This window comes from Diplotaxodon limnothrissa, linkage group LG13 (assembly GCF_057381915.1).
Source record: "Diplotaxodon limnothrissa isolate DT_005_m linkage group LG13, D_limnothrissa_male_GT1.1, whole genome shotgun sequence".
Taxonomy (NCBI): Eukaryota; Metazoa; Chordata; class Actinopteri; order Cichliformes; family Cichlidae; genus Diplotaxodon; species Diplotaxodon limnothrissa.
Window position 1 is genome coordinate 23,889,199 of NC_140608.1, and position 247,548 is coordinate 24,136,746.

Here is a 247,548-nt window from a genome sequence, read left to right on the forward strand (position 1 = left end):
CTTTAAAAAAAAAAAGATCACCCAGCTAATTTCCTTCAGATCAATAAAATTATCATCAGAAATGTTTTTCTTCCCCACTGGGTTTATTGGAACGCTGTGACTCACCAAAAGGACACAGACATCATTTCTTGGAAATCACAGACAAATGAACTTTGAGAATACTCTAAACCATGTTTTTTTCTTTCAAGGCATTAACATTTTAGCAAAAGGTTAAGGTTTGATGATCAACAGATATTTCGTTCCAGTTCTCAACAATAAAAAAGAGAAAGAAAGAAAAAAGAAAAACTACATCAAAACACCCTGAATCCAGACACCTTTGGGGGGGGGGGGGGGGGGGGGGGCTCGCTGTTCTGTCTAAATCGTGCTGCCTCGTAGCTCTATTTACATTTAAGTGGGTTAGTTTTAATCACAGTTGCTTAACCAAACAGGAAATTAGAAGTCAATGTTTTTCCCTCCTGCTGCCGCTCCCGCTATACAGTCTTTTCATTGTTCAGGTCATTCCTGAATCACCATCCTGTTCAGTATAGAAATGCTCAGCATGAGCAGATGAGAATAAACCCAGAGCCACAAGTCTAATCGTTATGTATATTAATGTTTATACTGCAATAAAAACTGAATTCAATCAATTTAAACATCTTTGTACCATAACTAGACATCCAAAGAAACCTGATATATGCATAGGGATTATACATATATACATATATCTTTATATGAGCATTTAGCTAAAGGTAGTGATGGAGAATCTAATGTAACCAAAAGAAGGGTGAATATTTATATATATTGTTATTAGGGGGCCAGAATCACAGCTCCAAATAAATGCTAAGCCTTCACTAGATGTATGGTTATTGCAACACTATAATAGCTTTGGAAGATGATTATATCCCAGTTAGTCTGACATTAGCATCAGTGACTGTTACTGAGTCCATGTATTAAATGTACTCCATCTAGCATAGCAAGCTGGGACTGTAGCCCAGCACCTCCTTGGCTGTTTCCTACCTGTGACTAAAACACTCTCTGCAGCAACTAATTTGAACACTGAACAAAGTTACATTACAGTTTAGCATACTGTCCTTATGCATTTGTAAAATCCTACATAGAGACTTAAAACCTTGTACTTGTAATAGCCGATGTAGCTCCCCATTGCTTACCACAGACATAATTAGATATGATCTATATCTTGATATCTCGATATTGACCTCCATAATCCCTTTTGACTGTACGCCTATAACTCGCATTGCGGGGACAGAAATTTGCAGTAAATTTTCACTCATAGTCAGAGTTAATCTGCTTTTTTCTGTCTCAGCTACCGTGATACGTCTCTATAAAAGTCTGTGTATTTGTTGTTGGTGGTGGTCTTTCTTGCTAACTAGCTATTTAGTTAGGTTAAAGTGTGGTTAGGAAGTTAGGCAGCATAAGTGAAACACCTGTGTGGTTGAAAAAATGGGGTGAAAGGACTTTAAGATTAGACTTTAGATTGAGTCAGCTCTTCCCCTTGACTTTTTACACTTTGATGCATATAAATGAAAAACTAAAGTGCCCTCTTTCACCAAAAAGAGCTCATAAGTTGATGATGGCAAGACCCAAAAACTGAACAATAGAGAAATGCCTGCAAGTTATTCTCAAAGAAAAAGAATTCAGTAATTAGCCATAGTGTGAACACGTGGCAACGGCCATGTTTCCTCAATACAGTCTCAAAAATGACTTCAAAAGCAACTCAGTTTCCACCCTCATTTTAAAAATGCCATACATTATATCAAAACATATGAACAGCAGTACCAGCTGGTTAGAACAACAATATTTTATCTTCCTCGTAGCGTTGCTTGTGTTAAGTCTGTTTTTTGCTAGCTAAAATTAGCCTCCCATTACTATGAATGGTGACACGGCTTTCTAGTTAAATAGCTTGCCATTGCTGGTGTTTTTTGTTGTTGTTGTTTTCAAACACAACTCTAAAACAAAAGTCCACAAAAACAAACAAATACATGACATCACAGTGAGTGAGCCCATCTTTTATATACAGTCTGTAGCTCCTACAGGAACAGGAATATTTTCAATAGATCTTTAATTTTGCAGAAAGTTCAAACAATTGGAGGCTTTGTCAGTGCTCCGAACCACAAGACTGCACACATCCTTCAGCACAGAGACATAATAATGGCCTGCAAGTATATGAACACTATGAACAAGTGTACAAATAATTTCCCCTCAAGTACATGGGCACTCTTAGATCCTTAAGATTGTTTTTAAGGTCCTTGCGTGTACAGTTATATAAAAGAACATGAGACACATTCACTTTCCACACGACCAAAATCGAAGGCATGTTGTGTCTAGATGATCGTCCTTGGTGCAAACACAGAGCAGTAAACTTACTGTGTAGTGGGTTTGTTTTTTCAACCAGCATTCACTGAGGCATTTATGTGAAACTTAAATGGATGAGCTTAGAAAATCCTTAAGTATCTGTTATTCCAGGGTATTTCACTACTCTCCAGCTCCTCCTAGGATAAGCAAATAGGATGCCAGAGAATTTAGCCAAGAACAATGTTGCTACAGTTAGTCAAAGCCAGCCTGCACCACTGAGCGCTTTTCATTTCCCTCAAGTCCCCCCAAGTTATTGCTCCCTGATCTATGCTGTAGTGCAGCATCCATCCACTCTCTGCTTTTACAAAAGGACACATAACATGGAAACAAACTTGCCACATATGACCGCGCTGTACTTCAGATACTGTGGGGAAAAAAACCTTGACGCATGCAACGTTTAGAATTAAATAAATGCATAGGACTGTTGTGTTCATGAGAACTGGCTGGACATACGGTAAGCCCATGCATCTAAGGACTTTCCAAATAAGTGCGCTTCAGTTAAACTTTGATAGAAGTGTGCTCTGAGGAGACTTCCTACCACAGAAAATAACAAAAGACGTTTGTGAGCTTGGAGTGCTGTGGGGATTAAGAATCAGATTTTTGCTGTGAAAGGTGTTATTTTATATTTAGAAATCCTTTGCGTGATATGTGCAAACTTAAATCCTCTACATGTGAATTAAGTTACTCTAACGTGCTATTAAATAATGGTAAATAGTCTATAAATGTTTGTTTCTTGTCATACTACTCATTAGTCTGATTTCAGTCTGGTAAATCTGAAATATTATTTGCTGTAACCTTGTATAGGCTTCCTGTGTTACATCATATACACGTCAGACTCGTAACACATAATGCAATGACTGTTTCTCATGCTCTCCTTCATAAACACTTTATCGCAGTAAGTCTCATCATTGAGTTTATCTGATAGATCAAAACCATCATTGTTGAAATTCTTCAGCCAGATTTGTGTTTCCTGCACAAAAACATTCATTCACAATTTTTTCTCTATGATTGTCTGACCTCAGCCTGATAACCATCTTCTGAAGATGTAGAAGGATTTTCTTGACCTTCTTCTGGATACAGGTCGCCATCTAGTGGCATTACTGGGTTCATAGGCTTCATCTAGTGCGTCACTCGAGAGAGGAGGTGTTACTAATAAGTTTTACGCTGAGCACACATCTTTTTTCTTTACATTTTTAAATATTGATGAAATTGTAATGGCCAGTGTAAATCTCTCTTGCATAGGATATTTCGACCAGCCAAACACAGGCTTCACTGTTCACCTTTATACTGGGAAAAGCATGAAAAACACCAGCAGTACAGAAGCAGATGTGCAGTGATGAATACTCAGATTCAGGTTATAAGGAGGCGGTAGTCTTCCTTGGGGTGATTGTGACTCAACAGTTGGGAGTTCGCTTTGTAATCGGAAAGTTGCCGGTTTGAGGCCCCGGCTCGGTCAGTCTCGGTCGTTGTGTCCTTGGGCAAGACACTTCATCCGCTGCCTACTGGTGGTGGTCAGAGGTCCCGGCCTAGATCTCGGCTTAAGACCAGAGGTGACCGTGCGTTTGCCCTGGTTGCACCTAACCTGTGGCACAACCTTCCCATTAGCGCGTCTGACTCCATCCAATTGTTTAAATAACGATTAAAAACTCACTTATTTAATCTTTCTTTCCCGCTTAGTTAACGCCTGTATTTTATACTTAATTCCAATTTTCAATCCATCCATTCGCTTCCGCTTGTCCTTTTCACGGTACGGTGGTTAGCACTGTTGCCGCACAGCAAGAAGGTCCTGAGTTCAATTCTACCATCAGGCCGGGGACTTTCTGGGTGGAGTTTTCATGTTCCCCCCGTGTTTGCGTGGGTTCCCTCCGGGTACTCCGGCTTCCTCCCACAGTCCAAAGACATAGTTTATGGGGATAGGCTAAATGATTAATCCAAACTGCCCATAGGTGTGAATGTGAGCGCGAATGGTTGTCTGTGTGTTAGCCCTGCGACAGACTGGCGACCTGTCCAGGGTGTACCCCGCCTCTCGCCCTATAACAGCTGGGATAGGCTCCAGCGCCCCCCGCCATCCTGAAAAGCGGAAGCGAATGGATGGATAATTCCAATTTTATCTTTCTATATATATTCTACTTAAAACCTGTGTGTTTTTAGCAAGTTTGATTTGATATTCACTTTTATTCTTGTGTAATTAGTGCCATAATGGTCTTATATTATTCATGTTTTAACCTGCTGTTTTATTGTGAAGCACTTTGGTATACCGTTGGTTTTTAAATGTGCTATATAAATAAAGTTGTATTGTATTGTACTACTTCATCCTCACCTACAATAGGCAGGAGATGTGTTCACTCAGTTTAATACAGGCTCTTGAAAAAGGCGAGCATGCAGATTAGGGTGGGTGACAAACCGTGATCACTGTTAAATTACAGTTACTGCAATTCAGTGATTACTGGAATACTCAGAGTTTAAGTTAGAGTTGAGTTCAATGAATATTGATGTAGTATTGCTGATTTACACCTCAGGAGCAACCTTAGAGCCACTTCACCTGCAGGTCGCCTGTCTTCCAACAAAACTGCTCCAAACTGTCGGGTTAGGAGCACAGGACCACTCTGGGTTTCCTGGGGATTGGGGCCTCAGATTAGGGTATGGGAAGGTGGAAGTCTGGGTCACTCCTGAGCAGCTGTTTTGCAGTGTGTGTGTGTGTGTGTGATGAGATGATCAGTGTCAGTGGTTTGAATTTTGTGACTGCAGGATCCGTCAGCTACACTGCCTCCTGTGGTGAACACTCATGCACTCATGCTGCCATAGTCCAGACTTAAAGAATTACAGAGTATAAAAACTGGTTTTGTAATTGATGTCAGTAAAGGACAAATGGTTTTACAGAGTCGTTTAAAGTGTGATCTATTGAAGGTTTCATTAAAAGGGAGCACTGCTCTCATTCAATAAAAATCACCTTCAAAATTCTTTGGAAAGCATAACAATGAATGAAAGTGGAGCTCTCCAAAGCATGTAGGTGAACAAACTGCAGCATAAATATGTTGAAATATGTGTTTCTTTAACCATAGATGCCATTGTTCTATACATACACACGGTGTATGTATAGAACAATGGCGGTGACAGAACAGACTTTGTTTAATCCCACACTGGGGAAATTCACTTGTTACAGCAGCACAATGGCCAGAAATGAAGAAAAGGGGAATTAGAGGATAAGTGTGGATGTTTAAAATACTCAGCTCTGTGACTGCTGTGAAATGACAAAAGTTAATGAACAATAAAGTAAAATCAGGGTGAAGTTTCAATTCAAATACATTCTTCGTTTTAATTTCTATAATTGCCTTCCTAACTGATTATTGCTTTGTGCTCTTTTCTTCTTCTTCTTCTTCTTCTCTTATTAGTGTACCTTTTTCCTTTACTACTCTGTTGGCCTTTCTTTGGAATAAATATGTTGCATAACCCCTTTTGATAAGCTCTCATCCCCTTTTCTGTCATGACCCTGCCCGCAGTAAAGGTATTGCATTTAGCCACCACGACATACCTCTGCAGGGCATGTGGAGAAAAGACAGGCCTCGCCCTGCAGAGATCTCAAGAAACTGATTATTATTATTTATTATTATTATTATTATTATTATTAATAATAATAATAATAATAATAATAATAATAATAATAATAATAATACAGATGATAATAATAATAATAATAATAATAATAATAATAATAATAATAATAATAATAATAATATCATCAATGTTCACAGAAGTAGTTAGCTGGCTAATAGAAACACATTCACCTGGACCGATATAAAACCAAAAGGTCATGTATGCATTTTCTCCATGGACAACAGTGTATGTTTGTATGTTTGTGCATTTAATTGTATTTGTTTGTTAGTTTAGCCACAAACACTGAAGGAGACACTGAGCACCACACCGAAACGTGTGTGCACACTGAACTAGTTTTCCCGTACGAGCCACTAGAGGGCGCTGCTGGCCAGATTATGCAGGCGCTCACGCTGCTCTCATGTGGCTGACTTTAAACGTAATCAGGTTTGAAAGGGCTGTCCCGGCTCTTTATTGTCCACTTGTCCTTTCCACAGACTGTTTAGACACGGTGCTTTTAAAGGCAACAGAACAGAAGATACGAGCGTGCTCATTAGCTTTCTAACATTAGGGTTTTTTTCTTAAGTAATATTTTTTTTAAATAAAATATTTATTTATTTAGACTTTTGAATATTATGTACTTGGGAAGGCATGCACGTGTTTGGATGTTTAAAGCACAGAGAGACAGAGAAGGCACCGGTAACTGCGCGGATCCACATCCTCCAACAAGCGTCTTTGTGTCCCAGCATCTGCTCCCTGTCACTGCTCTGTCACTTCCCATTTGTGTCGAGGCTACACTCAGATAAGATTATCTTTACGCTGTTTATTAGCCCGTTTCCCTTCCACGGTGGGACAAAAGCCTGAGGCAAACTACGCGCCATCAGCGGGCCAACGACCCGTTACTGAAAAACACAGGAATGTAGTCAGGCTTATGTTCATGTGCAGCGAGCAACAGGTCCACGTTTGACTGCAAAACTACAGCATTTATAATAATAATAATAATAATAATAATAATAATAATAATAATAATAATAATAATAATGTGCAGGTGTAGCTGGCTCACAGTCCAGTTTTTTTCTTCTTCATCGGTTTAGTGAGGACAGTAACAAATCTGAGTTTAAGAGTTTCAACTCTAAATTACCTGTAAATTTAGGAGATAAAAATTCAAATAATTCATTATCTTAAATTGCCGTTATGGTTTTACGGTGACTGGCTGTTTGGCAGCTGCCGCCTTTGGCTGCAGATGAACTGGACAAAGTGCCAATCTTTCCGTCATTGATCTCCCCCCGGGTCAGCCGCTAACTGCTTCATTTTAACTTACTGGCGTTTTAGTAAAACTAAGAAGGCCCCAGCGTCTCCCTGTCGGCTTCTTAGAACTTATATACAGGATCTGATCAGGGTTTTTTTTAACCCCTAATATTTCACAGTCATCCTTTTTTAAAGATATCTATATCTATATCTATATAGATATAGATATATATATATTTAATCTAGAAATAGAGACGTTGTTTATAGAATTAGACGTTCATGCACTGCATCCAGCTTGAAGAAATACAGCCAAAATCATGAATCACCTCGAGCTTCAGCAAAAAAAAAATACAGAGAAGACGAAAAAAAGAAAAAGCTTTTAAAATCCTCAGTCCTTCCCCCGGTGAGCAAATGAGCAGCAGTGTGCATTTGCTGAGGCCTTTCAAATGCTAACGTGGCCATATTTCACTCTTACAACCTTCTCACATCTCCATAAAATATTACAGCACTCAGAGTGATGACTGGAGCCCGGCGCGTTTTTCTCGCACACTTTCACCGTAATAACGCAGTTTGTGTTGAAAAACACCAAATTATCTCACTCTTATAAAATAAATAAAAACAGGCTGTGCTTTAATGAGCTTCTGCTGTTTGATGGTTCATATAAAAGGCCAGCGACAGCTACTTTGCTTCGAGTTACCCCAAACACGTCATATTTAATAAAATAAATAAATAGATAAATATTTTAGTCGAATTACAAGTTGTATTTTTTAATAAAAAAATAATACTAATAATTTATTCGATGTCATTTACTAAAGTAGCCTTTGTCGGAATCGGTATCAAAATTGATACTTTTGTGCAAAAGTGAAAGAAGAAAAAACCATTTATAAATAACGGAAAAATATCAAGAAAAATAAATTTAATCTTCATAAAAACTAATTTTGCGAGCGAAGGGTGGAACTTATTATTATTATTATTATTACTTTTATTATTATATTTATTATTACAATCGTTTCACTGAAATTACCCAAAGAAGTCTTCGTCCGGTTTCCGTTTCTACTTTAACCTCCTCCCGTACTCTGCGCTAACAGGTTTTAATGTAAGTGAGTGAGTGTTGCAGTACGTGGAAACAATGATTTCCACAGCGCAGGACGCATCATTAACAGCACCACCAAATATCTTAATGGAGTGGGGCTGTTGGTGCATTCAAGGTTCCTCTGACACGATGGTTTCCACAATAATAAATCCTTAATTCAGCTTTACACTATGTTAAGCAACGTTTAGCTTCTGCACACACAAAAACAAACAAAAAAACCCTCAGGCCTCGGCTCTCTAATGTAAAACCAGAAAATACTGTTTTTTTAAAAAGCGCCTTTTTAAAAAAAACAAAACAACAAAAAACCAAAAAACGATCATTTCTATGCCAGCAGTATTAAAGTGTTATTATTATTAATGAAACAATATGCTACGCTGCCAGACTTTTCTGTTGCCGACTTGCTCTGAAATGTATCACCAACATGCATCTCCATCTATCAAAAACAAATCCACTCAGTCCTAATAGGCACCGTTGATATGCATCTTTACTGGAGTGGGGGGAACAGTCTTATTTCCGACAGCACGTCAAGGCAGCATCCGTCCAGCAGCGGGGTTTATGTCTCCTCCAATCAGGGCGCCGTCTCACTCAGCCTTGTCCAATGGGAATAACGCTCGTGCAGGTGGCTGCGCTGTTATCAGCGACTCCCGCTTCACTCCCAGCATAGAGCGAGTGAATTTATGAAAAGGCGAGCCGAGCCTTTTAATGGTTCCCATCAAAACCATCATCAGATCGTCCGATTTCCGCGAGGATTCCTGAGGCGGACGCATGCAGCCTCCTCCCAGCTGACAGACTCCGAGCAAAATAAACACGCGGAGAGGCGTTTTGGAGTTTTTGCCGAGCTCTTCACTCCCGAGAGAGAACTTCGCTTTCGTTCAAGTTTTTTCTAACATTTCAAGAGTCTTCCTCCGGGCCCAGGATACTTTGGAAAAGGCGGCAGAAGTGGCCAGGCTCCTGAATCCCAGCAGTCCGCTGTGCGCCTGCATTTACTCGCCTTTACTACTCCCGCTAGTTTCCTTCCAGTTTCTGTCCCAGCGAGTTTGGCGGTTCATGTTCACAGATGTTAGCGGTCGGGCAGATGGAGGCTAACCGGCAGAGTGCTTTCGTACTGGGCAGCACCCCGCTGGCGGCGTTGCACAACATGACCGAGATGAAGACGTCCCTGTTCCCGTACGCGCTGCAGCAGAGCCCGGCGGGCTTCAAGGCGCCCCCGCTGTCCAACCTCAACTCTCAGTTCTCCGGGGGGACCCCGCACGGAATAAGCGACATCCTGGGGAGACCAATTACCACCGCCGGGCAGCTGTTGTCCGGATTTCCGCGGATAAACGGCCTGGCAACTACCGCGGCCGCCGCAGCAGCGGCGGGGATGTACTTCAGCCCGGCGGTGTCGCGGTATCCGAAGCCACTGGCCGAGCTACCGGGGCGGGCACCCATCTTCTGGCCCGGGGTGATGCAAGGCTCTCCGTGGAGGGACCCTCGGGTTCCTTGTCCTAGTAAGTCCCGTCTGAGCGTGCCTCTGGGCTGCCTTTTTTATACATATAATGAATAGTTTACATTTGGGAGAAGCCGACATTCCCCTGTGATGTTTTCTTTGGAATTCAGAGGTTATTTTGGTTAATAAGAGGCCCGTTTGGGAGAAAACAACCCCAACTTACAAGAAGTACACCTGCCCTGCGTTTCACACAATCACGACAACAAATGTAACACAGGTTTGCACGTTATGAATGCTGTGCCACAGGGTCAGTGTTGTTATACAGCCACGTCAGAGTACCAGAAAAGACACTGAGACTTCCACACAGGGCGCTGAATGAACATCACAGTGGCATTAAAACTGTAATCACGAAGAGTTGGGTCTGACACATCCAGGAGCATCACACTTACTGATCCAATGTTTGTTTGTTTTACTATCCAACTATAAATTTAATATATCTTAATATAACCACACATTTTGCATCTCTCCTCAGCTCAGGCTAACATGATGGTGGACAAGGACGGGAAGAAGAAACACTCCAGGCCGACGTTTTCAGGACAGCAAATCTTTGCACTGGAAAAAACTTTCGAGCAGACAAAATACCTGGCCGGCCCGGAGAGAGCCCGGCTGGCCTACTCTTTAGGAATGACCGAGAGTCAAGTCAAGGTAAAGACCGCTAAACCGTGCCTGCTCAGGGCTGAGAAGCATGTGGGGAATAAAATAAATAAATAAATTGAGGCTGATCTGCGCTTTGATTTCTTTAATTGGGGAAGATTCGGCTACAAGGCCGGAAAGTGTAGGGTTATTTCCACATGCTACAGCTTCATTTAAAAAAAAATAAATAAATAAATTGATGATGATGATTATAATAATAATAATAATAATAATAATAATAATGGGAAATGTTTTATCCCCAGACTTTTGAAACTGACTGTGCTACAGTAACATTATTTTTATTATTATGAAAAGCAGAAGAAGCTTATTTTTATCTACATTTTAATCGGTTACTGTTTTTGTTTTATTATTTTTGATTGGACACAAATAAATTAATGGATTAAAAAGTAATTAAAAATAATTGTAGAAGCAGCTTCTTCTTCGTCTTCTTTTATTATTGTTATTATTATTATTTATTATTAATGGGGTTTTTATTGCTTGTTTGTTTCTCTTGTGGATAAATAACTGTTTGGACCTCCTGATTTCCTGCTTCTGTTACTGGTGCTGGACCTGTTGAGCATCTGTGTGTCTTTATTTTTTTATTTTATTTTATTTTTTTTTTCTTCCCTCTCTTCTCATCAGGTTTGGTTTCAGAACAGAAGAACCAAATGGCGGAAGAGGCACGCAGCGGAAATGGCCTCTGCTAAGAAGAAGCACGACTCCGAGACGGAGAAAATGAAGGAGAGCTCTGACAACGAGGAGGACGACGAGTACAACAAACCCCTGGACCCAAATTCAGACGACGAAAAAATCACGAGACTCTTGAAAAAGCACAAGGCTACCAACCTGGCGCTGATCAGCCCCTGCAGTAACAGCTCGGACACCTTGTGATCCCCACAGCCTGGGAGGGACCCAGAAAAGGGGTCCCCACGAAGACTTGTCGCACTCTTTCCGAGCCCATCTCCACCTGACATTTCCAACATGCCTCTTAAGGGATCACCTTTATTCCCCCACCCCCCCACACACCCTCAAGCAGAGATAGAAAAATGCGTAAAACTCCCAAGCCTGCGTCCAGACGCACGGGAAAAACCGAAAAGGTGGCCAAGCGGAGACGCACATGGTTGCATCCAAACTCACCCAGACGCTGCTGTATGCGGAGCTATAACTGTGTTTCCTCCTGGACTTGAGAAAGACTGATGAGGACATGTTTATGCAGCTGAAAGGACACTGATGCTGGGAACGGAAACTGTCCTGGAGACGCAAATGAGTTTTTACGCATACAGGCAGAGTTTTAACAGGTGTAAATGTAAAGAAAATATTCTTTAAAAAAACAACCCTACTTTGGATCAGTGCTGAGCTCAAAACGTTTACACTTTAAGTCATTGCACTTGTTGCATTATTTTTACAGCTTGTCACGTTACGTCACGGTTTCAGCTCCTAATGTGACCTCTAAATGTTTTAATACATTTCGGTATTCATACGTTCATCTGAAGAGATTGCACACTTTTTAAAAAATTTGTTTTTTATTTTACACGTATTAACAGATTTTTTTTTGTTTGTTTTGTTTTTGTTTATTTTAGTAGCCCACACTGATCCAGATCCCGGGCGCATGTTTTAAATGGCAGGTGCAAACGGGGCCTGTGACGCTTCTAAAGCTCAGTTTAACCAGGGTATCCACTGTCCTAAAAGGCAACAGACTAAACTGTTTGAAGGGGGCAGGTTTGAGACGAGTGACTGATTTTTGTGCTGTAGCCTGCAGATGAACATGTATGTGAGATTGTGTATATATATTTTTTACTGAGTAAGTTATGATTTGAGCAGCGGAAACGTGGCAGCATTGGGCTCATCACTCCCTCCGATACCGCTTTTTATTTTTTTTCTTCCTGCTGAGTAAAGTCACGTTTTATTGAACTCTACATTTCATTACAGAAACACTATTGTATAAAATGCTAAATGCTGTAAATAATGACTGTAAACAAACAAACCAAGAAAAACCACACAGCTTGTTTTTTAACATCACTTTTATTTGGTTTGACAGAGTTTCTGTTTTACCTCATCACGCAGCCGAGCAGAGAACCGGAGCATCGTTTTAAGTTGGATCTAAAGAGTATTATCGCTTCCGGAAGGTTATAGGAAGAAAAAGAAAAAAGTAAACCCCCTTTGTATTATGAATAAATTATTTAACAAGCTTTTTTTTCTTTTTGTTTTCTTTTGGGTTTTGATTTAATGTATGGGCTTAATATAAATTAAAGAGAAATTCATGACTATCGATAAGTGAATTTCCTTATTGGCAGCAATGACACCGAAAGCGGGTTAACTGATGTTGTTATTATTAAGTTTATATATTTTATACAAGAGTGGCGCGTAAGGGAAAACGAGTCTTTTAAAATATTTAATTTTTTTTTCTTCAAAAAGTGCAATTTATGTGGGATCATCATTTATTTACTTAAAAACAATTCCCTCCATAAATTATGAAGCGTTATTATAATTATTATGATTATTACAAAAAGGTAAAACATCGATTTCTAACACATATAAATGACCAACAATAAATCATCTCTTTCAATGCTGGAGGTTTTATTTTCCATCTTATAAATGGAGATTAATTAACTCTTTGTTCAATCTTTACGTTGCTCTTGGAGAGAAAGTGATCCTTAGCCTTTATTATTATTACTTTATCTCAGAAAAAGCTTAATTGCGGTTTTATACTGTTTGGTGTTCAGAGTTCTTGTATTTAATACTTGAGACTTGAAGTGCTCCCCCTCTGTCTGAAATGCGGAACTACACCCGAGGTAGTTCTATGTAGGCAAATCAATGGGAGAGTTCAGCCAATCACAAATGAGCGCTCATTAAACTCAAATCCCACCTTGGACTTTTTGATAATCCGTGCATGAAGTGAACAGCTGCCATCATAAAAGACGGATTTAAGGAAAAGTTATCCTTCTTTAAACTGAGGCCGCGGGAACAGGCTGATATTAAAAAGACCCCAAACGTTTCAAGCTTAATTATGTATTTCAATATATTTCTATATATTTGTTAAATAATAATAAAATGTAACATTTTTCTCATTTTTATACTCGGAATTGTTTAACGTGGACATTTAAATGTGTTTTAGGCCTCAGTTAAAGGCAGCGAGGACTCATACACGTGGGTCAAATTGCATTGCGTATTTCACTTGACGCAATTTTTTTTTCTTTATCTGAAAAGTTGCGTACAAAATGTATTGTTGGGCACTAGTGCGCAAAAAGTGAGACCAAATCAATAACACTGCACACGAGGTGGAAGCCGGTATTCGAATAGTTAATGTGGAGCTCTCTGTGTGTTATTAAAAAATAAGTTGTCTACCAGGAAGTAAAAACGAGAAAGAATGAGGACAGAATAGGCATTGAGCTCTAATGGGTTTTATTGCTTTTGAGAACTGCATCACCTACAGTAGAGGCCAGGCCATCCTGAAAGGGGGCTGGAATAAAATCTCTATCTGCTTTTATAGGATGGAGTGAAGGGAAAAAATAATAACTGCAGCTTATAATCCTACAGTATACTCACAACGAGCAGCTGGAACAAAAACAAGCAGGGTTTCATTTACTTTTTTTGTTTAGTTTTTTTTTTTAAACTTTTATAAACATTCTGTCTTATGGACCAAATCACAAAAGATGACATAAATTCTGCAGCAGGCACAAAAACAGTTCCACTTGGTGTTTGATTTAGATGGAGAAAAAATAATAATAATAAGGGAGGATCAATCTGATGGCTTCACTGAGTCTGAAACCTGTAGTGTAGTACATGAAATCGATGATGATAAAAAAAAAAAAGAAGTCTCCCATCACCTCTAATGCTCCAATTATTTGCAAAGGAGGCTGCTGAAGGCTACATACTGAACAATTACAAATAGCAAGACTCCCTGCTCTGCCCCACGCCCCTCCCCTGCTTTTAGAGTTTCTCTCATTTATCTTAAGTATTTCTGACACACTTCATTCCTGTTTAGGATACTTGGCACCATAATGCAGTAACAAAAATAGACAAAAAACAAAAAAAGACAGTTTACATTTTAAGGACACCCAAACCTACCTAAAATATCACATTCAGAACCATAATATTATAGAAATAAGTTAGAGTAAGAATAAGAATGACATAATGTGAGAGTGCTATATATGAAACATTATCTTTTTAAATATATATGTATGTGTATATGTATATATACATATATATATATACACACACCTGCATGGTCTATGGCACTGCTTAAAACATTCTTGGATAGGCAATAAATCACTCCTCTCTTGTTGTACGGACTTATTCAAAGGTCAGCGTGGCTGTGGGAACACCGACACGGCCGCGCTGTGTCTGCGCACGCACTCCAGCATAAACATTTTGGTAAGAATTATAAATTATCTCTTTAAAAAGTACAGTATATAAAACAAGACTCAACTGATGTGTCAGGCATGGCTGTGTGTTGTGCACACAACGACAAGAACAACTCAAAAAACCAAAATGAAACAAAAGAGAAAAAAAAACAATATATATATGTATTTATATAGAAACTGTTGAAATAAACTTAGAAGTTCTATCTATTCCAACAAAGGGACCGCAAAGTTTGGTCAGAGAAGAGAACGGCACTAAAACCATCAACGAGTCTATGTTATACTGTCCGATGTACAAATAAACCTAACAATATAGATACACAACTTTTTTTTGCATTGCACTTTTCTTTTTTGTTTTTTAAAACACCTTACATACTGTATGGAAAGTAGCTTCTATACATAGAGGCATACCTAAAAATGCCAAGTACGGTGTCTAAAAGGATGTAGTAGGACTGTGTTCAATTAGAGTTTTGGCAATGAGGCTGTGGCATGGAAGAGAGTTGTCCGTCCGTCCGTCTGGTTGTCCTTTTCTCTGGGGAATGGGGGAGGGTTGCATGGCAACGATGAGGTCAGCGATGTGTATCTCGTCTGGAAGCCGGGCCCTCGGGTGGCTCGTCCAGATCTCGGCGAGTGTTTCGTGGGAAGAAACCGGGTCGGGGTTTTCGTATGGATGAGGCGTCTGGATTACTGCAACTGGTCAGCACTGCTGAAACAAAGTCTGTCTAGGTTCTTCAGTGTATGCTTGTGCAAAGTGTGTGTGTGGGTGTGTTTTTGTGCGTGTGTGTGCGTGTGTGTGCGCTGTGTGTGCGGTGTCCTGTTTGTTTCTCGGGTGTTCTCACAGAGGCGCTTCACGGAATATGTTCTCCCCCCTTTGGCAACACTTCCCTGCGGAGGAATAAAAGAAGGGGAGAGGGACGGGGTGGGAAAAAGTTTTACTCCTCCAACACCCAAAGTGATTTTTTAATCAAACAAATCTGATGATTCTTAAAAAGGTCAAACATGAGCTGCAGCACGAGATTTTCTTAAAAAAGAGAAGCATTTTAAGCAATCTCGCGTGACTGTGATTTCTGCACCGATGCTGTTTTATTTCACAATAAAACTCCTCAAGCAGGCACGCCTGCCACTTGTGCAAAGTCATGAAAAAAACAGTCAAGCAAATCAAAGTGAACAATAGCAACAATGGGAAGAATTGTGATAAAGAAAAAGAATGATATTTACCACGACATCACTGCACCACACAACACTTGTGCTTATTTGCATTAGGTTTACCTGCCCCCGCTGTTATTCGGAAGGACAGGAAGACAGGCTGGTGAGGGGGGGACAGAGACAAACCACGGTAAGAAAACTCCATACTTCTCTGGAAGAAGCACACCACACACACACACCCCACCCTCCTCCTCCACCCCACGAAACGACCAACCCACCCCTGTGAGCACCTCTGACATGCAGGTTAAACTCACATACCAGTCCGGGAGCATTTTGGGGCCTGTGTGCTAACTACACTGGACATTTTTTAAACATAGGCAGCTGTGACTTTAGCGGCGTTGTGTGGTTTGGAGGTAAGGGACGGTGGAGTGTCTGCCGCTGTGCTCAGGTCACCTCGCACACACACAACAGCGTCCGTGTCACACCGCGTAGTGATGAAAGACCTGGTTTAAGCCGCCTCTCTTTCAGTGGAAGACCTGCTGTCTGACACTACACAGACTTCAGCCCTACAGCTGACCTTATGGGAAAAATCTTTTCCACTTTCCTACTTTCTGCAGAATTTTCCTGACAAATACAGTAATAGCTTAATAAAGTTAACAGTAGGAGAAAATTCAGGATCATTATTAGAGTTTGTTTTATTGTTCTAGTGAAATTCATGCCAGTTTTATACTTAAACTCTGCAGACTTCAGTAATAATAAGATAAGCTGTTAACTGTACAGGTTATATAAATGAACTAGGGATTGGTGATTGGGTTTCTAACACATGTAATCAAATAAAGACAAATGCAGAGATTCTATTAGACGTGACGTCAGAAAAAAGCCTCTGCAGACTGATCAGCTTCACACTTGGAGCATATTTCACTGTGACAACCCGAAGAACTCAACAAACTTCAACCGAATGCTTTTATTTATTTAAGGTGATGAACCCTAAAGTTAAAGGTTTTCAGAATGATAATAATAACAGTATGTGATGCATGCTTTGCTCACTTAGGCTTCATTTACCTCTCGCACTGGATTAATTTAACTGAACTTAAATAAGTACACAATTATGACTTAACTTTCTTTCTTTCTTCCTTTTTAAAAATTAAACAAAAGCATTGTAACTCTATCATTCTCTTCTTTAAAGCATGAATTGAAAAGAAAGCTATTACTTATATATAAACAGGATTTTATCAACTAAATAGTTCAAGTTAATCAGTCACATTAACCCCAAAAAGGAAGAAAACTTCAAAATGAAAGTATTGAAGTAAAATATTTGTACAAACTGAAGTAGAATATTTTTAACACACTGGTTTTACACTGCAGACACACAGGTCACAGCTTCTCCAGAGCAGCATATTCAACACATCACAGAACAATCGCACACAGTGAGTGAGGTTGTGTTACCTTGTGGTCCCCCATGCAGACATTGGGCCCAATGTTATCATAGACTATAGACTTCTCTTCATTTTCAGGCTGCAGAGACACAAAATCAAACGTGGTGCGATCTAAATGTTGGGGTCGCACTTACACAGGACAATCACTACATGTTAGTGTCGTGGTATTGAATGAACTGGAGCAGCTTCATTAAACACAATTAGGAGGATCATGTAGCTGGTTTCAAAATAAAAGTCAGCTGGAAAAGTGAAATAGGCAACGTCTGGACAAAACAGTTTCAACAGTAAATTTCAACTGAGGAGCTTCTCTCCTACACATTAGGAAACCAGAACTAAGCTTACACCCGTCATCTAAGTTCCACGTGTGCTGGAAAAAAGGACAAAGAAAAACCTCCCTTAGAAGATGCGTGACTACAGTCCTCGGTTTCTGAAGTGCAGACAGATAAAGGAAGATTCCTCCTTCATCAGTTATTAGAAATTTGTAAAAGTTTATCAGGTCCTACAGGGGCTGTTTTACACAATCGACACGTGATTAAAAATGTTGTGTTTGTTTAGGTGCCAGAAAAATCTTAATAATATCAGCACTGCTGTTGTTCACTAACAGAGAGACACTTAGTCATTCAGCTTGAGAAATGCTGATATTAGGGAGTGATGTGATGTTAAAAAGCCCACATTAGAATATGAATAATGCAGAGTCTGTTGGAAAAGGGACGCAATTCTGCTGTGATCCGATCAGTCGCTTTGGAGCTGGTTTTGGTTGCATGGAGGTAAATGGATCTGTTTTTGTTTTTTTAATTTACCAGCATTGGGTGGACAGAATAGAAAGCCTTGGCTAATTAAGATATGCTGCCTCCTCCAGAACCCCCAAAATATTAGAGGTGGCCCCCAGAAGGCGAGTAGGCAGGCTACCCAATGAGTTCTCCAATTGAATGGGACGTAATGAAGATAAATTTTAAATAAATGCTCGATATAACTACTAAGTAAATTAGGGGATGTTAAATAGTTTATGCTTAGTTCAGGCACAGCTATTAGTAAAATTAAGCTAATTTACAGGCACAAAAATGAATCACAGCAGGCAAAGAAAACGAAGAAAAAAACCTAATTGTAGCCCGACGTCCTTTTTCGACGTCGGACTTCTTCCTTCTGATTATAGTTACCCCGATTCTCAGAGAGCAGCGGCACTGAGCTGTGGCTGAACGCACCTCGAGCTTTGAGTTTTAACTTTAAGCTCGCGTGAAGAAAAATGAAAAGCAGGAGCAATTTACAAAGTGGACATTTGCCTCACGGCCTAATACACTCTCAGTGTAATCTAAGTGCTTATCTGAGAGAACCGTGTTTCAATATCACTGCCTGCACACAAAGAAGCCACTCGCACATAAATCCGCAGACTGGAGTATAAATCACACTTGTCTGGTTGAACTAAAGACTTTTTAAACAGCCACCAGCCCCCACTTACACACACACAGAGGTTGGTGTGTGCCACCGGTTGTGATGTGGAGAGCGGCACTGACACTTTAGAAGAAAGAGACAGAGAGCCGGAGAATGAACCATAAAGCCAAATCCAAATTAACTTCAGACCAATCCTGCAGCGGAGCCGGGTCAGCACGCCGTGTGCCTACACCTCACTACCTTTCCTAGCGGGCCACGCGCTGCCTCCTCTCTATTTGTCTGGCAGCCGGCTCCTGTGCCGCTGCCTCCTGCAGCCTGAGACACATTCATCAAACACACACTTGATAATTTACAAAGGCAGCATAAAATTGTGGATTTTCGGGCTGCATAATCTTTAGACAGATAAACAAATTACCCGGGGCCCTCCGGCAGAGAGGGAGCGCTCGCTCGGCTAAACATTCATTACCGCCGCTCCCGGAGCCGGTGCTGTGCCGCACAGCCAGCGGGCAACCTTTGGCGTGTTAGGGCTCGGCAAGCAGAAAATAACATGATGGCAAGTTAACCGACCGTGCCATGATAGATGACGCCGCACGCCGGGCTGTTTACGGGCCCATGTCTCAACAATCTGTAATGCTCGGAGCCAGAGAGTGTGCGCTCAGTGAATCATCAGCCAATCTGTGAACACACTAACTGTTCCACTCTGTCCCTGCATTACAAACAATTAACCGGTGCTTGAGGGGAAGAAAAGCAAACAGCGAACCAGCTGTTTGTGCGCGTGGATCCCCTCTTATATAATTCTGACACTTTAAGTGGGTAAAAACAAACCGCATGCTACCATATTTTAAGCCTCTGCAGTCTCTGTAATTTACAATCTATGGTAACACAGCGATGGGAGCGGGGTCCTTGTGATGCTTCAGTCAGTAAAGAATAAAGCTCAGGAAGGAATTTTCTCATTTGTTGTGGACAAAAGAAGAAAAGAAGCCAAACTTCCTGAGTAACCCCCCCACTGTGGACTGGTACTGTACAATACACTGCTGCATCTCTTTCACACACATTAACAGATGAAAGCCCGTGTGTTCCAGCGCTCAAAAGGGTCAGGCCTCTAAAGACAAAGCTGGGTTTTATTGGCTGAGATTCCAGAGGTGGCAGATTGGCTGGCGTTAATAATGGGATGGATCTGAAGCCGAACAGGGACTGGCAGGCTTCAGCTCTGCGAGTAAAAAGACAGATCTGCCGCTCAATGAGGAAGACGGGACCCACTGGAACTCCAGTGTTTGGATATATATACTGTCTGGGTGGACCCATGGCTTATCATTGCTAATTAATATTTACAGACACCTCATCCTTCCATCTGTGAAGTGCCAAAGGAGAGGAGGGGCATGCAGATCAAGGATGATGGAGTTGTAGGAGCAGAGTGAGGCATTAATAAAGACACTTGCTCTTTAGCTGAGGGGAGAGTGGTGAGGTTTGAGTAGAAATAGAGGCTCACCTTTAGCAACATGTCTCTGGCAGAGGGAGACATCAGGATTCGGTCACACCAGGCGGGGCATCTGGTATTCATGTACTGCTTCCCCTGACTGCTGTCTTCACTGTACGGATAACTGAAGAAACACACAAGCAGAATGATCTGTAAAAACGGCAAACATTCATTTATGCATATTTATAAGGTGTTTTTGATAACTGTGCCACTTTGGCATTCAAGCAACACATGCATATATTGTTTAGCATTAATGGTGCCTTGTTATGTGCACTTATGCTTGCTTCCCCTCATCACAGATGCTTCTAAACCTCACAGGTTGGATGGTCCCTCTCATCTGTAACCCGAGGTTAAATCATGCATTAGAAATGCAGTATTTTGATTGGTCTGACCACACTTTGGATGTCGTTTATATATTTTTTTACATCTTAAAGATAAAATGTCTCTAGACTGCTTTTTAAAAAAAATAGCATAACATGTATAAATTCATTGTTTTTTAAGCTTTTCTCATCTCCTGTTTCTCCCGTGCTCTATTAAAATGCATTAGTGGCATCAAATTAATAACAATAACACTTCTCCATCAAGACATGATGCGTTGCAACATTAGTTAAAACCAGGGAACATGAATGATTTGCCATCGTATTTTGCATTTGACTATATTTTATACAGGGTAACTGTGTCGTATTTTATTTTATAGAAAAGTGTTGCACAAAAAAAGCCAATAAGGAAAGCAATAAATATGATTCGTGTGAATCAACAGGGCTTGGAGGAGTAATAAATATGAGATGTTATCTCACAGAGAGAGATCAAAATGTTTTCCCAAGAAAACAGGAGGTCCATTAGTATGACCAATCATCTGAGTAATCTCTTGAATCAACACACATGGATGGCTCAATCAAAGCAATCTTTCTCTGCCAACTGTAGGGCTCGTGTTTGTGTGTGTGTTTGAGCGAGAGAGAGGGGGAAATGAAAAGAAAGAATGAGCGTGGGGGAGATTCAGTTGCCCATATGTATAGCTACATCCCTACACGGTCATCAAAAACAGATTAGGTGCTGCAGCAAATGGCTAAGAGAGATTGTATCTTGGAACAGCAGGGAACAATCGCATGATTTAAGTGGCGGCAGGGCTCCGAATGGGTGGGGAGCCATTGAGCTGATACAGATTTACATTGTTGAGAATTCAATTTGCCCCTTCGGCTCATCAAACTGCTTCAGATTTACACACCACCAATCCAATTTGTTTGTCGGCGCTCATCAGGATGTAGCGCCGGGCGTACATACTGTAATACCAATCCAATTTGCTCCTTCAGTGCTATACGTGCTAACTGCATAATAGAAAATAGCCCTTCTCTGAGGATGGTGATACCCTAATGATAAAATAAACACACAGACACACACACACCAGGCTTTCCATTCATCACACTTGCCAAGCTCTGATAGCTTAATTGGACTTTGTGCTGAGGCAGAAAACGTACCTGGTTGTGGTTTCTTTCAATGTTTGGTCATTCAAATCATCACGTGGGTTCATGCTGCTGCAGTTACAGCTGTTACCACCACTGACAGAGCTGCTAGCGTTACACCAGTTCCAATATAAATAATTTCGTTTCGACTTCACCTGATCCAAGCAGTGCATTTTGGATGGGACTACAAGTAGTGTTTTTGTTTCACTGTTATGAAAAAAGTAAATAAATAAAATATAATAATGCTGCCTGATTTTAAAGTTGCATTTGTCAAGCTGTGGTAAAACTGTCAAGAGCGCAACACAAACCAGAAATGGAGACCATCTGCCTTCAAAGTAAAAGCTGCACCTTTTTAATTAGTTACATTTTCACTTTTAATATATAAGCTTCAAGTTTGTGTTGGACTTTTTAAAGTTTCATTAGTACTTAGTGGTTACTCAGCAACTATTTGCAGACATGTGGGCATCTTGCATGCAAACCACTGAAATCTGCTAGCGATCAAAGCAATCACAAGAAGGCTTTTGGTGCAGCGCTCTCTTTGCAGCCGTTCTCACTCATCAACACCCAGTAACCTCCTGCAACCCCTTGCCAACCGGCTGGGGGATACACTCTAGTGACCGGAGGTTGGCAGTAGGTCGCCAACAAGTCTCTGTATGTGACCGAGGCCTAATGAAAAAGAAACTCGAAGGGGCAAAGTAAATGAGAGCGAGTGAACACGAATCAGATAGCTCATTAATTTAAGCTACACAGGTATTGCAATGTATTGTAAAAACATTGCAATGTAGTGCAAAGTACTGGATAACTGCTGCATTGAGATACCTCTATTATCATGGACATCATGTTGCAACACTGTTGTATTATTGGTTATTCATTAACACCCTTCCACCCATTGGGAAAAAATAGAATTCATCCAGGAAACTCCAGTAATATCATAACAAAATGCGCAGTTTTAGAAAGGAGAAATAAAAACAGTGACTATGGTGTTACACAGAAGTGTGCAAAAGGGACTGATCAGGACCTTAATGTCTGTACGAAACTTAGTAAACATGCATTTTCACAATTTATGTCTGCATCAAAAGTGTGGCCCAACCGACCACTACTACCATCCTGAATGAGGTGCTGTTGCAGACCATTACATTTTAAATAACAATGACACGTGACAGAAATTCTTCAAACATAAAAAACTGGATCATAATATTAGTCATGATATGAGGATGAAGAAAGCTTGAAAACATATTGTGCTGATATAAACAGTGAAATTATCCAAATATAGAGTTTTTAGATCAAGCTGGAGGATGCTAATGATCGAGTATGTGAAAGTTGCTCCCTCCTCTTGTTGACTGTCTGGTTCAGCTATCTGTATTATTTTCCCTGTATAGTTTTTAATGGATTGTGTTTGACTGTTTGCCATATGCTATAGAATTCTTTATATAGTATTTCCAACACCCGGTTCACTGACTTGATTGATTTATTGATAGCTACATTGTTCTGTTCATATTTAGTTTTGTTTCTTAACATCAGGCCAGTGAAAATACATGAAAAATGAGCGCTGTTAAGAAAGTTATTCATTAATTGGACTGCATTAGTTTTATTGGAGATTAGTCAGTGAAACATGTTTGGGGGGTTTGTTTCTCTATCATGACGGTTATATTGCAGTTATTAATTTGCCATGTGTTTCCATCATAAAATGAGGAAGGTGCACATTAACATTACACTATCCACTATAGACATGATGAAAAATGATGAAATAACATTGGTTATATTTTTTACTGTGATACATTTATTACTTTAATCAGCAGTTGTATACATTATCAGAAACAGAATACCAGCAATAGACTGACTGTTTATATGATAAAAGTGTGTTTGGGTGTCTTTGTGTAGGAGGTTAATCTTGGGGCGTGAAGTGGGCTCATCTGACACGCACGCACGCACACACACACGCACGCACGCACACACACACACACACACACACACACACACACACACACACACACACACACACACACACACACACACACACGGAGCTCCCCACCAGGTGTACAAACAGACCTGCAGAGAGCTACTTAAAGAAGTTCCCAGCCTCCAATTAGCATTAATAGCCCTTAAACCATAGGGGAAATGCATAGGGGTTTTGGTATGCTAATCAAAGGGCTAAAGAAGTGATCCAGGGATAAAAGAGAGCATGAAGAATAGGATGAGTGAAACAGAGATAGACAGGGAGGCAGAAGAGAGGGGATAAAGACGGATCAGTCAGAAAGAGGCAAAGTGAGGGTGGAAAAGAGCAAAGTCTTCAAAGAGATTGGAGAGCTGCTCGACTTCAGGGTGGCCTGAATGCTGCAGCTTCATGAGGGACGGCTGCCGGCCTTAAACAGCCTGTGAACAATCAGCCTATCAGGGACTCTGTTATAGCTTTATTGACTAACAAGCTTGGGGTCACTTTAGTGTTAAAGAGATTGAGAGAAAATCAAGTTTTCCCCCTTACCTCCTTCAAACAATGAACTCCCTCTTGATAGCAAACTTCCTGAGCGCTTCAACAACAAAAACTATCATTCAGTTATTTCTGACGACAGCCAGACGTTGGAAAAACTAATTAAAAATACTCCACAGTGGCCATCAAAGGGCCATTCTCTGGCCTGGTGTGAGCAGGTATTGGGCTGTTCCCCTTTCCGTTTTACCACACCCTCCACTGGCTCCAATAGAGATAACAAGTCTTAATGCAACGGCAAACAGTCGAACGGCGCGCTGGGGCCGATGTGATTAATGTGTCCGATTAGTGAGCTCACAAAGTTATCGGGGAAGGTAAACGGTCCGAGAGGGTGTGTGGGCTGGAGGACGCCAACTCATATCCCACCTTTACTGGCCCCAGCAAGACTAATTGCTCTAATTAATGAACTAAACTGATAACAACAACTGGGAAGGGGGGGGGGGGTACACTTTAAGGATTCCACACATTCGCACACTAAAGATTCAAAATGAACACTGGCACTGCTTTACCAACTGTTCTTTGTGCTAATACTGTTAGACTACATATAAAATGGAAAACTGGAAAATTCATGAAGGACCTCGAGTCAGGTCAAAACTTTATTGAATGCACAATCAGCTGTTGACAGTCAGATAGAGTGGCTGACACAAACAGGATTTACTTGGCTTGGCTGCCCATCTAAACATCGGCCACTTGTGAATATTTCGAAACTCTTTTCAGAATTTTTCATCACTTCAAAGAGAACGACTTCATCTTTGATCAGTTAACTAATAAACATTCTCTAAATTCAAAGCTTCATAGTCTATGGAGCTCACATTCAGTATGCAATGACCACAGTTTGCTTGATACTGAAACAATAATAAATCGAATCAAAATAATAAATTGTGACAAAACTGAGTAATTCATTATCTTTAAACCTCTAAAAGTCCAAAAGCTATAAGGCTCACTAACTCTCCATGTTTTGGGTATATAGTGGGTTTACATGAAATGTAACAACAGTAAAATAAAAAAGATAACTTACATGACCTGATGTTGCAAGTACACTTTTTTCTAATACTGTTTTTAACAACTACTCTCTAACCATAAGTATAGTCAAAGCTCAAATGGCCTGTCTAAGATATGCACATACTATACTATGCACACTATCAAATGTAAACACTGTCACTGAAAAAGTGAGGAAGAAAAGGTCTTTGATAGCTTCACTGATAAAGGACTCTAAAGACCAATACTGATATCTGGTGATTTAAAAATCTGAAATATCTTTTTCAGTCACACCAAACTCAAACAGATTTCATTACCATTTCTTATGCATGAATGTGTATGAGTCATTATTAAGATAATATGACAATGCGGTTTAAAAATAATCTGCCTGACTCTGCTGCAGCTGGTTGTTGTTGTGTGTTGCTCCAAACACATCTTTAGGAATGCCACAAAAGTCACACAGCTCCCAACGGGTTTACTTTTTAATTCTCATTTACCTGCTATTATAAATGCCGACACCCATCGGCAAATGGCTAATATCAGCTGATTCATCGGTCAGGCCCTATTCTAAGACATCTTCTCTCACTTGTGTAAAGTTGAGGTAAGAACACAGTTTCCCTGCTCGTTAACACGCTCTCCTGTGTTGCTGACCACTTTACAGATGATGCATGTGCAAACGGTCGCATATCGAGACCCGCTAGCAGTCATCGAGAGCTCATTCATTCACGCTTGGGTTGGGGTTTAATGTTTGACTTTGCTGCTGGCACATTACTCACATGTGTTGTGGCTGGTGTCAGCTTGTTTGTCTTGCAACAGTAAATGCTGGAGAGGTGAACACCGGCCCTACCTACAGTGTCAATCAGCCTCTCCCAGCAGAGGGAGAGGCAGCAATGACACACATTACTGTATTATACAAGCAACTACACACACTTTATTTATACAACGCTGAACTGTTACATCTTTTTCAAACATTACGACAATAAACCAAACTCCAATTATCATTTTAAAAGAAAAATATTGTCTGTAAAATTGAGGTTGTAGGCAACTTTAACAACCGGTTTTGCCTGGAGCAGACACTCTGTAATTGTTCCCAGGCAAGACTTCCTTGTCTCATTTTCTTCTCTTCACATAAAAAGCTATTGCTCTTCATAATGACAAATAAGTGACAGGACAAACAGTGCACTATTCACTTACCCAGTATTTGATGAGGGCAATATAAATTTGAGAATACAGGTAGGGCAGGAAGTCAGAGATAAGAGTCATCGTATCAGCGACCTGAGGTCACGAACACTAAAGAGCTTTGCAGAATGCTGGTGTGGCCGCTGTCGAGCTGGGATTGGCTAAAAAAAGTCTGAAACTGCGGGCTTCGAACGACTCGCTGCCTCTACAGCTATGTTTGTTTGCCGTTGTCAGGGGAGGCCTGGCAAAACACAACACACACATACACACGCAGAAATTCAAAAAGATCAGCCAAACGCTATCAATAAAGCTGAATGTTTGCTTCGGTTTGTAGAGCTGGGAGGCTCGCAGGCACAACATTGGCATAGTGCAGTACAAACAGAGCGAAATGCCATCAGTAGCTCATGGCTCACAGCCTGCCGGGGCTCGGCTATGACACGTTGTGCCTTTAGCTGTTCTAAATGAAGACAAGAAGACACAGATGGCATCCATTTAATCCTCGCTGTGTAAGATTGTTTTTAACAAAGGCCTCTTCTCAGTGGCATCGTCTCAGACAAGAGGCAGCGATACATGACGGCGGACAATCTTCGGCTATTATCGCCACAGCGGCCCCTCATCGTTTGCGATGGCTCTCTAGTAGTTAGAATGATGGATGCGCTGCTGGTTGTAAAACAATGTTCGTGTTCAGCAGATCAGCGTGTAACGCCGGATCCTGTGGCAGGGCTCGGGCAACATGAGCAGCACACTTACGGCGGCTCGGGGGCAACGCTTTAACCAAACACTGGCGCTAAACTGCATGTGTGGTGCTCTTCACATGCGGTCACGTGGGACTGCTCCTCTATAGCATGGCTGTTCACAGAGCAGGGAACAACAAGACTCCTTCATATATGAAGCAAACAGAAGGGCTATAGGACTAATGCACAATTAAAATTCACATGCAGAGGGTGAGATCATTCGTGCAGGCTTTCAGGGAGCAGGGGTTTAGAGTGAAGAGAGCTGTCCACAGAACAAGGACGGTTACTGTATGCAGAAGAGCCATCTGTGTGTGAGCGCTTCCTATGAGCTCAAAACAAGTCTCCAGAAATTCTCCACTGCTCTGACAATTCACTCATGCTCTTATTAGCAGTTATTGAAGAGCTGGCAGGTAGCCATTTGTGTCACTTGACTAAAATCTTCTCTCATCCGAAGGGCAAAGCCATTCTGCCTGGCATCAGCTTTCCAACCACCTCCCAACCTTCCTCTTTCAGGACCATGTGAATGTTGTCGAGTTTCCCAGCAGGCAAGTCACTTTTTTGGCTTGTCCTCTCAGCCCTGCAGCTTTAGAAAATAAATGGTGACGTGCCAGAAGGGCTCCCAGAGTGCTTCCCAAACAGCACAAACGCAACCGTTTACAGGTTTCTGCCTCCTAACAGACATCACTTCCTGACCTCAAGGCCACGCTCTGCTCCTCTGCTGCTGTCAGTGTCTAGACTTGACAAACATAAGCACACAAGAGTGGAGCCATCATGTTCCCTGAAAGACCTTCACCCTGCTGTCTTTATACACACACTTAAACACAGGTCCAGTTGGACAGTGAGAAAGGATCAGTCTGCTCTTATATATATTTCTTGGGTTATTAGTCTTTTATTGATTCAGTTTATTAATGTGGCTATTTCTTCATAGCAATGGTAGCAGGATTATTCTAGCAATAGCAATGTCAGTTCACTACTGTGACCCAGTTTCACACAGCTTTTCTTTGGTTCCGTATAAAGTCAAAAAGAGCAAATATCGTTAATGTGTTCATTTCAGGCACTGACGTGCAGTTCAAACCATATGTCCACAAGGGACAGCCAGGATGATAGCTTAAAAGGAGAGAAGGTAAAATGTTTTCTCAGAGACAGAACTTTACCGAGGAGGATGGACTAAAACCAAGTTTAAGAAAAGCAAGGATTATCGTGACATGTGAATCACGGAAAGCCTCTCTGGGAGAGTCCAAGAATAAAAATATGGTACAAAGTGCTGCATCAGGTTAAAATGTACCTGTTAAATATCAGAATTTAGTAAAACTGGTAATTTTGACTTCAAAATTACAGAAATAATTCTCATCTTTCAGGAACCAGTTGAATTTTCTCTCTAGCGCAAATCTCGTTTAAAGAGTGCTTGTAAAATGAACCTGCTGCCAGGTCATAAAAAAATTCAGTTAAAGGTTTTAATAATTTCATTGCAGCGCTAAACAGTTTCATTGTAGCAAGATAAGTATTGTCCTCCAAGATGAGAGACATTAACTAAATTTTAATGCTGTGTTTCCCTTCTAAGCATGAAGAGAATCCTGTAGGGTTTTAGCAGCTTTAACTACACATCACTGGCATCCAAGTGTCATCTACAGGAAAATATCTCCTCTTTGGCACCTTTCTCTTTCTTTACAAACACGTGGAGCAGCGGCTAGTTTTGTTTCTACTCCTGGCTTTTCCACATCTTTCCACCCATCAGCATCCACCCCATCTTCTTGCTCTGAAATCACTCATGATTTGTCCACTGATAGAGTTGTGGCGCTGGTCTGATGTCACTCAAAATCTCCCTCAAAGCCCATTCTAGGTAACCACGTTACAGGCAGAATACATCCTCCCTCTGCTCCCTCACCGTCCACTGCATTTCTTCCAGAAGCTGGGCTCCCGATTCAATTTTTGCATCGATCTCGTGCAAAAAGAACAGCAAAGAAATCAGATCAGAGGAGTACTAAAAGCTTTCCCTCCAAATCAATCAAAATACATGAATAAGTTACTGGTGCCTTAGTATGTTTTAGGGCATATTACCTTAGTTATGCCATTTCAAATATGAAATCAAAACTACCGTAATCTATAGCAAAACTTCACATTATTTTCATTACTGGCCATGCTGCAGCCAGTGCAAAGATAATGGCTTAATGGCTGGTTGCAAGTCTCATATATTATGCCTGATGGAAAAACTGTGTCTAAATAAATGAATGGTTTCTGATTAATAGACTCATCTTTTCTCTCTCAAATCACTGGATAGGAAAACTGCTAAGCATACATGCGTTCCTGTGTGTGACTGCGCGAGTTGTCCTGCAGTCTGTCGGTGCACAGCGGCCGACTGGCTCCAGGTCCAACTGTGGCAAGGCCCGGGCAAATTCCTCACCCGGGTGCCCGAGTACTTAGACGTGTCACGGCCAACTTTGATGGATGACTTCTTGAAGGTAAAGAGATATGCATTTTACTGCTCGAAGCCTCCGCAGCGTCGCAGAGGGGGAGTATTCACGTGTGCACACAGTCATCAACATTGTGCCACTTACAGTGTGCATCACGGCCTTTTGTTAGCCAATGCTTAGTTCACTCTTGACAGCATCTCTCATTTTGTGACAACTTCTTATCCGGCGCTGGACAGCGGACAGAATTAACTTGCAGATTAAATGTTTGTGACTAGTATTGATTTATAGATCTGAACCAAAGTGAGACGTGTGCGTGCATGCGTGTGTGTCGGTGAGGCTGTGTTCTGATGGCCTGCATTAAAAAGAGTAATAACCTCACAGATGGTGAGGGGCCGGTCCGGAGCAGGCTATGTGATGGAGAACAAGCGTTGGGGCTTGATTGCTCAAGGAACACAAGGCAGACCTGACAGGGGGAGGGGTACCAGTATCTATCTATATAGATAGATAGATGTGAGTGTGTGGATGTGAAGGAGAAAACTGCTGGAGGGGGTTGTTTAAGTTTAACTAGGCCACTGCTACCCATTACATGACTGACAATGATGTGGTTTGTCGCACACACAGAGTAGATCAAATCAAATTTCATATGCTGCTCCTGGCTTTCATATATTTGATTCATCATCACCTCAAGTATGTGGAAATCATTTGTATTCGTTCACAGCAGCACATTCATTCCTCCCTGTGGAGAGATGATTCAGTATTATATGGATAGGTGCAAAAGTCAGCCAGTGTAAAAGGACAATAAATCCTACTGTCACTTATGCAAAGTGATGTAAATGGGGTCCCTGATTAAGACACAGAGTCATTTAAAAAACAGGGACTGGCAGAACCTTGACACACACACTCAGTCTCCAGCTCTCACTTTTATACATGTATGTGCGCGCATACACACACACACACACGGTTCCATGTATCTCGAGACCTCTCTCTCTCTCTCACACACACACACACACACACACACACACACACACACACACTCACACACACACACACACACACACACACACTCACACACATGCTAAAATCCCCAGCCGCCCTGCGCCTGCCACCAGAGCAGTTTATCAAGTAATTATTGTTTGATTACAGCGTTTCATTATCTGCGCTGATTGAGTCACAACCGACGGCAAAGGTCAAGCGCCATTAACGCGCTGCTCCCGAAACATATTTCCGCGCCGTCCGCGTGTTTGCCCTCCCTCTCCTCTGAAAGGGCTAATTGCAAATGCATTTGTTTGAGGAAGAGGAGAGGAGAACACCCGCTCCAATCTCCCCCAAGTCCCAGTGAGACGGAATTATCAATGCTGTCCATAGTGTTCGTACAGCGACACACACACACACACACACACACACACACACACACACACACACACACACACACACACACACACACACGGACGTACCAGCAGAGACACATGGGAGCTTTTTGGAAACGTACACAATCAGACTTAACACCTGATACCAATCAAACACACATCCAACAGCTTTCATTAAACCGTTTTGGACAATAAGCGCGTGATTGGCTACTTATAATTTTACATATTAATAACGAGTCTTTAAGGCGCATATCTGAGCAGCATAATCGTTGCATTTATCGAAATGTAAGAACTTAAACCTCAGGATTCGCTCTTTTAGCACTTTTCTTTTTTGCTTGTGAAGTTTGGAATTTTTTCAGATACACTGAAGGATAAATCGATACCTCTTTATTTTGATAATTTTTCTTTTAAATTACAAACAAACCAGGTAAAACCTCTAAGAGATTTTGTAGCACATTAGAAAAAGATATTTTGGGGGGTTCCACAGTCTAGTAAGCTTTTACTTCGTCTGTTTATTTATAACCAGTTCTTTGAGTCCTGATTTTTTTCAAGAAGCTTTGAATAATAATGAGATAAGAATTTTCTCACAAAGTGAAAGTTAGATCGAAATAACTTCCTCTGTGCTGCTGACGAACCAAGGGCTGTTTTCTTGTCAATTCTCAACAGGTCATTTTGACCCAGTTACAATTATAGTGGCATTTAATTTCAGTTTTTGGTTAGCGTCCAGGGTTTACCATACATTCACAAACTGTCAATGAGCTGGATAAAGAGCCACATAACCTGTGTGGCTCTACACGGGTAGATCTCTGTACTGTAAACATAAATGCATCAAACAAACCATTGTGTAATACATGTAATGGCTCCATACCTTGGCGGGAAACCGATCTCTTGTTCATGCAGACGTTCTTTGAACACTGACAGCTCTTTATCAAACTCTAAAAGCTGTGGAAAGCAAAACAAAAAGACAGAGGCGTCAATAAAACAACTACATATACCATTTCAGTTATTTTCTCACTGATGGGGTATTAATCAAAAAGCTGCTCTCAAAAATATATTCTTATCTCAAAAACTGACCAGATCAAAGTTTATATTAAAATATGGATCCAACAAACAGACACATGATAAGACATCATGCATGTCTTTGGACTGACTTTAATTTGATTTCTGATAATGACTGAACCCTACTACTGTTGAAGGAAAGTATGGGGGTATCTTCCTGTTAAAAGGGAGTTTTTTCTCCCCACTTTTTCCAAGTGCTTGCTCATACAGGGTCATCTAATTGTGGGAGTTTTGACTTTACCTCTTTTCCTTATAAGAAAAAAGCACCTTGAGGTGGCTGTTGTGATTCTGTGCTATATAAATAAAACTGAACTGAACTGAACTGAATAAGCCAGAGGGGAGAAGTGGACAAGGTAGCAGATCATATTCAAATCATATTAAAAATGCAACAAAGTCTTTGTCAAATGCAAGATTTACATGATATACAATGTACAAAAAAGCAAGTCTCTCAAGAAAACCAACACAAGGTGATAAAGACGGAGAATGAGGCTCACATCTTTGGCCTTATTCAATGAAGTCCACATACCCCATGCTGGCAGGTATCGACAGCAGCTGACCAGTGTGTGTGTGTGTGTGTGTCACTAGCTCTTTCCTACAGGGGTGGGGGGGTATAACTTTCCACACTGACAGTGCATCCACACACTCTTCATCAATCATGTCTCCTCACCCAGCTGTACTCACTCACTAGAGTGTACACACACACTTCCCCCAATTTCCCCCCTTTCACAAAACCCATAAATCATTAGTGAAAAGTGCAATTAGCGGCTCCTTGTACACATTAATTATCTGCGAGATGAACAGGTAGCTAGGGCACCTGCATGACTGCCTTCCTGAGAGACTGACAGCGACGTTTCCCAGCAACACCCTCCCGGAGGACCGCTCGCAGGTCCCGCCCTTTCCTTTCAAACAGGAAGACGTGCAGACGGAGGCGAGTCGTGTTTGTTTAGTAGTAAATTAGTCTATTGTACACGTTTCAAACACCATGCTACAATGATGGCCCGATGAAGACATCACCCGCAATAGTATGAGTGTGACAGCTTAACATTAATGACATTACGTCGGTGTATTACATGCAGCAATATGTTGATGGCTACACGATGAAATATCCAAATATTACCCATGAGCACCACGTCATCGCTGTTATTTGGAAGGACGTCCTCGCAAAGTGGAGATGGTGTCATGTCGGCGTTATGATATTAGAAGAAGGTAACTGCTGTTCTCCGTGTGCGCTGACATATTTATACATACGTGTATAACCGTCTAAGCGTTGTCTTCACATCAACGCTGAGTACGCACTTACACAAAAAATAAATAAATAAGCCCGTCGGTGTGTTCCTTCACGATGATGCTCTGCAGTGTTTGTGTGATTACGTGTCAGTGGTGTAGAACAGTGGCCATTACTTGAGGCAGAGGGGGCCTCGCAGACAGAGTCTCAGCGGTTCAGGAGGGCAGATGTGCTGCATTCATCAAACTCACACTGCCGGGGTCACAGGAGAGACTCACACACTGTGGATGAGGGATGGCAGAGCAGGGGATGCAACCCCACGCTCCACTGTACACAACCATCTCACCATCCAGCCACTGATGGCTTCTTTCAGTGCTGTTTTTTTCACATCTGACCAATACGGGGCTCTTCAGGCTGATCGAAAGCATTACTACTAATTGAGAGATTAAAAAAGATGTTGTAAAGATAAGTGAACCAATGTATATTAGCATTACATTCTCATACTGGTGTAACAGAGAGCGTTGGAATACTCAATCACTGTTTTGAAGCCTCTGTATGAGTGTTATATAAGGTGGGTATAAGCCTCCAATGAATTTAGTGTCACAGGCTGGGTCTCCGACCCAGCACTCTGAGTTTTCTTTGTATTTTTTGATATGTTATTAGTTTGTGTTATCTCCTATTTTGCCTTTAGTTTAGGCAGTTATTGGTTATTGTTCCTGGGTTTTCTATGTTTTGGGGTTTGGTATTTATTCATCACGTGTTGGGTCTGTTGAGTTGTGTTGTCATGTTTAGTTGTTAGTATTTCCTGTTTTATTTTGACAATGTCATGTGTTCTTTGTTCATTGTATTTAGCTTTCTCTCCTGGTCCTGTCATTAGGTTTATGTCTGTCAGCTGTTCCCCCATGTGTCCCCACTTCCCCTGATCACCTCATGTCTGTATTTAAGTCATGGTCTTAGCCTGTTTACCTCACCTCAGTCATAGTTCTAGTTTTCATCTGTTATGTATTATTAGTCTTAGTCATGGTCTTTGTTTATTATTTTTCCACCACAGTCATAGTTTAGGTTTTGGTCTCAGTACCATTTAGTATTTTGTTTCTTAGTGTTTTGCCTGTTTGTTTTTGGTCTCTTGGTTCATTTCCCTGCCGTCATCGCATTAAAGGTTCACCTTTCTGTTAATCATTACAATTCCTCGTCATCATCTGCTTTTGGGTCCTGTTTCCACACACATCGGCGCACCCCGCCGTGACATTTAGCACATCTTGTATCAGTCAACAGTTTTCCTCAGTCCCTCTGGTATTTGTTTCAGTGTCTTCCCTCAAAGTTTAGAGTAGAATAACTCTGTAGCGTTAAACTAGCGTTTAGACGCTAATATTTATTAGAATTGATCTCTATTGACAACATAGTTATATATATAGTGCCAAATAACAACAACAGTCACCTCAAGGTGCTTTATATTATAAGACAAACATCCAACAGAAAGAAAACCCAAATAATCAGACGACTGCGGGAAGGAAAAACTCCCTTTTAGCAGGAAGAAACCTTCTGCAGAACCAGGCTCAGGGAGGGGCAACCATCTGCTGCGACCGGTTAGGGGTGAGGGTGTCTGTTTCCTGAATCCAAACTGGAAGCTGGTTCCAGGGAAGAGAAACTTGGAAGTTAAAGGCTCTCTCTGCCCTTTTACTGTCCTAAGCCCAACAAGTAAGTCAGCAGTCTGAGAGTGAAGTGCTCTATTGGGATGATACGTTATTATAAGGTTTTTAAGACAAGGCGGGGCCTGATTATTCAAGACCTTGTATGTGAACTGTGAATGTGTGACTGAAGAGGCACATTATTCAAAAGAAAAAAAAAGAAAATATGCACACAACATATATCCCATATTTTTTCCCTTTAAGGCTATTTTGCTTCCTCTGTTAAACATCTTGATGTATTTCAGAAAGTTTTGTGTATCGCTGTTATTGCAGGAAACATATAGTGACAGTATTGTGAGTTATAGTGCGAAGTATCTGTGCATTCACAGGTGTGATAATGTTTGAGGTAAAGCAGCTCAGACTGATAGAGTGTGACAGTTTAAATAACGGGATAAGCAACATATGGCTGTGTGTATTCAAGTAGTGTGTGTGTGTTCGTGTGCCTTAAGTGAATGTTGAGTAATTCACCCAGGTGAATGGAAAACCCTGCAGTCACAAATTTCACACTACATTTCATCCCAGGTCAATTAAGCAGAATGCTCTGGTGCTGTGTTAGGTCAGTGCTTTAAAAAAAGAAGCAGAAGAAGAAGAAGAAGAAAGCATCTGATATCAGTTCAAGGCCTCGTGACATTATAAAGCCAGCAGGAGTTTGTAAACCAGAAATGACCTTGTGGGAGTTGTGGAGGAGGTGGCGTGAGATGATGCCACTCTGGCAATGCTAAGGAGGGGGAAAAGATGAAGAAGTGTCCGGATAAAAACTACCTTGTCATGGGCTCAAATTTCTGACTGTGCTTGGATAATCGCCGCGCTCTTAAATCAGACTGGCGTTGATAGCTAAGAGGCAGGAAGCCGAGAGGGGTACAAAGAGGGCGAAAGGGCATCTTGGGCCTCCGAGTGTTCCTCTCAGCATGCTGCCCGCTCATCCACCAACTGTAATTGTGCTTTGATTTACGCATCGTCAAATATCCCCCGTGACAACACCTGCTGCTGTTAAAACTCATCAATAAATGTTGGGGTGAAAGGTCATTTAATTTGATTTTTACACCTCACACTTGGCTTTCATTGCAGGGGCTGTATTTTCCCCGCTTTTTTTATGGGATCTTCATTATTTTGTGCAGAAAACCGATAAACCGTCAGCGACGCCGGCCGGGGATGGCTGATTGGGAGCTGAGATGGGCCGACCAAGGCTGGATTTAACTTCACAATTATTCTGATAAAATAAAATAAAAAAATAAAAAACGTAAAAAAATTCAACGGCAGCTTGGGCCCACTGTCTCTTAGAGCCATATATTCTGATAAGCCTAAGTAAGCCGTCAATACTTTCCTAAAGCGTTCAGAAGAAAGGCGAGTTAAATTAAAAGAAATACTCATTGTAGCATCAATTTATATAAAGGTCAGATTTCATTTAGCATGGCTTCTGTATTGCCACTTAAGTGCTCTGACAGGTGAAATATGAAAGAACTTCGGGCTGAGGCAGCATTTGTTCTTTAGGGGTTTTTTTTTATGTCCCTCTCATGTTTAAAATGTCTCCGGGCTTTTGAGTAATGCTGAAGACTACGCTGCCAGCATGACAAGGAGAGGCACGCCAGACAGAAAGGTTCATCACTTGCTAAAGCTAGTACACAAACGCACCCTCCTCCCCTCTCCTGGTCCCCCCCCAATCTGCCGACACACGCTGATAAAGTTACAATAAAGAGATACTGAAACAAAATCAATGGGAGTGGAGGAGGGAGACTTGCCCTGTGTGTGTTTGTGCGTGTCTTCCAGGAAAGGCAGAAACTGCACGAGTGTGCACCATGGATGCTTGCACAGCCTCACAAACACACACACCACGCTCCTCCCATCTTTCCACCGGAGCAAGGCCCCATGGTGCCCCTTGACGCCATGAGCGCCCAGAAAATTTAATCTTCCCAAATACTCATCAGGGCTCTCCATCGTCCTGCCGTGACAGCGCCGGGGATAATTAATTATACAATTTCGATGGGAATATCGACTAAACAAACCTATTAATCATAGCAAAAGTCAATAGGCATGGACACATTCAATCATGTCCCGGCCAATGATTACTCCTCTCAAAATACAATAATTATTTTCAAGAGCTGCCTCGAATTAAATTTCTGTCAAGCTGGTACAAGTCTTGCAGTTGATGAAGGATGCAATGGATTTTTTTTCTTCCCCCCCCTTCCCCAGTGGAGGAGTGTAAGGAGGGACATTTATCCTTTTGGAAAGGTAGTTTGTTTTATAAGGATCATAACACGGTGTGTTTAACTAGACCATGACCATCAGATTATCTCTGATGCCCCCATTATGTCATCCATCTTGTCTGGCTTGGTGAGGAGGCAGAGAGAGAGGGAGGAAGGGAGAAGGAAATGAAGGTGAAGGGAGGGTGGGGTACCTCAGCCTCCCCACAGCTACTGTTTCGCAGTTAGGGGACATTTCTGCTGGTCAGATTCAATCATGCTTTACTGGACAGCATGCAATCAGACATCCACATCGACTTTCCTTACTGAAGACTCGCAGTCTTCTACATTTTACCTTATAAGCAAGAATGTTTATTTTCTAGTTTCTGGATTATTTGGCTACCTTAATATGCATTTACAGTAAAAACGCTTAAAATAAGTCCATAATAGGATATACTGTATCTCAGCAGTTGAAGAAGAAAGAAGAAAAACAGAAGGACACGTGTTTTGGAGGCACTGAGCTTGCTTGAAGCCAAACAAATGTCACATAAAAGATAATGCTGAACTCAGTAAATTTTGGAAGTTAAGGAAAGTAACTGAAAATACTTTTTTTCCCCACAATTCCAATTCCAAAATATGCCAGCTTACTTTGAACCATCTGTTTGGCTGCGTTAGGCCACTCTAAACAATTGAAAATATTCAGTGGCTTCATTTAATTTATTGACACGCAAACACGGCTAATGGAAAATCAAGTGGGCGCTTTTTTTCAGCTCAGTGAGATGCACGTCACGTGACTTATAAACGCACAGAGCAGGAAAATCAACATTATCATGCGGCATATGAATAAACCCCGGACGGCCCAAGAAAATCAATATAATTACATGGATTTAAAAATATATATATTTCTCAATGTGACAAGAGACATGTGCAAAATCATACAACTTCACTTAAAAAGGCATGAATTGAATTAGCAGTAATAACGAGCTCACATTAAACCACACTGTCCTTGTGATACAAACCCAGTGCAAGTTCATAAATGATAACGCTGATTTATTACCCAAAACTTTAACTTAACAAGGTTAATAAACTCTGCCGCTTCACTGCCAATTCTGCTGTGTGTGTGTGTGTGTTTGTCATTCATGTTTTTTAACAAGGTCCAACTTTGAACTACTTAATGTAATATACAACCATATAAAAGTGGAAGTGCGTTCCTCTGCTGTTTTTCTTCTGCAGACGCTGAACACGTCTCGTCTGCACTGAGTGCTGCTTAAAAGTTATTCCCTACATTTGGCCTCTTGACTGGGGAAAAAGAGTGTTTGTTTGTTAGGTATGTGAGGGCATCTGCACCACTCAGGTCAGCAGCTGCAACCTAATTATTTTAACCTTTCTGTGCTACTGTGCAGACATGAGGAGTCATTTTGAACTTGTTCTTTTGCTTTGTTGATTTCACAGTCAGTCAGTGGCGGTCATTACACAGTGAAAAAAGAATGTATATGACAGTTGATCAAGGAAATTAAACTCGTAATAGATAAGATGAGAGGTGAGAAAGTAGATGATTATATAAAAGTTAAAGGAGTGACTTACTGAGGTCCCATTGTCTTCCCGGAATACTTCCTGGTTGACATAATTAAAAAGCTTCTTTTCAATTTGAAGAATAACCTGAATCAGTGGAAAGAGAGAAATTGCACTCTGATTAATAGCAATACTAATGTGAACTTCACTCAGTAATTAGAGAACTAATGAACAGCATAATGAACAGCATTGAGCTGCAGCAGCAGACAGCACTGTTATCTCTACACGTGTCTCATCGAGGCTTTACACTGACCTTGGCACCTCGGGGTCAGGTGTATCAAAGCAGAAAATAAGCAGTATTTGAAGTTTCATTACACAGGTCAAAACCTACAATTTTTTACATTAAATATGGTATTCGAATATTGTCATTTACTTACTAACAAAAGGGTTAGACCTATATTAATACCTTAATATCAGTAGGATAAAAGCAATGAAGTTTGACACACTGACCAACAGTGAGCAGTCTCACAGTCTTGACCTTTAAAACAGCAAACACTGTAATGTGTTGGCTATGATTACATTTAATCCTTAACTTATACCTGCTTCCAACGGTAGACTGTATATAAATGATGGACACGGTGACGTTGACATCTCCTGAACTGAATATTTAGGCCCTTAACAACTTGGTGTTTTAGAACTGGATCACGAGGTAGGCTCGCCCTAAACCATAACCTGCTATGAAATAATGAACATCATGTCATACCAGTAAGACTTTAAACTAAAGAATGAGACCATAAACTCATCAGGACAGTGTCTACGTAGTTCATCGACAGAGTTTCATACAATCTGACTTTGTGCAAACAGAGGTGTCGCCCCATGTGGGTGGAAGGATTGGACCAGCCTACATTGGGTTAGTCCAGGGGTGGGCAATCTCAGTCCACGAGGGCCGATGTCCCTGCAGGTTTTAGATCTCACCTTGGGTCAACACTCCTGAATCACATGATTAGTTCGTTACCAGGCCTCTGGAGAACTTCAGGACATGTTGAGGAGCTAATTTAGCCATTTAAATCAGCTGTGTTGGTTCGAGGACACATCTAAAACCTGCAGGGACACCGGCCCTCGTGGACTGAGATTGCCCACCCCTGGGTTAGTCAGTGAATACACAGTCCCACAAAAGGACTGTATTTGTTTTTTTGTTTGGGGTTTTTTTTTTTGTAAGCGTTGATGAAATGATGCTTCAAAGCAGAAGAACTCACCTTTCGGTCATTATCAGTTTCTTGAAATACTAGCTTGTGAATTTCATTGTTGTCGGTTCTGATTGTCTGCATGGTGGCATCAGAGCAGAGTTTCTGGACATAAGAAAGCAACAGGATAGAGGATTATTGGAATGTTTATTCATTTGACGTCACTAACATGCAAACCATCTATGATATAATTTCTAGTTTACAGTTACTGGGACGTTAATATACAGCATACACTAGTTTCTCAGTATACCTCAACACCATTCGTTAAACACTGTGGTGTATTTGAATGACTTATAAAGAGCCAACCCACAAACAGCCACCTCACTGTCCCCTCTCTTTATCTGGGTCTATGTACTGACCCCATGGACTGTGTGCATGGTTAAATTCTTCTTTGTGGACTCTCTTAACAATTAGTTAAACATTCGGCCATCTGTGTTTGAAGACAGTTGAATGAGGAAATCCCTTAGCCAGTGGTTCCCATACCACACAGCAGAGAGCCAGTGACCTGATTCAAATTCAAAGCACAGATCTGATAATCGGGTCAAGCCAATATAGCGAGCAGAAAAAGGCCCTTTAGACCGAAATGTCACAAATCAGTCCTGCTTCGGCCATGAAGAAATGGCACACCAGATTAGAACAAACACCATGCCCTGAGAGAAAGTGGAACAACTCCTCGAACCCCCCTTCCACCGCCTCAGCCCCATTCCTTCATGCTTACCCCCACTCCCCCAAAAGCAACTTTCTAAAGCCCTAACAAATCGCTCCATCTTTCACTCATTTAGGCCTTCCAAATGCAGGGTCAATATGGTCCCCTGGCAGCCAAATGCTAATGCGCTTAAGTGTGCTTAAGCAGCTTTGTGCAATGAATAGGCCAAAGAAGGAGCTAGTGAGAAGGGCAAGAGATACTTTCCCTGTCAAAAAGTCATTGTAGCCACAGCTAGCAAAGACAATTGAAGAAGGTCATTTGGGGGTGTTTGATTACTGCTAAATGTAACAGTACTGTAATATAATACATAACTGATTTAAAAAAATAATAATTTTAAGATATCATCAGCAAAAACTCTTAGAAATCTTCAAGAAGATTGTGAGATGTGGTGAATTTTGCATTTTTTTTTAAATTAGGGCTATTAAAAGCACCCTAACGTTTTTTGGGTTTCTACAAACATCGGACTCCAGTAATTCTTCCAAGTGGGTGCCCTTCTGTCGCCTTGCTTTGCAAATCCAAAAATCAGTCAAGCAGAAATCCCTGGCCACTTCACAGTTACAACTGAAGTCAGAAGCTTACACTGCTCGCTGGCACAATAAGCATCAATATTTAAAGGACAGAAATAGCCACTCCATTCATGTTCAAATGATTTCAATAATCCGTTAAGCGATACTTGAATCGCCGGCACAGTTAAATGTATGTAGATATGGACAGACAGAAGATGATACATATAGGTTTCAGCTAGGAGAAGAACAGAATGATGTAATTCTCAGTGAGATAACTGAGGTTTTGTATTCTTGTAGGTCTATATTGTGTGCCAAGAGTGTCACTGCTGGGAGGGTTCAATTAGAAAAAAAAGACAATTAGCTAATGCTTTTTCTGGTGTGAAAAAATGTCTTTTCCCAGAATGATTACACTTTAGCTACCTGAAAAAAGGAAACCACTTTAACTTAAAGCAAACAAATGATTCCAGATGCAGACTCTGTGTTTAGCCCGTTGGAAAAATAACAGGTATTTTACACAAATAGCAACCGGTGCAGACGGACCTTAAGGTATCCCAGCTCTGGACATCTGCGCATGTTAACAATCGATCCATTCCTATGTTTAACGACTGAGTAATCATTGCCGTTGGTGGTGGTTGATTGCACTGGATTGATCACAGCTCCCCTACTGTCATCTTCTGCGTCAAACATCCCACTCATTTAAGACGCGCCCGCTCATCCCAGTGGCTCTGTCATAAGATCCGCACACTGAGGATGTCTGGGGGAAAATGAGAAGCCCATGCTGTCACTTAAGGCTATATCAGTGTGGTGCTGTGTCTTTCCCGCTGCCAACAGAGCCCAGGTGCTTGGGCAGAATCTTTGAACAGATATCTCCCTTCAAAGCCGCAGCTTCCTAAGCACATTAAATGTAGAAACTGCCTCACTGACCATCCTAAATGACATTACCATAATTCTGCAATTGGCTTCTCATTTGATATATGCCAATTAGTCTGTGGGAAGAAGAAGAAGTCTGGCAAAGGGAAAATATTAACAGACAGCTGTCAGCGTACAACGCTGTAGTCCAAAGGACAGTGTGGATGTCTTCACTGCTGTGGCCTCTTTAACAGATCCTGCAAAGTGACTTGGCATTGCGTCTCTGCATTATGGGTCACAGGTCAGCACTGTGTGTTTGTCCAGGGCCAGAGGGGCCGGGTGGGGTTGGGGGGCTGGGATGAGAGGCGGAGGAAGGTGCTGGCTTTGTGCATCAATGGAGGATAATCTCATGACTGTCGAAGGAGGAAGCGGCTGCTTAAAGGAGCTCTCTATTCCAGCTGCTCTCCTTAGAAGAGAGGTTAAAGCAATCTGTCCCACTTCAAAGACCGAGGACGCACACACACACACACACACACACACACACACACACACACACACACACAAACTAGCATTCAAGCCTTCTGTGTTTGGTGCTGCCAACAGATGGACATGATCCACCGTTCCCAGCTTAAACACTAAGAAACCCTCTCAGGGCAGCATAGCAGTCTTGACAATGTGCAAAGGTTTGTTTCACAAGTCAACATTTAGAAGAGGAAAAAGGCTAATGGGACGCACAAACAGAAGGGAGCATTCAATGAAAATCACACCGCTCAGGTTTAAAAGACGAACAAGATTTCAGATATTAAATACAATAAAAGTATCTCTTGATTTTTTTTAACATTAACTAACCTTTATGTTTTACCTTTTTATTGCTCAAAACAAAATAAATGAAAGGCAACGCTGGAAAATTAATTTCATATTCAAGGCATGTAGTTTATTATATGCTTTTATTTCATGTAAACTGCATGTCCCAACCTATGTGATGAACCCCCCCCCCCTCCCACAGAAGCCCAGTGATTATTAAGGAAAGTATGAGAGCGTGTGCAGAAAGAGACAAGAGGATGAGTGGACAATGAGCTAAGTATTCATTCTTCATTACTAGAGGCAGGGGACGGGGGCTCCCCTCTGTGTCAGCGGGAGCACTGGCATTGTCAGAATGCACCATTATTTTCTAGCTGCCACGCAAAGCCAAGCTGCCAGCTGAGTTAAGGTGTGCCAGCCGGGGTGGCAGGTTCAGCGCGAATTGCTCGGCACTCCGATCGCTTTTATTCCACTCGCCGTCGTTCATCACGCTCATCCTGCGCACGCGATTGCGACATCTGCACGAACGAGGGGAGAAGGTGGCATCCAAAGTAGCAGACAACAAATTCGGCCATGCTTTCCTGCCAGCTATTACACAGGAGAGCCAGTAAATCAGCTGTGACCCCTCCCCACCTCATCTGACTGGACACAAGCCAGAGTTATCCACTCCGCTCTCCCTGTGACTGGCTAATTTAATGTCTCCAAACACAGTGGATTCATCACTGACACACACACACACACATATATACAGTGGTAAGGGGATTCAGCGTGAACGCAAAGTTAGTCTGTGTGACCCACTTGGTCGGCGGCTGACCCCAGTAAACCTGGCCTGTGTCCTCCCCTGACACCAAGTGAGACACACAGAACTCTCACTCCTTTCCATGAACTCAGTGAGCAGCGGTGAGAGTTGATGTTGATGGCCAATGGCAGTGTGCGCGTTGTAGGAGGTCCTCTAACCTGCCACGCCCTTGCTAAAAAAGAAAAAGAAAAAAAAGAGCTTGGTAAGAGGTAAGAGGGCGTGCGAGGTAGTGATAATGTGCCCTATTTATCTTGTGCATTATAACATCTGGGAAACTTCTCTAAAAACAATGGCACAATGAGGGCTGCCATTCTGGCTTTACCTTCAGAAACCCACCAAAAGCATTTGTCCCCCTGGAATTGATAATGGACAGGCCACAAATCATTCGGGACAACAGGACGGAGGGTTGTGTGAGAGAGAAACTCAATGTATGTGTATGTTTTGTGTGTGTGTGTGTGTGTGTGTGTGTGTGTGTGTGTGTGTGTGTGTGTGTGTGTGTGTGTGTGTGTGTTCACCCCTGGTATTTAACTTCTCTGCTGGCCCATTCTGCAGGGCCCCGCAGGACAAATTGCCCTGCATGGTTGTCTTTGAGAGGCAGTGCAGCGCGCAGAGAAAGGGACAGGGCTGAAACACAAGGAACAGGCCTATAAAAATTCATCACTTTGACCCCTGTGACCTCCAACTACTGGGTTGTTTTTTTTTTTCCTCTTTTTACTCACGCATACACACACAGATGCACGAGCACGCACTTGGCCACCCACCCAAGCTTGGAGCTGAGGGGAGTTATTCAGAAATCATCTATTCGAGTTAAGTTTTTAAAGAGAAACGGACAGTTGCTGCGACAAGTCGGCTCGAGCTGCAGAAACGCACTAAGCCTCGTGATCTCTCTGTCTCTTTCTCTCGCACATGCACACTTGCTGCTGACACAATAGCCGCAGAAAAGCTTTCTACACAGGAAAAGGCCACCAGATGCTTCATTGTGACTGTGTCTCTGTGTAAAGTAGTGGCAGTAAAAGGAGGCTGGGCTCTCCAGAGCCATATTAGTCCCAGTAAGAGGAGGGCATTGTCTCAGGCCCGGACTCTTGACACATTACTGCCACCTGTACAAAGAAAACCTAATGAGAGATTTAATCTGAGAAACCTCCCCTGCCACTTTTAGTCAGCACTTTGAAACCAACCGCGGCAGATGTCTGCAAGACTGTTTAACGTACCGGCTTCTCTTAACCTCTCAATAAAGCCGTGCATGCTTAAATTGCTCAATAGCCATTCATTTGAATGTTAGCTGCACTTATTACAATTCCTCCCAAAAAAAGGGAGCTTTGTGATGTGAAGGAGTAGCCGGCAGCGCCACGGCCATTCACGACTTCTTCTTAACACCTCGGACCTAAAGACGGCATTTATCCTGTTAATGAGAAAACAAATTCACATCCAACAGTGAAGCAATCATTGTAGCGCATTAAAATATAGGCGGCAGCAGCGCTATTGATAGAGTATAAGCACTTACTAAGCACCTGAAAACATTGCTCTCTCATTTAATTTACCTGCTCCTGCAGCAGCTCTAAACCGCAGGAATCAATTAAAGGAAACAGACAGCGAGGTGATTTGTCGTTGCCGAGTCAATTAGGGAATATCGAAGGCCCAATCACTGATTGGTGATTAGTGACGGTCCAATAAGCATACAGAGTATGTTGAGTTCATTACTCTGGTATTCGATAAAATCAGGTCCTAACAATTAATGAGAGAGTAATTCTGTACTCTTCGAAAGAGGCCGGAGCGTGGTTAGCACTGTAAACGAGACGCGCTGCAATCATGGAGACTCTTCCACAACTTTTGAAGAAGCAAATTAAACACAGACTTCATCAAATGTTAAAAACATATCTTCATACGTGTAACAAATGAGTTGTTCTTGTTCTGAGAGAGCATTTGATGGCTTTTTCAGTCAGGCGGGCCGGCAGGTGACCAGCTTCCTTCCTACTGGTAGGACCCCAGTAAACCCTCATCACACACAAAGAACGCAGACTTATTTGAAGCACCACCCGTTAATTTGTTTGCACCATTTCATCTAAATGATGTGCTTGTCCACCAGGGTGAGAGAGAGGGAGAGGTGTAATTCAGCAAAGGAAAGGGGAAAAGGGAAGGTAACAGAGGAGGAGGCGGAGGGGTCTTGACATCCCCCACCACAGGGCGCTAGGCAACCATCTAGTGGGTGGGCTTTGTGATACATTTTACCAATTTTTCATGCCCATCCCTCTTGATGTGACCCCACTCAGGGCCTTTTATATCAGTGACAGCTCTGCGCAGGAAAACATGCTGCCGCTCTGATAGCATGAAATCGGGAACAAAGACCCCCAAGGAGAGGAGAAGGGGGCCACCGAGGCACGCTGTGCTCCGGGCCCGCCTGGCTCTGGACACAAACAGATGTTAGGACAGCCCCGGCCCCCGGCCCTGTCGGAGAAATGTGCCTGAGATGCATTGTTTTGGGCCTCCTCTAAGACAAAAACTTGAGCCACTCCTTCTGAAAGGGCCTGGCAATATGTTCGCCACCGATAAATCACAAGGGAGAGTGAGAGAAAGGGCCATGAATTCTCAATGTGGCCCTTAATGGGCCCTCTTAAATATGATGGGATATTTGTGTGTGGATGTGAATGGAGCCCGGTGACTTTTAATGTCAGTGGGCAGAGTTGTTTAAAAGCCCGTGGTGCCAACACCGGGTTTACAGCTGTGTTACAATGAGCCATTGTCGAGTAACATCACTCTGGTGCTGACAGTAAAGATTCACACTGGGAATCCTGTCGGCCAACTTGTTTAAATAATCCTTGCAGGTTTGCCGGCTTCCTTAACAACAGGGGAATGTTTATTCTTTGTCATCGCTTTTCAAAGTTTGCAGTGGAATGAGCCCAAGCTCGCAAACGCCACGAGTTAAATAGTTCCCTGATTTGAAAAAGGAATCATGTCTGACTTGCGACGTGCCGCTATTCTCATAAAGACTGCTTCTTGTGCTTATATGCGTTATGATTCAAATGCTGCATGTGTGCATGTTTGTGCACAGCCCGCAGCGACGACATGTGCCACTCAATCCTTCAGAGGGACAGAGAAAAAACTATTATTGTGCTCTGTTTTACAAACGCTGAGGACTGCATTAGTCAAAAATAGACTGACATCATACAAGTCGGACACTATGTACCAGGCACAAAGAGATCCCTATCCTTCACAGTTTATGCCACATTTCATCTGGACTAAATAACAGCATCACTGTTAGCTGTTGTCGTTCCTCCCTGGGTTATTTTTCAAAGCTGGGTGTCCATACTGACTAACAGAAGATGAGACAAACCATCAATAAAGCAAAACATAAAGAAAGACTGTGGTGGAAGCCAAAGTTGATTATTCATGATTTATAGAGCTCTTATGTTGCTTAGACAAAACAATGGATTAAATGTTTTTAAGTCATGCATTGAGTCCACTGGTATTCACAGACAGACCTGATTGATCACTAAATCAATTTATAGTATCTATATTGTTTGTATAAAACTTATCAGGTGCACTGTGGGTATTACACTGTGGCATGATATGAACCAATAGTAAAGAGCCATCTCTCTAGAACCTTTAAAGGAATCTTCAAAGGTGCATCACCTTACGGCGCGCTTTTCATTTGTTGATTAGCTGAGTATTAACTAGAGATGGCACGATAACACTTTTTTATGTCCGATACCGATATCATAAATTTGGATCTCTGCTGATACCGATATGAATCCGATATATATATAATCAATAAAACAGTTTTTTATTAAATATCTTGCTGAATTTTGTATAAGTTCATACTCAAGTTTTAAAAACCAAAACACTAAAGCTATTCTGTTATACCTGTATGCAAAAAATACACCCAAAATATTTCACAGATCAGCAACACTGATCAATCTAATAGACATAAACCTGCACCATCCTCCCTATTCTGCTATTTTAAAGAGAACTTAGAGGAAATATTAAACAACCTAGCTAATAGCGCTGCCAACTCCCAGCAAAAAAAATAGGAAACCACCCCCCACCCTTTGCCTTGTGATGCTTAATCGACATAATCGACTGTAATTTAATGCACGTGTAAAACAAATGCACAGGAATCAATTATTTTTCAACAATAATGAAATAGATTCAACATCTTTCTTCAACAGAATTGCAGACTGCACAGATGGTACCTTCCCAAAGGAAAAAGTAGTATAGCTTACTAGGGTATATTAGACTTAACAGTTTCTATATACAGTAATGGACTTCTATATATTTTACATCAGATGAAAACTTTGGTTGTAAGATTCAGATAATTATTTATTAAAAGCTGGAGAATAAGAAAGAAAAGTATTTCTTTGTATCCCCCCTTTCCCTGTTAATGCCCTACGTGCCCCCTGGCAAAACTTTGCTAGATCCGCCCCTGCACAGTTACCAGCTAAATAAATTCTAACAACAGCTTATCAAGCTTAAACGTGCTGCTGTTGTTCAGCCTGGTTTCCTCTTTTCTGGCGCAAAGTGGGTGATAAACAAACAAGAGAGACGGGACTCGCGACAGAAAAGCCGATCAGCTGATCATTGATCAGTTTCAATTTGAAGTAGCAACAGGAGAGGGAGGGAGAGAGAAGAGGCAGTCGCTCATTATATTGGTTGTTAAGCTTAACGTGGGAATGCTTTACAAACATTCAGAGATGAACTTACATATATGCTTTACTTCTCTGGGATAGCTCTCTCGGAGATGAAATGCCGGTTTGGTAGCGAGGCTCCAAATGCTCAACCAGACCGCCGAGAGGTCGCCACAGCCGCTCTATGACGTGACGCATACTGCTCCGAAGTGCTAAGGTCATGAGCTGGGTTACGCCATGTCGCAAGTTTTGTGAGGTACTTTTGTAATATTTAATGGATCGGATTACATTTTTTATTTCTCTCTGATATCCGATCCAGTAATTTAGGTCAGTATCGGACCGATACCGATATGTAGAATCCCTAGTATTAACCAATTAAAAGATGTAAGTTCCTCCTTTTTTTACATCTTAAAAAATAGACATTAAGTCAGTTAAAGAGAATGTAATCAACAGATTAACTGAGTAATGGTCAACTCAAGGGGGGGAAAACTCATAACTCAAATATACTGCCGATGAATCTGTCACTCAGCTGCTTAATAGAATAGGTTTGAAGTACAAAAAAAAAGACATCTAAACAGTGGCTCCAGCTGGAGAAGACAGCAGTAGTGCGGGGCTGTGGGGTAACTCAGGTTACAGCCCTGACCGAGACCAACCCCAGGGGCCAGCAAGACGGCGTCCCATCCCGGGCCCCGTTGGTGCCAGGCTCTGCGCTCATCCTTGGCTCGGTTTGTCACGCCATCCCACCGTTGTTGGCATGGCGTTCCCAGCTGCCAGTGACAGCGCCCCTCCCCACCTTCCCCCAAGTACACAATGGCTGGCGCCAGGCTCAAACGGCCTGTTGTTAATGAGCAGGACCAACAGAAGCCACTGCTTGTTCTTCATTTGCCAGGGTTTTAATTATATGGACAGCGTTGCCATCAAAGCTGCATCTCTCAAGTTTGCGCCCTCGTAGCTGAACTCGTTTTTTCTCCTCCGTGTCTTCGCCGCTGTATTCATTAGCATCAAAAGCAAACAGAGAGAAGAGGGAGAGAGAACAGGCTCTGTTGTCTAGAGGGAATAGTCTCCCTCTATATCCAGATGGGTTATCAGTGATATAATGGGCACTCATTGTGATAGATTGGACTCTTCTAAGCCAGATAATATGCCGTTATTGTATTGTAAGGAAATATCTCCACATGTCTAATAGGGGTGGGAATCACCATACATCCCACGATACATTATTATCACAATACTTAACGCACGATACGATATTATTGCAATTTTTAAAAATATTTTGCGATATTCAGATTCTGTACATAAAGGTAAACTTTATCAATATTCATATCTAATATCAAAGTCTCACACTCAGACTTTCTCTCATTTCAGTCAGTTTTATTGTTGACAAACTGAACAGTTTGTATTACAGTCTAGTCCAACTTAACTGAATGCAACCATCTGGTACAATTATAGCTATTCTGAACTAAGCAGTTTCTGAAAACTATGAAGCCCATTCAGCAACTGAAGAATTTGAAAGTAAATTAAAACAAAATATAATTTTACATTAAATAAAAAAGTTTTAAACTTAATTAAAATAAAACATGTCTTAAATTAAAATAAGTAAACTGTCATGTTTATTGCTGCCAAAAAAAAAGTTAAACACATTTGGACAGTGAAGGAATGTCAGGATTCTTGCTCAGAAAAAGGAGCTGATCAACATGCTCTGAAGTCAGAGTCCACAAAAACTTTTTTTTGTAACAAAATATCGATTTCTGCTGTCCCTGTATCGATACATTATTAGCAAACAAAATATCACGATACTACACAGTATCGATTTTTTCCCCCACCCCTAATGTCTAACCACTGGGGCCATAAACAGGCGTAGGTCAAACAGTAGGTGCTAATAACTCTATTTTGACTTGCACGGTGCAGTAAATGAATGAGGTTTACTGCATCAGGACAATTAAGACAATGTCAGGTGGGTAGTCTTTCATGGAAAAAGTGTATTGATTTAGTAGATTACCACGACCATTGGAAGGGATTTGTCAATACAATCTGGCCTAGCAATAAAATAGTCAAACACAGCACTCCAATGCCTCCTCTTGCTAGCAACGCCGTCCTCGAGAATTCTGAAAGCGGTCATTCCTCCACACGAGCAAAGGCAAAGGTATGTGATCTGTGTCGTGCTCATTTTGGCATCCAACTGTTTATCAGCTAGAGTTGCGAAAACATCCAGTCTGAATTTGATTAAACACTATAGAGAGGTGGAAAAAAAGAGCCATTAAATTTCAGCGCTGGGCTGCTCTTTAAAATTGCAAGACGGGGTAATGGCCTTGGCTCAAAATGTGCTCTCTAAGTGCCCTTCTAGGTGCAGGAAGATTTTTAGGCAAATTCCAAAAGACTTGGTACATATATGACTGTGTATACATCTGTGTCTCTGGGTATCAATGCATGAGTGTATCTGGAAAGATGAGGGCAGCCAAGGAAGGTCGCAGTCCCCAGTGTCGGGGGTTCCACAGAACAGAGGCCCAATCAGTGCTGGCCCGCTGGTTAATGGATGGATGGCCCCCAAAATTAATTAGCCTGACTAATGTAGTGTACACTTAATTACACTGGCTGCCTTTTGATTTATAGCTGGCCTGATACACACATGCTAGTCAAAGTCAGGCTAAAAAGGGAAAAATTGTTTAGCCTTTACTAGCGCAAATTATTTACCAGGGTTAGGTTCAGCAGCCCGGACAATGGACCTGATGAACTGCTGCTGGTTTTAGTTAGACACTCCAGATAATATACGCGTTGTTTCTTTCCACTGTCTGAACAACAACCACTGTAATATTCATATTGCATTATCAAAAAGGAATAAATAAGGTGGCTGTAGATTGGAAATGACTGAGGTCCTTGCACCCACATGCTCAATAAGAAAACATGACATTCATGAGAAAAGTGATGTCCAAAAAAAACATGTTTGGTTGTAATTCTGCTCCCATAGTCACGAGCATGTGCACTGAGTGATTGCACTGTGTGAAAAATGAATGATCTATCACGCTGCTCTGTCATTACTAGGCATTTTACAGCATTCATTAGGAGTGGGGCTAGTCTAGGGCCCCACCTTTAATTTCATGCTGCTCAAGCGAGAGAAAGGACACAGGACAAAGGAAGGAAGATTGATGCCCAATCCAGCCCTCTCCACTTCCTGCAGGTGCAGACAGGGGGTGCTATTCTTAGTGTATCTCTCCAGTCAATGAGAGGCCAGCTAGTCTAATGAAATCTGTCCATGTAGCAGCAGATCAGGCCCAATTAAAACAGCCCCGCACCATGTCACGGGGACAGTAGATCAAGTCAGCAATTAACCTCCACGCTGGCCTCTATCAATCCTTAAATTGGAGCGGGCTGGCCAGCAGCACACAATCTCTGCAGATATTAAATTTACATTCTATTAAGTTTAATTAGGAGGGATTTTAAATATACTAGGAGTCCAGGCACAGAGCCCTGAGCCTGTCATCGACACTGTTGATTCACAGCCACGGGCCACCTCGAGGGACACGCATATACTCTTTAATACACGCCATCTTTTACCACCTTCTGACTGAAGCGTGGAACCATAGAAAAAAAGATGTTCAGTGTAGGTGTGCACGGTTCGACAAAGGTTATATGATCTGGCTTCTTAACTGAGAGCCCAGCCTGGGAGCAGCTGTAGGGTGAAAGGATGGCAGCAGATTTCAATAATAAGATTAAGTGTACAGGTACAGGTTGACTGTTGTCACCTGAGCGTTACTTAAAACACAGTGACTAATGGTTTGTGTGGGACTTTATATTAGCTGTCTTTCAATGACTGCTATTTTACAATAACAATGTGCATACAGGGAAGCCTTACGCCATTTCAGTCCTTAACTGGAAATTTCAGTCCAGATCCTCACCTATTAAATATTAATCGTTTCTGTATTTAACAAATTAACATTTAATTATAAACATTAACTGCTGGTTGAACAACCACTGGAGATCAGGGTGTTTCCTGGCATGTCCCCTTGGGCTCTGAGCAATTACGGCATCGTTTCAATTAAACATTTTAGCAACAAAGCTGTTAACTGAATAACGACTGAAAATTTTTTGGCTTAATTTATCATTAAATGAGTTGTTCTGTCTAACTTACAAAAAATTCTTTTTGCCAGTCAAGATTATCGCTGGATACTAAGGTGCACTGAAATTTACAAAGGTGGTCAGTTAGACCCGACTGTCAGTATTGAAACATCTTTGAAAAAAATAAATAAATTAAATGGACTGTTAACAGCCTGTTTCACTCACAGAATTTTACTTTTTTGGTTTATTTTAAGCCTAACAGTCACCTGCAGTGAGCGGTAGTATCTGGCCTCGATTGTGAATGAAGAAGACCAAACACAGCCTTTGGGGGTAACGTTGGTCTAACAGGTTTCAGGGCATTCCTTCAAAAACATGAGACTCAGACTCCCTAAAGGAAGTTAGAGATTGATATGCAGCCGTGTTTTAATAGCATGCTCTATCTTTACACCGCTTATCATGAATGTCCTGAATGTGCCTTGAACATGAGCGCTTGATAAGGGATATAAATGGACTGATTCAAAACGTCTCCTTTGTACTTCTTTGTTTTATCAGCACTGATGCAAAGCATGATCAAGCCAAATCATGATCACACCCATGGGAGAGGAGAGAGAAGGTTGGCGGGGCATGGACCACCTCCATGCTGCTCAGCCTGAGCATTAGTCTCCACGTGGCTGTGTCTTTTGTCTGCGAGTCAAAGGGCCGCTGAATGGGGGTCAATTGAAACCAATTCCCTCTGTCGGACACAATTAATGGGGTTGCCCAGGGTGGGCAGGAGGGGGGCAGCCGCAGGCCTTTGGTTACTGATCCTGCCGCGCAAGCATGCCAGGAATTTGCCACCTGGAATTTGCCCTGTGACAATGACAAACCCACTGCCTTCCGAACCCACCTCCTTCTCTGTGCACACACGGATACATCCTAAAATACTCCCTGTCCCATCTGCCCTCCCACAAGGCAGGATGGGTGACATGGGAGTGGCTAGATGTTGTCCACAGTCTAGTCCCCCACAATGGACAAGAGACAGAGAAGAAGAGGAGTGGTGTAGCGTGCAGCTGTAGAGAAATGTACTAGAGTATTTTCTGATCCAGTGATTCTCAAAGTGAGGCCTAGGGAGCCCTCTGGGTGTTTTGAGAGCTGTCCCCAATGCACAGCAAATCAAAAAGCCAAGTAGTTCAATTTTGCAAATATTTCATCCACTTAACACAGCAAAAGTACACACAAGTATCTATTCATCAGTTTGGCTATTTTGTTTTCCCCCAGCCTGTTTCTATCGATTGAAAAAAAGAGAACGAAGAGCGAGAAAAGCAAAAAAATGAGATTCTTAGACAGGGAGAAAGAGCGCCAGCCTCCCTGTGCCTGAATCAATCTTCGGATAAGTATGGACGATCGATCCGCTAGCAGCCCATCTACAGTTAAGCACTTCAGTAGATGTGCACTAATTGTCCTGTTGACATTAATTGTCATTAAAGGGCTTAAAACGGCCTCCCGGCTGTGAGTTACACCCTGCGCAGAGGTTGCAACCCATTTGTTTATATTGGTGACATCACAGCCCTCTCTACGGCTAACACGCAGGTCGCCGTTAAATCAGACAGGTTGATCACCGGATCACATTTCGGTCAGATGACATCATCAGCTTTTTTTGGTCCCCATTAAATGTTCGGCTTGTTTGAGGAACCCTCATTAAGCTGGAGGAAAGGTGAGTTTGGGTGCAGTTTATACGCCGGCCTAGTGCTCCAACTTCCCATTGGGAACAGGGCGAATCAATCAGTCATTAGGTCTAACAAATTGGTGTGTGTGTGTGTGTGTGTGCGCAAAGGTGGTTTATGAGGACATTTTGCAAGAATACACGCCACACTGTCCGGACATTTGGAATTATGAGGACAGGGCCGATGTCCTCACAATTCATGGAATGAAAACTCGATGTGAGAGTGCTTATATAGGTGTCAAAGGCCTAAATTCTAAGTTTCAGCAAAAACAAAAAAAAGTCCTTAATATTCACAATTACCCAACTTTTGTGTATAATCTGTGTATCAACACAGCGCCCCTGTAGACCGGTTTGGGTACTACACCTGGTCATGAATATTCACACAACGTGTATTTTTTAAGGCTTCTGATTGGCTAACAGCCGGAAGGTCCCTATAATTACGGTTTTTGTCAGATAGTGTGTGTTACATAAAACAATTCTGTGTTCTGATTGGCTGACAGTTGGAAGGTACCCATTGTTGTAGTTTTTATTAAAAATTGTGTGTTTCAAAACATGACCATAGATAAATCCTTAAAACTCCTCTGTTAAATTTAAAACACCACTTTCAGTGATACTGAGATGACTAAACTACTTAATCTAGCACTTAATATATACTGTAGTTATGCTTTATTAACTCTTGACTGTGTGATGGTCAATTTTTTAAGCATTTCTTTTTTCATATTTTGATCTAGGAATCCTGTATATTATAAATGTTGTCGTGATTGTGTGTTTTTGTGTCCTATTTTATTATCTCCACTCTTTGGAGAGCATTCTTTTGTTAAAGAGGCTGTCTAAATTCTTATCACCCATGGAACAATGCACCTGTGATTAATCTGCTCATCAGTGAGGACTTCTAAAGAGTTGGCTTCCTCCTCTCTGGTGCCAGAATGTCTTATTAGACGGCAGTATTTCACAACCACATGTCTTACAAGTTTAGAATAATGAGTATCTAGTATTACTTAGATGCTCTTTGCTTTTGCAAATAGCTTGCAGCCTCCCTCTTCATGGAAACATACAGTGGCTTGCTAAAGTATTTGGCCCCCTTGAACTCTTCCACATTTTGTCACATTACAGCCACAAACATGAATCAATTTTATTGGAATTCCATGTGAAAGGCCAATACAAAGTGGTGTACATGTGAGAAGTGGAACGAAAATCATACATGATTCCAAACATTTTATACAAATAAATAACTGCAAAGTGGGGTGTGAGTAATTATTCAGCCCCCTTTGGTCTGAGTGCAGTCAGTTGCCCATAGACATTGCCTGATGATTGCTAATGACTAAATAGAGTGTACCTGTGTGTAATCTAATGTCAGTACAAATACAGCTGCTCTGTGACGGCCTCAGAGGTTGTCTAAGAGAATATTGGGAGCAACAACACCATGAAGTCCAAAGAACACACCAGACAGGTCAGGGATAAAGTTATTGAGAAATTTAAAGCAGGCTTAGGCTACAAAAAGATTTCCCAAGCCTTGAACATTCCACGGAGCACTGTTCAAGCGATCATTCAGAAATGGAAGGAGTATGGCACAAGTAAACCTGTGTTTAGGTTCCCGTTTTGCCTAAGTGAGTTTGCGTTTGGGTCCTACCCTGCCTGCACTAAGCTGCTTTATGACACCATCAGTGCATCAGGAAGATAAACCCAAGTGGTTAGGTGCTTAGTAAATAGTTCAAGCAGCTGAAACCTCAGGAGGAGGAGGTGAAGCAGGAACCATCATGGAAGGACAAACCCTTGTAGGATGAAGCACTAATCATGGCTCCAAGAACAAGACCAGTAGAGGCTGGTTTTTACCACACCAGGCGGGACCCTAGGTGCAGTCTGTGCAAAGATGCCCGCCATATAGTCAAAGATATTAAATTGGCCCTCCAGGGAGATGACAGTGCCCGATGTGGCAAACAACTTATTTAAGTTTGAGACCCCTGCTGTAACTTCTTACAAACAACCTCCACTGCTTCAGCAACTGAAGCACAAGTGAAAGATCAAACATTAATGAGACCAATGTTTCACCTGTTCAATAATGACATATCTCACCTTCTCAACAAAATCCAAAGTGTTCTGGATGTGGTGTTTGGAGCTGCTTACAAACGGGTTGTGGACAGAAGACAGAAATGTCGAGGTGTTATCGGTGACCAAGCTGACCATCCACACAATTGGTCTTAAACGTACACCCTGTTTATGTATCATTGGTAACCCATAACACACCTCTTTCACCATCTTATAATGCTGTGATTGCAGTCATTCCCCAAACTCTCTGTGAATGGTATTCATAAGATAAGATAAGATAAGATAAGATAACCTTTATTAGTCCCACGTGTGGGAAATTTCTTTTGTTACAGCAGTGGACAGTGCAAACTTGCATAGAAAAATTAGAGGAAAAAAACACTGGAATAATATATCCATAAGATACTGTACACAATAGAATAGAATAAAATAAAATACTACATACAATCAAATAAAATAGAATACAAATGCTATATACAACTGAGTATAATACAACGATACCAGAAAAAAGTATTGCACTTATTGTTATTGCTATTGCACATGTGTGGATGTGTGTGTTTGATCAGTTGAAGTCTTTGTTGTAGAGTCTGACAGCAGTGGGGAGACCTGTGAAATCTCTCCGACCCACATCGTGGGTGCCGCAGGCACTGAAGGAGCTGCTCAGTGCTGTCAGAGTCTCCTGCATGAGGTGGGAGATGTTGTCCAACAGGGATGACAGCTTAGCCACCATTCTCCTGTCACTCACCACCTATACTGTGTCCAGAGGGCATCCTAGAACAGAGCTGGCCCTTCTGATCAGCCTGTTCAGTCTCTTCCTGTCCCCGGCAGAGATGTTGCCGCCCCAGCAGACCACACCATAAAAGATAGCTCAGGCCACCACAGAGTCATAGAAGGTCTTCAGGAGTGGGCCCTTCACTCCAAAAGACCTGAGTCTCCGCAGCAGGTACAGCCTGCTCTGCCCTGAATTATGAGACCAGTCCAGTTTCTTGTTCAGATGAACACCAAGGCACCTGTAGGTGTCCGCAGTCTCAATGTCCATACCTTAGATGTTCAGTGGTTGCAGTGGGGGATGTTTGTGCCTGCGGAAGTCTACCACCAGCTCCTTGGTTTTACTAGTGTTGATCTGGAGGTAGTTCTGCTGGCACCAGTCCACAAAGCCTTGTGTCAGTTCTCTGTACTCCTTGTCGTCCCCATCAGTGATGAGGCCAAGTATTGCAGAGTCGTCAGAGCACTTCTGCAGGAAGCACTGGGTGGAGTTGTGGGAGAAGTCTGCAGTGTAGATGGTGAAGAGGAACGGTCCCAGAACCGTTCCCTGTGGGGCCCCCGTACTGCAGACAACCCTGTCTGACACACAGCCCTGAGTTCTCACATACTGTGGTCGGTCAGAGAGGTAGTCCAGAAACCATGTTGTGAGGTGATGGTCCACTCCTGAGTTCTCCAGCTTGTCCTATAGGACCGTGGGCAGAATGGTGTTAAAGGCACTGGAGAAATCAAAGAACATGATTCTCACAGTGCCCCCAGCGGTCTTCAGGTGAGAGAGGGAACGATGCATGAGGTGAATGACAGCATCATCCGCTTCAATGCCAGGCTGGTAGGCAAACTGAAGTGGGTCCAGTGATGAGCTCACCAGGCGCCGAAGCTGAGCCAGGATCAGCCGCTCCAGGATCTTCATCAGGATTTCAGAGCCACCGAACTATAGCTGTTGAGGTCCTTGGGGCGTAAAGTCTTTGGCACTGGTACGACACAGGAGGTTTTCCAGAGCTGTGGGACTCTCCCCAGCCTCAGGCTCAGGTTGATGAGGTGCTCCATCACCCCATACAGTTGGTCTGCACAGGACCTGACCACCCGTGAGCCAATGCCATTGGACCTGCAGCTTTCCTGGCTTTAATCCTCCTCAGTTCCCTCCTAACCTGGGTGTTTGAGAGAGACAGGCTGGAGCCTTGTGTTGAGAGTGTATTGGATGCTGTTGTTGGAGGTGGGGAGGAGTGAGCAGGGTGAGTAGAGGAGGTGTTAAGTATCTGAGGTGTCAGAGGTGGAACAGCAGCAGTGGGGGTGGGTGAGTCTGCAGCCGATGTTGAAAACTGCCTCATGGATTAATCAAATCTGTTGAAGAAATCATTCAGTTCATTTGCCTACCTCACATCCCCCCCAGGCAGAAAGTTCTGACCTTTGTGGCCCGAGATGGTTCTGAGGCCTCTCCAGACCTTGCCAATGTTGTTTTGTTGAAGCTGGTTCTCCATCTTCTGCCTGTAGCTGTCCTTCTCTTTCCTTATCAGTCCCCTCAGCTGTCTCTGCACCCTTTTCAGCTCCTCCTTGTCTCTAGATTTGAAGGCCCTCATGGCCAATGATCAATGGTCACGACAATTTGGATACTAATGATCATGGAACTGACCTCACAGCCCATTGTTGGTGCTAGATTCTGTCATTATGCAAATGTACTGGTTATAAGATTGCAGAAACCTGCAGTCTGCTGAGACTGAAGAAGTCACCAGTTGGTGATGAAACATTTCTCCCACTAAAAATGGTATGTCCAGATGAACAGATTCAGCATTCTGGTGCTCTTTAAATAATTTTTGAGATAAAAGTAAGGTTGGAGATTGGCTTATAATTAGATAAGACAGCAGGAGAGGAACACTCTCTCACTGGCTGATGTATCACACACAGCGAGGTCCAACTGGCGCGTAAACCAGCGAGCCGCAGGCAATACGCCCATCTGGTTGGGGGGAGCTGGCATCCTAGCCCACCAAAAGGCCACATGGGGACTAAACCCGAAGGTTTACCCCAAGGCAGAGTGGCCGCTAAGCACTGTCCGGAGAGAGGGGAGCAGCAAGAGTGAACTCCATAAGAGACACTTGTGCACAGGCGGCGCTGCAGGCTGGAGAACACTCACTCACCGGCTGAAGAATCAGACTAGGTGAGGTCCAGCTGGCCCGTAAACTGACAAATGCGGGCAATAAGCCAGGGGAGCACAGCCTATTAAGCCACTTAAGCATGGCAGGTAGCTAATGCCGTGGATGGCCGAGCAGGATGTGACGCAAGGCCTGTGCTAGGAGCCGAGCATCCAACCTGCACCGTCCCACAAGGGGAGGGGCTGGTGGCTTAGTCCATGGAGAGTGGAGAGCCCAAGTGGGGAGGCGGCCCAAGTGGGGAGGCGACCCAAGGTCCGTCACCAGGGCATAGCAGCCACTCTGCGCTGTCCGCAGACAGGGGACTAGCAAGAGTGGACCCAACGAGACACGTGTGGACACTCAGGTAGTTTCCATGTAAGTTGTAACACATTGGCTAGACAGAGAGCCAGCGCTGTGGGCTGAAGAACACTGACTCGCTGGCGGACGTATCAGACCCAGCGAGGTCCAAATGGTGCGTAAACCTGTGCACTGCCTGCAGCAGCAGCACAGCTGCTAATGTGATGGGCTGAGGTAGGGATGCAACCCGAAAGGGGGCTGGCGGTCTAGCCCGCTAAAAGGCGAAGTGGAGACTTAGCCCGAAGGTCTGCCCCAGGGCCGAGTGGCCGCTAGCACCGTCCGCAGAAAGGGGAGCAGCAAGAGTGAACTAGAGAATGAGACACTTGTGCACAGCCGGTGCTGCAGGCTGGAGAACACATACTCGCCGGCTGAGGAATCAGACACAGCGAGGTCCAGCTGGCGTGTAAACCGGTGAATGCAGGTAATACACCGGGGGAACACAGCCTGCAGCTGCAGCAGCTATATGCCAGAGAGAAACCTGGCTAAAATAGGCTGAAGAACGCTCACTCGCCACAGCGAGGTCCAACTGGCGCATAAGCCTGAGAAATGCGGCCAACACGCCAGGGGAACACAGCCTGCAGCTGAAGTGGAGGGCAGAGTCAGGGACATGACTCATCGGCGGGTGTCAGCTCACTGAGCGGGCCCCTGCTGGCCATGTAAACCCGCAACATGTGGGCAATCTCCTAGACAGAGTGCCATCACCGCAGGCTGGAGAACTGTGAACTACTGCCTGAGGTGTAAACGCAGCGTGGCCCGACTGTCATATAAACCTGTGAACCGCGGGCAATATGCCAGGGGAACATAGCCTGCAGCAGGAGCTGGCCACTAGGCCCAACTCAAAGGGTGTCAGGGGGGAGGAGGGCGGCTGGAGGACAGCTGAGTCTTAGCTCCAAGTCCTCCACGTCTCACCTGTATATGGCCGTCTGCGAAGGACTCAAACTGGGGCCGGAGATCTCCAGGGCCCCAAGTTGGAGTCTTGGGGGCCAGAAGCTCTGGGCCCCCCTACCCTGACCATATGCCCGCATAGGCACCTCAACAGTGAGGTGGCTGCAGGGTCGACCGGCAGCCTCATCAGGCAGCCCTCTGACCAGAGCCGGGGCTGACAGCCAGAGGTGGCGACAAAAAAATGAAGTGAAAGAGGAGCCGGTAGTATGGCGTGCTCCCATATAAGCGAGGGCAGCTGCGAGGAAGGAGCCAACAGCCATCCTGCACCGTCTGTGTCCCCAGCCCGCCTGCAGCTGTCACTCCAAGTGCCGCTGATGGAGAGTCAAATGGTATTATTTAACAGTGCTTACCGCTGTTCTTCATTTTTCTTGTTTTGCCGTATGTTAAGTGGGTGACTGGACATTTCATTTTGGCTAGCTTGTTTATTAGCAATGACTTATGCCACATTCATGTGCTCCTTACTTTTTCATGTTAGTCAAATAAAGAATGGTTAAAATTCTTTGAGCCTTTAAAAAATGCACCTGATTTGTCTGCTAGATGTGGATGAAAGCGGCAAATCTTGCACCACATTTCAGTGCGCTCATTGTTAGCTTCAAGCCATGGCACATCTTGGAGCCACTTTTCTGAAAAAAAGTATTTTCTTCGGCTCTGGCTCCGGTTGGCGTTTCTTAGCTGGTGGCGGCACACCAAAGAAGCTGCTTAATGTCTGTTTTTTTTTTTTGACATTTAGCTGGTGACAAGAAACACATGGAAGGTTAACTGACACGGTCAAGTATGCAAAGGCACTTGGTAACGCAAGTGTCACTAGGCATTCCTAATTTTTGTCATGCATGCGTACCTGCGTACCAGTTATGTGCACCCCTGTCTATAACACACAGACAAACAACCACTCACTCAATAACTGCTATCAAATTATCATGTCTGTTCAACCTAACATACATGTTTTAGGTCTGTGGGAGGAAGCTGGAGTACCTGAAGAAAACACACACATGCACAGTTAAAAATGCAAACTCAGCCAAGGCTTTATACTAGGAACCTTCTGGCTGTAAGACAACAGTGCTAACCACCATACCACTGTGCCACCCATAGTAACTCATATAATAATTGATAATATATGGACAGAAGTATATCCTAGAATACAAATAACATATTCATCCATTACTAAAAATGCATTTAGCTGTCAAGTTCTGCAATCTGTATTTACTTACCTAATTCTCTCCCTAACAATCAACAATACAAATTCTCCCAGCCCCCAGAAAGACTGGGTTATCATTTCCACACTGGTTAGCATTTAGTCTATCACGTTTGTTGTTATAGCTAGCAACTACTGCAGGAAAATGGCAAGTTTCTTTAAGGTATTGTTCTGTGTGTTCGTAATGCTTGTAACCCTGGACTATGCTTCTGAAGATGAGATTAAGATGGGAGTCTCTGGGAAATACTAGGTGAGGAGCTATTAATGCCTTCATATACCAGCTGCCATAATTTTGTACAGTTCTATATTGTAAACAAAGCCAGTTTTACACTGTAGAGTTTCCATAGAATTTAGAAGTTTCAGATTTCTTTAGTCATATCATATGATCTTATTTGATCATATATTTATTTGAACATCTTATTTGATGTTCCTACTGCTAAACAAAACAAGGTTTGGTTTTTCAAACTATCCATAATTGCTAGTAATAAATGCATCGGTTTGTAGATACACCTGTATCTTCATACAAAAAATCAGAACAAAAATATATGAATAAATACATTTTTCAGAAGAAAGCCACATCTTGATACATGCTGTTTTAACATAAGAAGCTAAAATATAATGTCCTATTAAACAAAAACAACAAAATAACAAATGCAATAAAAACCCAGTCCTTCCTCTCTGTAAATATTTCACTGAAATTCCATTTAAAAGAAAGGGTAAGCACTCTCGTCACCTGACCACTTTTTAGCCAATGAGCTTCAGTTTTCACCCCTCCCCCCTCACTTCGTGACTTGAGTTGAGGAGTATTGACTGCATGGCTGTGAACTGGTGTGGAGACGCTAACAGGTAACTTTAAACTTTTGAATTTTTCCAGCTTTGTAGTCCAGCAACCAGTTAGATTTAGTTTTGTCAAGGTTTTTCTTTGATGTATATTCCTTGATTAAGCTTTGTATTTCAAGCTAATTCAAAGGCTAAATCTAGCTTTTTTTGATGACACGTTGTGTATTTATTAGTCAAGGTTAAATACCTAGTCTAACACATATCTTTTTAGTTAAACTGTGGCATTTGAAATTACTGAGATGTTATTATTTACTCATCCCACTGTCTCCAGATTTTAAGCAATGCTGCAATATACGTGACATGCTAGTAATGAGACATTTCAGATAACCGTGTTAGCTAACATTTAACTCTCTGGAGTGCAGATTACATGGCCAATTTATGGTCTAGCAACAACATGTCTATCAGTTTTTTAAAATGTCTGTTTATTAAAATGCCAAGAAAAACCAGAGTGAAGATGTCAGCACGTTTAGTGCAGGAACAAATAAAAACGTGATTTCCTTTAAAAGAGAGAGAGACAGACAGATAGATTTTTACCTCTCCTTCCCTATTGTGGTGAATAAATGAACAAGAGCCGATCAAACAATTATATGGGTGTTTTGGTTGTTTATTAATAGGGAAACTTGTGGGAGTGATGGCAGGAGAGAGCGGTGTCTATAACAAGTTTTGAGATGTGAGAGATTTGTGACATTAAGTGTGTCTGGAGTGTATTATTAGTTTGTAGTTAAATCTGGGTTTGATTGTTTTGTGTGTCAAAATGGTGAGGTGAATGTCACCCTGACCCTGGCTAAAAAGCTACCAAACGCAGACTGAAATCTAAATGCTGTCTCCAGGTGTGCAACAGGAGGAGTGATACACTAATTGCCTGCATTTTTATGTAAACATTCGTATAGAATGTGGTTTGTAAAATTTGTACATATGTTTTAGAAATTTGAAATTAAGTAATGAGAAAAAAACCACTAAACATGTTTGTGGTTTTCATAGTAAAAAGTATAACATTTTCCCACTCTGATTTTATGTTTTTGTGTAATTTTTTTTAGGTCAATTGTGTTAATACAATATGTCAAAATTACAAAATAAATGTAGTCAGATATGTGAGGTTGTTCTGTAAAGAATGATGCCAAACAAGGCAAGGAAAACATTTTTTTAACAGCGAAATATAGAGGTATAATCAAAAGTAGTCGAAAACAGCCAATTATAGCCTTGACTCAAGAGGGTTAAAGCACCTCCTGTAAAAGATCAGTTTTCACTGTAAACTACATTGAGAAGTATCATACAAATTGTACATTTTTTTCCCTTTTCTGAGACAGTGCATTGCAATGAGGAAGCCAAGAGAAAAGATTAAACCCATAGATGAAGCTGATGTGCCCATGGCATCATCCTCCCTCAAAGATGATGAGCAGGTGACTAATTTTCTGCTGTTGTAATTATTGCAACCTAGTCTAACACATATCTTTTTAGTTCAACTATGACATTTGGAAATACTGAGATGTTATTATTTATTCATCCCACTGTCTCCAGATTTTAAGCAATGCTAAAATATACGGTATGTGACATGCTAGTAATGAGACATTTCAGATAACTGAGGTAGCTAACATTTAACTTTCTGGAGTGCAGATCACATGGCAAATTTACAGTTTATCAGCAATATTTGTATATATCAGTTTTTTAAAATGTGTTGATAGGCAACGTAAAAGCAGAGTTATGATACATAATTTCAAATATTTTCCTAAAAATTGTCATCATGTTTAGTGCAGGAACAAATAAAAATGTGATTTTCTTTAAAAAATATAGATAGATAGATGTAGTATTACCTCTCCTTCTCTATTGTGGTGGATAAATGAACAAGAGCCGATCAAAGAATTATATGGCTGTTTTGGTTGTTTATGAAGAGGGTAAACTTTTGGGAGTGATGGCAGGAGAGAGCGGTGTCTATATCAAGTTTTGAGATGTGAGAGATTTAGGTTTTTGTAGTTAAATCTGGATTTGTTTGATTGTTTTATGTGTCAAAATGGTGAGGTGAATGTTACCCTGACCCTGGCTAAAAAGCTACCAAAGGCAGACTGAAATCTAAACGCTGTCTCCAGGTGTGCAAGACCGTGCAAGAGAGAATTTCAGTAGTCAGTACGAGAGGTAACGAGACTATGGACAAGAATGGACGGAGACTGGGTGGAAGAGAAGGATGTAATCTGTTTATATTGCGTAGATGGAAATAGGCAGAACGGGTGAGATTATTGATGTGAGATTTATAGGAAAGTGAACTATGTTGGATGACACCAAGGCTCTTAACCTGAGGAGAAGGGAAAACCAGTAAATTTGTAAATAACCTTACAAAAACCACCTGAGGAATTTCCTGCATTTTTTTCATGTAAATAGTTGTATATAATGTGGTTTGTAAAATGTGTAAATATGTTTTAGAAATGTGAAATTAAGTAATGAGAATGAATCGCTAAACGTCTTTGTGATTTTCATAGTGAAAAGTATAACCTTAACCTACTCTGATTTTATGTTTTTGGGTCAGTTATGTTAATACAGTATGTCAGAATTAGAGGTTGTTGTGTAAACAATAATGATAAAAAAGGCAAGGAAAACTTTTTTTTAAAAGGGGAAATATAAAGGTAAAATTTAAAAAAAAAAATAGTCGAAAAGAGCCAATTATACCCTTAACTTCAGAGGGTTAGTACCTCCTGTAAAAGATCAGTTTTCACTGTAAACTACAGTGATGAAGTATTACACAAATTTACTATGTTTTCTTTTTCTGAAAAAGTGCATTACAATGAGGCAGCCAAGAGACAAGTTTAAACCCAAAGATGAAGCTTATGCGCCCATGGCATCGTCCTCCCTCAAAGATGATGAGCAGGTAACTAATTTTCTGCTGTTGTTATTATGGCAAAAATAACACAACATAGTTGTTTGGATGTTGATAGTGAGGTTGGTAGACACAGTTCTTACAGTGCTGCTTAATGTAAGATACATACATTGTGAGGACTGTGTGTGTTTTGCATGTGTACATCTATCGAAAGATGAGCTCCCAAGTCCACATGTAACACAGACCCTACAGTGTATGAAGCTGTCGGGTACATTATTAAGAGGACTGTGTGTGGATACTGTCGTGTGTTATGTTGGTTTACACTGAGGAATTAATTTTCTATCAATATTACTGCATTACATTTGGCTCATTTATGTCACTAACCAGTGTAGCTACATAACTGTATTGTAAAGTCTCAACGTATCTGTGTTGAATGGATGTTAATGCCCTTTTGTGTTTGTTTGCACTACGTTTCAGGGGACACTGATCTTCCTCATGTTGATACACCCATGGCATCGTCCTCCCTCAAAGATGATGAGCAGGTGACCAATTTTCTTCTGTCGTTATTATTGCAACAAGACCACAGCAGTGGTGTTTGGATGTTGATAGTGAGGTTGGTAGACACAGATCTTACAGTGCTGGTTAATGTAAGATATATACATTGTGAGGACTGTGTGTGGAATCTGTCGTGTGTTATCTTGGTTTACACTGAGGAATTAATTTTCTATCAATATTACTGCATTACATTTGGCTCATTTATGTCACTAACCAGTGTAGCTACATAACTGTATTGTAAAGTCTCAACGTATCTGTGTTGAATGGATGTTAATGCCCTTTTGTGTTTGTTTGCACTACGTTTCAGGGCACACCGATCGTCCTCATGTTGATACGCCCATGGCATCGTTCTCCCTCAAAGATGATGAGCAGGTAACTAATTTTCTTCTGTTGTTATTATGGCAAAAATAACACAACATAGTTGTTTGGATGTTGATAGTGAGGTTGGTAGACACAGTTCTTACAGTGCTGCTTAATGTAAGATACATACATTGTGAGGACTGTGTGTGTTTTGCATGTGTACATCTATCGAAAGATGAGCTCCCAAGTCCACATGTAACACAGACCCTACAGTGTATGAAGCTGTCAGGTACATTATTAAGAGGACTGTGTGTGGATACTGTCGTGTGTTATGTTGGTTTACACTGAGGAATTAATTTTCTATCAATATTACTGCATTACATTTGGCTCATTTATGTCACTAACTAGTGTAGCTACATAACTGCATTGTAAAGTCTCAATGTATCTGTGTTGAATGGATGTTAATGCCCTTTTGTGTTTGTTTGCACTACGTTTCAGGGCACACCGATCATCCTCATGTTGATACGCCCATGGCATCGTTCTCCCTCAAAGATGATGAGCAGGTGACAAATTTTTTGCTGTTCTTATTATGGCAAAATTAAAACAACATAGTTGTTTGGATGTTGTTAGTGAGGTTGGTAGACACAGTTCTTACAATGCTGGTTAATGTAAGATACATGCATTGTGAGGACTGTGTGTGTTTTGCATGTGTACATCTATCGAAAGATGAGCTCCCAAGTCCACATGTAACACAGACCCTACAGTGTATGAAGCTGTCAGGTACAGTATTAAGAGGACTGTGTGTGGATACTGTCGTGTGTTATCTTGGTTTACACTGAGGAATTAATTTTCTATCAATATTACTGCATTACATTTGGCTCATTTATGTCACTAACCAGTGTAGCTACATAACTGTATTGTAAAGTCTCAACTTATCTGTGTTGAATGGATGTTAATGCCCTTTTGTGTTTGTTTGCACTACGTTTCAGGGGACACTGATCGTCCTCATGTTGATACACCCATGGCATCGTCCTCCCTCAAAGATGATGAGCAGGTGACCAATTTTCTGCTGTCGTTATTATTGCAACAAGACCACAGCAGTGGTGTTTGGATGTTGATAGTGAGGTTGGTAGACACAGATCTTACAGTGCTGGTTAATGTAAGATATATACATTGTGAGGACTGTGTGTGGAATCTGTCGTGTGTTATGTTGGTTTACACTGAGGAATTAATTTTCTATCAATATTACTGCATTACATTTGGCTCATTTATGTCACTAACCAGTGTAGCTACATAACTGTATTGTAAAGTCTCAACGTATCTGTGTTGAATGGATGTTAATGCCCTTTTGTGTTTGTTTGCACTACGTTTTAGGGCACACTGATCGTCCTCATGTTGATACACCCATGGCATTGTCCTCCCTCAAAGATGATGAGCAGGTGACAAATTTTCTTCTGTCGTTATTATTGCAACAATAACACAACATAGTTGTTTGGATGTTGATAGTGAGGTTGGTAGACACAGATCTTACAGTGCTGGTTAATGTAAGATATATACATTGTGAGGACTGTGTGTGGAATCTGTCGTGTGTTATCTTGGTTTACACTGAGGAATTAATTTTCTATCAATATTACTGCATTACATTTGGCTCATTTATGTCACTAACCAGTGTAGCTACATAACTGCATTGTAAAGTCTCAATGTATCTGTGTTGAATGGATGTTAATGCCCTTTTGTGTTTGTTTGCACTACGTTTCAGGGCACACCGATCATCCTCATGTTGATACGCCCATGGCATCGTTCTCCCTCAAAGATGATGAGCAGGTGACAAATTTTCTGCTGTTCTTATTATGGCAAAATTAAAACAACATAGTTGTTTGGATGTTGTTAGTGAGGTTGGTAGACACAGTTCTTACAATGCTGGTTAATGTAAGATACATGCATTGTGAGGACTGTGTGTGTTTTGCATGTGTACATCTATCGAAAGATGAGCTCCCAAGTCCACATGTAACACAGACCCTACAGTGTATGAAGCTGTCAGGTACAGTATTAAGAGGACTGTGTGTGGATACTGTCGTGTGTTATCTTGGTTTACACTGAGGAATTAATTTTCTATCAATATTACTGCATTACATTTGGCTCATTTATGTCACTAACTAGTGTAGCTACATAACTGTATTGTAAAGTCTCAATGTATCTGTGTTGAATGGATGTTAATGCCCTTTTGTGTTTGTTTGCACTACGTTTCAGGGCACACCGATCGTCCTCATGTTGATACGCCCATGGCATCGTTCTCCCTCAAAGATGATGAGCAGGTGACCAATTTTCTGCTGTCGTTATTATTGCAACAAGACCACAGCAGTGGTGTTTGGATGTTGATAGTGAGGTTGGTAGACATAGTACTTACAGTACTGGTTAATGTAAGATTCATACATTGTGAGGACTGTGTGTGTTTTGAATGTGTAAATCCATTGAAAGATGGGCTCTTCTTAAAATGAACAATTACAAAATGCTTTCCAGTGGTTTGCTAAGGTTTTAAATCAACAGGTAGGTGACTTCCCCAAAAGTTGATTCTGTTCATCTGGACGTATCTTTCTCAGTGGGAGAAACCTTTCGTCAGTCATCCAAGAGACTCTTCAGTCACTATCAACATCCAAACAACACTTGTGTGTTCGTGTTGGATGAGACTGAAGAACTCATTTGGATAAATGACGAAATGTTTCTTCCACTGAAAATGGTATGTCCGTATGAACCGAATCAACTTTTGGGGATTTACTGACCTCGATGATTGAGTATGCATCAAGACGATGCTAGGTGATTTTATTTGGATTTAACTCATACTTCAACTCAAAGTAAATGAGGAGCGGTTATTCAGATGCTCTTTTGCTCAAAAAATAATGTCACTTTATCAGAAAGCATGCTTAAACAATGAATGGGAAACCCTGAAATGTTGGCTCCTACTGGATGTATTCATGCCACAAGGGCTGCAGTGTCTCAAATGAGTGAAGTTTCTGCATTACATGAAATCACTCAAAATTCATGGTACAAACTTAATGAACTTTATTTTTTCAAGAGAACTGTATGCATGATGTAGTGTATTCATCAGAGACGAAACTGAAAAAATTTGCCTTTTGTAATGTTCACTTTTCTGCTTTGAAATTGATTTGCATAAATTGTAAAGGTGAGGATTTTTGTTCATTCATTTTAGATGATTATCTGTCAAGATATAACAAGTGGAAATTTTTACCCGCAATACTTAATATTTGATGTTTTCATCAAAAGAGAGAGAGGTTCCTCGTGAGTCTTGTTTTGTTGAGTATGCCATTAGAGTAGACTGTCCTACATCGTCTTCGGTACAGATTGATTTGACTTTCAGAGGAATGCAGACAAATGTTTGCCTTCCATCACTGGATCTTGAATGCATCCTCAAAGCATCTTGGTTATCTTTAGAGCTTTAGTTAATGCTGGTTGCATGATGTCTGATCACCCAGAACTTGTGATAATGCAGTTCTGAACTGGCTTACTGTCACAGTAAAAAATCGCATGAGAATAAGAGTGGGGGAAACGACGAATAATTTTCTTGACAAGCTAAGTAAAGGAATCAGGGGACAAAGCGGAAATGGATTCTTTATGATTGAAAGTGGAAAAAAGAAAAACATTAAGTATGACATGTTGAAACTGGATGGAAATAAATGTCAGTTACTGTTTTTCTATAGTTGTGTGGTTTAGAACCTAAATGACATAGTCGTTTTGTATTTCGGTGTCCTGTGGCTTTCACATAGAAGTTTTATCTTTAATAGTTTCCTTTGAGTTTTTTTTAAATGAGCTTGATGTGCTGATCAGAATGTAGCTTTTAAGAGATTGTCTTCATCTAACATGGCAAAAAGACGAAGCCCAGTGTAAACCTAAAGCCCCACAGCTATTTAAAACCAGTTAAAAAATGCTGTGTTTATGTACCTGGAGTTCTTGATATGTGTACCATGAAAGGGCTTTGATGTTTACCCCCCTATTGTTCTTAAAGAGTACCTTTTATAATAGCTTTATAGTTAACATATCATAAGTAAGTTGATCTTATTTTCTCTCCTCCTTTTAGCATTTTCTGAAAATGGTGCTGAAGGGGAAAAAAATCCTCAAAGGAAACAAAAATCTCCATGGTGTCCCACAGAGATTGCAGCAGTGATGAGACATTTCAGTGGGCACATTGCTAATGGGAGACTATCCATTGTGATTGAAATCAAACAGTGTAAAAATGCTCAATGTCCTGTATGAGACAGTCGCTCTGTTCAAAATGTAAGAGACTTTGTCATGAATCGTGGTTTAATGCTAAAAAAGAGGAACAGTTGCTAAATAATCAGGTTAAAAAAAATCTATAGACACATCTGAGACATATACATGTTTGCAAAAGTCATTCAGTTTGCAGTAGGGCTGGGCTATATCATACCGTTCACAGTAATACCGGTATAATTTTGGGCAACGATAAGAAAATGAAATATCGCAATAGAATATGGGTAAAACGTGCATGCACAGTGCCTTTGTTTTCATACGCACATGACGGATAAAGCATGGCGGAGAATGAGAAGGGCAAAAGCGGATCGTTGAATGAAACGGATGAACCAGAATTGGTTTGCAAAAATGCTGCAACTTCAGTGGTGTGGAACTGGTTTAGCTTTCGTCCATCAGATACTCAACAAAGCACTATTTGGTAGAGCATGCTAGCGGGCCATCGTTATTACCATGTTTTTTGGAAAATACGGCACTTAAAATCAATCCTTTGATTTTCCTGAAAATAAACAGTGCCCCTTATAATCCCGTGTGCCTTATGTATGAATTCTGGTTGTGTTTACTGACCTCGAAACGATTTTATGTGGTACACGGCGCTCAAAAATCTGTCAAATGTTTTAGTATGACTTTGCTAAGCTACGAACCCGCACCGCTTGATGGATTGTCGGAGCATTGCGGCTATCGTAGGCAGGAGCCTCGCGGAGTGTTGCGAACTGTGCGTCAACATAGTATTACGGTGTTATATATTGTACATATATTTATTAGTTTCAGATGTAGCCATTCTTGTATTTTGCTTGTTTACATTATTGTATTTGCACAACTCTGTTGCTTGTGAAGCTCGCACACAAGAATTTCACAATTTCACTCACATGTGCTGTACCAATGTACCTGCACATGTGATGTGACAATAAAAGTGATTTGATTTGATTTGTGTGTGTGTATAACCTCTTTTTACGTTTTGTGGACATTATACATGGTTATGCTGAGGATATGTCGGCCAATTTCCACTGGAAATGCCTTTTGGTTAAACTGTCAACAAGGAATTTGCACTGTTAAATTTTTATGTAACTTTAATGCACATAAAAAAACCAGCTGCTTGATTAAGTGGAAATACATTGATGGGTTGTTGTGGTTTTTTGTTGTTTTTTTTGCACTAATAAAGTTGTGGAGTTGTAAAGTATTTTGTCTAGTGTCAATTATATTGTCAGTTATATCGTTATCGCAAATTTTCAAACGTATATCGTGCTAAATATTTTTAGTCATATCGCCCTGCTCTAGTTTGCAGTACGTGTTCAAAATAAACTTGACCTTTCACGAGCAGGCTGGCTGTGATATTTTTTTTGCTTCTAAAGATCGTACTTAAAGGGAACATGATATGTGAAAAGCACTTTATCTGTGCTTGACAGCATATATTTGGGTATCTTAACTTATTACCAATTACAAAACTAAAGATGCACAACCCTGGAGCTTTTTTGGGCCCCCTAGATCTGAACATTTGTCTTTCAGTGAGGCTTTCTGATATGGAGGGTCCATATGAAGTTACTAAGAGCAAATTCTCATCAGCACTTGTATAACTCAATTCTGTTACGGAAGATATGAGCTTAAAGGCCTATTTCCAAACAAGGAGATCTAACCTCTAATTGCTAACTTTTAACATTTTTCTAGACAAGACTTGTAAATTCATGGTTGAAAAGTTACCTGTGAAACTCTTATCCCTGTACTACTTTGACTTAAGCATTGGGCAATTTGTAAAGACTATAGGGAATTGTGTCAACTTGTGAAGAAAGAAGAGTATATGTCTCCTTTTAATATGGATCTATCAGATCCTTGAATTTACAATATAAATATGTGATGGCTCCAATACAAATCTAAGAATAAGGTTTGTCTTTGCAAATTGCATTGAGCTGGTTCTCAAATTCAGGTCTTTGTGTTTTGTGATGTTTGATTTCTGTCATAAGACCACATGTTTGTTAACTATTAATTTTAATACACATTAGTAGTGTATGAGTTTAGCCATGTCCCACTTATTCGTTTTTGGCCCTATAATATACTTTGGTGACAGGTATGTGTGTTGTATAGCCAGTGTCCTCACAAATCCTGTTGGGTGTTAAAATGTCTAATATTTTCATAGGCGGGGCTTCTCACCTAATTATCTATGTCCTGATAAGGTTGCAAAAAAACAGGTTCTTATATCTCTAGTTGTGTTGCGTGTATAGGAACTTTGAAGTGAGATCTGTGCTCTGTGGCTCAAAACAGATTTTTTGACGTATTCAGCATCTCTCAGGGACAAGCGGAAAGTGGTGTCCCCATAGACCACCACCTGGGCTGGTTTGGAAAAAGTGTCCTTACAATACATAGAAACCCGTATGTGTGTGTGTGTGTGTGTGTGTGTGTATTCGCATTGGATGTGACTGTGTAAGTGCATAAGAAAGGAGTTCTATGGAGGGGAAAGGGGGGCAGAAATGGGGCACACACCGATGCAAGCCTGACACATCCCTGGAAAAGGGGTCACGACCCCTTACTGCACTCAAACAGCATTTCACAGCAATGCAGACACAGAGAGGTGGAGAGTTTACCGACCACAGAGCAGCTTGGACAAGACAGGAAACATGAGGAGAGAGTTATCTATAATTAGCTGCAGAGGATAAACACAGATAGACTCTGATTCATCTCATCTGACTTTATTGGATGCTTTCCTTTCAGCTTAATGCAGCCATATTCCCTGCCAGTACTGGCATTGAAAATACAGTTTTCCTTCATATCTGAATGCCTGGAACACTGTCTTTTTTTCCGCAGAGATGATAAGATTTAAAACAGCCCATCGTTGACAGAAAATCAATGTGGCATCCTAAATGTGTGCCAGGTGACATGTAATTGCAGAAGCTGACTTCTGAATAGCCTCAGTGTGTTTGTACATCTGCTGCTGTGGATTCTGTTCGTTTATTTATTATCTCCAAAGCAACGCATGCTCACATGACCAGCGGCTTAATGTGATCCAATTACAGCACCAAAATCAAATGTACTGCATAAACTTTGAGGCCATTAATCAATGCCCGCGATAGATCGCTGAGTAAAAACATGTGATGTCCATCCCACTTAGCTGGCTGCCACAGAAGAGGCGGTGATTTACTGCCCCACCTAGTGCCTGGATGGCTAAACTACAAAAAAAAGTTTTTTTCTGTGCCACACAAAGTTAAGTCCTTCCTAACTCATTTAAGCATTCAAGCCCTCCATTCAGAAAGCCTCCCCTCCTCTTCCCTCTCCTCTGAATAGGGTTGAAATGAACAATGCTCACACCTTGAGCAGGCCCACTGATTCGTGGACCATTGTGCTGGAGAGGAGGGAGAAGACCCGCTAACAAGTGTCTCCCCTACTCTGTTACCACAACGCTGTCTGCAATGTCTTCTATAATTTCCTCATCTCCCCAAGGAGAATACTAAACGACGACCTTAGCCATGGCTACGTTTGCACCAAAAGAAGGAAGGAGGAGGAGGAGGAGGACGAAGAAAGAGGGGAGGGAAGGAGCCAGGGAGGAAGGGAGAGGAGAAAGAGCTGTGAATGGCACCATAACATAACAATGCACTCCGAGGCTCGGTCGGCAAACACAGCTGGGCCGGCCACAGTGAAGCATTTAATGAGTCATAACTCTAAAGAGACAGTGAGGCTCTAAAACCACTTTTACTATACTGCGGTCACCCTCACAAACACAGTCACACACACAAAGGCTTTATGGCACGATGCTGTATCACTATGGATTTGATAGCACGTAACCGCACGTGTGTACAGTGTGTCATTAGCTCTCTGTTGTGCCATTACATCCCCATAACGCCCAGATAATGTATACAGATAGCCATCCATTACTAATATGTCAAGAAAACAAACCCTACTCACCTCAATAACTTTCTTAGAGTCCAACCTGAAGTTAAAGTCACCGAAGACAAAAAATGGCAGCTTCTCATACCGCTGGTCCGTGATCCTGCAAAACATTAACACCACACACACACAAAAACATAAATAATAGAAAAAATCTGACATTCATCACCATCAGGTGTCAAAGGTTATCAGTTCCTTTGACTCAGGCTGTTAAGTTCATGAGGGCCTCAGCACCCCCTGGTGGTCTGATCACTTCAATTAAAATTTTTTGTGATCTGATCCAAGCTTTCAGCACTTTTGCAGCACTCAGCAGGCAGAAAACAGTAGAAACATTTTATCTGAAGCCTCATTTTTAGTATGAAGGAGAATGAAGAAGAAAATTCTATGAAATTGCTGCATTTGTCTTTTAAAAAATATCTAGTGATCCATTTGCAGGATTTTCAACTCCTGACTGATACGCTGCTATTAAATGACCTAAGTCCAGTTCACCTTTGGATACATGCGAGGGCTTCGAGTAAACGCTGCTTTCAGCTTGAAAACAGTCATTCTCAGGTGACGCCACAATTAAATGAATCAAGTGTGACCGTTTCCTTTGACAATCTGCTTTGATTGCAAAGAAAATTCACTTTGCTGAACTAATCAACGTGTGAGTAAACCAGACTCAACCCTGTTAACTTATTAAGCGCTGAGAGGTTTAGAGCCAAAGCGCATTTTCTGATTTGGTGCTAAGGCACAAAAAGCACAGCGGAGCAGCATTTTCTTATGATGCACACATCTGGGACAGACTCGTATAAAACCAGAGGTCTTCGTTTTTTCACACGAGGCTGATTTGATAACAGAGTTAAAAGAATGTGCATGTAGCTGAAGCGGAAAACCAGGCATGAATTTATTAAACGTTAAGATGGCAGAAAGGAGAAACTGCAGACAGTGAGACAGAGAGAGAAATGTGCTACGTCATCAACATAACTTATTCTTGTGTGATTTATGGCACTGATTTTTGCTTGCCAGAATTTTCTTATACGTCTCTGTCACTGATATATGTAGTACTGTGAGTGCAAGTGGGCACCTGTAAGCCTGGACCTCGGCTTGGATTTGTTTGCCACGGTGGAAAGGGTTTTATCTCATTTCTATGTGCTTTTTAAACAATCCCTATCATGTAGACTTTGGTGTTTTATGTTTCAAAACGCAACGTAGCTTGCCATCACCAGTGTGTGAATGTGTGTGTGAATGGGTGGATAACTGGATATGTAAAGCGCTTTGGGGTCCTTAGGGACTAGTAAAGCGCTATATAAATACAGGCCATTTACCATTTACCATAATTGAATTCTCAACAAATGAAAATCTGAATGAATTAAGAGATTCTACTTAACTTCCTTTTAATCTTTCTTCTCATTTTGCTCAGTGTTTTTTTGTACCTGTTAATATAAATTTGATAAAAAATGGTTTTCCTACACTGAAGGTTTCAAGACAAATAAACCTGCTGGTCCCGTACCCAGCGGGCTAATGCACCTACATATTCTGCCATGTTCTGTTTTAGTTAGACCAAGTGAAATTGCTCTGCCGATGCCTTTTAAAGGTCTTCAAAATCCACCAGAGTTTATTGCTGGCTGATGTTTTAATGCACTAAATACCCTGCTTCTTTAAACCTTAAGCATATACAGTCTATGGATTTGCAGATCCTCTCTGATGTGGACCGCTTCCAAATCTCCAGAACTTCACCACACCGCCAGCATCCCAGTGCTTAAAAAAAAAATAATGCACCTAAGCGACATATAATTAAGTCCTACGCCTCATCACCTACTTAAAAGTGTCTCTTCTACAGAGCAGAGATAGGAAATTAAAGCTCTTGTGTAATTAATGATTCAGGATGCTTGGCTCGCTATCCCCACTAATCGCACGGATAAATCTCACCGTGGACTTCCCAGGCACAGATAACAATATATTTATGAGGCCGTAAAGAGAGAAGAAGGCTTTTCTTAGCGCCGGGTCTCGGTCTGCCCGGCTGTCGTAAAGCACAGCCACTTCTTTTCTGTGTGGTGGCGAGGCGAAGGTGACTGAAGTAAGGAGGCGGGGGAACACAGCTATTATATTAAATAGAGAGTATGCAGTTTGACATTCCCTTATATTAAGCAGAAACTGCACACAGCAGTGTGGAGCAGTGGAAATGGCACTTGGTCTCCATATATTTTCTTTTAAGCTGATGCCCGAATAACCAGCATCTCTTTAAACAAGGCTGGCTGGTGAATTGCCGGCTATACAGAGCCCACATTTTCTCAATGGTTTGTCTGCACATTTCTCCAAACATTTTTAGGTTCTCTGCACTGAAAGTAATAAACATAGCTTACATAAACCAAAAAAAACACTAGAGGTAACCTTCGAAAGGCTGTAAGTCACCCGAAACCCTTTAATTTATGTGTCAAAATAAGGTTATGGTGCCCATAAATAAGCCAAAATGATCAGTCCTTTTAACGTGTAATGTGTAAAAGCACACTGCTCAAAATGTCTACCCTCCATGTTTTCACTAAGTCACTGATGTTTACTATACCTAACTATTATTTTTCTGAGTATAACTGACTGCTGCTCTCTATCCTAATGTCTAAAGTTTACTTTCTAAAGCAAGCACGGGCAGGTTAAACCAATAAAAGGTTTATGTAACATCTTATGTCGAGCTCAACTGATAAGACCAATATCAATACCGATATTTGGTGATCTAAAATATCTGCCGACCTCTCTAACGCAGTTTAACAATAATCTTATTTTATTATCGCGACAGGTTGTGGATTACTCATTTATCCTCTGCCGGCCTGTGCAGAGGATATCAAAATCAAAAAAAAAAAAAAAATTATATCCACATTTAAATACAGGTTGAACCAAAGTGCTGTATATAGTAGAGATAAAATAGCAAACATACATAGTAATTACTATAAAAGACTAGTCATTCATTCTAGTCAGTGTTTTCAACTGGGTTTTAAAAATGTCAAGTGCTGGCAAAGGCCTAATGTGAAGGGGTAGACTGTTCCAGAGTTTGGGTGCAGCGATTGCAAAAGCTCGGTCACCTCTGTTTTTCCGTCTAGTTCTGGGGATAGTCAGAAGCAACTTATCTGCAGACCTAAGGGCTCTACTTGGATTATTTTTTGTTAAAAGGTCCGAGAGATAAGATGGAGCTAATCCATTCAGAGATTTACAATTAACAAAATCTTGAAGTCGATTCTACGATGTACTGGTAACCAGTGTAAACATGCCAGGATTAGGGAGATATGATCACATTTGCGAGTGCGTGTCAGGAGTCGGCCGCCAGCTGTCACTCAGGATAAGTGAGTGACAGCTGGTTGTTGCGTTTGTGGCATTTCTCTGGTGGACAAACTCTGTAACATTAGAACTCATAACATGACTGAAAGGTGTTCTCTGTGTCTCATTATGTGGAGACCCTCTGGCGTAACCAATCACGGAAGCTCCACTACCACCATCTGTCCAATACATCCAATCAGTGCAAGGACACGGGATCCCCCGACCACTTTTATAGCAGCCCCTGATCAAACACCAGGTATTCTCCCTTTCTGCCCTGGAAGATCACAAGATTTTCAATTCAATTCAGTTTTATTTATACAGCGCCAAATCACAACAACAGTCGCTTCAAGATGCTTTGTATTGTAAGGTAGACCCTACAATAATACAAAGAAAGAAAAACCCAACGATCATATGACCCCCTATGAGCAAGCGCTTTGGCGACAGTGGGAAGGAAAAACTCCCTTTTAACAGGAAGAAACCTCCGGCAGAAGCAGGCTCAGGGAGGGGCGGGGCCATCTGCTGCGACCGGTTGGGGTGAGAGAAGATCTTCTTTACTTTTCAGTTTTTATTTATCAACCGTTGTAAATGCCCAAATGACTATTGGTCAATATATTGACCTTCAACAACATATCAGTCGGGCTCTTCTCTATCTTTTTGTAACTGTGCTACAATTGGGCACGAACAATAAGTTTAAAGGCACTAATTTCAGAGACTTAAACCAATGGCCTCTGCACATTTTGACAGTTAGATAGACTCCTCATGACACGCACAAATGTTAATACTTTTACTGATTGCTGATAGTGCTGCTCAGTCTTTTGCCAGAAGCTAGCTATTTGGCATTTCATTGACCCCAAAGGCAGTTGATATTTAACATTTAAAGCTGACTAATCCTAGAATTTCCTGTTCTGAAGTTACCCGAAACCACTATGAAAGTCTCACTGGCTGCATTACTTTTTAATTTGCCTGGATTTCATTCTTCTTCTTTTCTTCTTCTTTGATTGTTAAGCACAGTTTTTTAAGTTGCACATCCTTTGTGTGGAGTAGCTCTTTAATAAACCCAAACTGGGATTGATGCCATTAATGACCTCACACACTGGTGCTAAGAGACTGAGCTCTATCCAAACAGGCTTAGTGGTCAGTTTATACTGTTGACCAAAACGGAGGGCAGTAAAGTGGCTGAACACAGACGTCATGCGGCGCTTATAGGCGTGGGAACTTCTACATTCTTTGCCCTAATGGAGAATTTACCGCATGTGCTTTTGTGAGTAGCGAACACTATCCAAACAGATATATACCAATCAGGCAATGACATGTTAAAAAAGATAAAGAAATAAAGAAGAGATTAAGTGATGAACAGGAAAGATGAGGTTAAAAGTGAGGCAGTCACCCTTAAGAAAGAGTGGCTAAACTGAGAGAGGAGGAAATGTGTGTTTCTCCAGAGCTTGAGGTCTTTCTCCCACTAACAGCCATGTCTAATACCCGCGGCCGGGCTGTTTTGTCTGCTGCTCCAAGGTATCAGCCACAGGTCAATGACTATCGCCCTGTAGCCCTCACCTCAGTAGTGATGAAGTGCTTTGAACGCCTGGTCAGAGACTTCATAATTTCTTCACTACCAGACACACTGGACCCACTACAGTTCGCTTACCGTCCAAATCGTTCCACAGACGATGCCATCTCTCATCTCCTCCACACATCACTCACTCACTTGGACACTAGAAGGGGGAATTATGTTAAAATGCTCTTCATAGACTACAGCTCTGCATTTAATACCATAATTCCCTCCACACTCACCACCAAGCTGGAGCATCTGGGACTCAGCTCATCTATGTGTCAGTGGATCTCCAACTTCCTAACTGGCAGACCACAGGCAGTAAGGATGGGCGGACATGTCTCAGCCTCCACCACTCTCAGCACTGGAGCCCCCCAGGGGTGTGTTCTGAGCCCCCTGCTGTACTCTTTGTACACATATGACTGTGTGGCCACTACCAGCTCCACCACCATCATCAAGTTTGCTGACGACACCGTCGTGGTGGGCCTGATCTCTGATAACAACGAGACGGCCTACCTGAAGGAGATTAGGAATCTGGAGAACTGGTGCCAGAGGAACAACCTCCTTCTAAACGTCAGTAAGACAAAGGAGCTGATAGTGGACTTCAGCACTAAGCAGGAGAGGAACTACCAGACCCCCGTCATCAACGAGTGCCCAGTGGAGAGAGTGGACAGCTTCAAATACCTCGGAGTTCACATCACGCAGGACCTGTCATGGTCCTGTCACATCAACACCGTGGTGAAAAAGGCCCGACAGCGTCTCTACCACCTCAGACGCTTGAGAGACTTCCAACTGCCCTCCAAGGTGCTCAGGAACTTTTACTCGTGCACCATAGAGAGCATCCTGACGGGAAACATCTTAACCTGGTTCGGGAACAGCACCATGCAGGACAGACGAGCTCTACAGAGGGTTGTGCGGTCAGCTGAGCGCACCATCCGCTCCGAGCTCCCTGACCTGCACTCAATCTACAGCAGGCGGTGCTGGACCAAGGCCAGGAAGATCGTGAAGGACCTCAGCCATCCCAACAACAGACTGTTCTCTCTGTTGAGGTCAGGAAAGCGATTCCGCTCCCTGAAGACCAACACAGAGAGACTGAGGAGGAGCTTCTTCCCGCAGGCGATACGGTCTCTCAATCACACCACCACACAGTACTGACCCACACATATGGTTCTTACACACACACTGGACTTTCTGGACATTGTTTTTTTGCACAACACTGGTCACTATATTCTTCATTTCCAGTTAATACTTGTACAGCTGCTGTTATTGTGTATATATTTATTTATATTTAGATTTCTTCATACATTCTTATATAGTTCTATATTGTGTATTGTGTATTTTGTTGTACGGTTATTTTATTTTCAACTTTAATTTATATATTTTATCTTATTCTTCCCAGTTAAATTTACCCTTCATTCTAATTTGTGTTGTACAGTTATTTCATTTTTAACCTTAATTTATATTTTATTCCTTCCTAGTTAAATTTACCCTTTTTAATTTTTCATATTTATTTCCTATCTTATTCATAGCCTTTTCCTTTTTTGTTTTCTTTAGGTCACGAGCAGTTGTCCAAGCATTTCACTACATATCGTACTGTGTATGACTGTGTACGTGACAAATAAAATTTGAATTTGAATTTGAATGAATTTGAGGTCAGAAGGTAACACTCTGTTTACACGATCATTTCCTAAAGCACTCATGGTGACTCAGTGGTGTGAAAGTTGACTTTTTTCTTGGCCTTTGTGGGGACGGACCAAGAATTGCAACATTAGCTACAGCTACTGGGCGTGAAAGGGTCCTGAGGGTGGGGGGTCCTGGACTTTTGGGGGTGGGGTGGAGGCTGGATGGGGATCTGACTGACCCTCACCCTGGGTGGGGGGCCCCATTAGTCTCGTCATCACAGTTCATTCAGACAAACTGTAACAGTGTCGGTGACATTCTCCCACAAAGACACACTCCTTTACACAGTCTATAAACATGCTTTCTCCTGGCCAATTCATCGCGCAGTGACACCCCTGAAAGAGCCTCTTCACACGGCCCGTTCTCGCTGAGGTTTGGGCTGGGGCCTTCATCAGGCCTTCCTTGGGGCTACACAAAGGCCGGGGTCAAACGCTAATTTACAACATGGCCCCAGACTCTGCTCCCAGGCTCCTTAAACCGCCAGCACAAAGCCACCGCTAGACTTTTTCTCTACGTCTAACTCTCACAAAAACCATGGTATCAGGAAAAAAATACAAAAAAACATGTGCTCAAGACTGAAAGCATTCCTGCATGAAAGACTCTATCAGAAGCTCAATCTCACAAACAGCACACACACACCATGATACCCGATGAAAAGCTTACCTACATTGGATTGTTTCTCCTTTACACCAGCCTCAGTTTCACTGACTCCAGATTACACACGGTGATTGACAGCTAAACTCAGCCATAACGGACACCCAATATGAGATTATGAGGGTGCAAGTGGGGGCCATGTCATGATTATATTGACAAGGTGACTTACCATAAGTTGGCCAGTCAGATTCAACTTTGCACACAATAGCCAGGCCGAGCACCGTCATCCATTGTAAGTAAATGTTGAGAAATTGAGAGAATGTTAACATTGTGAAGAATCTGCTGGTGACGTCTTTCTGAATAAGCCAAGAGTGACCCGTGACAGGACCTTTGACACCTCAGGACAGCCTTACCCTCGTTCCCTTGTTAGCAGCCCATCTCCTTAGTAACTACCACCCCAACAAGAACACCATGCAGGAAAGATAAGGTGCTGAGGGGGTGAAAGGGGGTGAAAGGGTGTTTCAGCGGTCACACAGAAGTTAGGGAATAGGTCTGTTCAAGTCAACAGCGTCAAGACATCCTGAAGTACAGAAGACAGCGAACTTCTGAGATATAGCCAGGAGTGGGCAAGAAAAGTTTATGTAAAGTTTATGCGGACTGGAAAACTACCTGGACCCCAAAAGCTTACTTTAAAATTTGTTTGAACATCCCGTTGTGATGCTGTGTGATGTGCACAAGCAAGTTCATGGATGCACTCTGCAAACCCAATGAGCTGATAACTTTCCGCGCCATCCCAAATATGGTCAAATACGAGCAAAATGGCGATGTTAAACCTTGCATATTCAGTCTATAGTTGTGCATTACTACATAGTTATTTGGGTCTATTTTTAGACAGGCCACATCTTTTTGATTTATATTGCATTGGTGAATATTTCACCCAAATCATAAATCTAATCAAACTTTACTTTGTGACTATACTGTTCTACAGAAAACCCAAGACTACTACAGAATATAATGCAAAACATAATGCCGAGGAGGGAGGGAGGGCTGAAGACAGGTTAAAATGACCATGTGTCTACAAATAACAGAGAAGCAGCAAATCAGCAAATTCCGATGTGTTAGGGAATTCCACATTATGGATACTGTTAGCCTGAAAAGGACAAATAACACATTGAGTAAAGGTACAGGTAAAGTTAGGTATAGGTTAAGGTAGTTATTGTTATGGTAAACTAGAAGTGCATAGTGAGTGAGTGAGTGAGTGAGTGAGTGAGTGAGTGAGTATATGGGAGAGAGAGAAACAGGTCCACTGTGAGCAGAGAGACAGTGGAGAAGATTAACCTCTGCTCCTGCAGGCCTCCCAGGGTGAGAAGGCAGCACAGAGTCACACAGTGGCACTACACACTCAGGTCTATAAACAAACACAATCAGTGGAAAAAGTCATTATAGATCACATGTAGACTCAGTAGAAAAAAAATTAATTGTACTACACATGTTTATGACACAGGAGTTGTACTGGAAACCATGATCAGCATGACAACACACACACGCACGCACACACACCAACCACTCTCTTTAATAAATTCATTCTGGCTTTAAGGAGGATCCCCCCTGCAATTATCCAGTCCTCCCTCTTGCAGCTCAACATGTCTATTGGCTGGAAACTAGCCGGCCTTTCTCTGCTCTTTCAGACCGTTGTTCTGGGAAAAGCCTAAAGGGAAACATTTAGATTGGAGGGCTTTTTGAGTCGCGCTGACAGTTGACTGATGACCCTCCATAAAATGACAAAGCATCGCTGTGTGGTGGCCAGTGCGGCCCACTGCCTCCCCATGGGAAACTAATTGCTTTGAATTGTTAACGGCAACATTATTTTTCTGCCAATCATTGCTTTTGAATGGCCCGAAAATGAGCATGAAACAAGTCTTTTCAGCGAACAAAACAGTTAAATGTCCCCAATGTTGATCAAATTAACTTCAGCACTCTGACAATGGACTATATTTGTGTGGAAATAATAGGGCACCACAAAGCAAGCCTTTATGCCTGGATTTCACAGTTGTAATGTAAAACTGTTCTCCCCTGAACCGGACCAGCCACTCTGAATGGGGCTTGGAAACAGAAACAAACTCCAATACACAAAGGAGGGTTTTTTTTTAACTGCAATGAAAAAAAAACCTGTTGGTTTTATCTCATGCTATCATTTCACATTGGTCATTTAGCAGAAAAGATTTCCACCCTCTAGAGAAGTTCCTGTCATTACATCAGCCTGTCTTTGGAAGGAAAATGCTAATAAGCTGATATCTGTACAATCTAGCAGCTAATGGGAGTTCATTTAACATTATGAAAATGCCCAGTTAAACTACTCTTTAAAAAACTGCTTGTGCGCACACAAACAACTCAACCATAACATAAATGGGAAACAATGAACTTTCCACATCAAGCGTACCCGAGTGTCACTTCATGCAGCTTGGAACACACATGGGCACTTTCAAAGGGCAGGAAAGGGAGCGAGGGTACGTTTCAAGCAGAGCCTTTGCTGTTCTCCCATGGAAGCGGCCCTCACATCAGCCCAGGCTATGGAACTGTGCTTTTTTTCCCCTTTTTTTCTTTCTGATGTGACTCAATAGTGAGGTCTGGCTGGCTAAACGTTGTTCCTTCTCAGCATTGTTCCCCCGAGGCCTTGAAGCACTTTGGAGATAAACACTATTTAGCAGTTAAAAGGGCCACAGAGGAAAAGGCTTATCAGATGTGTTCTCAATGGGCTGTAAGCTGCATTATTAGGCATGAGCTCCAGATAAGGTGCAGGCTGAAGTTTGATGCTCGGCAGCAGAGCTCTGTCCCCGCAGTGCTGCCGTGTGTGCAGGCTCCAGTGTAGACTGCTGTGAGGATCTCAGCTGGTGGTGTGTTCAGCAGCTCCAACCCTCCCCAATCTTATCCCATCCCGCAATGAGAGATTAGAGCCCAGAGAGGAGAGAGAAGAGAGAGGGAGGGGGAACTCTGGCTTTAGATATTCCCCGTTCCTTTTCCTGCTCCGCTTCTGGGGGTAGGAGTCAGAGTTAGGACAATAGCCAAAAAGATGGTTCCCAACCAGCCACTGAATGGGAACACTGTTGGTGGTAGCGCTTCATTCAAAGCCCGGCCCGGGCACATTGTCCTCCCAGATCGACGGAGGAGAATGGAGTTTGCTGGTGGCTGCCAAAAGGTTAGCAGCCTCTGTGAAAGGACCGACCCATTATTCACTGCCCTTTACAGAGCCCAGGCACCCTTTGTGCTCCTCCTCCCTTCCCTCTGCACTGCTAGCTTTTTCTCACTCCGGTGCTCCGGATCTGCGCCCGAAGGCTTCACCCTAAAGTGAGTGAGTGAGGCGCGATGGCCCCCCCACATCAATATCCCACCCCTGTATCGCTAGCAAGGAATACCAGGGGAGCTGGAACATATAGCGACCTCCTCATCACCACCACCACCACCTTGCCTCACACCACTCACCCCTCATCCCCACCCCTGCCGAAAGAATAACCTTTAAATGATATGGCCCAGAAGTAACAACAAGGTTACCATCCTCCAACACAAGGGGAAGTAGAAGGAGGGAGCGTGGAAACTGCCACTCACGCCAGCACAGTTTCTATTCAATCCCTTCAGCCACCCAGCTAAGACTCTCGCTGCTGTTTAGGTGTGTTTACAGGAGGCCCTTTCAAAATAAATCAACTGGGGGGAAATAGCACAATGAAAGTAGAGGAAACACTATCAAACACAACAGAGCAGAAACAGAGGTGCTTTGGAAACGTGATTATGTCGGTAAATCCAGGTGCGTTAAGATGTAATAAAAAACTGCAAAAGCTGCTGAAACACTGCCACTTCCCTGTCCATTAAAGGCAGCACATTCTTTCATCAAATCAAAAATGAAGTAAAGGTAAAATATGACCTTGCAGAGAAGAATTTATTAAGTGCCTCGTAATTCAGGCCCATCAGAAAGCCTGTTTGTAATGTATGCCACCGATATATTTATGCATGTAGTTATCCAAAGTGGAGGAGGTGGGGAGGCGTGTCGTGCATTCTTATGCAAGCTGAATGAGAGGTCACCTGCTGCCTGGTGGGTATTAGCCTTTTATTCTGTGTTAGCATGGCCAGGTACGGAGCAGGGCTACCACTGTGCACTCCATCATCCCACAGTGCTGCAAATGCATGTCCCATAAATTACATTAGCGTAGCCTATGAATGGAAATCATGGTCTGTTTGTACAGACGCGGACTTCACTTAGATCAGAGGGTAGAAACCCGTACCATGACCATGAAAACTCCAGCTAGAATAATTAAAACCGTTAAACTAACGTAGCCTCGCTCGTGTTAGAGCCACCACTGTATAAATGACATGGCAATGTGCCTGCTATATAATACGATGTCCAGTATAGAAATAGAAATGAACATCCAGCAAAAGGCCAGGCGGTCACAGACAACTGCAGTAGGAAAAATGACATTAAATTTAACTGAAACCCAGTTAAATGGAAAGTTTGCAGATGTGCCTCTGTCTTATTGCCCAGCAGGTCCTGAGCAATAAGACAGCAGCTAAAAGTACTACATCCTGTTTGGCCAACATAGTCTGTAGTTAAAAGATGGACAGAGTAACCCACTGCTTTGCTAACTTTCATTTTGACACGGTGAGTTAGCATTATCCTGCGATATGGACGGCTGCCATCTTACTTTTTGCAGTGACTACATTTTGACAACAGGGCAGATTGCTAAATTATAACCTAATGCTAACAGCATAGGTTAGCAAAGGGGTAGTTTATATTAGAGCATCACACAGACATAAATACATGCTAATCAGTTCCAAATGAGTAAAATAATCATATAAATTCAGTCACCAAAAAGGACAGTTAAACAAAAAATGTTCCAAAAGTCACCAAGACTGCAAACACAGCTAAAATATTCAGTTCAATGACTCAGATTAGCAGAGGTGATACCACCTGTCACTCAAAGCAGCCGTGCCCCTAATAATACATAACTTTAAGCCTTAATACAGCGTACAGTGTGTACATTGTATTAGTTCTAATCAAGTGAAAAATTAGGCATGTTTATCCACTTTAAAGTTAACACAGCAGTCTATGGAGAATGACTCCTTCTAGATTAGTCTCGTGTGGTCTTTTGAGGAAATGCAGGAAAGGGTATTTTCTCTTGATGTGTGTGTCGGGGGGATATTCAGTTCTGTTCAGTTAGCCAGGACTTTTGTTGTAATGCCAGTGATGATATTACATGTCACAGTATATTTTATATATTTATTTCTCAGGACCAAAGCAGTGTTCACAAATGGTGTACTGACAAATGCTTGCTTCATTTTCTCTGCTGGTAGAAAAACGACAGAGGTAAGTGTAAGATTACACTACCAAAAACTAAAGTAAAATAACAGAAAATGCTGGAAAGTAAGAAAGATTTAGAGTGAGGGACAAAAAAAGAACAGATAAAGGAGACTTGGGAGTTCACAGACCGTATAGTGAGAAGCCCTATTTCCACAGACAGATGTAATCCCACTGGTCTAAGACTGAATCCCACCAAAAACCTTCTCCACACCTCTCTTGCTCAGTCTAAGCCTTGATTACAATATCAATACAGGTTTTTGCCATGCAACAGAGAAATGGGATTTGTGACTATCAGCTGCTACCTCAATGCAGATATGCAATTTCTGTTGTTCAGGAAAAAAAGATTTTATTAGTTAAAAAAAAACATTTCTTAAATCTTTGTAGTCCATCTCAGTTTTACAGATAAAGAGTGTAAACATCGTGTATAATGAAGGAACTTGTTTTGCAGATTATCTAAAAAATGTGTGGATATCATACGTCTTCCTGCTTTACAGAAACAGAAATGTTGGGTTATAAATAGAGTAAATCTACCTTGATATCTGCAGAATTTGATCTAAGACTAAAGTAAAAAAGCTGGTGACCAACATCTACTGTACCTGTCTAAAACGTAGGCCAGTGCCTTCTGCCTGGTCCCAGAGTACTCTGATGGGCTTTTCTCCCAGGCCACAAGGTTGGAAGCATCATGGAAAAGGTGGATGTTGACCAGATCAAAGGCACTGATGGAGAAAGGTCACATTGTGAGCGATCACTGATGTTTCTAGCACACATATGCATAAGAATACAGCCACAAACTCTAATCTGCCATCTTTCATTTTGTTCTCTCAGAGAAAAACAAGACAGCGATGAACACCTCCCTGCAGATCCTATCTGGGTGGTTTTTTTGTTAGCATGGGGCTTGGCAGGGCAACTCAGAGGAATTGATCTTATCCCACGGGCTTTATTCTGCAGTGACATCCTGAACAAATGAATACATCTGTAGCTTTGACTGTGTCCGATCTGATCTCCCATTCTTCACCAGCCTCTCTCTCTTTGCCACTCTTGTCAAACGTCACGCTCCTATTAAATGCTTACCGTTTCAGCTCTTTAGTTCTCATGTCATCCCTCTATTAGATTACAATCCCCATCTTCCACCCCTCAGCCACCTACTCCTCCCCCCATTCCCTAGCTCTGCACGCTGGAAGCAGCGATGGTATTCATCCCGTACAGGTTCAATTGCATGTAATGTTTTTTGTCATCTGTCATACGCAACTGCTCGAGTAACGTGATTACGTCTAATCGAATCCCTGCTTACTTCTGCAGCGCGCTGTCCGGAGAGGATTCGGCTATGTGAGTCGCTCTCTCCGTCTGGGTGCGCTGTCTATGATAACCTCACAGAGCAAGACTCCCTGCAGCTCCAGGGTGAAGTCAGACGTGACTGACGTGGCTAGATATTCATCTCTAATCACAGCGATACACTTGTAATGATTCAAGGTTGAACAGTGATGAGGTGGGATGTGTCATTGTGGGGACCTATTAATAAAACTCACCAGTCAGCCATGGCCCATCGAGTTCTGATGAATCCCTTTCTGGACCACTTGCACTGCAGAACAGAGAGACTCAATTTAGCATGACAATTGACAGTGGCGAGGATTTACCACGAGACAAATGAAAGCTATAGAGTCAAATGTTTCACAGTCAAGTGGCAATGTCCATCATCTGGGAGCAGAATTTCTGGTTTGCATTTTTCAGCACTGCTCGAAACTCTGCAGTTCAATTTGGACAGACAGACACATTTCATTAAAAAATTCCTGAATTGTGAGCTTTTAAGGCAATTAAACTGCCTAAGTTACTGTATGGAAACGGGCTGTTAATGACTCTATAAATACACATTTAAACATCAGAGTTAATGGATGAACAGTGGCGGAACGTAAGTGTATTGTAGCAAACACTCCACTACATTTCACTAGGAACATCCATCCATCCATCCATCCATCCATCCTCTTCCAATAATCTGGGGCTGGGTCACTGGGGGCAACAGCCTGAGCACCTCCCTTTCCCGAGCCACCCCCTCGAGCTCACCCGAGAACAGCAAGGCGTTCCCAGGCCAGCCGAGAGATATGATCTTTCCTTCTCCTTGTAGACATGCCCAGAACATCTCACCCGAGAGGCATCTTAGTCAGATCTCCGAATCATTTTAACTGGGACCATATACTATACTGTTACCATAGTTATACCTTTTTTTATGTGTTTAAGTTTTCCATCATCAGTTTTCAAATAAAAACAAATTGATGCTTTGTTATAAGTAAAATTCAGAAAACAGGAAAAAAGAGCTTGACAAGCCAAAACATTAAATTAAGCCAATAATAAATGGCCATTGTCTTTCACCTGTGTATACCAGTCAATCCATTTCATACCTGCTTGGCAACCTTTTCCAGATTTGAACAATCATTTTCAGAAAAACATTAGGACTAAAGGTGGAGTCAGTCTGAGATCAGTCTGTGATTGAATGGGGTCAAGTTGGCAATTACAGTGGAGGAAATTATGATTTGATTCAATCCTGAATTTTTGAGTTTGCTCACTTAGAAAGAAATGAACAGTCTCAAAAACACATTGCATAAAAGTTAGAAACTGATTTATAACTTTTATGTTATATTAATGTTATATCACAATTCTGGCTCCCAGAATTCAGCATTTGATGGTTTTTGTTTGAGTCATTTTAATGTAAGTTTGCTCGGCTAACATTATTTCAGAATGTTCAGTATTTTACAAAGTATTTTAATTTATGTAATAAAATATCGATATTTGGTGTTCCCTTATCGACACAATATTGCAACAGAAAATATTGCAACACTATTCTGTCTATATTTCCCCCCCCAACCCTAATAAATATGAATAAATGGCTTCAGTCAGAATCCACTGCCTACAAAATTAAAATCAAAGCACTGCATGTTCAATGCAAACAAGATTCAACATGCTTTATTAAAACTAACCAAAAAAACAACCACATGAAGATTCATACTTATATTGTACATCAACATTCTTATGAATATGGAGGACTTGGTCAGTCAACCTGAAACATTCAACGCCATAAAAGAAAGAAAGTGGAATGCTATCAGTCTGTTTTTACACTCAGTTAATGTTGAAACGTCTACATTTAGGAAAGCTCTTTAAGAAGCTGGCAGCGCGAGGTGGGTTTTAACCTAGCTCACCTCAGCCTGAACACTCAGTGATCCTGACAGGCTTTTATTGAGTGAGCTGGTCAAGGAAGTTTTTACAAGAAGCAGAAAAATGGATTTTGACCATCCTAACCAGCTGAAGTTTTTGGTCGAACGGTGAAGAAGACATCGCGGCAGAAAGTAACACGAAGCATACGTTTCTATCTAGATTCATCATTTTAAGTGAGAACGACCAGAGAACGGTGGCGCGAGTAGCTCTATGGAAAAAGATGCTGGGAGACACCAGGTGACAGCTGCAGTGCAGACATCCACCGTGCAGCTGTTTGATCAGATCAGGCTTGTGGGATCTGATCAAACAGCTGCATCTTTCTCAAACAGCACATGATCAAACAGCACATGATCTTTTTCAAACAGCACATGATTCACCATGAAGCTGGTTATTAAATGAGAGACAAATTGATGTTGCGAGTGTTCTCATTCTGAATAAATAAGCCTCTTTCTCATAACCTCTCTCTTTTTTCCTGCCTCTCTCTCTCTGTGTGTGATACCCCTAATGGGGAGTTAACTGCAGTGATAAATAAACTAATTACGGGCCAGGTCACATAATTACAAATTGACTAATTTTATTTAAAAAGCTCAGATGCAAATTAAAAGCCTAAGAGGTATTTGATTGCGCCTCACATCCTTCAATCTGCATTAGTATAAGATTAACTGTATCAAATTGAATTACATTAGCATACTTGAATTAATCCATAGTGCCTTGGCAGGATGTATGGACCCAATTATAACTTGCTGTCCCCCGAAATTGTGACTTTGAGAGGAGCATATGTAAACAGATATGATATGATCATGCTGTAGCAAAACCGATTGGCCTCGCACTTCAAAATATACCTATATTTTTTAACTTAATGACTATATTAAAAAGATAAACAGAAGCAAACAGAAGCAATAAGGCTTATGTAGTCACACACAAAAATGCACTCTGAATAACACATTAGTTTGTTGCACGTTAAATCCATTAACATGCTGCAAATGTTTATCAATGTAAAGTTGAGGAAAGAAAGTATTAAGAGTATGAGAGGATGAGTAGGGACAAGATGAAGAGCGAGAGGTGGCGGTGGCGGTGGGGGTGGAGGGTGGACTTGCTCAGGACCCGTACGAGCACTGACTGCCGCCAGAGACGTTTAATCTCGATTTAATTTAAAGAGCCATTAACTACAATCGCAGCATTAAAATCCATCACTTTCTTGACACCCGGCCCCAGATTGCCCCATTTCCTCCACATATGACTGATTGACCCCCTGCTCCATCGCTCGCTTATAAACACACTCACGACGCGCACGAGGGCGCGAACATAGACAACTATCAGAGTGCATGCTTTAAAAGCATCACTGCAAAGTTTAAAATAATAATAATAATAAAATCATCATCTCTTTATTTCACACAATACGAGTGATTTTTTTGTAGCAGGAGTCCGAGTGAAGTGATTATCTCACAAAATCAATCAGAGCGCGGAAGAAGAAAACGGTGCTCGGCCTATGGGCTGACATGATGACATCACGCTTTGGCTGCGACAGCTGATATTGGAGCGGAGATGATGACACAGATGCTGTCCGGCCCCCATTTAATCATGTGCTGAGACATCATCATCATCATCACGCCTCCCTGTCTCCTCCACACACACACAAAAACACAAAAATGCTTTTCCTAAAAGTTTAAGAGTTTTACTAAGAGTTCTTTTTTCCCCTTTTTTAAAGACATGCTTGCAGAACAGGTCGCATGTGAAAATATTAAATATCAGATATGGCTGCTGTAGCCACTGAAGGGGAGGTTGATAGTGGGAGTCGAAGGGCGACCGCAAAAGGTCGCGAGGCTCGCGGTGACATTGGCCGACCTTCCACAGGTCAACGATGGCGTCTCCGCCCGTGACAGTGATGAACGGTGGCTACGACGGTGGGGTGGGGAGAGGTGGGGTGGGGGTCACATCTGTGGATGCTCGGCAGAGTACAGACAAACTGTTTGTGCGAACGCACGAACAGAAAAAAAAATAAACAGTGGGGGTGGAAGAGAAAGTGTGGGATTCACTCAAAACTACGACCATGGAAAAATATGCTGATATAAAATGTCACATGTGACACAGTCAGCACACACACACACACACACACACACACACACACACACACACAGTACTACCTAAAACACCCTCCTGCCACTGCTTCCCGGTCAGTCCCCTTTGATTTTTTTGACCTTTCTTATACTTCAGCCCCCCCAGTAAATAATACTATGTCGGGTTATGTTCAGAAAGAAGGCGGGGCAAAGAAGAGTGCAGGACAGAGAGCGGAGGGGGTGACACAAAAGCCTCATGACAGAAATGCACTGTGAGTAATAAGTAATACACACAAACGCTGATTGATTTGAGCCCCTGTAGACAGTCACATTTATCTTTATTCCATCATACGGCGCGGGGTGGGGGGTATCCAATGGCAGAGGGCCGGTTTACATGACAGGACAGTACATGAAGACATTGTGTACGAGTGTGTATGCTTTGATAAAGCTGCACCAGAACTACAGAGGGAGTTGCTCTCTTTCGCCACATGCAGCAGTAAAAACACTGAAATTTAAAAAATGCAGGAAGATGCATTTTGTTCTTTTAACTAATTATTGCAAAAAATACAAATCGCAGTGATTTACTGGTCATTAGTATGTCTTCAGAATTTCGCAAACTGGTGATGATTCTTCTCATGAATCATGACACGCTGCTCTTCCCTACATAAGCTGCCTTTATAGGTTAAAAGTATCGGTGTCTGGAACACTTGCACTGTATTTACTTGGTATTGGATTGATACCAAATATTTGTAGGATCGCAAAGCACTGCTATCTATGTCCCAAAAACATGTAAAAAGTGAAAAAAGCTTCAATTTGGCTCTCATTTCGGCATTAGCCCCTCGTTTATGAGCTCCTTGCAGTCTCATGGATCACGCCTGTCACAGAGAACAGCATCTGTGTCACAGGTGTCTTGTCTGGTGATAAATGCCACAGAGCGTTTTACAGGCAATGCCAGTTTAAATGACTTCATCTCCTTAACGTACACATCACATCTATGAATCACGCGTGGCGTTTAAATCATAAGGAGAGAAGCAAGTTAACTTTCAGCGAGGGCAGAACTTGAAAGTAATCGCAGCCCCGTATCGCAGCGTGCTACAGGGGGCACTAAAAGGGTATGAAAAGTCAGCGCTTTAATGGACACGCTCACGGTGCCAAACAACAAATACAAACTCATACGGATATTGATCTACAGCCTGCCGCCTATTTTCATCCTTTCTCTTTTTTCACCCCCTTCTCTTTACTGTTGTGTAAAACAATCAATAGCAAGGGCACATTAAGGTCTGGGTCATATACTTTATTTATATAAGGCAATGACAAATCCTTATGATGCAATGGTTTTTGGAGGCGTGTATTACCGCACCACACAAATAAATACATGAATCCCACCGGGGGGAGGGGGGCAAGGAGATTGACGGAATAACGGGGGAGGGGGGGACAAGCCGCCAAATCCATCACCGCGACCTTTTGGAAGAAATAGCATCTGCAATTTTGTCCACTTCCTTCTTATTCAGCATTTCAATTAACGTCCCCGCTTCACTCCCCCCAACGCACAAACACAGCTATAATTCAGGGCGGGATTTCCGGAAAGAAACGACGCTTTGCATATGGAGAGGCCGCCACTTAAATGGGAATCGAACAGAAAGTGTGAAAGTGAGTAACTTCAGAACTTTATGATGCCTTTCAGAGCTGAAAGCAGGGCGTGATTTAGGTTAAGTGAGTAATAAGTAAGATTATCGAGGAAAAAAAAGACAATGTTGGGCTGGATATCAACTCCGTGAGGTCTGAGCCACTTTTCTGGCTATTGGCTCTGCTTGGTCTGCTTGTGTAAAAATGCTTGTGCAATTTCAGCTCTATAAAAAGCAATCGAAATTGCATGCCTTAGGTTTTTGAAGACAAGCTAAACTATACGTGGGCTGCAGGCATATCACATCAAGGTGTTAAAATGATATGGCTGCAAAAGCAGCTTAAAACAAACACCCTCTAAAAGGGTATAATCAAAGCCTCTAGCACTGAGCATCAGAGACAGATCAACTATTATATAATTGTATAATTTATTCACACACTTACTACTTATTATTTTTTTTATAATGGCGTAGATCAGATTGAAGAAGTAAGTTGATTAATTAGTGACAAAAAATTATACAAAATGAAAAATGATATTAAATTTTATATATGTTGTTTTCTGCTTTATGTTTTTGTCATTTTAACTTTTTTCTTTAATGACTGGAAGAAAGGAAGAAAACTAGCCGCAGTGCCTCTCACACAGAACCCTGAATGTAGAGATGGATTCATGGGTGGGATGCCATGAATGGCATTTTGCTTTAAACTAACACAAACACTCCACACTCCCGCCATGATGTCACCAGCTGTGACACATTATTAATGGGGGACGGTAAAGGTAAGCCACAAGCTGAGGAAAGCGCACATCTGTCTCTGCGGCCAACCTGAGCGGCGTGCTGTCACTCGAACACCTTCCCCAGAGGATTCGAGACACCTGCCCCCTGTGTCCTTTTTGATGACTTTTAATGATGCACTCCCACATCTCTCACAAGACCTACTCCACACACACCTATCGTTATCCCCCCCCCCCCCCAAAAAAAAGGACCGAAGCAACTGGTTTTGGACTCCCTGTGTGTGGCGTCCTGTCCGGTCCAAGATCCCCGTGTAATAGGATTCCTCAAAGCTGCAGATGGATGGCAAATCTAGGCGGTTTCATCTACTAAAAGAGGGCATAAATCACGAGCGGAGGAAGCGGGGACGAGGCAGGGGTTATCACCAGTCTGCCTCCCTCGTGAGAGCTTTGCATTAAAGCATTAGTGAAATTAATTCATCTTTCATAAGAGGTTTGAGCAGTATCTGTGATCTATGATAACAACCAATTTCTCACTACGGAGGGGCCGGAGGAGGGAGGCAGGCACGGAGGGGGGGACAGGGGGGAGAAAAAAAAATACTCTGCGACCCTGATAGACTACACAAATCTGCTCTTTTTAAATGGGCTAACATTATCTGGAGTGCTGCTCTCTGGAGCATCATCCCAGATTCATATCCCAGCCGGGAAAGAGGCATAAATCACCAGGCAAAACTTTTCTCATCTGTACACCCCCCCCGCCACAGACACACGCACACACCTACCTACACGGCACATACGCATGCATACACACACACTTCTTTTCTCTCTACATCACTCCCATCATCCTTCTCAGCATACGCCGTGCCAGCTCTGTTGTGCCGGTTTTCTTTGCTTGTCCTGTTAAATGCAGAACAATGCTTCGCTGCAATCATTTTAAATGGCTTTGCACCTCAATCAGTGTAATTGGTTTTAGATCATCTCTGGAACGGGAGAGAGAAAAAAACTGAAGTTGTTTAGGTATGTAAGTATGTGTGTGTGTCTAGGGTGGCTAAGGGTAGGCAGATAGGTGGGTGGGTTGAAGGGGGTTGGAGGGAGTGGGGGGGGGGGGGGGGGAGGGGGGTCCTGCAGTGTGTGAAAGACACGGAAATTGGGGGGAAGTGTGTGAAGGGGGCCGTATCCATCTGTTTTGCATATATTTGCGGAGGCGGCCGTCGGAGCATGGTTGACAGATGAGTGGGGAGTGCGGGGATGACACACGGGCGGTCGTGCTCTTTATTACTATATCAGCACAGATATGCTCGGCGCCCAGCTCCCGTCTGACGGCGCACCGCACATCGAAACCAGAAAACTGAACACAGGCGGCGTGAGCAGGGAACTGCTCCACGGGACACGGGAAACACAACAAGGACTTTTTCTCTTTGAATTCTTTGTGCTGCTTTGTCTTTAGATCAGTCAACTGGGTTTCCCTGAAGTAGGGGAGAAATCTGACTGGAAAAACAAAAAGCTATAAAAACTGCAAAGGAAATAAGCAAACTAAATATATGAATATTCAGGTCTGTATTGGATATGCATTAAAAATGCAACAAATTGATGTATATACAGTACATAACAATGAGTGGGATTTCATACATCAAGAAATACACATTTTGAGCACACATAACCTTCCACTGTAAATAAAACATCTGTCAGCCGGCATCTCGGGAGAAGGCTGTCAGCCAATCGTGTGTGTTTATTACAAAACCCACCTCGGGAAAGTAGTCCTGTGGAAACTTCGCCTTCTCCAGTGTGGGTGTGCTTTCTAGTGTCTCTGAGCAGGTTTCCTTCCCGACCACCTTTCTAAATTTCTTGGCTGAAGAGGAAGCGAGGTTGACAGTGATGAAGGGAGAAGAACGGGGAGAAAAACACACACTGTTACAACCACAGAAGGTTCTTTTTTTAACACTGTGTGAGTGAAGTGTGAGTCTTAATCTTCTAATTAGACTGATTCTTAAAGCTATTTCAGCTTCATCAGACAACTGCCCCACCTGCTGGTCAGAATGAGGAACGCCTGCACTCGGACGAGGAGGACAGACTGAGATGTAAAGTGAGTAAATGCCTGTCTTTGATATTATTGGATCACTGTAGTGGATTAAATGCTGTAGATTTAAAACACTGCAGTCCCTGAATTTTCATTATATTCTGTCATAGGCCGTGTGTACACTTATACTAAAAGATGTTGATGTTAAAAATAGTCAAAGTTTACAATAACAATGTCAGTTTATGTAGAAATTCAATCTTTACACTGCTCTGAATACTCTGTTTCACAGGGTTTTTTAAAACTCTTGGCTCTGTATGGGGTCATAGAAGGTTTCGTGGTCACCACAGGCACACAACAGCTGTTTAAAATCTTTAGTTTGCGACTTAAAGTCAGCTAAAGTGACTTCTTTCAGGCAGATGATGATGACCCCTCTCCTAAGCCCAGTTAAGGCCTTACTATGACGCAAGGCAACTTTAGGAGAGTGAAAGTATAAAAACGTAGCACTGGATATGGGAATAACAGGCTCCTCTTCACCCTCCTCCACTTCTACACCACCCAGGGTTAGGGGGATTTTAATCTGTTTGGAATTCCTTAATGGAAAATATTTTAATAGAAAAAATATAATGCCTAAATGTATGACACTTCACTTGAAATCTTCTGCTAAGTTTCAGAAAATTTGTCTGAAAGTTTGCATGTGGCTAAAACAGTCCCAGCCCAACTGGACAGGCCACCAGCTCAGAGATCAGAAGATTTTATTATTTGCATTTCGTGCTCAAACTAAAATTGCAAACTGACTCTTAAAAACATGGAGACTGCTAAAACAAATTATGCCCGATTAGCTGCTAATGTACTAACATCTGCAGATGCCCGGTGCTGTGATTTTAAATCAAATCTTAATGTGTGTGCACATGGGTACATGAATGCGCCTCTGCTCTCTCTTGTGACCCCTCCCCTTCCTTCGCCCTGTCCTTCACTGGGGTAACTGGTGCTAATGCTGACTTGGGTCTAATAGGAAGCGAGACGGCTCCACATCTATATCCCCTCTTTAATTAGCGTGGTCACCGGCCCCCTGGGCCCTCTGACACCGCAGGCTGATGAGACGGCCATAGCTGTCCAATAACCTGCTGCACACCATTACTGTAGGCCCGAAATCGTATGAATTAAATCCTAATATTTATAAGCATTACCATTCTGTCCCGCTCCCTTTACATTATCCTCAAAGCCCATCACAGCCTACTGCTTTTGATGGAAGCAGGAATAGCCTGCAAACGGTCGCATGTGATATGCAGGAATGTGATAAAGGGGAATGAAGAGAGGATAGTGGTCATGATGTATGTGTGTCATGTGATGGAGAGAGGTGGGGTGAGGCTCACCTTTGAAATCAAACTGTTGGATGTTTTTCAAAGAGTCGTGGATAAAGTATAAACTTCCAAGAGCCTGCAAGAGAAGAAGACTTTTTTAAAGACATTTATTTATCAACTTTTTGTTTTGTCAGGAGCTAAAAGTCCTTCAAAAGCTTTTCACACCGTCAGTGTTTAAAGGACTGACCTGATGTGAAAATGCCTAATAAACTGCGCTGAAAGCAAAGCCAGCACAGATCTTCCACACTCCACAGCACACTGCACAAACACTACACACACCCCATCCGGCTACACAACAACAGGTGCACCGTGCTCTCGGTACAGTACGCTCGCAGCGCGGCCTCTGTGCACCCTATTCTGGAGTCTTCTAACGTGACGAGTCAACAATTTGAGCTTTCAAAGGACACATTCAGATGGACTTTTCAATGAGCAAAGATCAACTTCAATAGGCTTAAAATCTTAATTTTCCCTGTGAACAATCAGGAAACTTTCCCAGTCGGTGGACGAGCCAATCAAAGTCTGTGGGAAGAAGTGAGAGTGGTGCAGAGGGGGATTTGATGCGGTTCACAGTCCGCTACACTGCTTTTCTGTTGGCCTCTTTACATTTAGGGCAAATCGAGGCAAAGCTCGAGCTCAATCCCCTGTGTCTTTGAGATAGCAGACCTTTGATTTAGGATAATTCCGAGTCTCCTTTTCCTTCAAAACAGAGCCAGAGAGCGGAGCGGAGCTTCAGCTATGAAGACCAGAGCAACCAGATTAAAACGTAAGTGAGTAGAGGGAGAAAACTATTGCAAAAGAGTGAGAAAGATAAGAGCGAATGTACAGGAAATGATAGATGAGTAATGGTGGATGTGACGGAAGGAAGAAGGAGAAGAAATCAGAAGCGAGGGGGGGGGGGGCTCAATGCATGATCTTTTCCCGTTTTTTCCGCACTCCTTCCAACACGCTGGGAGAGAGTTCGGGCCCGGCCTGGCCTCTGCATTATTTATGAGCGCCCTGCACATCTTGAGATTAAACATTTGCTGATTTGTCAAAAGCACAAACACGAGGTCCTGCCCATCTCCTTGACATATAAGTTCAGCCGACAGAAAACACTGTCGCACATTTAATTGATGAGAACCGCGCTTGGTGACCCGAACCACTGCCGTCAATCCCTCTCCTGCTCAGACGGAGGCAAAAAGGAGGAGGGGGTGGGGGGTGGGGGGGGGGGGGGTGCATATGAGAGGGGACAGCGTTGGGCGAAGGCAGGACTCAAGGTCGCAGCTTCCCATTGCGAGAGGACAGCTTCCAGGAAGGCCCCCCTACACTTATTTGTGCTCACTTGTCTTTATGTTCTCTTTCACCTTAAAGTGCCAACAACGGGCCTGGACACAGAGATGGATAGGAAAGCAGGGCCAGGGAGGCATAAAGGTGCCATTTGTCAAAATGGTGCCACTATGCTAACTGCTGCTGTTTGTGTGAATATTTCACAGAGTAGAGGAGTGAAAAGACCATTATGCCGTATTATTGTGATATATTTCCTTTTACAAAAGAAGAGGAATTTTCCTTTTTTATTTTTATTACAAATTAATTTGCAGCTGCATTTTTTGTTCTATTTACCACCAGGTCAAAGTGCCTCTTACTGCTAGATTAACTGAAAATTAATAGACAAAAATGTTAGCAAGTCATTCAGGGTGTAACTTTGTTACCAGGCAAAACTGAATAAAATAGACTCGTGTTCGTCATCTGTTCAAGCAGAGCATTTTCTACTATAATATTTTATTAAAAAACCCAAAACTTAATTATTTCAGGGGAACGGTGATGGGCAGCGTCTCTGATTTTGAAGCCTGAACCAAAAATAATTATTAGAAAATTAGATTTTTTTAAACTTCTGACAAGTTAAAAAAGAAAATTATAAATGTGCATATATGTGTTTCCATTTGTATCATTTTTGCTACATTTGGCATTTTTGTTTTTCAGGAAAAACACACACACATTGATGTGGTAGAGGTCCCAAAACCTCACAAAAACTCAAATACGACACACTTGGTGTTAAAGGGTTAAATAAATAATTAGTAATTAATCATTTTGTGGAGCTCATCCAAACATAAAAGTAAAAAATAAACTTTATAATAAAGATTTTATAATAATAATAATCTAAACTTTATTTTCTTTAAAAAAAAAAAAAGCTGAGGCTGATACCTCCACTTGCCCCCAGCACCTGTGACTACCAGATATAAAATTAATATGACATCAAACAAACCCGCATGAATCAATTATCAAATAAATTATAAACAACTATGCTTAAGTGGCTATCCGTGTAATCGCAAAAATCTACTTAACCCTCAACCCTAATAAATATTCATCTGACACTGGGGTTCAGATCCCAGCAGCAGCTGCTGGGTTCCTCTCCTCTCCTCTGCCTGCCTGCCTCTCTCCCGCACTCTCCATGAAGAAGCTATTATATTAGCAGGGCGCAATTAATCCATTTGTCTCTTTACATGACAGGCTCAAAATATTCATTAGGGCTGGACTGCGCTGACAGGCCATGCTTATCTTTTACCAGTAGCTTTACAATGGCCTGTGTCAAACGTATGTTTGTCACGTCCCTCTTTATTGATTAGCTGCCAGATTCACTTGAAATAATTAAAAGTATATTTTACATATTTATAAACCCCACTGCCACAGCGGCTACTTAATTTTCCATTAGTAAAATGCAGTCTATTAAGTGCACCATGAGGTCCGCAGGGGGAGGTAAGGGGGAAATGAGTAATCACTATAATTGTAGACAGAAAGACAATAACCGCGCCATAAAAGCTGGGGTTTTATGACTCGATCTGGCAATGCTATCTCTTATCACAAGTCCTATTGGCTGCACCACTCACAGATAAGGGCGCACTGACACCACGGCGGCTGGGCTCGCGCTCTCTCCGTGCACGTGTGCGGTTGACATTTCCAGAACCCCCCCCTACCGACCCGCCACCCAGCAGATACGGCCTGAACAAGTCCCAATAGACTGGCTGGTGGAAAATAGAGACTTGAGAGCGGCAGTACATAGCCTGCATACTTTGCTCCGCTGAATGCTTTATCGATACCGAGGGCTGCAAAAATTAGTTTTGGCTCGTGAAGAGAAGCAGGAATTCTGTGACCTCTGAATAGATTTTCTGCGTTTAATGTGAAAAATGAGCCATAAAGCAAACATAAAAGTAATAATTTTTCTTCAAGGTCTCACCTCCAATCTGTGCTAAGGGAGAGTGGGCCAGTCCCCAGGAGAGCTGACACATACACACTCCGGTGTCATCGCTGTATAGCTTCAGAGGGTAATGCTCTGCTGCCTCTCGGACACTGTAGTGCAGCTCGTGGGTTTGTAGAGGACGACGATGAGAACACGCGAGCAGTACGGGTGTTAATTAGAAAGCAGGTGATGCAATTAAGTGTTTATTGTGCATTACTGCTTCTTGTGGCAATAGAAGTCAGTGATTCACATCTGTGGATGAGGACTGTTTGTAAAAGGCTGGATTTACTGCTCTTTGGGCCCTTGTGTTTTTTGTTTTTTTAATGCCAAAGGTCTCTAGGGCTGAACAACCAAGGCGCAGTGCCAAAAACTTCATTTCCTGATGGATCATTTGAAACTGGCCCATAGACTCCCAATAGCTTGCACTAATAAGTATAATTACATCCCAATACAAAAAATGGTTTAAAAATGGGGGATTATTTTAAAATAATTGACACATTTGGATTTTGTTAAAGCTTTCATGCATGCAGCTTCCTGACCAGGCCTGGTATCATTAGCTGCCTGTGGTGGTCCCCGGTCTGTATCCAGGGTTTTTCTCCACAACACATGACAGCTGACAACTCCACTCGTTCACATGTGGTCAGTTCTGACTTGTAAAAACACACACACACACACGCACACACACACACACACACACACACGCACACACACACAAGAACAACAACAACATAGTGGTGGCCAAATGCTGTCACTGAAGCTTTAGCTTTAGAGCTGGAACAACGTAGGATTTTTAAGATTATTTTAATTCTATTGATTCTTCCATCAACTGAGTAATGTTGAGTTTTGCTTTATTAATGTGCCATAATAAATGTTCAAAAGAGAAAAATTGCAGGTCTTTTAAAATTAACTGCTCATTGATTTCCTTTCTAGACATTGCAATGTCTTAAACCGCATACAGCATTGTGCATGCCATTTTGAAATAAAAATAAAAATGTTCAAAAATAAGTATAGAATCTTAATTACATTAGTTTCAAATACAATAAAGTAGGCAATCTCAACTAAGACACAAAAACATTACCTTTACTCTGTCTTCTTGGAAGGCTTTAGACGTTAACGGGAGGCAAAAATAGTTCTGATAGTATTTTACTGTGTGCTAGTGAACGAGTGTGTTTTTGTAAGCCTTTAAAGGACCATGTGGTGGTTACACACTGAATAACATTCTGATGATGTAAATTTTAATTAAGGTTATAATAATAATGAAATGAATGAGTCCAACCTTTATTTTATTTTTTTAATATTATTAGATATTAGCTAAAATCAAATTTTGTATCATTTCACATTAAATGGGGAACATAATTTCTGGCTCCATGTTAAATTATGACAACATCGTCATCATTGCTGCTGTTGTGCTCTCAGTCTTTTTGTGTAAACACCGAGGCCTGCCCGGGAACTTTTTACTCACAGGCGTGCTTCCAGGCGTCTGCTTTAAGAGTAAATGTGGGTGAAACGTACGCGTTTACATGGCGACGACAAAGTTTAAACGAAGAATCGAAGCAAAAAAATTTGTGTCGTGCATTTTTCAGAATCAAGTTGAATGTGAAATTTGTTTTTTTACACTCCGCCTGACTATGTGGTATTCCAAACATGTGTTGCCAAGAAGGAAATCGTGTGCCCTCTGGTGGACAAACGATGTAACGTCGACATTCATATCATGGTTGAAGGTTTCTCCCATATACTCTTTACTGTTTTCATTGTTAGTTTTCAGGCATTACAAATGTCCCAAGATATGAACAAACAGCTCACATTAGCCTGCTGATAATTCAGTCAGTGCAGTCTAGAAGCTAACTACGTACATGCATGCTATCTTTTGGATACAGTCTATAAACCGAAGTCTTTATAGCACATTTTTATAGTTTTTAATCTTTTCTTTGGTTTCTTTGGTATTCCAGTGCCATTTTTTTCTGTAACACTGCAGTTCACTCGGTCTCATTTTAGACTGCAGTTGTAATTCTGGCCTATTTCAAGCTTAAAATGCAGCTTCTCACAAGTAAAGTCTTGTTTAATGAACTCAGTCTCGTGCTTAATAGGTGCAAACTCAGTGTTAACAGGGACTGGCACACAGGCATGGTGAGCTGGTTTGCATATGAATGACTGCGGAACACAAACCTCAACCTGAGTCAGAAGTTCTGAAGCACTCAGTCCAAACCTTTTAGCTAGTTTAACTATGGCAGGTGGCGCTCTGTTGCCATTTACATTTACCAGCTGAGGTGCAGCACCGTCCCAGGTTTGAGTGGCAGTCCCATAGGAAACAACACAAAAAGTCGTTTCGTGAGGCGCTTCCTGAACATTCTTTGCGGAGACCAGCCACCAGGCCCAGGCTCTTCCAGCAGCCACCAGGCCCAGGATCCTCCAGCAGCCACCAGGCCCAGGATCCTGCAGCAGCCACCAGGCCCAGGCTCTTCCAGCAGCCACCAGGCCCAGGCTCTTCCAGCAGCCACCAGGCCCAGGCTCTTCCAGCAGCCACCAGGCCCAGGATCCTCCAGCAGCCACCAGGCCCAGGATCCTGCAGCAGCCACCAGGCCCAGGATCCTGCAGCAGCCACCAGGCCCAGGATCCTCCAGCAGCCACCAGGCCCAGGATCCTCCAGCAGCCACCAGGCCCAGGATCCTGCAGCAGCCACCAGGCCCAGGCTCTTCCAGCAGCCACCAGGCCCAGGCTCTTCCAGCAGCCACCAGGCCCAGGATCCTCCAGCAGCCACCAGGCCCAGGCTCTTCCAGCAGCCACCAGGCCCAGGATCCTCCAGCAGCCACCAGGCCCAGGCTCTTCCAGCAGCCACCAGGCCCAGGCTCTTCCAGCAGCCACCAGGCCCAGGATCCTCCAGCAGCCACCAGGCCCAGGATCCTCCAGCAGCCACTAGGCCCAGGATCCTCTAGCAAGGCACCAGCAAGTAAATCAACAGTGACTTCAACGGGCCATCACAAGGAAATACCAATCTCATCATTTTCAAAATGCCACCTAAAAAAGCAAACCCAGGAGTTGAAGGCAATTAACCAGTGAGGTTAATTGCCAGGACAGGCCGGGTTTCGGCAATCCTCAAGGGTGCTTCGCAACCAGTGGGCCTTAACGCTGTTAAGATGCCGCCTAAGAGGAGCAACGTTAATGAGGAGGAACTGGAGGACATAAAGAAATCCCTAAACTTTATGTCTGAAGAAATAACAACAATTTCCAAACAACAAAAACTGATACTCAATTTAATGGATGATATTAAAGAACTAAGAAGGCAGAGCGAGGAAAAGGACAAGAAGATTGCTATGCTGGAAGGATGGGTGTCAGATCTGGAACAATATTCAAGAGTAAATGATGTGATAGTGACAGGACTGGAAACCAAGCATCAGACATACGCACGGGTAGCAGCATCAGAGAGAGGGGAGCCACCCGAGCAAGAGCTATGCTCTTTGGAAGAGCAGGTAATGGCCTTCTTTAAAAGCAAAGGTATAGAAATGGACAGTAAAAATATTGAGGGATGCCATCCTCTTCCGAGAAAAAATCAAATACCTGCCATTATCATTCGTTTTGTTAATAGAAAACAGAAAAAAGAACTGCTCAAGCAAGGAAGAAAGCTAAAAGGTACAAATGTTTATTTAAATGAACACCTAATCAAGAAAAATGCAGACATTGCAAGACAAGCAAGAATATTAAGAAAACAGAAGAAAATACAGTCAACTTGGACGTCAGACTGTAAAATATTCATTAAGTTAAATGGAACACCAGAGCAGGCTAAGGTTCTAGTCATCAAAGAGATGACTGAACTAGAAAAATATAACTGATAAATGCAAAGCAGTGCTAAATATGATGGGACCGTCCAAGTGCACAACCAACGCAGATGTCTGACAATTTTCAACTAACAACTCATATAGATATTGAAAATAAGACATTGATGTATGACAGCAACATAGATCCTGATTGTAATTTCTTTAACAATAAGACAAATGAATGCAATTATTATACAAATGAGCAACTTAAAAAGGAATTCAAGGTAGAACAGGGTATAACAATGGTTCACTTTAATAGTCGAAGCTTATATGCAAACTTTCAATCCATCAAAGACTACATAACACAGTTTGAACAGCCATTCAATGTGATAGCCATATCGGAGACCTGGATAACTCCTGGAAAAGAAGAAGACTTTAAAATAAATGGATATGAATTCCTTCATGTAGACAGGATCAACAAGAAAGGAGGTGGGGTGGCACTTTACAGTGATAAAAACCTAAAGTACAAAAGAATGGGAAGAATGACAACTGTTATTGATGGAGTGATGGAATGTTTATCAGTGGAAATAAGTATAGAAAAAAGGAAAAACCTAATTGTCAGTTGTATATATAGAACACCAGGATCTAAGATTGAGATATTTAAGGATAATATGGAGGACTTATTTACAAATATAAATCAGAAAAGAATGTTTATTTGTGGGGACTTTAATATTGACTTATTGAATCCAAATCATAATAAGAGTACAGAAGAATTTATTGATTCCATGTACAGCATCGGTTTATTTCCACTGATAACAAGACCGACCAGAATAACATCTCATTGTGCAACTCTATTAGATAATATATTTACAAATATAATAGAAGGAAAGATAAAAAGTGGGCTGTTAATCAATGATATAAGTGACCATTTACCAGTCTTTGCATCTTATAAATGCCATTATAAAGTGAACAACGATGGACATAAGATTATTTACAAAAGAATAAGAACAGAGAAGACCTTAAATTGTCTTAGAAATGAACTTTTAAAGCAAGATTGGAATATTGTGTATGAACAAACAGAAGTTAATAAAGCTTACGAAGGATTTTTAAGAACATTTAACACATTACTTGATAAAAACTGCCCAGTAATTGAAATCAATAGGAAACACAACTATGCAGGAAGACCATGGATGACAAAAGGACTACAAAATGCCAGCAAAAAAAAGAATACCCTATATCGAGAATTCATAAAAAAGAGAACAATAGAAACTGAAATGAAGTATAAAACTTACAAAAATAAATTAACTAATATAATGAGATCCTGTAAAAGAGAGTATTACATTAAAAGGTTAGAACACAATAAAGATAACACAAGAGATATATGGAATGTATTAAACAGAATAATCAAAAATGAATCAAGGAATAATGATTACCCTGGGTACTTTATAGAAGGGACAAGAAGTATTAATAACATGGAAGAGATAGTAAATGGCTTTAATGAATTCTTTGTAAACATAGGGCCAAAACTGGCAGAAGAAATAAAGGTTGATGGAATAGAAAGGGACACTGGTGAAAATATTGAAAGGAATAGTAGCTCAATGTTTTTAAGAGCAGTGGAAGAGAAAGAGATTTATGACATGGTTAGAGGACTTAAGAACAAAACCAGTACAGACTGGAATGATATTGATATGGTAACGGTAAAGACAGTTATTGATGGTATCGTAAAACCATTAAAATATATATTCAACTTGTCGTTTCAAAAAGGAGTTTTTCCACAAAAAATGAAAGTTGCTAAAGTTATTCCCATTTACAAAACCGGTGAAAGACATCATTTTACAAACTATAGACCAGTGTCAATACTCTCCCAGTTCTCTAAGATACTGGAAAAACTCTTCATAAAAAGATTTGACAGTTTTGTGGAAAAATATGAATTAATGACAGATAGTCAGTATGGGTTCAGAAACAACAGATCAACAGCTTTGGCACTGATAGATTTAATGGAAAAGATAACGGAATGTATGGATAATAAGAGGTATGCGCTCGGAGTTTTCTTAGATCTAAAGAAGGCGTTTGATACTGTTAATCATGAAATTCTATTAAAAAAACTGGAAAAGTACGGGTTTAGGGGAGTGGTTTTGGAATGGTTAAAAAGCTATGTAGGGAATAGGCAACAATATGTACAAATAAATGAATATAAATCTAATTTGATGGATATAGCTTGTGGAGTACCTCAAGGTTCAGTACTGGGTCCAAAAATGTTTATTATGTACTTAAATGATATCTGCAGAGTATCGGAGATTTTAAAGTTTGTAATATTTGCAGATGACACAAATATACTGTGTTCAGGTGTGGAGTTGCCACAGGTTTTGGGGATGATCACACAGGAATTAACGATATTAAAGAAGTGGTTTGATATAAATAAATTATCATTGAATCTAGATAAAACCAAATTTATGTTGTTTGGAAACCAAAAGAAAAACATCGAAGTAGAAATATGTGTTGACAATGTATATTTAGAAAGAGTAAATGAAATAAAATTTCTTGGGGTGATCATTGACCACAAGCTCTGTTGGAAGCCACACATTACTTATGTTCGGGGGAAATTGGCACGGGGCATTGCCGTCCTGGGAAAAGCAAAGCATATGTTGGATCAGAAAGCACTGCACATTTTATACTGTGCTTTACTACTGCCATATATGAGCTACTGTGTAGAGGTCTGGGGAAACACATACAAAAGTAACACACAAACAATAACTATAATACAGAAAAGGGCCATTAGATTAATAAATAATGTAGGGTACAGGGACCATACAAATGCACTCTTTGTCAAAATGCAAGCTATTAAATTCCAAGACTTGGTGAAGCTTAAAACAGCGCAAATAATGTATAAAGTAAGAAATAAATTGCTTCCCAAAGAAATCTGTAAATTGTTCATAGAAAGAGAAGGTGGGTATAACTTAAGAGGGAAATGGAATTTAAAAATACAAAGTGCTAGAACAACTTTAAGAACTATGTCAATCTCAATTGCAGGAGTTAAATTATGGAACATAAAACAGTTTAAAGTAAAATATAAAAACCTAATTTTAAATAAGTATAAGAATGAAGAAAACGGGGTTAACCCAGGACGGTAATGTTGCTGGTAATGGTGTTGCGGTTCTTTTTTGTTTTTTTGTTTTGTTTTGTTTTGTTGTTTTTCCATAACTTGTGTATCTGCAAATATACACATTCTGTATTTTTCATATGAAAGAAACTATACTGTGGTGGGGCTTGCTAATTTCTTGTTTTTGATTTATGTATGTTATGTTTTGTTTTACTTCATATGTTTCATATGTTGTTTGTTTAATTTAAGACAAAAAAAAATTTAATGAATGAGAGGTAAAACTTGAGGGGGTAGGGACAAATAAGTAAATACTTCAGCCTACTCCTTTTCAAACAAATAATGGAATGATATTTTGTAATGATTGTGAAGGCACATGTTTGAAATGTTTGAAATAAAAATGAACTGAACTGAACTGAACTGAACTGTTTTTGTAATTTGGGAGTCATTCCTTCACTGATAAGATTGCACCATAAATACTTGAAGAATTTATGAATTGTGGGAACATAACAACATCAAGGCCATGACAGAGGTTATAAACAAGCCACAAGTTACGCCAAGGCACTAAACCATTTTATTAGGAGGAAAAACAGAGTGTTAGTGTGCTTGTTGGAATTCCTCAGTGCAAAGGAGGACTGGGTGCGTGTGAGGGCTGAAGTGACTGACCTATTAATCCATTAGTCAATCCACAGAAAACCATGTGGCAACAATTTTAAGTAAGCTTGGTTAATAAAACTTGTTTGGTTTGGTTGTATCGTAACCCGAATGCTTGTGTTCCCTTAAAACACTCCCTTAAAATAACTAGGCGAGTGCGAAATTATTATGAAGGTGAAAATAATACTGCCTTTGATTAGAGCATAATAATCCTATAAAGTGATGACACTTGCCCTGTAATGAGGGTTATCTGTCTGTGGACTACAAGCTTGTTCCAGCCACCTGCAGAGAAATATCTCCTCAGAGTTTTCCGTGGCATTTTGCCTTCTGGAGAGCACAGACAAGAATGGGCTGTTTTCCAGTTTATATCTCATTGCTCAGAAATCCCTGGAGCCCCCCGCATCTGACAAATCACGAGTGATGCCACACGTCCACACAAACCTGCACGCAGAATCGTAACCCCCAAAAACAACTCACAAATGTGTACACACACACACACACACGCACACATACACACACAGTCTTATCGGAAAGGTCAATCAGATATGCTGTCATGAAGAAATGGTGTTGCAATACATCAGGCACACATGCTAGCCCCACACAGCTCAGAGAAGGAAGCAGAGACATAAGCTCTGACTAATAGGTACATGATATCCCCATTAATCACTAAACTCTAACATTTATACATGGCTAAACTGTAAGCACACTGAATCAAAGTGCAAAAGGCAAATCCATTAGTAGACAATAGAACTGCATGCTGTGTGCTCTAACAGCTACTGGATTTAGGAATTGACAGATCTTTTTCAAGATCCGCCCTCCACATCCCAGCAAGGGACCCATTGATATGCAGGATCCAGAACTAAAAGAGCACCTTCACAGGAGCCTCTCTGCACAAACCTCCAATACCGCACAAACAGCCTGTTTGTCATCGCCGGCGAAGAAAACACCCTGGCACAAAAGTGAGAGGCATCAATAGAGGTGGCTTGCTTTTTCTTTTTTTTTCAGCCTGGAGATACAGATGGAGAAGTATTTTCTACCCCTCCTCAGCCCGCCGCCCACCCCAGGCTGCCATATGTGTTTGCCAAGGCCCTCTCCCAGTGCCATTGATTGAGTATTCAGAGTATTGAGCCACAGTGTCTATTATTCATCAGCTGCCTGGAAGGCCTGACTGGATACACAGACAAAACTCTCATTAAAACTTCCTCTGTCACTTCCTGTGATTTGAAAGCGGCTCGAGTGTTGGAGCCATCCGTCACGTCCTGAAGAAGCCCTTGTCTCTGGGATGTGTGTGCTGGGGACCATAGGTAAGGGACGCAGGCAAGGAATTAGGGTGTTCACAGACATACTTAGAGGAAGCACGTTAATGTAAATTTATTTACTTATTTTACAGTAATTAAGATTTAAGTTAAGCTTACTCTCCCTTAATGCTCTTCTGCTTCTCCTGGGAAGGAAATCATGTGCGAGCTCTGCTAGAAAATTGGTTTACAGGGCAAAGCAGGACCAGTATTGATCCCTTAGAATTAAAAGAGGAACCACAGATCTTTGATTCAGATTCTGGCAGTGCACCTGAAACTCATTTCGACTGCTTATACAGCTACAGTAAGTAATGAGGATAATAATGAGTAATGGGGACATTCGTTCGCTGGGCAGGTTTTTGGATAATTAGCATTCTCGCGCGCAGCTGTGATCTGCGGTTTCAAACAAAACTTCAGTTGTGAAAAACGACTGAATGGTTCGTTGGGTAGGTATGTAGGTAAGAAGGCAGTTTACTAATCCCACAGGGAAATTTTTGTGTTACAGTAGCAGGATAAAGAATAAAAGTAGCACAGCAGTGAAACACGGTTACAGTAAAAGTGTCACAGGTGCATAGTGAGGACTTTATACTCCATTTTGGACAGCACTATTAAAATATGCCAACCAAAGCACACTAGTAGTGTGTAATATAAAGACGGCCTAAAACAGAGTTTTATTTGTAAACCAAGTTATTTGAAGTAAAATAAAAGTAAAAGTAAGACGGCAGATCTCTAACTGTAGGTACTGTAATCTATTTGAAACATTGAATTCCTAAACTAGAGCATAAACCTGTTACAAGTTTACTTCAATTTCACTAAGACACATTAGACTAATAACAAAGCTCATATTTGACCTATTTAAGCAAAAGTTTGGGTGATCAAAATAATAACAGGCTTCATCCTCCAACACGACATGTGACGTGACGGCGCCGGACATATCGCCGTATTCCTTTTCCTGTATTTCCCAATTTCAGGCATTTATTGATCGTCTACTTCAAGTAAGCCCCCCCGGCTCTGCACGGATCAGTTATGATACCTGTATTTTAGCGCTGTTGACTCAAAGCTTTTGGCAGAGTGTTTCCGGGCTTCCACTTCATTATTCTAAAATCTCCCAGAATGCAGAGCGACACACGCTCATGATTGATCTCGAAACCACTGATTTTATTTTCTTTTGAAGAAAGTATTATGGATGGGTCTAAACAAGGCATAATTGGCCAAACCCACGGCAGTGCCTGACCTGCCAACAATCCAGACCCACTCCCAAGGTTGGCTGCCTCCCTGGGAAATATTGTGCATTAATTTCATTTAGTCTCCCCTCCAACATTCAATGGTAGAAGTTAATTAAATTGCTTGTCCATTGTGTTCATCCACTTACAAAGTTAATGATATTGTGCCGGGGAATTAAAGAGCGTTTTATAAAGCGCACGGGATGGGAGCTGGCAGGCACTACATTGCCCGGTTGAACCCTGTCAGTCGGCGGGCTTCTGGACCCCCTAATTAGCGGTGAAATGGATGCTTCCATCTGCCAATTTCCTGCCACGCTCATCAGTCGTGCAGTCGCTCCTCTAACCTGCCCGGCATAGGGGTCTAAAGCAATAAAACCATCACAGCAATGACATTCAACAAAAAAAGAAAAGTGAATACGCGTCTACATGATATGACTCAGACTTTAAAAGAGCTACTTTATAATGCTGCGTTTTTGTTTTTTTGTTTTTTTGTGCTCCAGACCACACCATTGGCTGGTTCAGCATAATCCTGATGGAAGACTTTGATAACTTTGTTAAAAAATGTTCGATACACACAGTAATAGCACCTTGCTTTTATTTTTATACAGAGTGGTTTGAATAAATGTCTTCTGATAAAACAATAAGAAAGAAATGATGCACATTTTGATCCAATGCATGCTCTAAAACTTATTGAAAAAAAACAAAAAAATACCTCGGTGCACTTCTAATTAAAGGAAAACGTCTGAATTTGAAAGCGTCATTTCTGCCCTCTCCCCAGTTTCCAGTAAAGGTAGCAGTGGCCTGTTCAATAGAGAGAATGATTAATGCTCATATATATTCCAGCTGCGTATTTACTAATACCGTGTTGCTACTTCAGCAGCTTTTAACGAGGACATAAAAACTGAGGATCAAAGTAAATGGGATTACACCTGTGGGGCCTGAGCCGCTGGTGACCTCTTAATGAGGTTGGGCAAAACCGTCTTTTGCATGGCAGAAGAGCGAGCATAAATTCATGGTTAAAGAAAATTAAATGGAGCCACGGTGAGGGCATTTTTTCGCTGCTTGATGCAGGTACGCCTTGCAAATGAGGCGTGGGATCAAAAGCAGGAAACTTAACAACCAACTTTGTGCTTTTTTTAATTTGCATTGTGGACTCCAGTTTATCCAGTTGCCCAAAAGGTGCAGGACACAACATTTCACACTACAGGAAACAAAGTGTTGATGTCATTTTGTGTTTCTATTAGCGTGTTTTTTAATGGGTTTTTTTATGTAGCTTGTTCAGGATGCTGCGGCTCGCCTTCTTACCGGAGCTAGAAAATTTGATTCTATCACTCCAGCTCCTGTCGATTTACATTGGTTACCAATCAAATATCGCATTGAGTTTAAAATTTTGCTACTCGCTTTTAAAATTCTGAATAATACTGCGCCCAGTTATCTCACTGATCTCAATCTGTACACTCCTTGCTGAGCATTAAGATCATCAGGTCAGTTACTCCTGGCCCAACCTAAGCTTAGGCTGAAGACCAGAGGCGACCGTGCCTTTGCTTCAGCTGCACCTAAACTTTGGGATAGCCTCCCTGCTTCTATTCGTGCCTCAGACTCTATCCAATCCTTCAAATCAAGATTGAAAGCTTACTTATTTAACCTGGTTTTCCCGTACGGTTAATACCCTTATTAAACTTATAATTCATTTTATTGCTGGTTTTTAACTTCTTAGTTGATATTTTGTATTCATGAACTGACCTTCCTGTTGAATTGAGGTTCGATAACTGTTTTACTTAACTCTTCCGGTCTATTACCTTCTGTCTATGCTAGTGCTAGTGCCCGATCTGTACTGTTGTTAATTGATTTATGTTGATTCTCTGTATTATTGTGAAGCACTTTGGTGCGCCTTTCTGGTTTTTAAATGTCCTATAGAAATAAAACTGTATTGTATGTAGTTTTTTTTTCTTTTTCTTTTTTTTTGGGGGGGGAGACATTAGGGCCACCACAGATTTAAGCCTGTTTCACCTTTAAGTTGACTTTATGTAGCCTGACAAAGTCTCCAAATCAAAACACATAGAAGCAAATAGCCTAGACAGGGTTATTTCTGCTGATGAATTGGAGTTACAACCCAATGCATGCATTTAAAACTAATAGGGATTCTAATAAAGACACTACTGAGTTGCATTATGGGAAATGTAGGATGTATCTGGTGCACCACACATTCTAAATTCCGTCTAAAGCCAGGATATCTCTGCCTGTGCTGCGTTGATTTTGGCCATTCTGTTTTAAATTTGTCTCCAAATTCAGAAGCAATCCAAAATTGCCTCGATTTCATTATAATCCCTCTAGCAAATTCTTTATCCATAATTTCAGTGCTAAACACAATTTTAAGATTGGCCCTATGCCAGGGGATATTTACACTGCATGTCAGCTTCTGTTAGAATCACTTCAGACTGAAAACAGCAGTGTGATTAAATATTGTTTAATCAGTTTAGCTTAAAGGAATCTGGGCTTATTTGCAAAAGCTTTGCTGCCCTGGGACCAATGAAAAAAAAGCAATTGGTCACACTAGTTCAGACTACACAGTTATAATTAATCACGGGTCATTTAACGAATTCAACACGAATATAAATCTATTGCAATGATATATATATATATATATATATATATATATATATATATATATATATATATATATATATATATATATATTAGTGCTGTCAAAATTATCGCGTTAATTGTTAAGATCAACGCGAAATGTTTAATGCATTAAAAAAATTTAACGCTGATTTTGTTTTTTTATTAATTTCCTGTAATCTAAGACCTTTAAATTCATGAGCACCTCTGGAGGAGGGGGCAACAGTGTGCTATGCTGGCGTTTGGCCTGACAGAAATGATTAGAAGAAGAAGAAGAAGTGACACCATGCTACTATCTAGCTAACACTAGCTAACACACGCAAGCATGGACGAGGGCGGACTTTTGGGTGGAAAGTTTCTCTTTAAGAAGTTGCCTGATGGCTTGTTGGACAAAACGAGAGTAAGATGCACAATTTGCAACGCTGAATTCAAGTACCACAGAAGCAGTTCATCACTGGCGTATCACCTGAGAGCAAAACACCCAACTGAATCCACCTCTACGGGACCTCGCCAGTCTACGCTTCAGGAGTATGGTGCTTGTGGACGAATAACAAAAAATGTGAGAGAAAAGGTAACCAATTCCTTGGTTGTTTGGATAGCTAAAAACTGCCGACCAGTTAGCATAGTAGAAGATGATGGACTGAGAGAAGTCATTCGTGCTGCATCAGGAGATGAGTGTTACAATCTGCCCTCGAGAGGAACCATTGTGTCGAGACTGCACACTTTGTATGGGGACCAGAGGGCTCAGCAGTCCAGCAAGCTTGTGCAAGTAAGGAATGTCGCTCTCACCGGAGACCACTGGACTTCGGTGAACAACGATAATTACTTAAAATATAAAGAATAAAAAAATGTAATTGGAGCCAGGCTATTAATAAAGTATTGAGATTAATCGCAATTAATAACAGAAAATTGTGAGATTAGTTAGTTAATTTTTTTTAATCTATTGACAGCACTAATATATATATATATATATATATATATATATATATATATATATATATATATATATATATATATATATATATATATATATATATATATATATATATATATATATGTTCCACGTTTGACTTTGACTCATAAAAGACAGACAGGAAATGGGGAAAAAAGGGAACATGGGGAACAATATACAGTTTGTAATTTCATTTCATCTTAATTCAGTGATTTGTTATACACTGTTACTGTTTCAAGAAGCTCCCACAGCCTTGTATGCAGTATCACAGTCTACAGTAATATAAAGGAGAGGCTTTTTTTCAGCTACTTTCAAAACTCGGTTAACATTTGCAGAACAGTAGGTGTATTTCACAAACCAATTTATGAAATGTCTGCTCAGCCTGCACAAAATCCTCGATGTTATCTCTCAAATGTAAATACGCAAATGAAGTTTTGTTCAAAGAAACCAAAAAAAACAACAAAACAAAACAAAAAAACCAAAAGTGACTAAAACAAATAGGCACACACCTTTGCTAGCGAATACACATTTCTGCACTGTCGGGTCACACATCGCTGACAGACTGGACAACTGTTTTTACTCTAACTTCTATCTACTCCACGTTATCACAATAAAGAAAAAAGAAGACAAGTCCGTCTCATAACACCACCTAGTACAAAAGGAAAAGTAAGTAAGTGGCAACGTTAAGTCATTTACAAAAACAAATTTAACACAAATGTTTTATAAATATGCTGACAGAGTTGGCCACCGGTCCAACCAATCCACACGTAGTGATCACAGACTGTATATAAAAGATGGAAGTTTCCACGCTGACCTCAACGACTCATTTTAAAGCCTCAGGAAGTGCATTTTCACTATTTGTGGAAACCGAGCGTTCATAGTTATGAACTAACTCCATAAACAAGTGTTTCCTGAGGTCAGAGATTTGAAGGGTTTTTCCCCTGCTGACCACTAAACGATTGCAGGTCTACGGCGCTTCTGATTTGCTTTCATTTTTCAGAACCATATGCGTGTCCTTCATAGTCATGGTCAGGACTTGTGTAATGAATTTATAAATAAATGTTTCTGAGGTAAGATGATTCAGCGGAGAGGCAGTACATTAGATTATAATCAAAATGACATTAAAAAACATCTATTGAGAGCTGTATATTATAATTTGCCTAAACTTATCAAAGCATTTAAGATTCCTCGAAAAAAAAAGAAAAAAAGAAAAGATGTGCTTTTGAAAAGAGCAGTTTATCAAAGCACTTTTCAGGTCACCTAGCCCCATGATTTATATAACACAATGATAAGATTGGTGTCTAAATATATAACATTAATGATCTCACGTCAAAACGCTACAGTGCATGATTTAATCTAGATTTAAGCCCAACTACTACTAACACGGGATGGAACGCGTATTCTTTGACGAACACCGGAGAGCAATGTGTGGGACAATTATTATTTTGATCTAAAGGGGAATCATACAACGTCTATTCCTCCTAACAAGATCAACTTCTCAACTCTAAGTGTTTCAGACAACTGCAATTGGGCATGAAAGGACCGTTCTTCTTTCCTCACAGGAAAATCAACTTTAAATAAACCGTTGATCTAAGAGGCCGGCGTAAACGGCCACTTTGTCTAAATAACCGTGTTGTCCGTGCTCGACAAAATCCTCATTTCAAAATGGGATATGAAGATGATGAATATTTGCCTTATTAGATTGTTGCTAAAGATGAAAAATCAAAGTCTGGATTAGGCTATCCATTAGTAATTAAAGTGACATTACCTCCTCTCTATTTTCTCAAGCCACCGCTTGGTTGCCAGAGCCATTATTCAATTGTTTCGCATGCTGGGGATACAACGTCTTTAATATACTTATGCTCATTAATGTAAATCATATTTGGCTATGGATGTCCAATAATCAAAAAGAATATTTCAACTTGTAATTCCCCGTCTATAAAAAGTATTCCCATTAGGGGAAGAGGCCCATGCAAATGACAGGTCTTTGAGCCCATTGATTTTTTTTTCCTCTACCCCGCGTTTTGGAAAGGCTGCTAATGTTGTCATGGACTGTTCATCAATCTATATTTTTATCTGATTCAATATTGTGCCTATTCATGAGGACTCATTTGTGAAAGAACTGATTAAATTAGGATCACACAGGCTGTAGGATGACTGGAAGCAATATAATTGTAACTGAACACTGGAGTTATATTAAGACTGGAAGGAAGTTTGAAAAGTTTACACACACACACACACACACACACACGCACACACACACACGCACACACACAGTGCGTGCAGAAAGTATTCACAGTGCTTCACTTGCTCCACATTTTTTCATGTTACAGCCTTATTCCAAAATGGATTAAATTCATTTTTCACCTCAAAAAAGTTTGTTTGACTTTCTTGGAAATGTATTGAAAATAATAAAAAACTAAAATATAAAAATGTTAAGTATTTGCAGCCTTTTCTGTAAAGCACCTTTGGCAGCAATTACATGCGCAAGTCTTTTTGAGTATGATGCTGCAAGCTTAGCACACCTGTTTTTGGGCACTTTCTCCCATTCTTCTTTGCAGAACCTCAAACAGCAGGTTGGATGGGGAGCATCGGTGCACAGCCATTTTCAAATCTTTGCAGAAATGTTCAGTCAGGTTCAAGTCTGGTCTCTGGCTGGGCTATTCAAGGACATTCACAGAGTTGTCCTGCAACCACTCTTCTTCTGTAATCTTCTGTGTGCTTAGGGTTGTTGGAAGATTAACCTTCGTCCCCAGGTGCAGAGTGCTCTGGAGCAGGTTAACATCAAGGATGTAAATTGCTGCATTCATCTTTATACCACCTCAATACAATCCTGTCTCTGAGGTTCACGGACAATTCATTACAATGTACACTATGGATCCAAATCATGTCCAATCAACTAAATTTACCACAGGTAAAGTCGTAGAAAATTCTGACAGATGAACAGTGGGAACTGATAACAATTTATATTTTTGTGCTGTTTTTTAAAAAGATACACCTCCACCTTGCTTCTATGACTAGATCACTGGTTCCTGGGCTGATAGTGACCCAATGCTAAAATCTGAGCTGAACTCTAACACATATAGAGTATGTCAACATCTGGGCCAGAGTGGGCGCAACTTTTGATATCAAATAATCAGTATTGAGCAAACTCAACTGTCCCTGAGGATGCTGGGATAGCTGTCAGAGCTGTGATGTGAGCTGGAAAAGTAATCAGTCAGCTTGTGTCCAGTGGCAGCTTTGATTCTGTCCCACGCTGCCTGTGGCTCGCTCATGTGGCCTTGTAATGATAAAGTGGCATCCTTGGCTGCCCAATGAGAAACAGCTCTATTCCAGAGCCCCATAATGAAATATATTCGTTTGCTGCATCTTAGTGGCACTACTTTGTCACTTGTGAGAAGAACTTATCACGAAGGTCCCCATTTCTCTGCATCAAGAGCCCTTCCTCCTCCCTTAGTACAAACACAACTCTTTCTAAATGAAGGCAACATCGTCTAGATCATGAGCGATCCCATGAAACATCTATAAAATATGACAGCTCCTGCTGCACAGGGACAATCGATGGCAGCCTACAGTATTTCCTAAGGCGCGAAGACTCAAGAGCGCTTCCGCAACGCTCGGGATCGGGTAGTCACCCCATCAGAGCAAAGGGTTCAGTTTTGAGGTCGTGCTCAGAAAAATCATTTTTTCCCCCTGGGATGTATAAAAAAAATAAGCAGCTTTCTGTCTGTGTGCTGTCTGAGTATGAGCAGAGGCGTTCTCGCCGCACAACAGTGACCACAGGACCGTGAAGCTTTAGAGGAGTCTGCAAAAACACACGCAGCAGCTCGTCTCAGGCTAAGACGCCCGTCCGGTGGCTCTTTGTGGCCTTCTTTGTCTTTATGTAAAAACCAATGCTCTCCAATGATGTGTTATGTAAAATTCCCAGAGGCTTGATTTAAATGGTTGGATATCCTGCATGCTAGCTTAGTTATACTCCAGTGCATCGCCCCTAAGAGCACATGGACGCTGCATGAAAAGCAAATGTAAATGCAGCCTTAGCTTCTTAGATAACAAGAAATTATGTCATGCGTTTTTTCCCCCTCTTATTGTATTATTATAATAATAAATAAAAAAAGGGGGACTTTTCTTACGCAGATGTTTCTTTTTTATCCGTACAATCACAGCATCCGGCTGTTCCTATGGCCTCTCTTAAAAGACAGCTTTAAGTTGCGAGGGAGCAGAGGTCCTGTGCCAGGGGCGAGAGTGGCAGCAAACCCTCGCCTGCTCTCCTGTAAATATCACACCCACAGAAATGTGAGGAGAAAAGAGGATTTGGAGGGGCCCGAGCAGGTCTGCAGCAGGTCTCCTGGGTCTCCCCCTTTGAGTGCTCGACAGATGACCAGGTGGTAATGTATTGTTGATCTTCATGTCGCATAGAAGCGGAGCTTAATACACTGTGTACACTACATCTGTTACATTAACATGCCTGTGGTTTTGCAGGTGACACCATAAAGATGTAGCTTTAAATTGTTTAATTCTCATAGAACTTGAGCATTCAGAGCATTTACCCATTCACATACACATGTTCATACAAGTACTTTTTTCTCTCTATCGAACATTCCCACTCCGACGAACGCTGCATTCAGTAGCTTGATGTTTTGGTATGTAAGGATCGAACCAACAACCTTCTGATTAGTAGAGGACTGCTCTAATTCTTGAGCTACAGCCACCTCCAGATTGTAGCAGTGCACCTACAAGGAGTTGCAGATGCATTTTATGCTATTTTAAGTGCATCGTTGTATAACAGCCTGGAAAAGATTGCCTCTGCATTAGAACTAAAGAAATCTAGTTTAATCCAACTAGTTTCAGAACTTGGACTCTATACTTCTTCAGTGGGATCTTTTCAAGGTCTTTACAACATCAAGTGATGATGAGTTGGTGTCCTAGTGTGTCTAAACAACAGAAGAAAGAAATGGAGATTCAGTTAAAGTTAAAGGTGGTGACTGCCTTTGTACATATTTCAGGACGTCGGTGGGGCAGTTTGAGTTCTTGTTGGCAGAGTTGGGATCACACATGTATCATACACATTTTATTATTTCCATATGATTATATATTCAGTACAAATTCTGAGTTACAAGTACAGTTGTTGCCAAATGCAGCAGTCTGATGGTCAGATCTGTTTATTTGCAAAAAAAAAAAATGGGAGGAAATTTTTTTCCTAGATCCAAAAACTAAATGGCACAATTACATCTAGCGAAATTACACGGTTGGTGTGAACGGCTACGTTAAGAATAGGTAAGTCTAAAAAAAAAAAAATTATTTTTTTTTTTTACAATATTTGTATCTCATCAGATACAAGTAGCTTGTTGAATTTGACTTGTGAAAATACACAAGTTTACCAAAAGAGATCCATGAATTGAGACACAGTGCATGCACAGCATTTTGCTAACCAAGGGTTTTTGATGATTAGCCAGCTGTTTCAGCAAACAGAAGTCTTTGTACAGCCAATAAAGAGGGTACAGAATATCAGCTAAAAGCAAACTATTAAATACATTGTACAATTACACATTTAGCTTCTCCTACAGATTTATGCTCCTAATATCTCAAATCTACAATCTCACAGTCAAAGAAGAGAAGATTTGGATCTCTGAATTCGCAGAAAAGCATCACTTCTATTCAGCCAGAGACTGCTTTGAAAAGTCTTTTTTCTTTTTCTCGTCTTTTCAGAAATGTAATTAGGCTGTTAAAACTAAGAGCTCGAATTTAACTGAAAGAGCATAACATCCAATCTAATAAGAGGGCTCTTTAATGAGTAGCTAATTATCTACAGCATGGTGCACACAGGGTGCTATTGTGGCTTGAACTTGTGCAGGGAGCCAGCTGACTGGGGCACCCTTTGTGTTAGATTGGTTCCCACTTGGGAAACATTATTCACTGAAACATGGTTATGCTTTGCTTTATGCCTTTATAAAAGGCACCACTTGGATATGTTATGGGGTCAAACAGAGGTATGTCTATTCATTGGGATGATTGTGTTACTTTTAGGGGGGGGGGGGACACACAAACAAAGCATCTAAGCATCTAATCTTTAAGGAGTTGCATGAAATGAAAGGGTCTGCTGACTGCGAGAAGTCGACTGTCGTGACTCAAGTTTTTAAAGGAATCTCATAAAGTGTAAAGGATCTATCTTTGCCTTTAAGCTTGTGTCAAGGCAATAAAGAGAATCACACACAACATAAAACAAGACCAAGAAAACCAAACAACACGGGATGAGTGAGCCCAGTCAATAAATGGGCATGTATATTTGCTTGCTCAGTCATAAGAGATTTATTTTGGTGTGTGCATAAAACAGGACAGAGGCAATACATCATAAGCGACTGCATGCTCCGCCTTCGTTAAATGCACAGTAAGTTTCATCAGACAGAGTCTGGGGGTCCCCTAGCTGTTTCCTTCCTTTCTGTTTACCCAGCACCGCCCCTCATCTGTTCAAGCCCGTCTCCCTCTGACCTCCACAGCCTTAGCGCGACTGCATTAATTTTCCTAACAAAAATCAATCGGCCAAGGAATGGGACAAGGAGAAAGGGCCTTGTTATTACACCGAGCAGGAAACACCCTCTGACTGAGCGCGTACAGCTGTTTTTATAGGTAACAGTTCAACAGAGGGGTGGGGGGCGGCGGCAATGGGATTGCTCATTTCCCCTCACCCCATAGATGAGTCACTCCAAATAAACTTACACATGCCCTATGTAATGTCATTAGAAAATGAGGCTTAAAGACAATACAGGGGTTATTTGATATGAATTTGTTCCCTGTTAATCATAAGGGAGAAGCATATGAGAGCAATTTGTCTGCAAAGATGGCAGTGGAGTGTTGAGGTTTGAAGAGGAAAATAAAGCACTCAGTCAAGGGAAAAAGAGGGCATATGACTGCAAATTCCCAGCCATGTGGCCGTTTCATTTTTGTCTATTTATGTGCTGGCTAGCTGAACAGAGTCGCAAACATTCCCTAAAACCAGATTAGGAAGTTATGAGGCCTATAATTAACCGGCTGTTTCAGCCGAGAGCTTCGGCTTCCTGTTTCCTAATGAAGAGCGAGTGAAAAATGATTTAATAATGCAACAAATGTGCCTTACGAGCTATTAATAAGTAGTACATAACATAAACATGACAACAATATTGGCTAGACATTTAAAAGAATGAATAAACTGTCCGCAGTGGGGAAAGTATAGAGTTATGGCAAGTTAAAGGTGAGAGGCAAACACTGAATGCAGAGCTTGGGATGCCATTACTCTGACGGCAAACAGGGGATCATGAGCCCAGGGAGTGACTGAGTGTGCGTGAGTGCGTTGGCGTGTGTGCGTGTTTAAAATGGTCTATGTGTTTAAAATGTGCTGCACAATACCTGCTAATTCTATTAAGTGCTCCTGTGGTGTGGCTGTGTGGTTATGGGTTGATGTAAATGGATGGCTGGTTGACTAAACAATGCAATAGCATTAGAATAAGGTGATTGGATGACAAAGTGCAGTAGAAGACCCGAGTCCAGCCACCTCAGGTCTTGCCAAGTCCATTACGTGTATTGGAGACGTCTCGATATCCGTCACTGGGAGTTGTCAGCTGAGAGAGAGGAGAGGTTGTTGTTTTGTTTAGCCTTCATCGTCAAGATGGCTTCCACCTCATGATATCTAGGTGCAGCTAATGCAATCAATCGAGGACCTCAAAAACATCTCCCCCCCCCCAGCTTTTTTTAAAAATCTGCACTGGACCTTTCATGCTGTTTTAGAAAATGCTGGCAGTCAAAATGGCTCAAAGCCAAGCAAAGCCTTAAGTTCTGTTTTCACCTTTGCCAAAAAGCCATCGCTGGCTGATTTCATGACATGTACCTGTTTCCGTAAGTCATTTGTACAGTTGCAGACATGCACACAGTGGAGGACAACAACAAAGTTAGAGACAATCGGGAGAGAACACAACACAGGCCGAGCTGCGCTAATCAGCATCGGCCACCAGCAACTCCTGAATTCTGGGAGGTAAAATTACATTTTTATTTAAAAGACGGGTGTTTTTTTGTGGCGAGCAATATAACGGCTTCTGAAGAGGTGTTCTACGGCAATCTAAAGCAATAAAAATATTCTAATAAAATAGGCTGATTCTTCTCATTGCTGGCCTCACTGAGTAGCAGCAGCTGTTTAGCTTTCAAGTCAGTGCTTGCCCCTCCAATCTACAGGCACTACAAAAGCACTCTACTGTAGTTGATAACCCGACTATGAATAAGCACATGAAACCAAGGGCAATTATTCACAGCACACTTTGAGACAAAAGCTGACTTGAGTGATGGGATCATCTTTGGCTGTGGCTTCAAACACAGCAGTCCTGTGTTGAACAATCAGACAGCTACAAAGTTGACCTGCAAAAGCTAATCTCACCATCCAATTGTGACTGCTACTATGACCTACACCTACAAACTAAACAACAGGAAGGCAGCGTGAAGGGATGCGCTGATTGAGTCGATAGTACAGCCAGAACAAATGTTTGGGACACCAACAAAGAAGAAAATCTAGTTCAGCTGTGCCAGCAGAAGCCTTGTTTTCACAATGTGTCCTCCAATTGTAATCACGACCGAGCTAAGGGGTAGCATGGAGACAGACACAGGAGGAGGAGACATAACTTTATTAGATCCATGTCACAGAGGGAATAGCTCATAAATGTTAAAGCTTTTGTTTGCAAGCAGCCATAGTTTGAGACAGCACCTCCGATGCTGTGCTCTATTCTTCACATTGTTTAACTTTTTTATTCTTTTATTATTATTCACTTCCACTGCTGGAAGTCTCTTCCTGTTAAAAGCTCATAGAAGGCCGTCTGATTGTTATTGTAGGGTCTTTAGATTACGATATAAAGAGGCTTGATGCAACTATCGTTGTGATTTGGTGCCATCTAAATGAAACTGAACTGAAATTGACTTAAATCTTTCATCTCTATTAGCGCATTTAAAAACTTGATTTATACATTTGCCTTCTGCACACATTCAAGTGAAAAGAAAGTGGGTAAAAAGTACACTCATTTTAGAGGAGCTGTCTCATGCCAAGCACAGCTAATGCATTGAAATACTGTCAGCTTTGTTCTTCTCTGCCACTCGCTCTAAGAGCCCGTCATTAAAAGCACTTGTGTGCAATGTGACTGTTTAAGTGTGTTGATTGGAGGAAAGTGTCAAGAGGTTGTTCCTTCTGCTTTAATTACTCCACAACAGGGTCCTTGCCACGGGAGCCGCAGGCTTTCTCCAAACCGGAGAGAAATTGCTTGAGTTTAATGTAACGATTTCCTCTCCCTGATATTAACCAGCTGTGCGTGACACCGGGCTCAAGTGAGGAGATCAATTCCCAGTGACAGCGTCGTCGTCGTCAGGCAGGCCAGTGAGCGAGTGAGGATGTGAAGGAGGATCACGGACCGCCACTTCCACCGAAGAGAGAGGGGTGTTGGTGGCTCGCTGCAGGTGTCTCAACCCGGCTCCCTCTACCACTCTAATGCCTCCCCGTGCTCCTTTCTCCGTCTATACATGACACCTGGTAGGGGGAGTAGGTGATCCCAAAGGACAGAAGGGATATATATATATACTTAGGCAGAAGAAAGGTCAGGCGAGCTGAATGTGGCAGGCAAACAGGCAGTGGGGGTCTGGGGGGTCTGGGGATGAATCACAGGAGAATTGGTGCATGGCAGTGAATGAATAACCCGCCATGGCTCCCCAAACCCCATTATTTCCCTCCTTCTCCAGCGGGGCCTGAAATTCATGTCTGCGCATGCTGCCAGTTCATTAGAGGGAGGATGTCATTCCTCTTCTGGCTGCGGCAGGACAGGCCAGGCGGGCCCCAGGAGGACCCGGCCCTGTTTAATTCCACATCAACCGCTCCACTGAGGGCCTTAATCTCTGCTTGTGTGATCAATACTATATCAGTGTAAATTAAAATGACAATTTTAAAGTAATTAAGCCTGTTAATGCTCGATTCAAATGTCATTATTTGCCTGAAGAGAAGCAGAGGGTGAGGGATGTGGATAAATGGTGCATGTATATCAAGGGGGGAAGTGGGATTTTTTTTTTTTTTTTTTGGGAGGGGGGGGAGGCTAAATTCGGAGCAGTGTCCGCAGTGACAGGTAGCCCGCTTTAAGTGGCACAGTCCAGTGTTGCCGCCACGGCCACCAAAAGGAGGGCTTAACAAAAGCGCATTAACTCTCAACCCATGCCGGCCCACAGATCTCTCCAATTTCAGAGGAGGATAACCCAATTGCTGAAATCTGATTTGTGCAACCAAACCCAATTATGGCCATATTAGATGAGAAGTGGCAGGGAGAGAACGCTTGCTGAGCGAGGCAGGAAAAATAGAGACTGTGGGAGGGGTGGGAGGAAAAAACGAAACGTTACACAATAAAAATGCACTTAACTATAGAATGAAGCCTCGCAGTAATTGTGTGATTGGATTATTTTTGTCTCCCTCCTCACTCCGCTTTTGAAAGGCTATTTAGAGTCATTGTTGGAGTGAAATAAATGGGGCCCAACGTTAACCTTGTCCCTGAGTGTGTGTGTGTGTGTGTGTGTGTGCTTCTGTGGCCTGTTCCATGTGCAGTGAGGTGATGTGTAAGTGAAAAGGAAATGAAATGATCACATTGTTGGTTGTTATTATGACAGACTCACAGCCCACAGCCGCCGACCCTCCACTCCCTCTTAAGACCAGATCCACCAATTACATCCAATTGCACTGGTTAGGGGCCACACTGGGCCCAACTGCCATACCTCTAAGTCCAGCTATCACTTTGCTCTGATAGGGCCTAAAAATATGAGCTCCACCTTCCACCTTGTGTCTCTTCCTTTTCATCATATCCCTTAACTTATACAACTTATACTTATTCCAAAAGGATGCAAAAGTCACGCGCTGTGAACTCGGGCTAATGAAGCGGCTAACATAATCATCCCCCCGACAAAATACCTATATCTCACAATTAGTGGCTGCCACATCACGTGTTGACAAAACAAGAGGAGGTGATTAAAAGGAAGCCTTTAGCACGGGGGCGTACATCGGTCATGAATACGTTTGTCACTGCTCAGCTCATTCAGCAAAAAGATGCAAAAACAAACAAACAAACAAACCCACAAACAGCTGTCATGAGACAGAGTGACTCTGCGGAGCGGCTGTCACTGTGGCTGAACCACCTCAGTGACAGCTGGGAGGATGAAACCGCTTGAAGCTGCTGTTATTTGGCAGCAAATGTCCCGCAGTGGTGCGATTCCTTCAGATGGATGATAAGAGTTTTCTCAGAGCTAGTTGTTATTAATTTGCGTCATCTTTATCCGTCGTGATCACCATTTAGTGGAAATCGAATGCTGAAAAATCATAGCTAATTTCCTGCGAATTAGGTAAAATGAAATGAATTGCGACCACAAAGTTTGCAACAGTACAGCACAAGTCCTACACCGTGTCCTCAGATGATCTAACTCCATGAATTATTAAATACGTGCCAATAGTTACTAGATAGAAAGCCTCCCTGCTGAAAAACACCAGCGACCTGTGAGGATTTAATTAGCAAGGTGGGTGACACTATGCATCCCTGATCATGCTGGAGGGGGAAAAAGGACACCCGGGGGCTTTCAAGAGGGATGGAGAAAAGCTTGGCTTTGTATTGGTTTGCATCCAAGATGTCCGATCCATCATGCTGTCTGTTGACTGGTGTTAGCAAAGCCAGCCGTTATTAATTATCAGCTCATTTGGTGAGGAGGGGGGGTGTCAAGGGTGGAGTGTGGGTTTGAGGTAGTAGGTCCTCTTTGATCAATGTAACCAATCGCTCCAAGAGAACTCCACTGAGGGTGATTAAGGTCAGTCTGGCCTGGCACACTGGATGTTTCTTCTTTGAAAAAAGGAGCAGATGCTCCTGGGATGGATATGAGGAGAGGTGAGGCTGATAGCTAACTAGAGCATTAAATCTATCGCTGTAACTTCACTGTATGTGTCAGAGGAAGTTTGGCTTAAATGGAGAGAGAAGGGAGCAAAAACAGCTTTTTTAAAACTGCGAATCAACTGAGAGGCTGCACCAAGGTGAATATGGATTATTTTGAGCTGTGAGTCAGGCAAAACTACTCCAGCTGAGTCCAAAAATACAAATATAGAGTTAAAAATGAGCACAAAAGGCGTCTTTATAATCCATTTTTAAAAAGGTTTGAAAGGAAAGCTTCACACTCGCTGCCACATTTTTGGCTATACAAGCCTCACAAGCCTATTAGAATATTGAAAGACCTATGGGCTGTTTTCAGAAAATAAACATGTCAGGAAAGTCAAGCCTAGAAATTTTCGGCCTCATCCCCTCGCACACGGACATTTCTAGAATTCCCAGAATCAACCAATTATTTATTGTAAATTATGAAATATTCACAGTGGCTTTATGTTGAGGCACATTATTCTGAAATTGTTCCACAATATGCAGTCAGTTTTTCTGCAGATTGGTGAACCTCTGCCCATCTTTACCCCTGAGAAGCCTCTCTAAGATGCTCTTTATCCTCCCAATCATGTTCCTGAACTGCTGCCAGTTGCAAAGTGTTCCTCCAGCTGTTTCTGTTTTGTACCACTTATTTTTCCAGCCTTTTGGTGACTCCATCTCAACGTTGCATGGCGTGTTGCTGCCATCAAATTCAAAATAAGCTAATATATTTCATAAAATATTAAAACATATCAGTGTATATGTTCTTTTGTGAATAAACTATTGGTTTATGAGATCTGCAAATCATTGCTTTTATTTACACTGCATGCCAAATTTTTAGATTTGTGTCTATACTTAGATTAAATATACAAATAAAAATACAACTAAAACTGCCTAAATTAACTCCACATTGATTATTTACACAATAATACACAATAATAGTACCCCTAACACTAACCCTATCAGAATGTGTGGCTATCAGGGGACAAAAACACACATTTAAAACATCAAAAACGTCAGTTCGTTTTTCTAAAAGGATTATCATCCTAAGCTAACAGGGTGAATAATAATTATTATTATAGTGTAAGTGTTAAAGAATGCACTCATAAGTAAAAATTGTGGTTTTTGATCTTAATACTTCCGCTGTTGCCAAAATGTAGCATTATAAGTGAATAACACAGCATAATGGGGCATCATCGGTTACGCCAAGTATACGAATGCTGGCTTTGAGTGTGTGATGCATGTTAGTGAAGAATGGAGTGTGTGGGCTGAGTGGGGGTCTGTTTTCTTCCTCCTCAGAGAGTGGGTCTGTGAGAGCTGTGAGGGCTTTCAATAGAGAGAGGATTATGGAAATCAAAGCTGAGAGATTAGCTAATGGGGATATAATGGCCACTGACGGCTTGGGTCAGCCGGGCCATGCAAATGGAGCAACTATAGCTGGTGGAGGAGGAAGAATCGATATGTATGGACAAAGCGCTGCCTGGAGATGGCCCTATATGAGCAACAGCTGAAACGTACACACACGCTGAGTGAGGGCCTGAAGCCAGCAGACAGAAGTGAGCTTTCAGCAAGAGGACCCGGCTCAAGTGGGGAAGAGGAGATATCGCCAGCTCCAGGCCCCGCTCCCTCTCACTGATGTCAACAGGCAGCATGTGATTCTCCCCAACGCCCTGGCTCTCATCCCCACTGACACAGCAGAAAGATGCAGATGCTGGTGCGGCCTCGCTCTCCACGCTCCATCAAATATCTATTCATCCCGCTTCGGGCCCAAAACACAACAAACGTCCTTGTAGACAATCAATAGTGCTGCGGCCAAGTATTACGACAGCATTTAGACACACTAAGTAGTTTATTTTCCTACAGACTCCGGACAATCTGACATCCGCCATTTAGGGTGTGCGGATATTAACCTTCTTCGGATGTACGAGGCAAAGTAGAAGTCGTAAAAAGCGATTGAGTGGGACACATGACGGCTTTCATCATCAAACTAAATGGAACGTCGCCTCTCTTATATATCAGAATACCAATTCTGAGCATGTCAGAAAAAAAAAATTTCAATTTCAGGTAGGAGCGGCAGGGACTCTGGCTCCCCCGCGCCTGGCCTCTCCCCTCTCATTTTCATTCCTGCCCGCTCGGCGCAGCCATTCATCAGGACCCGGGCAGAGGACACCTCCCGCCTGCTCACAAATGCATGGAGCAGGCAATAAAATTAACCTTGTGGCAATTGTTTTCCCACCCGTTTGATGGCCCCGTGTCAGCTCATCTGTTAACGGCGGAGAAGGAATAAAAAAGTCAAGCTGGGATGTGCAAAAAATTACGACTCGCGGGGGTGGTTGGGGTGGCGGGCCGGCGGGGGGGAAGATACCTGAATGAAGCCGAGCTAATGCCAGATTATGGAGTCAAAACTCGATCAATCAGCGTTAGGGAGTATCTGAAAACATGTTTGCTGCTGATTTGTGTCCGGGAACAATAAAGAGCGCTGAGAGTCTGCGAGGTGGGTGTTATGAAGACAACCAACAACAAGACGCAGTGATGTTTTTACAGTCCAGCGAGCCCCCACCACCCCCTCCATCTCTAACCCGGCCCTTTCCCTGGACAAGACAGGGATAGGAGGGAAGGAGGGGAGGAGGGGAAAGGTGGTGGGAGAGGAGTGGGGGGATAAAAATCCTTCAGAGGGTGTTTATTTGCTCTCAACACCACCTAAGCGATCAATATTTTTAATTTGGGTCCGAGTTATTATTTTTCACATCACTGCGCTGGGGAGCAGAGTAAAGTGGCTCATATTTTAGCACTAAAAAGATCGATATGACAGGCTCACCTTCACTCTGCCCCCTCGGTGGCTGCGGGGCTGCACATCATAATGGACGGCGGTGAGGTACACCCAGCCCGCCTCATGCTGGAATCACATCATTATCTGAGGCTGGAGACACCTCACCACCACCACCACAACGACATGCCACCCTCCGCCACAGGACAACAACACGGCCACCTCAACTGATTTACTCTCCTCGGCCAGATGCTCGGCTTTATCAGAGAGAGTGTGTGTGTGTGTGTGAGAGAGAGAGCGGTGCCGCAGCAATCCGGGAGGGTAAAGGCTCAACTGCCCCACAGATTTCCCTTCTTGTAATAAATGCATCAATTTCTCCGCTTCTTTACACAATCCATTAATTATATCTACATTTTCAGTCAAAATATTTTCACATAGAGAAGGCCCGCTCCCGAGGAATCATAATTCACCTGTGATGGCAGATTCATTGATTGTCGCTCAAGGCATGTCCAAAGTGTGTGTGCTTTTTTATTTTCGCCTACGTGCATGCTTGCACTGTGTTTATCTGCCTCTGCATGTGTGTGTGTGTGTGTGTGTGTGTGTGTGTGTGTGTGTGTGTGTGTGTGTGTGTGTGTGTGTGTGTGTACTTATGTCTGCCCACGAGAGTATGAGTGATGGCCATGGAGAGTTATGGCCCGGCGATATTACCGAGCTGACATCTACTCCATTCAAGTGGCCTCAGTCGGTGCCGTACTTCTCACCATATTGAAATAAGAGCTCTCTTAGATTTAGTTTGCAATATTTTAACCTGCTTATGTGCCCGCTGTGGCGTTTTTAAACACAGAGCTGGGAGGCAGAGCAGGAGGAGGAGGAGGGTAGATGCTGGAGCTAGTTAACCTCTGTGTGCAAAACCAACAGACTCTACATGGAGACCCTTCCTCTGTGACCCCACTTTAACTGGAAAGTATATAATCTCTATATGCAACCGAGTTTGTGTCCTCATAAAAAAGCGGGGGGTGGGGTATAGGATCAAGTCGTTGTTTTTTTTAAGAAGGGAAAAAGAGGAAGGCAATAAATGTGAGTGACATGGATTTCTGGGCAATGGTTTAAACTACAGATGGCACGATACCACTTTTTTATGTCCGATACCGATACCGATATCATAAATTTGGATATCTGCCGATACCGATATGAATCCGATATAGTGTTTTTTAATCAACAAAACTTGTTTTTTTTAATATCTTGCTGCATTTTGTATAAGTTCATACTCAAGTTTAAAACAACAACTACACTAAAGCTAATCTGTTATACCTGTATGCAAAAAAAAATGTTTCATAGTTCAGCAATACTGATCAATCTAATAAACTTAGACCTACACCATCCTCCCTATTCTGGTATTTTAAAGAGTACTTAGCGTAGATATTAAGCAACCTAACTAATAGGGTTCCAACTCCCAGCAACAACAATAAATAAATAAAAAATGGGGAACCACCCCTCACGCTCCACCTCATGATGCTTAATCGACGTAATCAACCTTAATTTGATGCAGTGTGAAAAAAAAATGCACAGAAATCAATTATTTTTCAAGAAATATTAAATAGATTCAACATCTTTCTTCAACAAAATTGCAGACTGCACAGATGGTACCTTCCCAAAGGAAAAAGTACTATAGCTTACTAGGGTATATATATTAGACTTAATAGTTACTATATACAGTAATTGACTTCTATTCATTTTACATCAAATTAAAACTTTGGGTGTCAGATAATTATTTATTAAAAGCTAGACATTTTAAATGAGAATAAGAAAGAAAAGTATGTCTTTGTGCCCCCTTTTCCCTGTTAATGCCCTATCGGCCCCCCTGGCTAAACTTTGCTAGATCCGCCCCTGCACAGTTACCAGCGTCAGCTACGTAGAAAAAGATCCTGGAGTAGAAAGTAATATTAAATACATTCTAACAACAGCTGATCAAGCTTAAACGTGCTGCTGTTGTTCAGCCGCTGGTTTCCTCTTTCTGGTGCAAAGTGGGCCAAAAACAAACAAAAGAGACACGGACTCCCGACAGAAAAGCCGATCAGCTGATCATTAAGCAGTTTCATGATTGAAGTAGCAGCAGGAGAGGCAGTCGTTTGTTAAGCTTAACGCAGGAATGCTTTACATTCAGAGATGGACTTACACACTTGCTTTACTTCTCTCGGGGATAACTTTGTCGGAGATGAAATGCGGGGTTGCTAAGCGAAGCTCCAAATGCTATCCAGACCACCGACAGGTCCTACATGCCACAGCCGCTCTATCACGTGATGCATACTGCTCAGACGTGCTAACGTTCTGAGGTGAGTTACGGTGTGTTGCAAGTTTTGTGAGGTGCTTTCGTGATATTTAATGGATCGGATTACATTTTTTATTTTTCTCCGATATCCGATCCAGTAATTTAGGTCAGTATCGGACCGATACGTAATATCGGATCGGTCCATCTCTAGTTTAAACACAGTGAAACTGAAGCCCTGTCAGCACAGACGGACACTAAGCGTTCATAAATTCCTGCCTTAGGAGAGAGGGACTGATGATTGCATTACAGCATGCATCATGGGAATCACCTCTGCAGGAAGATGAACCAGGAATCTGAATGCAACTTCAGGAAGTCAGGAAATAAAGGCGTTAATGCTTTGCTTCAGGTGGGGTTTCTCTGCATAAAACTGGGACTCTTGCTTTCCTTTACTTAAATAATGAGGCTCCGGTTTCACAATCCACTTTTTGCAGTAGTCTTTTTATTCCCTTTGCAACAGGATCTAGTTGAGCCTGCCCCAAAACACAGACTGACTGAGCTGAGACTCTGAGGCAATTTTGTATTTGTATCTTTGGTGGTCAAATTAGATTTAATGTTAGATTTGACTTCCATGTCATACCAAACTTACCATTATCTATCAATAAAACATCCCCCAAAAAGCACTATCAGGTTTCACAAATGCAAAACACAGAAAAGTGTTACAATATACACTTTTAAATTCCAATAATCTATTCATATTGTTTTTGTATTTCTTCTTTATCTGCTTCCTTTTTTTCATCTTTTTTCTTCACGGCACATTTTCATTTTTACTTCAAATTCATCCATCCATTCATGAGAGCCTCACCCACCTGTAGAGTGGCTCTGGAAACCTCACCTCGCCCGCCCATCTTCAAATGTTAAAAGAGCTTCTGGCCTCCTTCCCCACCCACCCATATGCATTTTCATTAATTAGCAGCAAATTCCAGTTGAATTTCAGACAAATAAAGGTCTGCACGATAGCATCAACAAACTGTTGCTTGTTTATTTTCCGTTCATAAATCATATTCGCTTAACTTAGTTACACCCAGTATTTCTCCTCTGGGCATACACTCCGTACTGCAGTGGCTTTGTGCCTCAACAGAGGTTTGCACTGTGCTGGAGTCTACTCCTGTCTGTGTGGGGTAAAACGCAGACAGGTCGTTAGTCCGTCTTAGGACAAAGTCAAAGAGACAGACGGATATGCAAACACAAACTCACTCGTACAGCCGATTTAGAATCCCCAATCAACCTAACAAGCATGGATGGCCGGAGGAAATTTGAGCAGACACAGAAAACCGCCCCCGCAAATTCGACTAGCAGATTAAAACCCCAGAAGCTTTCTTACATGACGTGACAGTGCTAACAACTGCACCGTGCTGCCCAGCTTCAAATGCAATATACATATGAAATTAGATTTCATACAAATTAGTTTGACCCAAGGCTTCTACTGTCATCCTGTCCTACTTAGCAAAGCTGGGCTCTACTGTAAATGTATTTTTGTCAGAATCCTGGCTTACCTGAGAGAGGACTCAACCTTGGTGGTTATAAGACTCATTCTGAAGCCACAAACACAACTTCTGCTCCATTATTCCAAACAAACTAAGATGCTTAATGCAATCATAATAAAAATTCAGTCAAATACAAACGATTTAAGATTCATGCTAAATGTTGCCTCTGCTGGGTCACCATTTGCAGTTTGTATCAACTTGATACACTTGATCAAATCAAGCAAGCACAGCAAATTTGTCTCATCTTCACGTTCAAGGACACAAATCCAAGGGAAAAACAAAGCAGGACAAAGTGCTAACACAAAACATAAAAAGAAACAGCGGTCTCCTGTCAAAGTACGAGGCCTGATTTATCCTCTACTCTCTGCTCTCATTCCTGTCCTGCAGACCACAGACATGAAAGAAGCCTTTAATTTCCCATTAAAATGCCCCGGAACAACTGAGGGCTGAGGAGGCGCCGTGTGCCTGCTCTGTGTGGACAGCTTGATTAGGCTTGTGTGACTGCGGTAGGTGTCCTTTCTGTGCTAGCTGCAGAGACACCAGAGCAAAGTGTGTGTCGGGACGCAGCAGCATCAGCATCAGCGCACGTCACTCCAGATGACATGGGCTGCAGCTCCAGGGCCAGGCCTACGATAAATATTAATGGCCAAGAACAAGTGGATTGGGAGTTGAGTTATCAGGGCGGGCCTTCCTAATTGACATTTTACCTGCTGTATACCTTAACGGGGCTGTAAAACACCAGGCCGGGGCTCAGCCGTAGGGGGGAACATGTCAGTCAAGGTACCGCCACCTTCCTCTGGGAGGAGAGGAGGAGCTACCAGCTCGCCCGGCTTCTCATTGTTCAGATTTTTCAGATTTGACATGCAGGTATTACACGGTGCTATTATCTAGCAATTATTGGAAAGATGCTTTAAGAGATGTGAGGACTGGAATCTAAATAATTCTAATAAATTATGAAAATGAAAAAAGCCAAGTCTTTCCTATAAAAAACTAAATTAGGCTTCGACATTTTTATTTTTGCATTACTTGTCATTATTTATATGTTTAAAAAGATTTTTTTTTTTTTGGGGGGGGGGGGGGGGGGGGTTAACATTTCTTTTTTAGCTTTATATTTCTTTACATTTCATCAGTTGTGTTCATGCTTATGACTTGAATTATTACAATTTAATATTCTACTTATTTACTGGAAAAAATCCATCCATTATTCAAAGGAGCATATTGAAATATTTCATTTAAAAAAGCAAAAGTACAGATTGTTTGCAAAAAATAGCTAAAAACTGGGAAGAAAAGACAAATTTTATATCATATTTTCTTGATTTAGGCATTAGATGAATCATCAAGTTGCAATAAATCAATCACTGCAAGGAAATAAATTGACCGTCTTATTATAGGGCTCCATGCATTCATGTCAACGCATTTATAAATTGCATTCCCCTTTGCATTCACTCTCAAACACACACACACACACAATGTGTGTGTGTGTGTCCCAAAAAACGTCCCAAAAAACACCAACACAAACATATATGCATACACATACACGGATGCATGCAGGAAACACAGCAGCACACACTCACACCGAGTGGAATCTCAGGACCCAGAAATGTGTTCCCACTTACATTATCTGAAAATTGACAAGCGGGGCAGACAACAAACAATTATCCCCAGAGCACAGGGAGGAGGGAACAAAAAAAAAAAAAGATCGAAGACTGAGAAAACAAATAGAGGTGATGTCATCAGAGCTAAATGGCAAGCCCTGTGTGAGAAAGACTGGAGAGTCTATTCATATTTACTGTTGCCAGGATTTCAATATCAACATCATCGAAAGCACATCAGATGTTTCTCTTTCTGCTGACTGACTCACAAAGACGAGCACAAGCTGCCGTCTGTATTTGAGGAAAATTAAAATATAAAAAATGGTGGAAAAAAAGAAAAGAAAAAAAGGTTAATCCATAGACAAACATCATTAAATAAACAGATCATAATGCTGGGATATTAGCGGCGCTTATGTGAAATGGCAGATAATTAGATTTGGGAAAGGCCAGTGTTTGTAATATTTTTTTGAAAAGAGCAAATGTGACTCAGTGGGTGCTGTGATTTATGAGCGTTTGTGGAGGTGCAGTGTAGCGTGGCGATAACGCACAAAGTACTGAGGAGATCCAAGATAGACGCAGGCAGCGATCACAGACAAACTGGGTCTGGGGGCACGGTCCATAACTGGACAACATCCATATGTTATTTTATAGTCTATCTACATAATCTCCTGGGAACGCGGAGATCATCATCTGATGCACCTGCAGCCTGGTCACTATCAGCCATAACGCTACAACATAAAACATGCTTCTATGTGGAGAGAGAGCAGCACTCAATCCTCTGCTGCTGGTGTTACAATTGAGCATTTGGCTCCACCTAGAGGGCACAGAAGCTGTTTAGCAGGAGGAGGTATGGAAAGAGTCATTGAGAAGAAAAATGATTTTATAAGTGTCGATTTTAAGGTCATAAACATGTACGAAACAGGACAATTTCTCCACTTTTTTTTTCTTTTTTAATTGAAATATGCTTTGTTTATAAATCCCAGCTCACGTTTAGGAATCTATGATTTACTAATCAGTACTGAAACAATCCCCAAGCACTTCCAGCCTCAGCTCAGCTGAGTTCCAGATCTCTACTGCCATCTTGTGGTCATCTGCGTTTACTGCAGGTGTTAGGAAAACTGAGCAAGGTGGCTCCTACAATGTGAGCAGCTAACAACGTGAGTGTCATGTATCACATTAGGTGACACTTGGCTGTGGGAACGCAGGTGCAAAGCTGTGTCACAGCTGCTGCTGCGTCACTCCATCTTTCATTTATGCACTCATATCAAACCAAAACCAGGTAATGCGGTTGTCCGTTTCCACAGACTCAGCTCATATGTAACAATTACATGGTGTGCGACAGCTTTTTAGTTCATGTTCTATCTACAGAAAACAAACAGAGCAATGCCAACCACAGACTAAAATACCACCACAGTGTCCTATTTTAGGAGGATATTGTGGTGCCATTTCAGTCACCTATCACAAAATTGCTTCTGCACTGGCACGTATCAAATGTTCTTGATAGCATTAGAATTCATGTGAAATGTGTAAAGAGCAGGTGGTGGCAGTGGTGGGGTTGTGTGGATCAAAGCATATAATTTTATATATATGCTGAATTGTTAGCATATAGTTAGGGCTCGATCAAGTGGCCCTGAATTCTCCTTTAGTTATGCTGCAATAGGTGTATGCTGCTGGGGGATTCCCATGATGCATTATGTGTTTCTACTTCAGTCACCTTTCTCATTCACTATGTGTTAATAGACCTCTGCACTTTTCTCTGTATCTACTATTATTGTAGGCTCTACCTTACAATATAAAGCGCCTTGAGACGACTATTGTTGTGATGTGGTGCTGTATAAATAAAACTGAATTGAACTTTTAAGCTTCAAGCTAAGTTAATAAGAAATTTTTTCATCATTTTTAGGGTACAAACTGTCTGCTAATGGAGTTCTACTTTGATACAACTAGTCTGAGGTCTGGGGCCTCGCTCTGTGTGAAGTTTGCATGATTCTCCCTGTGCTTAAGTGAGCTCTCTCCAGGTACTCCAGCCATGCACAGGTTAGGTTAACCGGTGACTCTAAATCGCTGTAGGTGTGAATGTGAGTGTGAATGGTTCTCTATCCCGCTGCGTTGGCCCTGTTCTGTGGCTACACATCCTAAGTGCATTAAAGATGATTAAATCCAGTACCAAATCTTCATGTTGAGCAATAAAACTTGATTCAGACCAAATGATTGAGCTAGTTAGCCATCCCTATCACAACAGATGTAAGCTTATAACAAACAATCCTTCTTTTTCTGTGTATTTATCATACATGTACATCTGAAGGAGTGCACAGGAATGGCACTTTGCCTCCTAGCAAGGAAACTCAATATTGTATATTTAGCATTTAGCATAATCCCGGTGAAATCCAATCATCACTAGCATGTAATTCATGCAAGAGAGCCAATGAAAATAAAGTGAACAGTCAAAGCACTCACTACCTTTTAAGCTGCGTTGACTGACTCGCATCAACTTCTGCACTGATGCAAGAAAACATTACACCCTAAGTTAGCAGTGTTTGCTTACCGCCATCAAATGCCACCCACTGAAATCAAGATTTTTTTTTAATACGATCGATATTGTGGCTGAAAAGTAGAAGATCTTTTTTTAAAACAGCTACAACAGCAAAAATTAACCAAGAATATTTCTTACTCCTTCTGTTTAATAAGTATAAGTGCTTATCAGCTTTGTTAAAGTTTCTACATTACCATGTTTATACTAACTCAACATTTCCTGCACCTCTTTCATTGATACACATCATTCGACCACTTTAGAGAATAAGTGAGGTAGAAAGAGGGGAACAGAGGGCAACCACCAGAAAAACAAGGAACGACAGAGAGGGGATGGCAGAGATGGAAATGAGGCAGGAGACACTTTCACAACTGGGGTAAATCCACACAGCAGCCGATACAATCTATCAAACGCCACTCACTGTGAAATGCTCCTGGGATCTGTAGTTCTCATCGAGGTAGACGCGGGCTCTGCTGTATTCCTTCAAGGCATCGCTGGACAACAGCTCTCTGAGGGACAGAACACACCAGGTCATATATAAGCAAAAAAAAAAGTTCAAACTAGCGCAAAAAAAGTTGAGATATGACCTAAATGGCTAAAATTTTGCAGGGGGTGTTGCACGGTCTATAGCACTACAAAAAACTATCAGACAAACTTATGAGCACAACACTTACTTCACAAAATTATCCACGTGTGACATGGACTCCTCGAAATTCTTCCCACCCACCTCCTGACAATGCAGTGCCAAGAAGTGAGGCTTATGCGACTGTACTGTCTGAAACACAAGACAGAAAAAAAGCACAGGTGAAAAGAGAGCAAACAGGACAAACAGTTGTGTTTCACTTCATTTTATTTTTTAAGTGGAGTACATCCACAACAATAACTGTAGCACGCCCATTTTCACACAATAAACAAAGCTAAATTTGAATCATTTATCCAAGCGTAAAAACCTATATTGACTTGGCACCTGGGCCTCTACAATTCTTCCTAACGCGACTCTTTGACATGCTACTATATTTACACAAGACAAAGTGCCTTGCTAATTTAGGCAGAAGGCACTTAGTGAGCTTGTTCCACACGCGTAACGCTGGCCCCTCTTCATCTACAACCAGAGATGGGCCTGCAGATCTCTATGTATGTACAGCAGGGTGTGACAGACGCTCACACATCGCCATTAGTGCTGACACCTCACTCAGTGTACCAATAACAACTGCACCGCTCCAGCGATATATCAGATGCTTATTAGAGTTTGGGCAAGACTCCAGGAAACAGGAAAAAAGTGATGATTTTTATTATACGGCTGTGAGCAACAAACACTTCCTGGAAGCTATCTCCCCCTGAGTCACATGACCTCCTATTACACATTGGGAGGTGTTTGTGAGCACCCTGTCAGAGGTGCTCAGAGTGGCTGACTTCTAATGGAAAATCAATACCAGCGAGTGATTTACAGCACTCACAAGCACTCACAGGGTCGCCCCTATGGATGTCAGGCGCGAGCTATACATCATTGTCGCAGCCCGGTGAGTGGTGGGGGCTACAAATGATCCCTGGACCCCAATGGAGCCACGCTACTTCACCAGCTCCCGCCCCCACCTCAGCATTGCATTATGCTCACTACAGGCCCAATCAAATAAAAGTAATGTATGGCAGTAATGCTATGGATTTTCCATCAACCTATGGCTTGTCACTTAGCTCGATGACCCAGGAGCGGGGACCTGCAGAGGCCCCAAAGCTGGAAAGATTAGTGCACCTATCAACTCAAGATGGAAAAGGTCACACTCTCAAGGAGCTTACAACTAATGTCAGGCTGGAAAATGGTGCACGCACACTGACGCGCCTGTGCCGTTTTCTATTTATCTTTCCACACTGTAAATTCTGGTCTAGGCGAGCAATCAGACAGAATCCGTGTAGTAATATCATTATCAGGCTCACCAGTGCTATCAGGCCAGAGCCAAACAGCATTGACTGATGACCTTAGTTTGCAAAAGAAAAAAAGAAACCTTCGGACTAGCTTCTAATTAGATATAATTAGATAGTTATTCAGTTGACGTTTGAGAGTCGAGCAGTGACCGATGTGTTGACAAGCTGCGTACTGAATCTATGACAAAAGATTTTATGGTGCGTAACGATAGTGGAGAGGAGAGGACTGCCTCCAGTGACATCTGCTGAGGCAAGGGTGAGAAAAGCCTGTTTGGCCACATTGACACTACCAACAGAGAGCTCCCATATGGGACCATTTTTCAAACTCACAATGGTGTCAAGACGCTGATGTGTTTGATATGAAGGTGTGTCCTCATATCCTCTCTCTCTCGAACGCTCCATGACACCATCTGAACTCCGAGGACGCACCCGGGCGTCTAAATGACATATTTGTTTAACTGGAGCGGGAGCCGAGGAGAGATGTGCTGTACCAACAAAGTCAGATCAAAGTCGCGATCTCATACTTTACATGTATTCAGAAGATGGTCTTAACACAGATGTAGTTTGATGGGGGGATGAGCATGCATCAAAAAAACAAAAAGCAAAAAGCTAAAGTGTGCACTGCTAAAACCCGATTATATGAATGAATGTGTTGACAGGAGCGGAGGATTTAACTGGCAAGTAAGGGTTTTTTTCTCATTGTAATTTTGAGTATTTTGAGACACATAATGGCTGTCAATCAAAAACAATGGTCCTAGATCGTAACACATATTGTCATTTATCACCTTTTTTCAACTGTAAATTAAGTCCTCAATGTTAAGCTGTTAATATCTATTTTATCTCACAAGATAAAGTTATCTCACTTCAGTTATTGTTTCGTTGTTTTGTCAAAAAACATAAAACTGAGTTAGTCTGACCTCAGAATGATATCAATTTATTATCAATTTGATATATATCAGCAATTAAATGCAGTCTCTTTCTGATAATACAGTATTTGATAAATTGTCAGAAATCACTTCTCTGTTACTGCCTACATAGACATAAATTTACATATAAAAGAAATTCACATTTGACTTTGAGATCTGCACTCAGAAATCTAACCAGCTAGAAGCCAGCGGAGTCTGTTCTCGAGTTGTGCTTATTAACAGACTCATTTAAAATGAGGAAACATGCTGGCAATTTGTCAGACGGCATTTGCAAACTGTCAACAATCTCTATGAGAGTGACCTCTTGTTCGTAGTATTTTCAGAGCATTTTAATTTATTTAATAATATATCGAGAAGAAGAAAGCAGCTGGACTCCTTTAGCCTGAAAAAGTCTAGTTGCTTTCTTTTTCAAGCTGTCAAGATTACCATGAGCTGGATGACTGAGAATAGCCAACTCTCGTACTTCACCAGCCCTCACAACGATTATATGACTGTGTGTATGACTACACGGGGAAACAAACTAAGGCCCCAGTCACACAATAAGGCCTAAAGACCGATCAGTGAGCCCATGATAACTACCGGCTGAAGAGGAAAACGTGTATTTCCAGACTGGTTGGTCCTTTGCAATTGTATTGGTCACCAGCAGATTGATGGAGTCACCTGAAGTTTCCAGGGAAGATGCCATCATGTTCAACTACATGCTAAGCAGTTGTGAAACTGAAGAATACGTCATAAATCAGAGACCGTTTGCCTACAAAGTAAATGTTTTATGTTTTGCCAGGAGGCCTCTGAGTCTGTGTGACTAAGACCCAAGTTAAGTGAAAAATGAGTTATGGGGGGAACGAAACAAAAGTTTATTGCTTCTGAAGTATTCTAAGAGTTTAGGCACCACTGGTCGAGCCACCCTGAAAGCCATACACAAGTTATTTTGCATTGCTGATGGTTGCTAACATATTTAGCTGTATGGCAACAACTGCAGGCCTTGACACCAGAAGCACATTACTAAGCACTAATCACTTGACATGAAATTGAGCCAATGTGTCAGAAGTAACCATAATCCTGCCTTTAGAGACAAAAAAGCACACATTACATTAGCTAGCTATTCATATTTATGCCAAAGCACTTGGCAAACTTTGTGTTTTATGTGTGAAAAGGTCACAAGAAGTACTATGCACCAGATATCAACAGAGATAGAGGGCCTTTTATGAGAACTAATCAGAAAAGCCTGAGTCCTATTTCATGGTTCCTTTTTGGAGGTGGGAAACAATCAGAGGGATCAAAGGAGCTTGTACGCTGTCAAACAGCTGGGATTGTTTGTCTTACTGTCCCATTCCAGCACAACCACTAACTGGGAAGAACCCAAAACGAGAAACATTGGGTGTAATGGTGGTTATTAGGTTATTAAGTTATTTTTATTAGCAGATTAAACCAAAAGACCATCTCATCTAGTGCATGTGAGATAGCCACGATATGGGGTAATTGGATTTCAGAGACTTATTTTAATTGCACACATTGGTCTGTTTAATCAATTAACTATCTGATGCCCTTAAGCACTGTACAAGTACAGATCACAAGACTGGATGCTGGGATCTCACACAATCACTGGCTTGTGACAGGCCATAGAAGTTTCCAATGCAAATCAGCTGGGGGATTATTCAATTCAGTGCGGTGCAATGCAAAGCACTGTTTATACTACTGCACCAGCAATGGAGCGATCCCATTTTCACCAACCTATTGCAAACAAGTGGGACAAGCAAATGAACCTGCTTTGCCTACATGTAAATAACTGAGATGTCCTGACACAGGGTCAAAAGTCCTAATAAAGGATTTGATTCAGTTGCATGAGAAGTCAAGAAAATCAGAAGCAAAGCCTCTGAAAAAAAAACAAGTACAGCAGTTAACAGTTCGGCCTTTTCCACTTCACTTGGATTTATAGCATCCAATAAAATGTAACCAGCAGCTTAGTCCAAGTGCCGAGAGTTCACGCTGCCTGTCCATAAAATAAAAAATAAAATTCAGTATCAGGAAGCTAGGATCCCATCAAATAAAGATTTTTTTAATCTAAAATAATTATCTTTTTATGTTTTTGGTTTTACTAAAATGTGCCTTCTTATGTTCATATAAGTAAAAAGCAAATAAAAAAAAATGTGAATGAGTAATATGATAAACTTTGTATTATTTCAAGCTTTACATGAGTTAAAACTTTCGGTTCAGCAGTACATTCCTGTAAATCTCTTGAGTTCTTCTTTTATTCTACTTGTCTCACACATAAGGTGTCTGAAGGCCACCGTCTTTGTTTAACTAAACTTAACTGAACAAAGTTTTGCTCAAAATATGCTTGAGTATGAAACAGCACAACCATTATAAATAAGTCAAGTGCTAAGATTAAATAGAGAACATGAGAAACAAATCACACAAGCATAGAGAGGAACAACTTTTAATTGCATGACAGTACAGTACCAAAGGCAAACATACCTTTGAGCTTCAAGCAAGGCGTGCCGTTAAAATAATTTTTCTTCCTTGAGGAATTCCCGCATGCGATCATTTCGACCATATATAAAAATACAGCAGGTAACAAGTTTGGTACCAACAATGACCTAGAGCCTTAAGGGCCAGTTTTAAATTATGTATTTATTATTTATGATTTATGATTTATTAGTTTTAACAGCTTCTACTGTGTAATTTGTCGTTAAAAAAAATGACAACACTTGTTCCTTACAATCTTGTTATTAATAGTCGAGGGAGTGTGAAATGCACTGAGCTGCTTTGAAGCAGCAATCCATGCAGCTTTTTGCAGGGTTTTTAGTTTTTTCCTGATGACAAAATGGTCCTGTGTGGTAGAAGTGAAGTTTAGTGGATGTGAGACCAAAGTTCGGTATAAAACAAGCTTTGGATTCTTGCCAGGTGAATGCACTGCACGAGTCTTGCCTGTAAACAGCTTTAAACATACAATGTGCTTTTTCCGATTGCAGCCGCTGACAATTTTCATTGAAAAAAGGGAGAATTGGTTCAGAGTTTCTGGCCAAACGGCAACCAAATCAACTGAGAGCAATGTGTGCTCCAGAAGGATTGTGGCAAGCTGGCCCAGCGAGGCTGATTGTAGTTAACTCTAGCTGTTTCTGCTGGCTGTTCCCAGCCGTGCAAAGTTCAGAGTCTGGTGCTTCTTTCCATGACGTCAGCCGGCAACAGCACAGAGCTGGCATGAGGCTACAGGCCCGCCTGGTTCACACAGGGGCACATCGCTCTCTCTCTCCCTGCATGCTTTTTCGCGCGCGCACACACACACACACACACACAATGATATCGTCATCTAACGCACATAAGCACGTTGCACAGTGCAAACAGAATTCCTCAACAGCCATAACCAGCACATGCTCTTTACACAAACACACACACACACACACACTTTTTCCTCATGATATCTAAAATTCCTGGCAATCCAAAAATCACCTTTGCATGCCGGTGACAGTGAAAATCAGGGGATAGCAAAGCTAAGTTAAGAAAGATTTAGAAATTTACAGAGGAAATGCCGCTGAGTTCATGTTCACCTGTATTTTGTGATTTCTGGAACTTGCTCTACCTTCTACATTAAGAAGAAGCTGTTGTGCCATATGAATAATTTCAATTGATTAAGAGCAATCATACAAACTGACAAAACTGGAACAGTTACATCTATAACTTCTGTTCCCTGAAGGAGAGGAACGGGGTGCCACAGATAAGTGTATCAAACCCCTGTATGTCTCGGCTGAAGAAACCTCTATTTACGCCTTTAAAGTGGGTGACTTGTGATAACTTCCACACAGCCCCGCTTTCACATATACCCCCTGTCATCACAGTCATCCTTTTTTGATAGCCACTCTTCACAAGCTAAGCTGTGCGACAGGGCAACCTCGCTTTGGATTCGTTCCTCTCCTTCAGGGAACATAAGTAATAGATGTAACTGTTTGTTCCCTTTCAGCCAATTCGCTTGGTACAACACATAAGTATGATATATATCTATATCTATATCTATATATATATATATATATAGATAGATATATACACACACACGCATCCCACAGAGATCCCACCAAACTGGAGTCGGACGAGTCAGTGCGTGGTAGACACAGCAGAAAGGACAGCAGCCAAAGACAAGTCCCATGCAGGACCTAACCACAGGTGTTAGCCAGCGAACTCCTTTAATGTATGGCACCAGGGGCACCTTAGCTATCAATTAAACCTCTCAGCAGTTAAGAATGAAGGCACCACAGATCCAGGTACGAATGAATCACTTCTTCTCCTGGGAGAGAAGGTCCCTGTGGAGAGGAAGCTCCCAAGGCCTTGCTGCTAACAGACTCATTATCTCCGCATATCACGACTTGGCTACCAAGGGGCCACTAGAATCAGGGAAAGACGATGTTGAACAAAGAACAAAAAATATATTTTCCTTTGGGGGAAATGCATAAAGTAGCACGTCTGGCTATTAGTGCGCTACTGCATCCATGCCTAGGGGTGCATTGTGGTCGACTATGGAGAAGAACAGGGGCCAAATAGATGCCAAAACTGGGCCACTATCAAAGGGTGAAACCTCCATTCTCTCACCAGACAAAAACTCCTGGAGAGAAGGTCTAGTCCCAGGTTCAGATGGCCCGGAACATGGGTGGCTCTTAGAGACCAAAAACCAGCAGTGCACCATAACAGCAGAGAGCAAGACAGCTTTAAGAGGGGATGGGAGCATGTCCCTCCCTGATTGCATGTAAGAGTCCACTGTTGAACTGTCCATCCTGACTAGGACATCCTGGCCCCTCAGAACTGGAAAATTTTTGCTTTGCTTTGCTTTGGTGTTCATTCCAAAACACAAAGACTGCACAGCAAGACTTGAAATTAGCACTTCGTGGGCAGGCTACTCACCAACTGCACAGAGGAGGCTAACATAAACAGGGGCAGATAAGCTACAGAAGCAGACAACAAAGCTAACAAGCAGCAGCTAACTAGTAGCAGCTAACTAACCCAACTTACCAGGGGATTTTTTTGCGAGGTGAAAAGCGTGCTAACTAAGGGATGCCTGTGATGACAGACTCTGGCTACGTCTACACTAATCCGGATAATTTTGAAAACGGTATTTTCATCTAAAAACACTCCGCGTCCACACTATCGTTTTCATCCACACTGAATACGCTATGTTCCTGTACTGCACATGCGTGAAACGTAACACAATTTACTTTCCGGCTCTTTGAAACGTGGCAGCAACATGTCAAGGAAAAGTGCCGAGTTTTATCTGGAGCATATACAAACTGATATTAATCTTTTAAAGGGCTGTCAAAATAGAGAGCAACCAAGACAACTGCTGTACAATGCCGTCTACAATCTTAGTTGAATTGGTCACATTAATGCATCATACGACTAAAATGCATCATCGTTTTCAAAAGCCTCCATTTTCGCAGTCCACACTGTGACGCGAAAACGACGTTTTTAAATTTACCAACTTTGGAGAGCATTTTCAAAAACCTCTGTTTTCCATGACCGAAAATGCAGACGGAAAACCAAAACGGAGAGAAAAAGATGCGTTTTCAAACGAAAAACGTATTAGTGTGGACGTAGCCTCTGATGTGCAGGGGGGCCATGTGCAAGTCATCGCAGCTCATCCGCCTTGAAGGCGTGAATAAAGAGGTTTCTTCAGCCAGGAGACGTGGGGGCGTGATATCCCTTACTTATGTGTTGTACCAAGTGAATCAACTAAAAGGGAACTCAGATATTCAAAATAATTTTCAGGTTCAGAGCCGGTTAAGTCATAAATTAATTGCCTGAAACTATTCAATTTGGTTTTGGTTTCATTGTTTTCATTGTCCTGTTTCTTACTTTAGATGTCTGAAGGGTTGAGGATACGTTTCATGCTCGTGCTTCTATTTTGTTTATCAAAAACATGACACTGCAGCAGCAGGGCCTGGTATCCTGGTTGCCTGGCATATATTTATTTTAATTTTTTTTTTTCCTGTTTGCTTAGTACAACACAGTACAGACATTCAAAGCCATGATGAAAAAAAATCTGTGTGAAGCTTCTTGTAGAAATAAATAATAATGTGTCCCGGTGTTAACTGCTTTAGGTAAACTTATGCCACAAGCCTGCATAACATATACAGTCATCTGAGAATGATTTGAGGTGGCTTGCAACTACAAGCAGTATCAAATCGTATTTTCTGTTGGAAATGCCATTCCTAAACTGTGGCCTGCCCCGGATGTACCCCTCATCTCACCCTATGGTAGCCAGGATAGATCTAGTGCCATCTGACTCATATCCCGATTGAACAAGTAATAAAAAAAATGGATGTGCTCCAAGTTTGGTTATTTATTACCACAACTATAGCCATAAAAGAGAGGCAGTAGGAAAAAAAACAACGTCAAATGATATGACTTTGACTATTGTCTACAGCAGCGGTCCCCAACCTCCGGGCCTCGGACCGGTACCGGTCAGTGAGTCGTTTGGTACCAGGCCGCGAGAGTTGAGGCTCAGGTGTGAAATGTATGGTTTTCAGGGTTTTTATCGGTTTTCAGCGTTATTTTGTTATCGTTTTTATCGTTTACTCGATTTTCCTGGGTCTTTTCACGTGTGTTATGAATAAATCTTCTTTTTTTCAGTACCGGTACTAGTTTTATTTTGTTGTATTTATCTGCGACACCTTAAAGGCCGGTCCGTGAAAATATTGTCGGGCATGAACCGGTCCGTGGCGCAAAAAAGGTTGGGGACCGCTGGTCTACAGTACAGGGTTACAAAATCTTAGATCGGGGCTATAACTTCAATGGAATTGCAATAGCTAAGGCACAATACACCAAACATAGCTTTGGTTTTGTTTTCGTGTTTTTTGGTATTTTTATTTCTGCTATGGAAGTCATGAGGAAGGTCCTTCTGTTGATTTCAGGTGACATGGTCTTACAAATATGCCCGTAAACCTAATCAGGAATACTATTCTTTGCCTCTTGGTTACTACTCTTGCATCACATTCAGTCTGTTTGATGAGATTTTCCTTGTACACAAGGAAGTCCCCAACTGCTATCATTGCACTGCTGATACACTGAAATAAGATCCATATTTATGGAGCCCGATGCAAAGCATAGTTACAAACCCTCGCTATTATTTTCATGCCCCCATGTCCTTGTAACAGTTTCTGCATATGCAACAAACGGTATACTTGTTTGAAGGAGAACAATAAAGTGTGCGTGTGTGTGCGTGTGTGTGCGTGTGTGTGCGTGCGTGTGTGTGAATGTGTAGGTGTGTGTGTGTGTGCGCGCGTGTGAATGTGTAGGTGTGTGTCCACTGGGTGAGTCTGGAATATTTATAGCAAGGAACCAGTGCTTCGTAAGAATAGTAAATAAGACGTGTGTGTTTTTCTTACGCATGTTTGAAGTGTCATTTATTGACTCAGTTTGAACTAACCACTTTTAGGGCTACTCCCATCCACACTGTTTCTCTTTCCACACACACACACGCACACACAAAGTGGAAGGAAAATAAAACAAAAGAGAAGCTGATGAGTTGAGTGACATTTTATGCTTAAATATATGAAAATGTATGCAAAAGGAGCCAACCAGCATAGTAAAGAGCTTAGTCAAAACATCCATCCATCATGCAGAAAATCAAGTTCTCTTCATTTATTTATCAGCATGCAAAAAATATCTTAAAAAATATCACATTAGGCCACTTTCCACTGCAGAACCTTGCAGGGAAATCCAGTATATACTGCCTGCATATGTGTGTGTTCTTTGCACAGAAACCGAGGATGACATTTTTGGGATAGAAGTCATCTCTGCTATAAAAGCGGACACAAAGAGCCAGCAGCTTCACTGTTTTGGTGTTGGAAGTTAATGGCACCTACCTACAGCAAGAAAGAGCAACCTTCAGTGGCTAAAATACTAAGCCAAAGCAGAAGCACTGCGAGAGATTGACTGAAAGCGAGTCAGTCCCCAAAACTAGCTCTTGTCTTTTATAACTTCTCACTTGTTTAAATTGTATCAAATTTATAATTTAGCTGAGTCTGTGTTGAGCTATAACATCAACTAGTTCAAACTGGATCTGTGGTGTCATTGTCTTTTGGAGCAAATACAATTATGTGACAAAGAAAAAACCTACATTGCTATGTGGTTAACTTTACTACCAGGCCACCCAAGAACATTACAGTATTTAAACTGTATGCTACCATAGCACAAAATAACAGGCATCCGCATCTCCAGACAATCGCAATTGAACATGGGTTGACTGAAATCAGTCAGGCAGATTGGTCAATGACTGGAACATGTTCCAATCAATCTGACTCAATGAGCACAAAACGTCTCTTTGCAACAGGGGACTTGACTCAATTGGATATATTTTGGTTATGTTTCAATTTACAAGCAAGGCTGCAGAGCCGTCCTGCAGCAACAGAATTTATGAATGCTCAATTTATGAGTTGTAGGAGGTTCTGTCTTGTCTCTTTATTTCAGATTTTACATTTTTGCTCATTTATCACAGTTAATCATCCCATTATCACAAAAACATTGCGTGTAACTGTTAGCTTGACCCCATTAAATCTCAAACTGTTTCCATCTTAATGCCGTTTTATCACCAGCTTAACACACAAAAGACGCTTTGAAGACAGAAACTGACTGCAAGTGGTCACAGACCCGGTCCCCTGTCTTCGAAACAACTACTTCACTTCATCACAAGATCACAAGTTGTTGCACAAGTTGATCACAAGTACGCAATGTGCAACTGACTGTAGCATTACAAAGTTTATTAGCATTGACTATTAACTCCACCCTCATCTATATTCTAACTCCAAATAACCTCAACAGTGACCACTACAGTGTTAAAATCTAGGCATTAAAAATGCTAGTCTTCAAGCAAATGGGTGGGGTCACAGTGGTTATGTACCAAGTTCCTGTTAAGGCTTCTATTATGAATGTGGTGTAGACAAACAAGATAATGCAACGTCCTGGAATAAAGATCCTTCTTATCAGTATAAAGAAGTGAAGCAGCCTGAGTTCGATTACTTACTTCAATAGCATTGTTCAATACACCTATATTCTCTTATAAGTGCTGACAGTGTTTTCTAAACACTTTTTTAAAAAGTAGTAAAAAGAAAATCTTGAAATCTTAAAACTCAAAGGCCTCAAAGAGCTCAAAGAGAACATTTTCCAAAGTCATCATACCAGTGTACAGCTGTTCATTCATCCACGAGTAAACTCGCAGTGCAGGAATTTGGTTTCATGAAAAATGAACGTCTGTTTCACACGCAGTCATTGTAGGCGACTGGAAAACTGCTCCTACTGACGAGTAACCTCACATCACCTTCTACCCATTAGGAAAAACTAAACTTTTTCTCACCTAGACAATCAGAGCTTTGTCCATTTTTGTGTTGTACACTTAATTGACCTCTACACAGGCATGGCAGGATCCTTGGCCTCACCTGCTGGACACCTCACACATTGGTACTGCATCAGATTACAGATATTGATGGCTGTAGCACCCCCGTGGCCGGAGCACAAATCATTATGGGCCATTCAGCCTGAAAGCAGTGTTGAGTAACATTACAAGAATTGCTCAATTACGGCCATCCCTGCTGATAAATATGGAAATTGATCTATTTCAATTCTCTGTATCATCCTCTTCACTTTCTTCCTAGAAGTGATTCAGGGTGGGGTTTTTGTTTTTGTTATTTGTCTTCTTTAGTTTCTATCTAACTTTCATTTTGTCTCATCGTGTCTGTACATTAATCAAGTTTCACCAGATCTGACTTTGATTGCTTGATACCATCATTTTATTTTCTCAAGCGTGAAATCTTCTCTCTCCGAGTATAAGGATATATATTTTTCAATATTATTATTATTTATTATTTATATTTCCAAAGATGCTATATTCTTATGCTTTTTTTAAAATATTTATGAGGGCAGGTTTGGTAGAAAGGCTCACAATCATGTTACACATTGCACTACAAATGAGAGAACATCCTGTGTGATGTTTCCACACAGATTAATTATATACAAAAGAAATTCAATAGCAAAGGTATCTTGTATCCCTCTCAAATTATGCTTGGTCCAACAGAGACTGAAATGTTTGTAACATGTCCCTCCAATCTGTCAGGAAATCACATTTCTCAGAGCGATGAGCCAATCTTTGTATTTTTGTGTTGTACACAAATGAGCCGATCTTTCTATTGTGTTTGCTTTTGGCAACATTTAAGGAATCCGTTCCAACATTCAGCATGTAGAAGAACTCTGGTGGAAAACCCTACCTAACACCTTACTTAGGTTAGCTTTCTTCCACTTGGAAATCTGGATATTTTACAAGAACTCCATCCCAGATTTCAAAGAGGCACTAGCCTAACTAAAGCTAAAAACTGCTCGTCTGAATCATAAGTCTGGAAAGTTTACTGCCCTGTATGAGCATATATTTAGCGCTTTAATAAAAAGAGATTGGAAAATGTATTTGAGCATTATTTTTACCCTTTTGATGTGTAAAATACATTGATTGTTTGCAGAATTATGGTAACAGCGAAACTGCATGTGTCCCTCTCTGCTCTCTTTCAGACAGCAGCTAAGAGGTCTAGCTGCCTCATTTCCCTTAACCCAGTGGAAAGAGTTGTGGTTAGTCAGGGGTTCCTATGTAGATGAAAAGGTAAGATATGAAACATGACTGAGCGCGAAAAAAAACAATACAATTAGAGAGTGAAAATAACCCTAGAGCTTAAACTAACTTTACCCTGTACGATTTTAAAAAAGAGGTTTAAAGGTTCATTGAAACTTTTGATAAAGATAAAATAGTATCATCAGTTAAAGCAGATTAAAGCTAGATTTCTAGACAGCAGCCATGCGAAGCACATGACTTCATTTGACTTGATCTATAGCTTCAGCTTAAGAGAAAAATCCCAGACTATCCTTAAAGTTTATGGTGATTGTCACATGAGAGCACTTGAAGCTATAGAAACACACGTGACGGTAACAGTGCGTCGGCTGTTTTGCTATACTGTAATCCACTTTGTGTGTTTTTAGGGGAGAAAAAGACCTTTTGTGAACTAGTCTGTTTTATTTATGAGTTTAACTCATTATTGTACGGGAGGGTTTAGGCCATGTGGGGCACTCTGAAACCTGTAGGCATGCTGATGGTGTTTCCAACAGTCAACGGTTAAGCCCGAGTTACTCAGTGGATTAAATGCATCAAATATTTGATTTCTCTTACCTGGTAAAACTCCCTCAGCCATGTCTTCTGTAGATTTTCAAGCTGGAAACAGAAAAAAAGACAAAGAGTTAGCAACATAATACTTTAATACCAACGCTAAATGCGTAATACTTTATCTCAAAATAACAATAATACTAGTTGGTGTCGTTTCACTTGTCTGTGCACTAGATGAGAAGAGCCCTTCCCTTTTGGATCTGGTTCCTGCTCAGCATTTTCCTAAAGCATCTTGCCAAACCTTTGACCTTTTTTATCGTTTCCTTCCCCAGTTAAATAAAAAATACTACAGGTCAGCTGAGTTTAAATAAACTCAATGTGCTCTTCTGAGGATGTTTTCAAAGACAGTGCAGTGTTGCGGGTCACAGACAAACCACAAGCAGACTATGTATGTAGTACATCAACCAACAAGGTGAAATGACTGCAATACAATCGCACATGAAAAATAAGGTAAAGATGAGTCGAGTACTCATCATGAGTATGCCGCATTTCACAATGACATTAACTTATGCTTTATATTTACATATTTGTATTCAAGTATGTACATGTTATGAAATCCGAAGATTTCATATCTAAACTCAATGATGCACACGTTGAATGAGCAGATTTATCACTTGATTTGGATTTACTAATATCCAATCAAACCCCAGCTCTTTCACCATAAAGGTTACACTGAAACAAACCAGAGTATCCGTGTCAATAATCAACTGCTTACTTCTGTTGTCTTAACTATAAACTAAAAGTTTTTCTTTTACAGGCGTGGAAAGATCCCCAACACCAAATTTATTATATGTGTAAAAGATGTAGTGCATGCACTGAGAGGACCCTGCTTTAATCTACTTACAGCATCTTTCTCTCAGGGTCAAAAATCCTGACAGATCATCGACAAACCTCTCGCGCTTCTTCTTTTTCTCACCTCCCTTTGCTCTGCCTCTATCTGTCATTCTCTCTGTCTTCCACTTTAAAAGGCTATTCGCAGACCTGGACTTCATTTGGTTTGTGCAGTGGAAACAGAAACAGGGCCCTGGGCAGTCTACCATTTATGGAGAGATCTCCCTATGTCGATAACTAGGTCTGATGAACGGCTGTGTGTGTGTGTGTGTGTGTGATGTTGAGGAGTTTTTCCTAACAAGACTAGTCTATAATAAGAATACACAAGAGATCTGATGGCTCCGTTGGTATCTGTAACAAAGCCCTAACATATTACAGAAGTAGGTGATGTGAGCTTGGATGGCATGAGGGCTCGGAGAGAGGTTTATATGTGAATAACTGAAATCATATCTACATGCTGTTACCGGGCAAAAAAAAATAAAATAATACAGCTTCTCTTAACTTTGTTCTTACTAAAAATCAAGACACACCAATGCCAACTTCCCAAAACAGCAGCACAGTGACATCTTTTTGTTTTAGATAATAGTTCAACAAAAAGGCTACTATAGTTTAGAAGATCTTCCACTTAGCATTAAGGCTAGCTAGTCTCTAACAGTGTTTGTTTAATTGATATAGATACAACTGTGTGAACGAGTCACTTTGTGGGGTGCGAGGTAAATATTTTCAGCCTAACAGTTTATCCCATTCATCCAGTACTTAGATAAACAACATCTTCGGCTAACGTGAAGATTTCCCGGCAACTTCACTGTAACTCTGACTGTTACCTGCCAAGAAGCCGTCAGAAAACCACAAATTAACAACCTTTGTATAAACAGGACTGCAGAGGTATTGATAGCAAATAGCTAAACTTAGTCTAGCTATTGCAGACACATTATATGAGAAACACGACACTGAAAGATTCCTGAAAGAGAATTCTGCAACAGCAAAGATGATGGTAGGAGTAGACTTGTGACATGAAGGTTCCCAGGGAACAGTGAGGTTAAGTTTCATTCAAATAATGCTTTAAAATAACTGAATTGAACATACGAGTCTTCAACTTGGCAAACCGCTTCCAGAAAGGCACTGAAGACTTGCTTACAGGTTCCAAGCTAAGCTAACTAACTTGTTTAGCTATTTTACACAGCCATCGTAAGAGAGACATTAACTTCCTCATCTAAGCCATCAGTCACATAGGCTTAGAGACCTGTCAGCAACCCCTAGCAACCTCTGTATTGCAACCTCTGTATTACCAACACCAGTTGGTGAGTGGCTGCAAGATCAACCAAAAAAGGTGCTGGACCTCCATACAAGTTGTGGTTCATGACAGATTGATGCGATCACCCTTCGTTTGCATGGAAGATGCAGACTTGTCTGCAAACATTTACTAACTGACCTCAGAGCAGCAGTGAAACAGAGAATGTTCACCTTCAAAGCAAAGTTATTCTTTACCAATTTTTACACTGAAGGCCATCAGTCTCAAGCAAACAAGCTGGCATCTTATCGGGCGACCTCAGCAACCACAGGAAGGTTTTTGATGCACCACTGTATACCTGTTAATAACCAATTTCACCTTGAGACTCCCAGCAACCTCCGCAAACCACCAACCAGTGGGGGAATACACATTTTTTTCGTAGCAACCGTGGTCACCACGGGGTCACTAACTGGTGCTTAGGCCTGCATGACTGGGAGTTAGTAATCAATTTCACAGCAATTGCTAACAACCGCAGCAAGCGGTCAGAAATAATTATTTTTCCCTAGAGACCGGTGGTTGCCAGGCAGACATCGACCAGTCTCTTGGGCTTGTGTGACTGGGCTCAAACTTTGAGAAACAAAACCAATAACGCAATGCAAGCAAATAGTTCACTCCAGAAATGGTATGATTTCCTGAATATTTAAGCAAGCAATACACTTGCAAAGTACTAACTGACTAATTACTGGATCAAACGCGTATCCCTGATGACATTTCCAAGGGCACCTAAATGTCTCAGAACTTACTAAGTGTGTGTGTATGTGCACCATCATCCTGGCCTCAGCCAGATCAGACAGAGCATAGGTCTATATAAGGACATGAGCAGTGGACCTTGTCATTAGTCACATGGATGGAGGAAGAGAAAAAGAGAGCAAGGCAGAGACAGTCACAGACGAACAGAAAGGTTCAAATTATTTGCCAGCTTACCATCTTAAGGCTGCTGTGAGGATTAAAACCTTTTTCTCAAGTTCAGATCTCAGTGCCCTTAGGTGACGGCGTCATGCAGTAACATGACAGCTCTTGATGATACGTGCTGATATTTTTGGCTCTTTCCATTGGTTGTTTCTCACAGGACCACTGTTAGCTGCACTTACTGCAATTTCAAAGGTTTCCTGTGTTCACACTCATATCGCTCAGACACTCAGTAACAAAGAGAATGCATCGGCGGTGAATTTAATCTCTCTAAAAAATCTTTCTGAGTGAGGACTTTGCACGTAGGGGTCACCATGGTAATAAGGCAATACAAAGGTACCGCCACCTGATTTATAAAGGAATTTGAAGGCATCTTATTTGGGAAATATAAGTCCTAGATCAACCAGCAACAAGCGCTCGGTCATGTAGATATCCATCCAGAGGTTTTCTAGAGCACTCTGATGTGCAGCAGAGATGTGTGGTGGTTCTGGGGAACAGATGTCTGCCTTGCAAGGACAGCTCAGAGCAGGACCGGTAGTTCCTCGGAGGCCCGAGCCCTGGAGAGAAAGTGGGCTAATAGTAAAAGGAAAGGGAGGACAAACTGAGTCTATATCTGTAGCCTCGGCACTCTGCCGTCCGCCCTCCTTGTATCAAAAGTTAATTTGCAGTTAATTAGAACGTGGGGCTATACAGGCAAAGAGGTAAAAATAAACCCACTCCATCCCCAGCCTCTCCTCCATGTACACCACCTCTTCTTCCACTGGTGCTTTCACTAGCTTAGTTCTCTCCACCTCCTCTGTGTTTTTTGCCCATGCCTCTGTTTTCTCAGTCGATGGCCTACTTTTCAGACAGCGTGGGGAACTAAGAGACTCTGCCTAGGTTTTAAGTGGAAATCACTGTTTAACAGTGTTTTACTTTTTCATAGGTTTGTCAACAGCTAAAACTGTTGAGTGATATAAGTGATAATGGAGCAAAACTGCGTTGGAGCCATGACAAAAGATTGGGCTAAATCTTCTCTACTTCATCACATGAACGCCGTTTGCACTCGAGTGGTACAGATAAAAAAAAAAAAAAACAGAAAGGGGACTTTCAGTATGACCGGGTGTACCCTCATTTTCCTTTTCATTTCGATATGAAATCTAAAAACTTGAGGCCTATCGCTTCTTCTTTAAAGTAGGACACTATCACAGTACTTCTTTTGGGCACTGGCTGTAGGCTGAGTATCTTGTGACAAGATATTTGCAGATTGCAAATAACCAATCTTTGAATTGAACAAATACCATGCAAAGCACTCTGGCTGGGCATGCTGATAGGAAATGTGGTGTCACGCTGACATCTGAAAAGTGAAGAGACAAGACAAATTACCGCCCAAACTACAGAACTGTTGACGTCTTCGTCCTTTCACTGTTGACACAATGACATTCCTAAATAAATTAAATTGAAATCACTGACATGTAAAGTAATGAAAGCACTTCTACAAACTTATGTGAAACATTACAAATTTGGACACTTGCTCTCTATGAGATGCTGAAAAGCTGGGGCCAGACTGCTAATGGACGTTCCCTAATTCATGTCACATTGTTTGGGCTTTTTTATAGTGTTTGTGCTCTTCTTATACCCTTACCCAAAATGGAAGAAGCACAAAGCTGACCTTCATGAACCTCCTAGCTCTTTTAGATGTTTCTTCATGCTTTTTTGTCTTTTCTACACAGTGTATCTTCAAAAAAAAATCACTGGGTTTGTCTTAATAATACTGCAAACTCTTTGCTTTACTACTGAAGTGAAACGACACTATTAGAAATAACACTGAACTGGAGTGAATAAAACAGGATACAGCAATCAGAAAACAAACTCAGACTGCACAAGCAAGACAAAAGCAAAAGTATCGGCATGACTAGACCCCACCAGATGTTTTTTGGTGAGTGCGTGTTTCCACTGAAGTGATGCTGACCTAAATAAATAAAAAGGGCGGCTGCACTAAAAAATAAAACTAAAATAAAATGCTTGCATTTCTCTACCAAAAGCTGCAAGGTGTATCGTTTTGCAGAAATTGAAGGGTAAAGTGTGGTGATCTCTACTCACAGGAAGTGGTTAATCAGAGGGGAGGCTAACTCACTCTAAATCATGCTGACAAAGACTTACAGTATACTAGCAGGAATGTCATCAGCATGTAATATATACATTGACTGTGGCCACACCGCTCTTGCATTGGTACTTATGGATTTGTTAAAACGGTAACATGAAGCTCTGCTGTTGTAGCAAAGGTCACGGCCTTCAGTCTTCTACAGAATCTTGGGGATCGTCACCTGAAACATGCCCGTACACACACACACACACACACACACACACACACAGACACACACGCATTCTTTGGCTAGAATTAACCAGCACAGCTCCATATAAAAGCAGGCTGTTTAAACTGCAACTGTGGGGAAATTACGTCAAGGCCGGTCCAGTTAGACCCCCATGGTGATCTGCTGGGAACACATGGTCACCACATGAGTTTCCTCCTTCACAGCCCACTCTTTACACTCCCAGTAATCCCTGTGATGTTTTCTCTTGGCCTCATTTTCAGCCGCAGTGTTATTATTTTCATTAAGGCCTACTGAATACTAAGTTTGGCCAAGCTCGTGGCTCAGCTGTCTGTTATTTCCTGCCTCATCCTTCTCAACAGTTGCCATCCCCAATAGGCTCTGACTTTCTACAACCAGACTGGCATGGGGGGAAGAAAACAGCAATTAAAAAAAAGGATCTTCTCTCTGTTGCTTGCAACCTATGTAATTGAAAAGAAGAGAGCGAAGATGAGGAGTCTTAAAAAAGCAACGGTTGCTTGGTTACACCTGGCACTAATACCAGACACGCACAGGTCTACCACAGAAAAAAACAAAACACGGGAGGTACAACTTACAAACCAAGGAACAGTATGACTCTTTACAGCTTTGCTTGTAACACAAATACACATAAACCTCAACTAAATATATGGACTGTCAGTCAAAAACGATTCACTAAAAGGGTCTACTTTTCACTTCGTTTTGCAACAACACTCCCTTAATGAGAGCAGTTATCTGCCCAAGCCAGAGGTCTAAATGACCATCAGTTTGAGGGCCTCATCACTGACCAAGACATTACCTTTGCCCTGCTACATTACGGCAACAGTCGTAATTCACTTTAAGTTCAGTGGAAACCAAGAAACCGCATGTATAGCTTACTTCCTAAACTTTCATCTAAAAGTCAAGCTTTTACAACACAAGCACAGAGTTTCACAACATTACAGCTTCCTTAACACTCACCCCAGAGTGCTGGCACAAACAGCGTCTCTGCTTCTTACCTTCACAGCACTGAACAATCAGCATGCTAATTTATGTTAGGATACCGTAAACCAAGTACACTTACCTATAACTTTATCATGATATAAAGTATAGCCACAATACAGATGCAACAGTCATCAACATTTACCATGCGCATGCATCAATGGAATAAGACTATTGGCCAGTACGTTTGATGTTTCTCTGTTGATTGGTCTTTTTAGGAGGAGAGGCAGAACAAAGATGGTGGTCTCCCTTAAATTTCTATTCAGGATTCATTCTTATATATGAATATGTCTGCTGACTTGATGATGAAACTGCTGTTTTAAAATAAAAAGGCATTTTACACTGTATTGTTAATGGATTGGTAACATAAAAAAATCCAAATTATTACTAGTATGCAGTGGTCAAATTAGGTGTTATGTGGTCACAACTATTGAAAAAACTTAACACTATAAGAAAGATAGTCCTAAGATAAGATAATCAAGTGTGTTTGTGTACAGTATAAAGAAAATTGTCAGGAACACCACTCATCCAGCTGTATAGCAGTCTGTGAGGCTCTGAAAGAGCTCTGTCAACCTGATTATCAGCTTCTTTCCTCCATGTGCTTCAAGCTCAGAGCTGCAAATACGTGGGAATCGACCATGCAGGGAAGCTCTAGGCAGAGATGCTACTGAAGTGCAACAAGGGATGTGTAGGATCTACCAACGAAACCTCGGTGTCTCATTCTGTCTCTTGCAATCCCATAAAATACAAAAACTGCACAACTGAAATGCAGAAACAAGCTTTTACAGTGCAGATGCTCCATTGTAGCAAATCAGTACTTTTTCTGAAATCCTCTGGTCTAAGATACAGTCGCCTGCCATTCTCACGGGGTTTTTCCAGAACTTTAGTCTTTCATAAAATTGACATTTTCAAGGGCGCAATCAACCATCCGTGTCCCATTTGAGTCAACAAACCATGAACGAGTCAATGATAAGAAGGAATGGATCCCTTTTTTGCAGATTATAACCACCTAATTTGCCATGCAAAATAAATGAATGAATAAATCAGTGACAGATTTTACTACCAGGAAGGCTGCAGCAAACAACCGCAGCTCACAGAAACAAATGCTCTTCAAAGAGAATCAATTCTCCACTTTGATATGTCTTATTACCTAAATGAACTACAGCATGCGTAAGTTCCTAGGAACAGGGTTTCATTTCCTTCTATCCAAAGCAAATGACCCAATTAATAACCACAGAAAGTTAAGATGTGCATCAGTGGGCAAGAAGAGAGGCCTCTCACGTCAAAGCCTTGTTTTTTCCAACCCTTGTGGCAAAGCTCGTTGTGCATTGGCAGCTTGTATGCGAGTGTTGACAGGCTGCTTAAAAGGAGGTTATTGGCTTTCAGGGGAGCAGGCCGCTCACTAAAAATACCCTGCTAGATGGAGGCCCTTGACTGATCGAGGGGATCTGAGGAAGCAGAGCAGCTGGAGAATCAGCAGGGGAATCTGCCGATTGGCTGGCCTCGCATCCTTCAACAGTCTGCAGGCGATGTCACACTCCCGAACAACTCTCCTTCGTGGGAGCTCTGTGGAGGCCCGATGACGCAAAGGCGTGTCCCCTCAGTATTTTATATGACACCACATCAAAGAAGCTCATTATGGAACTAATTAGAGCAAACCCACACTGAAATGTTAAATTAGATCGTGGGCCGGCTCTAGAGAGACGCCTTCATCCTTTGAGATGAGAAGGTATGGAAGTACAGTGCAGGTACAGAGGAAGGAAACGCGTCAGCCTCAACTGGCGTTTTGTATCAGCGCCGGGCTGCTCATAATTGATTAATTGATGACGCATGCAGAATCTGAACTCTTCAATTCTTTTCAGATCACACAGCTACTTTATTTGCGTCATTCTTGTGTACAAACAAGCACAACACTATGAATGGCTTTGACTGTGCTGCGTTTCCACTTGAACTCTCTTCTTTCTCTCTCTAAAGGCAAGGTTTCACCCAAATGTGCAAATTTAAGCTACATTTACGGATAATTTGCTAAAGGCAAATTCACGTGCAACTCAGTGTTGTCACACAAACATAAACTTCTGGACGTATCAGCTCTCTTACTGACTGCAGTTAAAACACTGTAGAATAGGAGGGAGCAAAATCAAGAGTGAAATCTCAAATTTCTAAAACACGATACATCGGAATAAGCCATCTTATGTGCTGATGTGACATTTGACAGATATGCAGGCATTATCTGCACCATCCATGTCTTTTGCATCTTTTGCACCCTGGGATGGAGACTAGTATGAAGAACGGGGATGCCACAAGAACAGTAATACATTTTGATTTCAAAATTCCTAAAACAAGACTGTACTTGGTTTCTTAGTACTGTAGGCACAACAGGCAGCACATGTACCGGGGTAGTTCTTCCAGAACTGACAGGGGCAGCACATGCCTACAACTATTCTTCTTCTTCTGTGGTGAAAAAGAAAAAGAAGGCCACCCACAAGCACAGGAAAAACTACATATGGAAGATATTTACAGTAGTTTCAACCACAACTCATTGATAAGAAAGCCAGTAAGAGTCGTTACGGTAGTACTTTGCATTGTTATCCTGAAACACATCAGAATTGTGTTGGAGACAGCCGGCAATGCCGTTGTGAAGTCAGCTATGCTCAGTAGGCTTAAACGCTTGCAATGGTTGGTGTTATATAAATGTTTACTCTTATATAACAAATTAGTAACGTTCACAGGTTACTAAACAACCATCCTAACATTTAAGTGTGCGTCGTCAACACACACTAAAACAACACGTTCACATTTTAAACTTCAGCTTACCCATGTCAGTTATTTCAAATATTTTTTATGAAAGAGTTTATATTTACATACATGGGAGAATCTTTTTTTTTCAGGTCTTGAGAATCGTAATTTCTGATATGATGACATTCATAATGAAGAACAACTGGACTTATTTCAGGGGGGTTTTGCCTCTCTTGTCCCTTAAAGTTTGGACATTCGTGGATGACGCTTTTAGAAGCTTTTAAAAACCTTATTTTGGAGAAAAATCTAAAACATATGTTTTTTAATCAGATGTGTCTGGTGTCCCACCTGTACACTGACCTTTAAAATAAATGAAGATTAGATCCTGAGTGGCTTTTCCTCTTCATCTCTTAAAAAATTTAATTTTATTTCATTGATTTATCTGCACTGGATTTTCACGATGACTTGCACTGAGAACAAAAGCTTGACTAAGAGCTCTACTTTTATATTTCTGAAAGTTTTGTCTGATTATCTTTTTCATTTAGAAAGCATTCACTGGCACTATGATGTTTGTTTCTGTTTAGTTGTTATTTGATCTTAAGCTGTCATTAAACTCTATTTTCTTCTGGATAAATTCCAGCCCACCTTGACCCTAAATAGAAACAATCCAATACAGAGGATGACTGAATAATTGAATAATTTCATCACTGCTATGAAAATATTATGGAGAAAGCATATTTTATTGTATTTGTGGGGGGGGAAAGATGAGATGATGAGGGTGACTTCTGCAACCTTAGTTAGGGATACGTAAACTGCTATTAGAGTATTGATGCAAATGTACACACATCCACCCATTTTAGTGTGAATCGACATTATAATCAGCTGGGATTTGTCTAGATCAAATGTCATTAGAAAACAGGAAATTACAGCACTCAGGGCAACCACCATATGGTTGGAAAGTCTTTTCCCCACTGCCTGAGAGCATAGCGCACAGTAACAATACCATTCAACAGCACACACACCTAGGTTGAAGAATACAGTCTGCTGAGTGTGACTGCACAGCAAACACTCAGACGTAGGTGTGTGTGTATGGTCACAATTGTAATTTTGTTGTGAATTGTTTTTGATGTAAAAGACCTGATTTTATGGTGGTATTGCACTTTTCATTTAGCGTTATGGACAATGTAATTGCGTGGCATTGCCACAAGGGGGAGATAGTGGTGAGTGCGATAGGCGGTTGCAACGCGTCTCTGCCTCAGACGAGGAAGAGCCTGCAGACCGAACGCAACTGATGTCTCCTGTCTCTGCTTTTCTGTTAAAAAAACAGGTCAGTAGTTCAAGTTTGCACACCGCAATGTACATATAAAGGCAAGAAACCTTTTTCTGTCTTAGTTTAAAGACCGCAAATGTTGTGAGAGAGTGTGTTTTCACCGATTGAGAGAAAGCTAACTATACCGCCATTTCACTCGTAGTCTAAATAGGCAGCTGGTCTTATTACCTGTTTTATTTTGTGACAAATGGAGCCCTTAGACACTTCTTTTATCCTGGCATTATTGGAAGTTACAGTTGAATAGGACCTACCCAGTTCTTATGTGTCAAATGTAAATAGTCTGATGTATACTGTTTGTGGATGATTGTGAACTGTTTGTGAGCAATGGAAGAATATTTTTGTTTATTGGTTACAAATGTAATATATTGTTTGAATCTGTTAAAGTATAAGAAAAGTATAAAGGTGACATAAGCGGGTTAATTGCAGTGTTAGTGGTGCTGCACAGAAATGTTTTTGATGCTGAACAGCAGCAAAATTGGTTACAGATTTATTGTAAATAAGGACGTTCGTATACAATGATTATTTTGTAAGTTTATTCTTGTGAGAGTGCAAGGTAACCAAAAAGGTTTGAGCTATGGACCTAATTGAATGTTTGTGTTGTTAAAAGCGAAATGTGTGTGTCTAAATGAAAAGAAAAGGACGTTGTTAAACTCTGTTAATAAATGAGACGAGGAAGAGCCTGCAGACCGAACGCAACTGATGTCTCCTGTCTCTGCTTTTCTGTTAAAAAAAACAGTTTAAAAACAGACCCCATCGAAGGCCTGTAACATGTGTAAAATCTCTGCATGCAATGCAGACTACAGCATGGACCTTATACCGTATGAACCATATTAGCTTTCCATTTCCTTTAATAAATGATTTAGTCTTCACTGTAAAGAGGAAAAAAAAAATCAAGGACATTTTAATTGCCCTGAAAAAAGCTTTTTGCTGTATAACTCTCAGGTGCCGCAGAAGGTGTCAGAGCAGAAATCTGACAGAGCTCTGCTACGATCTAAATAGTGTGAGCTCTCCCACTCACACCTCTGCCATGTGTTACTCAACACATACAGTAAACTCCCTTGAACAATGTGATCTATGCAGCTACTGGATGCCACTTGAATACCTCTTTATTGAGAAGTGACAAACAATAACCTTGAATGAACTGTAATTTTCCCAAGAAAACACAAATGAAAGAGCTGTGTGATTCAGCATTGTGTCAAGTGTGTGATTCATACTTGTATCCACTTGAAAGGTTGGTCAGTGTCATATTAAAGATTCAATTATATACTTATAGGTTGTAATTTGAATACGCTTTGGTTCTATAATCACAAATTACAAGAATTAATTACACAAGCTTTGCAATGTGTCTTTAATAAATTAAACCACCTCAGGATTATTTAAAACAAAGACATCCCAAGAATAAAAAGCAACCAAAGCGACATTATACACAACTATCATAATAAATGCTTTTGGTGGATTCATAGTTAACCTGTTTGCCTTGTTTGCAAATGCTCCCTGGTTCGGTACAAAGAGGATACCCAAACCCACCCGCAGCGGGTCACAAGTTAATTTACTCCTAGAGCTCCTCCCAGTTCTTGGTAAATGGCAGGGTTGCATCAGGAAAGGTATCTGATGTTAAATCTGTGCCAAATCAAATGCTTCTTTCTGCTGTGGCGACAGAGTGGGTAATAAGATGAACCTTCCTATTTCAAAATAATTATTATAGAAATGTTTTTTATTTCTGCGTTTATACAGCCAAAGTAATCATATGTGTTTGAAGGTTTGGCTTGTTTATCACACACACAAAAAAACCCTTATAATAACCAGCTTGTCAAGAAGCCACTTACAGTGACACTCCAAACAGAATTTATCTGTCACTCTCCCACTAACGTGAGAGGTGGAGTGTAAACAGTTTGCAGTTTTCTCCTTAAATCTTGGCTGTGTGCTTAGACTGGCCATTTCACAGTCTAAAGTCATTCAGTCAATTAACACACTACTGGTACTCAATCAGTTCTCAGTATTGTCCCAGAAATTCATATTTTCCCAACATTTTAGTAAACTAAACAATATTTTTGTCTCAATACTTGTGCACAAACACGTTAGGCTAACATGGAAGCCAAAGATAAAGAAAACTCAAAGTTCAAAACGAATATTTCAGATTATATTAAATATGTTAAACCGGTTTCCTTCACCATGGAAGCATAAAGCACAACACCGAGTCTGAGCGCGCTCTCTTTAAACCCATCCTTCATGCCAGCCTAAAGTAGAAATACAGTATAGCTTTCTAATAGTTGTTAGCGATACAAAACAATTATGTTAGGCCATTTTAGCTGAGTGCATAAGCTTTTATTTCTTTCCACAATGATCTTAACAGCCCAAGGGAATCTATGACTCATAAAATGTGTTCCAGGAAAGCCTGTTTCTATGTGTGTGCTTGTTTATAAAAGAAGTGTGGCAGAATAACAGGGAAATACAGTTAGTGATCACAGAGAGGGAGGAAGGGCGTGTCTGCTGCTTTAGATGCTACCCAGACCCACTGCACTGTAATTTCGAGTCACCAGCGAGCAAAGATAAAGACTATCCACACGATGAAGGCCTGCTGTGTTATCTCTTTGGCTTCTTCACTTTCAGCCACCAGTGATTAGAGCTGAAAGCGACTGATGCTCAAACAGCATCTGATACTGACCTCATAAAGAATAACAATGAACAATAAACTCCCACCAACTACTTTTTCTGGACTTTAAATCTTTGACTGCTTTAATCTTGGGTGGTGTGCCATATGTTTAGCTTTCTTTGGACCTAATAAAAAAATAAAAACGCCATTACCTATAAAGATAAGAAGCTTTTTACATCACAGCCAAGGTGCGCCTAAGGGTTAGCCCTGGCGTTCCGTGCATATACTGAGAAACAAAGGTCAGCATGTTATTTTCATACAAGGCTAAAATCTGTTATTTACAGGCTTTTCGTTATTTTCTCTCATATATATATACTGCTCCAGTGGTGGATGATCATATCAAACATGGTTTATATTTCAAATGAGGAGATTCAGGACTTAAATAACATGCAAAGTACACAAAATACTTTCCATGTTATTTAACTAAAAAAGTACAGGCTTCATCTTTTCTTTTAAACCATATTCTAACCATTCATTAGAAATGACTTCCATCCTTCTTGGATGTCATCTCTTTCATCCCACAGATGATAGAGAAGGTTTCAATAAATGCTTTAAGTTTCTCATTGTTTTGCTGACAGATCAGCTGCTTCTTGTCCTCTACTTGTCTTCTTCTTTTTTTCTTAAGGTCTGTTAGTCCTATATATATTTTTATATAACTTACAGTGTAAAAAAAATGGCTGCTCTCTTACAACATCGTCACCACTTTCTCCATTTCACCTTGAGGTAAACATTCCTGATGCAGAGAAGTGGGGACGTGGCAGTGTGGGGATAGTATACAGATCGCACAAACAGATTCAGAATGATTCAGTTTCACCAACAAACACACGGTACTAAGAAGAAGAAAACTGAACGGGGCGTGTTTAGTTATATCACATGATTTCTTTTCATATTTATATATTTTTGAACTATGAATCATCCAAAGCTATTCTAATAGAGCCGAAAACAATGATATATTACAATTCAATTCAGTTTTATCAATATAGCGCCAAACCACAACAACCTCGCGTTTAGGTGCTTTATATTGTAAGGTGAAGACCCTACAATAACACAGGACCCTAATATAATACAAACAATACACTGCAAATGAGCAAAATGTGTTGACTTTTCTTATTTTAAGTGTAAAGTAAATGACACACTACATAGGAAATCTGTCTTTCACAGCAAAATTCCTCCCAATGGGAATGACAGAGGACTGATTCCACCGTTAACGACATTTCGTTCTTTCAGAATCTTTTTCCAGACTTTTTAAACGTCACAAAACCAATAAAAAATAATAATAAAACCACCGCAACTAAATTAGTTCATAAAGCAAAATGACAGTGATTCTAATTCAAATAGGTCAAATATCCACATCAGCTGCTCCAGGGTCTATAAGAGAAGGTCTAATATTTCTTTTTCCTTTTCCGAGAGAGAACTCATTAGTAGGGCGAGGCTGTGGTCGTGCTAGAAAGCATCCACATCTGAAAGTAACCTCTCTGGAAAAGAAATAAAAACTTTAACAAGCACCAGACACTTTCCTGGAGAATCAAACAACGTTCCACATGGCATCAATAATTGATAGATCTAATAAAACACGGCACAGGCCTGGTTACTGTCTCTCTAAGTAGAATATCTTCTCCCCTCAAACAATAGCCTCAAGCAAAAGGCTATTGTTTGAAGGAAGGGGATGAAATAAACGTACTGAGTTGAGTATTTCTGGACAAACAATGGAGTGCTGAAGTCACTAAGTTCGAACTGGAAGGAATTCTTATTGTTTGAGGTACAAAAAATTAATTCCACTGGATTTAAAAGCTAAGGCAGAGTTCCTGCTGGAGTAATTCAACAGAAGGAGTACAGAAGGTAGCTAAACTCCATAATAAGTCACATTATCAGGGAAATATATACATTCAGAATATTTATGATGCACATTATCATGCCGCTGTTCCAAAAATAACTTTTTCCCAAGATCGTTTTGGAGTCTTTAAAATGCCGCATACGAAACATATCCACTCCTCTTGATTCTCTGCTTATTTATTATTCCACTACACTGCCATTATTCATAAAATGTTGATGTGAAGAACACTAACTTGTCATCTTAGAAAAGTTATTTCAGCATTTCGAGGTCAGAGTTCAGTCGAACTGAGGTTTTTGGCACAACTTCATGTGTTTTTATGAAGAAAAGCCTTGAAAGGTCAGAGCTCCAGCACCACATTCATCGGGATTCTAATGAAGACATCTGGAGAAAACGTGTCAGCTTCATCGTGCTTTTTTTTCCTGAAAGCTCCAACAGTTGCATAAGTATTAACTTCCAGGAGTGCTTATTTTAGATACAGACACGTGTGACCAGGAGCAGGAAATCCCTGACAGCCTTAAAAATCCAGAACTGTGCCACTGGGGACACACTAATCATGATCGAATTACGCGTTTGCCTGGTCAGGCTGGAATTTACGCTCTGACGAAATCTCAAAAATTAAGGAGGCAAATGTGTAGGGTTGCAATGACTGCTCACTTCGTCAACAAAAGAGATATTACTTGACTGACTTTTGATTGGTCAGCTGGGGAAGAAGAAAAAAAAAGCAGGAAGTGGTGACACGCAGTCACTCACGGACAGATCTTATAGTTTGCACCACTTCTCCATGCTGTCACTGTAGGTCCGGTATCTTTAGGATTCAGACGTGGAGTTTACCTGTCGATATTCTGGGCCAATTTAAATGTTTAACATGATAATGTTGTTGTTGTTTTCTTTTGTTTTTCTTTATTATTTTTGCTGTTGTTTACCTTTTTTAGCAGAAAAATATTTAATCACTCATTTTTGACTCATCACCACGCTGTCAACATTGAATGACAATGTAACTGTCCACAGGCGATTAATGGTTCAGCATATAACACTAGAAACATTAGTTGGACCGACTAAGACTTTTAACCCTCTGAGCACTAACTTATCATTAAATTTAACCATAACCAATGCTATCATGTCATTTTTGTTCTTTTTTGAAAAATGTCTTGGTAAAAAGGTAGCAAAGAAAAACACTAACTTGACATGAATGAAAATCTATTTATTTTCTTTCCATAGAAGTACCTTTTCCTTGTCACCAAAAAAAATTTGGGTTAGGGTTGGAGTTTGAGGTTAGGGTTAACAGACCTCAGAAGGTTAAAGCTCAACCTCAAACACTGGCACACTACCACAGCTGGCTTTACCTTATCTGCAGACGTCTGAAGACACAGCCCAAAGCCACCTTTCGATTACCCAGGGCGATCACCATTATTAAGAGATCCAAGTTTATCATTTAATATTAACGAACAAAGACACCAGTAAGCATGGAATGTAACTACACCATTTCTCATTTCTGTCTATCATAATTCAAAGCATATCAAAGAACTGATGAGATCTATAGTGCACTTTAAACAACAAGGATCCAGTCTGCAAAAAAAGGCCATACTTAGAAATACATGCATAATTCAGCAACGGAAGAAAGAGAGATGGCAAGAATTAGGCTGTCACAGATTCATCATGAAAAAGAAACCCGCTCTACTTTCCTGATCTTTGAAAAGTCACTCGCATGGTTGCTACCTCTAGAGGCATCCGTGCATAAATGTTTGATGAGGAAGGAGAGTGCTTTTTTTCCCCTTTTTTCTGTCTTCCAGCTGTGTGCACATGTTCATGTGAAAAGGGTAAAAGTCAAAGATTGATTTGGATATCGATCCTGGACGTTGTGCCTGGGTGTCAGGAACCATTACTGCTATTGATTCAGTGAAACTAACTAAAGAGAGAATTTTGGTGTTGACGCTGAGAGCTGGAAAAAAATGAAAAATTAAAAGACAGACAAATGCCACAGCACAGCACTACCTCATCAAACCCTTTAGTTTCTTTAGACCGATAACTCTGTATTAGCTAAATACAGATGTCATTTCATCCCTTGTAAGCAAGATCGATAATTTGACCTGTGCGTGTTTATGTACACTGCATTGCCAGGGTGTAGCACAGTAGTTTATTGCACATGAAGTCTTCTTTAAACATCCACAAGATTCCTAATCAAACAAATAAAATTAAAGATTATCTACCCAAGTTACAGCTCAGCATATCTCCAGAGTATTTGGAGGCTTTGGCTGCTGGAAATACAAACTCAAACCAGTAAAATTGTGACAAGAAATAAAACTATTTTTTAAACTCCTGCCCTGAAAATGCCACGACCCACATTTTAATCCTGAATTAGTATCTTTATGTCAGTTTTATGGCAAAAAAAAAGGCTCAGCAGATAAGCACCAGGAATGTGATTATAATCTCTGGCTTAGAGGGGAGAGAAGAGGACATAATGGTCCTGTAATCCATTTCTGTGTGAGGATAGCATGCGATTACAATTAGAACAGGCACGACCCTGTCAGCGGGCTGTGTGCAGAGCGTGTGATCACATTCTGAGGTGTCACACAAATTAACCAATGATTTTGTTGTTAAGTGAAGTCATTATGTAAACGTCTCTAGAAGGGAAGCAACAGGAAATGGTTAGGAGTAGGTGGAGGAGGAGAGAGAGAAAACAATGTCTATAGTACAAATTGCGTTTCCTTCAGGTGGCGGGCTATACACTTCTACTTCCTGTACAAGATTTGCCCTTTTCCGCTGATACTGTAACTGTACTGCTGCTCTCTTCTTCTGCCTCTGCCGGGTCAGACCATCTCCGGATCACCTGTCTCATAGCTGTTTTTTTCCTTACTGCAAATGCTGTCCTCTGCCTTCTTGGGTTGCCTTTTTTTTTCTTTTCTTTTTTTTCTTAGCGTTTCCCTCTCTGTTCTTATCTCGTGGCGCTCTCCTGCACGCAGCATCCTGTTTGCACTGGGGCAGGACAAACATTGTCTCTGTGTGACGCCGAAGACATTTCACAGGCTATCACGTTTTCAGCATGGGCCCGATATCTCTATAATTGGGTTCTTCCTGCTGGGAGTGTGTGAGAGAGAGAGACAGAGAGAGCGAGAGAGAGTGAGGAAAGGGGAAAAAAGGAAGGGGAGGGAAAAAGAGTGAGCAACTGGCAAGAGAGGGGAGCTCGGAAGGGTCATTTTCCATTTCCACCAGGACCCCATTAAAATGTCTCAGACGCCCACAACCATCCTTTCTGTCACTGTATACTATCTAGAGCAGAAAGATCAACATGGAGATCCGTGTCATACAAAAATAGGTTAAATCCATCACAGTTCGTCAGGCAAAGCCCAAAATGGGACACAGCAGACTCTCCCCCGCTCTTTCGACAAAAAACAAGTCCAAAATATGTCCAAATGAAGACTGTACCTCCCGAGCAGTCCTCTCATTTAAGCAGCTCCTCTGGGCACTGATCTTCACCCGGTGCCAGAAAACCAAACTTCCAAAATAAACAGCAGAGAGGGATCTGGGTCTCCACAACACAGCGCCTGGGCCCAGACCTCAACCAGACCCAGTGAATGAGTCACGCGTCAGAAACACCACAACAGTTCTCAGTGGTTAAAACCCAGGCCAGACAATGATTTTGGACACACGACACACTTGTTAAAGATGTTTGACCATCTGTTAACAGAGCTGAAACGCATGTTTCTGAAACCTGTGTTAGGATATGGGTGGTGGTGAATAACAGTGTTCTCCACTGCCCTGTAATTGAACTGTATTCTCCTTTAGTTTCACCTCTTCTGACTTCCTGAATTTCATATTCTCTGTGGCCCCTCCCGTTGATATTTTAAGAGGTTTCCATTCGCCTTCAACATCACAGAGTGAACTGCTGACACCCTAGAGGGATCCCCCCTCTTATGGGCCCTCAGTTGGATACACTCAAAACACATGATCTGTTATTTATCTAAGCCCATCCCTGGGTGAGGTGCCTGCAAGGAAGGTTCATAAAATTCACTTTATTATTTCTTCTTCTTTTTTTGTTGGAAATTAGTGGTAACAGTTTATATGACACAATTTGTTTCATAATTCAATTTCAAAACTTTCTTCTGAACTGACATGACAGAGGAGATGTTGGGAAAGTCATGAGGTTAGCCTACATTGAAAAGAATATTTTAAGTGTGTCATACATGTGGCAGCTTGAGGACTTAATAACTTTTTTTAGAGGTCATTTGAAAAACAGGATGAGATGGGAAAGTAAGAAAAGAGAAGGTAAGCATCTTTGCCCAGTTACGAAACTCTCGTGATGAAGAAAAGTCCTGCCATGAAAGCAAGGGCACTGTTGTGCAGAAGAATGTAAGGCCTCGCTCATTTGGGCTTTTCACACACATTTTTACATGCAGAGTCAACTCACACGTGGCTTGAGTTTTGACACAAGGTCAACTGTAAAAATATAAACTTATCTCCATCTCTGTTAAGCTTTTTCAGTGTACTGCAAACCCAGTGGCCTACCAAACCTGAGCTGGAAGCTGGAAAAAAACTATAGTGACATTATGAATACTAATAAGTTGTTTAGTATATATCTGTAATTACAGTGAAAATTTAACATTGGCTTAATCATATAATGTACTGTATATGAACAAGGTTAAGCATTGTCTGGTGCTGTCTTGCTGGAATAGCCTACATTACAATCTGTAGGTCTGCTTTCACCTGCAACATTGTATCTGCACTAGAGTTACAATGAGAGCCTCACATAGGCATTTCCACGGTACTGTTTATATTTGGTTTAGCATACCAGCATCCAGATTAACGACGAAACAACTAGTAGCTCAGTGTTCCACCAGGAAGGCACCAGGCCCCCGACATGGTGTTGTCTTCACGCCTACTGGCTGAAGAACCTGACTGCACTCCGTGAGTGTCTGGCAGTACAAATGAACCAGCTGCCAGTCGATGAGGGACACCCACAATGGCTAACCGGAGGCCGGACAGTCGACAAAGACCCTCTGAAGGTTCACCAACCAACTACCGGCTAATAACCTGCCTCAGTACCACATGGAAGCTCCTGTCAGGCATCATGGCGGCTAACATGGACCGGCACATACATGAGTGGGGCACAGAAAGGAATTGGCAAGTATACCAGAGGCACAAAACACCAGCTACTGGTAGACGGGGTGCATGTGTGTGGATATATTTATTTAGCTATTTGCTAAATGTATCAGTATTCTAATATATGTTCTAACGTAGCTGACAGAATCAGTCTATAAAGCCTCCAATCCTTCCTGTTATTCACATATCGTGTTCAGACAGAAGGAGCTGTTTTAAGGAGTGAGAAAAGGATAATGAGGTTCTGAGTGAAATCGGTGTTCCGCAATCAACTTAAAATATAACATTTCAAATAGTAAAAAACCAAAATCAGTAGCTTTAAAGAAGATATTGAGGGGTACCATGACAAAAAAAAATCAATGTATGTAAAACACTGCTGCAACAGCCAAATACAGTTTGGTGGGCATTAATATGCCTGAGCTCCACACCAAAATCTATATATAGGAAAACACTCAACCAACAATACTGTTAACAGAGCTGTGCCACTATCACAGCCTTCAGAACAAGACTCAAGCCAGTATTTCCTGTAAAATCTGAATACAAATAACTGCTGTTTTCTACACTACATTTTCTTTCAATCCAATTTACTCTAATCCCAAGAGTATTAAGAGTACTCACATTTTGCATACTATTTAGAAATGTTCGCTTTCCAAGAAAAGTATGACCATGACACACATATTCCTGGATCGTATAGATGAGTGGGAGCTGTGATGTGAACATGCAAAGACAACAATGTTCACCTGAACAATGGCAAACAAGTTCCCAGGAACAGCAGGCTGCAAAACCTGCATCCTGACCTGGCTCATTTCTATTCCTATCTTTAAAATGATTCACCATTTCAAGGCGTTCTGTGTTGCCCCTGTTGCTTTTCAGGCTGCATCGCCCATCAGACAGCACAAAACACCTCATCAGTTTTACAGATTCAACCACTCGGTTTCCTGTTTACCTAAGCCTGGTCCCATTCGTCATCTAATATATCTAATCATGTCTAGCGCTCGGTCCCATCATTCTCTGGTGGCCTTCCAGCAGAATGCAGACATATATTAATATGAGATGAAAATGTGTGCACAGTCAGACAGGATGAGGAGTGTACACTGGTCATCATGAGAGATGTGTAAACAGGAATTGAGAGACAAAGTTCCATGTAATCTCTGTGCTCCAGATGCCAAGTTCATACAAACTCACAAATAGCTTTTGGCTAGACACAAGGACTGTTATCGCTAACAAAATAAAACCGTTTTAGCCACCTCACACAGCCTGTGGCAAAGATCTCCACTGAGTCACATACACAGGATATTATGTGACTAAAACTGACCACGTGCATTTCACCTCAGTGGACGTGAGTTTAAGGCACACACACAAAAAAAAACACACTAGATGTGCCTATGTGCACACACATACACGCACAGAAGCCCCCTTAATCTCTGATATTGGAGGGTTTAGGCTATAGAGCCAATATTTTTAGACTGTTTCTCACACTGACCCTACAGCCAAGTGTCATTTCACCCCCGCTGCAGTGCAGTGAGCAAAAATGAAGCTCTTAACACAATCAATGAATGACTAAGCGCACACTAATCACAATAACATTAGGTGCTAGAGAACAGTAAGAATAGCTATGGCCCCGCTCCTCTAGTGTGACACTTAATTAATCTGGTTTAATTTCTACTAATGGCTTCAGTTCAAACAAGGTGAAGAAGATTGAATTAAGTGTTAGAACTTATTAAATATTAGAATACAGTACATCATAAGAATATTATCAAGTATATTTATATGTGAGTATTTAACGCCTTAAAAATTCATGCCAACAACACTTGCCCCAAAATATCAGGGGCAGGGATAGCTCAGTAGGTAGAGTGGTGGCCCCATGATCGGAAGGTCGGGGGTTCGACTCCACTGAACGGCTACCCTGAGGTACCCCTGAGCAAGGTACCGTCCCTACACACTGCTCCCCGGGCGCTGCACTGGTGGCTGCCCACTGCCTCACTGGGTGAATGGGTTAAATGCAGAGGAACTATTTCCCTATGGGGACTAACACGCACACTTTATTTACTTTATTTATTGTAGAGCAGTGGTCCCCAACCCCCGGGCCTCGGACCGGTACCGGTCCGTGAGTCGTTTGGTACCGGGCCGCGAGAGTTGAGGCTCAGGTGTGAAATGTATGGTTTTCAGGGTTTTTATCGGTTTTCAGCGTTATTTTGTTATCGTTTTTATCGTTTTCCTGGGTCTTTTCACGTGTGTTATGAATAAATTTTCTTTTTTTTCGGTACCGGTACTAGTTTTATTTTGTTGTATTTATCCGCGACACCTTAAAGGCCGGTCCGTGAAAATATTGTCGGGCATAAACCGGTCCGTGGCGCAAAAAAGGTTGGGGACCGCTGCTGTAGAGGACAATTATCTTCTCCAAAAGAGAGGCAGCCCTATAACCTCTACCAGGAGGTCACGTCATTGAATTTCTCAGAATATGTCTAATGTCTACTTTTTATGCATTCACATTCAAACAGACGCAGTTAACCACTGTTCCAGTTACACTGGTTACACTTTTCCAGTTACACTGGAACAGTCATCGACTAGGATAAAGCGTCGGTGTTAATCTGCCACGGCAGAAGGCGGTGCAGTTGCACAGTCACTTGATATAGAGCTGCTGGTGCTCACTTTCCTAGCTGCAAAGCTGGAACTAGAAAATAGGCTGGACAGTAAGGGTGCGAAGCAGATCACCATTCCCGGGAAGCTATCTTCTTAAGTGTCCCTTCAAGGCACTACTTTACCTCTGTCAGCAGTCAATCAGATAAGACACTGTCTTTGGCTGTCACCTCTCATTGTTAGTGTCTGCGGATACATTTGCGCGGGCATGAAATGCAAAAAACAAGTTTCTTTCACGTCTCTTATACTGCTCCTCTCATCATTATCAACTTACCTGTATGACTAATCAACTTATTATTAATATAACAGAATGTCCAAAAAAAAAATCAAACAACAACTTTTGTTTGCACTCCTTGAAGGTTGTTAAGTAAATCTTGCCTCTCAGAGTGACGGTGGCACTAACAGACCAGTACAAAACTATGGTCTTAAAGTAGCCCGATGCCTGTTTTAGGGTAATAAAAGAGTCAGTGAGTAAACAAAGGTCTGCTGGTGACTAGAGATGCTGCTATTCATGACAGCAGGGCGGAGGAGCTTAAAAATCTCTCTGCTCATTTCTCTGTGAGCACTGTTGCCCCAAAACTGTGTCCTTAAAACCATATAGCCTAGATAGAGCTACAGTATCAACACAGGTGCTTTATTAGGCCAAAATTCAACTGTGTGACTGCAGCTACACTCTGCCAATAACATCAGCTAGTTACGCAGATAATGACGAGTGCGAGAAACGACTTTAACTAGACACAGAACTAAGCTAGAGGTGTAAAGGTCAAAGCACACTGCCTGTAAAATATTATTGTTCTAGAGCTGCTGCACATATAAAGATCAGAATGATAGGCCACATGCAGAGCAAGCCAGGGAAAGTGTTTTAACAACGTGTTACAAGACAAAATCACCAAACTGATGCCAGCCCTTGTAAACCCGTGCGCTCTTCTGTGTTAGACAATTTTATATCCATTGGACAGTTTATATGATACGAGCAGTGTTTTTTCTTCTTTTTCTGCCATCAGTGGAATGTTTTTCAGTATCCCAACTGACACGCTGAGCAGACTTTGGAAAGAAACATACATTCAAAGTTTTATTTACAAGATTTAAAAAGGTTTCCACCTGTGCTATAGCTAAAGCACATACCCATAAAATCTAAATGAGCAGCATTAGCAGGTGAATTAATGTATCCCTTTTTTAGTAGGCATTTGTCTCCCTTTCTAAACAGCCTCTTGCTGGCCAAATTGGGTAATAAAAATCCGTGAAGCAGGCAAGGTGGAGACGGTACCATCTGTTCAGCTGCTACGTGAACTGGCACCTAAGACCTGGCCTGCCCGTAGAGCCTGAGAGATGCCTGTCTACAAGCCAGCAAGTGTTGACAGGCAGCAGGCAAACAGCCAGGAGAACCCTTCACATAAGTATGTGTGTGACTGTCTAGTCTTTTTTTTTTAATCTGTGACCTGTCAATTCAGTGCTGCTCACATCCATGTTACAAACACCTCTTTAATGTTCCAGTGGCAAATCTTTCTTCTATCAGTGAAGCCCACTGAAGCAGGTGATGGCCCTCTGATAAAGCAGAGGTGTAGATCCAAATGCTGCTACTGAAATAAAGCTCAATTTAAAATGCATCACAGAGAGAACTGCCATAAAAACTGCACAAGCAGCTTTATTTAGAGTCCAATAAGACTTTAATCCTTGCTTGATTGTTTTTACTTCTTTATTAACTTCTCCCCCGTTGTTGCTGCAGGAGGAAATCTTTGTGACATTCGAGACTCAAGACAAGAAATAATAATAGGATGTCTCAGACAAAGATATGTTTGTGGTTGCCGAGGTCTATATATATCTTCCAGAGGAGAGCAGATGTGGTGGGGAGATGAGGGAGGGTCTGTATTGTTCAAGCTGTCCGCAGTGGAAACTTTACTGTCGGTAGTGGAAGACCAAGTGATAACCCTGTGGAAAGGCCGGGAGTGATAAGGCAGTGCGGGGGGACCACACACACACAAAAGCAACACAAACAGGCACACATGGAAAACTGGCAAAGCCCCCGTGACCATTTTTTGAAACAAAGGGGAAATCTGCAGGGAGTGGTCACACTCCAGCTTAGTCCTTCACAGCTCAGAAACATCAGCACAGAGCTGCAGATGATCCTGCTTTCAGCTGTGTGACCACTATTAGTGTGATAAATGCTGCATCCTGTGTCACATCTAATGTTATTTCATTATTGCTTTAGGATGACTATTACTGTGTGAAAACCTCATGAAAAAGAAAAGCACGGGAATAAATAATATAACTAATGTAATGTCTGAATTCCACAGTGTGAATAACCTTTCTTAGACCTGAGATAGGTAACACTGCTGGGCTCATAAATCAGTTAAAGTAGTTCATCTGGCAGTAACATTTGACAGTAACATGTAGTGAAATAACAGATTAGTTTAGACTTTCTGTGTGGAGTTTGCATGCTCTCTTAACTGGTTATTCTAAATTTGTCATAGGTGTAAATGTGAATGTGGATGGTTGTCTCTCTCTCTGCATTAGCCCTGCCACAAACTGGGGACCTGCCCTGGTTGCACCCCACCTCTCACCCTGCGGCAGCTGGGACTGTCTCTTACCTTTAAGTTGCTAACTACTCTGTAAATACCCCATGATCCAATTATTTGCACCTTTCTGTACAAAAGGATTACTGATCAATACAAAAAAAAATCAGGATTCTGTATCAGTCACAGTGGCAACAGTGACTGCAATGCAAAGAAATCTAAAAAGAAGAGAAGACTTTGTTTTAAACATCCCTCTACATAAACAGCCATTAGACAGACAGAAAACTGATTATAACAGACTGTAATGCTGTTTGGAGATAAAAACAAAAACAAAAAACAACAATAACCAAATAATAATTAACAAATAGATGATCTAATAATCTATTAGTTTATCTATCAGTATTTTCTGGACAAAGAATGTCTGAGTTTTATATATACAGTAATATTGTGACGTTCACTAATGTCAACAAATAATGCATGCAGGTCTACAGTAATTGAGGGTCTTCTTTTTTCCTGCAGAAGTGAGGCTGAGAGTGGGAGGACTAATGATGCAGTAATTAAAGCAGACGCCAAGCTCCCGACACCACAGCAGCTTTCCGAGGAGTAACGCTCAATGCCATCCTCCTCTGCAGCTGGCTCTCCATTTACATGTGAGGGAAGGAAATAACATGAAGGTTCTGGATGCAGCACGACAACTGACCAGGCAAAAACCACAAAAGCTATATATTTCATTGTGCCGTGTCTTCAAACGTCCAGAGTCAAATGATGCAAAGATAAACCTGTTTGAAAGATGAAATGTAAAAGAAGCTACGTCAGTAGAGATGGAGAGTAAGTAACGAGTGCATATTAGCGTCACTGTGTATTATTGTGCTATCAGTGTACTTCTTGTCTTGCCTTAAATGGGAAGCAGAGGATGTCAAGCAGCCAGATACTGATGTTCACTGGGAGGCAGTGTTCCATTATGGCCAAGCAAGTTGTTGAGGCAAACCAGACACAGTTGTGAGTGGCAGAAGATCCACTTTTAACCGACGCAATACTCTGACTCATGCATGAACAGGCATTTTCATTCAAATGTATGTGTGTGACCTAATCATAGCTGATATTTATAGAAAGCACAGCATACAGTAACAGCATCCAGGTGCTCTGCATTACAGTATGTCTCCAGAGCAGGAAATCCTTAAGAACTAAGAGTCTGGAGGAAGAGTACGGTCATAAGCATATTTAGTACCAGGCCCCGCTTAATGACTTGAGCAGGCCAGACAAGTTTGTACTTGTACCATAGGAGAAAAAAAAACAATGGCCTTAACAGGGAAATATTCACCCACGAACTGTACATGGATCAGAGACAATGAGCTCTCCCATCAAAGGCTTTGGGTTAAATAAACAGCTGTCCTGCTGGGAATGTGCACTTGGTTGTATATGGGGGGAAAAGGATAAAGGGAAATGGTGAGTGGAGAGGTCTCTGTAGGGCATAGAGCGAGTGAGAAGAAGCACAACCCAGCTGGTGAGGCATGTAGACACAAGGAGAGACGAGGCATTAAAGCTCACGAGTCCAAACTTTACGTTTCTGTCAAACTGTCAGTGAGCAACTTGGGGTTCTGCATGTTCCTAAGGATACTTATGCATGCAAACTGCAGACTTGAGCAGCCAGGGATCAAACCACCAACGCTCGCCTGAGATTTTTAGCCGATGCATCTATGGTATCAAATTAAAAGTCCTACATTCTCTTGTTCTTGAGTTATCGTGTTCACAAAGCTGGGTGTCCACGCCACCCCGCCTGACAAAAGGTGCCGGCATTTCGGTAGGAGATACTCCAATCCACTGTCTTTTTCTGCAGTTTATGGCTACAGTTATGCTTTTGGCTCAGGATATCGGCTTTGAGCTGAGAAATAGTTCATGTGACAATACTCTGAGCTCACAGGAGCTGTGGTCGTCCAAGATGGGGAAGTCTGAATTCGGGTATTTATTCAATATAAAATAAACTCTGATTTTGATGATCATGCCCATGTGGCTTTCTGAAGGGGCCTTCTGTTTAAATATCCCTTCACCCAGGCAAGAGGGCTGTCTTTATATATACATATTGACAGTTTCCTCTAGTTTCCAGTCCTAACTTTATATTTATATCAAAAATACGAGATGGGGTATTGATCTCACCTATCTTGATGGCAAAGATGCCATCAAAAAAACAAAACAAAATGAGTAGATAAAGAAATCCTAATTTAAAAAAAACGTCAGCTAACTTCTAATAAAGTGAACTACAAATATCTTTCACATCACAACGTTTAACCTACTTTTTACTCATCAGTGTGTGCAGCAGCAACCTCCTTCAAACCAATTTTAGCAGCCACAGCTTCACAGTTTGGTTATCACCATCATCGTCACGACAGGCAACAGTCATTCACTGCTTGACGTTTTATTGCAGGCCGACTGACTATCCTGCTGTGGCTTATAAAGAGTCAACACATTCAACTGACCTTTGAAATCATTTAAACAACACACGATACAGGCCTTAATTTTGCAGCTTGCTGCAGTTAAATTACAAGATGAGGCAAGGACATAATTGTCTTTGAAGACATTAGAAGTTGTAATGACAAAAACAGAGTTCAATTAACATAATTTTTGTTTAAAAAATGAAAATCAAAATGAAGTACTACTAACCCTAACATATAATCAGACAGGGTATGTAAAAAAAAAAGAATCCACTGCAAAGCTTTTCTGTGACCAACACACAATTTTCATGCATCCCATTTCTAAACCTAACCCTACAGCTTCTGGTGATGTGGGGCAGGGCAGGGGAGGACAGACTAAACTCCAGGTCCTGCCTTTCAGCCTTTACCACAGCTCTTTTATTCAAGACGCTTGGCTTCTGTGGTGACAAAAGAGGTATGAACACTTCTGTAATCATTCAGTTTGTATGTCTCCCTCAGCAGACGCGACAGCCTAGAGAAAACGCAGCAGGGAAGAGAAACACGTGAGCATGTGTTGCTGTGAGTGTTTGACTATAACAAACAGTAAGTGTAAAAGTTTCATGTGAGTGAAGTGGATGTGGATCATAGATAAAAGCATAAGTGGACAGAAGGCCTGCTGTTGCTAAGCAAGCTCTTTAAAACACACTCTTTGGGTTTACAAGATGAAAGTCAGCCAAATTCCTTTGATAAACACCACTGACGCGAGCTAAAATACTGAACATAAACTGCACGCACAACTCCAGGTATAAACACCAACATGTTCACAGCAAGCTGTTGGAAACATAAACCTCTTACAGCAAACTCTGCTACATTTTTAGTGCACAAATACAAATGTTGAGAAAATCCTGGCTCTGGGTTTATGTTTATCGAGTGTAGAAGATCCCAGTTTGCTACACAATGCGCACGGTCGGCGAGTCAGCAAGGAGCTGTGAACTTTCCGACCACATCAACAGAAAAAAGAAACCGTTCACGTGGTGCATGGACAGAATCCCCTGTGTGCAACACCTTTATCAACTTACAGACAGCAGGTGAGAAAGAGGTTCCACTGAAACCCACGTGTGCTGATGTTAAAAGTTTGATGTCTAATATCACATGCAAAACAAGGAGATGCTCAACATCTATGAGCTTTCTAAGAAATCATCATATTGGTACTTTATGTATTATATACAGTACTGTGCAAAAGTCTTGTGTCCCCCTCACTGCCAGACCTCCAGGCTTTCTGAGAGTCTTTCAGTTTTGCTTTGAATATTGGTTGCTTTTATCAGAAGAATGTTTTCTTAGTGTCTTTGTTTTTTATGCCACTTAACACTGGCCTATGAATAATTCAAATATAAAAAAGACACCTAATTTAAGGGAAGAACCAGTGTGTCCATATGCATAAAAGACAACTTTAGGCGCTTTGTTACTAGAAAGTGTCACTATTACTATTTACTATTTGCTTCCATTTCTTTATCTGAAATTATGAAAAATGCCAAAGAATAACACAGTTTGACAGGCATAAAATAGTATTTTTCTACCAACAATTGATTCCCAGAGAGTTTTTAGCCAAAAACTTGGCACGTCTCAGCATGATGTACAGTGTGTCCTTGAAATACTTGAGGAAACTGGACAAGTGGAGGACAACAAAAGGAATGTGGGATCTAGAAACTATCTACAGCAGATGAGCAGTATGTTATGTCCTTAAAAAATAGAAAGAAGTTTGCATGCAGTACCTTCACAGTTTGATCCCCCATGCAATTCAATGTGAAAAGCACCTAACTGGCAGCAGCTTGATTTTTTCAGACAATAACTCCAAACACATTGCCAATGTAGTAAAAGGATACAAAAACATACAATGGAACACTATCAGCCATCGACTGGCCTCCCCAGAGCCTGGACCTCAACATTATTGAAGCAATCTGGGATCATCTTGACAAAGAATGGGAAAAATAACTAATAATCTTAATAATCTGCACAAGTTTCAATAATCTGCTGCACCTATTTCCCACTTGTCTAACACAGCGTACAGAAATACGAGGTGGCAGATGACTTTCGCACAACACCTTACTTGGACTGCATTTCCTACTCTCATTTGTTGGCCTTCTTGCACGCCAGCACTGGCCTTGTCAAAATGATGCAAACACGTTTTCATTAACTCCACAGAAAACATCAAAACAGACTACTTTTTTTATCCATTTTTTGTAGTCAAGCTCTTATTAAAGGTGTCAGTTAGTTCACAGTTGTCAGCCCCTGTGATTTAGCATTCAAACTTCAATCTGCACAAGGACAATTCATCTTCTTTGTGTTGCTTCTCAGAGACAGCTATCTCAAAGTCTGAACAAATAAAGCCAAAGCTGCTGTATCTGCATCACAAGTTGTCAATAAAGGAATGTGAGATGTTCTTTCAATTGGATAAACGCACTATTAAGGTTGACGCTGAACAGAATATCATACCGCAGATTAGCAACTAACTTTACCACTTTACCATGCAACATTATACAAAACCTGCAATCAGTGCCAGCTTTTAGTATCTCTATTATTGGGCAACGACCTTCACTTACAGGAAGAAAGAAAGAAACCTCAGAGTTACTATCTAAATATGCAACGTATATCCTCTGATACAATATCTCGACAGGCAGACAAGTCTGGACACGGAGCTGCTTTGGAAAATGAACTAATGCTACAACAAATTTTTTCCATCACTGATCATTCTGTTTTGTCTATTAAGCGAGCAGTAGTTGTAGTAATAGTTAGTAGTAGTTATAAAATGCCTTCTGTCATCTAACCCACAGTTTAACACGCCAACTCAGCTAAAAACCAAACTATTTATCAAACTACTTTTGCAGAAAAATGTCAATATGTGCAGAAGAAGCACATCTGGACACTTTATATGGGACATGACCCAGCTTACCAACCCTCTAACCCAGCTTGCTAAAAGAACCCGGTTATCTCACCATGTAAATATCATAAACTAGTTAGCTAATATGAACCTCTCTAAATTTGGTTTACTTTTTACCTTGTGCTTAATATAAACCTGTTGGCTCAGGTCAGCAAAAATAAGACTTGCACAGCGACTTGATAGAAATTTTGCACTAAATCGAAAGTCTCCTGTTCTTGGGATCTGACATTATTGATCTTTTTTCCTCCCATTGCACATAACCTACTGTAATCCTGAGTGGAGTTTCATGAGCCATCACTCTTGTATCTTCTGGGAATCTTATGAATGAGTCTTTAGACTCATCAAGGGGCTGGGTGGGGAGCTGTCCCCTCACTTGCTTTCCCAGCTGGGATAATTATGTTTCTTGGAGTAAACCCAAACTTCCTTTGCACCGCATCAACACTCCCACCCTTATCCCTTATCTGGGCCCAGTGGGACCTGGCCATTCTTTGTCCGGGTCTTTTCACAAAACCATTATCAAATCCTCCTGAGTGGGGTCAATGACCTCAAGGAGCAAACAAAGTGGCCATCTCAAGCCACTGTAAAATCCCTGTCTCCTGGTATGTGTTACCGAGAGCCTGTATCTGGATTCATATATATGGCTGTGACTGTGAGTGCATCCTTTCCCCCAAGAGAACCCCAATATAAACTCTACTGTCTAGGTGGAAACAGCATGTTCCCCACATGAGCAACACGATCATATGTACTTTTACTGATTTGGGCCTGAACTGACTTGCCTGCTCAGGTACCCAAACCTGGTATTAAACAGCAAAAAGAAGACTTTATTATCTGAAAACTAAAAATAAGCACTATCTAGCTTATTATTTAGCTGAAGAAGTAAATTCAATATGACACAGTCAGAATTTCATCTGAACTTTCATACAGAGTTTGGGGCAGATTTACTGACTAGCTGGTTTATTTAATTGTTCAAAACTGTTGCTTTAGACGCATTAATTTCTGTCATATGTGGTTATAGTGTTTAGGGTTTTTATTAAACAGGCAAAGCTTCAAATAATGACATCTGCATATGGCCAAGAACTCCCTGTGATCCAAAACTCAGGCTTCAGGCTGGTTTTTGGGAGTTTTTTCTACTGTTTAAGCCGCATGACATCATCAGCAGCGAATCTCCCAAATATGGTCATCTTTGTCTCAAACCTCTTTCCAAAAGCAGAGAAGGCACCCGAAATAAAACTGAAGACTGCAATGCTACTAATAAGATATTTTACTTTCACCACATTTAAGACTTTTCAGGGGATCAGTGGAAATTCCACAACACCCCTACCCCCCCCCCCAAAAAACCACACCAAAGTGGTTTTAATTAAATCTTGTGGTTTCCAAAAATAAATTCAAACAAAGCACCAAAAATAAAAGAAACCGTTAGAACTGTGTGCATCAAAGAATAACACACACAAAAAAAAAAATCAGATCACAACTCCCTTATTGTTCCCACTGTAACAGTGATAGGTTGAAACAAGGCGGTGAGACTGGCAAACATTCCATCTTGGCATTGACTGGCTGTGCAAAGGAAACCAAAATGAGCATATCGTTTATTAGCGCTCATACCAGAAATTCACACGCGCCTCAGCTGATCTGATAACGTGCGGACAGCGACAGGTTCGCTGGCATCAGAATGGGTGTCCACATCTTACTTCCCTGTTCCAAACTTGTGGAATACATTACTCTTTCTAGCAAAAAAAAAAACAAATGCCAGATTCCTGAAATTCCATCCGTACCTTCTTAACTCAGTAGCAACCTGTCCAGAGTCCAATCCAGGCCTATTAAACCACAAAAGCAGCCCAATCCACTTAAAGAGCCTTAGTTTTTCTTGCCTTAGCGTAAAAAACAAATACACTGATTTTCACTAGCAGGTGAGACGTCAGCTGAGTAAGCGAGCACACAGTGCTGAAAGAATGTGGCCATATGTTGCTCAGACCACCTCTTAATGTGGTCCGAGTGATCAGACCTCAACAGGTCAGGCTGGAGAGTTTGCAGGAGGCAAACGTGCATGTCTGATATACCTTTTCAGTCTGTGGTGCAGCAACTTTTTCCACTTCTGAAATGAGGCTTTAATGCAAATATTGCGTAAAATTTCACAACATGCAAAACACTCATTTATTGCATTGAGGTTTTCTGCTGATACCAGGCTCACGAAACCCTTATACATTGTCAGTACCACCAAAGAGTAATTTGCAACAAAAGCATCTGCTTTTGCACCTCCCAAAAAAGTATGTTTCTTATAGTAGCACTGAAAAGAAGAAATTGCACTCTCATCGTAAAGTTTTAACAACAACAACAATGGATGCTCTATAACTAATATTAAGATGCACATTTACCAATGACTGGTGCTATAAGAGAAATGTGGTACTTGAAAGTCTGGGCTGCTGTTCCCTTTTGGTGCCATCTTTCAGCCTTCCTTCCAACATCTTTTCCTTTTTGAAATTCTAATTCCACGTTATGACAGGATGGAGCAGGGCAGCGCAGGGAGAACACCAAAATAGCATCATCTGATCTTTCTTTCATAAACCTTTCCACTCCTGCAGCAACACACTGGGACAGACTTTGGCAGCGGAAGAAACGCGAAAAAATAAAGCAGTCAGCTTAAGTATTTAGTCACAGTCCTGGGCCGTTGAGCTCCTCGGTAAAACACGGGTTACACCAAAAAGGATCCGATATTAAGAAGAAAACCCCCCATCCTACATCGTTAGTTTCCTCCTCTTCCATCTCTTATCAACACTGCATCACGTCTGGGATCACACAATCGCACTACTATTGCCAACACTATAAATACACACCATGAACGCACAACTACATTATTCAGTTTGGGAATTCACTAGCATCTGCCATGTGACTGGCAGCTATATTTAGCTTCCAGGGTCTATGTGGGCTGCAGCAAAATCATCGCTTGTTCAGAAGGAAAAATGCATTTTTAACCACTTTGCTTCTCACCTCTAATGAGACGCAGAGGTTGCGTGGGGTAACAACAAAAAATACTTCCTCACCACACCAGACATTTGATGTAATAGTTACTGAAAATACTGGCAGCTAGCCTCTTGGTTTGAGGCAGGTGCTTTTTTTTTCCTGCTCTGTTCCATTTTTAGTGGTGTAAATATGCCAGCTCAGTGGGATCCAAGCTGTGAAAGCCTGAGCTAATGAGCTGTCTGTCAGTGGACAGGACAGATACAGAGAGAAACAAGAGACGAGATGGAAAAGAAGTTGGAAGACAGAACCCACAAAAGGGGACATTCATAGTAATTTATTGCTTCACCATATGGTTATATTGGCTGAGTAAACAAAAGATGTATATGTCATCAAAAACAGAGCGGATTTCAACTGAATGAAAACTACAGTAAGATGAGCCAATAGTAGTAGTAGTAAAGTACAGTAACAACTCTGCCCTACATGTAAGGTAGCTGAAAAATGGGCATCTGTTTGTCAGATTTTAATCATTTAGCGTAATCACAGGGAGCTCTCCAAGGACAAATCTTCAGAAGTCATGATATGATCTCTCAGTTACTATTACTTTCAGTTTAAACCAGAGATTAAATACTGGATAAGGACACTCAAGTCACACTAGAGCTGGGCGATATGAGATTTTTTCATATCACGATATGTTTTTTTCATTTCAGGCGATAACGATATCTATCACGATATAAGCCAAATAACTATATTTGTAAGATTTAAATGTGCCGTTGCTCACAAGTAAAATGTGAAATAATCAGCAGCTTGTTTTTAAATATTTATTTCCCATAATAAGTTCAACAGGGTAGATGTACTTAAGGAACATGAGACTTTTTCAGATAAATAAAGGCAAATATTGCAAACTACACAAAAGGCAGCCGCTAAAGCGTTTAAGTTTCAAAATAGAACAAACGAAACAGACTAAATTGTCAATTCCACTTAGAAACAAAATATTAATTCTAAAAATAAATCTTAGTTTGTTTTACAGAAGAACAGACAAAACTGACTAACTTTTGTCAATATCAAATAAACTGAGAACTAAAAGGAAATTCTCAATCTGTCCTTGTTGTATAGCTGAGCTTTTCAAACAGTTTTAACAGTTACTTTAGTCTGACAAAAGCCGAATGACGAATTAGCGCTTCCAGTCAGAGACTGAGGCTACGTCCACACGTACACGGGTATTTTTGAAAACGGAGATTTTCCGTTTTCGTTTTAAAAAATAATCCCGTCCACACATAAAGGGAGAAATGAAGGAAAACGCTGCTATGAACATGCCAAAGCAGCAGGTGGCGCTAGATTCCTAACCGTGCAGAAATGTTGGCCAATCAGAAGTCTAGAAGCCTCGGTGGGAAAAAGTAAACAAAGCTGGGGCATAGAAGCAGAACCGAGTCGTATGTGTGGAGGGACAGTAACTGTGTGTATATGTAAGCATTTAAACACTGCAGAGAGTACAATTAACAGTATTGTAGAAATTCATTTCACCGAAACAATAACGTGGCGCACAGTGTGACGCATGCTCCAGTTTATTGTATTTCCAGACTTGCTTTCGGCACAATTTACAGTGCACGCTACTCTGTTTTTTGTCAGACTTGAAATAGCCGAAATACCTTCACACTACGGAACTTCTATGGCTCTTCCGTTCGACAATCTCTTCGGCATTGGTACCATCATCTGTTTTCTCTTCGGTCACGCTCGGTTGATTTTTCTAGTCGGCACACTCATTTCCTCCATTACGCGCTGGCTCCATTATGCGCTGGCTGCTTCCCAAACAAACACACGTGCGGCTTGGCACTTGTGCTGTACGTAACAAGTCACGCGACGTGACGCTGCGGCTGTGATTGGTTCGGCTCTGCGCTACTGAATTTGGATTGGCTGACCTTTTTTTTTTTTTTTTTTTTTAATTTTTTTTTTTAGAGGACAAGAGCGGCGAGGTCTATCGCGATAGCTTAATTTCTCTATCGAGTAAAAGTTATATCACGATACATATCGTTATCGTTCTATCGCCCAGCTCTAAGTCACACCTACATTGTTTCCTCCGAACCGTAACGGAAACCTTTTCATTCTCTCACTTTTTTAAGCAGCACGATTACACACCATGTCAACACAGAAGGCGTGGCAGGAGGAGCGCGTTAGCTGAGCAGCAGCCTCGGAGCCCCAGTCAGTGTCTACACAGGAGGCGATCGGGCTCCTGTTGAGCTGTAGGTCAAATTGAAACATCCAAAGCAACAAAGATTACAGAAAGACAGCCCTGTTCAGCTAATGTCCAAATATTATATTAGGACATAATATTGGATTTTTTCACTAAAACACTGATAAAAGTGGACTGCTGCTGTTATTTCTTTTTAGGAAAGACAAACTTAACTATTCTTTATTGAGAGGCAGGCTTGACCCTGAAACTGCATGCTCATTGGCTAACGACTAGTGATGCCATTGAGTGTGCAGTTTTGTACTGCAGACAATCCTCCATCTTGAAACACGTTGAGTTGTCCACCAAATGGGAAATGATACGACCACCCCGACCTCCCCAAATGGTTGCCAGTGGTTCCTGGAGGTTTCTGGCTGTTGGGTGCAAAGACGTTGCTGCTCCAATAGCCTCCTAAAGACCTCCACAGCTGCCTGTAATTTATAATGTTAGCCCAGAAGTAGATTAAATTTTTAAAAGTGTGACGCAAACCGTAAATTCATATAGATTGTCTTCAAAGTTAAAGCTGTTTGTGCCTATATTGTGGTTGTGAAAATTGCTCAACAACTGCATTTTTGTGATATTATGTAGCACTCTTCATGTCTAATGCATATTTGGGCAGAACTACTGAAATAGAAGCTCAAACCATGTTTTATACTGGCTTACTTACCCAAGCGTAGCATTTATTTTGGTTTATCAAATGGCCAAAAATAAAGGGAAAAAAATTCAGTGCTTAACCCATTTAATCCCAAATTTTTCCCTGCAAAATAAGTGCATGTATTTTATTCCTTAGACTTCCCCTACACATAATTTGTTTTAATGTCATAAGGGGTTAAAATGGCAACAATTGGGATCGATCATGTCTACACGTGCAGTTATCCTCCAAAAGTATATTCTGAGCCAGAAAAAAAACCCTGAGTTATGTTCTGGAAATAGTTTGCTGCTGTTATTTTTTCTTTTACCCAACAGGGAGTAAAAGTCTGCCCTCTGAAAAAATTAAAAACCAGGGCTGTGAGAGGTCACAGTAGAGCTGGGCGATATGAGATTTTTTCATATCACGATATGTTTTTTTCGTTTCAGGCGATAACGATATCTATCACGATATAAGCCAAATAACTATATTTGTAAGATTTAAATGTGCCGTTGCTCACAAGTAAAATGTGAAATAATCAGCAGCTTGTTTTTATTTAAATATTTATTTCCCATAATAAGTTCAACAGGGTAGACGTACTTAAGGAACATGAGACTTTTTCAGATAAATAAAGGCAAATATTGCTAACTACACAAAAGGCAGCCGCTAAAGCGTTTAAGTTTCAAAATAGAACAAACGAAACAGACTAAATTGTCAATTCCACTTAGAAACAAAATATTAATTCTAAAAATAAATCTTAGTTTGTTTTACAGAAGAACAGAGAAAACTGACTAACTTTTGTCAATATCAAATAAACTGAGAACTAAAAGGAAATTCTCAATCTGTCCTTGTTGTATAGCTTAGCTTTTCAAACAGTTTTAACAGTTACTTTAGTCTGACAAAAGCCGAATGACGAATTAGCGCTTCCAGTCAGAGACTGAGGCTACGTCCACACGTCCACGGGTATTTTTGAAAACGGAGATTTTCCGTTTTCGTTTTAAAAAATAATCCCGTCCACACATAAAGGCAGAAATGAAGAAAAACGCTGCTATGAACATGCCAAAGCAGCAGGTGGCGCTAGATTCCTAACCGTGCAGAAATGTTGGCCAATCAGAAGTCTAGAAGCCTCGGTGGGAAAAAGTAAACAAAGCTGGGGCATAGAAGCAGAACCGAGTCGTATGTGTGGAGGGACAGTAACTGTGTGTATATGTAAGCATTTAAACACTGCAGAGAGTAGAATTAACAGTATTGTAGAAATTCATTTCACCGAAACAATAACGTGGCGCACAGTGTGACGCATGCACCAGTTTATTGTATTTCCAGACTTGCTTTCGAAACAATTTACAGTGCACGCTACTCTGTTTTTTGTCAGACTTGAAATAGCCGAAATACCTTCACACTACGGAACTTCTATGGCTCTTCCGTTCGACAATCTCTCCGACGTTGGAACCATCATCTGTTTTCTCTTCGGTCACGCTCGGTTGATTTTTCTAGTCGGCACACTCATTTCCTCCATTACGCGCTGGCTCCATTATGCGCTGGCTGCTTCCCAAACAAACACACGTGCGGCTTGGCACTTGTGCTGTACGTAACAAGTCACGCGACGTGACGCTGCGGCTGTGATTGGTTCGGCTCTGCGCTACTTAGTTTGGATTGGCTGACCTTTTTTTAATTTTTTTTATTTTTTATTTTAAGAGGACAAGAGCGGCGAGGTCTATCGCGATAGCTTAATTTCTCTATCGAGTAAAAGTTATATCGCGATACATATCGTTATCGTTCTATCGCCCAGCTCTAGGTCACAGCGGGATAATTTGATGGCAACAAAGTCTGGCCAGCACAGTGTCCCCCTTTAACAGACAGAGACTAAACACTCCAGGGTTTTCTGAACATGATTACCCAATGATAATTGAGCTCAGCTCCGGCACTTAACTAATTCTAACCAATCATCAACCCTTTCAGACACAATGGCACCTATTTCTAAGGTGCAAAGAGAAAAGCATAAAGTGTGAATTGGTCCAAACTAGTGCAGCTACAGCATCTTCTACAGTTTGACTTGTTCCACCTGAATTAGAAAACCAATTACCAATTAGTTCATTTATTTTCCCCCTTTATCCTGTCTTCACCAAGCTTACACTTCAGTGGGATCATTAATCTCCATCTGTGCTTAATTATGCAAAACAGGGTGGCTCAGGAATCCAGCAGGACCCATGGGACACCTACTGTGTTTTCACACTGTGGCTTCAGGAAGGGAAGAGTTTATAAAAACCTAGCCCGGAGAGAACAGGTCCCGTATACGGTAATGATAGCTTCCTTTTCTGGTAGTAGTTTAATATGCTCAAGTTCAACATGTATCAATATATGGTTGAGATAAATTAAGAAAATTTGTTACACAGGAAGCCAGCATTTGAGCTGCAGTGGCAGAAACCTCAATACGGCTCTTTACTTTACTGCTTTACGATGCTAATGAAAAAAATACCTGACTGAAACAGACACGGGACAGGGATCAGCACGGGACTGAATGGACATAAATAATAAGAAGAAAGACTTCAGAGTCCTGTTGTATGTGGTGCTGGGGTCAATTCACAACAAAAGTCAAAGGGCAAACAGACCACGGGGGGAGGGATGCTTCCTTAGAGCCACAAAAGCGAGCGTGTGAGAAAACAAAAGACAGATGAAGGGTAAACCTTGATGGTCGTTTTAAACACAGGACAAACCAGTGTTTGCTCCCATAATTGGATTCACTGAGCATGGTTCACAAGGCCGACAGCGAATGGCTTGAGCTCGAGGACGATTCTGTAATGCTTATCAAACAATAACTGATAACTACAGTTATCGCATCAGCTTAATTACACACCGAGGCTGACCAAGAAAACACTGGTTTTAATCGCATGGACCACGAGAATGGGTTTAAACTGCGAGACCCAAATGAATACTGTTAGATGCTTTGAAAAAAAGCCAAACACTTTTAAGTTCCTGTTCGATGTAAAATGTCAAGATCAAAATGATTCAAATTCATTTGAAGTCTTGGCAATGGGACTGCGGCTGTAGGCAGGTGTTTCGAGCTGTTTTCACACATGCACTGCAGACAGCACAGAGGTGCACACAAGGACTGAAATATTACCTGCAGTCGGAGTGGATCATAGTAGATATTCAGCCTGCCGGCTCCCCAAGTAAAAAATGTGAAGTCACATTGTACCAATATGCGAATAATACAGGTACAGCAAATAGTACAGCATTCACCGCTAGCGAGCGGGCTATAGCACTGCATCCTGCACCCCTACTCGGGCAACTTCCTCGCCTAAACCGCACAGAGCATTTCCAGTACTGCGAGCATGGCTGAAGTGGACCGTTTCCTTCTGTGATGCATGTGAGAAAGACTGCACTGGCCAAAAGTTGATGTCTGAAAATGACTGATGACCATATAACATAATGTTAGCAGCATTACAGCAACACCGGTTTGTTTACAATAAAAATTAGGCTTATAGCAGGTACTGCTTTATACTGTTTTTTGTGTTTCTATTATTTAGCCCCACTTTTTTCTCGCGCGAACTGCCTGTAAGTGTCAGAAACCATTTTTCTAGTTCAGGACATGATTTCCCTCCTTTTTTTAAAAATATGTGTATGTCTATATATATGTGCCCGTCAAGCCCTTTTGAACCATCACATGTGATTGGGCCATAGGAACAAACTGATCTGAATCGATGACAGAATATAAATTTTTAGGTGTGTTTGTCTTTATGTACAAGAACATAAAACATTGAGGTTTCTAGGGTGCACATTTGTCTTAACGGCAATAATAACAATATAACAGTAATAATAACGATAATGATGATAATAGTAACTACACATATATGGGTTTTTGCCTTGATCATCTCCACTGTGCACTAGACAGAAAGACTAATAAAATAATGCAACATAGGCTTCCTTCCATATGGTTCCCCACAGGCGTAATAGGACGTGATCTAACAGCTGCCATCAGCTCACCTTACTGAGCAAATCTTGTCAACTATCCACGGTCATCTAGTTCTTATTTTTAAGCCTTTCACCTATAATTTTAGTCTACCAAAAGAAAAGAAAAACAATCAGCGTATCAACCAATACTTGCAGATTAGCTCTACGTGCTAAAATCACACCACAACTGCATGTTACATCTGTTAGTGATGGGTTTATATTTGTAATGTTTGCAACATTACAGTAGCAGTGCAAGGTCGAAAAAGAATATCTGCCATTTCAAGACAAGACTCAGTTAGATGATATCGTACTATACATGCATATTCTGAAGGCCTGACACAGTTTATATTGCATCTTGGCGAATTAGTGTCAGGCTGCATTTCCTAGCGCGCAATTTAAAACAGACTAAAAGTGGAAACGGTATTAAAAGCAGTTAACAAAGACTTCATTCAGCCCACATATTCATCATAAGGATGCAAACACATCAGAGACTAGATTGCCTTATGCATGACCTGCACACCCACTCAAAGCAGGAAACATGGATATTACATTTCAATTCAGAGTTTAGTAAGGAAAAAAAGCCAGAAAAATAGCACAGGACACCCAAAGCTTGGTGCTTGTGAGTGGTGGCAGGCTATTTATAGGCTTACTCCAGTCAGAGAGATAACTCTTTCCTTATGTTGTGGATCGGCACTTCACAAGAGTGAGAGAAGAAGAAGAGGGGGTACTCAGTGCTGACACAACACTGAAAGTGACAGAAAAGTGTTTGCCCCTCAACTTGGTGCCAGCAGGTACCAGACTACTTTCGTAGACCAAGTGAAAGATAATTACATAATAATGACAAAACAGATGTCATTCAACAACTTCAACTGGCACGCCTAATAAGGCCTGACACACCTATTTTAGACATAAGACGTCTCTGCTGTCTTGACATGTGCATGTGGCACTGTCAAGAGTGGATATCTGAATGCTGCCTGCTCTCCTAACATCTCTGTTATTCATAACACTGGCTGCAGGACACATTTGACATGAATGGAGAAAAGGAGCAAAACATCAGTTGCTGCTGCACTTGTTTTTTTAAAAGCTGAATAACGACTATTTTATACACTCTGTATCACATCAACTAAAAAATAATAATAAAAAATACAGTTCTGATACAGACAGGATGCATGTTTGGTTTTTACTGACTGTGATGCACACAGACTGCTTCACATCAGCCTAGAGGGTGAGTCTTCAAATAGTAAACAGCTACTGCATCCCTGATTAGCTCAAGTTACAGTCAGTGGCAATACTACAGTAATAACAAGCTACGGGTTATCTTCCCGCCGCCGTGCATACACAGCAGGCAAGAAACCAACCCAAGAAACATGAGAGAAAAAGTGGGTCACTGCATATGTTGAACACGTAACCCGTAAAGACAGACGGGTGTACGGTGTGTTTTTAAGGTTGTCAGAGGGCCCCCGGTATAACGGTACAGTAGCTGTTTAAGCTACCGCACGCGACTTGACACATACACGAGTCGTGACCAGCTTTGATATTATTTAGCATGATAAAAGACACGGAGTTGACCGTGTGGCGGGAGAAATAACGAAGCTAGAACTAAGCATTGGCGTGAAGAGACAGCATTGACAGACTGTGTTTATCAATGGGGAAACTCACATCCTCGAACAGGGATCCAACGTTGGCTGTCACCAGCAGTATTCCTGTGCCTTGCGCTGCTGTCAGCTTCCCTGCCATAATTCTCTCTCTCTTATTTCTCTCTCTCTCTCTCAGGTGGGTTGTGGACTTGTATAGCGGACTTTAAAGGTAAGAACCTTTAAAAAACAACAACAACAACAACGTGAAGAAGAGGCCCGTGAATGTCTCACGAAACTGGTTAAAACACTGCGAATTTGCGACTGGAGCCCGGGTTGAGGTTGCTTGGCTGGAGCATATTTTTCAGCAGTGGCCGTACATCTACTAGGAGTTGCTTTGCAGTAGAAGGTCCGTTGGTGGTGGTGGCGGCGGTGGCGGTTTAGCGTGCTGTTTCTCGCGCTACTTTTTCACGTTCAGAGCCATCGTAAAAGTTTCGGTTTTAATCCACGGCGAGTGCAGGAGGGCTCTGGTTCATTCCAGCGACGAGTGTTTCCCTGGCTTTTGTGCAGTGTAAAAGTCTCCCTCCTAAGGCAGGACGCTTTGCCAGGACCATTGCCTTCACTGTTTAGAGAGGATAGGCTGGAGTCCTTCAGTGCTCTGACGTCACCTTACCAATGAAAACACGGCGCGTTTTAAAGGGCCAGCGCACAGAAAACACTACCGCTCTGCCTTCTAACGTCACTGCACCCATTATCGGACTAAACTGGTCTATCTCTGAGCGACTGTTTGTCTTTCTGACTGTCCTGATATGCTTTTTGTATAATTTACTGCAATTTAGAAAAACTCCCTTTTTGTTTTGTTTCTTTTTTTAACCATTGTTGTTCCTTACATCTCTGTCAAAAGGAAATTTATGCGTAGTTCAGGATGATTGCAGTCAGATGTTACATCACTCTTTCTCTGCAACTTGTTGCAGTTCATTGGAAACAAAATTAACAAAATATATTACAATGGAAATATTTACAATGGAAATAGCCATATTCTGTTAATTTAAAAAAAGAAAATTGGTTTCCCATGAAGTGCAGCATGTTGCAGAGACATGCCCAACCATAGGCAAGGCAAGGCAAGGCAAGTTTATTTATATAGCACAGTTCAACAACAAGGTGATTCAAAGTGCTTTACAGAGACATTAAAAAACAAAAACAATAAAAAGCATGATTTAAAATTGATTTAAAAAAACAGTAGATAAAATCAGAACACTAGATAAAATCAGTAGTTAAAATATAAGTTTTGAAATTTAAGCTTAAAAGTGTGGATTTGGTGCTTTATTCAAATACAGCTGAGAATAGGGGAGTCTTCAACCTGGATTTAAATAAACTGAGTGTTTCAGCTCACCTGAGGCTTTCTGGGAGTTTGTTCCAGATATATGGAGCATAAAAGCTGAATGCAGCTTCTCCGTGTCTGGTTCTGACTCTGGGAACTGATAAAAAAACGGATCCAGATGACCTGAGGGATCTGGAAGGTTCGTACTGGGTCAGGAGGTCACTAATGTATTTTGGTCCTAAACCATTCAGAGCTTTATAGACCAGCATCAGAACTTTAAAGTCTATCCTCTGACGGACAGGCAGCCAGTATAAAGACCTCAGAGCTGGACTGATGTGGTCCACTTTTTTGGTCTTAGTGAGGACTCGAGCAGCACAGTTCTGAATGAGCTGTAGCTGTCTGACTGATTTTTTAGGTAGACCTGTAAAGATGCTGTTACACTAATCAAGCCTACTAAAGATGAATGCATGGACTAGTTTTTCCAGGTCCTGTTGAGACATCAGAACTTTTATCCTTGAAATATTCTTGAGTCTTAATGAGTTTTTCTAAGTTTAGGTCTGCATCCATCACTACACCCAAATTTCTCACCTGGTTTGTGGTTTTTAGATGTATAGATTGAAGTTCTCTGGTGACCTGTAATCGTTTTTCTTTGGGACCAAAGACTATTACTTCAGTTTTGTTTTTGTTTAGCTGGAGAAAATTGTGGCACAACCAGTCATTAATTTCCTCAATGCATTTACCAAGAGCCTGTACAGGGCCTCGGTCTCCTGGTGACATTGTGATATATATTTGTGTGTCATCTGCATAGCTATGATAGTTTATTTTGTTGTTCTTTATAATCTGTGCCAGTGGGAGCATGTAAATGTTAAACAGAAGGGGTCCCAAGATGGAACCTTGGGGAACTCCACATGTGATACTTGTCTGCTCAGATGTGAAGTTACGTATTGATACAAAGTATTTCCTGTTTTCTAAGTATGTTTTGAACCAGTTTAGTACAGTTCCTGAAAGACCTTCCCAGTTCTCCAGTCGTTTGAGTAATATGTTGTGGTCAACTGTATCAAATGCTGCACTGAGATCCAGCAAAACTAAGACTGACATTTTTCCACTGTCTGTATTCAGACATATGTCATTAAACACTTTGGTCAGAGTGGTTTCAGTGCTGTGGTTCTGTCTAAAACCTGACTGGAAGGCAGCAGTTATTCTGTTTTAAGAAGTAACTGAGCTGTTGAGAAACTGCTTTTTCAATGATCTTACCATACAGCTCCCTGACTGGTGATGTAACATTTGACTCCAATCATCCTGAACTAGGCATGCATTTCCTTTTTGGCAGAGAGGATGAGGAAGGTTCAGGCATGTCAGGCTACTCTCAAACCACAAACCAGGTGTAACTAACATGTAACTAACAGATCCATTAACATGCAGTATATTGTTGGAATTTTCATTGCTACTTCTAATCTGCAGAGTTATTTTTTTAGTTGCTGTATCATAATATAATTTAAAAAAAACTTTATTGGCACATTTGCAAACATATAGCCTACTTAGTTCATCACAGTTTCACAGGCTAGAGTTGCACTGGTTCATGAGGCCAGTCAAGCCTGTTTGAAACAGCTGCTGGCAGTTTACTCTCTAAAAAGAGTTTGCGATGCCTAATAAACTAAGAGTTGGACAACAAGAACACACAACCTGGCAATCTAACAGAATTAAAATTTTAACTGTTGGGTGGCAATAATATACTCATAGCTATAAATAAGTTTAAAGTAACTTTGAGAGATTTTTGGCCACTAGAGGGCAAAAACGCAAATTAAACCAAGTTACTGAACTCTTGACCATGTTTGTGCCGTGATGTCCTTTGGAGCATTTTTAATCAGATTATCTATGCTAATTTGATAACTAATCACTCCACCGTCTCATTTAAATATAGTCACTCTAAAAATTATGCTAAAATAATGCTATTCATTGCTAATATCAACATTTGTGGTTGTCTTCAACCTTAGCAGTGGCGATGTGCTGGTTGAGAGATGAGGTCTGGCAGGAGTCTCTCAGCTATGATGTTTGCAGATGACATAGTGATCTGTAGTGAGAGCATGGAGCAGGTGGAGGTATACAGTGGAGAGAAGACTAATGAAAATCATTAGAAGCAGCAACACATGTATATGAATGAGAAGAGGACAGGTGGAAAGGTGAAGTTGGAAGGAGTAGAAGTAGTGCAAGCGGATGAGTTTAAATACCTATATCTGTACAGGTATGTTTATACCTGTACCTAAAGAGAGCAGCTAAAAGAAGAAGGAGATGACAATGATGATGATGATTATCTTTGATCATAGGTCTCTAAGCTGAGCATATGGAGCATGGTTTCTTGTATAGTAAATGACTGAAAGCTGGTCTCGAAGCTGAAATCAAGACCATTAAAATGAATGATTTTAGTAAACAATCTAAATAACTGTTATTTGTAGTTTGCTTGACTGTAATTAAACATCCAACATTAAGTGTACTCTGCTCTGCTAGCAGCCACAGTCAGGCACCAAATTTTTTTCTAACCTGTCATGTTCTAACATGTTGTGCTACACAATTGAAACTATAATTACTCTTTCCATTGTGTGTGTGATCTTTCCACAAACAGAGACAACCCTTGCCAAATGCGGATACTCACTCTTTGATCTAAAGATTTCGTATTTGGGTTTTGGCAGAAAGAGTTTGGAAAATTTCACATTAACAGACTGCCGACCAGATCAGTGTGTATCACCCTTTTGCCAAGGGGTCCTAGACACACAGCCAAACCCACATATAACAGATTTTTGCGAATGAGAACAGTTTATATTAGTTTGCTTTTTTCCTCCCTGGAATCACAAAAAAACTGTTTGTTGACCACATATTGGGATTCATACAGCATTAGCTCTCCTGAAAAGTCACTTATGACTGCTACTTTGGGTTGAAAAGCACCCCCCAATTCAAGTCAGCAAAAGTCAAACAAAATTAGTGTAGATGACAGGGTCGTGCACGCGTGTTTGCATGCACCAGGCTGGCAGCTCAATTCATCATCCAAAATTGGAGACAGAGAAATTCTTTCTGTCACCTTTTAGCTTCTGAAACATCTGGCAGAAACACAGAAAGCAGACTCCTTTGCATCACTCACAGATCATCATGTATTAATTACACGCTTTCTTTTCACGCAGCATGATGTGATCTCCCCTGATGGGTTTGAGGGAGCCCAGGACCATAAATAGCCCACCCTACTCAAAGGTAGTTTGAGGTCAACAGCTTAGAGCAGGCACATGACATGCTGGATAACAGCTCAATGAGCTCCTGTTCTCTAAGAAGAAGTAGAGTAAGATCTAACCTCACTGAGTAAGCTAAAAAAATCACATACAATGCTATGTTGCATCTGATTGCAATTACTGAGCATCTAGCTGTGCAGAGATAACACAAGGGAACTGGGGCAATCCTCAAATGATGAAAGGATGGCTCATAAGTTATTATGTTAACAGCATCAAGCTAGTGTGGCTGTGTGTTTGGGAAGGGGGACCGTGGTCACGGATCACTAATGGTCTTTAAAAGAGAGGAGAGAGGTTATTGCCAAAACGAGAGAGCTCACAGCTGTGTTTGGCATGGGAGAGTGCGTGGGTGTGTGTGTATGTGTGTGTGTCTCTGTCGTGTGTGTGCTTTTGCGATTCCCCTGTTGTCATTTACTTGCATGATTGTATGTTTATTTTTATGGAGTCTCGCCATGTTCTGTATTCGTGAACATGATATGCCACAAAATAACCATAATCAGTCATTCAGACACACAGAAGGATAATGATAACATTCAAAAGGAAGAAATTAGTACCAGTATTATTGTGTGTGTGTGTGTGTGTGTGTGTGTGTGTGTGTGTGTGTGTGTGTGTGTGTGTGTGTGTGTGTGTGTGTGTGTGTGTTCACACGGCTTTAATTAAAAATAATGGCTCAGAGCACCCTTGAAAACAATCCGAACTTTTGCACAAAAATATAACCACACTACTGCAGACAGCTAAGTAGCATTTTGGGCATTTAAACTATGTCGACTGCTGGAACATTCACAGTCTGACTGGCTAATGTTTATCATAAAGTTCACATTTTTTCTCCAGTATGTGTTTAGAAGACATAATGCTGGGCTTGGTTGACTGAAAGTTAATAGTTTTTTATCAGGGGAAGCCTTAAAGAACACAAAGCTTTTTTTTAAAAAAAGTTAGTGGCTCCCTTAATAGGTAGAAAAAAAAGAAAAAAGGAGACAAACCAAGGTAGAAAGCTGTAGAACAAGAAAATTAAGTGAAAATCTTCCTACAAGCAGAGCTAAGCAGGTTTATTATGATATGACAAATTAGGCCAATGCTATAAGAAGCTTTTTGATTTTTGTGGAACTAGCAAATTACATTAGCCTGTGAGGTCACCACTGACATACTAGCCAGCCAGAACATGCTAGCATTGATGCATCACAATTATAGACAGATGGACATAGCTTTCAGGCTGGAAAAATAAATTCCAATGCAGAAGTGGCCACTTCTCTGGTTGGCGATAGCAGTAGTTCCAAAAAAAACGACCAATCCTATTGAGGTTTTGCAATCACATAACTGTTAATCACATAATGTTAACTTGTCTGCCATTTTTGACACGTTAAAGGGCTGGAGATTGGTCCACAACCATCTGGAAACCACTGAGGAAAGAAAGGAAAATGTGAGGAAAAAAAAAGTGTATTTCCCAACAGGTTGGCAGAAACCTCCTTATGATTGCTTTGATTGCTAACAGATTGCCAAAGTTGCCCATAGTAGCATCAAAGATGTTGACTTGCACTTTTTCATGTTTTGGTATAATGGTTAACAAGTAGTTGCAGCAACCACAGCAGTCTGCTAAGGAACAACACAAACACGTGAAGGTTTTTGATGCACCATCTTTGCGACTGATTTCACCCAGCAACACCAAAATCTCCAGCAACCATTCGCCAACCCTTTGGGACTTACATATTTTTCCCTAGTGAGTCGAGGAGTGTGCATGTGGCATCATTTGAGGAACCTCCACAGAGATATATGGGAAAATGGCTTCCTAACTTGACCTCGATGAACACTTTCCTGCTCAGTTTATGGTATCAGCCACGTATAATCCTCCTTGTTAAACAAGAATTATCCACGGTATGATCATCGGTAACGATTTGTGATTGTTAGCCAGTGAGTGAGCGGGTTTCACAGTCAGACCTAGCCCTTTTTGGCACATCCAGCTTTTTAAAACCAAGATGGTGACAAGTGGATGACATAACAGTAAGTACGTCCATGCTTTATACTGTTTATAGTTGAAAGGCTCCCCCCCCCCATAATTCCATTACACTAAGGATTCAGTTTTATTATTAAATTCAAGAGTAGCAAAAAAAAAACAAACCCAAAACCCTCAAAAGCTGGTAAGTGTTGCTACCTTCCTCATTCTAACTTCCAAAGTGTGGAAATATGAACGTCACTTTCATTTTAAATGCATGAAAGGACAAGAGTAAACAAAATACAAACTGTACTCAGGTCACAAACCAGCATCTGCTGTTGCTAACACACTGCACATGCAAAGAGCAGGCTCATTTTGTTCCCAGGAGCCGGAGAGATGTAAAGGCTGAGGGAAATCTCATACATTTGCAGAGTCAGACTTGTAGCACCAGAGGCTCCATTTCTACCAATAAATGTTTTTATAGTAGACTCACTGTAGCCACAACACTTAAATTTCTTTCTTTAGTGGGTTGTAAGGGACTAAATTATGTTGTGAAAAAAGTGACGGTACTTTCAGCTGCTCTCTTATTTCCCAAGGGATCATTACATTTTACACCAGATGGCCTTCCCACTGCAACCCTCCCATTTGTGTGGGCCTGGGACTGGCGCTTGGTTACGCTAGCTTGTGACTCCTTAAGTCTGGGTTTACATCTCCTCCCTGTATTTAATCAGGGATCTTTCACATGTAAGGGGAATATGTTAACCAGTAAGCCATGGAGCATCTTTCAGAAGACCGTCCCTTCAAAAGTATTTCTGCTAATACATGAAAGAGCCAGTTGTCATCATGCTCTATCGGACTATTTCTGCTAAAGTTTGCAGCAGTTTTCTCACAGCTAGTCAACGAGTAGAAATGGGCATAAAAATAACAGAACAAATATGTGTGGAGATCTGTGTGCACAAAGATAACAGCACAGGTAATGTGTTCCATGAGGGTCAGTAAATACTACACCATGTTAGCTCCAGGCAGGTTTACCCCAAGGGGAGAATGTAAGGAGGGGTTAATAAAAATTTGTGTGCGTGTGTTTTGCCCATTGCTGATAAAGAAGTTCTACGCGCCGGCCAAAAGCCCCTCCTTCTGCGCTCTGGGTAATGGAAAAAATTATGTTGGAATTCCAGACTGCAAGCAAGTATGCGCACTTTGACCCTGAGCTCTCTGCGGCTTCAATTCACTTATCTAAAAATAGGCAAACCTGGAAATAATCAGTGTTTTTTTACATGTCTCTAAAGGAGCAGGGATTTGGCCTTGTAATAATGGATTAACACTCAATCAACATGACGTTTTGTCTCCAGTGGACTTTGAAAGCAGTCATGCACACTGTATGTATGTATCCCAAGAGAGTCTGCTTTGTGACTATGGGAATTTAGCATGAGAAAGCTGTTTCATTTGGTGGGTGGGGGTGGGGGTGGGGGGGGGGTGTCTGTGTGGTGTTTTGTGCCAGAGACAGAGAGGGACGCAGAGATTGAGTGTGTATGCGGCGTTATCTCTGACTCATTCCTGGGACAGTTTATGTCTCTCTGATATATTTCCATATGATTTGCATAAAACATCTGACTACAGGGCTCTCAGGTTGTTTGAGCAAGCCTGTTATATGTTTCATTTACCGAACCATAATTTGTATTGACTGGGGATAAAGTTCATTTACATGTTATAACTAAGCCTGTAAGCTTTATGCAAAAGTATTTGAAAAACTCAAATGAGTGAAAAATTAAAAAACAAAACACTGAACACACTGCTGCCAACTTTTAAGAATATCTGTCACCAAATGTTTGATTGTACTCAATAATTGTAAGTACATTTATTGGGAGTAATGACATTTATTGGGGAGAGTTTGCAAAAATTAATATCCCTTCATCTGCTTTACAAGGAAGTTTGTTTTCTCATCAACTTCTCACATATTTTTTTGACTCTGTCCTTGGCCTCTAAGGTGTCCAGATGCTTGAACCACCTCAGCTGGCTCTTTCTGATGCGGAGAAGTAGTCGTTCTACTCTGATTGCCTTCAGAAGGACCAAACTCTTCACCCCGTTTCTACAGAAGAGCCCAGAGGAAGCTCATTTCTGCTGCTTACATTCTTTTGGTCCCTGTCCAGAACTTGTGGCCATAGATGAGCATATGAACGTGAAGTACTGTGCAGAATCCGTATGCCTTAAGAAATCCTTAACTAATAGGAAGAAATCCAGCAACCACATAGGACCCAAGGCATGCACCTGATACTTAATGTACTTGGAGTTGGACCAACTTAATTAATGAATTAATGATGATTCAACTTATTTACTAGTTAATTTAACTGAGGTGATCCAACCCATGCAAATTACATTAGTCCAACAAAAATGCTGATAGAAAACCATTTATTAATCTTTTCCATGATTATTTGAAGTTCATATAAAGAGTTGATTTAAAGAGTTAAGTCTAACATAAATGTTTAATTTATAACAACTTTCACATAGTTGTCACTCCATCTCCTATCTTTATCAGGGTTATGGGGGGATGTCATGGGCTGAGAGGCAGGGTACACCTACACCTCTAAAGTCTGACCTAACCCCACTATCTGCCTTTGGACTGCAGAATTCAATTCAATTTTATTTATATAGCGCCAAGTCACAACAAAAGTCGCTTTATATTGTACAGTAGATCGTACAATAATAGATACAGAGAAAAACCCAACAATCATATGACCCCCTATGAGCAAGCACTTTGGCGACAGTGGGAAGGAAAAACTCCCTTTTAACAGGAAGAAACCTCCAGCAGAACCAGGCTCAGGGAGGGGCGGGGCCATCTGCTGCGACCGGTTGGGGTGAGAGAAGGAAGACAGGATAAAGACATGCTGTGGAAGAGAGACAGCGGTTAATAACAGATATGATTCAATGCAGAGAGGTCTGTTAATACATAGTGAGTGAGAAAGGTGACTGGAAAGGAAAAACTCAGCAGCCTACGTCTATTGCAGCATAACTAAGGGAGGATTCAGGGTCACCTGGTCCAGAACTAACTATGTGCTTTAGCAAAAAGGAAAGTTTTAAGCCGAATCTTAAAAGTAGAGATAGTGTCTGTCTCCCGAATCCAAACTGAAGAAACAGAAGAAAGCTGGAGTACAAGGAGAGAACCCACTCAAACACAGGGAGAACATGCAAACTCCACACAGAAAGGCTGATGGTGCATCAGGTTGGGGCCTACTATGCATACTATTCATACTACCTGATGCTCAGGCCCTTCTTGCTGTCAGGTAACAGAGATAACCACCGCACCACGAGCTGATTTTCCTGTGGTTTGAAATCTCGTGTGACCTTGTGAATTTCACGTGTCCAGGCAACTAACCACTCTTATGGCATTTTATCACGTCATCTCAATAACAATAAATTGAGTTGTTGAATTTCATGCAGATCGTAGGTGACTTAATTAATTTAATTAAGTTAGACTCTTGTAAATGTAATAACCACCCAATTTATTTATTTTAATGCAATTGATCAGTTTATTGAAGCCTCATCAGAAATGGATAAAAAAACACACACAATAGAATACTATCAGTCATGGACTGGCCTCCCCAGAGCCCAGACCCCAACATTACTGAAGCAGTGTGGGATCATCTTGACAGAGAATAGAAAAAAAGGAAGCCAAAATCCAAAGAAAAACTTTAAAAGTTCTTCAAGAAGCCTGTAGAACTATTCCTAAAGATTAAAAATATGAACAAGAAAGTGTATCTAAGAGAGTTCAGGTTATGTTGAAGAATATTAGTGACCATATAGCAGATGCTGGCTGAAGCTGAAAGATTGTTTTTGCCCTATTTACTCTAATTATATGTAGGTCTGCACATTTATGTCTAATTAATGTTTTTGCACATGTTTTTCCATTTTCCAAGTAAAACCAAGAATTAGTGGTTGCCTGAGACTTTTGAACACTACCGGGAAATCAAGAACTTCACTTTTACGCTCAGCTCTTCAACAAGGAACTGAAAAAAAAATAAATCAAAACTAAAAATGTAACTCTATTACCTGAACCTCTTCTATTGAAAACACACTGAAACTCATCATAAAAATATACTTCATACTGTGCATACTACCTTTTTGATGTACTAAACAAAACATGGTTGTGAAATCCCTAGAATCCACGTTCCTTCCTCATCTGGAAATTCTCTGCTTTAATGGGCAGACGTAAGTATATGTTCTGTGTATTTTTTATTGTGTGTCATCATAGACAAAACAAACTATGAATTCCAACCTTTCCAGTTCATCTCACCTGGTTTGGCCACTTGACAAGCCAAAAGAGTTCCAGTTTAACATCAGGGTCAAACGGCAACTGATTATCTGTTATTCTGGATAGTAAACAGTGTGTAAGCTGTACTTAAATAACAAATAATTTAACCACAGACAGGATATATAGGATCTTTTTTTGCTTTGCCTCTTGTATCCAGATCAATAAGAGTTTAAATCAGAGAGCAACAAGACTACACTGACTCCTCTTTGGTGTAGTCTGTGACTGGAGCAAAATAAATAAATGATGTTTTAATGGATTGCATTCACTACCTAACTTTGTCAGGCTGCTGTGTGGTGCTGGGTAGGTAAAGTAGAGTGAGTTTGTCAGACGTTTCAGTGTAAATAGCTGCATGCTGCTGAAAATAAGTATTAAGGGCACAGAGAGAGGGAAAAAATACAGCAACAATGTAAAAACACTGATCAAAGCAGCTTTAAAATTGCAATAATTGATATTTCTAAAATGCACAATGGATTCAGTTACATGCATAATGAAAAAAGTTACCCAAGGGGACAAAAGACCCTACTGATGGATTCTATCATTTAACTCTTTGACAGTTATTATGTAGAAAAGAAAGTTTAGCATTTAATTGTATTGTGTCATCATGTTTTTGTTCCATACAGCTTTGCACCCTATCCCAATATGTACTAATTCATTAGGTGTGTAAGTATTAGGTTGCTAGTACTGGATTGGACCTCCTTTTGACTTTACAACTGCCTTAAATCTTTGTGATGTAGATTCAATAATGTGTTGGAAACATTCCTTAAGATTTTGCTCCATATTGATGTGATAGCATAATGTGACAGCACACATCCATGATGTCCATCTCCCACAGGAGCTTTATTTGATTGCTTTAGCAGAAATCTGGTGACTGTGGAGCTGTGAACTCATTGTCAGGTTCAAGAGACCAGTTTGGGATAACCTAAGTTTTGAGATATGGTGCATTAACTTGCTGGAAGCAGGTATAAAAAGATGAGTACAGCGTGGTCATATAGAGATAGACATGGTCAACAGTAATACACAGGTAGGCTGTGGTGTTTAAGTGATGCCTAGCCCTAGAAAGGGGCCCAAAGTGGTCGAAGAAAATATCCCTGACATCATCAAGACTCATCAAACCAGGCAACCACGTTTCAATCTTTTCATGTCCAATTTTGATGTGTCTGCGCGAGTTGTAGCCCGAGTTTCCTGTTCTTAGCTGACAGGAGCAGTATGTGGTCTTCTGCTGCTGTAGGCCATGTGCTTAAAGGCTGGACATGTTGTGCATTATGAGATGCTCTTCTGCGTGGTTTGGCTGCTTATTTGAGTTATTGTTGTTATTTTCACCCAGAAAACTGCTGCTCATGGGATATTTTTTGATTATTCTCTGCAAACTCTAGAGATGTTTGTGTGGGAAAATCCCACCAGATCAGCAGTTCCTGAAATACTCACACCAGCCCATCTGTTACCAACAAACATGGCACGCTCAAAGTCACTTAAATCAGCATTCTGATACTCGTTTGAACTTCAGCAGCTTCTCTTGACCATCTCTACATGACTTGATTTGCTTTGTAATGGGCTGATTGGAGATTTGCAATAACAAGAAGTTGAATAGGTATACCTAATGAAATGGCCAGTGAATGTTTACTGGGGAAAGTACATATAATTAAAATAGAAAACATGATATTAAGCAGATTCTTGGATCTTCCTCCCAGTTGTGTCAGAAAGGTCATCTGGCGTGAGAATCTGCCAAATCAAACATGCGGAGCTACCCGCTGTGGTGACCCCCTGTGAATAAGGGAGCATCTGAAAGCTTATATCATTTGTTTTATTTGTGTCCCCTCATTTCATCCTGTACATCCTCACTTGTAAAGCCAAGTGTGAGTAAGTGAATAGACTGAAATGTGGGGAAAACACGGCCACGTTCTGAACATAAGAACATACAGGGCAGAAAAGCTAGCTGGGGGTGGCTTCAAGTAACCCTCTCACATTATTTCAGTTGGGTCAGTACATAAAATTAGCTTTTTCAATTTATTTTTCTTCTGGTTTTTTTATATCCTGCCTGGACTGTGCCCTGGCATATTTCTCCACCTCCTCTTGGCCAGAGTGGATCCCACTGCGAGGAAGCCTATTTTGGAGCTCCCAGTGGGTGCATTATAATATCGCCCCATACCAATTTATCTTCCCTGAGCAATTAATTTGGAGCATGTTATTCTGCTGGGACAAAGGTCAGTTATTTTCTGAAAGAGGCCTGAAAGATGGCCTAAATCATTTTTAGTTTAAAGCGGGACTGATTGATATACGTCTCCCTGCTCTGGCACATTGCTCTGGATTCTAAATATGTAGCTTCAAACTAGATAGATATATTCTGAAAAGATGCAGCTGTATTAGAAGGTTTGTAGCTACTTCAGGGCAGAAAAGCAGATAAAAAAGAGTCCTGAGATATAAACTTTTTAGAGCTTTAAAATCGAAACATAATATTTCATATTAGCAGAGGTTCAAACTATTTGTGCTATTTGAAAGGTGCTGCTTGTAGCAATCAGTGAACATAGTGTAGTCTCCACTCTGCAGGACGTTTTTGTGTCCTTCATCCTGTTGTTTTGGTTTTGCTTCCTGTTTTATTTCTCTCTTTGTACTCATGACATCTGCATTTCATCTGCAGCAGTGGCAAAGTTTTGATTATCAAAGTGTACACTAACTGCAGAGAGTTAGAACAAGGACTCCACACTTAGAGCCAAAGGAACTCAAGGTGATGTAGCCTTACTGTGATTGGTCTAGACCCAAGTATAGGTTAAGTGGTCAAAACTATGGAAATATAGGGGTCCTCCATACAGCAGAGAAATGTCAGTCCACCCATTTCATTCTGTTTATCCAGTTCAGCATCATAAAGAGGCAGGGTGTCGCTGGGCTAACACACAAAAACAACATTTTACCCCTACAGCCAAATTAGAAACGCCAGTTAATCTAACCCCACTAACTGCATGTCTCTGGACTGTAGTGAGAAGCTGGAGTACCCAGGGAGAGCCAAGGCAGTCTCCAGACAGAAAGGCTGCCGTCCTGATGGTGGATTCAAACTGTGAGGTAACAGTGCTAACCACAGCACCGCCGTGCCGCCACGTGCTAAGATACATCAAGGCTGTGAAAAGTGATTACAAGAAAGTGAGACAAAAACAAGAAGTGGAATTGCATTATCAACCACTTACCAGTTATTTCATCATCTATTAGCTGGAAACTGGAAAAAACAAAACAAAATGTCTTTGAAGTAAATAGTTCCAAGTGACCTCGCAGTAGTTCCCAAAACTGCTAGCAGCAACCAGACATGCTCTTTAGGAACTGGAGGAGACCAAAACAGAGCTCAAAGGAGAGTGCATAACGAGCTGAAGTTATGAGGCAATAAAAGGTTTACCAACATGTTCACCACAGGATGATATCACAGCATTGTCTTTGTATGTTTGGCCCAAATGGACATAATGGGGCTTTAAATGATCATTTTCCAGGCGATCTCTCTGCACGAACCTTCGGGAACCATTTGTTATTGAAGAAACCAATAAATATTTTCGAGTGATCTTTTTACCCTTGATGAAAGATCAAACATGAAACTGAATCTCTTCTCTTCTCCTGGCCAAGGTGGAAGCACTTGCCAAACCAGATCTTTGATATTCCTCAACAGGGCGAAATATGTCACGTAGTAAGTTTCACGGTGTCATCTCACGCCTCGCTTTTACTCGTAACATCATAATTGTGATGATGGCTTATGTCACAAAACCGCCGTGTTAGAGGCATGCTTTTCTCCCCTCCCTAAATAGTGTCTACTCATAAGTACTTCTGCGTCACAGGCTCGGGGCCATTCACCTCACTAAAACAACTGCCGTTTAGCAACAGCAGCCCATCCAAAACACCGAGGGGGTTGCTCTCAGGGCCAAGTTCACCTTTCTTACTCATTCCAGCATTAATTCAAACTAAAATTGGCAATATGTCAAGCAAACAGCCCCGTGATTCAGACTTGTAATGAGACAACTGTACTAAATATAAACCGCTGGGATTAGGCCCTTTTTTTATGCTGCTTGTCAAACACAAAGCTCCTGAAGGTGCTGAAAACAGGCCTGTGTGTTCCTAGGAAACGGCTGCTGCCAAAACGGGAAACAAACCATGCTCTGTGCTGCTCTCCAGAGCCTTATGTAAATGTCCCGGCAGAGCGGGGCTTAATTGACATCAACCGGTGGCCTCGGCCCAACTGGAAAAGATCACACTTCCACGCTGTGACCAACAGGTGTTTGCTTTCCAAGGACATTTTGGGAGTTGCTTGTGTGAAAAGGTTGCTAATGTAAACTATTCAGCAGAAATGGAAATTGCAAATGTACTTTGGGCTGCCCCTCGTTGCACAACTGGGCATTGAGAGGAGGAGCTGAAACTGTCCATTATATTACCACAGAATCGGGGAAGGTAAGGCAAGAGGTACACAGGCTTAAAACAAAGCTGATGCTTGCATTCTTGTCTACTCCCAGCAGATGGCGGTAGAGATCAAGGCTCTCTACAAGGTGTGGGAGAATTCCCCCCGATTCCAAATGATTCTGTCGTTCACTGTTAAGCAGGCTATATAGGGGAAAAGAGCACGAATCCACATGAGGTCTGATTATCTTCCTACACTGATGATATTTGTAATCCAACCTTTAAACAGAGCCGTCTCTGTATGCAAGAGACGAGGCTGAACATTTAACTAACAGCTGTGATCTTCAGGCCCTCGGGCATTCTGAACAGCACGACCTCAGGTGCTAATCTGGATTGCAGTGCAAACCTGTCATTATTCATATATATTTGTCACATTATGATGTGAACAATATCAAAAACGGAGGACTTCAAGAGCAGCTGAAATCAGGGAACAACTGATAAACCTACTTTAAAAACAAGAGCATCATTGAGCCCTTGTCGAATATAATGTCCCAGTTTTTTCACTTTTTTCCAGTTATATATTGTGTGAAAGAGTTGTGAATAACCTCACTATTGTTTTATTTAAACATTACACAGTATATCAGCTTTCTTTAAAATGTTGTTTGCTCAAAATTATTAAAGGAACACTTTGTAAACACATCAGATCTCTTTTGGGGGGGAATCACGCTGGACAACTATTCTGATATGGATATTGTGCTAGGAACAAAAGATGCCACATCATTTGATGGGAATGGAAGTGATCAACTGAGAGAGGGCTGAATTTAAAGTGAAAAAATGATCCAGCGGACTAGTTCATCGTAACCTTCAGAGGTCTGTGTGTCTCTCTGACCCAACAATGAACCGTGATGTTCTAACATTATCTTCGGCTTCTCCAGACCCCTTCACGTCTGTCGCACGTGCTCAGGGTGAACCTGATCTCATCTGTGAAAAGCACAGCACAGCGGTGATGGACCTGCTGATGCTGGTATTCTATTGCAAATGCCAGCTGGGCTCTACGGTGCTGGGCAGTGAGGATAGCCCTCAGGCCATCCTCGTGAAGTCTCTTTTTGATTGTTTGGTCAGAAACATTCACACCAGTGACCTGCTGGAGGTCATTTTGTAGCTCTGGCAGGGCTCATCCTGTTCGTCCTTGCACAAAGGAGCAGATACGAGTCCTGCTGATGGGTTAAAGACCTTCCATGGCCCTGTCCAGCTCTCCTAGAGTAACTGTCTCCTGGAATCTCCTCCATGTTCTTCAGACTGTGCTTGGAAACACAGCAAACCTTCTGGCAGTGGCACGTATTGATTTGCTATCCTGGAGGAGCTGGACCAGCTGTGCAACCTCTGCAGGGTCCAGGAATCTATCCAAAAGCAAAACTGGAGAAACAAACAGAAAAGATGAAGAGAGAAATAAATGTCAGTAAACTCCACCTGTGAAACCATTTCTGTTTTGAGGTTGTCTCACTGTGGTCCCTCTTCTGCACCTGTTAATAATTTCACTAACACCAAAGCAGCTCCAGATCAATATCCCAGAAGTTTAACCGACCTAATGCTAAATTCTGATTAAATAATGTTCCTTCAATTTCTTGAGCAGTGCAGATTTCAACACATATTTATGTCTGCTGCTACTTGTGAGTGGACGCTGTGAAAGGCTTTTTTATATATATATATCATGCTGAAGGCCTTTAGTGAAAGTAAAATTTGGCTTTTTAGTGTTATGATACTAAAGTGATGTTTCACCAAGTGTTTACTTTTTCTCCTATTTTGTTACCCCTCCACACATTGAAGGACTCAACTTTAAAATGAGCACTGAATTAAAAGGAGAGAAAAAAAAAACAGCATCTTTTAGTAACTGGTCACATAGCACAACACTGATCCCAGGCACAGCAGCAAATCTAGAGCAGAATAGCTCAAAGGAGTGATGTTAAGATATTCGTTGTGTGTACTCATGTTGTACAGTGTTTAACTGCATTATGGTTGCTGTGGTTTAACAGAGACAGTATTTTAGTTGCCACCACAAGGAGGCACTGTTTCATTGTAAGAGCACGGATGCTGCGTCATCACGCCCCTAAGAAAAAAAAGTATACCACAACGAAAATGGCACCCATGAGAAAAGTTTTGCCGCATGTTGATGAGGAATAAAGTTCCCAAAATATTAAGGACATTTTTGCCTCCGTCGTCATTTTCCTTCGAGTTGATCGCTGTCGATGCTGCAATACTCAACAGGTTATGGGCCCAGGGCCGACTCGAAGAAGAGTTTTTTCTCATGAAGATCCGGAGCCACAACGGATAGCGGGCTAACGGCTAAATAGCAACATGGATCAACGAGGAGCAAGCAGGCTGCCTCGACTCATGTTTGACGGAGATGAGACCAGATATGAACTTTGGGAAACTAAGGTGCTAGGATATTTGCACTTGTTGGGATTAAAAGCCACTGTTCTGAAGGAACCGAACAGTGAGGCTGAAGTAGGGTTGCCAACTCCCTGAAAAATAAATAAGGGACACCTCGTGGCCAGGGCCGGGCAACCTAGTTGTCTTCACCCTTCCCAGTGTGGTAGCTCTTTTTTGTGTGTGTGAAATTATTTTTTAACCATTTGACTTGAATTTGATTTAAGCAGATGCATATTCTTTGTGATATGACCATATGGGAAACAAATGATCATTTAGCCATTTATTTTTAGCTCACAATGACAACATTAACACAGTAAAACAGGTCTCTTTCTTAAACAGAAGCCTGTCATGCTTAACTTTTGAGAATATAAGTAAATCTTTCTTTAAAAGAACTCTGTCCTGCTTAACTTAAAATTATATAAATTAATAGAAAGCAATAGAACGAAAAATATTCTTGTAACTGTGCACATTTAGTGCATTTAGTACAATTGGCTTCAGCTGAGGTATTATTTCAGCTTTTCTAATGCTAATCAGCTGCTCCTGTTTGTAAACCCACTTGTTCCCATGATTACGCATCTTAACTCATCATCATTATTCATCTATGTATTACTTTTATGTATTAGTCATCTATTTGTTGTAATCATCTATCCTTGCAGTTGTTTATTACACAAAATAAATTATATTATCACACTTCTGGCCACATAGCGCTGATATTCACTGCACATGCCCATATTAACCTTAACCAGAGGGTTTAAAAAACAAACCAGTGTTTACATACCATATCTGCTTCTGCCATGGCCTGGTGGACAAAAAATTGGTTAAGGGTTCCCCGAGCTTTCACGCCCCTCATGTTCTTCTTGTGCCCACCATTAGAAGCATGCCTATGGAAAAAGTGCGCCGGCACACAGTGCAGTGCGCTTTATAGGTGTTATGGTGACCTTTTCCAGCCAGGTGTTTCCCTTTTCCCATTCCTCCCTGTGCTTTTGCAGCCTTTTTTTTTCCTTTCTCTGAGCGAACAAACATTGCTGCTCTAATGCTGGGCTTACACTGTGCGATTTTTGGCATATTTTGAGACGATTTTTGAGTCGTGCGACCGATTTGGTGATCGGCCCAATTTTGGCCTTCATCGTGCATCGTGTAGTATACGTGGGGTAACGAGAAGCGATTAACACCTCGAGCAGCTCCCGATCATCAATCGCTCGTGAGCCGCTCACACTGCTCACGCGCAAACACGTAAACGTCGGTGAAAAAGACGGCGCAGCTCGGCTGTGCAGCGTGTGATCTGGACACAAGCGATGGAGGCACAACTTGTAGAACTTTGGAAAGCTCATCCGAGCCTTTTCGATGTGGCATCACAAAACGATCACGACCACAACAACCGTGAAAATAGTTGGATTTACATCGCTGCTCATTCACAGCCTGATCAATGTTTTTCATTAGCAATTTAGCAAAGTTGATGGTGGTGGTGTGTCTGTGTGAGTGAAAGACAGAGAGCGACAGATTTTCTGTTATAACCTTCATGTTATGGAGGCACAGTGTGAGCACTCAGGTCGCATCAGAGCATCGGGCGGTATAGTGTGAGACCCTGCATCGTGACCTACCAACTTCTAACCCCTGTGAGTCAATCGTGCAGTTTGAGCAGGAGCTGAATAACGTGACTGAAAAAATCGCACAGTGTCTGCCCAGCTTTAGGTGTACTGTCGTCCGAGACTTGCACCGCAGTGTCGGCGTTTGTTTCCCTGTTGGCCATGCTTCTTGTTGTGGTCATCTGTTGTCTTCCGGTATTTTCTCCGCAAGCGACCTTTCCTCGACCAATGAGATGAGCGGTAATCTGAATTGTCATAAGTGTGCTGTCAGCTCATTGGTCACAAAGCAGGAGAGGGGCTGGGAATTATGCTTTCAAACAAAGCGTTGATTCCATTAACATTTATAGACTACTTTTGATTCTCACTGTATTACGGGACAAAGTGCGTCCCTTATTAGCTCAATACGGGACGTGTACTTTTGTTTCTAAATACGGGACGATTCCGTTTTTTAAGGGACGGTTGGCAACCCTAGGCTGAAGTAGCAGCAGACGGTAAGAAGAACGCTGACGCTTACGCCGAGTTAATCCGATTTTTGGACGATAAAAGCCTCTCACTGATTATGAGAGATGCCCCTGATAATGGGAGAAGAGCATTAGAAATATTGAGGGACTACTACGCTGGAAAGGGGAAGCCCCGAATCATCAACCTGTACACCACGCTATCATCGCTTCAGAAAAAGAGGGAAGAGACTGTCACAGACTATGTCATCAGAGCAGAGGCCGCCATTACAGCACTGCGCAATGCGGGTGAGACTTTAGGTGATGGATTATTGATTGCTATGGTTTTAAAAGGTCTACCTGAAAGTTTTAAGCCATTTGCATCCGAGTGTAGCGACAACGTAATGAAAACAGGAGGAAGAACCGGGCGTGAGCACACGAGATCCAGCGCACAATGCAGATACAAGAGCGATGTGGACATTGTGTGTTTCAAGTGTGGACTAAAAGGCCACCGAGCAAAAGTGTGCAGACGGAGGACGTGGTGCAGTCATTGCAAAAGCAGCACACACAGTGATACCACATGTAGACATAAAGACAAACAAGATGGCGCGCGGAAGGTCGCAGATGAGAGCGGCAACGGATCCAAAGCAGAAACGCCAGATTATGCCTTCAGGATTAAGGGCGTAGACATCGAAGTCCAGCAGTCAGCGTACAGCATTGAGGAGAAAGGCCTGTTGGTGGACACTGGGGCTACCTCACACATCATTAACAGCATCGCCAAGTTCAAGAGCTTCGACGACGCGTTCAGACCGGAGTCACACAGCGTAGAACTGGCAGACGGTACCCAGTGCAGAGGCGTCGCCCAACAGAGGGGGGACGCAGAGGTGTTCCTGATTGACAATACAGGCCAGCGACGCAAAGCAACGCTGAAAGATGCGCTGTTTATTCCATCATACCCCCAGAACATATTCTCTGTAAAGTCAGCCACTGCATTAGGAGCAACAGTCACCTTTAAACAAGGGCAGGACACGTTGACCCACAAAGACGGTACTAACTTTAACATTCATGTGTATGGCAAGTTGTACTATTTGCAGACTGAAGTTGAGGGTAATGATAAGTGTAACACCTGTCATGACATACAGGCATGGCATGAGATATTAGGTCATTGCAACTATGAAGATGTAGTAAGATTGCAAGGTATGGTTAACGGTATGCAGATTAAGGGGAGAACCGATAGACCTGAAAAGGAATGTGAAGTGTGTATCCAGGGAAAGTTTGCACAAACCCGAAACAGAGATCCTGATACAAGAGCAAAGGCTTCTTTACAAATGGTACACACAGATTTAGCAGGTCCGATAGCCACTGAATCTATTGATGGGTACAAATATGTGCAGTCATTCACTGATGATTATTCAAACTCAGTGTTTGTATATTTCCTGAAGACGAAAACTGATACAGTGCAGGCAACAGAGAAATTTCTAGCGGATGTTGCACCATATGGCAACGTAAAATGCATTAGATCAGACAATGGGACAGAGTTCACATGCAGAGATTTCCAAACCCTGTTAAGGAAAAATGGCATTAAGCATGAGACATCAGCCCCGTACTCACCCCATCAGAACGGTACCGCCGAGAGGGGGTGGCGTACTCTTTTCGAGATGGGCAAGTGCATGCTAATTGAGAGTCAGCTACCGAAATGCCTATGGAACTATGCCATTCAAACTGCTGCTGTAACACGGAACAGATGCTTTAGTAAGCGAACAGGGAAAACACCCTACCAAATGCTGACAGGTAAAAAGCCAGACTTGTCAAAAATGCAGAAATTTGGGTCTGTGTGCTATGCATACAAACAGGACAAGGGGAAACTTGATTCAAAATGTGACCAAGGTTTCTTTGTAGGTTATGATAAGAACAGTCCCGCCTACTTAGTTTACCACCCTGAAACTGAGAAAGTTCAGAAACATAGACTTGTTAAGTTTGTGAGCAAAGTAAATGTAGAAAGACAAACACAGACAGATGAGGGAGAACTAAATGATGACTGTAGCAGAGTAAGACAGCCTATGGCTAACAGACCTTCAGAGAAAGGTGACAAGGACAATGAGGTTCCAGAACCTATTGTGACAGACACAAGTCCACAAAGTGGTATACCTGATGAGCGTGAACGAAAAGAGACAAATGTGACAAGTGATGGATTTGTCAACAAAAGGTATCCTCTTAGGGAGAGAAGAAAACCGGGACATTTAAATGACTTTGTAGCTGCCAACAGTGGCGGCGATGAGATCCACACTACCATAGACTACTGCTACAGGGCAGTGTGTGGTGTCCCAAACACATTTAAGGAAGCCATAGAATCAGCTAACTCAAAGAACTGGATCAAAGCCATGGATGAAGAAATTCACTCGTTACGGGAAAATGACACTTTCACCCTAACCACTTTGCCAAAGGGAAAGAAAACTGTAGGGGGGAAGTGGGTTTATTCCGTTAAGAGTGACATTGAGGGAAACGACAGATACAAGGCAAGGTTCGTAGCCAAAGGTTACAGCCAACAGTTGGGGATAGATTATGGAGAGACATTCTCACCAACAGCCAACTTACCCAGCATAAGAGTTTTGTTACAGAAAGCAGCGCAGGAGAGCCTGTTACTCCATCAAATGGATGTGAAGACAGCATATTTACACGCTCCCATTGATTATGAAATCTACATTGATCAGCCAGAAGGTTATGAAGAGGGAGAAGGGCTAGTCTGTAGATTACAAAAATCCTTGTATGGGTTAAAAGAATGTGGTGGTATCTGGAATAGGATCTTGCATGAATACCTAACAGCGAACAGTTTCAGGCAAAACCCAGCAGACCACTGTGTTTATACCAAAGAGACAAAAGATGGTAAGGTGATTATGATCATCTGGGTGGACGACCTGATAATTGCTGCTGGCAATGAAAAGGTAATGAAGGATGCGAAAGAAATGCTTTCAGTCAAATTTAAGATGAAAGACTTGGGCAGACTTAAGCATTTTCTGGGTATTGATTTCACTCAGTCTGATGGATGTGTAACAATGTCACAAGAAACCTATGTCAACAAGATACTGATGAGGTCTAACATGCAGAACTGTAAACCCAGAGGAACTCCCTGTGATCAGAAGTTGTGTTACACAGAAGGTGCTACTAAGATAAGAGATGTGAGGATGTATAGAGAGGCTGTAGGCAGTCTTATATACCTTGCATCAGGTACCCGTCCTGACCTGAGTTTTGTGGTAAGCAAGTTTTCGCAACATTTCCATGAGCCTACAGAAGAACAGTGGGGAACTGTGAAACATGTGTTGAGATATCTCAAAGGGTCCAAAGATAAGAAGTTGTGTTTTAGAAGAAACACAGATGAAAATTTGGGTCTAGTGGCCTACAGTGATGCTGACTGGGCAGGTGACACTGCCGACAGACGCAGCACTACTGGTTACTGTGTACGTCTATGTAACAACAGTTCTTTAGTTTCATGGAAGACCAAGAAACAGCCCACTGTGGCGCTCTCTACCTGTGAAGCAGAGTATATGGCTCTGGCTTCCACAATGCAAGAGTGTATATATTTAGAACAGCTTTTGAAAGGTATAGATGACTACAGCTACACTCAAACAATAGTGTACGAGGACAACCAGGGAACAATTGCCCTGGCTAAAAACCCTGTGAGCCGACAGAGGTGCAAACATGTGGACATTAAATATCATTTTGTAAGGTCCATTGTAAATGAAGGAAAAATGTGTCTGTTATATTGCACCACTGAAGAAATGGTTGCAGATGTTATGACCAAACCTGTTTCTAAGCTAAAACTTGCTAAGTTTGCTAACGTTATGTTTGGTGCTTAAAAGAAAAAAGGAGAGAAAAAGAAAAAAGGAAGTGTGGTAGAGATTGTACAACTGTTTATCGTTTATTGTACAACTTTTCTTTGATTCCAGCAACCTGAGTACAAGAGGGGGTGTTAAGATATTCATTGTGTGTACTCATGTTGTACATTGTTTAACTGCATTATGGTTACTGTGGTTTAACAGAGACAGTATTTTAGTTGCCACCACAAGGAGGCACTGTTTCATTGTAAGAGCACGGATGCTGCGTCATCACGCCCCTAAGAAAAAAAAAGTATACCACAACGAAAATGGCACCCATGAGAAAAGTTTTGCCGCATGTTGATGAGGAATAAAGTTCCCAAAATATTAAGGACATTTTTGCCTCCGTCGTCATTTTCCTTCGAGTTGATCGCTGTCGGTGCTGCAATACTCAACAAGTGAAAGTGTTGCAGTGGCTGCACCTGTAGAGAGCTGTGCATAAACGAATTTCCACCAACATCACTGAACAGAAGCAAAACTGTAAAGAAGAGTGCGCCGAGACTCCTCTACAATGATGTAAAATATTAATAAAGTCATTCAGAAAACTAATGCTTCATGTTATTGGTGCTAATGTTGTTCCACAAGCTGCTGAATCATTTGGTGTACTTATTATTTTAGATGACTGCAGAGTGCCCTGTGAAAGCTCTTATTCACATATTTGACTTGAGTCAGAGTCAGTGTACACAGCTCCTTCTATTTACCATGTGAGTTGACTATAGTCGTTAATCTAAAGACTGGACTGTTACGTGGATGTCTTGCACGTGCAAAACTCAAAAAAGGGTTAGTTCAAAGTGAACAATATTCCTGCAGATAACACATCTGGTGAGGAAAGTCTCAGGTTTGATATCCAAGTAAAGCAAAGCATCAGGCAGGCAGTGGGTTTTTTGCTCTCCTGTAATTTGCAGATTGGCTTCTGAAGATTGGGATCTAAGTATTTCAAACACCTTTGGGTTTTTGTGGTGGGACACACTGGTGGGAGCTGGAGAGTGCCACTTCTGTGGCGGTGCTATGAAGGTATTTGAACTGCGTGGTACGTGTCAAAGTAACGCCAAGACCCAACATTTCCCAGCAGAACTGTGCTGTGACGGCGAGGCCAGTGCTGTGAGCTGGTTTTAATGTCGCGCTAATTATCACACTAAACTCATATTTAGTGCTGTGCACGGTGTGCTCATGTGCTTTTGAAGTTGACTGATCGAGTTAAATATTGAACCTGTCAGTTGTGCCTGTGGTACCACTGGGTGGCAGTGTTGGACCTACTCAGAACCATCCACTGGCTGATGAAAGACCTGTGGTTTGCTGTGAAGACTTTCATTTAATTGGGTGCAACTGCGCCACTGCATGCATTGATTGTATTGATTGAATTCAGTCAGTCTACTATTAGCTGTCCTTGTGAACCTAAAGTCAAGACAAATGGACCACTGTGCGGTTATAAATTATTCACTCGTTAGTAAGGACTGAGAAGTTCTTTCAGGAAGTATGATTCATGGTAACTTAAACAGCTTTTGAGGGGCATCACTGAGAAGTAATGGCTGGTGTCCAGGAGTCACTGCAGAGATGTGTGGCTAATGCCCACACTGACCAGAAGCCCATTATCCAGACCAGAGGAGGGGGCGAGATAACATCCTGAGTGACAGGTCTGTGGCAGCTGTGCAGTGAAGGAGCCCCCCTACCCCAACCCCAACGCACACACCACCCCATCCTCCTCACCCACCCCCACCCACTCCTCATCTCTGAGTGTCCATTCACAGAGGGAGGCGTTTGTTACTGCGTGACAGCTGTCACGGCCCCCTCTCGCCCTCGCCACTTCCTCCAGCACGGCTTTCCACATCATTACCTCTCACCATAACCTGCTGTCCTTCCAAACCTGGAGACTTGTCAATGGAAGCGGAAATATCTGCATATCAAGAAGGAATTCAGGAGCAGCGAATAAAGGCGCTCACTTTGCAACTCTGCAGCTATTCACAGCAACGAAATAGGAAAATCATAAGTGGAAACGCAAACACACAAAAAAGGCTGGATAAACATAAGCCTTGATCGGTGCCGGAGGCAAAGAAAAACAAAAAAAATCCAGCGACTTGAGAAGTTCGTACCTTCTCCAAAGAAAATCCAAAGAAAGGAAAATGTCACAGTGCACACATTTAGTTTGACTGACAGATGACATTTGGGAAGTGCCGTGCAACTAGACTGCAGCAATGAACAGTTAGCAGCAAATGTGTGACTAGGAAAAGTGAAGGTGTGCAGTCAAACGCCAAAACAAGCGGATGTGGCTGCAGATGTGACACTTGCTCGAGTTTGTAGTCATAAAAACGATTAACATGATTATGTTTAGTGGGCATCACCACCAGCAGTATTTGTGCCAATCAAAGCAGTGCAGCTTGTGATCATTCATTCCTTGACAAACACCCACAATAAAAGTATACAGTTATAATTCTTATGCTTGAGTTGTTTATACCGTTCAGATTGAGGATTGTGGATCAAGCATCACAAAGTTTCATCCTTGTTAAGTAAATTGACAAAAAAAAAAGTCAAAATCATTTTTTTATCTTGTGGCCAGCAGGAAAAAAAATAGTAATAGTTAAAATTTTTTTAGAAGCTATATATATATATATATATATATATATATATATATATATATATATATATATATATATATATATACAAAATCGACATCACTTCTGGGTGTGATGTGGAGGTGCCTTAAACCTGTAATCTTTCTAATCGCCAGCAGGGGGCAACTCCTCTGCTTTCAAAACAATTGTGTGAAAGTTTATGGGAAAATGGCCACCGACCGCTTTACTCTCTGACCCCAGAAATCACAGAGTTTTCTCTACTTTCAAGTTCTGCTGAATAAAACTCTCAAATGATGTTTCTCATGAAATCAGACAATATAAAGGATGTTCTTTACTCTCTTTTTCTGAGCCTGGTTGCTCCTGAGATTTCTTCCTGTTAAAAGAGAGTTTTTTCTTCCCACTGTTACCAAGTGCTCCCTCAGAGGGGGGTCACCTGATTGTTGGGGTATATAAATAAAATAACTGAAATGAATTAAATAGATGAGAGGGTGGTACATCGACACATTTGCAGTGAGGAAGCAGTTGTTGCCATGCGGAGTTTTGAATTTGTAGTTTCCTTGTTTGAGGTCTTTATGAGTTCTTTATTCAACTTAAAGCTTTGCTGCTTTAAGTTGATTTCCATGATATTCCTTTAGATGCTGCCTGTTTGTCTTCCAGTGTTCCCTGAGTGAAGGTAACCTTGTTCCCTTGTATAGTTGTATTTAGTGTCTAGTTTCACTTCCTTTGTCATTTTACTTAATTAGCTCTTAATAAGCTCACTTTCAGCTCTGTCAGCCAGAGTATTTAAGCCCTCTCTTTCCTTTTACTTCTTGACAGAGCATCTGTTTTCCATCCACTGTGGTCTGTCTGTTTTAAATTCTGGTTTCCTTTGCCTGTGGACTTTTGTATTCTGTGGATTTTTCACCAGCTTTAATAAAGGACTCGCTTTTAGTTATTCTGTCTGTCAGAGTCTGCATTTGGGTCCTAATCCTGCAACCCTTGACAGTGGTGGTGAGAAAGCACAGATAGAGTTGTCGGGCAGCTTTAAGAAAGCAGATGTGGTATTTTTATTACAGGATGAGTCAAACCCTGAGCTGCATACAGCACTGCTGTGTTTCACAACATAGTTATTCAGGGTTGGACCATATGGGTCTTGGCATTTTATTAAAAACGGAATATCTTTCCTGTTTCTGTCATACATCCTTAATGTGACCACAGCTGGATCTTGTAATATTATACGAGGAGCTTTTATTACCTTATGAAAAATATTTGGTCACGCCTGCATTTTTATTTTTTCCATTGGAGAAAACATACTAAAAAATAGCATCACAGAATAACCTGATTTAGAGGCTTCAAGTATTGGGATTAGCCTTTGATAACACAGAGGTTAATCTTTAATTGAAAAGGAATCCGTGCAGTTTTATTAGGTGATAAACGCCTCCACCCAAGGCTGTAAATGTTCTGTGGGACGGCCAGCGCAGACCACTCCTGTCCTGTGCCTACCACTGTATTGTTCTGTATGATGCAGAGCAAACTAATAGAATAAAGAATAAACTGTGAATCACAGCATGATTCAACATGGCTTTTAAACAGACACTAAATCCTCTTTTTCAATAACCTAGTGCGTGTTGCTGAAGCCTGAGGTCAGTATTCAGTAAGCGAGAACCTTTACGGTGAAACTCACAAACTTCAGGAATTTAAAGACGTTTCTTTCACTGAATAAAATTATCCTGGTTACTATGCAACAGTTCATCCTGTCTCAGCCACAGGTTGAGCCACTATTTCACGGATGGCCACAATGACACAGTCACAGTCTATTAGTCACGGCATGCTTCCCGCAAACTCTGAGACACCTCATGCCACACCTAGCATGGGTTAAAAACGGGATGTGTGTGTGTAACCCATTACTTACAGTCTTTGTGCTTTGTAAAATGATAATGTGTAAAAAGAAGAAAGAAGCCTGGAAGGTTAATCAAAAACTACAGTACACGAGTAGGTGAGGATACTAGAGCCACAGTTCATATTGAGATTTTCTGATATGAAATGTTGTTGTGGATGCTGGTTTATACCTGCTTTCCTTGAACACATATATTTTATATTTTTTTATTCATTTATGACGCAAGAAAGAGCTGTAAAAGTGGCACAACAACAACTAAACAAAGGCAAATGAAGTGTCAACAGCTGATTCAATAGCCTGTCGCTTGTAAGACTACCTTTAGCTGAAATAACTTGAAGTCATTCTTTTCTGTGTGACCTTATCAGCCTCTCACATCACCGTGGATGAATTTTGGCCCACATCCCTTGTGTTGTCCTCGGGTCAAAAATGACCCCTAGGTGAATGGCAAACAAGTATATGGGAATCCCGAGGACAACACAAGGGTTAAATCATTACTTCCATTCATTGAAATTTGCAGGCATTCACTTATGCATAGCTCTCTCAAACTTTGACAGTAAGACAGCCTCACATTTGACTCCACGTTTGTGTACAGAGATGTTCGTGGTTGACTGAGTGACTGTAAGGTACCCTGTGACTGTAAAACAAGCTCAGATCATCCCTCCTACACCACCGTGCTCGACAGTTGGTATCATTTTGTGCTAATATGCTGTATTTGGTTTGGGTCAGATATCGCTTCTTTGGTCTCGTCTGTCCAAAAGGACCTTATTCTAGAAGTTTTGTGGTTGTTTGCAAACCTAAAACATGCTGCCATGTTCAGACTTTCTTTTGGCAGCCCTTCCTACAAGGCATATTTGTTCAGTCTTTTTCTAAATGTACTGTCCTGAACATTTAACATTTAGCATGCTAACTGAAGCCTGTGGAGTATGAGATGTAGTTCTTGGGTTTTCTCTAAACATTGTGTGGTCTAAAATTGGGGTGAATTTGCCGGGTAGATGTAGCATGAACCCGAATGCTCCAAACGAGAAAACTCTCAAATCATCTGCTTTAATAGAAATGGCCACACTCGCTGATGATCAGATAATCAAGTGCATTTGATTAGCAGCAGCTCTGTGCTACTTAGCTCCTTAATTAATTAGGAGACAAGGATGTACAGGTTTTTCAAAGGAATGCAAAGAGTCGTGTGCCAATTTTTTTCAACCTTACTCACAATAATATAGAAAGAAGGAATGAGTTTACAGCAAATACAAATATGATTCTTGTCAAGTCTATTGTTATTCAAAGTCAGGATTCAAACTTAATGAATACTAAATCAAAACATGGCAACAAGTAGCCTTGTAACACTGTAGCAAGACATTTTTATGTTGTTAAAAGTTGCTGTAATTACACAAATGGTCACCAAGAAGTGTATTTTAGATGAGCTGTGTTATTTCTATTATTTCTGCCTCTTTTTTTTTCTTTTTTTCTTCTTTTATTTCCTACACCAGGTGTTTCTGGTAGCTTCTGCCTGCATGCACGTCCTTATTCTGTCTGTAAATACGATACCTCATGTTTACATTAACAGTTGGCTCACATCCACGTACACAGTCTTTAAGGTCAACAATAACATAATAGCTTTTGGTTGAAAATCAACAAAAAAGTTGTATAACTTTGAAATTATGACTCTTACAAGTGTAGTGAGTATAACCAACACATGGAAAACACCATATAAAGATTTAACATATATCACATTTGACCGCTGAGCTCTCCGTCACGGTCACCAGACTGTTCTGAAGATCAAAGTGATAATAATGCTATATAAAGCTATTTAAAACCATGTTGTATTGTTTGTACTGGCAACATTTAGGCAATGATGCAGGTATATGGGGATTCTAAATGTCACATTATAGTTTGCATCCAAATAACGAGTCACATTTTACCTGATTTCACATATTTTTTTCCAAAAATGTGTCGAGAGAAAGAGCACGAGGTGCCTAGTTAGTTAGAAACATACTGTAGTACAACATTTTATAATACACTCAAGTTATTTATGTCCACTTATTTATTTATCAGTACCTTTTATTCATTATCTACTCCTACATAATATTTATATAGAAAAAAATAATACTATCCCTCAAAAGTAAGAATGAGCTGCCTGGGCGGAGGTTTGCGCTCCTGGAGTGCTTCTTGTTTTTGTGTTTTCATTTTATCTTGTAAAGCTCCTTGAATGACTGCGGTGTTTGAAAGGTGCTATTATAAATAAACTTGTCCTGTCTTGCCTGCAATCAACTTTTATTTAAGCAGACTTTATTGTTGTGAGTGTAAACTAAAACGCCACAGGAATGTTTGCTTGTTTTAACTGCCCAGCACTACACTGCATGTTTCTTTACATTTAGGGAACAATAGTTCCCATATGATTGGATAATTTCACTTTAAATTAAGTTCCTTCTTAGCTTAGACTAACGTTAAAGCCTGAACCGTTCCAGCGACTATAGCAATTTTGAGGCTCGCCGAACAACAAAACCCTGCTAACATACACTAATATCTGGCTTTTATCCTCAGCAGGAAAGGGTACAGTCACAATTCTTTCCTGTCTAAAGTGACTCCACAGCCTCTGTATTTCTACAGAAATTGGTAAATGGCCTGTATTTATATAGCGCTTTACTTAGTCCCTAAGGACCCCAAAGTGCTTTACACTACATTCAGTCATCCACACACTGGTGATGGCAGCTACATTGTAGCCACAGCCACCCTGGAGCGCACTGACAGAGGCGAGGCTGCCGGACACTGGCGCCACCGGGCCCTCTGACTAACACCAGTAGGCAACGGGTGAAGTGTCTTGCCCAAGGACACAACGACCGAGACTGTCCGACCCGCGCCTCGAACCGGCAACCTTCCGATTACAAGACAAACTGCCAACTCTTGAGCCACGATCAAAATTGTACGTAGGGGCGGCTGTTGCCTCCATCAGTACCTTCTACAACCCTCTATGATCCCAGCCACAAATTCCATATGTCCTTGTTAAAGCAGTGCTCAAACATTGTTGGGTCTGAGTGAGGCTGAAGGAAAACACAGTGAGAATATCTCCTGTAACATGGTCACTGACCTTCATGCTGTATTGTGTCATTTACTGACCCTGCATAAGGACATGGCTAGAAAATAAACAAGAAGCTGGTGGAAAAAGGAGTCATTCACCTAGGAAGTGTGTTTAAGAAAGCATGTACATGCCCATCTGAGGGTTAAAGGGGGCACTGGCATATTTAAAAAAACAACAGCACTCCCTTCAAAATGTTTAATCCTTCCATTCTTAAACCACGCTTACCATGTATATAACTGACGGTGTTAATAATGAAAGACTGGCTACAAAACAGAGAAAAACTGACTTGATTCTTCAGGATGTTGCTGCTTCATTTTTTCCCCTTTGTTCACCATCCTGTCCTATAAAATTCCACTCTGACTCTGATTCAGTCCAGAAGTGATTCAGACTCTGAATAAGCTCACAATCACCAGGTGCATGCATATGGTATGTTTGCTGTTGCATGAGCATTCGTTTGCACATTCTTGTGTGCGTTGAGAAGAGCAGCCTGTGCACCGGGGGGTGAATTTCATTAAGATATTCCATTTCACCTCAGCTGTAGAGGGAAGCAATGATGGTAATTAATTCAGATCTGCTATCGAATTAAACACAGATTGCTCCAGATTTAATTGGGGGTAATTAATTGCTGCTCTGATTAAGGGTGAATCAAAGATACAGTGCGTGCATTCTGCTGGATTCATTTAAACATGTGAAAGATGGCTGTAGCTGATATGCAGCGCCAAGTGCTCTGTGCTGTCAGCGACAGCCATCGATTTCTTCCCTGCCGATAAAATGTGCGTGTGCGAGTCACTCTTCTGGGGGCTGGAGCTGTCAATGAGATGAGTGGAAAACCTGTCAGGCAGCGAGGTGTCACTTAGATACCGCCATGGCCTGAGGTAATTCTGAGTGAGAAATGGGCTATGTCTCTGCTGGATTTCACCGCCGTCCTTCAGCCATTAGAGATGAAAGAGACTTCCCTTTGTGTGTTTCACTGCCCTCCAACAGTGAATTTTCCTCTTCAGGTTTTCATACACGTGCACGCCACTGGGAAACATTTAAACTTGATTAATTCCCGTGAATTTGTTAGCTTCCAAATGGTATGGCTTCCATGAATATTCAAACAATCCTTTATTTCTTTTTAATTTAAAGATGTATCGCTAGAATGTAAAATTCATATTCAAGGTGAGAATTAGTCACATGTAAACTAGCAGAACACAGATGAGCTTAGAAAGTAAAATGTGGTAGCTTAATTCGAGTGTGTCTGCCACAGCGCAGAGCCCAGGGGCCGTCACACTCAAATTAATAAAACAAAATAGTGGGTTGTGCATTTCAACCAAGCTACCAAATCAACAAATTGCGTGCACAAATTTTCTGAAGAAATAAGCATTTCGAAGGCTCTGTTTTGATCATTGTCTCCAAGAAAGTAGCATCCTGTATCCTGATATCTGGACATGAATGTGCAGAATTTGTAGGAAAAGCAATGTAAAAGAGAAAGCTTTCACAGGGCTCTATAAGAATTAAGAGGGTGCGTATGAACTATTAGCCGCTAATTGAACACACTGGATTACCAAATCATCATTAAGTGAGAAAAAAGACTGAAGAAGTATGACTTGTTTAGAAGGGTGGCGAGGAGATGCCTATTTCCTCTTAAGAGAACATGGCAGCACAGCTTATCTTTGCAAAGCTCTGTATGAACAAACCATAGGACTTCTGGAACAATGTTCTTTGGACAGATGAGAGCAAAGGTGAGGTTTTTGGCCTGCATCATGTTTGGAGGCAACCAAATACAGCATATAACAAACACCTCACTGTAATTTTTTGGCTCAATAGTGTATGTTTTTCTTGAATCCACTCAGGTCACAGTTCAAAAATCACTGTAAACGTTTCCTGAAAAGCACCAGACTGAGTGAAAAGCACTAACTGAACCTCATCTGACATCTCAAAGCTCAAAGCAGCAATTACAGGTAAAAATGGCAATCGTTATCAGCAAGGTACACTTCGTTCATGTTGATTTTCACCTTTGTGAAAGAGACTCGTTGATGAGTGATACTGATCCCTGTTTAAAATCTCTGTGTTTTTCACATGGACAGGCAGAGATAATGACTGTGCAGCTATGGGTATGAACACGCATGTTGGCATTTCCGGGAAAAACAGCCCGCAATCAAGCCCGAAACACTGACTCATCAGCATACTGTAGGGAGAGAAAGACAACGAGAGAGTAAGGAGGAAAGCTTAAACTTGTGCTTTCTTCTGCACATTTATCATTTCTTCATGTCAGGTATTATCCCAGTGAAAGCATGCAGAACTTTTCAAAGGGTTTACCACAGTCCCCAGTGTAGATGTCGGCATGCTTTTCCAGCTGTGGAGGCTGGATATTTAGCTACAGTTGTGGAATAAGTTGAGCTGCTTCTTTTACCCGCTGCGGGGAGGGCGGTGGTGCACAGAAGACTTACCGAGCTGTCGTTATTCTTCTCCTTAGGAGCAGCATCTGATGCTGATCTGCCATACAAGGCCAAAGAATGTCAGATATTGGGGGAGGGGGCAGGGAGTGTATAAAGAAAGCTCTCTTGCCTTCAGGATGCACGCATTTACTCTGCACGATTTTGAGCTGACAACCACATGCGCGCGCAGATACACACACACACGGAAATATTGAAGAATCAACAGTTCCCAGGCCACAGGAGGTGGAAGCTATGCAAACTCAGCTGCTTTGACTTACAATAAGAAAGTAAGCTCCTTGGCTTAACCACAGCCTGAGCAAAGATCCAGTTTCTTTTCTTGCAGAAAGCTGAGTTGAGACCTTAAAGTGCCGGAGGTAAATACATGGCTGCTTGTACTTTGCCTTATTATGTAATTTAAAAATAAATAAATAAATCTGCACCAAGGCTGCAGAAGTGCTATAAACCTCGAGGGCTTTAGGGACTTTTTTATATTAATAATGACGAGAAGTGAGAGTTAAGTAAATCTGTCCAGCCTAATGACAGGCCAGTTTGTGCTTTTGGACAGTGTTGACCTTTGTGAGAATCAAAACTGCAGCTTCCTGCCAAAACGCAGGAAGCTATCGTTTTAGCTGTGCACTAATTTAGACTGACACACTGACTCAACATGGTTTGCAACTGTGAGAAAAGTATGGACTGTACACTTGATCTAATTGAAGTTCCCTCTAATCTGACCTTATTTAGAAGGAAGCGTAAGCCCGACACAGATGCTAGAGCTGATTGAACTCACTCAAACAGGCCCTTGTGATTCTACCAGATGCATTGCAGATGTATTACATTGTATTTTGAAAGCCTCCCAGAAGCAGCTCTCTGCTCCCGTTTTGCTAAAAATATCCTACAAATCTGGGAATGTTTTCAAGTGCTTTAGACCGGCATGCAGGGTAAAGGGTGACTAATTTTTTTAAAAAGAGAGAGACCTTACCCTCAGGCCAACTAAGCCTGAGGCATGATGTTAACACTGTGACAATCAGTGACACCCAACAACAAAGAGAAACCTCCTGACTCGTGAATTACTACAAAAAACCCCAAAAACATTTATTACATGTTTCAGATTTTGTTGAAAGGGTGTCAGCAACGTCCTCTTAAACTGTATCATTCAGTCATTAGCCAGCTTCATCCTGTTGATTTTTCCATGTACCCTCTTCAGGTTCTCGACGTACATTTTCTGCCTGGATACAGCTGAGCGGCTGGCTAAAGTCTTAATTTACCCGTTAGCTGTACTATAGTCACACTTACAACAGTCAGGGTTTGAAGGGTGTTGTGCAATAAGATGGCTTTAAACATCAACCTGAAGTGTGGCTATTTGTGTTATCTAATCCAAACTATGACCAGTTTCAGTTTTGCTCATAGATCATGTAAATTGAGCTGTTTAACAAGGAAAAGAAACAGTAACACTTTATAATACGTCACGCAACTCAAGGCAATTTCCCTGTAATTGAATGGAATGTTAGCATTAGCATTAGCATTATTTAAAATTGCAGTGTAATTACATTTACATACAAATACTTGAAGTTAGGTACACTAGAATAAGAAAGATTTTTACAGGAAGTAAAGAAGAAATTAAACCGTAAGTAAACCTAAATAGTACATAAGTAATTTTAAGCAAACTTCTAACATATTCAGTACTTTTCCAGGTGTGGACCATAATATGGAAAAGAGCCAAGCGTCACACTCACTGCCATAATTTTAAGAACAGTGTAAGTAAAAAAGGACAAGCCAGTAATAGAAATCCATCGTGCACATCAACATAATGAATATTAAAGATCGATGTAAAAAAATTATAGCATGCTGTTGATGTAAGATGGAAAAATACAGTTTTTCTGCAAGATTACCAGGTAATTGCGCACTACTTACAATGAGTTACACCATAGTTAGATACGGTCTGCTTTCCTGTAAAATATCTGGACGTTAGGCAAGGTTAAAGCACTCGATAATACGGCTCAGGCCCTAAAACAATCAGCATACTTATGATGTAAAAATGTGAAGTATTGTTTGTTTTCTTCTAAATAACCAGGAAATTATGCATTATTTAAAATTACTTACGCACCACTAACATGTACATGCAGTATAATTATTTCTTTATTCCTGTAAAAACCTGAGTTGTAACCCTTTTTTTTAATCTTACACTGTTTGCTGAATTTTCTCCTCATTACCTCTGAATTCTTTCAAAGACACTTTCTGCCGCAGTACACAGAGCAGAGGTGTTCAATACGCCTGGTCAGCCATTCTTCTTAATATTCTCAGAATTTGTCGTATGGAAGTCCACCTTAAGAGTCAATGATTAAGCTGATTCGTGCAACAGATGGATTATTGGATTTATCTGCAGTCCGACCATTTGGTTTATCTAAGCCACAGTCAAACACCGTCTTACTGAAACAGGCTCTGGTCAATTTTCTAAATAAAAGACTCGAACAGACGAAACAGTCAGCTTGTGAAACTCTCCCAGTGTGATATGAAGCCATGCAAAGGATGGAACAAAACACACACACACACACACACACACACACACACACACACACACACACACACACACACACACACACACACACACACACACACACACACACACACACAGACTAGTCCAAATGTTAATGATTTCCTTATGTATAGACTGAAGCTCTTTTGTTTGCTGCAAACAGTCTTTTTGTTCATGCAGGTTTTAGATAAGCGGTCCACCTAGACCTTGTGAGACTGGACTGGATGCTTCAGTGCTGTTGTGTTATAATTCTGAAGAGGCTCTCTATTTTTAAATTTTGATTTGATAAGACCTTTTCCTGCCATTTCTCAGATCTCTATCTGAGGACGGAGAGATTTACTCTTTGTGAAAGCTCAGCCAAGTGTCTCCTGAGCAAAGAGCTTAACGTTGTTTAGTTTGGCTTTACACTTGTGGGTCTGCTATGGACAGAATTTGGAGATGTTTGAGGCCGAAGTAAAAATAGCCAAGAGCTAAAGGGGTCAAATTAGAACCAGATTAAAACAATACTTCGAACCCAGTTCTTTCAAAGGGTTCTTGCACACCATAAAGTTTGTGATGGTCATGTAGGAGCTAGCACTGCCATAACTGGTACTAGCACCAGTCTGCTAAAGAGTGTGCATAGAGCTCACCGTGAAACATGGAGCACATGAAGGCAAAATGTGGGATTTATATAAATAAATCTCATACTGGATGAAAAGATACAGCAACAATCACATGAGAGCTTTAAAGAAGAAAACAGGGATAGCTGTGATCTGAACGGGCATGTTCCCTAATGTGATTTAAATCAAAGATGATGGGAGTATGTTAAAGCGGAAGGCAGCGCAACAAAAAAAACCCCTCCAGGAAATAACAGCTGAAAAGCATCATCTGCTCAAAGACATGCAAAACATCTCAACATCATGCCCAAGAGGCTCCAATCTGTCCTCCAAAATATGAACTAAATATGTCAAATGTAAGGTTTCATTTGATGTACTTTTATTGCAGTTCTTTCTTAAATCTGGACTTATTCAAATTAACTGGCTTAATTAGTTTTCTGCTTTGGCCAGAGCATTTAAATTGGACACGGCAGATATGCAATCCCTTAAAATCTTGCACATTTGTAGATGTTTATTGTCATTATCTTATTCTCATTGTGATGACAAGCCACACATGGTGATCTCCACACCTCACCACCAGCTGATTCACTTTAGTTTAGTCAGAAATACAAGTCAGAACATCACACCTTCCAATGTTTATATGGCGTGCACACATATTAACACTGCAAGTTCAAATTTCTGTTTTATGTGATATTAATACATCTTTCTTTGTTTGAGTTACCTGGGGTTTGGCGTCGTCTCCTGTCTGGCAAAAGGTGTGTCAAAGGGCTGGGAGAGCTGAAGTGCCACTACAGCCTAATCGGATGAAACCACATGCTTCATTGCTGTGGGGGGTATCTTGAGTTTAGTCTATTGAGTTGACCTCTTTTATTGGTCTGCCTGTTTAAGTTTTGGTTTCGTTAAATATCTTTTCATACTTTTGGGTCAATAAAACCCCTTTTTGAATTGAACACCTGTGTCCTTTATGCTTCACTGCTTGGTCCCTGACACTCATCTTTCACCTCCTCCAGCACTTCCTCCTCCCCTCAAGCCTCATCTTGTAAACTCAAGTCAGGGCTCAAACGTGCATAAACATGCTTGTTTATTCCCGATATTGTCACAGTTACTAATTGTCAGCAGATCAGACATGTCTCTGGATAGCTAACAACGAGCCGGCTACACAACAATAGCTGGCTACAAGCTAACAACATGCAAATCTGTTGCAGTCCACAAACACAGAAATTCACAGCCACTGCTTATACATTGTTTTGTAAACAGTGGCTGTGAGTCCAGTCAGGATATCTAGTGCTTAAAGTATATTAAGGCGCTGTATGAATGTATTATTAAATGTAGCCTGCAGCTTAGCTTCGATTGCCCAGTGGAAACAGAAAAGCACTGTATAAATGTCATTCCAAATGGCCAGTCCACTTACACATCTGACCAGTAAAGGTTTGGCCGAGCCAGTAAACCCTGAGATTACAACCCTTTATTGCAAAATGAATTGAAGTGTAGTCTGTAATCCTTGGTGGCTCCGTTGTGTAGTGGTTTACACATCTAGCTTCCCAGTTTGATTCTGGGACGGACATCCAGTGTGAAAATCTGCCAAACCAAACACGCCACACGCTGTGGCGAATGCTTGTGAATAAGCTGAAAGTAGCTCTACTCTGTCATTCTTAAATTCACTAAAGGTGATCTAATGATGGGTTTTCTTTAATAATGTGGCCCGATCAAGTATAAGATCACAATCATTACCTGGATAACAGGGACTGCTTGAGGGTGGGATTTTCACACCAACACTCTCATACTTGAGGTCTCATTTGGTGGTACTGTTTCCTGTCATTCATCACACATCAAAGCATCAATCTGACAGTCAATGAGATCATACAAAGAAGCTGTGGGCCACCTGAATCAGTGACTGATATTACACATTAATGCAGTCGATCCTGACTGCAGCCATTTTCATATTAACACCTGTAGCAGCACAGGCTTACCCGATAATCGAAAGGCAGTTAATCCCAGTGGATCCTGTTAACCTTACTCCCACACACACACATACACATACGCCCCCACCCATCCTGAACCCCTGGCCATGTTAATTAGATTGCAGTCTGTTTAGTGGAGAGAGTTTTTAAGAGCCATCCGGAGCTCCAGTAAGCGCCTGTTGTGGCGCTGCAATGTTAACAGTCCTGGATTAGTGAGACAATGGAGGTGGTGCTGGTATCAAGCTGTGAGGAGGCAGAGTTCACAGATGGGATCAGCATAGCTGCGGGGCTGGGCTGCACACACACCGATGCACTCACAAAGGACACGAGTTCAGTCTCAATGCTAGATATGAAAAATCTACACCCACAGCACACACTGCTGTTTCTGTTTTTGCACATTTAAGCTAGCATCAATCACAGCGCCACGTTGCTGAATCACAGATAAAACTGTTATAGGCTCTGACACACACCCAGACTGTACACACGTATGTTATCTAATCCATTCTTTACAGACACCAGCTCCATTGTCAGGTATCGCATTATCACGTTGCGCAATCGCAGACAGAAACCGTTCTTGATGTAACATCCTTAAGCTAAACTCCAACCCTCAATCTGTACAGTTCACTGAGAACATTCTGTGTGTGTGTGTGTGTGTGTGTGTGTGTGTGTGTGTGTGTGTGTGTGTGTGTGTGTGTGTGTGTGTGTGTGTGTGTGTGTGTGTGTGCCTGACTCACTGCGGGTGAGTCGATGATCTTGGAATGTCCTTTTCTATGGTGCCAGATGCTTTTGATGTTGGCAAAAGGCTGTGGTTCAAAATAATCGACAGATAAAGTAGGACTAGAGCAGCCTGAGGGCACACAACTATTGAAGGATAAACTTTGAAAAGCCAAACAGAAAGAGATACCAGCAGATAAGCAATACTGTAAATACTAGCACATGCAAGGAATGTGTGACCATGGACCAGAAAAATGACAGATGAACGATGGGGAGATATTATTACAATGCTGATCATGCTGCGTGCCAAAAAAAGAAAGAAATCCACCACCCTCAACCCACAACGTACACGACACCTTCTCACGCATTTCTGTCTAATATGTGTCAGCCCGTTTCATCGCTGGCACAGCTTTCTAGAGGGTAATTTGATTGGCGCACAGGCTTTAATCATGAGTTACCTTGCACCCAGCAGCTGGTGAATTTATAATCAAATGCGGTTAAAATTTATTTACAAATGAGCCTTTGGGTTTTATTAGGCTGCATAAGCAGCCGGGTTAGGTGTGCCTCATTATAAAATGACACAAACAGAGGAGGTCAGATCATTTCACAAAGGAATTGTGATCATATTTCTGTCATTGGCTGCTCTTGCCGTATTCATAGGCGTGCCTGACAGCCAGTAAAACCAACAAAGTAATAGCTTTGACGCTCGTAGAATATAGTTAAAGCCATATATCATGTACCGTAGTATTTAAATTAGAATATACAGAGGCTTAAAAGCTTAAACCAGCAAACTGAAAGCAGATTTGTCCTTCCCACGGTGTCAAATACTGTTGCTGGTGTATCAAAGGTGTCCTTGGGCGCAGGTGCTTTGAGCACAGTGCCTCACTCCCTGTTTCTCACATACTGACACACTAATGTACCCCTGGGCGTCACATTTAGGCTACGTCCACACTAGCCCGGATAGATTTGAAAACGGTGTTTCCGACTGAAAACGCTCCGCGCCCACACTAGCGTTTTCAGTCGTTTTCACAAAGTTGTGCGTCCACATTGAAATGGCCCAAAACGCTTACGTTCCAGTCCTGCACATGCGCAAAGCAAGTGAGAATTAAAGAATTAGAAGAAAAGCTATCTGGAGCATGTACAAACTGATATTAATCTTTTTTTTAGGGCTGTCAAAATTGAGAGCAATCAAAACAACTGCTGCCCTTCGCTATCTTTGTTTAATTGGTCACATGACTGCATCACATGACTAAAATGCGTCATCGTTTAGAAAGTCTGCATTTTTGAGTGTCCACACTGCGCCGGGGCAGCTCCTTTTTGAAATGTATTCGTTTTCAAGAGCGTTTCTCCTTGAGGAAAACGCCGTCTCAGTGTGGACGGGAGGCCAAAACGGAGAGAAAACGATGCGTTTTCAAACTGCATTAGTGTGGACGTAACCTTAAATGCACTGGGTAAGCTTTGTTTTTCAGTGATCAGGAGGAATGTGATGAGAATCACAATCGTCTGTCAGTTTTAATCAGTTTGTTTTTAGAGCCTAACCAGCAACAAGTAAAAAACCTAACCCATGATATGAGCCAGTAAAAACCTAAAATATGTTTTTAAAAAACAAAGCACCTTTACATAGGACACCAATTATGGCCTCCTGGCTGACAAATTTGTGATCACCCTCCCACCCCTCTGGAGAACAAGACCCTCGGTGAGTGTGGCAGGGAATACAGGATATTGCTGAGTACAGGGGCTGTAATACAACATTTGTGGACTTGGGAAGTTGGGGCGGCACACTGGTAGAGGAAGTAAATTGCTTCTTTGTACACATTCAGCTCTTTCCTACTAGTACCTACTCAACTCGACTGGTTTGCCACAGACTAAATGCCAACGATTGGCTAGTCAGTGGTGTCACTTGATAAGTCATGAGAGCGACTCCTTCACGAAAATTTAAACTGCCCTTATTGAAACTCGATAACGGTAATCCCCCCGAGACTAGGGATGGGTACCGGTATCCGGTTCTGACATAAATGGTAGTAACCAGACCGAAAAGCAGCGCACATTTCGGTGCTTTTTTCCCCTGAGATGTCATACACTTTGGATTCTAGCCAATCGTTTTACCTTTGCAAGCGTAGTAGGCAGGCCCAGGTACGTATGTTCTTTTAGAGCAGAGCTACAGATTAAAAATGCCCAAAGCGAAGCGGTAAAAAGTCTGGCTGTACTTCACAGCAAAAGATGCAAACTCAGCAGCCTGCAACAAGTGCTTTAAGGTGATACTGTGCAAAGGAGGTAACACCTTGAATCTGATGAAACACCTAGCGATGTATAGCATTTTGTTAAAAGCCGAGAAATGCGAGACCTCACACCGAGCACATCTACTGCGGGTGTGGTGCCTGTTATCAGACCCGGAGTTAGCAACATCCCCCAAAAACCCGAAGAGTAAAGTCCTGGCCCGTAGCCCTGCCAGTGTAGCAGAAATGATGAGGATGATGATGCAGCAGCAGCCACCGTTCTTCTCTGGGCGAGTAGCTTAATGTTGTCCGTGTGTAATTTACGTTGAGTAGGCTAACCACGTTATTAAATTAATGCATGTAAAGTGAACTAGCAAACACCATCGTAGTTACATGCGGCTGTCTTCTTGTTTGATGGCAGATGCTCCCTTCACCCTGGCCAAAAAGGCTAAAATGACCAAAGAAAAAGTGGGAAACAGATAAACATGAGAGGTTTCTAGACAAAATTGGTGTTTTAAGCACTGCTTCCAGCCAAGAGTGAGACCATATATGCCCTATAGCTGCAGAAAAGGCTAACATTGTTATCTTTTTACAAAAAAACAGCTGAACATGAGTGTTCTCCATTCTTTAAGCACCGGTTTGAGCACCGTTTAAGCACCGGCACAGTTTCAAAAGTACCGGTTTGGTACTGGTATCGGATAAAACCTAAACGATACCCATCCCTACCCGAGACTCCAGAGCCCACACACTAAAACTACAAATACACGAAGACGGGTCTGACAGGATTCCAGGCAAGGTTCTAAAAGCGTGTGCAGACCAGTCATCACATGTCTTCACCAGTATATTCAACTACTCTGTCGCAGGCCTTCATCCCACCCTGTCTGAAATCTGCAGCCCATGTAGCTGCAATTGCTATAGGCAAAGCTTTCATGTGAGGGCCATGAGCAGGGTTTTTGTAGAGTGGAAAACTGTTCTTTTCCAGGCTCAAATGAATGCACAGCATGCATCTTCAATGGCTTTAGAAAAAACCAATTGGATGCACAAGGTTGAATTTAATTTAGATTTTCCAGCATAAACAGGATTTAGTTGACAGCATTCATTGGATTGACCAATACTCAACATAATGAAAAAGTCAAAGGAACTCAGTTTATTTATTAACATAAGCTGTGAAGGTCTCTTGGAGCCATTTCTTCTAAACAACTGTAGACTCATCAGTTCAAACTGTATGTAAGTACAAGTCATGGATGTTCTGGAAGGAGACACAAAATGTCACTATCTGAGGAAAGAAAATTAGTTAGGATGGGACCACCAAGCCTCAAGTCTGCCATGAACTGGAAACTACTGGAATCCTAACAGTAAAACTCCAGTAAAACTCAATTTGTGTCCACAGTAAAGTGAGTTTTATATCGCTATGGACTGAGAGAGTTCCAACCAAGAAAGTAGGCCCTGCTCCAACATCGACACCTTCAAGCTCGACTGAAATTTGCAGCTGCCCGCGTGGACAAGCCAAATGGCCTGTGGAGAAAAGTTTTATGGTCAGACAAATGAGATATTTAGCCAGTGGTACTGATGCATTGCACAAAAGTGTGTGGAATAATGAGATAATAAAGAGAAAAGACTCCAAATGCTTCAAATTCACATCGGTTCAACAGATAGACGGTTGAAACATGGACACAATTGCGTATTTCAACAGAAAAATGATCTTAAACACGTCTTAAAACCAAAGCAAGCTGGCTTCCGGGATGACCTGCCCAAAGCACCAACCTCAACCCAATCGAAATATTGTGGAATCTGCTTAAACACCACATCAGTGCCAGGTAACCAACTAATTTAAATGAATATCAATTCTGGTCAAATATATATCCCGAATTATCCATCCAGAATTTTTTACCCTGAGTGGATCAGAGATGATCCAACCTGGAAAAAGGACTTTCTCACAAATCACCCTCAGACAGTGACACTAACTGAGAATGTGTTCTTTGCAAGGCTGTGTGCTGAATCCACTGCTATTGGCCTTTACACCCATGACAGCAACTCGGGCCATCCCAGTAACACCATCATCAAATTTCAAATGACACCATGGCCACTGTACTCATCAGCAGAAGGGGATGAGTCTGCCTACAGAGAAGAAATCCTGAAAGTGTCAGCCTGAAGTTCAACAAACAACCTCACACTGAAGAGAAAAGAAATCATCTTTGACTTCAGGTAGAACAGCGAAACCCCGGCCTCTCGCTACATCAATTGCAATTATATGGAGAGGGTTCAAGCCCTCGAATTCCTGGGTACCTTCACCTCCGTTGACCTATCCTGGACTGTGACCTCAGCGGTCACTACATAGGCACAGCAGTGACTTCACTTCCTGAGTGCTCAGGAAGAACAAGCTGGGTTGAAAGCTGCTGGTGACCCTTTACTGCTGACATATTGCATCACAGTGTGAGGAGCAGCGCTAAGACAGAGAAGAGGGAGTGTGTGATCATCAACACACCAGCAATTTCTGGCTTGTGCAATATCCCAGAAAAATGCAATACTCCCTTAATGAGCAACATTGATCTCATATTACTAGAAACTCCGTGCAGTGTTGTCTATTACTGATAAAGTCGCTCAGTGGCCATGCTACTCCCTAGCATGGCTGTGATTTGTTACCTCACTTCTATCATATTTAGCAGTTTTAATTACTTTTTATAATTACTGTGCAAATCTTCTTAGTTTTACCTGCTCTGCTATGTATGCTGATATAAACTGTATAATGGCAACAAAAGGTTTCTAACTCTAATTCTTTGCTGCCTCTGCACCTCTGCTGCAGAAGACGCCAGCGCCATCTGACAAACAGAAAGGAAGCATTTGATGTCCTGACATGACAACACCCCTGATTTGCATGATAAAGCGTCACGCAAAACGCAAGTGAGGCTGATGGGAACGGTACGCTTTGAGCTGACGTGTCCGTAAAGCAAACTGATGAGCAAAGGTATTGACTAAACGGGGCTGGAAAAAAAATCTCAGAGGACTCAAACGAGATGGAGGGGGTTGGGGAGAGGAAAAGCGCGTGCAAAGATTAATGGCAGTGCATATTATTTTCTGCCAGTCAGTCAGTCGGACCTAATGACGAGTTCTGTGACCACTGATGTGACCGTGTTCTGGCTCTTGGGAGGCAGGAGAGTTTTATTTAGCAAACACAGGGGTGTGGTAGATTCGGTGTCTCGTTGAATTTCCTGTTTGCAGAGCACGCTCGCTCACATGATGGTGTTCCAGTGCTGAAAAAGGGACAACTTTTACTTACTGTGCAAAAGACAGGCAGAAAATTTCCCTCTGGGTTTAAAAAAAACAGAGTTCTCAGTATCACAATGACTTCTTCAAAACATATTCTGTATTATTATGCTACATATGGACATAAAAGACAGAAACACTAGACCAGAGTGCTTTAGAATTACTTTTTCTACATGTGGACGATCAGAAAAACAAAACAGAAGAATTACCTCAGTAATCACTGTCACGTATACATTGTAAGTGCTATTTAATTTCACTGTAGACCACAGTGTTAGTTCTGACCTTTAGCTAGATCTTACACTGGACCCTTGAACCACCTCTAACAGAAGAGTTACATTACAACTAGGTTACTGATTTTACAGCGAGAGGACATAATCATTCATTCTATTAACTTGACTCTGCATAATGCCCTTTTCCTTATCTTATAGTACTGATAAATGGCAAGTTATTGTAATTAGAAACTTGTTTCCCCCCTATCCACACTCACATTGTGTTCTGTATTTGCTGTGGTACAGATGCTCAGTAAGTGCCCCAGTTATTCAGTTTTAATATACCGAGGAACAGCTTTTCCCCCCCGAGCTGTGGCCTCCATCCCCTCTCACACTAACTAGCTTGCACTGATAACAACTTTCATGACTGCTATTGCACCCTATCTAATCACTCTCATCTCTGCTTTTCGCGGATGATGTGGTTCTGTTGGCTTCGTTGGGTGATGGCCTCCAGCTCGGTGGGAATGAGGATCAGCACCTCCAAATCTGAGGCTTGGTCCTCAGCTTGAAAAAGGTGAAGTGCCCTCTCAGGGTCAGGGACGAGTTTCTGACCCAAGTGGAGGACTTTAAGTATCTCGGGGTCTTGTGTAGGAGTGACAGGAGAAGGGAGCGGGAGATCGACAGATGGATTGGTGCTACGGCTGCAGTGATGCGGACGCTCTGTTGTGGTGAAGAGAGAGCTGAGCGTAAAAGCGAAGCTCTCAATTTACCGGTCGATCTACGTCCCTACCCTCACCTGTGGTCGCAAGCTGTGGGTAGTGACCGAAAGAACGAGATCGCGGATACAATTGGCAGAAATGAGCTTCCTCCAAAGGGTGGCTGGACTCAGGAGGGGCTGAGAGTAGAGGCGCTGCTCCTCCACATCGAAAGGAGCCAGTTGAGGTGGTTCGGGAATCTGACGAGGATGCCTCCTGGGCGCCTCTTGGATTAGGTGTTCTGAGCATGTTCCACCTGCTCATTCCTCCTTCATTTTAAAAAACGTTGAGTCTTTTTGCACCAACAGCAAATAAAAAACACTTTCCGAAAGAGGTCTAAAGCAACAAATCAGACTCAGATTTCTGACTTCAAATGGCAAAGCGTACTGATTAAACCCACCAAATGTGTGATCAGAAGCCCGAGCTTGTGCTTGCTACCACTCAGGTTGCACGCCGCTCACGCCCAATGCTTTTAACATTTAAGATCCAGCTTTAGCTATTCGTGAATCAGGCGTGACCTTTTCACTGTTCTATATTTTTAGCTGCATTTCCTTGATAAAGCATTCTTGATAAAGCATTCTCAGCTGCCCCCAGAGGGCTGTTATGCAATCATTAGTCATCGTATAGTCTAGATTATCCTGTCATTTTGTTTTTCACACAGATGCCACAGACTCTCTTCCTTCCTACGGTGACACTGGCACGCCAGTGGTTTAAGCCCCCTGAGGATGTTTGCCCGGCTGTGGTTTCAGTACAGAAAACCAGTACAGTCTGAGGACAATGGAGGAGGTGATTAACAGGAGGTTGAGAAAGAAAAGACAGACAAGGCCAGACGGGAAAAACAGAAGGCCGAGTGCAGGGAACAAGACATGTGAATCATCGGGATGATTGTGATTAATAATTAAGTCAACGTCCTTTAAGCAGAATTATGTAGAGATGCTAAAGTATGCTTCAGGATTTCTCCATGTTTTATCTCTCCGTATGAATGCCCATCCCCCTCTTTTAGTTCCCTGCAGTGAGAGAAGGCAGGCTGGTGAAGTTGGGGGCAGGGCGACTCCCTCTCCCTTCCTTTCTGTCTCTGGAGCCCGTCGACAGCTGCTCAGGGAGGCCTGGAGCTGCTGCCCATGGCTGAGCAGAGCAGAGCCCCGGCCGTATCCTGGAAGACTCAGTGAAGAAGTCATGCGTGCTCACGGCCGCGAACTGGGTGAACCTGAAATTTAAAAAAAGAGGCCTGGACAAAAGAAGTCCTGGTGTTTACTCAGTCTGTCTGCCTGTGTTAATATTTGAGGAAACCCTGTGCGTCTGACGGAACGGGAGGGAGACGTGACACCGCTGTTTAAAGTCCATCATAAGTGACGGCCGCTTCCTGCCAAGGCCTGAGCAGTGATTACCCAGGTCGCACGGTTTGACCCTCGGGCTGTAATGGAAATCATCAAGTGGAACCGCACCCAGATCCTTGAGTAATGTATCTAGTGTCTTCCTGGAACTGCATTAGGCAAGTTTTGGGAAAGGCTGCATATCTGGCAACCGCAAGCTGAGAGAAATTCAAAAATTGCGTAACGGTGCTATTGTTAAAGAAAATGTTAATTATTTTCATAGCCAGCACTGAAATTTCAATCCTCCCTTTCACCTTTGAGTTAAATAAGCACAAATAAATTGCAGAAAATTACCCATATGTGCGGTTTATTATTCCATTTATTGAAGGCAGAGGAGGAGGTCCGAGTGGGGGGGCGGAGTGAGGGGCAAGCTGCTACCGAATGCAAATAAGACACTGAAGTGATCAAAGCCCAAATGATTAAGCTGGATCAATAAAAACGACTCAATTTAAAGAAGGTAGAGGGGGGGAAAAAGCCTGGCCAGCAAACTTTCCGGGCCATCGATACGGATGACAGAAGTGAGAAATGACTCCGGGGCATCAAGGACAAAGGAGGCGACAGCTCTCCTGTGCATTGCTCTGGAGACGTGCCAAGGCCTGTTTTTGAAACCACCATGCCATTTGCCTCGCAGCACCAGGGACAGGTGGGACGTGTCAAATAAACACCGAAGACATGTCAGGCAGGATGGTTATCATTTTTTCAAGGGTGTAAATTTAGAAGAACACATCTGCATCTGTGCTGAGAGCAAAGGTGTGTTCTGTGTTACATAAAATGTCGACTTTTTATTTGTGTAATCAGTCCAAGGGAAGGTAAAATACATATGGATTGTTTCATAGGTCCCCTTTCTATGGAAGCCTTAGCATGATTTTTGTTTTAGTGGTAGTAGTATAAGGACTGCTTTTACTTTACCCCCCCTTGTTTGCTGTCAAGGATATCTACGTTAGACAACATCCACTTCCACTGCTCCTTGCTGACCACGCCTTGCCACAATCTCTCCTGAGTAAGCCCAAGTTTTCACTAAGTTCCGGAGGACAATTCCATTAACATCCGCATCATGTTACCGAGCACGAGACCACCCAGCGTGCCTAATCTGCGGTAGCAGACATGTTGTCTGAACAATGTCAAAGCAGGTTTGCTTTCTTAGGCTTGCCTCTAAGTTCTGGGTCTGCTCCTGCGAACATCCCCTCACACACAGCTCTGACAGGCCAGCCTTTCTCCAAAGTTAATTATGGCCACAGCTTGCATGGAGGCATATCATTAGCAGTAATTGCACCCAGCATCCCACTGCCATGTGCCTTGCGTTTTTGTTTTTTTTTGTCCCAGATTTACATCGCACTGATGCATGAATGAGCAGCACACCGTTCCACAAACTGGGAATGAGTGCACGGAGAGGGCAAAAATGATGCGACTGGAGATCACTCTGTGCACAAGCATGTGCTCACTGTTGGCTCACGCTAGTCAAAGGAGGAAATCAGGGTCTAAAGCTGGGTTTCAAATAGGCTGTGGTAAAATGGCACATGTAGATGGATTGTGCAGTTTTATGTAAAGTCTAGGAAATACAGAGGATTACTGAGAGGCAGCATTTGTTGTGTAAGCACACACATGTGTGTAGGTATACGTGTTTCCATAATAACAGGGGGAACGCTGTTCCCAACTGCTCTGGTTGTGAAACTGCTTGGAACATAATAAGCAAATCTAAATGCAATTAGCCTATTTCATCTGTGCAGTCAGCGCAGGGAGATGACTGAGGCTCATGTGCCCGTGTGCTGCCATGCTCCATCTGAATAGAGATGAGGTCCTGGGGTTATGTTAAACCTGCTATTGTATCACACAGGATAGTTCACAATAGACTCTAGAAATACACAGAGTGCTGCTTCAGAGATATGTAAATATGCACAAGGATGTAAAGAAGTTTGATACCAATTTGCGATGTGTTGACACCTGCTGTGGTCCCAACAGATTCTTGGATTATAATCATCTTCAAATGTATTGAACAGTAAGATACCTCATCTCTGGAATTTGAAATACATTAAAAATGAAAAACAATCTGCAGCCAAGGAGTGAGGACTCAGTGGGCCCATCTGGCTTTACTTCTGACACTCTTTACTGCTGTTTAATGCTTATTCGAGTGCTCATTGATTGGACCACACCAATTTCAGGCTTAACATTCAGTCTGACCTTACGTACGTTTGATTTGGCAGATTTTGTCATTTCTCCCTCCACTCACCCCCAACCGGTGGTTGCACCTCCCTGAGTGTGGTTCAGCCAGAGGTTTCTATCTGTTAAAGTAGTTTTTCCTTCCCACTGTCGCCAAGTGTTTGCTCATGGGTGTAGGGGGAGACATTTGATTGTTGGGGTTTTCTCGTGAGGTGACTGTCGTAACTCGAAACTTCTTTCTCCTAGCGTTTTTCCCGCTCTGAGGGGTTCGCTTTTCTGCAAGGCCGCCTCCATTCAGAATGATCAAGGGCGTCATTCAGGTTGACGCTGATCTTCTTCACCTCGTCTTTGACTCGGTTCATCCATCACCTTTTTGGTCTGCCAGCCTTGGGGGCTGAGTCGCAGTGCTTCTTGCCACCGAGTTTTCGTCACTTCTGACCACGTGCCCATACCATTGCAGTCGCGCTCCTTGCATCTTCTCCGTGATTGGCGCGATGCCCAGCCGCTTTCGGATGTCGGTGTTCATGACGTGGTCCCATCGTGTCAGGCCCAGGCACCATCACAGCATTCGCATTTCCATTGTGTGAAGGGTCTGTTCGTGCTTTGTGGTGGCCAGCCAACACTCTGATCATAAAGGGTCACAGGGCGCACTACGGTCTTGTACATCTTTAACTATATAAATGAAACTGAATTTAATTTTTATTCTTGATATCGGTCTCGGTGCAACCCTAGAGGGGCTTGTGACCTAGCACTTCTTGGGTGAATGTGTAAACTACTACACACTATGGAGCCACTCAGTCTGACCTTAAATACACTCAAACTGGAGAATAAAGACGGACCACTCTGTATCCCACTGATTTATGGTCTGTTGTTTTGAAGCTTTGAGTCTGGCACTTTGGCCATTTTGTCTTTTTGAAATAAAGTATGACCACATATGGACAAGAGGGGAGGAGGGTCAGGGGGTGTGGTGGGTTATCAGCTAATCTAACCATAGCTGGCTAGCTCAGTTAGCAATATATATCACAGTGAAAAATGAATTACTAATGCTGGTTAGTGAAAAACAGGCATTAAACGCAGTGGTTAGGGCAGTCACACCTTCATAACCTAAGCCTGTAAAGTTGCGTAATTTTGTGTGCTTTTTAACACAGCTTGACATTAAAAAGGTGTGACAGAAAAGCATTCACTAAATCAGACAACATAGACAGCATGACAAGAATATACTTCGAACTCAAAAGTGAGAATCAAATATAGAAACATGCAAATACTAAAGATTAGCACCCAAATAAGCATTAAACAGGAGCTATTTTAACATCTAGCACTACTGCAGTTATTTGTTGCATGTCAGCAAGTACACAGAGTACACATGCTCACACAGTATGTGTACTCTGATTAGTCATCAGGGCGTGAGTAATGGTATGAATCACATGCATTTTCAGGCATGTTCATTACTGCTGCGCAGCAGTTCTTTATCTGGTTTAGTTAGGGTTAGATGCCCATGTGCAAAGTTGCACACATGCACGTTTGTGCTGATTGCTTTTGTTTTTCCTTTGAGTTCTCAGGGCCACAGGTACAGTTTTAACTCTGGTTAGGCATGTTGGATGTGTTTATATACATGGATTTTCCTGAACAGTCAAATCCTGGAGAAAAAGGATTCCTATAATATTGGAAGATGCATGCCAAACTGCTAATTGTGAATATATTAGAGGAGATATATTCCCATTCAGATCTATGTGATCCACACTGAAAGGCGATATTGGCTGCACATCAATGAAAACCACCCCCACCCTGTCAAATCTCTCCACAGTGGTCACTGCTGCTCTGTCTGCAGGTTCCACCTGGCAAACAGACACATCTTTGTTAGACACGTTTTGCAGAGAGAAATGTGTGTGTAGCTAAGGCTCAGAAAAATGCTTGCATGCATTTGTCGCTAGTGCCTCACCTGCACAGAGTTCAACAATAAGCAACTGCCACTGAGCCAAAGGCAGCCTCAGACCTGCCTGCAGGAAAAAGCAGACTTAAGACAAACTTGAAAAGCCAGCAGAGATGCCGCAGCTATAATAAACAGAGTTTCCTCTGTTTTACCCCACGGGGTTTTGGGTAAAGGGTTTTATGGGTTCTGTTTTAGGGGTTCTATGTTTTTGTTTCATGTTGCTAAAAAAGAAATCGATGGATTTTGATTATCAACCAACCCTTTGTTTTTGCATGACAACAGCAGCGAGCGATCTCACTGAATGTCAGACAGAAAGTGAGAAACACTATAATGACACAGTTTCTGTAATGTTGCCTGTTTACACCAACTCAGTGGATTTGTGAGTGAAATTAAGGCTTTCAGTTTCAATTCAATTCCTTAATTTAATTTAACAGAAACATAGCAGTAACTAACCCTAGCTGTTTCCATTTCAGAACTCTGCAGGCCCTTTTTGATGTTTTCTGGCAACTCTAATCTTGTTCTTAACCTCCGATTTCCACCTTGCTGAAACCCCTCTGCATTTCCATTCATGAAACGGTCTCTTGATTGTAGACTTTGATAATAGCACGAGAGAGTTCTTGACTTGGCTGGATATTGTTTTCCTTAACCATGGAAATAATTCTGCGATCATTCTGTAGCTTTTCAAGAATGTACCAGACTGTAGATTTGACCCGTCCTGGGTTTTAGGGTTTTTTTTCCCCCAGCCTAATGATGTGTTCCTTCACTTGCATCAGTAAAAAGCAACCAAATAGTTCTACACTGGTAATCAACTGAACTGAATCACCTTTACCTGCTGACTTTAGAATAAAAATAATGGGGGACCAGTCCTCAACTGGTCATGAAACCTCTTGTTAGTCCAATTACTTTTATAATAATTCTCTCAAACCATTTTGCCTGATTTAAAATCCATTTCTTGTTATTTTTTTAAACAAAAAACAAATAGAATAAACTTTTAATTTTCCAAATAGCAATGGACCTAACCGTATGTTCATTAAGAAATGTTGCAATATACATTTTCTATAAAATATATTACAAAGGTAAATGGACTGTTCATTGTCAGGTGAGACTGACATCAACTTTTAAATATGGAGCTGAGAGAGGGGTCTCTAAAACTCACAAATTACCAAATATTGGTTTGATTTTCACAATGCCTCAAAAAAAAAATAAAATAAAAACCCCTCATCTATCACCAGCAGCCAACTGGGTCAGTGCATGTGGGACTGACCAACATCCCCCAACAGGATATGATGCATTACTTTGTGATTTTTAGAGTTACAAATACAAACGGGGTAGTGGACTGTGGTCGATATGATAAAGTAATTCAAATGTCCATTAACTGTATATTTAAAGGAACAGGTACGAGTCAAAATCCTGGTCAAAAGCAGATCTGTGGGACTCTGTCAGGCACTTGTGCAATTTTCCGTCTCGTGGCAGCTAATGACCTTTAACACCCATCAGTCTGCTTCTTGAATTGAAGTTTCATACCTCCCACCATTTTTTTCTGGCCTCTTCTTGTTCAGTCAGTGAGTTTACTTGGAGGGTGCTTAGGTCCCGGGGAATAGAGTTATGAAATGTTTGGCAATAGACACAGCAAGTTTAGAGGTATGAAATAAGAGCAGGCGTGGGGGGGAAGGGACATGTACAGCTGATCCTCTATAGTAAAATGATCTGATCAGGAGATAGGCTGGTCAATGTGAGGTGACCCGCCCGCACTAGTTATGCAACAAACATACTTAAATCCTCCTATTTATGACATGGAGGCTCTAAATTAAACAGGCATCATATGATAATAACTGAGGAGGGCAGACAGGAAGGAAGACTGAGGACAGCGCAGAGAGAGCCCATCAATAAGACAGTGTTTAAAGTTTAACCATCCAGGCATTACATGTCTTTCCACTCAAACCTTACACAAGCCTCAGTTTATTTTCAGGGGTTTGAACGGGTTTGAAATTACTCCTATGTTACGCGAGGAGAAAAACAAGAACAAACCAAAGGCTGTAAAACCAATTTTAGCAGCGCAAGGTGTTGCCAAACCTGAGCAGAGACCACAGAGGAATCTACAGATAGGCTGTCGAGTTCCAACCTGAAACAGAACTGAGGCCTTGTTGAGGCTGACAGCTCAGAAATATTAAGAGCAGCAGCTGGACATAGATGTAGTTATGAATCTTCTGATTTCACACAATGTCAAGCTATTCTTTGAAACATGTAAATCTGACACACTGAACAATGGATGCCAGGGGATAGAAGCCATAACCCATCCATCCACTTACTTCTGCTTCCTATTCACTGTATACTGGTTACAGTTGTGCTGATGAATATATTACTATATAGAACAGAAGCAATACATTCACCTTTTGCCCTTCACATACCAGCAGTATATGCACCATGAAAGGTCATATAGGAACTGTGTTGATTAGTCATTACTTATTAAATGTATTCTTAATTTTCAGACTGCTGCAAAATTTCAACTTTGCTGAACTAAATGAATAAACTGCACAGTTCCTTCAACCCACAAAACTGAGCTTTAAAGGAAAAGATCAAATTACTAGCAGGCCTCTCAGGAGGTGTGAAATTGGACGAAAGAACATGACGGAAACCCGCTGGTTCTGTTTAATACGTGTTAAGACAAATCATCGATTCTGCTTTTCATAATAAGGAAATCCGCGTGAACCCTGTGAACCCTCACGCGTGAATATTGAAATTTAGTCTCTGCCTCTGTGCACGTTTAACTTCATCGGTGCAGTTTTGGACTCCACTTTGTAACAAACTGAAAGCAAATAATTTTATAAATCAATAAAAACTTAAAACACTTTTATTGAACTTTGTGTTTTTTCCTCGAGACAACAAGCTGGTTGATGCACACTGGATTTGAGCCAGCTTAAAACAAAACAAAACAACAACAACAAAGGACTGAAATATAGGACCAATCCCGCGAGATATAAAAAGACTCTAGCATCCGACTTAACAAGAGTCACACACTTTCCCACAAAACACTTATCAGATCAAGGGAATTTTGTCTAAACTTTCAAGCCTCAAGCTGAAATAACTCTGATAATATTGCTACAATATCATCAGACGTCACTACGTCACTCCTGCACTTCTGAAGTCAATTAATGGACTGCAATAACATGAGGTACCACAAAAACAGGAGCCCTTTTGATCATCAATGACAAAGTGACAAGTATTGCTTGTATATTTTATTTTATGTACAGTACATGTAAAAAAAAAAAAAAAAAGTAGCTAATATTATTGACCAACGTGGGCAACAGTAGACAGCCATGTTGCTCATATGTGGGGAAAAATCCTGTCGACCACTTCCCCTCTCAGGCATACGTACGTATAGACTCTTAAACTGTAAGGCTGCCTGGGACCTAGCTGCGCTTGACTACAAACCGTCAAACTGCAGATTATCAAAAAAAAAGAAAGAAAGAAGAGTGCATTAAACTGCTCCCCTTTAAAAATACGCTTCGCTGACAGCAAGCCTCGATGGGAACGAACAGTTTCCAGGCGGACAGAAAGCAGACGGACCGGTCTGCTGAGTGTGACTGCGCGCAACGTTAAGTTACGTTTTTAAACACCGACAGGGCTGCCTCGCCTTTCCCTCCCTTCCCCTCTAAATCCAACTGTGCTGCTTTCAACACAAAAGGTCACTAAAGGTCAGCGGCGCAGTCGGTCTGCTTTTGCCTGATGTCTCAATATAACTGCTCCAACTAGTAGCAAGCAGGTTTTTTTCCTTTTATCTTCAGCACACT

The 247,548-nt window shown here is 41.5% G+C and overlaps 2 protein-coding genes across 2 annotated transcripts; one reads left to right on the forward strand and one right to left on the reverse strand.

Moving 5' to 3' along the window:
- Positions 1-9,341: 9,341 nt before the first annotated feature.
- nkx6-2 (NK6 homeobox 2) lies at positions 9,342-11,297 on the forward strand. The gene is made up of 3 exons (XM_085369556.1): positions 9,342-9,774; positions 10,246-10,418; positions 11,049-11,297. Exons 1-3 carry the CDS (start codon positions 9,342-9,344, stop codon positions 11,295-11,297), a joined length of 855 nt encoding a protein of 284 aa, XP_085225682.1.
- A 4,296-nt stretch (positions 11,298-15,593) lies between these two features.
- On the reverse strand, positions 15,594-193,210 carry inpp5a (inositol polyphosphate-5-phosphatase A). Its single transcript, XM_085368919.1, has 16 exons — positions 192,683-193,210; positions 150,781-150,822; positions 137,421-137,521; positions 137,168-137,255; positions 97,315-97,378; positions 95,670-95,773; positions 87,840-87,892; positions 86,910-87,029; positions 73,874-73,958; positions 39,750-39,842; positions 38,566-38,640; positions 31,698-31,771; positions 20,228-20,339; positions 17,360-17,428; positions 15,986-16,073; positions 15,594-15,652 (listed from the first exon to the last, which is right to left on the reverse strand). The coding sequence occupies exons 1-15, from the start codon at positions 192,758-192,760 to the stop codon at positions 15,993-15,995; spliced, it is 1,239 nt and encodes a 412-aa protein (XP_085225045.1). The 5' UTR covers positions 192,761-193,210; the 3' UTR covers positions 15,594-15,652; positions 15,986-15,992.
- Between the last annotated feature and the right edge of the window lie 54,338 nt (positions 193,211-247,548).

What these genes read in the sequence shown, in the direction of transcription:
- nkx6-2 (XM_085369556.1), top strand. Translation starts at nt 9,342, where the DNA reads ATGTTAGCGGTCGGGCAGATGGAGGCTAACCGGCAGAGTGCTTTCGTA. An exon ending in CCCTCGGGTTCCTTGTCCTA is followed by an intron (nt 9,775 to 10,245) that starts GTAAGTCCCGTC and finishes ATCTCTCCTCAG; the next exon opens with CTCAGGCTAACATGATGGTG. An exon ending in TGACCGAGAGTCAAGTCAAG is followed by an intron (nt 10,419 to 11,048) that starts GTAAAGACCGCT and finishes TCTTCTCATCAG; the next exon opens with GTTTGGTTTCAGAACAGAAG.
- inpp5a (XM_085368919.1), bottom strand. Translation starts at nt 192,760, where the DNA reads ATGGCAGGGAAGCTGACAGCAGCGCAAGGCACAGGAATACTGCTGGTG. An exon ending in GGCTGAGGGAGTTTTACCAG is followed by an intron (nt 137,522 to 150,780) that starts GTAAGAGAAATC and finishes CTTGTGTTTCAG; the next exon opens with ACAGTACAGTCGCATAAGCC. An exon ending in GAGATCGGTTTCCCGCCAAG is followed by an intron (nt 20,340 to 31,697) that starts GTATGGAGCCAT and finishes GTGTTTCTTCAG; the next exon opens with TTATCCGTACAGTGAAGACA.